Source organism: Phyllostomus discolor, chromosome 10 (genome assembly GCF_004126475.2).
Source record: "Phyllostomus discolor isolate MPI-MPIP mPhyDis1 chromosome 10, mPhyDis1.pri.v3, whole genome shotgun sequence".
NCBI lineage: Eukaryota > Metazoa > Chordata > Mammalia > Chiroptera > Phyllostomidae > Phyllostomus > Phyllostomus discolor.
Window position 1 is genome coordinate 43,926,169 of NC_040912.2, and position 284,654 is coordinate 44,210,822.

General features: G+C 36.5%; 3 protein-coding genes, 1 long non-coding RNA gene and 1 pseudogene across 9 annotated transcripts; 2 read left to right on the plus strand and 3 right to left on the minus strand.

The window, feature by feature from the left end:
- Window positions 1-11,665: 11,665 nt before the first annotated feature.
- PHTF2 (putative homeodomain transcription factor 2) lies at window positions 11,666-146,433 on the minus strand. 6 transcript variants are annotated; one of them, XM_028525369.2, is made up of 19 exons: window positions 146,214-146,430; window positions 126,650-126,729; window positions 66,047-66,103; window positions 65,706-65,717; window positions 59,187-59,256; window positions 58,387-58,545; window positions 51,757-51,922; window positions 49,879-50,043; window positions 43,507-43,693; window positions 41,329-41,484; window positions 36,504-36,722; window positions 28,634-28,762; window positions 27,126-27,398; window positions 26,763-26,894; window positions 24,538-24,624; window positions 19,358-19,513; window positions 18,191-18,286; window positions 15,051-15,176; window positions 11,666-14,368 (listed from the first exon to the last, which is right to left on the minus strand). In XM_028525369.2, exons 2-19 carry the CDS (start codon window positions 126,692-126,694, stop codon window positions 14,348-14,350), a joined length of 2,256 nt encoding a protein of 751 aa, XP_028381170.1. In that variant the 5' UTR covers window positions 126,695-126,729; window positions 146,214-146,430; the 3' UTR covers window positions 11,666-14,347. The 6 variants fall into 6 exon arrangements, with proteins under 6 accessions (XP_028381170.1, XP_035866599.1, XP_028381168.1 ...); XM_036010706.1 differs by lacking the exon at window positions 36,504-36,722; XM_028525367.2 differs by lacking the exon at window positions 65,706-65,717 and having other exon boundaries at window positions 146,214-146,429.
- Window positions 146,434-146,615: 182 nt separating this feature from the next.
- Window positions 146,616-151,209, plus strand: TMEM60 (transmembrane protein 60). The gene is made up of 2 exons (XM_028526060.2): window positions 146,616-146,933; window positions 149,858-151,209. Exon 2 carries the CDS (start codon window positions 149,908-149,910, stop codon window positions 150,307-150,309), a length of 402 nt encoding a protein of 133 aa, XP_028381861.1. The 5' UTR covers window positions 146,616-146,933; window positions 149,858-149,907; the 3' UTR covers window positions 150,310-151,209.
- A 7,136-nt stretch (window positions 151,210-158,345) lies between these two features.
- On the minus strand, window positions 158,346-232,918 carry RSBN1L (round spermatid basic protein 1 like). Its single transcript, XM_028525376.2, has 8 exons — window positions 232,319-232,918; window positions 200,184-200,300; window positions 195,408-196,048; window positions 179,886-180,023; window positions 178,113-178,255; window positions 173,378-173,545; window positions 161,024-161,132; window positions 158,346-160,942 (listed from the first exon to the last, which is right to left on the minus strand). The coding sequence occupies exons 1-8, from the start codon at window positions 232,875-232,877 to the stop codon at window positions 160,292-160,294; spliced, it is 2,526 nt and encodes an 841-aa protein (XP_028381177.1). The 5' UTR covers window positions 232,878-232,918; the 3' UTR covers window positions 158,346-160,291.
- Window positions 232,919-233,081: 163 nt separating this feature from the next.
- Window positions 233,082-235,596, plus strand: LOC118497094. Its single transcript, XR_004899645.1, has 3 exons — window positions 233,082-233,540; window positions 235,051-235,053; window positions 235,566-235,596. It is a non-coding gene; the product is annotated as an uncharacterized LOC118497094 (long non-coding RNA).
- A 1,846-nt stretch (window positions 235,597-237,442) lies between these two features.
- LOC114508198 lies at window positions 237,443-239,168 on the minus strand (annotated as a pseudogene).
- Window positions 239,169-284,654: the final 45,486 nt, after the last annotated feature.

Below are 284,654 nucleotides of genomic sequence, written 5' to 3' on the forward strand. Positions count from 1 at the left end.
GTCCCCAGAGTTTTAAATAAGGGCATCCTAAAGAGATGTGGTCTGATTAACTCCATGTCCAGATGTAACAATGCCTGGATTAAGACACTGATTTTGAGGAATCAGGAACGCATGAAACTTCAGAGGGTCTTGCCCGAACACCAAGGCTGTGTTTGAAAGTGTGATTGCTCTATCACACCAACCCAAAACCAGTGAAATCTCACTTGGGAACAGTGAAAAAGCCTAATGTGCTGCAGAGATGAGCCACGGTAAAAGACAGTGTCTGTACTGAGTTACCTGTCCCTTGAAAAATAGGATTCCTCAAATTAGAAAAATTGACTAAAACAGACTTCTGTTAGAATAATATGGTAGAATATCTACATTTCTCCACAAGAAAACCTTTCAATTTCCTTTTAGAAATGAGATGCTTGTAAATTATTTACATTAGAAACTTACAACTGCAGTCTATGAGAATAAAAGAATGCTTAATTCTACTGCTTATTAACAGTAGAGAAAGAAAATGTGAAGAAAAAAGTCTCAGAATGGTAAAGTTGAATGGGGCTAGATAAAGTAATTCTAATCCCATCTCCTCTTTATTCAGATAGAGGGTAATCAACTATTATAGGTAACCTAGGAAATCAGTCTAAAAGCAACGGTACAAACCTAGGTTCCTGATACTCAGAGCAGGACCTTTCTTCTACACCACACCTCACTGTGTATTCAATTGAGATTAAAAATACAACATTATGGATGAGAAAATATGATTTTTGGATCACCCACCAAGTGACAAAAGCACACATAGATCATAATGTTGTGGAGGACCCAATGCATCAAGTAAGCGGTCCTTGTTTCCAAGAATGTGAACTTCACAACCACCTAAAGCATCTCTAGGGATGGGGCACCCACAACTTCTATTAACATCCTGAGCTGAGAAGGTACTTGATATTTTTTGCGTGTGTGACTAGTCCAAATTTCACAATGCAATTCAAGTACCTGTAGCTTTAAATCATGGGGTTGATGGAGAACAGCTGATCAGGGCCTTTGCCATAAGCTGTCACATGCTTAAAAACAAAGGTAAGCATTCTGTTTCTTTTTTCATTTCCATATTGATTAATCCAAGTTATTTCTCCCAAAGCCTTATTTTTCATACTTGTAACAATTTAGGTGTCTTCTCTTTAGATGGCTTCAGTTTCTTCAGTTTATTTTCCAGTTGGATAATTTCTTTACTGATATCACTCTAAATCCTTGCCTATTATCCAAAAGAAATGCTAATAGTTAATAGTTATTGTGAGACAACTTTGTGCCAGGCACTGAACAAAGCATTTTTCTTAAGTGGCAAGATAATTTGGGGTAATTGCTATAAGAAGAGACTCAAAAGAATGAGTGATGTTGTCCCTCCACTATTCCAAGAAGGTAGTCACATAATCCTATTTTGAGCTTGATTTCCTCTCCTCCTTGGTATTACTGCCTTCAGAGCTTCTGGCCCAAAGTTATGACATCCTGGAAGAAATCTCTTCAGACAAGTTTTGGCTTGGGAGTCTGGTAGATTCAGAGCAGCTAGTGGAAACAATGAAGGTGGGAGGAGCTGGGAGAGGGGCTCGTCCCCCAGACAGAATGCAGATGTGTACACTGAAACATGGCTGTGTGGTGTGTGTGGAAGATGGACACTAAGATCTGAAGTCTCAGAGCAGAGGTGAGGAACTTGAGGCTGAGACTGGGATCAGCAAGGGAGGACCTCTGTTGGAGCATCATCTATGCCCAACAGAGACAAGCATGGGCCAGGCAGAAGTACCATATTGGAGGACTTGCCACCACCAAAGAAAAGGGAACAGTCTGCTTCCATACTTTCCAGATACTAGCAGAATCCCCTAGGTTTTTGCATCAATCTAAGGGAGGAGTGGCTCCTCCAAACATAACAGATTGAATTCTTGACAGTCTTTTGAGTAGGTGCTCAACACTAGATTTAGTTTGAGGATCAATAAATCGATGTTTTGTTGCCTAGGAAGCTTGGGTAGCAAGTGCACGCCCATTACACAAACTTCTAATTCACACACAGGCTCCAGCATTAGCAGCGCTCCACTTCATTTCACAGGTGAGTATTGGGAGGTTAAGTACTTTGCCCAAGCTCACACACATGCTGCAAAGAATCTCAGCTCCCCCTGATTCCAGAACATATGATTCTTATCACAGTGCAGATGACTTGGGTTATTCTGTAGTTTTTATGTTTTAAATTTTTTAATGTTTTATTGATTATGCTATTACAGTTGTCCCAATTTTGCCTCCTTTGCCCTCTCTCCACTCAGTACCCCTTATTCCCTCCAGCTATCACCCCACCTTAGTTCATGTCCATGGGTCTTGTGTATAAGTTCTTTGGCTACTCCATTTCCTGTACTGTTCTTAACATTCCCTGTCAATTCCGTACCTACCAATTTGCACTTCTTAATCCCTGCACTTTTCCCCCTATTCCCTTCCTTCCCCTGCCAAGTGATAACCCTCCAAATGATCTACATATCTGATTCTGTTTCTATTGTGCTTGTTTTTTTTTAGTTTTTTAGATTCAATTGTTGATAGTTGAATTTACTGCCATTTTAATGTTCATAGTTTTGATCTTCTTTTTCTTAAATAATAAGTCTTTAACATTTCATATAATAATGGCTTGGTGATGACTTTACCTTGTCTGGGAAACACTTTATCTGCTCTTCCATTCTATGATAGCTTTACTGGATAGAGTAATCTAGGTTGTAGATCCTTGTCTTTCACAACTTTGAATACTTCTTGCCAGACCCTTCTTGTCTGTAAAGTTTCTTTTGAGAAATCAGCTGATAGTCTTATGGGAACGCCTTTGTAGGTAACTATCTCCTTTTCTCTTGCTGCTTTTAGATTCTCTCATCTTTAATCTTGAGTAATGTAATTATGATGTATCTTGGAGTGGGCCTCTTTGGGTCCATCTTGTTTGGAACTCTCTGTACTTCCTGGACTTGTATGTCTATTTCCTTCACCTAAGTAGGGAAGTTTTCTTTCATTTTTTTCAAATAAGTTTTAAATTTCTTGCTCTTTCTCTTAGCCTTCTAGCACCCCCTATATAATTTGAATGTTGGTACATTGAAGTTGTCCCTGAGGCTCCTGAGCCTATCTGTAATGGTTTTTTTTTAGATTTTTTTCTTCTTCTTGTTCTAATTGAATGTTTTTTTCTTTGTTATGTACCAAATCATTGATTTGATTCTTGCCTTCATCCACTCCACTGTTGATCTTTATTTCACTTAGTGTAACCTTTATTTTGCCTGTCTTTTTTTATGCTGTTGAAATATCCAATGAGTTCCTTGAGCCTCCTAATAACCGGTGTTTTGAACTCTGCATCTGATAGATTGCTTATGTCCTTTTTGTTTACTTCTCCTAGAGTTTTTTGTTCTTTTGTTTGCCATATTTCTTTGCCTCCTCATTTTGGCAGCCTCCCTGTGTTTGTTTCTATGTATTAGGTAGAGCTGCTTTGACTCCCTGTATTAGTAGCATGGCTCATTGTAGAAAAGTGCACTGGTAAGGTGGATGGGGTGGAGCTTTAGGTAATTGCCAGGGTGGGGCAACCAAGTGAACCAGGTTGATAGAGTTTCTAATACGGTGTCTCCATTCTGTAGCTCTCTGTGGGAGAGGGCTCAGGGAGATGTCAATGATGCTGCCTGGTCTCTGAATGTTTTCTGAGAGGAAGCTGTCCACTGGCACTCGCCCTAATGCTAGACACTCCGTTTCTTCCCATATTCCACTGGGGCCCTTCCAGCTGCTGCCCCAGTGCTGGAGCCCAGAGGGAGTGAGTCTGCATAAGTCCTAAGTCAGTTGCAAGCCCTTTAAAAGCAGACACCTGAGAATCCTGCAGTCTCTTCTGCTGCCCTCCCCCTACTGGCTTTTACAGCCACAAGTTATAAGGACTTATCTTCCTGGCACTGGAACCCTGGGCTGTGTGGCCTTGTGTAGGACTGTGACCCTTCACTCCTGAGGTATCCCTCCTGATTTTTATCTGCCACACATAGGTGTAGGATGGTCCATTCTGCATCTCTGTGTCTCTGCCCCTCCTACCTGTCTGGATAATTGTGACTTCTTTAATTCCTTGGTTATTCAGCTTCCTTCCATATACCTTGATTTTCTCATGATTCTGGGTGATAGTTGCTTTGTAGTTTAGCTGTAATTTTTGCTGTGGTTGTGTGTGGTTGTATGTCTCCATCTTGACTGGAAGCCCTAAAGTAAGATATGCCTCTACTCAGGAGTCCAGGGAAGAGCGGGAGCTGCCCCGGTGCTCCAGTGGACTTCTGTGGATGGAAGGGGAAGCATGTGTCTCGGAAACTGGAGCATGCACAAAACAGTGGTGCAAACAAGATGGCAGCTATGCCCTTAGCCCCTACTCTGTAATTTTTAAAAGAATGATTTCACTTTGCAAATAATTATAATTTAACTCCACCACCCACATGTGAAGAAACTAAGGTAAATTTAATCATATATTGGATACAAATTAGTGCTACGTCAGGCTTTTTTTTTTAATTACACAAAATTCTAGCATAGAGTCTTTAACATGCACTACAATTTTAAGTTATAAAAATTAATTCCTTTGGGAGAAAATGCAGACAACTGTAACTGAACAATAACGTAATTTTTTTAAAAAAATAAGTCTGCTCTGGTCATTGTGGTTCAGTTGGTTGGAGTGACATCCTATGCAACAAAGGGTCACTGCTTTCACTCCTGGTCGAGGCACATACCGGCAACCCATCAGTGTTTCTTTCTCTCTTTCCCTTCCACCATCTCTAATAGTAATGAAAATGTCATCTCTTAGGGTTAAAAAATTTTTTTTAATTCTCAGACTGCAGCTGTTCATTAAGTATCCTAATGAAGAATGTGACATTATGGTTTAGTAACCACCAAACAGCTACAACATGCCATCACTAGGCAATCCTAATCTGAGGATAAAATTTAAATTCCTTGGTTTCACAGTCATTTCCCAGCATTATCTCCCATTCCTTGCCCATACACATCATTTTCTCCACACATAGTAAACTGCTTGCATTGACACTTACACTGGCAACTCCATTATAGCTTGTACCCTCCACAAATTGTTAATTTGTTTGGATGACTCTATGCCCTCCTAGCCTCCAAGTTCAATGAAGGACTATATTTTAATTTCTATATCCCTCGCACCTAGTTTTGTGCCTAGCATGTAATATTCAAAAACTATTTATAGAATGGATAAAAGAAACACTGAATAAAATTGGAATTTTAATTGGAGTACTTGGTCTGTTTCTCATACTTCCTAGGCTAATCTCTCATTCTGATGTCTTCCCCTAAATAGCAGAATTCATGTTATGAGAATCTTTCAGTAGCACTCACCTGACCCAGCAATTCTGGCTGAGGGCAAGAAGGGTACAGATAAAGAGCAAGATAGCTTCTTGCTCACAGTCTGCATTTCCAGTCAAAACAAGTAAATGTATTTGCAAACACTGGATATATATTCAAAGGGATGCAATTGGCTATAGGTTTTGGCAATGTCTATTTTGCCTTAATGCACATCTCTTAGCAGTACCAAGGGTAGTAAAACCAGAAATTCCCACGTACAAATAATTGATGAAAACTTGGAAGAGATTTGATTACAACAATCCCAAACCTGTGAAAACCTCCTAAGATTATTAAATAACTACAGAAAAGTCAATGATTAAATTTAAAAGAGCTGAATTTAGCTTTAAAAGACAAAAAAGAAAAGCCACTAATTTAAATTTCAGATCATTGTTGAATATACAGAATTGAGAATTATAAAAAAGGACAAGCAACACCCTTAAGCACTGAGATTGGTAACTATTGTGTAGACACAGTAGCCAAATACGTTGAAAGGGTAGATAGTGTAAATAGCCAAGTACTACACTTTAATAGGTATGAGTAGATATAGGAGAGTCAATTGTGTGTGGGGGGGGAAGGGCTTAAGATTCAACAGTCAGAAAAATGTGTGAGGCCCCTTTAGGTTGAAAGTCATCCTTTGGTTACTTCAGTTTATCATAAGGCATCTGGCTTCACTATTCAGGACACAAGATGTCCTGAATTATATATTCCTGAATTATATACGACAGTCTGAGACCAGTTCTAATGAATCACAGTGCACCTGCCAAGCTATCATCAGTACTTCTTCCAGTTTGGGGCAGTTTCTCTTGGTTTCCTCTCCCTTCTCCACTAATACTACCTCTTCTCTACTACTTTTTGCTTACTTCAATGACTACTTTTGGGTCTCTGCTTTCCTAGTAACTCTCCCTTCTTAACACTGTGTCCTGATCAAACTTGCATCAATAGTTTAGATGGGGCCTCAGGTCACCGCCTAGGAGAGTGAGTGCCTCCCTGGGTAAAGTTCTTATGCCAGTGGGTCTCACAGGTTAATCACAGGCCCATAAACAACTGACTGCTTTAGGACCAGGTACCAATCACTGACCAACCCAGCTGTGGCTGAGAGAGTGGTAATAGTCCAACAACACTTGAACACAAATAGACAACTTCTTGTCTTGCTCAGATGAGGGTGAGGAGTGTAGCCAGTCTTTACTGCATCATCTAGTATACAATGGTTCCATCCAATTTATAAACCTTAACTAGTGCTCTCATACTCTAGATTTAAGCATTTCTCATTGAAATCTAAATGGCTGGTAACATAAAATCAGGAAAGGAAAAGCTTAAAAGTGATGGCGGGGGTCAAGTTAAGGAAGTAGCATACGGAAGGGCAGGAACAGAATCCTGAGCACTGATAGAGAGCTGGTCTGAGAAAATCTCTCTCCCACAGAGCTGGAGAAGGAAAGATGATAGAATTCACGTGTGATGATTATCTTTTCAGTAACATTAGAGAAGAAAAATGCTGACAGTTGTAGAATGAGAGGGATTAGGAGCTTGATGATGATAAGGTTAGTAGAGCCATTGTAGGGAGCATATAAATGGACAAGAGATTTAATTTTAAAATGCCAAATTTGGACCAGAAGTTCCAGGAATATCTTCGTAAGGATGATTGGTGGAAAAGTCAAAGTCAGATGCTTTCCATCAACTCAACGCAGACAACTTAAAGCTGAGGGTTCAGACCAGGCAGAAGGTCAAGACTCTAGGATGTTATTAGTGAGACCAAGATTTAGTAATAGATATGATGGAATATGGACCTGAGATTTTAGTGAAATTATTCATAATTGGATATAAAATATAGGCTTAGAAAAACTTCTCTTCCACATTTTTGCATACTTGTTTATGAAGGAATTAAATGTCCACTCCTTGTAAAAAGGTCATGCATGATAATACATATAAAGGATGATTCTTAATTATATCTCATATTTGGCAGGCATATATCTTAGGTAATAGGAATGGTTTTGCCTGGAAATTTTTGTGACTTGTTCTAGGTGATTACTTACTTGGAGGGAGAAATCACCAAAATTTTTGCACAACTAATATATGTCATTTCCTATAGTAGGTGCTTTATATATTATCTAATTAATCTTCCTTATAGCCCTGTAAAATAGGTATTATTCTTAGTAATTTATACCTGAGAAAACCAAAGCTCATAAGAGATTAAGTAATTTACCCAAGATTGTAAAACAAGTTTGACTCCAAAGCATATGTTCTTACCACAGGCTACAGTACAGAGTTGAATCAGGGAGATGTCAAATAAATTCTTACTTTTTCTATTACCAAGGCTTATTATTTATATACAGTCATCCCTCGCTATATCACGGTTCACTTATTGCGGCTTCACTGTATCATGGTTTTTTTTTTTAATTAATTCTGTACCACAGAGTTTTTGCTGTATTGCGGGATTTTGCAAAATATAGGTATTTATATAATATTTATGATTTTAGCTATTTTTGCCTAAAAATTTAAAATGTAAAAAGTATAAAAATGTTAATCCAAACATATTAAAAGAATATTAAATCAAAATAAAATATGTATTTTTTTAATTTTTATTTTTTAAATTTTAATCATTGTTCAAATACAGTTTTCTCCTTTTTACTCCCAATCCAGTCCACCCCCACCCTCCCCACCTCCCTCCCATTACCACCCTCCCCTTAGTTTATGACCATGTGTCCTTCAAGTTTGTTCCTGTGAACCCTTCCCACTGTCCCCTTAAATTCCTTCTACTCTCCCCTGTGGTCACTGTCAGCCTGTCCTCTATTTCAGTGTCTTTGGTTACATTTTGTTTGTTTCTTTGTCTCGTTATTTAGGTTCCCGTTAAAGGTGAGATCATATGGTATTTGTCTTTCACTGTCTGGCTTGTTTCGCTAAGCATAATGTTTTCCAGCTCCATCCACTCTGTTGCATAGGGTAGGAGCTCCTTCTTTCTTTCTGCTGCATAGAATTCCATTGTGTAAATGTACCATAGTTTTTTGATCCATTCATTTACTGATGGGCATCTTGGTTGCTTCCAGCATCTAGCTATTGTAAATTGTGCTGCTATGAACATTGGGATGCATTGGTTCTTTTGAATTGGTGTTTTAGTATTCTTAGGATAGAGTCCCAGCAGTGGAATTGCTGGGTCAAAAAAGGCAGATCCATTTTTAGTTTTCTGAGGAAGTTCCATACTGCTTTCCATAGTGGTTGTACCAGTCTGCAGTCCCACCAGCAGTGCACTAGGGTCCCCTTTTCTCCACAACCTCTCCAACACTTGTTGTTTGTTGCTTTGTTTATGATGGCCATTCTGTCTGGTGTGAAGTGGTATCTCATTGTGGTTTTAATTTGCATCTCTCTGATAGCTAGCGATATTGAACATCGTTTCATGTGTCTTTGGATTTTCTGTATGTCCTCCTTGGAGAAGTGTCTGTTCAAGTCCTTTGCCCACTTTTTAATTGGATTCCTTGTCTTCTTAGAGTACAGTCTTGTAAGTTCTTTATATATTTTGGAGATTAAACCCTTGTCTGAGGTATCATTGGCAAATATGTTTTCCCATACAGTTGGTTCTCTTTTAATTTTGATACTGTTTTCTTTAGCTGTGCAGAAGCTTTTAATTTTGATCACGTCCCATTTGTTTATTCTTTCTTTATGCCCCTTGCTCTAGGGGACACGTCAGTAAAAAAGTTTCTTCGTGAAATATCTGAGATTTTCCTACCTACGTTCTCCTCTAGAACTTTAATGGTGTCACATTTTATATTTCTTTTATCCACCTTGAATTTATTTTTGTATATGGTGTAAGTTGGTGCTCGTTTCATTTTTTTGCACATGGCTGTCCAGAAATACAATATGTATTTCATTAGCAGATGAATACCATACTGTACACAATGGAAATGCAGTACGCCACTACAGCTTGTGCAAGTTTGCCAACATGAGATTGTACACAACACACTGTTGGATGATGGAATGGAAGGCGACCAACCACAGCACTGTGTTCTGTATCCTGGGTGCCAATTTGCTCAGTGACTGTAGCATTGGTCTGTTTGCTCTCCTGCACTGTGACCATACATTCAGCATCTCTCCTTGTCCACTTCACATCGATGTCTGATTGCTGCGTGTAGTGTTGTTCTGTGTTGTGTTTTTGTTAAATTTTCATATTAGTTTGAATTTATTTCAAGCCCCACGATGCCAGCCAAACATTCTGCACTTTCTGAGGCTTCTGGCAGTGAACCCAAGCGCAAAAGTAATATGCTTACCATCAAAGAAAAGGTGGGAACTTCTTGACATGTTAAAGGAAGGCAAAAGCTACTCAGCTGCGGGATCAACGAATCTACTGTTCGCTACATAAAGAAAGATGAGAAGAATATTAGGTCTACAGAAACAATGACTTTTAACAAGACTGCAAAGAGGGTGGTCACTCCCCACAATAAGGCCATTGTGAGGATGGAGTCCTTATTGGCCCTGTGGATAAATGACTGCAGGAAGAATATCTTGTTGGATACCAACACCGTCCGGACGAAGGCCAAGAAACTTTATGATAGTTTTGTAGAAAGCACTGACGTTCACGGTGACAATGAAGATGAGGACAACAATGCAGAAGCAAGACCGTCGAGTGCTTCTCCCACCAGACTAACCCCATTCAGTGCCAGCAAGGACTGGTTTTGACAAATTTCAGAGACACTTTGAACTCAAGAGCGTCTCTCTGCATGGAGAAGCTGCCTCTGCAGATAAAAAGCAGCACCAACTCCCCATAACTGTGTTCATCACTCCAACAAAGAGATCAGTTACGCCTACACCTTTAGCAGAAATAGAAGTTACGTCCCAGCGTGAAGATACTGCACCATCTGATGAAGCATCTGATGAAGTGGTGCCTTGAGAAAAGCTGTAATGCTCTTTTTGGCTGTGCAGTACACTCATCATCATCACCTTCATGGCCATCAGTACTGCACAGCTACATAATTCATGATCTTCATCCTTCAAGTTGTAGTATACTTCACTGGTGAGTGCCCATATAAAATTGTGTATGTTGTGAAAATTACGTAGGTTTAAGGGTGTAGAAAGTGTTTAAGAGCATATAAAGTGTTTATAAGAGTATGGGAAAGGTTAATAAGAGAGTGGGAAAGGTTTATAGGAGGGTGGGAAGGGTTTATAAAGCCTTAAAATACATATAAATAATTTTAACGCCGCTACTTTGTGGATTTTCACCTATCTCGGGGGTCACCAGAACGTAACTCCCAAGATAGGTGAGGGATCACTGTATAAGCTCATTAACATAAGGGCAGAGAATTTATCAATATCTTTGTTCCCTCCAGAATTTGCCTATGATTAAGTATTTTAATTGGTCAAGAGGCACAGATGTATTATTACAGAATATATCTTCAACAGGAATAAAGGTGAGTGCAAGTTCTATCACTAACTAACTAGTTATGCAATCTTAGGCAAGCTTCTCAACCTTGTGAATCTAACCTTAGATTTTTTATGTAGTGAAATGAGGACTTTGGACTAGGTGGTGTCTAAGGTCCTATTTGACTTCATTCATCCATCCATCCCCTCATTCATTCAGTAAATAGGTCGAGATTTTTCTATGTATAGGCACTGTATTTAATGTTCTGGAAATACAGTGGTAAATACAATGAAAATCTCATTGAATTTACATTCTAGAACTCCTGTTTTTGAGATAGTAACTCTCAATGTGGTGAGAAGTGACAGGTAAGGCAAATTTTCCAAATTGCCTGGGGAATACTTTTTAAAAAGTATACCTATACTATCATTTGAAATGCAGTCTGCTCCACAGGAAGTAAGCATTGTGGGGAGTCAGTGCTATTGATAAACATTTGTGTTACCCTTCATATAGGCTTGGCAGAAAAAAGGCTGACTAGTAGTGTTCTAAGTGACATAGCAAATTAAAGAGTGCCAGTCATACTGCCCTATTTTGAGGTCTGAAGGAAGACATTAAAACAGCCAACTCTAAGCTTGAAGTTTGAAAATGCACTTGAATTATCAGTCCCTGATTAAAGCCCTAAAACACTTTGAACCAATCAGAATGCTTACCTATCTTATTGTAAGCCATGATGTAGGTTGAACTGATGTGAAAATTCTTTTGACTGGAAACACCACTATCCGCCCTGAACAGTGTGGCTCAGTTGGTTGGTTGTCATTTGGAAAGTGAGAGGCTGCTCGTCTGGGTTGCGAGTTCAGTTTCAGGTTGGGGTGTGTACAAAAGGCAACCGACCCATGTTTCTCACCCTCTCTTTCTCCCTCCCCTTCCCTCTCTCTAAAAAGAAATAAATAAAATTAAAAAACAAAACACCACTATCCTTCCGACAATGAGTTTTAATATGCCAGTATTCTGTATTTAAATACAAACAAACACGCAAACATTAATGATGTCCTAACATCATTAATAAAGGCCTGTCTATGTATTATTTATGCTTTCATGTTCTGAGGATCATAACAAAATCTGAAATGTTGGGAAGTTTTAAAAAATGTATTTCCACTCCCCTCAACTCTAAAAGCTATCACTAAAGTTTAGGCTATAGTCAAACAAAATTACCATAGAAATGTGTATGACCTGAAAACTTAAAAAAACACCTCTAGTTTAACTGTCAGTCATAGAATGTTTTATTTTAAACCTGCTGTTCAACCTTTAAAATACAATACATGTGGCAAAGAAGTAGTTAACACACATCTGCCACAAATTCTGTCTTTGAACTGCCTTTTCTATATTATGTGATATGTTACAATTTCTTTGAATTTCTTACATTCATGGTATTCTTAAAGGCAGCCAATGCCAATTTTTCTGCTTTGAAAACAGTTCCATTAATGTTCTGGAATTGCTTAAAATGACTTTTTCCCTTTATATTTTATTGTTGCCCACATTAGTGAAATAATTCAACATATTATTAATAAGTTGTTGAGAGGTATATGGTACTCAATGTCAACTCTCAACTCCAAGTTAAAATAAACTTCAATCCAAAACAAGCATTTTCCTAAATCAGTATATTTAGCTACTTTTCTCAAAAATAATTCCATTCTGAAATAAGTTTTTTGTGAGATACAGTAGTTTCTTTCCTCTTTTATTCTAACAGAACTCATGCTGTACTTTTTTTCTCAAAATATATTTGACATATTCTGTGCAAATGTTAAGTTCTCAATAGCTTTGTACCTTATTTTGAAAAAGTTTATAAAATATAATTCCTAAAAACAACCTCAACATTAGACAATAGAGGAAGAAGAAACATATCAGACAAAGCCTAATTTTTCACATGAGAAAATAAGTATGTTCTTAAAGCTCCAGTAATACATTCCTTGAAAAAACTCAGAATGCACTTTGGTCATTATTAAACATATTAGAACATAGGCAAATAAAACAAAATGCTTTTGCTGTTTTCTATAGGAAGAAAATATACTAGACAGGCTGAAGTGAGGCTGATGAAAAGGAATGGTAAGAACAAAGTGACATCATGACATGGCTCTGTTCTCTACACATTCCCGATCTTAAGATTATGATTTGGGGATTAAAACTGCACCAATCAAATACATAATTGTATAATTATTTTAAATTCCCTAAAATATTTAAAAAATGCGAGGATATTCAATATGATACACCTTGCACCAAGAAAATTCTAGACTGTTTCAAATAAATTTTTTGTTTTAGAAACTAGATGCTCAGTTAAAAAAGAATTGAAATACATTTCATGGTTCAATTATTTTCTAAAATATTCTTGATTGTACAAATATAACAACTTAAAATCAAGGCCCAATAAAATACCATCATATCTGCCCTACTTACCTAACGTGCCAACACAGTAAATTCTCATTTGGACACTTGGAAAATTATCTGGGGGTTGCAATGGGGGTTGGAGTGGTGGGTTAACATTCCAGGTTAAAAACGTCTAAAATAGCCCTTATATAATTGGGTGGTGATGGGGGGAGGGGATATACCAGATTAAGTTTAGAGGACATAATTTGCGAGGTGAAGCTGCCTCTTCTGAAAATTTGGGTATACAGTACTTTTAAAACTATCAATAAGAGGAGTATTTTATTGGTTCTGAAGTTATTCATTTGAGTGTGGTATGAAGAGCATACACTACAGCGTACCATGGGGAGAAAATTATTTTACTTGAGTAAACATAATGTACTTTAGTAATATCAATAGGCACTTCACTTGTGAGATGAGTATAGACCTCACTCAAAAGGATACCATATCATGCCCTAGTACACTATAACATATCCCATATAAAGAAACGCATTAAAAGTAACAATTTTAAAAAGTGCACATTTTGAGCATGCACAGTTAGAGCTGTGCAAACAGCCCAGTGTTTCAAATAAATACAGTTTATCACTAGTAAATTTTTATCAAAATATCTTACAGTATGGTAACCATTTACAATTATTGCTCTATTAAGAGTTTTATCATCAAAGAGCACTTTGTTGACCTGTTATGTAATACCATATATATTAATACTGAAGGGTGCTTAACTGCAGCTTAATCAGTTTAGATCCTGGCATTGTTCCAAAATAGTTCAAGAGAAACACTGACTGGATCTTGATTTACTGAAGAAAATGCTTTATGGGTTTAGCTGAGTCTAATGCAATATTCCAAAGTTGAAGAAGTTTTCCTCAAGTAAGGCAAGTTTACGGCATTGATGGAGAAACAGTGCTTAGCAATGGCTTCTATTCTCACGATTTGTTGTTTTGTCAATTATTTACGAACAATTACCAGGATCTCAAGTATCTGGATATCAGTTTTATCACCCTTTTCATCAACAACTGAGTATACATCAATGCTAAAAATAAAATATAAAGACTAAAGTAAATGTAAAAAACAGTGAACAAGTAAAATAAATATAAGAATTGCACAAGACAGTGTGATGTAAACACTTCAATTTCCCAGCTGAGACTCCTGAAGCAGAGAGTCAGTGACTACGTTCAGGCAGCTTAGTTGGTACTCTTATTCCGGAAAAGAGGCTACATCTTCTTTTTCTCTGAATTGTCATGATTTAATCTTCCATAGCTAGTAAAAAAATAATACAAGTAGTGATCATTAGACCCAGGTTTAATATCACAACTTATTAAATTATATCACATAATACTATTTTTATCTAAATTTCATTCACGAACAAGTCTATGTTCTATTTTTTAAAACTCTTTTAATCTTTTATTGTCAAGAAGAACTCACTTTAAACAAGTAAAGTGAAAATCAGATTTCTCTTGCTTTCTTTTATAGGGAAGTGGCAATACAGGTATACAACAGGTTTAATGTGAATAGTTTATACCTTGTTCACTAACAGCTGAACATATATTGGAGGATATATGCATTGCTATACAGATAAATAATGTAACTTTTGGCCAAAAAGAGAAAAAGAAAAAAGAAATAGGGTTCTTTTTCTATCAACTAAATTGGACTCAAATTATATGGGTAAAAAGAAATACTTCCCCTTATTTTACAGAGTCCTATTTGTAATGAATACTATTCCAAATCAGAAGTTTCAACAGTATTATAAACCAAGAATGTTTATCATTATTTGAAATTAAGTGTGAAATTATTTTCACTAATTATATACAATATTATCAAAATGATTCGGTTATTGTACATGTGAGACATGTACATGTGGTAAAAGAGTGCTGGGGTAAAATAAATGTCACAGAAATGTAACAGGCCACTAAGTAAGAAAAAAGACCTGTTAAGTTCTTACCTTTAAATTAAATCCAAGCAAGTCACTGATAACACCAGAAACAGCTGACAGGATGACAACCTGGGTGATGTTATAAAGCAGTGGATTCATTGTGAGCCCATATAACCTGAAGGGACTGTCCAACTCCTAGAAGAAGGAAAAAATCATGAGCCCAGATTCATTAAGAATTATCAGTTAAACTAATTCAGGGCAATATACAATGAGAATTTTTTAAAAAAACTGTTTCAAGAAACTGTTATAAACTTTGGATAGTTTTAGAAAGGATAAACTTGGTTAAACCTGAAATAAGTAAATATACTTTAAGAGGTTTTTGTTTTGTTTTGTTTAGGAGAAGGTGACGTCCTTTAAAAGAATTCTGTAACCAATGGATGGCTGCCAGATGGGAAGGGTGTTAGGAGGATTGGTGAAAAAGGTGAAGGGATTAAGAAGTACAAATTGGCAATCACAAATAGTCATGGGGATATAAAGTACAATATAGGGGATATAGTAATATTATAATAATTATGTATGGTGTCAAGTGGGTACTGGGCTTATCAGGGACTTATCAGGGGATATATAAATGCTCAGCCACTATGCATACACCTGAAACTAATATAATATTGAATGTCCACTGTAATTAAGAAAAAACAAAACTATAATCTAAATTTGTAACTCCAACTTCTATCTCAAATGAATGACAAGAAAAGTATTGGTCTTGTAGCTACAAGGTTTGAGAACTTTTTTAGTGTAAGAATAGGAACTTAATCTCTTTTTGCAGAAGAATCAGAAATTTAACTAGCCAATTTTCTAACAATATTAACACACACGTAAAAACTCCTCTTTGAGACAATTACTTTTCTAATACATGAATTAACTGACTGATTCGAACATTTAAAGTTCTTCTTTTAAAAATTCTCACATGAAGATATGTTTATTGAATTTAGGGGGTGTGGGAAGAGAGAAAGAGGAAAAACAACAATACTGACGTGAGGGAGAAACATCGATTGGCTGCTGCCTGTATGCATCCCCACCAGGGATCAAACTGTCAACCCAGGTATGTGGCCTGGCTGGGAATCGAATCATAACCTTTTTGGTGTGTGGGATGACACTTAAACCAACTAAGCCAACCAGCCAGGGCTACAGTTCTATTTTAGGCCAGGCCCTGTACTAGGCTCTGGGAAGTTAAAATTCAGTTTCTGTGCTGAAGGACCTTGCAGTCTAATAGACCTGCAAATAAATAATTAAACTATCAGAGTCCCACAAAAGAGGTATGTATAAAAGGCAGTGGGCCAAGAGGAAGGTGCTCCTAAAACTTAGTGAGTAGGGAGAGTAGGTGTTCTATCAAGACATCTGAGAACATGTTACCTTTGAATTGCTAGAGGTTGCTCAGCATTTTTAGAGTCAAGTACAAAGGAAGAATTACTTCAAACTTAAAAAACTAGCTACTTATGTAAGTAAGGATCATCCTTTAGGCAGACTGTATTTACAGACTGGCACTAAAGGAATTTAATTAGAGGAGTAGCACATTGCATGTGCACATGAGAAAGATCACCAGGTCAGCAGGTCAGCAATGTGGAGGATGGATGAGAGCAGTGAAACCAGAAGCAGGAAGGCCTTAAGAGTTCAGTAGATCTAAAGCTTAACTGAGAGACATGAGGGTCTGACTTAGGGTGGTATTGATAGGGGAGAGGGGATGAATTGGAAGATTTAAAAAAAAAAAGATTTTATTTATTTATTTTTAGAGAGGGGAAGGAAGGGATAAAGAGAGGGAGAGAAACATCGGTGTGGTTGCCTCTCACCTGTCCCCTACTGGGGACCTGGCGGGCAACCCAGGCATGTGCCCTGGCTGGGAATCCAACCGGCAACTCTTTGATTTGCAGGCCAGCGCTCAATCTACTGAGCCACACCAGCCAAGGCGAACTGGAAGATATGTGAGAGGCTGAAACAATGTGCCTGAGAATTTCTTGGCTGTGAACAATGACAGAGAAGGAGCAATTTATATTAAGTCCTAGGTTTCTGACTAAAAGACTGTGTATGATCAAAAAGAGTCATGCGGTCGTGCTTTGTATTTTAGTTATTTTTATATTTCTCTCTGCTGAGATAGAAACCACTTTTATTTCATTTTTTAAAAGATTTTATTTATTTATTTTTAGAGAGAGAGGAAGGGAGGGAGGGAGAAAAAGAGGGAGAGAAACATCAATGTGTGGTTGTCTTTCACACACCCCCTTCTGAGCACCTGGCCCGCAACCCAGACTTGTGCCCTGACTGGGAATCCCACCGGCAACTCTTTGATTTACAGGTCTGTGCTCAATCCATTGAGCCACGCCAGCCAGGTCTTAGAAACTGCTTTTAAATCTCATCTTTATAGCTTCTTCCTGTCTAGCCTAGTGCCTACACTCTGAAAATATTCAATATACATGTATCAAACAAATCCGCCGTCCTCTTCTGAACCCTTTCAATGCCTAATATACTGTCAGGTGCAGTCTATACCAAATTAATACTTTTCAAAGAATTAAACATAACACTGAATTAACCAAAACACTGACACAACTAATTTCATACTATTTTCTGAACACTTATAAACAAGTCTACGAATTATATTCATTTGTTATAGAAATTGAGAATTTAAAAAAAAATTCCCTTTAAGAATTACTAACACTATAAAACATTTTATTAAATTACCTCCAAAGAATTATTATGAGATCAGATATACTGGGATTATATTCTCTTTAATTATTACCAAAAATGATTTGAAAATATAAGTGTTTATTGGTGATACATATTATAATGATTATGTGTTACTACTTTTTAAGCTAATGTAGCCCAAGCAAGAAGACTGCTCTGAGAAAAAAATTTCCAAATTAACACCAAATCTTATTTTTTGAAATCTGTTTTAGGTTTTAGGGGGCAAAAACTTCTAAGATGCCAATGCTACAATATTCTAAACATTGTTAAAAGTCTTAAAATTCATAATAAAAATAATTTGGACTATTTTGTTTAGTTTTACAATGTGAAATAAAATGTAAATTATGCAAATATGCTAAATATAATTTGTAAATAATGTGGATAATCATAAAAACCAAACACAAGGCAGGATCTACAAACTAAAGAGATATATAATGTCAGAACAGCATATTCTACATTATATCTATTTTTTTTACCTTTAGCAGTTTAGTAGCCAGTTTCAAAACATTATTCACTAGTGTCAGTTCCTCTTTTTTGTTAGGTTTCTTCTCCATTTTCAAGTATAGGTTTATCTTTTATAAAAATAAAAGTAAATTAAAAATATTTAAAATTGTAGTATTTATTTTTAAAAGAAATGAAAAGATATTCACTGAAATGTTAATGGTAGTTCTCTGGTTTTGATATTAATATTGATATTCTTCATACTTAACTGTATATTCCAAATTTCCTACATTAAATTTATTTTATAAGAAAATATTTAAAATTCTAAAGTATAATTAAAAGCTGTAACAAGCAATGAAAACTGGACATCATTACTTAAAAGGTGACACACTTTAAAACCCAGAGCCAAACCAACCTAAAAAATAAATAATAGCTAACATAAATCAATTGGTTTGTTTGCTACTTTCCCCTTTCATTTTAACCAAGCTCATTTGACAAGGTTACCCATTTTTTAAAATCAAACTATCCCTGACAAAAATACTCAACAAGTCACTGGCAATACATTTCTTTGAATAACTTCTATAAAATGATTAAGAAAACATTAAATAAATTCATACAAAATAAAGTTAGCCATCAACATTATTATGGTTTATCCTTTCTATTGAATAAAAACTCATTCAAACATGGCGCTTCTATACTGAAAAGCAAACATATCCCACAAATGGTTTAAAATCCATCATTTCTATAAATAGTACTTCTTGTTAAGTGAAAATGGGACATAAAAACAGTAAGTTAGATTTAAATTCTGCATCAAGGCAGAAACATTGAAGAAAGGCTTGAGCCCTATCAAATTTCAAGTTTTACTTTATAACAAATGGTCTTAACCTAGTACCATAGGTTCCTCAATAACTTGAAGTAAATGAAAACATTTTAGTTTCCAGTGACCAGAGGAGAGAGATGAGGGAATTTCAGGGGAGAATGGGAAGGGCTTATAGGAACAAATTTAGAGGACACATGGACAAAAACTAGGGGGAGGGTGGTAATGGGAGGGAGGTGGGGAGGGCTGGGTGGGTGAGCTGGATTGGGAGTGTAAGGGAGAAAGCTACTTGAACAATGATTAAAATAAAAAAATAAAAAAAGAAAACATTTTAGTTTCATATGTACACCATAGACATTAACTTATAATAAACATGCATTCTCACCTGTTCAGTAAGTAATATTGAGGTATTGCTATATTTCTTACTTGTTTCTGATCCAAGGGTAACAAATCTTAGGAGGAAAAGTGTTAAGGAGATGCACCAGATTACCAGTTCCCAATTGTAATGACAATCAAAGAAGATCTCATGCACATGAAGCAACTAAAAGTGTTTGAAAAAGGCAACATGAAGCAATGTTATTTGAACAATTCTTTTAAGAGAAAATAACATTTTACTTCATACAAATTGATCATGAATGTAGTGTTACATTTTAAAAACATTTCATATATACTATGAAATACTTCAAACACAAAAAAAGTATAGGGCATAATGTAATCAAAACCCATGGGGCCTCTACCCATTTGTGTCAAATCTTAATATTTTGCAATATTTTTCAGATTATTGAAAAATAAAAGATAAACGGTTCAGTTGAAGTTCTTTTAAACTTTTCCTTAATTATTCTCCTCCTTCTCTATCCCCTCTGTAAGGGTAATAAATTTTGTGTTTATCTTTTCTTTGCAGTTTATAATTTAGCTACATGTATATCTTTAAACTGTCTTATTTTATATATATTTTAGAATTTGTAAGTGTTATCAGGTCCACCTCACTCTTCAATTTGCCCTTTATTCCACTGAACTTTGGTTTCAAGAATTATCCATGTTGATACATAAAACTCAAACTCATTCATTCTAACTCCTATAAAGTATTACAGTGAAAGAATCAAGTATAGTATATTGGCTTCCTCTATCCATTAACATTCATTTTGTTGCTAACTTTCCTTATTATAAAAGCACTGCAATAAACATTCTGTTATGCTCTCTTTGTGCACACATGTAAGACTTACTCTAGAAGTTAATATCTAAAATAAAATTGCTGAGTCCTTGCATATTCAACTTTATTAGATATTATGAATTTGTCTCTAAAACAGTTGTTTGTACCAATTTGTACTCTCAGCAGTGTTTTCAGTTTCCTTTGCCCCTCATTTTTGCCTATACTTGGTATTATTAAACCAATCTGATACGTGTACATTGTTTTCTTACTTTTTTGACTTTATTTTTCCTGATTCTTAGGGAAAATGTATATGATTCATGTGTACTAATCATTTGGGTTTCCTCTTCTGTAAGTTAAGTTTTTCTATTTCATATCTACTTTTCCTCTTTTGCCTGCTTTTCTTATTGATTTTAGAAGTTACTTATATATTCTGAATAACAATGCCATTTAAGTCACATATTTTGCCAATATTTTTCCTCAGACTACATTTTGTCATTATGGTATTTTTTTGTAGTATGTAAAGTTTTAAGGGTGGGGGTAGGGTAGAAGAATATATGAAAGTGTATGAGTCAGGCAAAATTCTAAAATATTTATTAACTGACCCTTTATAGAAGTAGTTTGCTGATCTCTGGCTTAAAGAACAAAATTGATTTTTTTTAATGTTGATGTAACCATTTTTGTTAATCTTCATCTTCTAAAAAAGTATCATATTTTTAATAATTTGTGAAGTCACTTGGATTTTCTATATATACAATCATATAGTCTATGATTTTGTTTTTTTCCTTTTTCATATTTATATCCATTTATTTCTTTTTCCTGTCTTCACTGGTTAGTACCCTCTATCAAAATGCTGACTAGAAGTGGTAGAGAGGTTGTGTCTTATTTCTGATTTTAAAATGAACACCTCTAAGGTAATGAGTATTGTATGTACAATGCTTGCTCCAATTTTTGAAAGATACAATTTATCGTATTAAGGACAGTACTTTCCAGTCACTGCATTATAAATCTCCACTGAAATTTACCAATTTGTTTTCTGCATCAATTGAAATGATAAGATGTGTCTTCCTTTAACCAACTAAAGGAATTCAAATTAGATTAATAGATTTTCTTTCCTTTTTTAAAAGATTTTACTTATTTATTTTTAGAGAGAGGGGAAGGGAAGGACAGAGCAAGAGAAACATCATTGTGTGGTTGCCTCTTGCATGCCCCATACTGGGGACCTGGTCCACAACCCAGGCATGTGCCTTGAATGGGAATCAAACTGGAGACCCTTTGGTTCACAAGACTGTGTGAACTGTACTTAATCCACTGAGCCACACCAGCCAGGGCAATCAATGGATTTTCTAAAGTTGAAAATCTTTGCATTCCAGGAATAAACTATCTTGGTCATGGCGTATTTATTGTTATTAAACTGCTGGCTTCATCATCTTAGTATTTTGCATCTAAGTTAATAAGGGAAATTTACTCATGGTTTTCCATTTTCATATTATCTCTCTAGTGTTGATATCAAGGTTATATTAGATGCAAGAAATGAACTGGGGAAATATGCAGTTGTTCTCTCATTATTTTGTGTAAGATTAGGATTACCTGTAAAAGCGCACGAGTCTAGAGGGTATTTGTTGTTGGTAGATTTTTAAACTACTGAAACAATATTGCTTTATGGTTATAGATCTCAGTTTTTCAATTACTTTTTTTGAGTCTATTTCAATAAATTATGTAGTTCTACAAAACTGTTGATCTCAGCTTTTAACTTTAATGAGATAAAGTAACTTCTACCAATATTCTTTTGAAAAAATCCTCATCTGTGCCAGTATTTTCAGTTTAATGCTCTGCTTTTTTCTTTTAAAATGTTATTTATGTTTTAAAATTTCTAAATGTATGAGTTTTTTTGTTGCTGTTACTATTTTCTAATGGTATTACAGCTAAATCAAGTGGTCTGTGTATCAGTTGAGAATTAACCTATGGCCTAGAACATAGGAAAGTTTTTATAACTGTCCTTATGTCTGAAAAGAATATGTATTCTCCAATTTTAGAATAAAAGTGACTATCTTGTTTAGATACATATCTTCATTATATTTTTTATCTGCTTAATCTATCAATTACTAAAAAAAGTGTTGATACCTCCCAATGTGGTATTCTGTCAATTTCTCACTACAGTGCTACTGATTTTGGCTATAACAGATATATTTGAAGTTATAGGATCACATGCATACAAACTGACCTTCTTGATGAATTATTCTTTTAATTTTTGTCAGGCTTCTTTGATTACAGTCTATTTTACTTGATATTAATGAAAGTTTACCAGCTTTCTCTTGGGTAGTGTTTGTCTTTTTCTATATTTTTACATTCAAGACCTTTCAATATTATGATGTTTCATGTTGCTATCAATAAATAGATATTATGTTTATAAGAGACAAAAAAATCAGATACATTTCAGGAACATGGAAATTAAACCCTGAAGAAAAGATTGAGATGTAATTAGAAATTGGGAGTACAAAATTCAGTCTTTTCCTTTTGGTTGCTTTTAAGATTTTTCTCTTTGCTTTTTGGTGTTCTACAGTTTCCATATGATGTGTCTAAGTGTGGCGAAAATTAATGTCTTTCATCAATTCAGAAAAACTCATAGCCATTATTGCTCCAAATATTGTTCTCCCTCTTCTTTCCACCTAGAATTCCCGTTAGATGAATAATGGATCTCCTGTCTCAATCCCCTTTTTGTATTTCCATCTCTTTATCATTGTCTTATATTCTGGGTAATTTTTTCGCTTCTTGAAGTTCACTATCTTTATCTGTTTTCAATCTACTTTGTTCTGTTTGTTGTATTTTTAATGTCAATGCCATATTTTTTATTTCTCAGAAGTACTATTTGGTTCCTCTTTGAAATCTATCTTTTTTTTTTAAGATTTTATTTATTTATTTATTTTTAGAGAGGGAAGGGTGGGAGGGGGAGAGAGAGAGAGAGAGAGAGAGAGAGAAACATCAATGTGTGGTTGCTGGGGGCCGTGGCCTGCAACCCAGGCATGTACCCTGGCTGGGAATCAAACCTGTGACACTTTGGTTCGCAGCCTGCGCTCAATCCACTGAGCTACGCCAGCCAGGGCCTGAAATCTATCTTTTTAATAGTGTTATCTATGTGTTTATTCCTTTAAAACAAGCTTATCTTACAGTTTCTATCTGATCAGTCTATTATCTGAAGTAGATGGAGATCTATTCCTGCTGTTTATTGATCTGTTAATGTGCTCATGCACTGCCTCTTCATGTGTTCTAAAACCTGAAGAGGCTTTATTTGTGAAATATCTTGTGAGTCTTAGATTGAAGTCACATACCCCAGAACAGTCTTGGTTTTGCTAGGAAGCAAAACCAAGAACTACTTTTTATATTAACAGGGGTTACAGGACAAGACCTATAATGTACATTTGAACCTGAACCTGTAGTAAGTGCAGATCTATAGTTCTTAGGACTTTCCCCTACCTCCTCGCCAGAGTTCAGGCAGAGTCAGAGACAAGCTTCCTTATCTCCTTCCTGTGCTGGTGGCCAGATTGCTTTTCTTATTCTACCTTTTCACAGAGATGACAGGCTTTTGAGGTTCTGGTTTTATGCGTAAGCATGTGTAAGAACATGTGCAGGTTGAAGCCTTATCTTCTGTCCTCACGTGGGCATAAAAATCTCAAGTCTCTAGGATATTAAAATTGACAATGTACCTCCCTTCTTTATCCTACAGCATTAACACATATAGTTAATTGCTCTGTTTTTCAGTTTTATCTTCACTTTGGTCCCTTACTGTCTTATAAACTCAGATATGTATATAATATGTTTATTAAAAAGCTGGGTTTTATTTTTCTAGCATTATATAATGTTTTAAAGCAGAAGAATTTTCAGGTGATCTAGTATGACATATTACTTAAAGCAAAAGTTTAAATTTCATAGTACAAAATATATCCTGAGATACATTTGTGTTTCCTGACTAATCTTGGTCAACAAGAATTCTTTTACAGACATGACACAGTTAAGTCACAATGACAACTCAGATATAAAATAATTAATGTTAAACGTGAATAGAGCAGAGATTCATGGAAAATAGTCCGAAACAATTTCATAACTATAGTCACTCATAAGTTTGTTTGGGGAAATAAAGATATTCAAGTGAACTGTAGAGAAAAACTGATATTCATGCCTAATCAATAAACATCTAAAAATATTAGATGTATCATGCTAGCCTAGCCACTAGTGTGATACAGAAATGAGTAAGATGTGTTCATTTATTCTACTGAAAAAAAAAATAAACTGCAAAAAGCCAATTTCAAAATTGTGTAACTAGTCTTCCTTATATTATTACTTTATTATTAGAAAACCTTCTGAAGCTGGATCTTTATAGTTCTGATTATTTAATTTCTACACAAAACAAGTTAACTCACCTGAGCACAACAGATAAATACAACTGAGATAGTCAACAGGAAAGCAGAAGAAACTATTACATCAACTGATCGCTGAGGACCTCGACGCTGGGGGATAAAAAGGAAAACACTTTTAAATGTATTTACTAATTAGCAGCTAATTCCATGATTTCAATTAAGGTGCTGATCCATCACTAAAGGTTGATCATTACTTACAATGTTTAAAATATAATTCATTTGTCAGATAAACTTAAATTATAAAGGGTTACTATTTCCTGAGGATTTGCAACACAGTGAAAATAGCGAATATATAGCCTGGAATTCTTAGCATAACTTTCTAAATTCTTAACATATTTCATTTTTTCAAACACTAATTATTCACTCAATAAATGTTCCTTAAGCACCTACTCAGAATGAGGTACTGTGCTAGATGGTGGAAATACAGAAGATAAAACAGACACAGTCCGTACCTTCACAGGAACCAGTAGGAAGTCAGACATCAATCTCATAAGCACAGATATATGTGATAAGTTGTGGTGAGTGCTATGAAGGAAAAGTATAGGTTGTTTTGAGAAAACTGGTAGGGAGTCACTCCTTAAGAGAGATCTTTCCAGGCCAACCCTCCTAACTCCCAAATACAAGATTGTGTGGGCCTAGGAAGATCTTCCTAAGAAAGTGGTATTTATACCAAACTAGGTGCAGGGGTAAGAAGGCACATGGTAATATTCTTGGCAGAAGGAAGAGCATGTGCAAGAGCACAGAACAAGAAAAACTATACTGCATTCAAAGAACTGAAGAAGTCTGTGTGGCTGGAATGTACGGAAAAGTGTTTCAAAATTAGACAAGAAAAGACAGGCAAGAGCTAGTAGGTCGTGAAGGGCATTACAAGCCCTATTTGATTGTGATCTTTATCCTAAGAGCAGTGGAGAACCTTCAAAAAGTTTTAGAATTATATGGTCAAATCTACATTTTTTAAAAAGATCTCTGGTGGCAGACTGAAGAAAATATTGGAAGGAGGAAATATGAATGCTGGAAGGCCAGTTAAGAGGCAACTGCAGTGGCCTAAATTGGTTCCAGTTAGGGTGGTGGAAATAGAGATAAATATAAATACTGTAAATGAATTCAAGTCATATTATGGAAACAGAAAGGGTGGAAACTGGTGATAAACTGGGTGTTGGAAATGCAAAAGAGGGAAGTAAATTCCAAGGCTAATTCCAGGTCTGGGGTTTAATGTCACTGAAGTGTAAGGGTAAGGAATTTTATCTCATGGACAGTGGGTGGCATGTGGTTAACATTAAATGTTTTCTGAACAAATTAATCAACATACAAAAGAATGCAATACTATGTAGAGTTGATAAAGAAGGGAAATTTGGGATGGCTTCTTGCTAAGTCATGCAATGAAGACTTATTCATCCCTCCGTATAACAGAAATGTCACAGTGAGAAAAAATAATCTATGTCAATTTGTAGCATTTCCCAGTGGAGACTAAGTTAGTTGAATTTAACAAGTTAAATAAGCAGAACAATGAATATATTAAATAGAAGGGTAGACAAAGAGTACAAACATTTTTCATTTCTTTCAATGTTACTTCAAAATAAAAAGCATTAAAGATCTAGGTATGTTGGAGGATATTTGGTCAACAACTTATATAATGAAATTCATTGCTACTTTATGCAACAAAGAAATAATCTTCAGAGGTATTTTCCCAAAATTAATTAAGAAGTTTCCCATTTCCCACCTGAGGTCTTTTTTTTAGTATCTTACCTCCATGATTAGGGAAGTTATTTTAAAAGATTAAAGAAAAAGAACAGAATTAAAAGAATGGTTTAGAATGGCAAGCTAATATTTTTAAATAGTAATAGGTCACTTCATTGAAGGGACTCTGATTTCAGATTTTTTTTTTTAGATTCTTTTTTAAGCAATGGGCTCCCTCTGCTGGCTTGTGATAACCATCCCAGGTAGAAAAGATTTAGAGAACAAAGATAAACTTAGGACAATCATCTTGAATCATCTACTTCAAATTCATTTATACCTTTTAGACTTCAGGTGCTTTACTATAAAGAACCAGTTAAACATTTACTTTGGATTTCTGCATATGGAGCACAAAAAATACTAAGTATGGCCCCACAGCATTATGTGAGTATGTATGTGAGTACACATCTAGACATACCTTCATACTGACAAAGAAAGGGGAACTCTGAGAGGGAGCCGGCACATTAAGAGTACTTTTATCACTATTATTCTACCTTAAGATAGGACCGAAGAGATAGCCACATTTTTATATTTTGTACTTTCTTCAACCGGAAATGAGGAACCTCAGATTTTCGAGCCCTCCTTGCTGATGTTAAATGTCCAAAGAGTTTTGCAAAAAGTAAGCGCTAAAAAAGATAAAGGTAAGGATTAATTTTGAAGAAGATTACCAAAGAAAAACAAAAGTCAACAAAATATAGATTGTTATGATTTTATTTGGTTAAGTACTATAAAAACAAAACAAGAAATGAATTAGCAGATCAAAATAATTTAATGAAATACTAAGATATTTCAGGAATACTTTGAATATTGGGAAAAGGATAAAATATTCTCTATTCAGAAGTCTATAATATACCCACCTGTTTATAAGTTCTTTCTGCTACACAGAGCAAAAAAAAGAAAATCCACACAAGAGACACACGAACCACAAAACTTATAATAACCATAGAAAAAACTATGACATCTTCATTAGAACCGAATGCAATCAGATAAAGTTCTGAAGCAGAATGTGCTGTGAGTTGTTCCAAGTCTGTAGCTTGGGAGAGTCGGAAAATAAATGGAGTTAAACCCAGGATGACAGAGACTGCATTTCCAAAAATCTGGTATCCTATTCCTGGTACATGGCTATTCACCTTTAGAGAGAGAAAGGAAAAAAAAAAACTTACACGAATTTCACCTACAGTAAAATGAATTCATTTTAAGCATGATTTTAGTTATAGCAATATTAAATTGGTTTGTTAAAATATATTAGTTTTAATACAAGAGTAATAAAATTTAAATTTACTCAAAGTTTGAGAGCCTAATACATATAAAAAGTAAGTCATTATTTCTTCAGTTTTTTAAAACAGTTCATTATCAGATCTCTAATTCATTGAGTAGATGCAAAAACGATTAACTATCTTGGTCTTACCCAGATGTTAAAAAAATTCTATGTATCTCATTATTTCAAAAGTTAGAAAAACAGGGTAAAGTAATTATAAAAAAGGAAACTAGAAGTTAAATCATTGAAAAATATAGGAATGGCAGAACTTGGAAAAAACCTTAAATATTATCTAGCTAACTTTTTATCATTTTATATATTATGTAGGTGACTTGCTAAGTTCACCAATAGTTAAAGATGTAGAGCACCAACTAGAGATTCCTTATTGATAGTTTTTCATTTGCTTACAGTGATATGAAAGTAGATCAATTTCTACACTAAGTTATTTTAATTCCAGTCCTACATAAAGTGTGTACAACAGTTCTAGCATAACAACACATATGAAATTTAGAAATGGAAGTTAAATTGTGACTGGTTGTCCAGAGGAGTCAGGTAAAAATTTAAAAGTAGCAATGATCTGATAAAAAAAAAATTGTAATAGAAACTGAAATTAAAATCCACAATATTTGTACTCTACTCTCAACTACTCAAGATGTTTACCCTTAGCTGAATTTCTTCTATACATTTAACTAGGCAAGCAAGTATTAATATGAATTTTCTTCTTTGCATTTTTTTTATGTCTGGGCACTAATAAATAAATGAGGCAGGAAGGATGATAAAGAAAAATAAATCTTCACCAAAACTTCCAAATATCTAGCAGCTCTTCAGTTTGATCCACTGAAAGCAAAAGAAAGAATAATATAAAAGAAGAAAATTTTAGATTGTATCTATTCTTGGTCACAAGAATGAAAATGATAAAAGATGAGAGTGGTTTGCTGACAAATCACTGTTTAAATCAATGACAAAGTCAACTACAAATGACTTTTTTTTGAAGTTGGATAAACGAGGTGAGTAGGTTATAAGCATAACATTCTAGTACTTAGTATATTAATATTAATAATCACTGTTTTATCCTTGAACTAAAAGAATAAAAATTTAAAAACTCACTCGGTTCATTATCATTCCACTGATTTCAAGTACAGACATATCTGCTTTCTTACAGTCATTGCCTTCCCAAACTATAGCGCTTATTTTTTCTAATCCCGGGTGGGAGCTGTGGAGCCAGGGCAAATGACTCTATAAAAAATAAATAGAAATTGGTGAATATGTGTATCTCATTTCATAAATAAAACATATGCATGTATATACTATATACACACAATTTTAACTATATTGTACTAAAAACAAATAGGTTAATGCATTTGTATTTTATAAATAGAACATATATAGCTATACATAGCCATGTATGTATCTATACACACAGAATTCAATGACACTAAAATCTTTTCTTAAGATATTCCAGTAATAAAAATATGTAAAGAACTTTCTCTAACATTAGGCAACATGTTGTTCAAAAATATTCTAAAAATGTGTCAGCAAAAGCACTTAGTTGTGATCTGCCTACATAGCTACTAATGTTCAAAGACAAACGGATATCACACTGTTCATATTACTAATAGTTCAAGTTATGATCATTCAATACAAAAAATATGACCACTGAGATATGAACTTCTTTGAAAGAGTAAATAGTGATACAATATCATCCTGAAAGACACTCTTCCTCATACACCTACTCCTAACATTTGACTTACTTCTCTGATATTTTACTCTGTTTTTCTCCAAAGGATCAATTTAGCTTTCTTTTCCTCAGAGCAAATATTGCAAACTGAAGCACACAGAACTAGAAAAACTCTGCCAAGTAATATAAAGTGTTTCTCAAAGTTTCAAGAAATAAAAAAAAAGGTAAAAAAGAAAAACTGAAAGCTTTAATACAAAGGATCAGATGTTTACGTTAGCTTTTTATTTGCTTTAGATCTATAATTAAAGGAATAAAAGTTCAAAACAGGATAGCTGGGGATTAAAGATAGCAACACAATTAATGAAATGGTAATTGTTACATTATCAGATACTGACAGAAGTTAACGCTAAAAGATTAGACCCAGAATGGGATGAATTTCTTTGTTGACCTTACAGTATTTCTATATTGATTTTATAACATACTTCATTAAAATGACTTCTAATAATGAACAGAATAATCTATTCTACTTTTATTTATTCTTTGGAGGACCAAAGATGATGAAAATAGGATTAAGATATGTTTCTGTAATTTTTTTAAAGATTGTATTTCTTTATTTTTTGAAAGAGGGGAAGAGAGGGAGAGAAACATCAATGTGTAGTTGCCTCTCATGCACCCCTTACTGGGGAGAGCTGGCCCCCAACCCAGGGATGTACCCTGACTGGAAATCGACCCTGCAACCCTTTGGTTTGCAGGCCAGCACTCAATCCACTGAGCCACAGCAGCCAGGGCTGTTCCTGTAAATTTAAGGAATATATTTTACTCTAGTGTGTGTAGAGTTGCACTGATTCATTACAATTAAAGGTATAAAATAATAGTTCAACAATATGTAAGAAAGCAGATGAGGGAAATTATTATTCTGACCTCATTAATTTCATTTATGTAAAACTATATATACTATGTTTACTATAAACAGCATAAAAACTCATGAATAATTACAGGCAAACCACATGCCAGTAGTCACGCTACTGGCAAAGCTCTTTTGCATGTAGCTCTTCGACTATCAAAAGGTTTCTTCTAAAAATTTATCTTTCCCAAAGACAGAGCATCGTACTTTTTTATTGATTTAAAAGAGAGAGAGGAAAAGAGAAAGACATCAATTTATTGTTCCACTTATTTACGCATTCATTGGTTGATTCTTGTATGTACCCCGAAAAGGGACTGAACCCGCAACCTTGGTGTATCAGGACAATGCTCTAACCAACTGAGCCACCCAGCCAGGGCTCCAAAGACATGGTATTTTAATATACATTAGCCTTAATGGTATGTATTTCACTACTGGAGAGACTTAAGAACTATGAAATTCTGGTAGTTAACCAACCACAGATTTCAGCCACTGACACAGTCTCTCTCTCCCCACCCAAATCTTTCCTTCCCTCCCTCCCCTTCTTTTAACTCAGTCTGTAACAGTGAATTAAAAGTTTTCCAGTTACATGAAGCAAGGAATATCAATTCCATAAGGGTCCATCAACAGACAGAAAGAGAAATCATGAAGTTCTTCACTCTCCTTACGACTGTACTCATTTTGCCTAGCTACCTTCCCAGTTACTCTAACTATATTTGTTCATCATTTTCCCATTTCTAGAAAGCCAAAAAAAGGCATTAGATAAGAGAGAAACTAGAAACTGGTGATTTTAAAAGAGTTAATTAAAAAACCCATGCCTGTGTATTTGTCAAATGTACATATGTGTGTGTGTGTTTGTCAAATGTATGTATTCTGAAAAAGTCTTCTTGAAACGTACTGCCTAAATGTATGGAGAGCAGCATTACAATAAAATATTTTTTTAAAGGCTCAGGAAAAGCATCAGAGCAAATAATACTGTTTTATAATTTTATCACATAGGTTCTTCTTCGTATGTTCAAACTGAAATTTGGAACTCTTTTAATGATTGTTTTTATCCTCATTCAAAATCTTAACTGCTTTAGCTCCTTGTTCAACCAAAATTGCCTGAAAACCATAACACTTAAATGGTGGCAGGTTTTATTTCAAATAAATTCTCCATGAAAACTGCTTTATCGGAGTTTCCACCTGTGGGAGCTGTCTCTATTAAAATCTGGCTTTTCCCACCAAAAAATGAATTTCACTTAAATATGGCTTTATATTTTATTAATTATTCAGCCATTACTAGAGGAGGAAATTTTCCCCTGCAGAAATGTTTCAGTTACTATTTAAGAAGAAAATAAAACAAAACTACAAATTTGACTAAAGTACACCGATGCAAAAGCTCGGTGTTTCTTCATGAGGGGCTTTTCAGTCTTTATGATAGACTAAAAAGGGCCCTCCAAACCTAGTAAGAAACAAAAACCTGGTATAGCTTTTCATTAAAGAGGACTATTTTCCATTACATGGCTACTAGTAAAACTGAAAACTTGAGCTTATTTTTCAGAGGTCTGAGAATAACAAATGTGTGTAAAATCAAGTCTTTCATCCCAAAGTAAAATCAATGGAAAACTAGAATTTTATAATTAAATATGGAGAGTAGAACATTAAAATCTTTATCTTACCAAAAAATAAGCAGAATGATGTGAAAGATTGAGGGCACATTTGTTCTATATAGGATTTTTTTAATGAATCCTATAAATCCTATAAATCCTATAAATTCATTAAAAACAATTTTTAATCATTTAGGAAAGACCTAATTACCATGCTTTAAATTTTTTTTACTTCATTTCATTCATTCATTCAACTTCTATTTATTAAACACCTACCATGTACCAGACACTGTACAATACAACAATGATCAAAAGAACACATGGTCCTTGCTTCTGTGCAGCTTATGATATCTCTGGGAAAACAGTTCACAGGCATTTTCTTAAACCTCAATTCTAGGTGTTATCCTCAGTGACTTGGATGAATATGCAAAAAAATAACTGCACATTCATCCTCATGGATCAACCCTATTCACACTGATTACTTGTTCATTGCCTTTTCACTTCTTAAATTCCAAGGAACTTTAGTTATTGCCATGGCCACAACCTGGACCTTGTTACCACACAGAATTTCTTTACTTCTAAAATGAGTCTTTAACTACACCTCTGATCTCACCAGGTCTCTCAAACCTTCAATTCTAAAACACTTGTTTCCTTGAACACACCTATCCTTCAACCTACCAATCTCTTCTTGGTTTCATTTCCTTCCCAGTCTAACATGTCTAGACTCTTAGCATATCCATTATTTCAATGAATATATATCATCCCCTCTCCTGTCTCTTGAATAACAGCTATTTGTTTAGTGAGCACCTATGCTGTGTGACTTTGGGTGCATTACTTAGTTCTGGGCCTCAATTTTCTCATCTATAAAATAAAAAAATAAACCACATTGTCAAAGGTTGTGAGGATTACATGAGATAATGAATCTAGATTACGCTGCACTCTACCTGGCATGTAGTAAATACTTATTAAATGTTTGCTGTTATGATTATGATGACTATATTCTAGAGAGTATCACACAACTGTGTGGAATGAGCAACTACAAATTCATGGTTTCAGATTCTTACTGGACCTTCAACAATGTGACACTGTGACTTTTTAAATTGGCACTGACTACACTGACACATATACTCTCTCGCTACTATCTCCATTTCCCTCAAATGATAACTTCAAGACTTCATCATCCGCAAGTCCCCTATCCTATCATCCACTTGTTAACAGACCCACTAAACTCCTGCACTCACAGAATAGAGATCAGGCAGTAACTCTCCCATCATCTTACTTGCTTCATGCACTCTTCCTTTTCCTCCTATTTCAACAGATGTATTTCTCTTCCTGCTGAAGAGAAATTCAGGCTTCCTAATTATGCTTTCCCACCAGAGTCCTAACATCATTCAATTTTTCCTCTTGTACCTCTTCAATTCTTCCCTACTGGTTTTCTCCTATGTACATATGTGCTCAAATATTTCACATCTTTAGGAGGGGGTGGGGACTAAAACTCTGTTTCCTCATCTAACTAGTACTTCCTTTTTTCCAAACTTTCCCAACTGTACTTCTTAAACCTCATTCCTCATTCCTCAAACTCCCTGTAGCAAAGCTTCTTTCCCTGACACTTTCCTTTAACCAATGCCAAAACTAATGTATGTATTTTAAAATGAGATGTTTCAACCAGATAGTGTAACAACAGGTTTTTATCATATTTTAACTTTCCCTCTTTTTGCTCCAGATATTTTAATTAAAAAAATGTTACAGGGAAAATTGAAACTCACTTTGTACTTCATTCCCTTTTATTCTCCGGATTTACTGCCCTAAGTTTGTTTACTATTCCCTTGTATGTTTTTATACTCCTACTGTATATGGTTTTATCCATAATAATATATAATATAGTCTTTCACACTTTAAAACTTAGTATAAATGGTATACTGTATGTATACTTCTACAACTTGCTTTTTTCATTAACAATTCACAAAATTTATTCCTTTCAACATATAAAGCTTTCATTCCATTTCACTGCTATATTCTTTTATCATATAATCATGATGTATTAACTCTATTGTTGGCTACTATATTATTTTTCATTTTCAATATCATGCACATAAAAATTATTTTGATATGTCTCCTTGTGCCCATCTTCTACGGTTTCCTTACAGATGAAAGAGTCCTAGAGGATGCAGGCCTTCAATCTTCCTACATAATGATAAACTGCTCTCCAAAGTAGTTGTACAAATTCATAATTAACATCAGCACAGAATGAGTTCTTTCTTCACATTCTTGCCAATACTGAAATTTATCAGATTAAATAATTTTTGACAATCTGATCAATATGAAATTGTATCTTGTTCTAATTTACATTTCCCCGATTACTGAGAAGGCTAACCATTTTTACTTATTATATATTAGCCCTCTAGGGGAATAGCCTGTTTGCATCCTTTGTCCATTTTGCTGAGTCATTTGTCTTTTACTTGTTCATCTGTTGAAGTTCTTTGTGTGCTCTGTGTAGTAAGACTTTTGATAGTTAATGTGTTGGGAATATCTTCTATCACTATGGGTGGCTTGTCTTTTAAAACTATTTATGGCTTAATTTGTAGTTCCAAGTTTTACATTTTAAGATATTCAAATGTGTCAATCCCCTAATTTTTTGTTTGCTTGTGCTTTTTATATTGTTTAAAAATTCTTCTCATACCCGAAGAAACAAAGATTTTTCTCCTATACTTCCTTCTAAGTATTTTAAAGTTTTGCTTCATATTTAGAAGTATTTTTTTTCCTTTTAGGAACTATCTGGAATAAATTTTTATGTATGGATAATCGTTTGACCCACAACCATATACTGAACAGTATATCCTTTGTCCACTGATTTGTAATACCACTTATGCCATATGTTAGGGATCCATATAAGCATATATCTATTTCTGAGTTTTCTATTCTGACCCATCAGTTTATTTGTTTATATGCTGTCTTAGTCTCTTTTGGACTGCTATAACAAAATACCACAGACTGGATGGCTTAGAAACAACAGAAATCTATTTCTCACAGTTCTGGAGGCTACAAAGTCTACACATCAAGGTGTCAACAGATTCAGTGACTGGTGAGATCTGCCCTCTTTCTGCTATAATCTCACATGGTGAAAGGGACAAGGTAGCTCTCTGGGGCCTCTTTAATAATGGCACTAATCCTATTTATGAAGGCTTCACCTTCAAAGGCCTAATTTCTCTCCAAAGACCCCATCTCCAAATATGATCATATTAGGGATTAGGTTTCAACATATATATATATTTTGGTGGGGACACAAACATTCAGTCTATCGCATACGCCTACATCATACTATCTTTTTTTTTTTTAAATTCCCCCCAAGGGTATTTTTTCTTTGCTTTTTAGAGAGAGAAGAAGGGAGAGAAACTGATGCGAGAGAGAAGCATTGACCAGCAGCCTCCTGCACACACCTGAATTGGGGATTGTACACACCTAGGCCAGGAACAAACTGCAACCTAGGTATGTGCCCTGACTGGGAATCAAACCTGTAACCCTTAGGGTATGGGATGACTCTCCAGTCAACTGCGCCACACCAGCCAGGGCCTATACCATACTATCTTAATTACTATACCATTAAAGTAAATTTTTACATCCGGTATAGAAAGTCCTTGTTGTTCTTCAAAAATGCTTCTGCTATTGACACATTTTATTCTTTAATGTGAACTTTTAAATCCAAGTCCAACTGAAAACAAATAAACAAGCATACTGGTAGAATTTTGATAGAAAAAGCAGTGATAATGCTCCTAAAATTTTATCATGAAATATGTAGGGTTTTAGAAAGTTCTTTGATAGCTACCTTTGATCAGATTAAGGAGGTTCCCTTCTCTCTCTGGATTTCTAAGAGTTTACTCGCTGATTTGATTGTTAGGATTTCAGGAGGACTTGAATATGAGAAAGAAGTAAGGAAGAGTGAGGATTTTAAATGACCACCAGGTTTCTAGACAAGTGAGTGGATGGATGAGATGTCATTCATCATGAGTGTGAGTACTGTAAGAAAAACAGATTTATAGGGGAAGATGGTATGCTTGGTTAAATCTGAGGTACTGCTGGGACATTCAAATGAAGATGTCCCATAGACTTGTGGTTGTCCGAGATGGTATACCTACTCCTGTGTGGCTACTGAGTACATGAAATGAGGCTAGTCCACATGAGATGTACTCTAAGTGTTCACAATAGATTTTGAAGACTTAGTATAAAAATAAAAACTACTTCATTAATATTTTTCATATTAGTTACATGTTGAAGTGATATTTTGAGTATACTGGGTTAAAGAAAGGATATTAAAATTAATTTCCCCTTTTTAAACATCTTTAATGAGGCTACCAGAAAAATTTTAATTACATATGTGACTCATTATATTTCAATTAGACAGCATTACTATAGGCACTTGGAGATACAAATCTGATATTCATGAAATATACCTTTGTGAATTATAATCTTACAGGTAAAGCTAAGGCCACAGATGTAGTTAAATCTGATCATGAAGTATGTTGAGTGAGTAAAAGACTATTGCACCTAAACACAATTGGATTTACAAAACTCCATTTATCAAGAGCTTTTCAGGAACATAAGTTTGCAAGATGAAAATACAACCATAACATAAATACTGAAATTCTATGTTCCAGTGAAGTCAGATCACAGCTCACAGTTTAAAAAAAAATTATAGGACTGTTATCTTAATTGAATGTAAGCTTTTTCTTTACTTCTATAAAATTCAAAAGTTTACATACATTCAAAGGAGATGGACAAATAGCCCCACATAATCCAACACTGTAAACCAACCTGGTGAAAAGGATCGTCTCTATATTCTTTTTTCACACATGGATTAATATGAGGATTTTCCATATCTGTCTCACTGGTACAAGATGATCGGCATTCTGCACAATGTAACAAGTCTTCCCATAATACATCTTCTGTTTCAGATTCTGGCCTTGTGCTCTCAGAATCCTGTCTGGAACTTGAACAGCGAGAGCTGCAACTAGTACCCGATTTAGGGGCATCCTGAAATTAAGATATTCTTTGACATTAATACAATTTATGTACCCTTTCCAATTCGAAGGATTCTATTGGAACCATATATTGCTACTTTTTGCTAAAACAACAAATACACTGTCAAGTGACAGTGAAATAGGTAGCAAAACATTAAAAATGCAAATTAGTTTTTAAGGAGTAACAAAATTTCCTCATATCAAAATTTCACATTTCAGCTCAAGTGTTATTTTGCATGCAAAGGCTGTGCCTTCTCTTAAACTTTATTATGAAGTTAAGAATTCAGGTAGGCGAAGACTAGCCTAAATTGATATGGACTGCATAGTCACCCATTGTAATCGATGTGTTTAATGGAGTTTTCTTACTTAGTCTTTTCTAGCAACAATAGATTTCCTTATCTATTGTTTTTGTTTCTCAAACAGCAGGTTCTATAAACTGACATAAAATTAACATATAATCTATACCATGAAGATAAATGCCAGTTCATGTTTTTGAGATAGTCTATGATATAAAAGTGAAAAACTAAAAGACACAAGTTAAATAATTTCTAATCAATTTACTTTTTTCTAGGAATTTTTAATGTACACAATAAATAAAGTAAAATTTTAATTTAAATGAATCCAAAGTAACTTGTACCAAATAAAGAACAGCCATCCTTACAGCAAAGTGTACTGAAATTTTAGATTTGTTTTTAGCTATCTTGTCACTAAGATTTGTCAGTTTCATCTTTAAAATGTTTTATAATTATCTCTTTCTCTTTTCCATGCTATCACCAGGTATCACTCATACTTTGTTTGCTATGAGAGCCCTATCTAAAAGGACTTCCCTCTTCCCAGATAAACCTTCTTCAAGTACAGCTAGCTGTTCTTTCACTCCTCTGACCAAAACCCTTCTGTAGCTTCCTACTGCTGCTCTCCTAGACAAAAGTCAAATTCCTTCACCTAGCATGCTGGTCTTCAAATGGCTACTTTTGGACTTTGTTTTCCATTCTGTGTACAAGAGCTTTCTCCTCCAGTGACTGGGCTACTCCTTAACTCCTAAACACAGCTTGTTCTTTGCCACTCCAGCCTCTGACTATGTTCCTACCTCTCATTATGAATTCTACTCTCCTTTAAAGCATACTCAACAAACTGTCAAGAAATTACCATCTCTATCCCTTTCTAGATGGCTTACCTTGTTTCTGAGCCTTAGTTTAGTCATCTACTGATACCAATGGGGAATAAACTACCTACCTTAAAGAGATATTGAAAATTAAATGAGCACTATTGCTTTTAAGAAAAACCTGTATGAAGCTGAGGTTCAATAAATATTATTTTAAAGTCCACAATTTAGAGTGAACATTTTGTCCTTGAAGTGAGTTGTTATTATATTCATTTGACAATAAATTCTGTCTTCTTACCCAACATCTACAATATTATCTGTCAATTAAATGTTCATGTATTTCATATTCTCAAACAAATTGTAACTCTCAAATATACTATAGGTATATAAAAAACAGAAACCATCCTTACAGTAGATAATATCTTTAATGAATGAGGTATATTATTGATAATTAACATATAAATATTAGAATGGGGAACTATGTATATTTAGTGTGAAAGAATACTTGTGGGAGAGTTGTGAGATAAATATAATTATTTTGAAAGAACTGAATGAGAAAATGAATAAAGAAATAAAAAGAAAAAAATTACAGAGAAAAAGGGTAAAAACTGGTGTGTTTTTTTTTTTTACAAAAAACCCCTCCAAAAACGTTTCCAATTCACCGTCAAGCAGACTACTTGAAGCATAAGCAGTTTTCATCACAACAGTTTTCATAAGATAACAAGGCACAGAATATACTAAGCAATCGGTAATTGCTTATTTAATATTCTTCATAAAGTTAGCTTCTTATCTATTGCTAATTTCTGATGCAGCCTTGCTAATCAGATACATAAATAAAGAACAGATTGAACGCCCAATGACTGTTAACCGACACTAATGGGTGATTTCAGGAATAAGAAAATACCTATAATTCCTTATAAAGGTATTTTACCAAATACTGACTAATAACTGGGGCCATTTATAAATGTATAGTGTAAAAATCATTGTCTATAATAGCTTACATTTCAAACAGTATTTTACCTGCAATATTTAGGCAATAAATGGCCACTTGGAATTTCATTACAAACTACTGAATAAAGACTAAAAAAAAAAAAAGGAAATTACAGCATTAAAGAAAACAGCTCAAATTAAGAACACATTTAACTTAATTTGCTCTGCTTATTTTAAATCTTTAGATAGCTAAAACAGCATATAATCAAATTAAGAGAAGGATTATTTATTTGACAGAAATAAGCATTTATAACATGAGTGCTTTGTGTCAGGCAATTATACATAATCTTATTTAATCCTAAAAATCTGATGCTCCTGTTCTCCTCCTCTCTCCATTATACTGGCAGAAACTGAGGCTCAGAGAAGTTAAATAATTTTTCCAAAGTCACTTAAATAGTTTGATTCCAAGCCCATAGTCTCTTCATTGTTTTCCATCAAATGCTACTTTTCTTGAAAATCTTATCGACAATAGAGAATAAATATTACCACTTGTAGAGTTAAAAGCAGGACAGAATAGGAAATAAGACAAATGCTTCTAAGTTATCACAATTCCCAAGGATACCTTCTATATCTCAGCTAATCATGTAATTCCAGCATCTTCTCAACAGGTGACTGAAAGAAGCCAACCAGATATAAATTGGTAAATAGGAGAAAAAGACAAGAAACTGGGTTAGGGGTGGGAGGTAAAGGGGGCTGAGTAAAAGCCAACATATTGAATGGTAAGATCACCACCTCATCCTCAACCCCCTTGGTACTGAACACATTGGTAGCCTAGTATAATATCGGGCATTCCCATGGACCAAAGACTAGGTGATTTTTCTTGAAAAATGAAATGGCCCTAAAAATGTAGATCTAGGGTGGTAATGGAAGAGAAGTGGGGAGGGATAGGTGGGTGGGCTGGAATGGGAGTAAAAGGGAGAAAACTGTACTTGAACATGATTAAAATATTTTAAAAAATTTAAAAATGTAGATCTAAAAATAGTGAGGCTTATTTATAGATCTCATGCACAAAGTGCTTCCACAAATCATTTATTTGTGCCTCACCCTCAAATTGCTGTACTCTCAGCAATTTGAAGAGTATGGTAATACATACATAAAGATACAAAACAACATTATAGATTTTTTGTCTCAATTTCACTTAAAGGAGGTTTTGTTTTGCTTTATGTAAAATACTCTTTGAAGTTGGTTCGATTTGAGTCAAAATATTTTGGAACTGAATGCAGCTTTTTAAATTTCTAAAGTTCCTTACCTTACAGATGAGGAACTTGAAGACTAGATTTTATTTTTATGTAATCTTTTTTATCATTAAAAAAGATGTAAAACAACCAATGCCTACTAGCTAATTATCACCCTTACTTCAGCACGAAATCTAGAAGACTTTAAGCAACCTATTTTAAAAGTTAATTAGTAGATAATGCTCTGTCCTTCAAGAATCTCAACAGTCCAAACCATAGCTGCAAGCCCAGAACATCAAAGATTATGGAGTGAGAAAAGTATCTGTAAAGCCAAATAATTTATTCAATGGGAAAGTAGAGATCTTCTATATGAGATCCTAAATCCCTTCCAGAACGAAATGACTTTTCTGTCTGCACAGTAAGGTTTTGAACTTCACAAGCATGGTTATCCAATTTTGGGACAGAGAACAGTAGTATACCAGATGATGTGGGTGAAAAGACAAAGAGCAGACACACTGGCATTAGTGTCTGCGTGATGACAGATACTAAGAAAAATATCTGGTCACCAGAAAAATTAACTAGAGATAAAAACACAGAGAAGAATATATAAAGAACAATTTAACTCTTCACTTAAAACCCAAAATACTCAACACTCCAGATCAGCATATTTGATTTTTGCAAAAGTTTAACCCCAAATCATTAACAAAAAAAGTCAATACAGTCCAAAAAAAGAAGTAACGGGAAAAGTAATTAATTTGTTTGGAAGCCAAATAATGAAATGTTCTGTCTTTAGAATAAAAACTAAAAATATAATTGAATAAAATTCTCTTTCCATTTAAATAGTTTCAAGAGGTATGATAACAGCAAGAGATGTGATAAGTTAGAAAAGGGTTTAGAAAAAATAAATATTAATAAAAACTAGAATCAAAGAAGAAAAAATACTGAATTTAATAGTATGGGTAACTTAATAACTGGTGATAAGAAAATAAAAAAAAGTCACTTAGAATAATAACTTTGCTATAATCAAGTAGTTATACAGCCTTTCAAATTATGGGAAAGACTCTCTCTCCAGGATGGGCTTCTTCAAAAGTAGATAAGAAACTGAATGTATGAGTCTTCAGAGGTAATATACAAAATAAGTACAAATGTGTGGCTATTTATTATGTGTGCAACACGTAAATCTAAAACTGCTATTCTATAAATCCAGATCATATAACAATAAGATATTGATACTCATGGGAAATGTTATTTTGATAATTGTATTCAATTGTTGAAAGAAGCTGTAAATTAGTAAATACAGAATAATACAGAATATATATATATATGTACATATGTAAGGCCAAAATATATACCTCATTAGGGTAATGTTTCTTATAATGGTGTGACTTCCTGTTCCGAAGAATACTCTCAGAAGTCCTGTCCACATGATGGCGTAATGGGTATCCTGGTTCAGGACCTTCCTCACTGGAGACTTCATCAGAGACATTTGTCCTTGTCCTCTGGGTATCCTAAAATGGAAGGTACAAAAAGAGGGTTATTGGTAATTTCTGACTTACCCTGTAGTTTTAAAAGTGCAAAATTTAAAATTATACATATATACGAGTGGGGGAAGCCCCCAAAACCGAAATTATCTTCTGGAGGGTGGGTCTGTTGTAGCACAGGCTTCCCCAACTAGGTGAATGGTCAAACCCATCTGTATCAGTGCACCAGTTGGCATTGTTGTGAGAGGGTATGTTCAGCTTCACTGAACTCAGTGAACTGTTTTTGAAGAGTCTTTCAACACGTTTGCCCATTTCATAATGGGCAATTTATGAACACATCTGCCCACACCACATTGAGTGTTCAGCAGTTTTTGATCCTGTGTCCAACCCTCCCTATTCACTCAATCGGACTTTAGAGTCTTTTTTTGTTTCCCTAGGTAAAGAGTCCTCATGGGAAACGTTTTGCTAATGTGGAAGAGGTGAAACAAAAAAGAGGCATAAACACTAAATTAAGGCATCAAAATCAACAAGTTCAAAAATGGTTTTGAGCAGTGGAAAAAAGTCTGGATAGGTGTATTGCATCATATGGAGAGTACTCTGGATATCACTGAAGTTTAAACATGTAAGAGTAAATACACAATTTTTTATAAATAAATTCCATTTTGAAGGGTCCCTCCTCATATACACAGACAGCTTGAAACACCTTCAAAAACTTCCAAGAGATTAAATGTACTACCTGACTTTCAGAAAAAATATCTTAATCAGTGACTGTACTAGTATTTTAATTTTAAGAGTAATTCCACAGCCATTGTCAAATATTGTTGTATACTATTTTTGTTCATAACAAGATTTGAAATAGCCTACAAAATTAAAAATATATAAAACATGATAAAAGCAGAAGAAACCATTTAAAAAAGCTGAGAGACCTGAGATGAATTATACTATTTTCACAAACTGATAATGTGATCAATTATGAGACCATCATTAATTAAATAATGACTTATGAAGCAGGAGGAGGTGAATGGTAGTTGAATGTGTGCACATATTAGATATTATGTACATATAAATTTGAAAGAGATATCCATCAGAAATTCCGAAATTGAGAGACTCCAGAATGTAAGTGTAACTGACACTTTCATATAGCTTTAGTAGTTAATACATACCTGAAAGTATATTTGAAAGCTGAATGATTGAAAATGTATTTGTTGAGGGATGACAGTGATGTAAGCCTCAAACTATCAGAAGGCTAAATGCTTCAACAATCTAAAATCAAGTAAGGGACTATATTTCATTGCAGTCCCATGCTATCTATTGTATAGCTACTGGTACTAAAAATACATGTACTGTCAAGGAGCAACACATACTTCATTCAAAATCAGACAGTCTTCTTTATTTATTTTCTTCAATACAAATGTTCATGCCCATATTCCTAAATGTAACAGTTAACATCTTTTAATTTGACCATATTTTTTTACTATAACAGCTTTTAAATAAGTTATTTAATGACAAAAATCCAGTGAAACAAAGAGACAGAGATATTATATTAGTCTTTGTTATAATAACCCAAGATGTATTTTTTATTTTGGAAAAGTAAACAAACAAAGAAAAAACAAGTGTGCTAATACCAGAGGTAATAAACGTAGGAAAAACAAGGTAATATTTTCTTACAGAAAACATGAATGGAAAATCAGGTTCCTAGTTCCATTTCTAGAATAATTTAGGTGTTCCATTTAAAACAAATTCTTATACTCAAGAAAATAGGGCAAGAAAAGGTAAGGTTTAATAAACATCGACTATGATATTATAAAGTACTTTAACATTTTAGAAAAATTTGAGTCATTAAGCAATTCAAGAAGGTACTAAGTTATATTGGCAAAAAGTTTATTCACGTTTATTTGATTTTCCACTTCATCAGTGTGATTTGTAAAGACTCACATAATAAATTCTAGAGAAAATATATAGTTCAAGGGAAACCATTCTGTCTTAAGTAATTTCCCATTAACTAATGTAAAACCACACATGCAAACTATTTTAAAAAATCACACTTACTTTGTTGGGGATGTTCCTCGGTGTTCCTTTGTTCCAGGTTGTCTCTTCTGGTTGAATAGTTTCACACTGAGGTTCATGGCTTTGTACTCCATCTTCACTGGTTTTAACAGTCTTTTTACCATCAAGGGATACATAGCCATTGTCAGTTTCAGTTGACTTATCAATTGAATTCTTTGTTTTCTTTGATCTAAAAAAATATTTAGAAGCATGTTATATGGATTTTACTTATTTTGGATGGGTCACTGATAGAAATTATGATCTAGTGATAATAAAATCTGATGGTTACTTCTATGAATTTTAATGGCCACCTCACTTTTACAATAAATAATTTAGAAATATAGTATCCATTGCAGAAAATAAACACATAAATCAGTGTCCTACTTTAGCTTATTTTATAGGTTCTGAGATCAAACAAATAAATACCAATTCTAAGAGACATGTTTTAACTTACCAAATAATTCTTGGTCAAAATTATCTGGTGTTTGAGCAAAATCTAGGATCAAAATTTTGCCCATTTTATTATGGTTAATAGTATGTTTTTTTAAAAAAACCTCAGTAATTATTAGATTAAGTTGCATTTAGTGGTTTAACTTAGTATTAATAATCTTGTTTACCCAAATGCTTTATCATTGGTATACACACATATATATCTCTGATAAATTTATTTTAATATAAAATGGGCCTTTGTTACATAAAAATACATGGAAAAAGGAAAAACTTTATACAAGATTCTAAATAATTGAAGAAGTATAAATAAAGAACACAAAGTAAAGAAGTAACCTCTTTCACCCACTGAAATACTCTGAAAAAATATTAGCAATTATTCGATTCCCAGCCAGGGTACATTCCTGGGTTGCAGGCCAGAACCCCCAGCAACCGCACATTGATATTTCTTTCTCTCTCTCCCTCCCTCCCTCCCTCCCTCCCTCTCCTTCTCTCTCTCTCTCTCCCCCCGCTCCCTCCCTTCCCTCTCTAAAAATAAATAAATAAAATCTTTAAAAAATATTAGTAATTATGTTAGTATGTAAATACCTAAAAGGCTATAATTGAGGTTCTTCATTTACAGGAATTAAATTTTTCTCAATACCTAAGACACAACATAGAAAATAATAAATAAGACTTTTTTATTAATAGGCAAATACTTGAGCAGTCCCTTCAGAGACTCCAGTGGGTGAAAGAATGGCTATCCAAAGGAAATGGTTAATAGTATTGTACAAATCAAATGTAAGTCCCACACAAAATTAAAATGTGCTCAATATAGATGAAGTCTATCACAGAACATTATTAAAAGCAATTATATTTAGTTATACTTAAATAAATCCCCTTGAATTTTCTCCAGAGTATCATGTGGGTCAAAAACCAAAAATTTTTACAAATGCATCAAAAGGTTATTCTTAACACTACAGTTACTTAGTTTTACTGGAAATTTTTAGAACTGTGTAAGACCTTAGAAATCCCCTATTTGGAAATAAGGAATCAGCCGTATAAAAAGATCTAAATGATTTATTTAAGGTCACACAGCCAGATACAGGCAAAAATGGCACTAGATTACAGACCTTTTGACTATGAGGTTACTTTACTTCTGCATATTACCTCCAACTCCAACTGCCTTCTCTTTTGGAAAAATGCCCGTTAGGATTTCTTGTTAACACACTCATCAAAGCCTAGAAAGTTTCTGTCTTACACCAATAGGCCCTTCTCCTTCCTGATGTTCTGCCGCAAGGTTACTAAAAGGAACAGACAGACTATACTTGTCATATATTCTACAGAGCTCCAACACTTCCTAGTCATTTAGAACACAAACTCCACAGAGTTGCCAAGACTTAGAAGCCCAATCTTCTGATTCTTTTCTTTGTACATGACTCTAAGAAAAATTAAGAGACCAATGGAATGAGACACCAAAGATCATTTAAGAGTGACAGAGGGAGGGAGGAAAATGGGTTATACAGGAGAGGAGAAAGGGTAAAACCAAAAAATAAAAGGTGCAGTGATAATTTGTAACCTCCTCTGCCTGGGAAAAAAAAAAGTGATTGAAACAGTTATCAATTGCTCCCTTTATCTTTCCCTTGAGCATGGAGATGTGGGAAAAAACGAAGGGAGATGAAATTACTTGATATCTTGAAAATGTGAGAACTCAGAGAAATTTTTTGAAGAGGTATTTATGAAAGTTCATGGATATACTGGAAGATTAATAGAATCATTAATCAGATAGGACATGCAAAAGGAAAAATTTATTTGGGAAGAAAGATGGAAATGTTAGACCTGAAGTACCTGGGAACATTCTAAGATCAGCAGGCAGTTGAAAACATAGGTCTGGAGGCCAGTAGTCGAAGTAGAAAAAGTGGCTGAAAGCTTGCAGATTGAACCAGAACCTGAGAGGACAAAAGTTAAGAGCCCAGTGAAAGGGCTTTGAATTAGCAATAACTGCTGCTTTAAGGATGATTACTTCCTTACTATGACAGGGTCAAGACTATATTAAGCCAGGGGAAAGAGTACTAGTAGCATCTATTCCATGTGACTGACACCTCTCAGCTATCTCCCATTTTATTCCTTCCTTATCTCTGCCTCCTTCTCTGGGTTGCTTTTCTCCTATCTTCCCTAAGTATGAGTAACACTATCAGAAGACATGAACAGAAGTTACTAAGCTATAGAAACTATCTGGTGCTTCTCATGAACTAAATGCAGATAAGTTGCAAACCAAGCTGAAATGAAAAAGAAAATAATAAATGTAAGTGCCACTCTTAGAATTTACAAAGTAATCAAAATATAAATCATGCAGCTTGGCAGTGACTGGAAATTATGGCAATTACACGAGTATCATTGGAGTGGGACTGCAGGGGCAGCCCATCAGGACTGGGAGATGGGCTACACAACGAGGATAACTCGAATAAGTAAATATATTGAGGACAATGAAATTGATTTTTCAGTGATAGAGAACAAAAATATAAATTAAAAGTGAAGGAAAGATGAAATGTACTCTGTGGTATTGTATTTGAAATGGAGCTATCACTGAAAATTTCTGTTTTATATTGGGTTGGCCAAAAAGTTCGTTTAGTTTATTCCATAAAATAAAAGATGCATTTTTTCATTTTCACTAATAACTTTACTGATTTGGATATTTTGAGTTTGTTGGCTACTGCCCACTATTGGCTTCTAGTGGTAGAGGTCAGGAGTGCTCCTAAACATTTTTCAATACATAAGACAGCCCCACAGCAAAGAATTATTCGGCCAAAATGTCAAAAGTACCAAGAAACTTCACAAACACTTTTGACACATTTGATGAGTCACAACACTTTCTCCATATACAGCACAAATCTTTTTTTTGTGTGTTTCAGTTGTGTTTTTATCTTTCTTGAAATAACAAAGCATAATATGCAAAAATGTTGCAATTTTCTTCTATCTTCAATATTAAAATGGCTGCACAAAAATTTACCAATTTTGATAAGTTTTTTTAAATGCACACTGATATGACAGCTGTTATGATACAATCTAACAAAATTGTTTTGAATAAAGTTAAAGACAGCTAAGCACTACTAGAGCCAATGTATGGAAAAAACTGAATGAACTTTTTGGCCAACCTAATAATATATTTAGATATAGAAATAAATATGAGTGTAAAGGGATAAATATACACTCACATATTCTAGCTCTACCCACTGAAGAAGGCCTGTGGGTAGCAACACCCCAACAGTCATGAGCACATCTACTACTCAGATCTTGATTTCTATATGCCACTCCCCTTGAAGAAATAGCTGAATCTAAGGGTGAGGCAATGGAAGTACAAGTTGAACATGAAATATTCTGTTGTGCCAGAAAATAAGGAAGTCCTCAAAGAATGATAAGGACATGTCAAAGAAAGTGCTCAAAGGGACTCCGATGGCCAAATTTAGGACAATCTGATCATCAAATGACAGTAACAAATTAAATAAAATACAAATCCATGAGTAAATAAAGAAGAGAAAGTTATTCCTTAAAGTAGAATGACAATAAATGTAGAAGGAATGATGGAGTTAGGAAAATCACTATTTGGTAACATTTACAATAACAATTCACACAAGACTAAATGAAAGTAGGTGAAGGGATTGGACAAAGAATGTATGAGGTCTGTCCAGAAAAAGTCCAGCCATTGTTAATATAACAAGAATGGTTTGTGTGACACCCATGTAACCTGGCAGCCAAGGAGAGTGGACTGGAATGCACATGCTTGAAGAATGCTGAGTTCATTATACTAGTCAATGGGGCTGTTGAGTGAGCATGTGTATACTATGTGGCCATTGCATCCAAATGACTGGGTAAGCAGAACAATGAATCTACATCAAATTTTGCATTAAGCTTGAACATTCCTCTGTGGAAACTATTCAGACAATTCAGAAGGGGGCAGCTATGGGGAACTGGTAACTGGCAGCTTTCTCATGACAATGCATCTGCTCCTGCATCACATCTTGTGCAGAGTTTTAATCCTTGTACCAAAAATTTCTGGTGGGATTATATGCCATTTCATCTTATACAGTGGACTGCACTGTATGAAGATCAATTTATTTAATCTTTAACTTTCCCTTTAGTGTTAAAAACAGTAAATATGGAGATTAAATGGAACAGAAATCTTTAAAGTAGGTCAGAAAGCATGTAAGTTAATACGTTGACCTGGTTTTATTTTGATTTCTGTGCTTAAAAGCACCAAGTCAACTTATATCACAGGTGGTAAACACAAGGCCCACAGGCCGAATCTGACCCTCCATCTTGTTTTATCTGGCCCTGTACCTTGTTTCTACCTGGTGGCAGCGCTGAACTCCTTGCCCCTAGTTAAGGAGTAATTATATTTATACAGTCCTAAAATTACATTTGGCCCTCTGAAGGCAACTATCAGGCTGATGTGGCCCCCGGTAAAAATGAGTTTGATACCCCTGAATGTTACTTTTTCTACTAAAAAAAGAGCATAATTCCTATTCACTGTCTGTTTCTGAATAATATTGTGATGGCCAAATGAACCTTAAAAGATATGAAAGAAAATGTAGGATATATCTGAATTCTGAAATAGGCATTATATTGAAGAGATACAGTATGTTCGAACTATAAGACAAACCTTTTTACCACATTTTTTGCTTCAAAAATTTTTCCCCTATTTTCCTCCTCTAAAACCTAGGTGCGTCTGGGGTCTAGACCATAAGATGCACCTAGGTTTTAGAGGAGGAAAACAGGCAAAAAAATTTTGAAGCAGAATATGTGGTTAAAAAGTGCATCTTATAGTCCAAAAAAATATGGTACAATGTAAATGCATTCTACATTGTATATCTCTAATATATATCTACATAAAACTGTCCCATCCTACTGTGAAAGGAGAGCAATTTAAAAAAAGGAAGAAAAAGGAAAAAAGACTAAGAGAGATACAGACAGAATCCAATACAAGTTAAAAACGAAACCAAACCTGTATCTTCTCCGGAGGAAGCAACTTAATGCAATATTACAGCAAACTATTAAAATTTTGGAAAATTTCCCCCAAAATTACAATCAATGAAAATATGCTCAGGATATAATTGCTTAGTTATATACCTAATGCATGATGAACTTTCAAAGAGCACAATCGCATATTGATGAAACAATGATACTAGTAGAGGAGTTAACAAAAGTGACCAAAATAGTTATTTGCAGTATTCCTTTTCTTGATTCATTAATTTAGCAGCTTTTATCAGTTATACTCAGTATTTTGATAATAGCTTTTTAACTTTTTTCAAATTTATTAAATATATGTACACTAGTAATATAACCCTTAAGTGTTTTAAATTAACTATTCAAAATAATTACATAAGATTGAGTTAGGTTTAATTTACTTTTGAAGTTTGCTATCATTACATTTCCTTACTTGGTATTTTAAATATTTATTGTGGTACAAACTATACAGAAAGCCCAATATATAATGAACAGAATTTCATCCAATAATGTATTTTTAATTCTTTTAAATAAAAATGCCTATGTTTTAGATCAGATAATTTTAGATAATTGAGACAGGAATTAAATTTAAAAATCATACAACTTTCATGATATACCAGTAAAGCCAATTTGATCTATACTGCTGATAAAGATAAAATAACCAATTTAACTGAAGTAAAATAGGACTTAAGAAATCATAAAAGAAACCAAAATCAAGAAACCCAACTAAATATATTTTGATGGTATATAGTCATTCTCATATAAATATATTTATACATATACTTTATTTTTCTATAATCTATAGTAATATAATTTATCAAAATATAATCCATAATAGAGCTGTAATATGTAAAGTCATTAATATTCATTACCCAAGACTGAAGTGCCAGAAAAGGGATAGATAGTGCATCTCTATATCATATAAAGCCTTGAATAAATACAAACCCCGATAAAAAGAAAGCAGCATGCCAGAGATCTCTGAAGACTGCGCCAACAGTGTATGAGGTGCTTGTACCGTAGCTCTGGACTGTTCCTTCCTGTGAATTATCTGTGGTACTAGAACCATCTCCTTCCCTATGTACTTCCAAATGGGCTGCTTTTCTTAATTTCCTTTAAGAGAAGAGATTAAGAATGGAAGGTAGCTTTAAAATTTAAAAAATCACCTTCATGGTAGTATGTTCAAAATTTTGGTAAACACATACATAGGAACTTTAATACATGATAAAGTTCAGATTTACTGGATAAAGTTAACCCAAATATAAAGTACATATTCAAGACCAAGTTCTATAAATGTTAAGGTATTATCCCTTGCTTATACTGATAACCAAAGGATATTAGGTAGTAAGGACTATTATTACTTCCCTATTTAAATGCCACTATCTGCAAATAAATAAAAATTTTAAATCAAAGAGAATTGTAATCTAACTGATCAGCGATGTTATTTATCTATTTATATTTTCAAAATGAAAAGGGCTTAAATATCAACATCCCCAAACTGCAAATGCCACAATCTTTTAGTAACAATATTCCAAAGAGGAATTATTCCAGCCTTGGCTGGGTGGCTGATTTGGTTGGAGCATTGGCCCATACACCAAAAAAGTTGCTGGTTCAATTCCCAGTCAGGGAACATACCTAGATTATTGGTTCACTCCCCAGCCGGGATGCATAACGGGAGGCAACCAATCAATGCTTCTCTCTCACATTAATGTTTCTCTCTCCTCCCTTCCTCTCTCTCTCTCTCTAAAATCAATAAACACACCCTCATGTGAGCATTCAAAAAATAAATAGATAAAAATAAAAAAGAGGAATTGCTCTAAAAGACCTTTAAAACAGAACTCCATTGTACTGAGTGGCCAGTGAGACTTGCTATGTTTACTTAATCTAGGGGCAATGTTAAACAGCTTCAAATAGCATTTAATAAATAGAATTTAGCTAAATTATTTTGTCTCTTGTTTTTGCCAAATCATCATAGAAGTACAAAGGTTTTTAAATAGTGGATATTACTAATTCCAACTAAAATACTGGGTTGGCCAAAAAGCCCACTTAGTTTTTTCCATAATATAAAAGGCACATTTTTCATTTTCACCAATAACTTTATTGATTTGGATATTTTGAGTATGTCATCAGCTATCTCCGGTGTGGTGTAATGCTGGTTGTTCTCAATGTCTCAATATTCACTATCGACTTCAACCACTCTATCAGACTGTGGAGCATCATCAATTGAGAAATCTCCAGCATGAAACTTCACAAATCACTTCTGACACATTTGATCAGTCACAGCACCTTTCCATACATTGCACAAATCTCTTTTTTTGTGTTTCAGTTGCATTTTTATCCTTCTTGAGATAATAAAGCATAATATGCCAAAAATGTTGTATATTTTCTTCCATCTTTAATACTAAAATGGCTACACAAAAATTCTCCAATTTTGGTAAGTTTTTAAAAAAATGCACGCTGATATGACAACTGTCACAATACAAACTAACAAAATTGTTTCAAATGAAGTTAAAGACAAACTAAGTGCTACTAGAGCCATCTTACAGAAAAAAAAAAAAAAACGAGCTTTTTGACCAGCCCAATATATTCCCTACATCACTATTAGGTGCCTAGAAATTAGCTTCAAGAAAGGAAATAAAAATAAAAACAGATATGTGGTTTCAAAATGACCTTGAAGCAAATATAGAAACAAAGTCATATTTGGTATCTGATTCTGAAGGTCACTGTTTTATTTGAAAGAGTACCTTTATAAGGTAACATTTTACTCAAGTCAAGAACAAGCCTAGGTTCAAATTACAGAAATCTACAAAAAAGTTTATTCACTACCTTCTTCTTTTACCGCCTGTACTTAGAGGAGGCTTGGGTGTTCTTGTTGAAACAATCTGGCAGTGCACAGTTCCCAGGAGCAGCATCAGCCATATCGGCCCAATCACTTCTGTCAGAGGTATGTTATGTGGGCTAGAAGTGGAACAGAACAGTACTATTGCAGCAACTAAAAAAAGGGAAAGAAAATGTGTTATAGATCTGATAGTCACTTCTTTTAAACTTTAAAAATTGTTTTAATATTGCTTCTTGACAGATTATTTTTCTAAATTTGAGTAAGTTTCAATGCTTTCCCAGATAAGTTCTTTCAGACTGGCTAGCCATACTTGCTGTTCAGTAATAAACTCTTGGGTCAAGATAACAATGAACATAGTCTCTAAAGTACACACTTTAACACTACAATGAAAACTAGATGCGTATGAATCTAAGGGCATTCCTGGTAGGATCCCAGACAGCCAACAGAACCACACTAATCTCAAATACACTTATTCCTTTGACAAACAAACACGGAGGTCTATAATAAGTGTATAGTAAGGCCACAAAGAACTTCTTTTCAATAGAGGTCTATCTACCCAGAATTAATAGCACAAATTTATTTGGGCATATCTCTCAGGGAAATCACTAAACAGCCATTAATGCTAACCACTGACACATGAAGAAGAAATCTTGTTTTAGTCTGCTCAGCATTGCTCAACTTTGTAGACACAAACTCTCTTTATTTTTTAGGAATCTGCTTCCTTTATCTGTCAATTGAATGCTCTTATTTCTCTCATCTCAAGGATAAACCTGTATGTATTCTAGGGTTGCCACGGTTTTAACTCTGGGAATGGTAGTTAATAAAAAGATGAACATGTGACCCAAGCAGGGCCAATCAGAATCTCTCACATGGAGAAACAGAGGTATTTGAAGGCCTTTCTCCTAAATCAAACACTAAGGACTATACATATAAGAAATTGCCAGGGGCACCTCAGCCATCACTCAAAAAAAACCTCCTTAAGGATGAGACCGACATAAGAAAAACAGCATAAACAGTGAAGATATCATTTCAGCCTCTATTGCTTGAATCAAGGGCCTATGAGTACCTAATTTGGCTTGGGAGCCAAATTGAAGAATATTAGATTTCTTTTTTGAAAATAATGTTTCTAATCCTCACCTGAAAATATATTTATTGATTAAGGGGGGGCGGGGGGGAGACTGCAAAGGGGGGTGGAGAGAAAGACAGAGAGAGAAGCATTGATTGGTTGTCTCCCATACAGTGTCCTGACCGAAAATTAAACCCAAAAACTTCATGGTGTATGAGATGATGCTCCAACCAACTGAGCCACCTGGCCAGGGCAAGTATTAGGAGATTTCTGTTCATTTTGTAAGGTGTGGTCACTGGAATGTGATTGTTTAATATTTTGAAGAGGTTCATACTGATGCATTCGAGGGTAAAATGCCATGATGTACATAATTTACTTTGACAAGAGATTAAGTAAATATGCCAAAATGTTAATAATTATTAAATCAAAGAGATGGGCATATGGGTGTTTAGGGTGACTAACTTATCATTTAAATCAGGACTCTTGTGAAAGTGAGATAAGAGATGTTAATAAAAATATGAGGACAACACAAGTAAACTTGGACAGTTAGATACTTCCAGGCAAATTGTAACATATGACCACTCTGGTTATTGCACAAGTCTATCTAGTTTCCTGGAGGTTTTTGAAAAACTTTTATGATAACAGTAAAGACAATAAAAACTCTGCAAAAGCTAGTTTTCATTTGGTTTCTGACACCCGAAACTGAAGGAATCCTGGTCTAGCATACCAAGATTTAAGCTTAAAACACCACTTTATCTTCTAAGATGTTTAAGAAGTATCATAAAACAAATTTTAGCCTTATGTTCTCCTGAGTAATAAGATTCTTTAAAATGAAAAAAAAATCACTTAAATTTTTAAAAATGCTGAACATTTTTATGAATTACCCTGGAATTTAACTCAAGTTCTTTATAGTAGTTTTATAATAGAGCCTGGAATCTGGAAAAATTTAGTAGTTTTATAATAGAGCCTGGAATCTGGAAAAATAGAGAGTTTTTGTTTTTATTATGAACTGTAATGTGACCTTTATCCAGTTCCTTAACTTTCTTGACCCCCGGTTTATTCCTGTGCACAAAAATAGTATATAGCTACATAGGTTTCAAGTGGAGTAACACACACGTAATTACTTTGAAAAGTTCCTTATATACAGTAAATGTGTACTTAACACTGATAAATAGTACCATTAGCTATTATTAACTATCTTTAAAAAGGAAGGGGATGCAAATGCTATTTTTTGAAAAGAGGTTCAGAATTTTAGGCACAAAGAACAACATCTTAAAGAACTTCAGATTTGATGTACTTTTTTGCTGGTTATTTATCTTTCAGCCTTTTGACCACCATTTTCTTTAATGCTATGGCTGGAAAGATAAAAACTGTATTTTCTGACTCAACAGAAGGTTGTTATATTCTGTAAAATTCTGCCAATGGAAAGCATTAGAAAAGGGGAGAAGGAAGCTGCTTATTCCTCTCTTTTTCCTTCTTCCTTCTGGCTGTGTCCCTCAAAGTGGCCATTTCCCCTCCATGGGCTCAGTTCTTGAGCAGGTGGTCCTGGTATCACCTCCTCCCTTTTGTTCTTCCTTGAGTAAAGGCTTAGAAAATATAAGAAGAAAACATTCACTTCTCTGTTATATTTTTGATCATTTTACGAAATCCTGTGAACTAGATAGTAGTAGTGTTGAAGATTTCTGCTAAACGGTACATCTAGAGATTTCTCCAAGAGGTCAACTAAGACAAAATATTCTTTATTGGGCACAAGTAGTTCCAAGGCAGAGCTTTATATACTGGTCAAGCAGAATTCTACAATCATCAGGAATATAAAATTCCTGAAGCTCAATTTTTCAATCTGTTAATTTTTAGGATTTAGTGGCTGGTGTTAGGTATTAGGAACAAAAAGACAAGTAAAACATAGTCTATGTTTCCTACCCCTCTTCAGGTTAGAGGGAAAAAGGTGGACATAAAGAAAAATTAAAATACCTATAATGTATGGAATTGGGTACCCACCCTCATAATTCATATTTTGAAGCCCTAACCCCTCAATGTGACTATATTTACAGACAGGACCCAAAGGATGTAATAAAAGGTTGAATAAAGTCATAAGGGTGGGGCCTTAATCCAATGACTGATATCCTTATCCTTATAAGAGGAAGAGATACCAGAGATCTCTCTCCATTCACACACAGAAGAAAGATTCTGTGAGGATGCAGTGAGAAGACAGCCAAGTACAAGTCAGGAAGAGAGTTCTCACCAGACCCCAACCCAGATGGCACCTAATCTTGGACTTTCAGCCTCCAGACTGTTAGAGAGTAAATTTCTGTTGTTTAAGTCCAAGCAAAATAATAGACTACCTATGTTAAATGCCACAATATACAAAGGAAGACAAAAAAATAAAATTTATTTATAAAAAATTGTGCATTTATTCTTACATGTTTAAAAATCGATCCCCTTCACAGTATTCTATTTGATGTAACACACCTATCGACACTTTTTTCCACTGCCCAAAAACAGTTTTTGAACTTGTCAATTTTGATGCCTTTTATTCTTCTGCTGTTTTTGTTTTACCTCTTCTACATTAGCCCTTCTACGTTTCCCTTTGAGTACTTTTTTCACCCAGGGAGACAAACAAAAAAAAGTCAGTCAGGACAAGACTGAGTAAATAGGGAAGGTGGTACATGGGGGTCATGATGTTTTGGGTCAAAAAGTGCTAAACACTCAGCGTGGTGCGGGCAGGTGCACTCATAAATCCCCTATCATGAAATGGGCAAACACATCGAAAAAGTCTTCAAAAAGAATTCACTGATGCTGAACACAGCCTCTCACTACACTGCCAGCTGGTACATTGATACAGATGTGTTCCTAGAACACTCTCCTAGCAAGGGAAGCCTATTCTACAAGGGGCCCACCTTCCAGAAGATAATTCTGGTTTTTCTTTGGGGGGGGTCCCCTCCCACACAAGAGAAACAGGTAGCTACCTCCCAGGTAGCTAAACTGGGAGGTTATAAAAAGGATTCTGAAAGAAGGCAATAACTAATGCCTAATTTAACTTTGAGAGAACAAATAGGAGTTGACTAGGTAAATAAAAGGGAAGAGGGCTACCCAGGCAAAGAAGATTTGCATGTCCAAAGGTATACACATGGGGGAGGGGGGAACCACAGAATGTTTGAGAAACAGCAGAAAAGAGTTAATTTAGTCTGGTTAAAGTTGCGGAGAGGCACAAGAGATTAACTAAAAAACTTGCCTTATATCTTCAAATCAATGACAACTAGGGAGCAACTTAGACCTTAAGCAGCTGGTTTGGATTTGTAATATAAAAGGTATATGTACGGAAGAAGGCAAGATCTCTTGGCAGTAATCTGGAAAGAAATGATATAAGCAAAAAGTAGGGATGGAGCTGAGAATATGAAGTTGAGATACTTAAAAGGTACGTAACTGAAGTTAAAAAAAAACTATATGGAGTTATATAGAACCAAATCTAACTGCACATGATTCTACCTTTTGGGGGGTAAGGGTTAGATAGAGAATGAAGGTATAACTCAGAGTACTCTACCCTACTTTTATATACATGGAAATGGAGGCACAGGTGTTTCTAAAGGTACTAGCAGACTGCTGAAGGTTATTAGGGTCATAGCAGAACTTGGTCACTGGCTGTGTAACTTGAAGCAATTAAGTCACTTCTTTAAGTTTTACTGGAATGTTCAGCGTTCAACTTATGAACACACAATGTTCTTCAGTTCTGAACTGACAAATACCTTTTCAGGCCTATTCTAACCTGTGTTCCCTATTTAACTTAGGAAAGCCAGTCAGTAAATTTTAGACATAATGTTTCATTAACTTTTAGTTATACTGGAAACTAGAAAGTACCAATTAAAAAAACATAATGCACAGTGGTTACAATCGATGGTACTGATTATTATTCTCATAAGAAACTTCACTTTCTGACTGCTTCGGAATAAAGTTTGCGCCTTTTGCTAAGCTACAAAGCACTAGAAGATAATTATACTTAGCTCTTTTAAATATTTTTGGGAGCAAAGGAAACATAAGAAAGTAACTCAATAAAATTAAGATAAAAATACATTTAGAAGAACTACCATATAATGTAATGGTATTACTTAGCAAGAAAAAAGGTCAGGTTCGTGAAAGCAGTTATAAACAGCATGAAAATCCTTGGAAATAATATTATACTTAATTGCAGGCATTCTAGGAATTTATCATAAGAAAATAATTCAAAATGTTAAAAATACTTCAGAAACTGTATGTTCACTTCCAGCATCAATTATAACAGCAAAAGACAACAAAAAGCTTAAATGTCCAATATTGATGTAGTATAGGATATTTTCCAATAATTTAAAATTATATTCATAAAGACTCTGATGCTTGGTATGACACAAGGTAAAAAAATACAATTGCTTACAAAGAATAATCTCAACTATATCAAAATGTTAAAAAGTAAATGGAAAGGCAAGATTATAGGTAGTTTTTTTCTTCAGTTTTTTCCTACATTTTCCAAATTTTCTGCAGGGAACATGTGTCATTTCTTTAATCAGAAACACACATACAATCTCTCTAACAACAATCCCAAAATCTTCATAGTTCACTTCCTTTTATGTATATAAGATATACCCTGGCTTAAAGGAAACAACTTTACCTAAACAAAAATCTGTAGTTTTAAATTTATTTTCATTTACTTAAAAGAAATTCTCTTTTTCATAGAGTTAGTTAATAAAACATGTTTAAATAATCATTCAGGATTAAAATAATGTTTTTTAAATAGACATTAAAAGAATGAAAGAGTGCCAACCAAATTAAAATCACTGTTTTGTTAAAGTGATGGAATATGAGTGGTTTCCTCTTCAAGACTCCAAATGCTTTAGTGGTGTGTATTACGCACTGTATACTGCTATGACTGTGCACTACAATGCTGCTGTGATGGGAGGCAGTGTAAGAGAGGTTTTAAGCATATGGCTCTGAGTCACACAGTTTAAACTAAAACCTGGGCTCTGCTACACTTGGTGATTTGTAAGACTTTGGGCCATAAAGTTCTTCAGGGTCCCATGTCTATATAAGCTAGGCATAATAGTACCTATATTTCACCGGGTTATTGTGAGAATTACATAATCTGTGAAAAGCACTTACAACGGTTCATGGTATGCAGAATTTCAGTACAGAATGAGAACAGTCTCAGATCACAATTGTTAAAAGAAAAAATCCTGGCTGAGGCAGGAAAAATGAACTTGTATAAAAAAAGGACTGGTGTGGTATGTATATAGGGGAAGAGATACATTTTGAAGAGACTTTCTAATTTTTTAAAATCCTCTCAATTTGTATTTTTTTCTAGCCATGCACAGATTCAAATTTTCACAAAATTATACTGAAAATAACTGCTTTGTTTTCTCAATCACTGTTAATGTCAGTGTGTCTTATTAAATTAAATATTATAATAAATATTTATCTTCATACTCAGTAGTACTACATATTTTTATAAAAGCCTTGGTAACCCTAAAAAAATAATAACCTGAAAGATAAAAGCAAAATGCATTTCTATCATTTAATTTTGTACCTTGAAGAAGATAAAGGACAAGAAGCCAGAAAAAGATGACTTTAGATGTTACTTGTAACCACCACCGGAAGAAAAAGGGAAAAAATACAACTCGAACAATTCCTTTTCTAGTCAGAGAAGTCCAAGGACTTTCAGGTTTTGCCTTAGCAAATGCAGAGCCTGAGAAGAGTAAAATAAAATGACTGAGTACATTTATTAGTCTTTTATTTCCTTAGAGAAAAAAAATTTCAACATTTTAAGAAAAATAAAACATGTATAATTTTATTTTGTACTATGCTATGAATGAGAAATGTCCCACTTTGGGTAGCAAACACTTAAAAAAACATTCTTCATGCTGCCATATTAACTCAGGTACTTCACAAAAAATTTAACTGAAATAACAGCAGAATTTCTCCCACATATTTTATAAATATAAGACAACATTCAAATGCCAGTTCCAGTTAGGAATTTTAAATTATCACAATAACACATTAAACTAATATAATATTGTATGTCAATTATACTTTTAAAAATAAGTTTTAAAAAATGTTACTGCTTTCATTTTTATAACCAAGTCTTATAGTTTACTAAGCAAACACAAACTGCTTTCTTTTGTACTTTTTTCTTGGAATGATCTTTAGTGGGAGGAAAGACTAGTTAATGGTATTTAAATACTTCCGTTCTGTTTTTAAAACTATTCCTGTTTCATTTAGGCTTATTAATACTTTTATTTCTACAAACATATATCTAACCCATTTTGAATTCTGTTTCTTCAAGGTCAATTTCTAATTGCATTAAGCATTTATTTATCCAGGGCTCACCTCTTACAAGATCAACATCTATGAGGTCTGGTTTCACATGCGCTGTTTTCTTTGGTTTATTCCTTAAACCCTATAACATATTAAAAGTAGTATTGGTGAGAGTGTCAATCTTAAAAGTACTCATCACAAAAAAATTGTTTTTTGTTAACTATGTATGGGGACAAATGTTAACTACACTTACTGTGGTGATCATTTCTCAATATATACAAATATCAAATCATTATGTTGTATACCTGAAACTAATGTCTATTCCTTAATAAAAAAGTAGTATTAAAATTACATATATATGTGTGTGTGTATATATATATATATATATCCAGAAGAACAGAGAAGAATCATCTAAAGATTCAATTAAAAAAGTTAATATACTGGACAAAAACATAATACATTATATATGTTATAAATGGAACATAAGTGTAGTATTGTAATAAATTTTATTACTTTCCAAAAAATTTAAAGATGTATATAATACATGGTGCCTGCTTATTACTACAAGTAAAATTCTAAAACAAAGACTACTGCTACCAATAAATTTGTTATGTACAGCCTGAGATGGTCCAGGAAACTGCATTGGCCCCCAGATGTGCATAGGAGAGTGTTGAGGATGTCTGGGGTGACACTAACTCTGAAGGGCTCTCAAGTTGTGATGCTGGGCACACTGCTGTAGAAATCAGGGGACCACAGAGCTGAGGACAGTAATGCAGAGTTCTAAGCAGATGCCAGCATGTATGGGGTGGTATTGGCTGAGACCCACAGAGAATGATGCATATCTCAGGCTTGCCACTATGTTCACATGCATAACCAGACCAAACACCACCTAATCAGAGCAGAAATCTCAATTCAAAGTGGTTTAAAAACTTGGAATTACTAAACATCAAGATTAAGTTTCTGCCATCAATATACAGAAAAAGGTAGATTATCAAAATTATTGAAAAAAACACTATAAAAAATAAATTACACTTTATGACTTAAGTCTAGGATGTTAAAAATTGGAAGAGTTTAAGCTACACTCTTCAGGAACCAAGTGCTAAGAGATGACACAGAGTCTTTAGATGGTGTTTTATTATTCATTCAATACACCAAGTAACTGTTCAGTGCTTTGTTTAGTCCTAATCCAAGTAATTAACAATGACCACCTAAAGTAAAAATTTGATTAGTGTTTGCATCTAATGCAAAGCAGAGAGCATTTGAGCTCAGAATGAACTGAGATGTTTAAACCAAAAATGTGCCCTGAAATCAAGATGCAATTAAACTTTGAACCCATGCAAATAGTCTGTCCGTATGAAGTTACAACCAACCCAGAGATACAAAATTACAAAAACAAGAGAAAAAAAGGGTCAGGGCTGAAGATATATCCATGATAATTTTATACACAGTTGGTCTTCATAGTCACAGATTCCACATTTGCAAATTCACCTACTCAATAAAATTTATTTGAATCCCAAAAGTGACACTTGCTGTGCTTTTGCAGTCCTTTGCAAACATGAGCAGAGTGACTGTGGTAAAAAATGAGTCACCCAACATGCACATTCCCAGCTGAGGTCAAACAAGGCAATGCTCTGCCTTCTTGTTTCAGATCTCTGTATTGTAATTAAATGTCCTTTCACAGTCTACTCCAGTGCTATATACAGATTTTGCATTTTTTTGGTGCTTCTTGTTGGTAATTTTGTTGTTTAAAATGGCCCCCTAGCATACTGCTGAAGTGCTGTCTAGAGCTTTTAAGTGCAAAAAGGTCGTGGTGCCTCTAAGAAAATGTGTTATAGATAAGATCTGTTTAGGCAAAGTTATGAGGTGGGACCCCAAAAACATGGAATTATTTTCTGGAGGGCAGGCAGACCCCTCATAGTACAGGTTTCCCCTGCTAGGTTAGTGTTCTAGGAACTTATCTGTATCAGTGTACCAACTGGTGTTATTGTGAGAGGCTGCATTCAACTTCAGTGAATTTTTCTTTGAAGACTCTTTCAACGCTGTTTGTCCATTTCATGATGGCGGATGTATGAATGTACCTGCCCACATCATGCTGAGTGTTCAGCAGTTTTTGACCCAAAACATCATAACCCCATGCCCAACCCTCCTTATTCACCCAATCTCACCCTGAGTGACTTTTTTTTTGTTTCCCTGGGTGAAAAATGTCCTCAAACAGAAATGTTTTGCTAAGTAGAAGAGGTGAAACAAAAAACTGCAGAAGTACTGAAAAGCATCAAAATCAATGAGTTCAAACTGTTTTTGAGCAGTAGGAAAAAGTCTCAATCAGTGTATTGCATCAAATGGAGAATATTTTGAGGGTGACTGAAATCTAAACATATAAGAATAAATGCAATTTTTTATAAATAAATTCTGGGTTTTTTGGGCTTCCCCCTTATACATCATTTTTGACCATGAGTTCAATATTAATAAAACCAATAATACATATTGAATAAGGGGTTTTTCAACATAAATACACTTAATCAATGTTGTGTACTGATGAGCTGAAGAAAGGGTTGTGACTAGAAGCTTGCAGGAACTTAATTGTATTTCCTCTAGGAGCAATGTTCAGTATTCACTAAACGGTTGTTCACAGTGTCTTTATAGAAAATAACTACTGTGAATGAGAATCAATTGTACCTGTATTTCATTTCCCATTTTAATGTCATGATAGAGTGGTGAAAAACTATAAATCATTCCTGATAAATTGCAAATTGGGAAGGCAATTCTAATAATACATACGTTTAACAAAATTTCATTAATAGAGCACTATTTAGATTTGTTAAGACATTTATTATGAGATTTTTACCTTTATTAGTGCCAACACATTTGAAAACAGTAACATTTTAATTTACTTGTTTTTCATACATTCTTTTAAAAACAGTTTGAAAAATAACCTTATAGCCAATGTTTTACCACAAATGTAAAATTAAATTTACGGTTGTATACCAAAAATTTTTATCAAGATTGTTTTAAGAACTTAAAGTCCTTATAAGAGGAAAAACATATTATCTTTTCTTATGCAATTATGTTGTTTTTCACCATGTTCATTCTATTTGAACTTTTTATATGTGTTACTTTTCTATTTTATATTTCATTAAAGCATTTATTTGAGCTACATTGTAATGTTACAATGTAATTACCAGTTTTGATAAAATGTCCCCTTCAAGGTAGCCTATCATAGTATTTCAAGGGTTTAAAAAAAAAAAAATTATACTGATTTTCTAATATTAATTATTTTGTTCACAAAAATAAAAGATTACCACCAAGATATGAGCATTCATAAAATCTGATTTTAATTAAGTATATATTTTTAAGTTGGAAGATTAAATTGGTTTATAATAAACTAGACCCATATAAAATAGCACAGCTTTCAGTACTAAATATAATTATGGACCCTCAAGATTTTTATGTGGTGAAAATAGATTTTTGGTGGTGAGCATGCTATCGTGTATATAGATATCAAATTATGCTGCACACCTGAATCTTATGTAATGTTATTAACCAATATTGTTACCTCAATAAAAAGAACATATAGCAAAAGAGGTGAACAAATAAAAAGTGAAAACTAAGTTAGTTTTAAAAAAAACTTTAAAAATTTACTAGCTTAACTAAGAAGTAGAAACAATCAAGTGCTACTAGTACAATTAATCTCCAAGAATTCAAATAATATTGTTTATTGAATATACATTTAAATTCCTATAGTACATTCCTGAAGTGCAATGACACAAATAATATGAAGTTTTAAATTTAAAAATATAAACACACAGATAATGTTGAGCCAAAAAGCTTAAAAGGGCTGTTTATATTTAGAAAATACTTTGGTTCAATGACCCAGACTTCCATGCACGGACCTAGTATAACAATTAGACTCCATTAAAGAATGTAACCATCAGTTTCACTTTCTGGAAATCCTATTCAGTTCCCCCATCCCATTTTTTCTCTGTAATGACTTCAGACAGCCTAGTTCTTTTTGTTGAAGCCTTAAAACTGTATTAGGTGCTAAACCAAGAGGAAATTCCACATTTAATTTTAAATTTGGATCAAGGTGATCAGAGAATAAAAACTTTTAGTAATAACTTTTTAAATGCTTAAGAAAAAATAATTTGCAACTAACAAAGATTTAACACTTTAGCAATATAAACTCTTGGCTTTTAATTTAAAAAGATAAACATTTCTAAGAAATATAATTTCATGGCTTTTGTTGATTTCTTTAGTTGTTGCGCACTGCTTGATACATGAGCAAATTGATAACATAGAAAGACAAATTCAATACATTCAAAACAGCATTCTCTATGCCACAGGTACAGTGTTTTTATTTTTTAAAATCAAATAGTTAATATTAATACACCAGTTACGCACTTGTCTTTCTTAGAATAAATGCAAAATTATTTTATATTATAAAGAATATGCCTCCACTAGAATGTTTAGTAAGAATGGTTTTTATTACTGTTTTAATTTTTCAGTTACTATTACAAAGTATTATCTTTAAAGGCATACATATTTCAGAAACAAGTTACAGGTCTTAACTTTCCCTAAATTCATCCTGTCAGCATACCAAGAAACAACTAATATAATTCTTTCTTATCCTAACCTTTTTTTAGGCTTTAAAATAGTTCTTTTCAAAATGAGAAAATTACTAGGACCAGGGTCCAGTACAGAGAGCACCTCTTCCTGAAAATGGGGCATGGCCAGAAAAGAGGCTGCCCTCTCACCTACTGTCATACAGGGCATGCTCTGGGGAACATGGTGCTAGACAGACCATGGTAGATGACCTGCTCCTGCTGGGTTGGGGTTTCTTAGCTGGCACAGCGGCTCCCTGACTTCAGTCTATTGAAAGTCAGCCCTTGACACAAGGGCTTGAAATAAATAAATAAATAAAATAAAAATGAAGAAATTACATAACTAATGTAGTAATTTGTGATGAGTGGCTTACAACTAAAAAATTATATCTATACACATATACATATATTTCAGATGTTTTTAAATTTCATAAAATATCCAAATGTGCCAACTGGTAACACCACTTCTCAAAATACTTAATATTCTCTGTTTAACAAGATAAAGATTTGTCAAAAAGAATAAGAGATTTTAAGGCTTCTTACTAGATTTCTCTGCTTCTTTTTATTTGCTTGATTATTCCAACTCTAGACTATTTCAACTCACCAGACTACTGTCTCATGAATCTCCTACTTCTCTTTCCTCCTTCATTTACATCTCCTCTCCCTTACATACCCATTAAATATTGATGTTTCCCAATATCCCATTCTCACTTTTCTTCTTTCATCATTAAATGTAAATCCACTCACTCCTATAGCTGCATCAACATAATGTGTAGAATATATAATATATAATACATACATACACACTTTAAATACTGAGGACTCCTAAGTCTGTTACCCACATACCTGGGTATTTCTAAAACAGAATTCTTTATCTGCCTCTCTTCTAGTATTTGCTATCACACTTAGTAAAGTTGTAAACATATGAATTTAATCAGGTAATCTTTTCTCCTTAAAATCTCTGTTTCCTCATTGTTTTCCAAATTATTTCTAGACTCTTGGGTAAGGCAGTCAAGTTCCTTCATGCTATGACTTACATTTTCATTTCTAATTTCCCTCCACTATTCATCCTCTCAACACTCAAGCTCCTTGAGGAGTCATGTTCCTTCTTTCCTTTATGCATATTTTCATATGGTCTTCATTCTGTCTGGAATGATTTATTCATTCTCCCTAATGTCTCTCAAACTTAGTTCATGAGTAACTTCCTTTGTGAAATCTTTTCTAACCTCTGCAAGGCTGCTTCCCCTAGAGCTCCCCCAAAGAGACCTACACATCCTTCTTTTAACTGGATTAGTCTCATTTGTAATTATGTATCTCATCTACAAAATTAAAATCTATTTCACTATTTTGTTTCTATGGTTTAATTCTGTATTTTATACATATTAGAGTTACTAAAATATTGTTAACTATATTAATTGCTCATGAAAATAGTTTAAAAATTAAAATTAAGAAATGACAAAGAATCTTGCTCTTTATTACAGATGACTAAGTTTCTAAACACAGATTTTTTGGGGGGACATATTTTTAAGGTAACTAGAGACATTGGCTTTCAATTTAATGTAAACCTTTCTATACAAAATAGAAACTGTCAAGCAACTCCAGTAACATTCTCTAGGCCCAGATTAAATTTAGCTCGTGCAGGACCACACTGATTAGTATTATCTATACAAATGAAAAATAGAAATCTTATTACCAAGGAAGAGTGATTGCTGAGAAACAATAAATTTAGTTAAAAAATAATTTTCATGCTAGCAAGGTAGGCTATGAGAACATCTTAGCCTAAGTGATTACATGTTCAAGAAGAAACTACCTACTACAAAAGCATTTTAATTAATGCTTTATTTTCCTAAATTCTTTTTCAAGACGACCAAATTTTCAGCAGTTCTATTTGCACCCAACTCATTCTGTTAGTAACACGAAAAAGCAGATCTCAATTAAGAAGAGCGGCATTTGCACAGGATCACTCAGGCGAGCAAAGTCCTGAAACACTTACCAGTTTAATAAACTGTACAGAGCAATGACAGCATCAAAAGTGAGGAAATGCAAACTAGAAGTATAAGGTGACAAGTGAAAGTAGAAAAGAGCTGACAAAAAATAATCATTAAACATTAAATTTTAAAAGAACAGAAATAAGCTAAAAAGCAAAGAAAAGAAAATCAAAGGTAAAGACACAAACTATGCCATCATAAAAGTTTACCTTCTTTATTCAAAAGTTTGGATAAAATTATATTAATTTATACCTTAACAGTATATGTGAAGATATTATATAAAATATAGTTAATAATCAATTTACAGAACTGTTTCAGAATATACACAATGAAATATACATATTACCTTGATTTCTCTTTGTTCAACAGATTTTTCCCATATTTGTTGATCATATGCTCCAATCTATGAAAATAAATAAAAAATACCTACATTAAATGATCACTGTGAGTGCCCATCCTAAAGGTATAACTGCTTTCATTACAAGCAACTCAGCATTCATTCAGCACAAATTAGTTTCAGCTCTGTCCCAGATTTCTGTGATCAATACTGTACTGCAGTGGCTCTCAAAGTAGGGTTTCAGGACCAGCAGTTTTAGCATTACCTGAGAACTTGTTAGAAATGCAAACTCCCTTTCTAGAAACACAATCTTCTAAAATTGAATCAAGAAGAAACAGAAAATTTGAATAGACTGATACAACTAATGAAACTGAAGCAGTAATAAAAACACTCACAAGACAGAAATTTTGGACCAGATGGATTCATAGATAAATTTTACCAAACATTCAATGAAGAACTAACACCTATCCTTCTCAAAATTTTCAAAAAAATTCAAGAGGAGGGAAAACTTCCAATCTCATTTTACAAGGCCAGCATTACCATAATTCCAAAACCAGATATATACACTATAAAGAAAAAAATCATAAGCCAATATCCCTGATGAAGATAGATGCAAAAACCCTCAACAAAATATCAACAAACGGGGTCCAGCAATACATTAAAAAGATCACAGAACATGATCATGTGGGATTCATTCCTGGGATACCAGAATATTATAATATCTGAAAATCAATTAAATGGATATACCAGATAAAATAAAGAATAAAAATCAAGCCCTGGCTGGCATAGCTCAGTGGATTGAGCGCGGGCTGGGAACCAAAGTGTCCCAGGTTCGATTCCCAGCCAGCGTACATTCCTGGGTTGCAGGCCATAACCCCCAGCAACCGCACATTGATGTGTCTGTCTGTCTGTCTGTCTGTCTGTCTCTCTCTCTCATCTCTATCTCCCTCCCATCCCTCTCTAAAATGAATAAATAAAATCTTAAAAAAAAAAAAAACGCTTAAAAAAATATATATATATACATTAAAAAAAAAAAAGAATAAAAATCATGATCTTATCAATAGGTGCAGCAAAAGCATTTCAGAAAATCCAGACCCACTTATGATAAGAACTCTCAGCAAGTAGGAATAGAGAGAACATACCTCAATGTAATAAATGTCATATGTGACAGACCCACAGCCAACATCATACTCAATGGGGAAAAACTAAAAGCATTTCCCTTAAGATCAGAAACAAGGTTGGGACATCTACTTTCACCATGCTTATTCAATATATTGTACTATTGAAAGTCTCAGCTTCAGCAATCAGACAGAAAAATAAAACAAAGACACATAAATTGGAAAAGAAGTAAAACTGTCTTTATTTGCAGATGACATGATAATGTACATAGAGAACCCTAAAGATTCCAACAAAAACTACTAGAACTGATAAACTGATGCAGTAATGTAGCAGGATATAAAATTAATATTCAGGAAATGGTTGCATTTTTATATTACCATTATACACCAAAAATGAACTATCAGGAAGGGAAAGTAAGAAAACAACCCCATAGGAAATTGCATTAAGAAAAAAAAACTAGAAATAAATTTAACCAAGAAGTAAAAAGACCTGTACTAACAAAATTTTAAGACTTGAAGAAAGAATCCAAGAAGATACTAACAAATAGAAGTGTATACCATGTTCATGGATAGGAAGAATTAACATCATTAAATGTCCATACTTCCCAAAGAAATCTATAGATTCAATACAATTCCTATCAATATACCAATGGCATATTTCACAGAACTGGAACAAGTAATTCAAAAAGTTGTATGAAAACAACAAAAGACCCCAAATGGCAAAAGAAGTCCTAAAAAAGAAGAACAAAGTGGAAAGTATCATACTACTTGATATTAAATAATGTTCAAGGCCATGGTAATCAAAACAGCAAGGTACTGGCATAAAAACAGATCAACAGAACAGAGCAGAGAACCCACAAATAAACCCATGCCTATATGATCAATTAATTTAAGACAAAGGCAAAAACATACAATGAGGTAAAGACAGTCTATTCAATAAATGTTGTTGGGTAAACTGGACAGGTACATGCAAAAATACAAAACTAGACTACCTCCTTATACCACATTCTAGAATGAACTCAAAATGGGTTAAAGACTTAAATGTAAGCCCTGAAGCCATAAAACTCCTAGAAAAAAAATAGGAAGTAAATTCTTTGGCACTGATCTTAGAAATATTTTGGGAGGGCAGTATCTGCTTGGGGAAAGGCAACTAAAGCAAAAATACAAAATGGGACTACATCAGACTAAAAAGCTTTTGACAGCAAAGAAAACCATCAACAAAACAAAAAGGCAACCTACTGAATGGGGGAAGATATTTGCAAACGATAATCCAATAAGGGGTTAGTATCCAAAATACTGTATTTTGCCATGTATAATGTGCTCCCATGCATAATGTGCACCCACAGTTTTTGTGCACGTTATAGATGGGATTATTATGCCTATTATTATACCCATGGTATGTAATCATTATACTTGTGTATAATGCATATCTTTATTTTTCCCTAAAAAATCTGGGCACAAAAGTGTGCATTATACACAGAAAAATATGGTATATGAAGAACTCATAAAAAAAACAAACAATCCAATTAAAAAGTGGCCAGGTGACCTGAATAGACATTTCTCTAAAGAAGACATACGGATGGCCAATAAACACAAAAAGTTGCTTAATATCACTAATAATCAGAGAAATGCAAATCAAAACCACGAGATACCATCTTACACCTGTCAGAATGGCTATCACAATAAATTAACAAACAACAAGAGTTAGCAAGGATGTGGAGAAAGGGGACTCCAGTGCACTCCTGATGGGGACACAGATTGGTGCAACCCCTATGGAAAAAAGTGTGAAGGTTCCTCAAAAAAATAAAAATGGAATTGCCTTATGACCCACTGATTCCACATCTGGGGATTTTTCCGAAGAAATGTGAAATTTGAAATAATATAAGCACCCCTATGTTCACTCTGTTATTATTTCTAATAGCTAAGATTTGGAGGTAGCCCAAGTGCCCATTAGTATAAGAGTGAATAAAAAGGTTTTGGGAGGAGCGGTCTCGCCCGGGCACACCACGTCAGCCTACGAGGTCCCGGCTGCCGGGGTGGACTGTGGCCGCGGAAGAGGGACTCAGAAAGAGGACCCTCGGCTCTCGGGACGCAGCAGCCAGACGACTGTGAGTAGTCTTAAAAGTTTGTCGATTTTGACTTCCGGCCAAGATGGAGGCATAGGTGGATGCACCGTACTTCCATGCACAACCAAGATTGGAACAACAACAATTCAGAGGCAGAATAACATCCAGAACTGACAGAAAATTTATCTGAATGGAAGTCAGACAGCCAAGAAGTTGAAATAGACCCGTTCATCCACACAGGTAGGAGGGGCAGAGACAAGCAGCCAGGCACCAGTTGGGGCATGCAGAGCAGAGAGAGTTGAGCGCATAAGGCATCTGGGGCGCGCAAGGTCACAGCGGGTGGACCCAGAGTACGCAAGCTGCAGCTGGCAGACCCAGTGAGACGGCGATTGTGGAGCAGGGCAGAGTGCGTAACCCAGGATCCCAGAGAAGGACTGAGGTCCCATGGAGAACAGAGCAACCACCACTGTTCCCTCTTGACCCCACCCCCACACACAACGTCGTAATCTAGCGACTGGGGTGCCCAGCCCTGGTGAACACCTAAGGCTCCACCCCTCACCCTAACAGGAGCAACCAGACCAAAAAAAAAAAAAAAAAAACCAGAGAGAGATGGCTCAAACACAAGAACAAATCAAACCCCCAGAACTCATCCTTTTTTTTAAATATATTTTATTGATTATGCTATTACAGTTGTCCCATTTCCCCCCTTCTCTCCCCTCCACCCTGTACCCCCCTCCCACCCACATTTCCCCCTTTAGTTCATGTCCATGTGTCATACTTATGAGTTCTTTAGCTTCTACATATCCCGTACTATTCTTGCCCTCCCCCTGTCTATTTTCAACGTACATTCTATGCTACTTATTCTCTATACCTTTTTCCCCTCTCTCCTCCTCCCACCCCTCTGCTGCTAACCCTCCATGTGCCCTCCATTTCTGTGGTTCTGTTCCTGTTCTAATTGTTTACTTAGTTTCTTTTGGTTTTGCTTTAGGTGTGGTTGTTAATATTTGTGAGTTTGCTGTCCTTTTACTATATATGTCTTTTCTTTATCTTCTTTTCTTAGATAAGTCCCTTTAGCATTTCATAAAATAAGGGCTTGGTGATGATGAACTCCTTTAACTTGACCTTATCTGAGAAGCACTTTATCTGCTCTTCCATTCTAAATGAGAGCTTTGCTGGATACAGCAATCTGGGATGTAGGTCCTTGTCTCTCATGACTTGGAATATTTCTTTCCAGCCCCTTCTTGCCTGTAAGGTCTCTTTGGAGAAATCAGCTGACAGTCTGATGGGAACTCCTTTGTAGGTTACTGTCCCCTTATCTCTTGCTGCTTCTAGGATTCTCTCTTTCGTTTTTACCTTGGCTAATGTAATTATGATGTGCCTTGGTGTGTTTTTTCTTGGGTCCAACTTCTTTGGGGCTCTCTGAGCTTCTTGGACTTCTTGGAAGACTGTTCCCTTTGCCAGATTGGGGAAGTTCTCCTTTATTATTTGTTCAAATATGTGCTCAATCTGTTGCTTTTCCCCTTCCGATTCTGGTACCCCTATAATTCGGATATTGGGACGTTTAAAGGTGTCTTGGATGCTCTTAATCTTTTCCTCAATTTTTTGAATTCTTATTTCATCATGCTTTCCTGCTTGGTTGATTCTATCTTCCTTCTGGTCCACTGTATTGTTTTGAGACTCATATTCCTTCCTTTCACTATTGGCTCTCCTCCGCGTGTCTTCCTGCATCTGTTTTATGGTAATCTGCATTCTTTCATCTAAATTTCGTCCAAAATCAACCAGTTCCGTGAGCTTTCTGATCACCAGTGTTTTGAACTGCGCATCTGATAGATTGGCTAATTCTTGGTCGCTCAAAAGGATGAGTCCTGGGGGACTGATCTGCTCTGTTGAAAACATTTTTTTTTCCCCCCCCGTCTCTCCTTTTTTTTTTTCCGGTCTGGTTGCTCTGGTTACGGTGGGGGGCGAAGCCTTAGGTGCTCACCAGGGCTGGGCACCCCAGTCGCTAGATTGTGACGTTATATGTGGGGGCGGGGCGGGAGAAAACAATGGCGGTAGTTCCGTTCCCCTGGACTCAGACCCTTGTCTGGGCTTCCAGGCCTCGAGTTCTGCCCTGGTCCACAATCGCTACCCCTCTGCGTCTGCCAGCCACAGCTTGCGTATTCAGGGATCACCGCTGCCTTCTTGCGCGCCGGATGGCTTTTGCGCCCATTTCGTGCCAAACCTCCCCCGACCTCCGCGCGCCGCCGACCTGAGCCAGCCCCGTGCCCACCCAGCTCGTCTTCTCCTACCAGTCCAGATGAACGCGTCTACTTCAACTTCTTGGCTGCCCGACTTCCATTCAGATAAATCCTCTGCCGGATCTGGGTGTTATTCTGATAGTAAATTATTGTTGTAAATTATTGGTTTTCTAATCTTGGTTGTACGAGGAGGTACGGTGCGTCCACCTATTCCTCCATCTTGCTGGAAGTAATCCAGAACTCATCCTTTTAAGTGACTGAGAGATAGCCAACCTATCAGATGCACAGTTCAAAACACTGGTGATCCAGAAGCTCACAGAATTGGTTGCCTTTGGTCGCAAATCAGATGAACAAATGCAGGTTATGATAAAAGAAATGAAGGAAAACGCACAGGGAACCAATAGTAATGGGAAGGAAACTGGGACTCAAAACAACAGAGGGGACCAGAAGGAAGAAAGAAACAACCAAACAGGAAAGAATGGAGAAATAAGAATTCAAAAAAATGAGGAGAAGCTTAGGAGCCTCCAGGACATCTTTAAATGTTCCAACATCCAAATTATAGGGGTACCAGAAAGGGAAGAGGAAGAGCAACAGACTGAAAATGTATTTGAACAAATAATAAAGGAGAACTTCCCCATTCTGGCAAAGGAAATAGACTTCCAGGAAATCCAGGAAGCTCAGAGAACCCCAAAGAAGTTGGACCCAAGAAGAAACACATCAAGACACATCATAATTACATTAGCCAAGGTAAAAATGAAGGAGAGAATCCTAGAAGCAGCAAGAGATAAGGGGACAGTCGCCTACAAAGGAATTCCCATCAGACTGACAGCTGATTGCTCAAAAGAGACCTTACAGGCAAGAAAAGGCTGGAAAGAAGTATTCCAAGTCATGAAAGACAAGGACCTACATCCAAGATTACTCTGTCCAGTACAGCTTTCATTTAGAATGGAAGAGCAGATAAAGTGCTTCTCAGATAAGGTCAAGTTAAAGGAGTTCATCATCACCAAGCCCTTATTATATGAAATGTTAAAGGGACTTATCTAAGAAAAGAAGATAAAAAAACATGTAAAATTAAATGATAGCAAACTCACAATTATAAACAACCACACCTAAAGCAAAACCAAAAGAAACTAAGCAAACAACTAGAACAGGAACAGAACCACAGAAATGGAGATCACATGGAGAGTGCAATAGGGGAGTGGGAGGAGGAGACAGGGGGAAAAGGTATAGAGAATAAGTAGCATACATTGTAGGTTGAAAATAGATAAGTGGAGGGTAAGAATAGTATGAGAAATGTAGAAGCTAAAGAACTCATAAGTATGACACATGGACATGAACTAAAGGAGGTGAATGTGGGTGGGAGAGGGTGTACAGGGTGGAGGGAAGTGAAGGGGGGAAATGGGACAACTGTAATAGCATAATCAATAAAATATATTAAAAGAATAAAAAAAGAGAAAGGTTTTGGTACATTTACACAATGGAATACTACTCAACCATAAAAAAGAATGGAACCTTACCTTCTGCAACAGTATGGATGGACTTAGAGGGTATTATGCTACGTGAAATAAGTAAGAGAAAGACAAATACCATATGATTTCACTTATATGTGGAATCTAAAGAACAAAATAAACAAAATAGAAACAGACTCATAGACAATGAGTACAGAATGACAGCTGAAAGAGGGGAGGTGGCTTAGGAGACTGATCAAAGAGATAAAGGGATTGAAAAGTACAAATTGGTAGTTACAGAAAAGTTTCAGTGATATAAATTATAGCATAGGGGAATACAGTCAATAATATTATAATAACTATGTGTGGAACCAGGTGGGTAGATGAAAAATCAATGGGACACTCTGTAAAGTACATGATTTTTCTAACTATTATGTTGCACACCTGAAACTAATATTGAATAATATTAGAATATTTATATTCTAGAATATAGAATAATATTGAATGCAAATGGTAATTGAATTTTTTAATGGGAAGTTGGAGAAAAAATGCAAATTCTCTGGTCTCTCCTCAGAGTTACTGAATCAGAAATACAGTGAAGATCTCAACAAACTATGTTTTAAAAATCCCTCTAGATGATTCCAATACACTACTAAAGTTAGAAAACCACTGCTCTAAGGAATCCTTTATTTTAAATAAACGCAATTCTGGTACATTCAAGAAAAAACTCCCAAGTGGTAAGTCCTTTATGGAGTTTTGTTTTGTTTCGTTTTTTAAGAAAAAATACCAATGTGCTACAGAATCAAAAATTCATAAACATGTAGACCACAAATACTACTTGGATTAAGGTTTAAATTTAGCTTCTATGTCTATTACTTTTAGATGCAGGAAAGTTCTCTAAACTATATACATTCACCTGGGCAGGATGAACAAACCATTCTTGTTGTTCTTTGCCAAGTTCTTTGCTATTAGCTCCTATTTTCAGTTTCCACTTAATTGCCTATATCCAACAGGACAGTACAATGAGTCAAGAGCCTACAGTTGTAAATAAAAACTTAAAATTACTTCAGATAATTATAATTAAAATACTAAAGACAGAGACCAGAGATAGAGGATTATGAGGAAATTTAGTCAAGTTATTTCCTGACTCACATCATTCTATCCAAAAGTCCTTTTATTTTTAAAAATCTTGTTTCAAGGATTTAGAAACTGAGAATACAAGAATGACTTAAAGATATATGTGAAGGAGGTAACATAAACTTATATGATTCTATAAGAACTCTTCATTTCTATTATTCTCTCTTACATATTATTTATTCATACTGATTTCTCTGGTCCATTAAATCCTGTTCTCTTTCATTTCATCCCTGTGGCTCCTTTCTTATTTTTAAAATCACTTTATGATATAATCTGCAGATAAAAATCTTGTAATACATAGACCAACCCACACAGAATGAACAACTCGCTTATATGTAAGCAAAGTTAAGAAGGCATAGGTAAGCAATAACTAACTCGTCAGACTAACTGGTAGAGATGACTTGCAGTAACTAGTTGATCCTTACCGTCTTTAATTTTGAATTCAAACAATCATCATCCTTACAGCTAGAAAAGGTTAAGTATGAGAACAAAGATTCTACACAAGTAATTCTGTTCTAACTTGATAATTTCGAATGACTAGGCCTAATTCAATCAAAATTTATTTTTAAAATTTGTAACTATTTCAATGTACTACATACTTATTTGTAAAATAATAGCTAAGACTAACAAAGAATAAATGACAATATGTTTTAATGATTACTTTGGCAGTTTCATGTTCTTATGTAGAAAAGAATATACTAAAATCTCTTTTAAAAGAACCACACTTTTATTACAAGGTGATTCAAAAATATGGATATGGGAATATATGTCCCACAATCCTAAAATAAGGGAAAATAAAATAATGTGGTCCTTCCAGAATGCACCAAGGTCCAGCAGAAGCAGCCACAAACTGTGGACTGACTGTAGCTCCAAACACCTGGACCAGGGTCCATCACAGGCAGCATCTGACATTGGTCTGCACCAGAGTCCCTCCCAAGAGGCCAAGAACCAACACAACCAGTGTGGCCAGCTTCAGACAACATCAGAGCAGGATCCAATAAGCTTCACAAGCAGCATGTCCAAAGGGAGATCTTGGCAACACCAAACCCTGTTGAGATGAATTCCACTTCATATGGTCAGCAACTTCATAGCAGCTCGCATGCTGTGGTTGGGATTGAGCCTCACAGTCAACCAGCCTGAGGGTCATCCCACGAACAAATAGGCCAATAGCAATCAAAACTCAATTACAACAGGAGGGCCCACATACCCAACACAGGTGATCAAGGAGACTGAACCTCACAGGATACCTACTACATAAGGCCACCCCACCAAAACTGGGAGTCATAGCAGTTCTAATACAGCGAAACAAAGAGGCAGCCAAAATGGGGAGAGAAAGAAAAAAAAGGAGATATCTCTCGAAAAAGACCTACATGAAATAGAGGCAAGCAATTCATCAGATATAGAGTTCAAAGTAATGATTATAAGGATGCTAAACATCATGAAAAAGGACATACAAACATAAAAAAGGACCAGTCAGAAAGAAAGAATATCTGAAATGAATAATACACTGGAAGGAACCAACCTTCCAGTGGTTGGAAAAGCAGAGAATCAAATCAGCAATTTGGAAAACAAGGTACAAAAAAAAAATTGGAACAGCAAAAAGAAAAAAGAATTAAAAACATGAGGATAGTTTCAGGGACCTTAGAGACAACACGAGGTATAACAACATCTGTATCATAAGGGCACTAAAAGAAGAGAGAGAGCAAGGGATCAAGAACTTATTTGAAGAAATAATGACCAAAAATGTCCCTAACCTGGTGAAAGAGTAAGACACACAACTCCAGGGCAAAGAGTCCCAAATAAGATGAACCCAAAGTGGCCCACACCAAGACACATCATAATTAAAATGCCTAATTTAAGGACAGAGAGAGAATCTTTTTTTAAAAGATTTTGTTTATTTATTTTTAGAGAGGGAAGGGAGGGAGATAGAGATAGAGACAGAAAGAGAGAAACATCAATGTGCAGTTGCTGGGGGTCATGGCCTGCAACCCAGGCATGTGCCCTGACTAGGAATCGAACCTGTGACACTGGTTCGCAGCCCGCGCTCAATCCACTGAGCTACGCCAGCCAGGGCGAGAGAGAATCTTAAAAGCAGCAAGAGAAAGATAGTTACCTACAAACTAGCTCCCATATGACTGTCAGCTGATTTCTCAACAGAAACATTTTAGGCCAGAAGAGACTGTCGTGAAACGTTCATCGTGATGGAAAGCAAGGACCTACAACCAAGCCTACCCAGAGGTGGTTGGCAAGACTACCTGGTAAGCAAGACTACCTTACCCAGCAAGGCATTATTTAAAACAAATGGAGATGTAAAGAGCTTCTCAGACAAGAAATAGCTAAAGGAGTTCGTTACCACGAAACCACTATTACAGAAAATGTTAAAGGGGAGGAAGATGAAGAGGAGGAGGAGGGGAAACAGGGACATAGTTAAAAGAATAAAATGGCAATAAATATGTACCTATCAATAATCATTTTAAATGTAAATACTCCAATCAAAAGACATAGGGTAGCTGAAAGGATATGAAAACCAGACCCATACACGAGTATATGCTGTTTCCAAGAGGCCCACTTCAGAATGAAAGATACATACAGACTAAAACTAAAGACATGGAAAAAGATGTTCCATGCAAATGGAAATTCAAAAAAAGCTGGGGTAGCAGTATTTACAGCTAACAAAATAGACTTTAAAACTAGGGTTACAGTAAGACACAAAGGGCACTATACATATGATAAAGAGAGCAATCCAACAAGAGGATATAACCCTTATAAACATTTATGCACCCACCACAGGAGCACCAAAATATGTAAAGCAAATCTTGATGGACATCAAAGGAGAGAATGACAATAATATGGCTGTAGTAGGGGATTTTAACACACAACTGATATAAATGAATAGATACTTCAGACAGAAAAATAAAAAAGGAAACAATGGCCTTAAATGACACAATAGATCAGATGGATTTAATTGATATTTTCAGAGCATTTCACCCCAAAGGAGAAGATACATTCTTTACCAGTGCACATAAAATATTTTCTAGGAAAGGCCACTTGTTAAAACACAAAACAAGTCCAAATTTAGGAAGATTGAAATCATATCAATTTTTCACTTCCGGCAAGATGGAGGAATAGGTGGACGCACCGTACCTCCTCGTACAACCAAGATTAGAAAACCAATAATTTACAACAATAATTTACTATCAGAATAACACCCAGATCCGGCAGAGGATTTATCTGAATGGAAGTCGGGCAGCCAAGAAGTTGAAGTAGACGCGTTCATCCGGACTGGTAGGAGAAGACGAGCCGGGCGGGCGCGGGGCTGGCTCGGGTCGGCGGCGCGCGGAGGTCGGGGGAAGGTTTGGCTCGAAATGGGCGCAAAAGCCATCCGGCGCGCAAGAAGGCAGCGGTGATCCCTGAATACGCAAGCTGTGGCTGGCAGACGCAGAGGGGTAGCGATTGTGGACCAGGGCAGAACTCGAGGCCTGGAAGCCCAGACAAGGGTCTGAGTCCAGGGGAACGGAACTACCGCCATTGTTTTCTCCCGCCCCGCTCCCGCTCCCGCTCCCGCCCCACCGCCACATATAACGTCACAATCTAGCGACTGGGGTGCCCAGCCCCAGTGAGCACCTAAGGCTCCGCCCCCCACCGTAACCAGAGCAACCAGACCGGGAAAAAAAAAAAAAGAAAGGAGAGACAGGGGGGAAAAAAAAATGTTTTCAACAGAGCAGATCAGTCCCCCAGGACTCATCCTTTTGAGCGACCAAGAATTAGCCAATCTATCAGATGTGCAGTTCAAAACACTGGTGATCAGAAAGCTCACGGAACTGGTTGATTTTGGACGAAATTTAGATGAAAGAATGCAGATTACCATAAAACAGATGCAGGAAGACACGCGGAGGAGAGCCAATAGTGAAAGGAAGGAATATGAGTCTCAAAACAATACAGTGGACCAGAAGGAAGATAGAATCAACCAAGCAGGAAAGCATGATGAAATAAGAATTCAAAAAATTGAGGAAAAGATTAAGAGCATCCAAGACACCTTTAAACGTCCCAATATCCGAATTATAGGGGTACCAGAATCGGAAGGGGAAAAGCAACAGATTGAGCACATATTTGAACAAATAATAAAGGAGAACTTCCCCAATCTGGCAAAGGGAACAGTCTTCCAAGAAATCCAAGAAGCTCAGAGAGCCCCAAAGAAGTTGGATCCAAGAAGAAACACACCAAGACACATCATAATTACATTAGCCAAGGTAAAAACGAAGGAGAGAATCCTAGAAGCAGCAAGAGATAAGGGGACAGTAACCTACAAAGGAGTTCCCATCAGACTGTCAGCTGATTTCTCCAAAGAGACCTTACAGGCAAGAAGGGGCTGGAAAGAAATATTCCAAGTCATGAGAGACAAGGACCTACATCCCAGATTGCTGTATCCAGCAAAGCTCTCATTTAGAATGGAAGAGCAGATAAAGTGCTTCTCAGATAAGGTCAAGTTAAAGGAGTTCATCATCACCAAGCCCTTATTTTATGAAATGCTAAAGGGACTTATCTAAGAAAAGAAGATAAAGAAAAGACATGTATAGTAAAAGGACAGCAAACTCACAAATATTAACAACCACACCTAAAGCAAAACCAAAAGAAACTAAGTAAACAATTAGAACAGGAACAGAACCACAGAAATGGAGGGCACATGGAGGGTTAGCAGCAGGGGGGTGGGAGGAGGAGAGAGGGGGAAAAGGTATAGAGAATAAGTAGCATAGAATGTAGGTTGAAAATAGATAGGGGGAGGGCAAGAATAGTACGGGAAATGTAGAAACTAAAGAACTCATAAGTATGACACATGGACATGAACTAAAGGGGGAAATGTGGGTGGGAGGGGGGCACAGGGTGGAGGGGAGAGAAGGGGGAAATGGGACAACTGTAATAGCATAATCAATAAAATATATATTAAAAAAAAAGAAATCATATCAAGCATCTTCTCTGACTACAGTGGTAAAAAACTAGAACTCAAGGACAAGAAAAAAACTCAAAAACGAAATAACAAGTCACTAAACAATGAAGTGGTTAACAATGAGATCAAGAAAGAAAACAAACAAACAAACAAACAAACAAACCTGGAAACAAATGAAAATGATAACACAATCCAAAATCTATGGGACACAGTGAAAGCAATCATAAGAAGGAAATTCATAGCATTACAGGCCTATGACAAGAAACAGGAAAAATCTCAAATAAACAATCTAACTTTACACTCAAAGGAACTTGAGAACAACAAACAAAGTCCAAAATGTAGGAGGCAGGAAACAGTAACAGAGGCAGGAAACAGTAACAGAGCAGAAATATATATATATATTTCTGTATGTATATATGTATGAAATATATATATATTTCTGTATGTATATATATACACATACACACACACATTCTAAAAACAAATACATAACATAAATACATAACATAAAAATATATATATACATTCTAAAAACAAATACAAAACAGCAATGAAACGAAGACCTAGTTCTTTGAAAATATACACAAAATTCACAAATCTTTAACCAGACTCATTAAGGAAAAAAGAGAGAGGATTCAAATAAATAAGACCAGAAAGGAAAGAGAAGTAACTACTGATGCCCAAGAAATACAAAGCATTGTAAGAAAATATTACAAACAACTATATGGGAACAAATTAGACAATCTGGATGAAATGGATACATCTCTAGAAACAAACAATATTCCAAAACTGAATCAGGAAAAATCAGACAATCTAAACAGGCCAATTACAATGGATGAAATGGGAGCAGTAATTTAAAAAAACTACCAACAAACAAAAGTTCTGGACTGAATGGCTTGACAAATGAATTTTTACCGAAGATTCAAAGAACACCTATATTTCTCAAACTTTTCAAAAAAATTCAAGAAGGCAGGCTTCCAATCTCATTTTATCAGGCCATCATTATTCTAATCCCAAAACTAGATACAGATACTACAAAGAAAGAAAATTATATGCTAATTCCCTGATGAACTTAGACACTAAAATCCTCAACAAAATATTAGCAACCTGGATCCAGCAATACGTTAAAAAGATAAGACACCATGATGAAGTAGGATTCATTCCTGGGATGTCAGGTTGGCATAAGATCCACAAATAAATAAATGTGACACTCCACACTAAAAAAGAAGGATAAAAACCACCTGATTACATCAATAGATGCAGAAAAAACACTTGACAAAATCCAGCAGCCATTTATGATAAAAACTCTCAGCAAAGTGGAAAGAGAATAACATACCTCAATGTAATAAAGGCCATATATGAAAACCCATAACCAAGATCACACTCAACAGGGAAAATCTAGAAGTGTTACTCTTGAGATCAGAAACAAAACAGGGATGTCTGCTTTCACCATTCTTATTTGACATAGTACTTAGTTAGCCACAGCACTCAGACAGGAAGAAATAAAAGGCATCCAAATTGGAAAGGAAGAAGTAAAAACTGTCATTATTTGCAGATGACATGATCCAGTACATGGTGAACCCAAAACACTCCAGCAAAAAACTACCAGAATTGATAAATGAATTTATTAAGTAGCAGAATACACAATAAATATCCAGAGACAAGTTGCATTTTTATATACCAATAATGAACTATCAGAAAGGGAAACTAAGAAAATAATACCATTTATAGTTGCTTAAAAAAAAATAAGAAAATACTTATGAATAAATTTCACCAAGGAGTGAAAAGACCAGTACTCGGATAATTATAAGACACTGAAAAAAAAAAGAAAAAGATACAAAGTGGAAGCGTATAATGTGTTCATTAATAGGAAGAATTAATATCATGAAAATGTCCATACTACCCAAAGCTATCTATATAGATTCAATACAATTCCTATCAAGATACCAATGACCTATTTCACAGAACTAAAATATTATCAAAATTCATATAAAACTAGAAAAGACCCCAAATAGCCACAGCAACCTTGACAAAAAACAAATTTGGAGGAATCAGGCCACCTGATGTCAAATTATACAAGGCCACAATACTCAAAACACCATGGTAGTGGCATATAAAAAGACAGAAATCAATGGAACAGAATAGAAAGCCCAGAAATAAACCCACACTTTTATAGTCAATTAATATTTAACAAAAGATGCAAAAACATACAATGGGGTAAAGACAGTCTATTCAATACATGGTGTTGAGAATATTGAACAGATATTTGCAAAAAAAAAATGAAATTAGACCACATTACATTACACATAATAATAAACTCAAAATGGATTAGACACTTAAGTGTTAGACTTCAAACCATAAAAATCACAGAAGAAAACATAGGCAGTAAAATCTTGGACATTTCTGGTACCAAAATTTTTTCTATCTCCTGGAAAAGGAAAAATAAAAATAAACAAATTGGACTATATCAAACTAAGAAGTTTTTGCACAGCAAAGAAAACCATCGACAAAATGAAAAGGCAACCCACTGAATGGGAAAACATATTTGCCTCTGATACATATATTAGGGATTAATATCCAAAGTTTATAAAGAACTTGTACAACTCACCAAAAAACCCACCAAAAAACAAAAAAAAAAGTTCAATTAAAAAATGGGCAAGGACCTGGACAGACACTTCTCTAAAGAGAAATGCAAATTAAAACCACAATGAGATATCACCTCACACCTTTCAGAATGGTTATCATCAATAACTCAACAAACAAGTGTTGGAGAGGATGTGGAGAAAAGGGAACCCTAGTGCACTGTTGGTGGGAATGCAGACTGGTATAGCCACTGTGGAAAGCAGTATGGAATTTCCTCAAACAATTAAAAATGGAACTGTCTTATGACCCATTCCCCATTTTGGGGAATATATATCTAAAGAAACCTGAATAACTAATTTGAAAGAATATATGCACCCCTATGGTCACTGCAACATTATTTACAATAGCCAAGATTTGGAAGCAGCCCAGGTGTTCACCAGTCAATGAGTGGATAAAAAAAACTGTGGTACATTTTTTTGAAATACTACTCATCCGTAAAAAAGAAGAAAATCTTACCCTTTGTGACACCATGGCTGGACCTGGAGAACATTATGCTAAGTGAAATAAGGCAGTCAGAGGAATAAAAAGTAGCATATGGTTTCACTCAAACTTGGAATCGAATAAATAAAATTAAACAAAAAGTGAACAGAGACAAGTTCATAGATAGAGAGCAGGCTGACAGCTGTGGGGGGCAGGGCTAGGCTGGGGGAGGGGTGTGACTGAGCAAAAAAAATAATGAGAAAAAAACTCATGAACATGATAAACAGTGTGGTGACTGCTGAGGGGGAGGTGGACTGGGGAAGGTACAGAAGGTTATAGATGGGATAAATGGTGATGGATGGAGAGTTGGATGGAGAGTTAACGGGCTGGTGAACAAACAATACAGTGTACAGATGATGTGTTAAAGAATTGTGCGCTTGAACCTGTAGAATTTTGTCAACCAGGGTCACTCCAATAAATTTAATAAAAATGGAAAACAGATAAACAGGGCTTGTTTTACTGGAGTCCACTGTTTTCAAAGATTTGACAGGTGAGAGGAAATAGAACTTTTACTGTAATTGACTACCTTGTGTAATCTTAATATATTTTTTAATCCTGTCCTGAGGGCATTTTTTTTTTTTCACTGATGTGAGAGAGAAGCATCGACTGGTTGCCTCCTGTATGCGCCCTAACTGGGGATTGTATGCACCCTGGCCCGGAATCAAACCTGCAAACCTGTCCTTTTCAGTTACACAACGATCTTCCATTCACCTGAGCCACAACAACCAGGGCTTAATATTTCTTACCTGTTACTTTCAATTACAAGCAATTAAACGTTTGCACAAGTGGACATGAGTTCTCCTTTGTAGCAAACTTTCTTATGGTTTTGAAATAATATAAGAATAAGCCCTTTAGTAAAATAGCAAATAAACAAACCATTTGTGGAAGAAAACTGAGGGGGAAAAAAAGTAAATTGTGAGGGAGCTTGTTAACAACCTAGATGCAGGTGCTTCAGGAGATGTTTAAGGTTCTGCTTAGTGATGTGGATGCCATTAAAAAATTACTCTTAAATCTGAATTCAGACTGAATTGTCTCTGAAAATTGTTTGATTCTTGGGATGTGTGTATATATTAGAGGCATCATGCAATCAAGGTAGTGGCAGGATACTGGAAGGGACAGGAAGGAACTCTAAACACACTTTCTAACTTAAAGCCTTACTTTATTCCACACTGAAATCTGGGAAGATAGTAGACAGTTCAAAACACCAGAGCCTAGGGTCAAGCTTTTCCCCTGAAGAATCGCAACCTCTTCTGGTCAATCATCATGGAACAAGAAAAGAAATGAAACTTAGATGGAAGATGAAACGACCCATCTTCTCAAGACTAGAGGTCATGGGTCAAAAATGATTTCCAGAGCTATGCTGACACACAAATACTTAGCAGACTTGACCAAGTCACCTAACCTTGACAGCTATTACTATTTTTGTATTTTCCATAAAATTAAGTCACATGGCCAAGTTCAATTCCAGTTCTCTGAACAATTAGTAAGAAAAACACTATTTTAAAGTAATTATTTTAATTGTATTTTTCTCATGGTTTTTAAAAATTGTATTTTGCTGATTATGCTATTACACTTGTCCTGCTTTCTCCTCCTTTGCCACCCTCCACCCAGCACCACTCACTCCCTCAGACAATCTTCACACCAACCACTGTTCATGTCCATGGGTCATATGGGTAGGGTCTTTGACTACTGCATTTCCTATACTGTACTTTACATCCCCATGGCTATTCTGTAACTACCTATTTGCACTTAATACCCTCCCCTCTTCATCCATTTCCCCACACTTGCCTTCCATCTGGCAACCAAAAAATGCTCTGTATCCACGATTCTATCTCTGTTCTTGTTTGCTTAGTTTGTTTTCTAGATCCAATTGCTGACAGACATGAATTTTTTGCCATTTTATTGTTTGTAGTTTTGATATTCTTTTTCTTAAATAAGTCCCCTTGACATTTCATATAATAATGGTTTGGTGATGATGAACTTTTCTAGTTTTTTTCTTGTCTGGGAAGCTCTTTATCTGTCCTTTGATTCTAAATGATATACTTGCTGTGTGGAGCAATCTTGGCTGTAGGTCCCTGCTTTGCATGACTGAATATTTCTTGCCAATCCTTTCTAGTCTGCAAAGTTTCTTTTCAGAAATCAGCTGACAGTCTTAGAGGAACTCCCCTGAAGGTAACTAATTTCTTTTCTCTCACTGCTTTTAAGATTTTCCCTTTACCTTTAACCTTTGGCATTTTAATTACGATGTGTCTTGCAGTGGGTCTCTTTGCATCCATCTTGTTTGGGATTCTCTGTGCTTCCTGGACTTGCATGTCTATTTCCTTCATCAAAACAGGGAAGTTTTCTTTCATTTTTTCTTTCAAATAGAGTTCCAATTTCTTGCTCTTTCTCTTCTCCTACTAGCACCCCTCTCATGTGAACATTGGACCTCTTCAAGCTGTCCCAGATGGTGCTTACATTACCCTTTCTTTTTCTGGATTCTTTTTTCTTCTCATTGTTCCAATTGGTTGTGTTTTGCTTCCTTATGTTCCAAATCATTGATTTGACTCTCAGCTTCATTCACTCTACTCTTGTTTCCTTGTAAATTGTTCTTTATTTCAATTAGTGTATACTTTGTTTCTAACTGAATCTTTTTTATGCTGCTGAGGTCATCACTAAGTTCCCTGAGTATCCTTATAACCAGTGTTTTGAACTCTGCATCAGACAGACTGCTTATCTCTATTTCGTTTAGCTCTTTTCCTGGAGTTTTGATCTGTTTTTTCATTTGAGCCATGTCTCTGTCTCCTCGTTTAGGCAGCTTCCCTGTGTTTGTTTCTTTGTAATAGGCAGAGGTGCTATGATTCCCTCTTTTGGTTTCATGGCCTAATGTAGTAGGTGTCCTATAGGGTCCAGTGGCACAGCCTCCCCTATCACCCAAGCTGGATATTTGAGGGTGCACCCTTCCTGTGGGCTGAGCACACCCTCCTCTTGTAGTTGAGTTTTGGTTGCTGTTGGCAGATCAATGGGAGGGATTTACTCAGGCAAGTCAGCTACAGGGACTGGAGGTTACCACTTACCACCAATCTCTACCCTCCATGGAGGATCAGCTGTGCAGGGGCAAGGTGATGGTGCTCCAGAGTTGTCTGTAGCTGTCCACTGGGTGTGCTGGCCCTGGGATTTTCCAGGTGGTGCAGGCCAAGGTCAGTCCCCACCTGTGTTTTTTCTGGGGCCACCCTTCCTGAGCTATCAAGCAATTTGAGGTGGCTGCTACTTGGGCTGGGCTTGGAGATTCTCAGGCAAAGCCAAGCTGTGAATCTGGTCTGGATGCTGCAAGTGCCATGCCTGGGGCTCACTGAGGCCAGCTCTTGCTTGTTTGAGAGAATTTAGGAAGTTGTGCAGCATGAGCCAAGAGCAGCCATTCATATGGAAAAGCAGATTGGGTCAGCCCCTAAGTTAGCTGGGGCAGAGTCTCTGAGGATCTCCAAGGTGTGTCAACCAGTGTTAGCCAGGTTAATGGAGTCTCAGATACGGCCTTAGCTTGCTGGTTTTTTGGGGGGAAGGTTTAGAAAAGGGACAATGGCCTCTGCTGACCTTGATGCCAGACACTTCAGTTCCTCTCTTTATGCCACTGGTGCCTTTCAAGCTGCTACCCTGGTGCTGGAGCTCAGAGGGAGTAAGTCTGAGTAGGTGAGTCCATATGTGGGTTCTTTAAGAGGAACACTTGGGGCTCCAGCAGTTTCTTCCACTGACTAAATCCCTACTGGGTTTGGCAGGCAGAAGTTGTGGGGACTTATCTTCCTGGCATCAAAACCCTGGTGGGGGGTGCCTGGTATGGGGCTGGGACTCCTCCAAAATTACTTTTAAATGCCATAGAACAGATTAAAGAAAGCTCAGAAGTAACATCTGTCTAACAGAATAGGAATTTTAATCAGAAAATATGTTCTTCAATTGATTAAAACATATTATGTACTATTTGGGCTGCTGTCTTATTTCAGCTACCTAACTGCTTTCCCCTGCCCCCAACAATGCCTCCAATGTTTGGGTGTTTAAAAAAGTGCCTAGCATTCTGTGAGAACAAAAGGATATATATGCAAATAATGCTTTATAGGTAGATAGAGTTGAGACTACCAAAGTAATTAATGTATGAATAGTTCAATGACTTTTCAAGCATATAGTTCATAAGTGATGATGTGTCTCAAAGAGGGAAAAACATTTTTTTCCATTGTGTTGTAAGACTCTGAAATCCTGATTTATATTAATATGCAGCCAAAGTTTTATACATGTTAGGAAAGTAAAGTTCATTCTCTGGTACCTGGTTATGATAAGCAAATTTATCAATGCTATGTTTATTACTCTCACAGTGTCCTGAATACCTTAAGCATCTGGTGAACACCTAAAGCCTCTGGTGCACTGCTATCTATAGTCCTTTTTCCTTTTTACCTGATCCCAGAAGACTACTTTGCACTCTACAGGTTCATCTTGTATCTTCAACATGTCTGTCAATCCTATATTGACCTCTTACAAGACTTCCCCAAATGATAGCAAGAACAATTCTAAATTTCCTTCCACAGACTTTTAATTCCTAATTACTATGAACCTTACCACACCTGGCAGAACATTTGCCCATTTAGTTCAACTACTAAGACAGAAGCCATGGATGGAAATATCTTCATTTTCTGTCTTCTACATCTTGTATCTGTTTTCTCTTCTAATTTATTTACTTCCCTCCTACCTTTATAAATGAACTTTGAGCCATTGCAAAGTTTAAGGTTGATATAAATAAATAAATAAATAAAGGAGGGAGCAGTGTCCTGGAAGTAGTAAAGAGAAAGGCAGAGAGAGAAAACTGAGATACTATAACTTAGTAATATCAAGTGAATTATGCCTTAACAAAATGAATACTCTAGATGCTTTCTGACCTACTGAAGACTGTTATAAAAGAAAAATGTACACATTATAAATTTGAAATTATTGTAGCTAACATGCTACATTGAATATATGTAAATATATATAGCATTTAGAAGGGTACTTGAAAACCATTAATAGTGATTATCTCTGAGAAGTATAGAAGAGAACAGCACTTTTTCTTTCTGCTTCATAATCATTGATACTGTTATCACTCCTTACCCCCTACAATGGATACATACTGCTTTTATAAGGTAGGACTCTAACACAGGTCTGGTGACTCCAAAGTAATTTGAACTAGTTATCTAAGAAATTAATATGTTCTGAATAGTATTTTTACATCTATTCCCACCTACATGTCTATACACTGTGACAAACTAAATGGGGAAGGAGAAAAAGAGGGGAGGACAGAGAGAGGGAGATGAGGTGAAGTCAGGGATGGAGAGGAATGAGGAAGCGGCAGAATTATAGATGGAGAAAAAGACTGTCTAGGTATCTGTCAGTTACTTAGCTCTGGCTTCTAAGAAAAAAATTTTTGTTAATGAATATGGAAGGTATCAGGAGTATGAATGTTAAAATCTAGATAAATAGCTGGTGAAATGGGAAACAGGAATTCCAGAAAAGAAGTATCTTTGAAAAACAGTTTGAAAACTGCTAGTCTTAGATGATCTAATTACTCCTCAAGTGATCTAATTACCCCTTAAGTCATCACATTCAGAAGAGCACTGGCTCAGATATCAAGAGCCTAAATAGAAGGTATCTTGCTTCAAAAAACATAGTTACCAATAGTTTAATTAGATTAAGTGTTTAGATAAAAGATTTAGAGTTCACAAATAAATATAAGCAGGGAAAATGAAGGCCCAGGTTTGCATACCTGTATTAAGTATCTAATTTTGTTAACTAATGAACAGACATACAATAATACTGTATGTTGAAGGATTCATTATTCCTAGAACTACCATGCTTGGTTTCAGTTTTTGGAATCTCATTTCAGAAATTCTGAAGAGCAAGCTATTAATTCCCACAAACATCAAATTTAATTCAAACAGTTAACAGAGCCAAATCCCTTCTTAGCCTGGCCTATTCAACAAACATCAGAGACCAATCAGGTGATAGAACAAATGCAGCTCGTTTGTTAGCAAGAATATGTTAAAAACATGACAAGAATATCCTCAAGGCAAGAGTTTAAAGAATATCTGGAGACAATTTCTCCTTAAAAAAAAGGGAAAAGGTAAAAGATACCTGTTCTTGGTGATCCTTTCCCTCTCTAGACTGATAGTAAATATATTCTATACTATCTGTGACTATTTCTTTGTACATACAGCAACAACTATGAGATCCTAACAGGCAAAGGTCATGTTGCTTTTATAACTATTACCAGTCCCATGTGTTAATAGTGACTTAATAGCTGTATAACCAAAGATAATTAATTTTTTTTTTAAATTTCACAGAGAGAGGAAGGGAAGAGAGAGAACCATCAATCATCTGACTCCCACATGCACCCCAACCAAGAATACAACCTGTGACACTTTGGTCTATAGGACAATGCTCCAACTAACTGAGCCACTTCAGGCAGAAGCAAAAATACTTAATTTTTATTTTTGAGTCTTTTTATAAAAGTAAACATTATCAATCAGAATATAGCCTTGGTTATATTCCAAGTGATGTATCTCATCCTTTGCTTTACCCACTGCCTTTGTCAATCAGTTCTTAATGCTTGCTGACAGGAGTAGAAAAGACCCTGGACTGTGCAACAGAACTGAAGTTTCATCCATGACTAATTTTATGGTGCTCTGAGCCTCTGTAAAATGGGGACAACAAAACCTACTTCACAAACTGGAATGTAAAAATCTCAATCTTTCTAGGCCTCAATTAAATTGATAAATTTTAACTATATTTTAATTAATTTATGATAATTTTTATACTCACTAATGATGATTTGGATGGCCATAGTCCATTTTTTTATGTACCAGCAAGGGAGAGTAAAGAATGCTACTATCAAAAAGGAAGGAACCAATAAAGGTAGCTAGAAATGCCTGAGCATTTCTATACAAAGAAATAAAAACAAGGACATGGAGATAAATGTCCTTTTCTTAATTTGTAACCAATGTAATATTTTTTAAGAAATGTTAACAGCTTATACAAGAAAACAGCGCTTTCAACTCACCAAATCTCATTTGCCCAGATACCTGAACTATACAGCTTTCATTGTCAAAATGATCTATCTACAAGTATGATAAAAAAGAGAAATTGAGGGATTGAGCAATACAACAAACTTAAAAGTTACTGGACAAAATAGTGGATTTGGGAATAAAATATTAATCATCAATAAAAGAAAACATAAATATAATCCCCAAAATTATGTTGTCATGGAAGATACTCCAAAATTATACCCAGTACTACTGACCACACTGTTAAAACATAGTGATGAAACAACTGGGGACACTTCAAATGATTAGGATTACTTATTAACCTTTAGATAAACAACCAAAATTAGTAGAAACTAATTCTTCTGACTTTTAAAAAACTTTTAATTCTAAAGTTCTCAATGCTTTGACCATCAAACAGGTTTTCACTGTTATTTTTGTTCATAACTATTGCATTGCAAACAAACTTTCTATCAAATGAATGCCTACTAATATTTGAAGTACTTAAAACTGCCCCTCAAATGCCTTGTTTCTATCCTATCTTGCCTAACAACTCCCATTATGTCTCCATTTATATGCTAGCCTATTCCATTACTTTGTTTTCTCACAGTGTCATAAATATTGTCCAATGTTTCTGAATGCCCATCTCACTCAACCACCACCCCAACAGACACCCCTAAAGTAAGACACACAGGTGATTTTTTAATGATGAGGATCAAATAAGGAAGTTGAATCATTTAATCACAATATAAACTACACACGATGATGATGCCAGCAAAAAGAAGTGGTATGAGGACATAACTAGTAACTCTTTGGAATGAATAATAATTACACCAAATTATTTTACCAAATCTTTAACTGTTCTAAATCAGTTTTTACTTAAAACTCTACAAAACATGAGAAGCCAAAGACCAGAGGAGTCTTTTAATCCAATCATTAAAATCTTTCCCTATTATTCTAGTGTTATTTGGGACAGGGGAGGGCATGAAATGGGTAAGTAATCAAAGTTAAGACATACTAATTGGGGAAAGAAGTCTAAATCATGAAATAAATATGAATAATTATAAGCAAAGAGGTTTCTTTGCAACATCTTTGCCCCAACTATCATTTATTTCTTCTGTTCTGAATTATAGCAAAATCATGTCATAACCAAAAGTATTACTACAGAAAAGTAAAGCTGCTTAAGTAGAAGGCAAATAAAACTTTTTTAAAAGATTAAAATTTTTTTCGTGGGGGCAGAATATAACTCTTTAAATAATAGAGATTTCAATCAATTTTATAATACATGTTTAACTAACCTCTTACATTTGGGTCAAAACATCAAAATTTGAAAACACATCCCATCTAAGTGCAAATTAAAATCACGATGAGATATCATCTCACACCTGTCAGAATGGTTATCACCAATAAATCAATAAACAACAAGTGCTAGAGAGGATGTGGAGAAAAGGGAACCCTCATGCACTGTTGGTGTTAATGCAGACTGGTACAACCACTGTGGAAAGCAGTATGGGATTCCTCTAAAATTTGAAAATGGAACTTCCTTATGACCCAGTGATTCTATTTCTAGGAATATATATAAGGAACCCAAATAACTAATTTGAAAGAATACATGCACCCTTATGTTCACTGCAGCATTATTTACATTAGCCAAGTTATGGAAGCAACCCAAGAATCTATCAGTAAATGTGTGTGGTACATTTACACAATGGAATATTACTCAGCCAGAAAAAAGAATGAATTCTTACCATTTGTAATATAATGGATAGACCTAGAGGGTATTATGCTCAGTAAAATAAGTCAGTCAGAGAAAAGCAAATGCTGTATGATTTCACTTATATGGGGAATCTAAAGAGCAAAATTAATGAACGAAATTGAAATGGACTCACAGATAGGTAGGAAAAACTGGTAACTGCCAGAGGGGAGGTGGGTTGGGAAGCTGGATAAAGGAGGTAAAGGGATTAGGAAGCATAAACAGGGCCCTGGCTGGGTGGGTCAGTTGATGGGAGCATTGCCCCATACATCAAGAGTTTGCAGGTACCACCCTGGGGTGGGGCACATAAGGGAGGCAATCAATTAATGTTTCTCTCTCATCTCTCTCTCTTCCCCCGCCCCTTCCTCTCTCTCTAAAATCAAACAAACAACAACAATATGTCCTTGGGTGAAGATTAAAAAAAAAAGCAGCACATATTGGGGGTGGTGAAGACACAATACAATATACTAGATGATCTAGTATAGAACTGTACACATGAAACCTATATAATTTTATTAACAAATGTGACCCCAATAAATTCTTTATAAAACTGGGGGTGGGGGAGCACAAATTGGTAGTTACAAAATAGTCATGGAGATGTAAGTGAAGCATAGGGAATACAGTCAAAAGCTGGAAATATCCAAGGGAACACTTTCTGAAATATATGACTGCCAAACCACTATGCTCAGTATTTGAAATAAATACAAAATAAAAATTGAAAGAAAAAAAGACACATCTTATCTGAAGATACTAAAAGCTAGCTAATTAGCAAAGATTATATTCATTATAAGTAATAACAGCTAAATCCATTTAAATATCTTCCCACATATTCTGTCAGGTTATGCATCAAATAAAACCACACCCATTCCTGCACTAACCCTAAGAATAGTGTATTACAGGCAACATACATATAATCAAATAATGAATCATGACCAAGTTTCCATTACCTAGGGAAAGCCAGTTAATGATACAGCATAACACTGACTCAAGCATAGAAAAAAGCCTTGAAGAGTATCTTTAATTCAACAAAGAGAGGTGGTTATGACAGAATCTGCCTCTAAGAAGATTCAAATCCAAAGAGAGTTAGTAATAATTCAAAGTAGAAACAAATAAGCACTATTAGTGAGAGATGGTCTAAAAAACCAGCATCTTACCAGATATGGGATATAATTACTACCTGGGACTGCACTAGTATCACTAACCATGACACAGAATAACTGGAGCTACACAACAGCTAGAAATTATGGCTAGAGTTCTAGATAGTGGGGAAGGTACAAAATTTGAAACTCAGCAGCATAAACTAGGTATTTTAACATTAAGTGGACAATTTGACAATGCAGGGAAACAGAAAAGCTTAATGAAATCAAGAACAAAATATTAAGAGAAATAAATATACTAATGGGGAAAAGTATCAAAGTGAGGCAAGAAGACTTAGAAAAATTAGTCGGAGAGGTAGAAAGAAAATGAGGACAATATATTATAGTAAAAGCTAAACAGGAAAGCATTTTAAGAAAGAAGGTAATCGACCTAATAAGCAAATTTGGCAAGGTGGCAGGATACAAAGTCAATATACAGAAATTGGTGGCATTTTTGTACACCAAAAATGAACTATCAGAAAGAGAAACCAGAAAAATATCCCAATTACTATAGCAAAAAGAAAAATAAAGTACCTAGGAATAAATTTAACCAAGGTGGTAAAAGAACTATACTCAGAAAAATACAGAACACTGAAGAAAGAAATTGAGGAAGATACAAACAAATGTAAGCATATACCCTGTTCATGAACTGGAAAAATTAACATCATTAGAATGTCCACGCTACATAAAGCAATCTATAGATTCAAAGCAACACCTATTAAAATACCAATGGCAACTTCTGGTCAAGATGGTGGTATAGGTAAACTCAGCTCATGTCCTCAAATAACCACGTCAAAATTACAACTGCACTATAGAACAACCATGACACAGAACCACGAGAAATCAAGTTGAATGGAAGTCTGACAACTGCGGAATTAAAGACACCACATCTGCCCTGGCTGGTGTGGCTCAGTGGCTTGAGTGCCAGCCTGTGAAGCAAAGGGTTGCTGGTTTGATTACCAGTCAGTTCACATGCCTGGACTGCCAGGTCCCCAGTAGGGGGCATGAGAGAGGCAACCACACACTGATGTCTTTCCTTCTTTTCCTCCCTTCCCTTCTCTCTACAAATAAAATCTTAAAAAAAATAAAGATACCACATCCATTCAGGCTGTGGTATCAGTAGGAGGGGAGATATAGAATGAGGTGGCCCACATGCAAATGAGATGGGTAAAAGTTCAGGAGAGAAATCACGGGAGTGGGAGTCCCAGCCCCACACTAGGCCCAAGCACAGGGATCCAGTGACAGGAAGATAAGTCCACATAATTTCAGGCTGCAAAAACCAGCAGGGATCAAGTTGGTGGAAGCAACTGTGAGGGTCCTAAGCAACTCATCTTAAAGAACCCACATACAGGATCACTCAGACTCACTCCATCCAAGCTCCAGCACCAGAGCAGCAGCTTGAAAGGCACCAGTGATATATAGGGAGGAACTGAAGTGTCTGGATCAAGGTGAGAGTTGGGAGACAACTTCCTCCCAGACACAAAGGTGAGCAGAGACCACAGTCCCTTTTCTAAACCCTTCCCACAGAGACACAAAGAGCCAGTAGATGGGAGCCATAACTGAGATCTCCCTGGCTAACACTATTTGCCTGCCCTAGAGATCCCCAGAGACTCTGTCCCACCCAACTTATGGACCAACCCAACCTGTTTTTCCTTGTGAATGGCTGGTCTTGGTTCATGCTTCACAACTTCTTAAATCCTCACAAACAAGCAATAGTTGGCCTCAGTGAGCCACCACCTCACAGACCTCTTGCTAAGTTGCCCCAGTCCAGGCACTAGAAGCAGCCAGCCCAGATTCACTTGGCTTTGCCTGGGAATCTCCAAGCCTAGCACAAGTACCAGCCACCTCAGATTGCTTTATAGCTAAGGAAGATGGCCCTGGACAAAACATGCCCTTGGCCTGTACCACCTGAGAAACTGCAGAGCCTGTAGGCCCAGTGAACAGCTACAGACCATGTCAAAGCACCACCCTGCCCCTGCACAACAGATCCTCCATGGAGGGTGGAGATTGGTGGTAAGTGGTCACAGCCAGTCACAGCACCTGAATGGCCTCCCAGTGACCTGCCAACTGCAATCAAGGCTCAACTACAAGAGGACAGTGTACTCAGCCCACATGAAGGGCTCACCTCAAGTACCCAGCTTGGGTGATAGGAGAGGCTATGCCACTGGACCCTACAGGATACCTACTACATTAGGCAACACTACCAAGACAATATCAAAGCAGTTCTACCTAATACATAGAAATAAACACAGGGAAGCTGACAAAAAGAGGAGACAAACAAACATGCCCAAATGAAAAAACAGATCACAATTCCATAAAAAGAACTCAACAAACCAGAAACAAACAATCTATCAGACACAGAGTTCAAAACATTGCTTATATGGATGTTCAAAGAACTTAGCGATGACCTCAACAGCATAAAAAAGATCAAGTCAGAAACAAAGGATTCACAAACTGAAATAAAGAACAATTTATAGGGAAACAATAGTAGAGTGGATGAAGCAGAGAATCAAATCAATGACTTGGAATATAAGGAAGCAAAAACCAAGCAATTAGAACACAAGAAGGAAAGAGAATCCAAGAAAATGAGGATAGTATAAATGGCCTCTGGGACAACTTCAAGCATTCCAACATTCACATCATACAACTGCCATAAAGAGAAGAGAAGGAGCAAGAAATTGGAAATCTATTTGCAAAAAAGAAAGAAAGAAAGAAAGAAAGACAGACAGACAGTTTGGTGAAATAGACATGCAATAAATAAAATAGTTTTCAAAGATTTTATTTATTTATTTTTAGAGAGAGGGAACGGAGACAGAGAAAAAGAGGGAGAGAAACATCAATGTGTGGTTGCCTCTCACATGTCCCCTACTGGGGACCTGGCCCACAATCCAGGCATGTGCCTGACTGGGAATCAAACTGGCAATTCTTTGGTTGCCAGGCCAGCACTCAATCCACTGAACCACACCCATCAGGGCAATAAATAAAATCCTTACAAATAAAAATAAATCAACAAATCAACAAATCAACAAACCAAAAGTGCTGGTGAGGATGTGGAGAAAAGGGAACCATAGTGCACTGATGGTAGGAATGCAGACTGGTGCAGCCACTGTGGAAAACATTATGGAATTTCCTCAAAAACTAAAAAATGGAACTGCCTTTTGACCCAGCAATTCCACTGCTGGGAATATACCCTAAGAATCCTGACACACCATTTCAAAAGAACTTATGTACTCCTCTATTCACAGCAACACTATATATAATAGCTAAGTGCTGGAAACAGCCCAAGTGCCCATCACTAGATGAATGGATTAGAAAAGAATTTTGGTATATTTACACAATGAAATACTATGCAGCAGAAAAGAGCAATTCCTACTCTTTGTTTGCAACAGCACGGATGGAACTGGAGACTATAATGCTAAGCGAAATAAACCTGTTGGTAAAAGACAAATACCACGTGATCTCACTTATAAGAGGAGAAACTAAAGAATAAAATAAACTAATGAGCAAACCAGAACCAGAGACATGGAAACAAAGAACAGACTGACAGCAGCCAGAGTGGAGAGAGGAGGAGGAGAATGGTGGAAAGAAGCAGAAGGGACCAGAGAACATGTATGAATGGCCCATGGCCATAGATACCAGTGTGAAAATTGACTGTGGGAGTTGGAGTGGACTGGGCTGAGTGCAAAGGAGGAAAATTGGGAAAACTGTAATAGAATAACAATAAAAAAAAGAAAGAAGGTAATATTAGGAAAGAGAAAATATTGAAACATTTTCAGGTGGTCAGGTAGTTAAACAACTTTGTGTCAAATAATCTTGATGTCATTTAAATAAGTAGGGAAAGCCATTAGCTGAGATATGGAAGCTGGAGAGTTTGGGTAATAATGAACAATAAAGAAGGTAAGAACAACCACTCAGGGAGACAGAATAAGATATTAACTAGATTTTTTGATTAGGGACACTAGGAAGAACAGATAACTCTGCGTTGGTATTAGAAGCAGTCAGCTGAGTTATGTTTGTATTTTTCCTTTTACCCCAAGGCTTAAAAGCCCAGGATAAGGAGTGGAAGAATTAAACACACACACACACACACACACACACACACCCCTTTGCCTGCCTCCAAACACCTACAATATGCCAGGCATGATGCTATCTATGCATTTGACAAGGCCCCTCAGTAAGTCTTCAAACTGTATAACTGCCTTTCCCCTTTCCCTCTGCTTCTCCTGAACAACTTAGTGCTAAAGCCATTAAATGTGGCAGATCCATGGGGGTTAAAAGCAGGGTGTCAGAGTCTGACACATGGGGGCAACCCAGGTGTGGAGTATCAAATCAGGTGGGGTGTAGAGGGGATACCTTGTGAGGTAAGTAAGGGGAGTCAGAGCTTGAGCTGGGTGAGGAGGGTGACCACACGTGGAGCAACCCAGTACAGGGTTTTGAATCCCAAGCAGGATCAGGAGGACATCCACTTAGAGGATATCTCGATGTGGGGTGGCAGAACCCAAGAAAGGTAAAGAAGGTTTATAATAAAGAGCATCAATGGGATAAAGAAGGTATCTACACACAGGATGGGATGGTAACTGAGATTGGAGACTGATGTCTCAAAAGCCTGAAAATGTTCCTCTATGTTTACTAGAAATCTGTATTTATAAAGCCATTAAAGAAATGAGAGATAAAAGGACTTCCAGCCAATATGGAGGCGTAGGTAGATAGATACACTTTACTTCCTCATACAACCAAAAGAAAGACAACAACAAATTTCAAAACAAAAACAACTAGAACTGCCAGGAAATCAAACTGTATGGAAGTCCGACAACCAAAGTATTAAAGAAGAAATATTCATCCAGATGGGTAGGAGGGGTGGAGATGGGCAGCTGGGGTGGAGAGGACATGCAGCAAGGCAGGGCTGGAGGAGCAGGCAGGCTGGTGGTCCCACATCTGCAAGTGGATAAACCAGGAGGAACAGCTGTGGAGTGAGACAGACTGCACAATCCAGGGTTCCAGTGCAGGAAAAGAAAGCCTCAAAACCTTTGGCCATAAAAATCTGTGTGGGTTGCTGTGGTGGCATAAACTCCCAGCCCCGCAGGATACTTTGTTTGAGAGACCCACAGGGTCCTAGGACATATACAAACCATCCCCTCCATCCCCAGAAATCAGCACCTGAAGGGCCCAATTTGCCCATGAGAAGGGTGGAAGTGACTAATCTGGCAGAGAGCGGAGCAAGTGCCATTGTTCCCTCTCAGATCCCTTCCTTACATACAGCGTCACAACACAGTGACATGGATTACCCTGCCCTCGGGAACACCTAAGGCTCCACTCCTTAACAGGCATGTCAAGACAAAATAAAAATGGCCCAAATGAAAGAACAGATCAAAGTTCCAGAAAAAATACAACTAAACAGTGAAAAGATAGCCAACCTATTAGATGCACAGTTCAAAACACTGGTAATCAGGATGTTCACAGAACTGGTTGAACTTGGTCACAAATTAGATGAAAAAATGAAGGTCACACTAAGTGAAATAAAGGAAAATATACAGGGAACCAATTGTGATGGGAAGGAAACTGGGACTCAAATCAATGGAGGGGATCTGAAGGAACAAAGAAACATACAATCAGAAAAGAATGAAGAAACAAGAATTCAAAAAAATGAGAAGAGGCTCAGGATCCTCCAGGACATCTTTAAATGTCCCAACATCCAAATTACAGGGGTACCAGAAGGAGAAGAGGGAGACCAACAAGTGGAAAAGTTATTTGAACAAATAATAAAGGAGAACTTCCCCATTCTGGCAAAGGAAATAGACTTCCAGGAAGTCCAGGAACCTCAAAGAGTCCTAGAGAAGCTGGACCCAAGGAAGAACACAACAAGGCACATCATAATTACATTATCCAAGATGAAAGATAAGAAGAGAATCTTAAAAGCAGCAAGAGAAGAGACAGTTACCTACAAAGGAGTGTCCATAAGACTGTCAGCTGATTTCTCAAGAGACCTTATAGGCAAGAAGGGGCTGGAAAGAAGTATTTCCAGTCATGAAAGGGCAGATAAAGTGCTTTCAGATAAGGTCAAGTTAAAGGAGTTCATTATCACCAAGCTCTTATTTTATTAAATGTTAAAGGGGCTTATCTTAGAAAAAGAAGATAAAAAACATGTACAGTAAAATGACAGCAAACTCACAATTATTAACAACCACCTAAAACAAAAGCAAACTAAGCAAACAACTAGAACAGGGATAGAAACACAGAAATGGAGATCACATGGAAGGTTATCAATAGAGGAGTGGGAGGGGGAGAGTGGGGGAAAAGGTACAGAGAATAAGTAGCATAGATGGTAGGCAGAAAATAGACAGAGGGAGGGTAAGAATAGTATAGGAAATGTAGAAGCCAAAGGACTTATATGTACAACCCATGGACATGAACTAAAGGGGGGAATGTGAGTGGGAGGGGGTGTGCAGGGTGGAGGGGAGGGAAGGGGGGAAATGGGACAACTGTAATAGCATAATCAAGAAATATATTAAACATAATTTAAAAAATAAAAGACATTTTTCATTTTCACCAATAACTTTATTGATTTGGATATTTTGAGTATGTCAGCTATATCCCACGTGGTATAACCTTGACTGTTCTCAATTAATGCCTCAATAAAATCACTATCAACTTCAACTGCTCTATCCAACTGTGGAGCATTGTCCAGCATGAAATCTCCAGCACAAAACTTCATAAATCACATTTGACACATTCGATCAGTCACAGCATCTTCTCTATACAGTGCAAAAAAAATTTGTGCTTCAACTGCATTTTTATCTTTCTAGAAATAATAAAGCATAATATGCCAAAAATGTTGTGTATTTTCTTCCATCTTCAATATTAAAGTAGCTACACAAAAATTCACCTTTTGGTAAATTTTTTAAAAATACACACTAATATGACAGCTGTCACAATACAATCTAACAAAATTGTTTTGAGTTAAGTTAAAGACAACTAAGCGATACTAGTCATCTTACAGAAAAAACAAATGAAGTTTTTGGACAATCCAATAAAATCATTAAATCACCTGGCATAAAAGGACTGAAGACCTGCTTTACTCTGAGGAGGACAACCGAGGATCATGACTTTGTATTTGACGGTGCACATGTCCCTCCCTCACACTGATCCAAACCTAGACAGCTGCTGACTCAAGTAAGCCAAAAAGATTCTTTCTCCATTCTAAATGTCAGATAAACAGAAGAAACAGAGATAGCTAATAGATGGGAATAAAATTAACATTAACACAGAGTCCTAGAGAGAAGTTTCTAGAAATTCTGCTGCTGAAGGGCCCAACACAGCCCTCATTTGCCTTTCTTTCCTAGGTCTTAGTGTCTGCTGTTGGCACAGTTTTCATGTAGTGAAAAGTAGAAGCAGAATACACTAGTCTTTTTTCCCAAGCCCAGCTTTAATGAGAACATTGCTGTTAATGTAACCCAGCACCACTTTGCATAATTTACAAAGTTTGCTTATTTTCTAACTTGCTGGTACATGGAAGTATGTTCTCACATTTATTAATAAAGGCACTGCCCAGTTAATAACCTTTCACAAGAGGTCATCTGGGCAAAGATAACTTGTTTTCTAGTTAATCTAAACTACATCATGAACTGTGAAGACTCAGCTAGTGAGATAAAAAGATCATTAGTTTCTTTCATTAATCGTATGAAATAATTCAAATATGCCTTACTTTATCAATCATTCGGAGGGTCAAAAAATTATCCAGTATAAGTACTAAAGTTCTATTTAACAAACCTATAATATTAATTTCCAGATGTTAAAGCTTTTACAGCCAAACCCATAACATTTAACATTACTCAATTAATAATTATATTGGTTTCTCAATAAATGTTATTTCAACAATTTCAGAGTAGAAATTATTTTTAAAATAGCCAAAATAAACCATTAAACTACTTAAAATAGTTTTCTAGCCCTGGCTGATGTGACTCAGTGGATTGAGTGCTGGCCTGCAAACCAAAGGATTGCCGATTTGATTCCCAGTCAGGGTACATGCCTGGGTTCCAGGCCAAGTCCCTAGTATGGGTCATGTGAGAGGCAACCACACATTAATGTTTCTGTCCCTCTCTTTCTCCCTCCTTTCCCCTCTCACTACAAAATTAAATAAATAAAATCTTTAAAAAATATTTTTAAAATACTATATCATGTAAATTACTTAAAAATACCTTTTTAAATGAAATTTATTGCTTAAAGGATATTTATTGCTTAAAATCTTTAGTTTTTTTAACCAAGCTTCCAAACAATAGAAACACAGTGAAAGACCAAATACAAACTAATTTGTCTTCATTTTACCACTAAAAGTGTTACTCATAAAAAACCCTCCAAAAAACATGAACTTCCTCTTTCAACCTAGTCAAAAAAAAAAAAAAAAAAAAGAAAAAAAAGGTTTTCACTGAAAACAGAGGCCATAATTCTCTTAACTAAACATACATTTATAGAATTAACTTAAATAATAATGACCAAAACCAAGCCAGCAGTTTTTGGTATGTTCAACAAATAAAAGTGGATCTGAGCATTTCTCTAAACATCCTTCTATACTTAGAAGCAATTTTAAAAAATGAAATCTAGTCCTATGACTAACTTAGGACATTATCTTGTTTACAAAGAGAAATTAAATCAGAAACTATATCCACTCTAAAATCATTTGTTTTATTGTTTGTTTTTTAAAAGCAGGGGAACTAAGTAGTAGTAAGGGCACAGAACTAAATTCCTGGATTTAAATTCCAGCCTCACCCCTTACTAACTCTATGACCTCATTCAAAATACTTTGACCTCTCTGGGGTTTCTCATTTATTGTAGTACAGAGAGATTTTGCAGGACATTCCTCATTTTTTAGGAATCTCTCTCCTCATCCTTCCACTCAGGAAACCCTGTAATAATAACATCTGCATCAGGAGTTTTATTTGAGAAATACATGTATAAAATGCATGGGTAACTGGAAAGTAAAAAAGTATTGGTATTGGGTAATATTCATTGAAAAAACAAACAACATTTACACTACCCAAGATGACAATAACAGGTTGTCTATCTCTATCTAAAATAACCACCTAAACACCACAGCATGGATTTGACTGGGACCACAACATGGATGGAAGGCCTCACTTGGTACTGAAAGGTATTAGGATTGCTGGTTTTTCCTCTCTTGCCAATAGAGGCAGTTAATGTTGTGGACCATAGTAACAACAGTAAATAGTTAGCATTTATTCTATATCAAGTGTCAGACACACTTTTCACATATTAACTCATTTAACACGCACAACTCTATGAAGTAAATATTACTGCTATTCCTATTTTATAGTTAAAATACTCAAATTGTACAAAGTTAAACATAAGTAGTAGAGTTCAGGAATACAAACCAGATGATCCGGCTCTACAGCTGAGCCGTTACCAACCACTAATTTCATTTATATCATCACACAAAGAAAACTACCCTGTGTTTTCTTGCCTTGGCTCTGATCACTAAGAGGGAAGGTAGAATTTAACTTCTAATTATTACCAGATACTTCTGCCTCCACTGATACCCCACAGCTACCTTGCCAGGAGGGAAGCTATTAGGCCCTGTTAAGAAAGCAAGTAATAATATACAAAAAACTCATCATGAAGTCCAACTTAGTCCTAAAAATATTAAAACCAGTTAATATTATTAGTAATCATAAGGTAACTATAGGATTAAATGTGCTAGTGAGCTAACGAGGTATGACAGACTCAATAAATGTCATTTCAATTAATTACCTAATATTTCCTTTTTCTTCAAATTGCAGCATAAGACAAGGAAGGAATGTCTATGCCTTATTAGCATTCTTCTAGTATTTATCATAGGATATACTCTGGTTTGTTATTCTAAAACATAATCCTGACTACACCATGTGTACATAATATGACTCAAGACTACAGCACCTTTCTTGTTTACATAATTCTACCGTCTACTATAAATAGCATAAAAAGCTGTACTATATTTTTAGAGCAATTTAAATGCCAAGAGTATTAACATATCTTGGTTATTTAAATATCTTTATATTTCAGAAAATACCTAACAGATTAATGATGTTCAATTATTTGAAATAAAAAATGAGACTATAGAACAGATCCAAATTATTCAAAATTGAACACATTGTTTGATTTTCTTCTACTTATCTACATAGGGTAAAATTAAAATGGAAAATAGTTAAGATAAATTGCTCCTGGGTGCTTAGTTCAGATTCCCCAGAATTAGAATCTAAGGGACCTGGACCACTGCCATCACTGGTCAAGAAAAAGTTTGCTATAATTACAAGAATCCAGGTGACTACAAAATTAAGGCATGACTACAGGTATGTCTACAGAAGTAATACCTGTAATCTTCAAGATAAGATCAGGAAGAGCTGTGCAGAGAAGGAAATAAAATATTCAGAGTATTTGTTAAATTCATAATGAACCATTTATCTACATAATAAGACTGCACTAAAGTATAAACCTTTGTCAAGTGCTTTGTAAAAAATCTGCAATCTTACACTGTACAGACCAGTATTAACTTCATGTACTAATGAGATACCTGAGGCTTTATGAGATGTCAGAAGATTTCTACATCTAGTATTTGGGGACAGAAACCCAAATTTTGATTTATAACTCTATGCCTTTCTACTGGACCACATCTGTTTATATAACTTGGTCAGCATTTTCCTAAATATGTTCCACAGATACTCAAGGAAAAAAAATTAAGTCAAATAAATTAAGAAATGATATTTTCTTTGTCCCTTAGGCAGCCCATAACACTACACATTATTCACACTATGAAATCCTATAATCATAAGACTTGTTTACCTTTGTCTAACTTGGTATTTTCCCAAACTTATTTGATCAAAATATCTTTCTACCCTTCGAACACCTAGTAACATTGTGCAGAACACATTTTAAGAAATATTACTTATATAGATGTGGATGTGAACAAAAACCATCTCCATCTTTGCGTCCTTTCATGCTGTGACCTTTGACCAACCTCACTGTCCTTAGAAAGCACATCAAAGATTTCCACTTAATGATTATCTGTGTCCCTTAAAATATAACCATAAATACATCTGTAAGTAATGGCCATTAGTAATGGCCAGGATGACAACCAAGTATTGAACTGGTGCTAGTAGTAACTACCAGGAGGTATGGCAAGGCTACCCAGAGTTATGGCCCCTGGGGCTACTGTATTATTTGTCCCTTTGTCTTTTCAATCATTAGTACCTGAGTGATGTTATTATTAAAAACAGTACAGTAACAGGAGTCTTGGAGAATAATTTATATAAAACTGCTGCTCCAGCCCTAATGTCCCGTAAGTAAATTGTAAATTACCCTATAGTAAACTCTATTATATTCTGTGGAATTGCCTGCTTTGTCTTTCCATCTGAAGATACCTTCTTGTTATGGTGGCCACTACACTTTTGCCCTACCATTGGACAGTTACTATAGACTAATGTATTGGTTGATACTTAATGTAATAATTATTCAGCATAGACTATTTCACATTTTATAATTAAAAATAAATCATGTAAAGTAAGTCACGTGAAGTAAGAGTATAGCTTGGTGCATGGCACATGATAGGAACTCAATATAATAATTAAGAGTTATGTAAACTAAAAGTGTAATGTGCTTATTGCCTGACAGAACTGCCTGTCAAAGCAGCAAACGAGTACCAACTATACAGTAAGGAACTGAAATAATGGAGATACAAAGATAATGATTCCCACCATTATGGATTAACAGGGGGATTAATCAGGCTGTGGGGGAGTGCTAGTATAAACTAAAAGTCACTGTAACAGAGATAGAAGAACAACTGAATTTATAAAAAGATCCTCTATAATGCTGTTAAATGGAGCAAAATAAATTTAGTTTATAACTATACCATGAACATCTCAAGTTTCTATGACAGTAAAAAAAAATAATAATCAAGATCTCTCTGTAGCTTTCCCTGTCCCTATTCAGAAAGAATTGCATTCATCTCAAATTTGTTTCCTTGAGGAAACTAAGTCTCTTTGACAGGCTCTACTACTAGAGACACAGAAACCAACCTGAATAAGCTCCTACTGGCAAACTAGAACAACTTGAGCATCAATACCTGCAACAGTTTGAAACATATGACTTTAAAGCCAAGAGTTCACAAAGATAATTAAAAACCAACAACAATGGTGACTTCGGTGAATGCTAGGTGACTACCACATTACTTTATAAACTTATACAAAGAAAAAGAATCTAGAGAAAAAAAAGCATTATACTACCGTTTAAAAAAGGAGCACACACAACTTTTCCAAAAAAAAGTGTGGCATGGGAAAACTAATCCAGTCTCCACTGTATTATGAAAGATGTCCTCCAGGGGAAGATCCTACCTTTGAATTTTAAGGACCAACTTGAGTCAGTTAAAAGGAAAAAAAAAAAAGAGCAGAAGTGGACATCCCAAGCAGTAAGGTGAAAATCAGTATGGAGAGACTTCAAAAGGTTGTATTTGTTTGAAGGATGGAAACAGCGAATAAATGTTGAGGGCTAGATAAAGCTAAAGAGCTGACTGAAATTAGATCAGAATAATTCTTAAAGGCCTTGAAGAAACTTGGGAGTTTATACCATATGTGAGAGAAAATTTTTGAAAAGTGTTATTAAATAGGTAAGTAACAAGGTCAAATTTTATTTAAGGTAAATCACTCTGGTGGCTGTGAGGAGAAAATATTCAACTGGAACAAGAATGAAGAAACAATGATGGAAGGGAGATCACAGCAATAGTTAGGAGATAACAGTAACAGAATGGCAACTGGAAGAACAAATTTAGATGAAACTTGATGTGATTTTCCATAGCACTTTAAAGATAATTCTATTGTAGCACTTCTCATAAAGTACAATAGTTACTTGTTTGCATCATTGTCCCCAATGATGCAAAAACTCACCCCCAGAGTGAGTTTTAAGATTAAATATTCAGTACCTGACATATAGAAATGCTATTTAAATGTTGACAGGTGCAAATTCTACCAAAACATTAATATTTTTGTACAGAGAAAGTGTTTTTTAATCCTCACCTGAGGATATGTTTATTGATTTGAAAAAGACACAGAGAGAGAAACATCAATGTGAAAGAGAAACATCGATCGGATGCCTACCACATATGCCCGACTGGGGATCAAACATGCAATCTTTTTGGTGTATGAGACAATGCTCTAATCAACTGAGTTATTACCCAGCCAGAACAAGACAAAGTCTTGGTAATGTCTTTAATTCTAAAAGTCCCACTGTACTAGTAAAACTAAATGCATCAAATTTTTCTTACATAAAGTTTATGTAATGAGCCCTCACCTAGCAATTGTCCCTAGATTTATACCAGTAAATAAAAATTAACAAAAAAGAGTTACAGTGGCCAAAAACAGTCATATAATATATATCATGCTGTCTACCATTTTGAGATTGGAAAAGTAAGACCTCAACTTCTGATTTTCCAAAGCTCTATTTAAAATTTTATTGTTGTTCAATTACAGTTGTCTCCATTCCCCCACCCGCCATTACTGTCCCCTGCTGAGCTCACTGCTCACCTTCCACTTTCAATCCTCCCCCTCATTGTCTTTGTCCTTTATACATGTTCCTTGACTTGATTTTTCCCCTTCTTTCTTCAATTAACCCACTCCTACCCTCCCTTCTGGTCACAGTCAGTTTTTTTTTAATGTGCTATTACAGTTGTCTCATTTTTCCTCCCCTTTATTCCCCTCCACCCTGTATCCCCCTTTCCACCATCATTGCCCCACCTTAGTTCATAGCCATGGGTCATACATATAAATTATTTGGCTTCTCCATTTCCCATACTATTCTTAAATTCCCCTTGTCTATTTTGTATTTATCATTTATGCTTCTTATTCCCTGTACCTTTCCCCCCATTCTCCAACCTCCCCCTCCCCACTGATAACCCTCCATGTGATCTCTATTTCTGTGAATCTGTTCTTGTTCTAGTCATTTGTTCAGTTCCTTTTTCTTTTTTTTTTTTTCTTTAGATGTAGTTATTGGTAGTTGTGAGTTTGTTGTCACTTTACTGTTCGTATTTTTTATCTTCTTCTTCTTAGGTTAAGTCCCTTTAACATTTCATATAATAAGGGCTTGGTGATAATGAACTCCTTTAACTTGACCTTATCTGGGACGCACTTTATCTGCCCTTCCATTCTAAATGATAGCTTTGCTGGATAGAGCAATCTTGGATGTAGGTCCTTGCCTTTCATGACTTTGAATACTTCTTTCCAGCCCCTTCTTGCCTGCAAGGTTTCTTCTGAGAAATCAGTTGCTAGTCTTATGGGAACTCCTTTGTAGGTAACTGTCTCCTTTGCTCCTGCAGCTTTTAAGCGTCTCTCCTTATCTTCAATCTTGGGTAATGTAACCATGATATGCCTTGGTGTGTGTTTCCTTGGGTTCAACTTCTTTGGGACTCTCTGAGCTCCCTGGACTTCCTGGAAATCTATTTCCTTTGTCACATTAGGGAAGTTTCCTTCATTATGTTTTTGAATAAGTTTTCAATTTCTTGCTCTTCCTCTCCTCCCTCTGGTACCCCTATGATTCAGATGATGGAGCGTTTAAAGTTGTCCCAGAGGTTCCTAAGTCTCTCCTCATTTTTTTTTTTTTTTGAGTTCTTGTTTCTTCATTCTATTCCAGCTGAATGTCCATTTCTTCCTTCTGCTCCAAACCAGTGATTTCAGTCCCATTCTCCTTTCCTTCATTGTTGGTTCCCTGTACATTTTCCTTTATTTCACTTTACATAGCCTTCACTTTTTCCTTTATTTTGCGAGCACACTCAACCATTTCTGTGAGCATCCTGATTACCAGTGTTTTGAACTGTGCATCTCGTAGGTTAGCTATCTCTTCATCACTTAGTTGTATTTTTTATGGAGCTTTGATCTGCTCTTTCATTTGGGCCATATTTCTTTGTCTCGTTGCACCTGTTAAGTTGTAAGGGGCAGAGCCTTAGGTATGCACCAGGGTAGGGAAACCCACGTTGCTGCACTGTGGCTCCAGATGTGGGGGAAGGGTCAGAGAAGGAACAATGCTGCTTGCTGGGCTCTCAGCGGGCTTTCCTCACTACTAACAAGCAAATTGGGCCCTTCTGGTGCTGATTTCCGGGGGTGGCAGGGGTGGTTTGTATATGTTTGAGGACCCTGTGGGTCTCTCAAACAAAGTATCCTGTGAAGCTGGGAGTTTGTCCTGCCCCCTGAACTCCTACATGGTTTTTCAGTCATAGGTTTTGAGGCTTTATTCCCTTGCAATGGAATCCTGGATTGTGCACTCTGTCTCACTCCCCAGCTGTTCCTTCTGGTTTATCCACACACAAATGTGAGACCACCTGGTCCACCAGCCACTGCCTTGCCTGGTCTTCCAGATGCCTGCCTGCCTGGGTCCTCCAGCCGCCGCTTTGTAGGCACATCCGCTCATCTCCGCTCCTCCTACCAGACTGGATGAGTATTTCTTCTTTAACTCCTTGGTTATTGGACTTCTGTGTAGTTCAATTTTCTGGCAGTTCTGGTTATGTTTTGTTTTTAAATTTGTTGTTGTTTCTTTTGGTTGTGCAAGGAGGAAAAGTGTATCTTTCCCTCCTTGCACAACCAAAGTGTATCTACCTATGCCTCCATCTTGGCCGGAAGTCCCAGTTTGTTCTTTCTTCCCATGTCTCTGGTTCTATTTTGCTCACTCATTTGTTTTGTTGATAAGGTTCCACTTCTAGGTGCGACCATATGGTATGTCTCTTTCACCACCTGGCTTATTTCACCTAGCATAATACTCTCCAGTTCCATCCATCCATGCTGTCATGAGGGGTAAGAGTTCCTTCTTTCAATCTGCTGCATACAATTCCATTGTGTAAATGTACCGCAGTTTTTTGATCCACTCATTTACTGATGGGCACTTAGGCTGTTTCCAGTACTTGGCTATTGTAAATAATGCTGCTACAAACATTAGGGTACATAGATATTTTTGAATTGGTGTTTCAGGATTCTTATGGTATAATCCCAGCAGTGGATGTGCTGGGTCAAAAGGCAGTTCTATTTTTAGTTGTTTTTTTTTTTTGAGGAAATTCCATAATGTCTTCCACAAAGGCTGCACCAGTCTGCATTACACCAACAGTGTACTAGGGTCCCCTTTTCTCCACAACCTCACCAGCACTTATTGTTTGTTGATTTGTTAATGATGGCCATTCTGATTGGTGTGAAGTAGTAACTCATTGTCATTTTAATTGTCTCTGGGCCCTATGTATGTCCTCCATGGAGAAGCGTCTCTCCAGGAACTTTGCCCATTTTTTAATTGGATTGTTTGTCTTCCTAGAGTGGAGTCATGTGAGTTCTTTATATATATTGGAGATCAAACCCTTGTCTGAGTTATCATTGGCAAATATATTTTCCTACATGGTTGGTTCCCTTTACATTTTGCTGGTGTTTTCTTTAGACGTGCAGAACCTTTTTAATTTGCTGTAGTTCCATTTGTTTATTCTTTCCTTTATAACCCTTGCTGTAGGGCACATATCAGTGAAAATGTTGCTGCATGGAATATCTGAAATTTCCCTGCCTCTATTCTCCTCTAGGACTTTTATAGTGTCATGATTTATATTTAACTCTTTTTTTCCATCTTGAGTTTATTTTCGTGTATGGTGTAAGGTGGTGGTAGAGTTTCAATTTTTTTGCATGTAGCTTTCCAGACCTCCAAAACCATTTGTTGAAAAGGATATTTTTACTCCATTTTATGTTTCTGCCCCCTATGTTAAATATTAATTGACTAGATAGACATGGGTTTATTTCTGGGCTCTCTATTCTTTTCCATTCATCTATGTGTCGGTTCTTATGTCAGTACCAGACTGTTTTGATTACAGTGGCCTTGTAATATAGTTTGATAATAAAATAATTAAATTTTAATAAGGCCACCTTACTTTCTCTTTATATACTGTGCTTTACCTGTTTACAGCTATGCACCAACCTAATTTTCCACAAACCACTTAAACCAGAATTCTTTATAATTTGAATCTCATACAGGAAGTGGGGTGGGGGTAGGGATTGTCAAAAACAGGAAGGAAGCTAAGGGAAGAGTTCACTTCAAATAACCAGGTATAATATACCCCAATAAAAGGATATGAATTTGGGGCAAAACTTCATATGGCAAATTTTTAGGTTGTATCTCTTCTCCAGTATTTTATTGTTGTGAATCAATCCTTGGTACTGCATTAACAACTTTCATCTGAGTAAATTCTATGGGCCACTGGCACAGAGCAATTTAGTTTCTAACTTACCCTGTGGTATAGCATTTACAAATGGCATTCTTTGTGGAAGTAGAAACACACAGCAGGTTAACATTAGTGTTTTAGATATTCTCAGGCCTTTTCAAAGTTGGTACATTGGTCTAATTTTAGGCTACCAATGGCAACCTACAAACTTACTTCACCATCAAGTCTGTTACCATGGTTGAAGACAAACTGACTACAAGATGTTTGGACTATAACTGGCAAACACTATATTCTTGACTAACATTTCTATTTGAAACCTATTTGTCAGAAAATGAAAAAGATTAGAGACTAGTTTTCCAGTAGTATGTCAAAATATTTTTCTTATCAATTCTGAAAAGCAGTAAGAAGCTTTTTCATTAAAGAATTTCAAGTCTATTCATATATTTTTTCTTGGATCTCCTCATACCTGTGTAAGGAACTACTTTCATTTTAGGCACTGTATTTAGCAACTGCTGTAGACAAACAAATGTTTACATTTAATGAAATAACAATTCTATTTCTCAAAGAAAAAAGTCATAAGCAAGTAAGTAGGAGAAATGTAGTATTTAAGAAAACTTATGTACTATGTAGAATTTCTAATTCTGATGTACCAAAGTATTTGAAAAACAAAACTGAAGTCTTCCAGTCAAGTTGATGGCATAGGCAGACATAGCTAGCCTCTTCACATAACCACATCAAAATCACAACTAAAATATACAACAATCATCACTCAGAACTGTCAGAAAGCAAGTTGAATGGACAACTACAGAATTAAAGAAACTATATCCATCCAGACTGATAGGAGAGGCTAGTTTCTCACCAATGCATGGTAAACAAAAATTTGGGATGGATATCTCAAGATCAAGTAGGATCAACAATACACAAAGCACCACAGCCCAGAATTCCAGTGCCAGGGAAAAAAGTCCACAAACATTCTGGCTGCAAAAACCAGCAGGGATTGAGCCGGTGGAAGAAACTTCTGGAGTCCCAAGCAGTTTCTCTTAAAAAGCCCTCACACAGACTCATCTACTCACACTCACTCCCTCTGAGCTCCAACACCAGGGTAGTAGCTTGAAGGGCACCAGTGACATATAGGGAGAAACTGAAGTGTCTGGTATCAAGGCAGGAGGAGGCCATGGTCCCTTTCCTAAATCCTCTCCCCACAGACCTGGCAAGCTGGTGCCCTATCTGAGACTCCATCAACCTGGCTAACAATGTTGGACCCACTTTGAAGATTCCCCAGAGACTGTGTCCCACCCAACTTCCTGGACCACCCAAGCTCCTTTCCCTATGAATAGCTAGTCTTGGCCCATGCTGCACAACTTCCTAAATTCTCTCAAACAAGCAAGAGCTGGCCTCAGTGAGCCCCAGGCATGGCACTAGCAGCATCCAGACCAGATTCACAGCTTGGCTTTGCCTGGGAATCTCCAAGCCCAGCCCAAGTAGCAGCCACCTCAAATTGCTTGATAGCTCAGGAAGGGTGGCCCCAGAAAAAACACAGGTGGGGACTGACCTTGGCCTGCACCACCTGGAAAATCCCAGGGCCAGCACACCCAGTGGACAGCTACAGACAACTCTGGAGCACCATCACCTTGCCCCTGCACAGCTGATCCTCCATGGAGGGTAGAGATTGGTGGTAAATGGTAACCTCCAGTCCCTGTAGCTGACTTGCCTGAGTAAATCCCTCCCATTGATCTGCCAACAGCAACCAAAACTCAACTACAAGAGGAGGGTGTGCTCAGCCCACAGGAAGGGTGCACCCTCAAATATCCAGCTTGGGTGATAGGGGAGGCTGTGCCACTACAGGATATCTACTACATCTGGGCACACTACCAAGACACAAGCTCAAAGCAGTTCTATGTGATACACAGAAACAAACAGTGAGGGTGCCAAAACGAGGAGACAAAGAAACATGGCCCAATGACAGAACAGATCAAAACTCCAGAAAAAAGCTAAACAAAAGGGAGATAAGTAATCTGTCTGATGCAGAGTTCAAAACACTGGTTACAAGGATGTTCAAGGAACTTAGTGAAGACATCAAAAGCATAAAAAAGATCCAGTCAGAAACAAAGGATGGACTAATTGAAATAAAGAACAATGTACTGGGAAACAACAGTAAAGTGGATGAGGCCAAGGATCAAATCAATAATTTGGAATCCGAGGAAGCAAAAAACAACCATATAGAACAATAAGAAAAAAAGAAAAAGTGAGGATAGTATAAAAAGCCTCTGGGACAACTTCAAGAGGTCCAACATTTGCATCATAGGGATGCCAGAAGGAGAAGAGAAAGAAACTGGAAATCTGCTTGAAAATACAGAAAATAAACTTCCCTAATTTGGTGAAGGAAACAGACATCAAGTCCAGGAAGCACAGAACCCCAAACAAGATGGATGCAAAGAGGCCCACTGCAAGATACATCATAATTAAAATGCCGAAGGTTAAAGATAAAGAATCTTAAAAGCAGCCAGAGAAGTTAGTTACCTACAGGGGAATTACCCTAAGACTGTCAACTGACGACTCAAAATAAACTTTGCAGGCTAGAAGGAACTGGCAAGAAATATTCAAAGTCATGAAAAGCAGGGACCTACAGCCAAGATTGCTCTACCCAGCAAAGACATCATTTAGAATTAAAGGGCAAATAAAGAGCTTCCAAGACAAGAAAAAAATAAAGGAGTTTATCATCACCAAACCATTATTATATGAAATGGTAAAGGGACTTATTTAAGAAAAAGATCAAAACTATGAACAGTAAAATGGCGAAAAATACATATCTATTAACAACTGAATCTAAAAACAAACTTAGCAAACAAGAAGAACAGAGACAGAATCACGGTTACAAAGAGCATTTTGATAGTTATGAGATAGGAGAGGGGTGTGGGGGAATGGATGAAGAGGTGTACTTTTAAGAAATACAAATAGGTAGTTGCAGAATAGCAATGGGGACATAAAGTACAGTATAGGAAATGCAGTAGCCAAAGAATTTATATGCATGACCCATGGACATGAACAAGGTGTGGTGGGCACTGTCTGAGGGAGTAAGGGTGGCTCGGTAGAACAGGTTAAAGGGGGGGGGAATCATATAACTGAAATAGCATAATAGCACGAAAATTCTGTGGCACACCACAAGAAAAAAAAAAGGAAAGCTTTGTATTACCCAATACTCAATTTGTAAAGAGGAAATAAATACTAAGCATCTGAGTATTTATGTATTCACAGTGTCTGAACATCGTAAAAAGATGTCTCAAAACCCTTAAAAACAGAAAAAGAACTTGCTGACATTGTTTTTGTGACCCCAGTACTTTCATACTCAGAAGTGCTGAGGATATATTTACTTGGTGTCTATAAACATTACTATGTAGCAGCCCAAAAAGATATCACTAAGAAACAGTGGAAGGTATGGTATTTTTTTCTATTTTCCATTGTCTTTACCCATGGGAATTGAATCTGCCATCTCAATTACATACAGGTAGGTGCTCATTCAATAAGTGAAATTCTGTAACTCAGGATATAGTTGACAGGATTTCTAGGCTAGGTAGAAGAAAAAAACAAAATACAAAAGAAAAAGACCTTTTTGAGTTCCCTTGTCTCTCAGTGTCTTCTTCCCTGCAAAAATAAAGATACTAGGAAGGTAAATTTCTAAGGTTCCCTTTCCCTCTCTACATTTCTGATTCCTTGGTAAGAAGTTAGATTCCAGCACAGGAAACCTCAGTGATAGCCTCAGAAAAAGAAAGAGAAAGAAAGAAAAGAAAGAAAAGAAAGAGAAGAAAGAGAAGACAAGAAAGAAAAGAGAGAAAGAAAAGAAAGGAAGAAAGGAACAAAGGTTTTGGGGTTTTTTTTTTAAGCATTTACAGCTGGTTTTATTTTTTTAAATTAAATGTACTGGGGTAACACTGGTTAATAACATTATACAACTTGCATGTGTATAATTCCATAACACATTATCTGTATAATACACCACATTGTGTGCTCACCACCCAAAATCTAGTCTACTTTTGCCACTGTATGTTAGGAAAATCTCAAGAAAATTTCTCTTTTGGGTAGAAATTCAAGTACTTCAACGAAATGATTTTGCTGACATCTTCTTTCAGGCATTCTCCAAATTACATGTAAAATTAAGTGGTATTAAACTTAAAAAACTGTATCTGTCCTACTATTTATTTATTCTATCCATTTTTCAATGTATATTTGTCTTGTTCCTTTCTAAGACAGCTACCCTTACCATGAAAAAAAGTACTTCAAATGATATATGCTGAAAAGAACTATTTGTGCTAGAAAGTAAAACAAATAAGGAAAAGAGCAATTAAATGCAAGTACAGAAGCTCAAAAATACCAAAGAAACTTGACTACTTCTAATGGTGTTTTTCTATTTTAACAGATATAGAAATGTTCAATTTAAAAGAACTGTTAACTAAAACCTTTAACTATCCAAATACATTATTAATTAGAACATTCCATATTTAGCAAAAGGGAAAAAGCAAAGGAACTATTGTTTAGCAGTATTTATTGAACACTTACTGTACATCAACACTATACTTGGTGTTTACACGTTACCTCATTTAATCATCAGAGCAATCTTAAAAGGATTCTCATTTCAATATTACAAAGAAATTAAGACTCAGAATAATTAAGAAACTCAGCTTAATAAAAATAAAACCAGCTAACCTGTCATTCAGTAAAGCCAAATATGTCCTCAAGCACATAATCAGTCTATAGTGTTATAGAGAATTAGCCCCAAATACAAAATGCTACAGCATTAAGAGATCATGGTTGTTCAACAGCCTATACCATTAACAGTAAAAAAAAAGATTCTCATAAATTTAATTCAATGAAGAGTTTAGTTTTAAAACTTCATATTTCTACTCAACTATTACAATTTCATGTCTAAAAATAATAGATTAATATTTATACCATTAAATATTTACATTTACATATAATATTATTTGGACCTAAAAGAAACAATCAATATTTTAAGAGACAGTCAGTAATTTATCAAAAGTAGCTTTGATGATCCCCAAGACCAAAACATTGAGAAATATGTGGTTTTACCTACATGTACTTTTTTAAAAATGAAAGAATGTTGTTATGCATTATAATTAAGACATTAACCTCCTAATAGGTTAAATAAAGAACCCAAATATTTATGTATTTAAGAAGAACTAGAAGCAGAAAACTGTGCTTAATATGGCACAAATCTATTCTTTAACATTTCATATAGGAGGAGCTAAGTGATCAACAATCTTAACTTACAAGAACATAAAGAACATATTAAGGATCCTGGTCCTCTTTTACTCAGTTCAATATTGGTGGTCTAGATACAGCTACACAGAAGAAAATAAAAAGCTACACATCTCCACATGGAATCCACTAAAACCAATCATACTCTTTAGTTATACTTCTACAATGGGTTGAATAGTGTCCCACAAAATTCATGTCTGCCCAGAACCTTGGAATATTATCTTATTTGAAAATAGGATCTTTGCAGAACTAGTTATGTTAAGGATCTCAAGATGAGATCATCCTAGATTTAGGGTGGACCCTAAATTCAATGATAGGTATCCTGATAATACGAGAAGAGCACGCAGCAACAAAGTGAGGGTGGCAATGTGAAGATGGAGTCAGACATTGTAATGAGACATCTACAAGGCAGGAAATGCCAAAGACTGTAATCACCAGAAGCTTGCAGAGGCACATGGGACAGTTTCTTCCTCAGAGTCTTTCTACGGAGGGAACCAACACTACTGATACTTTGATTTTATACTTCTGGCCTTCTGAACTGTGAAAAAAATAAAATCCTGTTGTTTTAAGGTACTCAGTTTGTGGTCATTGTTACAGAAGTCCTAGAAAACCTGTAAAACTTTCTTATAATATCTTGATATAATCACTGAGTTAATGGATTTCATTATTATATTAAGTTAAATCATGCAAATATATATGTAAACACTCTAAAAAATAAATGCTATTTAAAAGCATGGTGGTACTATATCATCATCACTGCCAGTGTATGTATAAATACTGATCATATCTTTTTTAAAAGGTATATACCTCCCCAAACATTCTGTCATTAGAAGTCATCTTAAAAGATGAGTTCCCAACCCCCAGGCCATGCATCAGTCTGTGGCCTGTCAGGAACGAGGCCACACAGCAGGAGGTGAGCTGTGGGTGTGCAAGTGAACCTTCATCTGTATTTACAGCTGCTCCCCATTGCTCGCATCACTGCCCGAGTTCTGATCAGCAGTGGCATTAGATTCTCACAGGAGTGTGAATCCTACTGTGATTGCACACATGAGGGATCTAGGTTGAACACTCCTATATTATGAGAATATAATGCCTGATGATCTGAGGTGAAGCTGAGGCAATGATGCTAGCCCTGGGGAGTGGCTACAGATACAGATTATCATTAGCAGAGAGGTTTGACTGCACAGAGACCACAATTCAACTGCTTGCAGACTCATATCAAAACCCTATCAGTGAGTGGCAAGTGACAATTAAGCTGCATCCAGTGGCAGGCTTTATAGTGGGAAGTGAGTTCATGTACTTCAATTGTACAGCTGCATCTGGTGGCAGGCTTTAGTCAGAATCTGATACTTATTTTAGTCTGCAATTGGCCCACCCATTATTTTATTTACCACTCCAATTTAGGCCTCTTTCCTGCACTACACACTTGCGGCAGTCAGTTTTGGTAACCCTAGCCAAAATGAGTAAAAAACAAACATTGCCGGAGAGCTTAGCAATTATTTATTTATTTATTTATTTATTTATTTATTTATTTATTTATTTATTTTTAGAGAGAGGGTAAGGGAAGGAGAAAGAGAAGGAGAGAAACATCAGTGTGTAGTTGCCTCTCACATGCCCCACACTGGGGACCAAGCCTAAAACCCAGGAATGTGCCCTAACTGGGAATTGAACCAGCATCCTCTTTGTTCACACGCTGGCACTCAATCCACTGAGCCATACCAGCCAGGGCTGGAGAGCTTCTTTGAAAAGGGAGAAAGACCCAATTATAAGATAGCAGAAGACTCTAAGACTGCCAATAAAAACAAAGCTACCTTTAAAAGAAAACACCAAAAGTGCTATTTAAATTATGGGCTCATTGATTGCAACAGGTGATTTACATTCTCTAAAACCACTTTGTATAATATGTGGTGACCAGCTATCCCACAAAACCATGAAATCTTCAAAACTGCTTCGCCACATGGAGACCAAGCACCCTGCACTAAAAGACAAGCCTTTGGAGTTTTTCAAAAGATAAAAAATATGAACAGAAGCAAGTATTTGATGAAGGCCACCACTCCATCAAATGTGTCTGCACTGAGAGCATCATTCTTAGGGGCTAACCACATTGCTAAAGCTAGGAAGCCCTTCACTATTGGTGAAGAGCTGATCCTGCCTGCTGCTAAGGACATTTGTTGTGAACTTTTAGGAGAGGTTGCAGTTCAAAAGGTGACACATATTCCCCTTTCAGCTAGCACCATAACTAGACAAATTGATGAAATAGCAAAGGATACTGAGGCAAAATTGTTAGAGAGGATTAATGAATCACCATGGTATACAATCCAGGTTTTGAGTCTACCGATGATAGCAACAAGGTAAAGACACTTGTTTTTGTGCAATATATTTTTCAGGAGGATGTGTATTAGGACTTACATGCACTTTTGTTGCAAACCAATGCCACAGCTGCAGAACTATTCCAGTCTTTGAATGATCACTTATCAGGAAAACTGAATTGGTGTGTGTGTGCATGGACAGAGTGGCTGCCATGACTGGATGGCTTTCTGGTTTCACTGCATGGGTCAAAGAGATCGCTTTTGAATATGAGTCTAGGCACTGTGTTATCCATAAAGAAATGCTGGCTAGCTGAAAAATGTCACCTGAACTTAATGTTCTGCAGGCTGTGATTAAAATTATCAACATTAAAATACATACCCTTAACTCACATCTATTTGCACAGCTCTGTGAGGAGATGGATGCAGAGCACACACTTCTCTTATACACAGAAGTGAGATGGCTTTCTATAGACAGATCATTGGCCAGAGTTTCTGAATTACAAGAGCCACTCCAGAGATTTCTTTTAGAAAAACAGTCATCACTGGCAGCACATTTCAGTGACACAGAATGGGTCACAAAACTTGCTTACTTGTGTGATATATTCAGTCTGCTCAATGAATTCAATCTGTAACCTCACGGGAGAACAACCGTGTACAAGTGCGCAGATAAAGTGGCTGCATTCAAAGCCAAACTGGAATTATGGGGGCGACAAGTGAACACTGGGATTTTTGACACCTTTCAAACATTAGCAGAGATTCTGAAAGAGACTGAGCCAGGGCCTTCTTTCCCCAAGCTGATGCATGATGACCTATCTCAGCTTTCAGAAGAGTTTGAGCATTACTTCCAAACCACAAAAGACCCCTGAACTGGGAAGGAAAGGATCTGCAACCTTTTTTGTGAATAAGCCAGGTGAATCAACCTTATCTGTGCTAGAAGAGGATCCACTGCTTGAGACTACAAATGACGGAGGCCTTAAAAGTATGCTTGAGACAACTTCAAATCTCCCTATGTTCTAGATTAAAGTCATGGCGGAATATCCTGAGATTGCCACAGAAGCACTGAACAGCTTTCTTCCATTTCCAACATCCTATCTTTGTGAAGCAGAGTTTTCTGCAGGGACAGAAACTAAAATGAGATTATAGAGTAGACTGGATATTAGCAACACACTTCAGCTTTCACTGTCTCCCATCACCCCCCGATGGGACCATCTAGTTGCAGGAAAACAAACTCAGGGCTCCCACTGATTCTGCATTATGGTGAATTGTATAATTATTTCATTATATATTATGATATAATAATAATAGAAATAAAGTTCACAATAAATGTAATGTGCCTGAATCATCCTGAAACCATCCTGCCCCCTGGTCTGTGGAAAAATTGTTATCCACAAAACAGTCCCTGGTGCCAAAAAAGTTGGGGACCACTTTTAAAAAACAACTCTCAAATTAAACAAATGAATTTATAACAGGGTTTTTTTTGTGTGTCTTTTTAAAAACTTTGAAAGGAAGTGGTCTCCATTTCCCATTCTCACTCGCTGGGCACAAATAACCATGTTCTTCCTCTTCCCTTTGCAAAATTCTTTCTTTCTGTTCCTCTTCCATTCCTGTGGCTCCTACTTATCTCTGGACTTAACTAAGCTCTTTTGAAGGATTAAAAAAAAAGAAAATTCTACAAATTCCATTTCCATGTATAGGGCAAGTATTTCACAACTTATTGATACTTACCTTAATGTCTAGAGAGGTGACACATGAATCTAAGTTGTTGGAAAATTTAGCGTGTATATTAGAAATACTTTACATAAGGCTGAAGCACTTTGCAATCTCCTTAATTTCTTTGTTGCCATGTTGCTTTGTATTAATGTACTGACTTTAGTGTAAAATTAAATGTTAGTGATATGTATATTAGATACTTAATATTTTGAACAGTAAGTGTGGTCACTGTCAAATAAGACTTTAATAAATCAAATAAATGACAGTAAAATCTTAGTGGTTATAAATATTTCTATGATGTATAATTTTATCATATTGATCATGGATTTATTTCAATTTGTTTTATAAAAGTTTTTTTGTGTGTTTTTTAAAACAGCTTTAATATAGAAAGAAGAGTGTACTGAAAGCAGACCTAAGTTTGGGTTTTATCACTAATTCATGATCAAGGTATTAGGTCTACAGGCATGAGGCTTCTTATCATAAACTAAAAAGTTCAACAGGAACTAGATAATTTCAAACTACCTTGGTAGTCTATTTCTTTCTTGTAAATAAAACTAAAACTTAAGTTATTTATGCTAGAGATACCCAAAGTGGAGAGTATGAGGATGGAAAATTAAGAATTTCATGATCAAACTAGGGAGAAAAATCTTAAATGAAAAGGAACGTATTTCAGCAGTGAAACTAACCAATCTATTTTGGCTAGAACAGTCCTATTTTTGGCAAGTAAGTGACATTATAAAGGAAGAGGTAGAGAACATGATCAGTGACTGACTAAAGCAAAGAAAGTTGAGGTTTATGAATTACACTTAATCATGACTTGGCTGTTACACAGCAAGCATCAACTAAATCCCCACTGTTCTATAATGCTGGATACTAGAAGTCTGACATTCTAGGTTTTTCATTTATAACTAAGAATCTTTTCAGCCTCATGAAAATTTTCAGAATGTATGAAATAAACCCAAGAGCAATTCCCGATATAACTATGAGGATTATGAAATAATAATAATAGAAATAACTTCCATTTACTGAAGGCTTACCCTGTGTATACACATGTATCATCAATTACTCCTCAAATTACTCCTGTACCCAACCAGGGCAGGATGCTCTTTTTTGCAAGTAAAATCCATTTCAAACTAGCTTCAACAAGAAAGGGGAATTTGCCCTGGCTGGTGTAGCTCAGTGGACTAAGCACAGGCCTATGAACAAAAGCATTTCTAGTTTGATTCCCAGTTAGGACACATGCCTGGGTTGCAGGCCATATCCCCAGTATGGGGTGTGCTAGAGGCAACCACACATTGATGTTTCACTTCCTCTCTTTCTCTCTCCCTTCCCCCTCTCTCTAAAATAAATAAATAAAATCTTTAAAAAAAAAAAAAGGGAACTTACTGGCTGGTGAGACTAAATAACTCAAAGGTCAAGTGAAGGTAATCTCAGGGTGTAGTGAATCCAGAGACCCAAGTACAACACTGGCTTGTGGTTGTCTCTTTTTACCCCATTCCTGACCCACTCTGGTGCTGTCTCATTCTTTCTTGTCCACAACTTTCTCCATAATGTGGTAACATGCTTATAGGCTTTTATCCTTTTAGGTTCTCGACGAAAGAAGCAAGAGTCTTTTCCATGAGCTCTAATAAAAAAAAGTTTGTAGAAGGACCATATGGGTCAAAAGATACACCTGGACAAATCACTGTGGCCAAGGAGATGAGGTACCATCTCTGGTCTTGCCTTAGCCTTACATTCATGTCTTTAGCCAAATGGAAAAAGGAGTGTGTGCAGTACAGACAAGGTCATTAAAGACATTTTTAAGTCCTGAAAGCCATGCTAATTTCTCATCTACTATATATTCTAATTCATAAGATACAATACTAAGATTCTTTTAAAGAAATACTTCATAATTATTGACTACTTCATAAACTACTTTAAAATTTTTTAAAAATCATATATAAAGTTAATTCTCTTCTGCACAACCCTGTGAAGCACATAGGGGAATTATTATTCTGTTTATTAAAGAGCAAAAAGATCAGAGAGATTAAGTAACAGTTCAATAATACAAGCTAGAATATGTCATAAACTCAAATACAAATGCTCTTTCAACCATACCAATGCTATAAAGCAAAATAGTTTAAAATTACATTAAAGATTTCATGTTTCATATGAGAATGTGGCTCAAGGAAAAAACTTATAGAGAAAATGTAATTAACCCACTTTTCAGAAGCTAAGGATCTCTATTTTGGTAGATTTTACTTTTCTATCTACTACTATCACCATCCAGAAGAGGACTGTATGTGGAACTATATCCCATCAGAATTTCTTGCGTATCACTTAGAATGTTTTCAGCTGCAAGGGAAAAAAACTCCAAGTGACTGAAAAAAAATCAGGGACTTATTATCTTAACAGTAGGAATATTTTACTTATACCAAAGTAAAATATTTCCAGTTAATTAATTAGGTGTCTCAAATGTCCTAAAAAAAAATGAGGTTCTTTCCATCTTTGTACTCTGCCATCCTTGGGTTGCTGGCAAGCTCCCCTCATAGGAGCAAGTTTACAGTAAGAGCTTCAAGCAGCAGAGCCTCACCCATCAATGTCTAGAAACAGGGAATAGATCCTCTATTTCATTTCATTCATTTACCTTTGTTAAATTAAATTAGTTAATATACATAAAGCTCTTAGAAAATGCATATAATAAATGTTATATAACTTTTGCTGTTATTGTTGGGCCTCTTTTTAAGAGATGAAAGACTTACCCCAGATGCCTTCATGTTTCATTAGCCAGAGCTGGAATATATGAGCCCTGTCTAAGCCAGTCACTGGCAAGGAAAATAGAAGTCCATGACTGGCTTAGCCTAATCTGGATTCATCTCCTACTCCCTGGCCATAAGGCTCTGTGGGGGATAACAAATTCTGTCACAAGTAGTTCTTCCAACAGGGAAAAAGGTTGGGAATAATTTTGCATGAGAAACTCACTTTACTCCATTCCTCCCCTCTGTACATCCTTTCTTCTTACAGACCTAAAGAATAAAAGTCTGGAGGTGCCTCGGGGCATTTTTCCCCAACTTGGAGAAAGTTTTCTGTGATAGGAGGAAATACACCTACTCTAGGAAAGCAGGGAAGGAAAAAGAGGCTGACTCCTCAAGATGGTGCTCTTGAATGTGCTCTGGTGATAGAGTTCCATTAATTCTGAGATAAGCTCCACCACTTCACATGGTTTAGTTCAAAAACCAATATATGTCCCGGTTTTGCTAAAGACAATCTGTCTTACTTACAAAAAGAAGAAAAATCTTAAAAGTAAATAACAACACAGTTTTCGGAGTTTGAAAGCTGAGATCTAATACTTCTTAACCATCTGTGCAAGTTATTACTCCTAAATGCCCTACTAATGTACTTAGTGTACACACAAGCACACATGCAGATATGCAAAACTAAACTTTACTAAAAAGGGAGAGATTTTAAAATTTCTATTAATAATTGACAGCAGCTATCAGTCAAGTTCATGTTACTTAGGCTAGTTTCTCATTTATAGTACTAAATAAATCCCATGGTTGGCTCACACTTAGAAGCCATTAAACATACTTATTCAAGCTTTCTTGCTGGCTATTGACTCCATAAAGACAATGACCAAGATCTAAATCATATAGTTCCTCCTCAGTTCTATAAGCTAAATTCACTATTTTACTGTCTCCACACAGTGTTGCTAGTGTTTTTCTTCCCTTTAAAACTTGGGGATTATTTCTGTGCCACCCTTTTATAATAAATTCTTCTCCTGAAAACACAACCTCATTCTTTCATAATCTGACCTGCATATTTACAACAGAATCCTAGGGGTCACTTTCTTTTAAAGGAATACTTAGTTTGTCAATTATTTTTGAACCTATGACTTCAGGCCCCTCTTTAGGATGCCTTCCAAAAGATAAAAAATGCTCTCTTCTCAGGAACAAAAAACTAGAAATATGACAACAAAGTACTGTGTTAATAAAAAAAATTCAACAGCCCAATATTAATCAAAACTATTATGATTTTCTCCTGTCACTATTCTTACAGCATTAAATTGCTCCTCTGAGCCCTGGCTGGTGTGGCTTAGTGGATAGAGCACTGGCCTTCGAACCAAAGGGTTGCTGGTTCAATTCCCAGTCAGGGCACATGCCTGGGTTGCAGGCCAGGTTCCCTGGTGCAGGGCATGTAAGAGGCAATCACACATTTTTGTTTCTCTCCCTCTCTTTCTCCCTTCCTTTTCCTCTGTCTATAAATAAAATCTTTTTAAAAAAATTGTTCCTCTGAATTAATGACTAAATATTTGTTTCAACAAGAACATTCAAACTACTCATGACTATGAATGACTATAAGTACAAAATGGAATTTAAAATTAGACATTAAAGGACTTCAAAAAAATCTCAAAATAAGCCATGTAGAGAATAATTAAAAGGTATGTGATATTTAATTAGATCTACACATATTTTAATACTTTAAAACAATTTGGTTTTACTTCTTTTCTCCTGCAAATTTCATATCTGATATTAGAGCTCAAGTTTACAACAGTCCGTAAGTTATGTAATGGTATCTGGGCTAGCTAGTGCTCAGTACTCAAAACAAAAAGATGGAAATGTTACCACTTTCAAGTGAAAAAGATGACTTCAAAGTGAGTTACAACCAAGCAAACAAATGTTCAAGAAAACCAATGTGAACATGTCTTGATTTTTATCCAGAGCAATACCTCTTAGTATAAGCTGGATACTCCTGGAGGATACTAATAGAATCAAAGAATGCTATAATGTTAAAACTTTTAAAATCATCTAACCAGGACTTCTTCATCTGGGGTTCAAATTAGATGTGAAATTCGTGTATGTGTACATTTTTCTGGAAATAAGATCCTAGACACTTTTCTAAAATTTCATCACAATTTCAAAAGGATGTATGAGTGAAAAGAGGTTGAGATTGGGTAAGGAGAGGGAGAGGAAGTCCTGGGGACATTATCTAGTTAATGTAGAGATATGATTAGTGAGATTCATAGAAATGAAATTATTTGCCAGTGGTCAAATAATCAGCAAGTATCAGTTTCAGTACTCAAGTCTTCTTTTTTTCCACTGAAACACAAACAGCTCTTAAAAGACTTTTTTTGGTAAATATACACTTAAAAACAAATCTGTATGATGTAAGAGCAATGAAGAGAAGTCTCAGGCTGACAATAAAAAGAACTATCAAGATGGCAAATTAGAGGCATGACTTCAGAACAATTCATTCAGAATAGAAGAGAGTTCTAAGAGGGCCATTCCCAAGAAAGAAAAAAAAAAAGGGAACTGATACAATACCTGAATGTAACTAATTCAAGCAAAATGAAATTTACAGCTCCAACAGAGACTTTGGAGAATTAAAAACCCAAGAAAAAGGGGGGGGGGGGAGTTTCACAGACAGAAAATATTATCACAGTACATTATACTGAGGCAGCATGACACAGTTCTAAATGACACATATGCAAACATACGCCCTGAATACTATTTAATCAAAATTTGTAGTCACAGAGAGGGTGGGGTAGGGAGGGTGATTGAAGGGAGCTCATAAAAAAACTAAATCTTTATCATACAGTCATAAATCAACAAATAACATCTACAATAAAATAATCAAGGCAAGGTAGGTATGTTTAAAAACATAAAGAAAGGCTGGAATGGAAGTAAAAGGGAGAAAACTGTACTTGAACAAAGATTAAAATTAAAAAAAAAAAGAAAAAAACATAAAGAAAATAGTATTAAAAAAACCCAAACAGTGTTATTTAACTGGGCCCTATTGCATTTTGAGTAGGGTAATCCATTGTTACATGGGGCTGTCTTAAAGTACGGGTCAGCACACTGAGGCCTATAAGACACATGTAGCCTGTTGCCCGTTTTTGTAAACTCTTTTATTGGAAGGAACACAGCCATGCCCATTCATTTCATTCATTTATATATTGTCTACAGCTGTTTTTGTACTATGACATCAGTGAGTAGTTGCCACAGAGACTTATGGCCTTCAAAGCCTAAATTATCTGGCCCTTTACAGAAAAAGTTTGCCAACCTCTAGTTTACCGTATTGCATGACATTTCATATCTGATTCCTACCCACAAATGTCAGTATTCCCCCAAAAGTAATTATGAAAACCAAAATTTCACACTCCACGTTTTCAACACACCCACCCCAACTCCTTACTAGTATCCAGAAGTAGAACTTTGGTTTGAGAACCACTAAGCTATAAAGAATTTAAAATGATTGTTCCTGGGGAAGCAAAACTCAAGAGATTGGGTGAGGACAGGGAGAGAAACTAGTGGGGACTGCTCCCTCCCTGAGTAAGTCTTGAAACGCTAATTAATCTTTCAAAGTAGCCACATATATTTTTTCAAGAAAATTAAATTTTAAAGCAAAAAATATATAAAGGATTCAAATCTGGTTAATGATTCTGGGGACTCTCTAATATAAAATGTATGATTACATTTTCTAGATTTAAATTGTGACATCTGTTGTATTTGCTCTGGAGAATATTTTGGTTGTACATCCAATGCTGCAAGGTAAATAACTCTCAGATAAGAAGAGTGTCACTGTGATAACTGAATGTGTATGTCATATTTCAACCCTTGGATCCCAAGAAAAGTCAGTCAATCTAGCACATTCTACACATGATCTTCAGTGAAGTTTTCAATGCTTAACATAAAAAGCCAAAGAGATAAAATGTTTAATAAACATTACTAATTCTCATAAGGAAATATTAAAAGTTTTCAAAGATCTATATAGCAAATTTAAAAAATTTTGTTTTTATTTTCTTTTCTTTTTGAATTAATAGTATGAGCAACACTTCCATTTAGTACTTCCAATTTAGTATTTTATTTGAAAAATGTGATGCTATATATCTGTGATATGTTCTACCTAGAAAAGAAATAACATGTCTAAAGACAGACAATATCCTTAGGTTTGACTAATCTTTAAAGTGTTCTAATTACCACTTACTTCCAATTCAACTAAATTTTATTTTATTTTTATTTTTAATCCTCACCAAGGATATATTTATTGATTTTAGAGAGAGAGGAATGGAGAGAGGGAGGGAGTTTCAGGGGGAGCAAAAGAGTGAGAGAGAGAGAAACATCAACATGTGAAACAATGATTCTTTGCCTCCTGTACACACTCCAACCGAGGATCACATCTGCAACCTAGGTATATGTGCCCCGACCGATGGAACCCACAACCTTTTGGTGAACAGGATGATGATCCAACTGAGCCACCCAGCCAGGGCCAATTTAACTAAATTTTAAAATTGTTTGATCTTCCCATGCATAGGAAAAACTTTAAATATATATTTGGTTAACAGGGACCTGAAGAATAAGAATCAAAAATGTTGTAAAATGTGAAAAAAACATAATTCATTACATACACCAAAAATCTAAGATACTACATTTAATAACATACATTTTAAAAAGTATAAACAACACTCTTCAGGAGTTAACAGTACTCTGTATTTTTCTAAAAGGCATTATTCTCTTCAATTTTATAAAGAAATATTACATTGGCAAAGCATACTTTGAAATGTATAGGATGATGCAGCTAGTTAAGTAGTTATGACAATGCTAAAACATCAAAATAAACATTTTAATACTACAGTTTGAAGAATATAATCTCCAAAGGCTAATTTTACTATAAAGATTCAGCTGTTCAATTGTAATTTATAAGAAACAGATTAAAACTATTCTATCTCTTGAAATAAAATAGTTATAAAATTATAACAGCTCTGCTAACCCAGCTTTCTTTTAAAAGAAATATAAGAAAAAAAATTCAATGCCTTTACAAAATGCTAATTACATTCATAATCTTAGAAATCTTAGAAACTTAGAAGTTTACATTATGACTAGAAATAATTAATCTAACAACTTTGAAAATGTGGATTTCAAAGTGGAGAAAAAATGTTTTTAGACCTTGTCTAATTTATTTAGAAGTAAAACTGGCACAAAGAAAAATATTATTCCCCTTTCCATTCAAAAGATCCTGAAATGTATTTGTCATTATTTTAGGTAACTGACATAAATCCATAGTATTTCCATAGAAACAGAAAGCATTTTTAGAATAAAAACATTTAAGAGGTTAAAAACTTTGATTATCAACTTACCTTTTTTTGATACCAGACTATAGCATCAGTGACTTTGGACGCCATTTATTCCACTGAAATTACACATTCGTCATTTTAAGCTGCGCAAGAGAGAAAAACATACTGACTTTACTTCCACCTTCCAAAAGGAAACTGAGCAACATGCATATCTAGCACTCTGGTTACTTGTAGAGCAAAGGGTGTATGACTACACTTATATTACACTCTTCCTCATTACTATTTTAGCAACAGGTTCTCTTAAGTAAACAAAATCAGTTGCCATAATAAAAAAAGGATCTTTCTATGGGAATATAACACTTGAATTTTCTTACGAAATAGCTGAATCTTTTTTTAATTAGCTTTTTAAATAAATTTCAGAATTTCCTATATTATACTGAAATTTTTCATTTGTAAATTCACATATAGGAATTCATTCAGTAATAGATGAATTTTGCTGCAGTTTCTGTCTAGGAACTGGTCTCAATTATTGTTGCTAAAGGACGGCTTGATAAAGATGCCAAAATTTATAATCACATTTCATTTTCCCTGATGCTCAGTAAACACAAAATTGAACTAAAATCAAATAACTAGAGAAATCTAATTAATTTATATTAAATACTAAGCCAATATTATAGTTCATTACATAGGAAAATTAACATGAAGGACTTCCCAGATATCACCGATTGCTAATATTTAGAAATTTACCACAGACCATTTCATAAACATCTTTTTGTGTTTGTCTAAACAGTTTTTAGAGAAGAAATAATTCCTAAAGAGAATTAATTCCAGACTGATTCCAGTAATACTTTTCTAGTTTTATCACCAGGCTGGATAGAGGGCACCTCTGGTGTATTAAGGATGAGCCTAAGGTTCAAACATAGGTACTTTCCCAGAACTCATTATAAACCAGGATCACTCAAGGCCACCAGCATCTCAGGGAAATCCTGGAAGTAAAGCACCCTGCTGAGCTGATCCTAGCACATGCAGATCTGTAAATGGAGAAATTCTACCACTATACAATTTGACCAGACTCAACATAATACCAGATGTTTACGTATCATTCTTGGGTGCATATCAAGATTCAAATATAATAATTATGATTAGCAAGTTCAAATGTTGGAATGATCAACCTGTAAAATTAAAGGCAGAATTTACTTATTTAATGCCTGTATTTTTTATAGTGTTATATATCAGATTATTTTATTACCTTTCCTAAGATACTAATTCCATCTTCAACTGATCAAATTTAAGCAAACTATGTCTTGAAATTCCTGAAAAAATGCCCTACCATTTCTTAGAGGAGAAGCAGAGTCCACAGACCTGGGTTCAAATACTATCTCCCTCTATCTAATATGTAATATTGAAGGAGTCACTTAATCTATTGGACATCAGTTGCTTTCACTTGTACAATATGAATAACTGTACCTATCCATCTCTTGATAAGAAAACAATTCTGAAGCCCTGGCTGGCATAGCTCAGTGGATTGAGCCTGGGCTGCGAACCAAAGTGTCACAGGTTCAATTCCCAGTCAGGGTACATGCCTGGGATGCAGGCCATAACCCCCAGAACCGCACATTGGTGTTTCTCTCTCTCTCCTTCCCTTCCCTCTCTAAAAATAAATAAATAAAATCTAATAAAAAACAATTCTGAGATGTTCTAAGTTAAATTTAACAGCTGCTAACAATAAGAAAGTGATACAACATTCAGTTCATAGATGTAGATCAGCTCTGACAAGAGACTGCTCACATTTCTGTATTTCTGTTAAAATTTAGAATTAATTTCCAGGTGGCTATTTCCAGGATTACCCAAAAGAGAAAAGCCAGGGACCCTAGAAACCCAGAAGTCTCCATTTCTTATTCACACAAGAACTTTCCAATCTGCTGCCCACAGTTAATTCACAAAAGTAGATACATCCTTCTTGCAGATTCTGCTGCACCTACAACTAGCGCCATTTCAACTTCTCCTATCCTCTTTATCTATAATTAAAATGGTAAATCCTTTCAAACGATTTACATCTTTCTTCCCCACTGCTTGATGTATAAAAAACCTTGCAAAACTCCAGGAATGACTGACAGGACATGCTGTCTTTCCTCCCTACCCACGCTGGTGGTGGTTTAGACTCCATGCCTCAAACCAATCTTCTTTGTTGTCTTTTTTTTTTTTTTTTTTTTTTTGCTACCAATTGCCTAATAAACCCTTTCTTTTAAAAATAATTTCACCTTGGAAGTTAAAAAAATTTTAAGATTTTATTTATTTACTTTTAGAGAGAGGGGAAGGGAGGCAGAGAGGAAGAGAAACATCAATGTGTGGTTACCTCTCACACATGCCCCCTACTGGGGACCTGACCCACAACCCAGGCATGCACTCTGACTGGGAATGGAACCTGTAACCCTTTGGTTTGCAGGCCAGCGCTCAGTCTACTGAGCCACACCAGCCAGGGTGGAAGTTAAATTTTTTTTAACACACTTATGTTAATAACTTCAAAAATCAACTATAATTGTACACTAGGTATATAATATGTTCTAAATATTTCAATTATATTTATTTGAATTTATAAAAATAAAGTTCACTTTTGTTTTTCAAAAATAGAAAAACACCTTTCATTAGTAATGGTAAAGTTTGTCCTGCAAAACTCATTTAATAGTTTTTCCACTATGTCAACAACACTTCTGTGACACCAAGTGGCTCATACCTATTTTTAAATGTTTCTACAGCATGATGAGATAGATTTCTGAATCAGACATCTGACAAAATGCACTTGAAGACATGCAAACTTCACAAGTATAAAAAAAGTAATAAATCAACAAATGATTTTATGAATAAAGATTATTCCTAAAGCTTTTCCAATTTCTTTCATTCTGACAGTTCAGAAATACAAGTTTATAATCTCTATTATTCTAGTTCGTGTTATGTAACTTTTAATGCTAAATTATGACACTGAAGTTAATTTACACTAAAAAAAGTAGCAAAGAAAGCTTATTGGGTACCATGAACAGAGATTCTCAATCTTTTTCAATCAACCACTCTGACAGATAGATAGATATTAAGGTATGGAAATGACCCAATAATAAAACCACAGAGGTAACTGCAGATATAACATTTAAACCTTATTATAGACATTACTTTAATTATCTCTTTTTGTTTTTAAATTTTGTACAAAAATAACCAAGAATATTTGTGAGGTATTTTTACATTTTATTTTATTTTTTACTGCATTCATTGTAGTGACATTGGTTAATATAATTATATAGGTTTCAGGTATATGATTCTATAATACATCATTTATACATGGTATTGTGTGTCCATTACCATCTGTCCCCCCATACACTCTTCTAATTTTCCTCCACTCCCCCCTTACCTCTGATAATCACCACACTGAGTCTTTTTTGTTGTTGCTTTTGTTTTGCTTAATCCTTTCCCCTTTTTTACTCATTCCCACAACCCCCATACTCTCTGACATCTGTCAGTGTGTTCTCTATGGGTCTGCTTCTATTTTGTTAGTTTACTTTGTTTATTAGGTTCTACATATGAATGAAATCCATTACTACTTGTCTTTCTCTGACTGGCTTATTTCACTTAGAATAATGCTCTCTAGATCCATCCATGCTGTTGCAAAGGTTAAGATTTCCTAATTTATTTTTTATGGCCAAGTAGTCCACTGTGTAAATGTACCACATATTTTTCACCCCCTCATCTACTAATGGACACCTAGGTTGCTTCCAAATCTTGGTTATTCTAAATAATGGTGTATATACTCTTTCAAATTACTTGGGCTTCTTCAGATATATTCCCAGAAGTGGAATCGCTAGGTCATAAGGCAGTTCTATTTTTTAATTTTGTGAGGTAACTCCATACTGCTTTCCACAGTGGCTGCACCAACAGTGCATGAGGGTTCCCTACTCCACATCCTCGCCAACATTTGTTGTTTGTTGATTTATTGATGACAGCCATTCTGACAGGTATGAGGTGATATTTCACTGTAATTTTAATTTGGATTTCTCTGATTAGTGACGGTGAGCATCTTTCCACATGTCTAATGGCTAACTGTATGTCCTCCTTGGAGAAGTGCCTATTCAGGTCCTTTGCTCAATTTTTAATTGGATTGTTTGTAATCCAAACAATCCTGGTATTGAGTTGTATAACTTCTTTATAAATTTTGGATATAAACTCTTTATCAGATATATGGTTGGAAAATATATTCTCCCATCCCATGGACTGTCTTTTTATTTTGTTTATTGTTTGCTTTGCTGTGTAAAAACTTTTTAGTTTGATGTAGTCCCATTTGTTTATTTTTTCTTTTGTTTTCCTTGCCCAGGAGATATATAAGAAAAAAAAAAATTGCTGTGAGAACTGTCTGAGATTTTACTGCCTTTCTTCTGGGATTTTTATGTTTGGAGTCTAATATTTAAGTCTTTAATCCGCTTTTGAATTTATTCTTGTATATGGTATAATAAGGTGTTCTAGTTTAATTTTTTGTACATATCTGTCCAGTTTTCCCAACACCATTTACTGAATAGACTACCTTTACTCCAATGTATGTTTTTGCCTCCTTTGTCAAATATTGACAATAAAGGTGTGGATTTATTTCTGGGCTCTCCATGTCTGTACTTATGCTGTTTTGATTACTATGGCTTTGTGGTATAGTTTGGTATCAGGTAGTGTAATTCCTCCAACTTTATTCTTCTTTCTCAAGGTTGCTGTGGCTATTTTGGGTCTTTTGTGGTTCCATATAAATTTATGGTTCTAGTTCTGTGAAACACACCATTGGTATTTTGATAGGAATGGCTTTGAATCTATAGATGGCTTTGGGTAGTATGGACATTTTAATAATGTTAATTCTTCCTATTCATTAACATAGGATATACTTCCACTTATTTGCATCTTCTCCAGTTTCTTTCCTTTTTTAAAAAATATTTTATTTATTTATTTTTAGAGAGAGGGGAAGGAAGGGAGAAAAAGACGGAGAAGGAAGGGAGAAAAACATCAATCTGTGGTTGCTTCTCACGTGCCCCAGGCATGTGTCCTGACAGGGAATCAAATTGGCAAGCCTGGAGTTTGCAGACCAGAGTTCAATCCACTGAGCCACATGAGCCAGGGCTCAATTTCTTTCTTCATTGTCTTATAATTTTCTGAGTACAGGTCTTTTACATCCTTGGTTCAACTTACTCATAGGTATTTTATTCTTTTAGAAGCAATTGTGAATGGGTTGTTTCCTTAGTTTCCCCTTCTGACAGTTCATTGTTGGTGCATAAAAACACAACTGATTTCTGGATATTTATTTTGTATCTTGCTATTTACTGAATTCATTTATCACTTTCAGTAGTTTTTTACTTGAATCTTTAGGGTTCTCTATTATATACAGTATCATGTCACCTCTACATAATGACAGTTTTACTTCCTCCTTCCAATTTGGATGCATTTAATTTTTTTCTTTTCGTCTGACTGCTTGAGGCTAGGACTTCCAGTACTATGTTAAATAAGAGATATGATAGAAAATATCCTTGTCTTGTTCCCAATCTTATGGGAAATGCTTATAGTTTTTGCCCATTGAATATGATGTTGCTGTGGGTTTGTCTTATATGACCTTTGTTACATTGAGGTATGTTCCCTCTATTCCCACTCTGCTGAGAGTTTTTATCATAAATGGGTGCTGGATTTTATCAAATGCTTCTCTTGCATCTATTGATATGATCACGTAGTTTTACCCTTCATTTTGTTTATGTGGTATGTCACATTTATTGATTTGCAGATATTGTATCAACCTTCCATCTGAATAAATCCCATTTGATCATGGTGTATGATCTTTCTAATGTATTGCTGGATCCGGTTTGCTAATATTTTGTTGAGGATTTTAGCATCTATGTTCATCAGGGATATTGTCCTATAAGTTTCTTTCTTTGTAGTGTCTTTATCTAGTTTTGGAATTAGGATAATGCTGCTTCATAATATAAGCCTACGGGTAATTCTCTCTTTGACACTGCTTTAATCATCATACCTTGTCAAAACATCTGAAATTATTCTTTACAGTGCAAGGTTCACACAAAATGCATTTATGATCTCAAAAATCAAGATAGAGGGAAAAGATGACTACAAAAATATACTATGTTAAGTCTGCCTTATAGAATTTCACTACAAATAGAGTAATATAGAGGGGTATTCTTTTTTTTTAATATTTTTTATTTATTTGTGTTTAGAGAGAGGGGAAGGAGAGAGGGAAAGAAACATCAATGTGTGGTTGCCTCTAGCATGCCCCCTAATGTGGACCAAGCCTGCAGTCCAGGCATGTGCCCTGACTGGGAGTCAAACCAATGATCCTTTGGTTCATAGGCCTGAGCCCAATCCACTGAGCTAAATAAATCCAGCCAGGGCTAAATAAATGGGTTTTAAAAAAATGTTTTAAAACGAAATATCTTGTACAAAGAGTGTTATTTTCTGGGTTTGGCATATTCATTGATTATACACACAGGAAAATGTTTTCTGAGATAACTAGAGAAACAAGCATTGTCCACGGACTTCAGTGGAGCCCAACATCCCATCTCCATTTTCCAAATTATGTTGTGTCTGGAATCTTTTCTCTCTTCTTCCTCACCCAAAATACTGAGGATCACAAGACTAACTCTAGAGCTTCAAGCTACATGTATTTATTTGATGACAACAAAATATTGAACTTCTAACTGTAGAGGTCTCAGTGATATTAGCATATGGTGTGTCTACTTGGCTTTTAAGAATTTGTTTTTTATTATCAATGAGAGAGAGGGAGAGACAAGGGGAGAAAGAAACAGCAATTTTTCCACTTATTTATGTATTCATTGGTTGATTTTTATACATGCTTTGATGGGGGATGGAACCTTGGCATACCTGGACAACACTCTAACCCATGGGATCATTTGATTTTTTTTTTAAGATTTTATTTATTTATTTTTACAAAGGGAAGGAAGGGAGAAAGAGAGAGAAAAACATCAATGTGCAGTTGCTGGGGGCCCTGGCCTGCAACCCAGGCATGTGCCCTGACTGGGAATCGTGATTTTTTTAATATATTTTTATTGATTATGCTATTACAGTTGTCCCATTTCCCCCCCTTCACTCCCCTCCACCCTGTACACCCTCTCCCACCCACATCCCCCCCTTTAGTCATGTCCATGTGTCATACTTGTAAGTTCTTTAGCTTCTACATTTCCCATACTATTCTCACCCTCCCCTTATCTATTTTCAACCTACAATCTATGCTACTTATTCTCTGTACCTTTTCCCCCTGTCTCCTCCTCCCACTCCCCTATTGCTAACCCTCCATGTGATCTCCATTTCTGTGGTTCTGTTCCTGTTGTAGTTGTTTGCTTAGTTTCTTTTGGTTTTGCTTTAGGTGTGGTTGTTAGTAATTGTAAGTTTGCTGTCATTTTACTATACATGTTTTTTTATCTCCTTTTCTTAGATAAGTCCCTTTAACATTTCATAAAATAAGGGCTTGGTGATGATGAACTCCTTTAACTTGACCTTATCTGAGAAGCACTTTATCTGCTCTTCCATTCTAAATGAAAGCTTTGCTGGATAGAGTAATCTGGGATATAGGTCCTTGTCTTTCATGGCTTGGAATACTTCTTTCCAGCCCCTTCTTGCCTGTAAGGTCTCTTTTGAGAAATCAGCTGACAGTCTGATGGGAACTCCTTTGTAGGTGACTGTCCCTTTATCTCTTGCTGCTTCTAGGATTCTCTCCTTCGTTTTTACCTTGGCTAATGTAATTATGATGTGCCTTAGTATGTTTCTTCTTGGGTCCAACTTCTTTGGGGCTCTCTGAGCTTCCTGGATTTCCTGGAAGTCTATTTCCTTTGCCAGAATGGGGAAGTTCTCCTTTATTATTTGTTCAAATACATTTTCAGTCTGTTGCTCTTCCTCTTCCCCTTCTGGTACCCCTATAATTTGGATGTTGGAACGTTTAAAGATGTCCTGGAGGTTCCTAAGCTTCTCCTCGTTTTTTTTGAATTCCTATTTCTCCATTCTTTCCTGTTTGGTTGTTGTTTTGTTCTTTCTGGTCCACTCTATTGTTCTGAGTCCCAGTTTCCTTCCCATCACTATTCGTTCTCCATGCCCTTTCCTTCATCTCTTTTATGGTAACCTGCATTTTTTCATCTAATTTGTGCCAAAAATCAACCAATTCTGTGAGCTTCCTGATCACCAGTGTTTTGAACTGTGTATCTGATAGACTGGCTATCCCTTGGTCACTCAAAAGGATGAGTCCTGGGGCACTGATCTGTTCTTCTGTTTGAGACATGTCTCTCTCTCTTTTTTTTTTTTGGGTCTGGTCGCTCCTGTTATGGTGAGGGGCGGAGCCTTAGGTGTTCACCAGGGCTGGGCACCCCAGTCGCTAGATTGTGATGTTGTATGTGGGGGTGAGGGCAGGGGCAGGAGGGAACAATGGTGGTAGCTCCATTCTCCTGGGACCTCGGTCCCTTCTCTGGGATCCTGGGTTGCGCACTCTGCCCTGGTCCACAATCACCGCCTCACTGGGTCTGCCAGCTGCTGCTTGCATACTCAGGGTCCACCCGCTGCGATCTTGTGGGCCCCAGATGCCTTGCGCGCTCCCAGTTGCCTTATGCTCCCTGTTCTCCGTGCTGCAACCCACACCTGGCTGCTCCTCTCCGCCCCTCCTACCAGTCTGGATGAATGGGTCTACTTCAACTTCTTGGCTTTCCGACTTCCATTCAGATAAATTCTCTGTCAGTTCTGGGTGTTATTCTGCCTCTAAATTGTTGTTGTTCTAATCTTGGTTGAGCGTGGAGGTATGATGCATCCACCTATACCTCCATCTTGCCAAAAGTCCGATTTTTTTTTTTAAGAAAATTAAGATAATATGCTTGTAAGCATTTCTGGGATAAATTACAGACTACACACCATAGAGGGGTATTCTTTGCACAACTGTAGCAGAAGATATCATCAGGTTTGTATCCATTCCCTATGTCAGAAAAAAACTATCAAATAATACACATGTTGCAAAATACTTTTCTCATTATTCTAAAACAAGTTTCTCTGTTCCGCCATGATTTACACTATTCTCAGAAGATAATTTATGTCCACTTCTGACAGTTTGCTGATACTGTTATTCCCATTTCCTTTCTCCACCCATTCATCCTTCTAACTCAGATCAAATACAACTTCTTCTAAGATGAAGTTTCCTATAAGTGTTCATTTGGACTAAAAAATGTTGAAGCCTGATGTCTCTCTCAGCACTGACTTATAGTGATAAATCTTGCATTTAAAATAAAGTGTAAAGTATTACAGACATACATGTTATTCGATCATATGTAAAAACTCTTAAGCAAAGAAAGAGTCATCTTTCCTCCTTTGTGCCTCACTAAAGTACCCAGTAAATTATAATATGCAGTAGAGGAACTAGAGCAGAGAAAAAAAAAAGACTAAGCATCAGGAGAATTACGTTCTAGATTCAAATTCTGACACCAAGAGCTATGTGCTTTTGAATAAGTTACTGAGTTCTCTCAGACTCAATTCTCACCAGTACCACCTAGCCAAACATTCCACAACTCAATAAAGGTTAAATAAATAACAATATGAATAATGTACAGAGTTCCTCTGAATTTCTTTAGTAATGTACCCAGAAACATTAGTATTAGTGAAATCAGGTTTATATTTATGGAATGTAACATTAAAAAAACCATTAGACAAAATGGATAACATATTATTAAAAGAAGTTTCTGTAACTCTCCTCAGGCTCTGAACAAGTTGTTATCAACAAACTACATATCACTCCCTACTGCCCTTAGAATCATATTTAGAGTCTACCTTTCAGAATTGTATTTAGATCACCTAAAATTTCATCCTAACTTACTTACCCAACATTATTGCCCATCACCTTTCTCATATATCCTATGTTTCAACCATACCACATTTCCTATACCTTTCTACTTGTGCCAAAGTGAACATTTGTTCTCTTTCCAAAAGAAGAGGATTTCAAGTACCTCCTAAATTCTGCTATCTCTACAAGTTTCTTCAAAATTCCTCCAATTAAAGATTCCTCATCCTGTTCTGTGTTTCCATTACATATATATTCTGTTCTGTACAGACTTTTGTGTACTTGTCCATATGTGCCCTCACTCCTACCCCTAGTTTCTTAAAGAGCAATCCAATGTCTTCACTATCTCTGCATTCACAGTTTTGTGTATATACTGCTGACCCTTGAATAGTGTGGGAGTTAAGGGTGCCCACCTGTTTCCCATCAAAAATTTGTGTATAACTTTTGACTCCTCCCCCCAAATTAAGTAGTCCCTCTGTACATGCAGGGAGGAGGGATTGGTTCCAGGACCCCCACGGATACCAAAATCCACGTATCCTCAAGTCCTTTACATAAACACTGGCAATTCTCAGCTCCCTTACATAAAATTGCATAGAACAATGTACACTGTTGACCCTCCATATCTGCCAATTCTGAACTGCTGGTTGAAAATACTATCTTAGATCTGCAGTTGGTTGAATTTGCAAATGTGAAATGTGGGAACATAGAGAGTCAACTATATATTTATGGAAAAAAATCTGGGTATAAGTGGACTGACACTTTAAACCCACAGTGTTAAGGGTCAACTGTATTAAACACAATGCTTACAAACCAAATAAAAACTTGCCAACCAAAGCACCATCAAAGAGGAATGAATTTAAGGGCCAGAACTAAGAATTCTACCAGTCCAACTCCTACACTACCCCAACATGAGCATAAACATAGAAACCATACTCTTTCCTAGCACTAAAAAGTACAAACATATTGTGAAGTACATTAACATAGCTGATTTATTTAATGACATATGACTCAATCAACCAATTTATAATGATTTGCAAACCTAAAAAGTACAATGAAGGGAGTTAAGGTCAAACCTGCCAAGTCTAGTCTAAATCCATTCTCAAATGCCAAAGTTAAATATAACTCAGGTGCCTCCTCCACAGCTAAAATTAGCAATTTTTAGACTTCAGAAACTGGAAACAAAGCTGTTCTGCCCTTAAAAAGGTAATAAATGCTAAGATTCAAATCAAATTTTTTCATACTGATAAGTAAATCAGAAAAAAAGTGAAAACTCTCATAGGGAGTAGTCCTTCCTTACTTACAGAAAATATGTTCCAAAACCCTCAGCGAGTGTCTGAAACCACAAACAGTACTAAATCTTATATATACTATACTTCTTCCCATACATAAATACCTATCATAAAGTTTAACTTATAAATCAGGCACAGTAAGAGATTAAAAACAGTAACTAATAATCAAATAGAATGATTATAACAATGTACTGTAATAAAAGTTATGCACATGGCTTTGGGGCCATTATTAAGTAAAATAAGGGAATCCTGAACACAGGTGCACTGTGATACCAGGACAGTCGGCCTGGTAACTGAGAAGGTCACTAAGTGACTACCAGGCCAGGACTGTAGACACACTGGATGAAGGGATGATTTGTGTCCCCCTAAAGGCAGGACCATGCTACCCAGAATGACGAGCAATTTAAAACTTATGAGTTATTTATTTCTGAAATTTTCCATTTAATATTTGCAGACTGCAGTTGACCACAGGTAACTAAAAACCACAAGAAGCTAAATCGTGGATAAGAGAGAAGGGAGAGCTACTGTACTAGTTTCAGGTATAGTACTTTCTAATCATGTAACCTATACATAATTACAATTTCTTGCAAAGTTTTTAATTCTTCATGTGGAATGAGGATATTATTTCATGGAAATGCTGTAAAGAATAAATACCACACATTATTTGTTTAAAGTTGTTCAGCCAAATTCGTAGAGACAGAAAGTACTAGGGTAGATGCCTGGATCTGGGGGCAGGGAAAAAAGAAGAGTTGTTTAATGGGTATAAAATTTCATATTTGCACAATGGAAAAGTTGTGGAGGGCTCTTTTGCAACAATGTGAATATACTTAATACTACTGAAGTATATATTTGTATATGGTTAAGATGATATTTAAGAGCCTTCCTTCCAAAAAGTATTTTTAAATCCATTTAAAAAACAATTGAGTTTTTAAAACTAAAAAGCTATAAAACTGTGGGTTTTATACCATATGTAAAACTAAAATGTATGACAATTAGCACAGAGGTTGAGAGGAGGAAATAGAAGTGTACTGTAATAAGGTTCTTATAGATAAGTGAAGTAGACTGTGATCTAAGTTAAAAAAAAAAATATATATATATATATATAGCCACTATAAACAATCTCCCAAAAAGAGCTAAATAAATAAGCCAATAAAGAAGTGTCATAAAAATACTCAAATAACACCAGAAAAGGCAAAGAACAGATGGGACAAATAAAAAACAAATAGCAACATAGTAGATTTAAACCCAACAATATCAATAATCACATTAAATGTAAATGGTCTAAATTAAAAGACAGCAATTAGGAAACTGAATTTAAAAAATGAGACCCAACTACACTATGGAGCAGAAATCCACTTTATAAACACACACATAGGTAAAAAGTAAAAGGATGGAAAAAGATATACCATACTAATACTACTCAAAAGAAGGCAGGAGTGGCAACACTGACAAAGTAGATTTCAGAGTAAAGCATGTCACCAGAGATAGAGTCATTTCACAATGATAAAGGAATCTAATTCATGAAGAGATAACAACCCTAAATATTCATGTATCCAGTAATGGGACTTCAAAATATATGAAGCCAAACTTGTAAAACTATAACAAAATTGCTAAGCTCTTATTCATAGTCAGAAATTTCAACACCCTTATCTCAAAAGTTGACAGAACAAGTAGACATAAAATCAGTAAGGACAGAAAGATGTGAACAGTTGTATCAATCAACTTGACCTGCCTGACATTTATAGAACACCCAACATTCTTTTCAAGTGCACATGAATCATTTACCAAGACAGACCATATTCTACACTACAAAACAAGCGTTAATAAATTTAAAATAATTCAAATCATACAATGTATGTTCCTTGACTACAATGAAATTAAATCAGAAATCAGTATCTGAAAAATCCTCAAATATTTGGAAACTCATGTACATACTTCTAAATGACTAATGGGATCAAAGAAGAAATCACAAAAAAATCAGTAAAGATTTCTGAAAGTACAAATTAAAACACGACACAAAATTTTGAGGATACAACCAAAACACTATTTATAGGAAAATTTTATAGCACTAAATGTTTATATTAGAAGACAATAAGTTAATAGACTTAGTTTCTATTTTAAGATTTTAGTCCAATCAAGAGCAAATAAAATGCAAAGTAAACAGCAGAAAGAATAAAAACTAGAAATCAATGCAACAGAAAACATAAAATCAATAAAGAAAACCAAAAGTTGATTCTTTGAAAATATCAGGAAAACAGACAAACCTCTAGCCAGACTAACCAGGAAAAACTGAGAAAATACACAAATTAATAGTCAGGAGTAAGAGAGGAGAGATAATGTTATAGATCTTATAGATATTACAAGCATAATAAGGGAATACTATAAACAATATTATATCAATAAATGTAACTATTTAGATTAAACCAACGATTTCCTTGAAAAATTCAAACTATGGATGCTCACTCAAAAAGAAACAAATAGCCCTGGCTGCTGTGGCTCAGTGGATTGAACGCAGGCCTGCGAATGAAGGGGTTGCTCGTCTGATCCCCGGTCGGGGCAAATGCCTGGGTTGCGGGCCAGGTCCCCCGTTGAGGACCTTATGGGAAGCAACCAGTATCTCTCGCACAGTGATGTTTCTCTCCCTTTCTCCTTCCCTTCCCCTCTCTCCAAAATGAAATAAATAAAATATTTTAAAAAAGAAAAGAAACAAATAGCCCTTTATGTATTAAAGAAACTGAATTTGTAGTTAAAATTTCTTTGTAGTTTTCTCTCTCTCACACACACACACACAAAAAAAACTCCACGCATAAGTATGCAAGTCAGTTAAAATTGATTTAAGTTTAAGGTCCACTGAGGAATTGAGTACTTATTAACTATCATGTGCAGACATTTACAGATATAAGTTTGATAAATTATGTTAGTATTTCAGCAAAATCATTCTGGAAGGAAGCTGTGTGAAGAACAGTATGAATCTAAATTAAAAGTGAGGAGACTAATGACAATAATCTACGGAAGAAATGATGAGGGTCTGAAATAAGTCAGTGGCAAGCAGGATTTTTAAAAAATTGGTCTGGGTGTTGGGACAGGCATAATTAAAAGATAACTAGTAGAGTGAATAGCTAGATGTGGTGCTTGATTAGACATGAAAGGTACGGGGAATAAAAGAATAAGGATGCTCTATGACTCTGGGCTTAAACACTAGAAAAAACCATTCATTAGGGCAGGGAATAAAAAAGGAGAAACATTTGGGAACAAGAAGATATATTTATTTTAAACATATGTCACATTTAGACATTCAGTGCCCAAAAGATACACAATAGGCAATGAGATATATGGAATTAACACTTAGGAAATTTGTGCAGTTAAAATAACCTATCTCCCAGGATTACTTGCAATTAAAGCCTTCTTTATAACTGTACAATTAATGGCTTTTGTCAGAAGAATTTTAGGCATAAGGTAGTTAAAGAGATTTGAGAAAATAAGTCCCTTTCTCTATACTTAATTTCCAGTACAAGAAACCCAATTTCAGTGATCTTTTTATTGTCATTTACAATAGGAAAACCCTATTTATTTACTCTGGTTTAATGAGCCTGGCCTACTTCCTTCAGAAAAAAATTTGAGAATGTGAAGATCTCTCGCTACCTTTTCTTTTGTATGTGGCTGCAATGATTCAATTCTTTATTTATTGGGTTGGCCAAAAAGTCCATTACTTTTTCCATATGATGGCTGTAGTAGTGTTTAGTTGTCTTTAACTTCACTCAAAACAATTTTGTTAGAGTGTATTTTTGATAGCTTTCATATCAGCATGCATTAAAATAACTTATCAAAATTGAGTTTTTTGCAGCCATTTTAATATGGAAGATGGAAGAGGATATGCAACATTTTCAGGATATTATGATTTATTTCAAGAAAGGTGAAAACACAACTGAAATAAAAAAATATTTGTGCAGTGTATGGAGAGTGTTGTGACTGATCAAATGTGTCAAAAGTGGTACGTAGGCCCTGGTGGTGTAGCTCAGTGGATTCAGTGCGGGCTGCGAACCTAAGTGTCGCAGGTTCAATTCCCAGCCAGGGTACATGCCTGGGTTGCAGGCCATAACCCCCAGCAACTGATGTTTCTTTCTCCCTCCCTCTCTCTCTCTCTCTCTCTCTCTCTCTCTCCCCCTCCCTCCCCTCTCTAACAAAAAAAAAAAATAATTAAAATAAATTAAAAATCTTTTTAAAAAAAAGTGGTATGCAAAGTTTCTTGGTACTGATGACACTTTGGCCAAATAATTCTTTGCTGTGGGGCTGTCCTATGCAATCAAAGATGTTTAGGCAGCACCCCTGGCCTCTACCCACTTGAAACCTATAGCAGGAGATAGCTGGCATACTCAAAATATCCAAATCAATAAAGTTATTGGTGAAAATGAAAAATGTGTCTCTTAGGGAAAAAACTAAGTGGACTTTTTAGCCAACCCAATAACTCTGCCTGTTATCTATTGCCTCTTTTTAAGGTTTAATTTGTTTGCCATTTTCTGGCTTTCCTTACTTTATTTGAGATTGTGTGTGTGTGTGTGTGTGTGTGTATTTCAACTTAGTCAAATAATTGCAGCAACCATTTTTGAGCAAGTCTTACAAGTCAGGCAATGTGTCAAGAGCTTTCCATACATTAGCTCATATAGTCTTCAAAATCATGCAGTTTTTATCTTCGCTATATGATTAAATAAAACTGAACCGTGATAAGTTTACGTAATGAGCCCCAAGTCACATAACAGAGAGACTGCAGAATTGACAGTTGAACCCTAGGTCTATAGGACACCGAAACTTGAGTCAAATAACTTTCATAGGTTTTTTGCTATCTGTAATAGACCTTTTACTGAATGTTTTTAGTAAGGTGCTTTTATTCATGCAACAAACAGTGTCTACTACATATCTTCAAAATTTCTGTATATACTTTTAACAGACCCTTTCCTCTACTGTTTCTGAAACTGGAAAGCTGCATACTGTGCACTTTTCCCCCTTTTACTTCCTCTCATTAAATGTCAAAATTAATCACGTTATGATTATTATCAGGTGGTGGTTCAGCCACAGTCATTTCCTGTCCCAGTTCCTGTTCACTATTCAGAATGAAGTCCAGCATATTTTATTTCCTAGTGCTCTGAAACTACCTGTTCTAGGAAGTAGTTGGTTTTTCTCATCTGAAAACTCACTTCTATATTTTGTGTCATTTTAGCAATTTGTATGAGGCTAACAAGCTGGACTTTTTAGAATGCAGCTTTCCTAAATGTTATTTAATATTTTCAACTTAAGTTATACGATTCTGATCATAAAGTGATCCACATTTATAAATATAACATATTTATGGCTCTGTGCTAACCTAAAGGGAAGATATTCAATATACGAATGGGACATTTTCTTAGATTTTCAAGGACAGTCCCAATTTAAAATATTCTGTCCTACTGTCATGTCTCAAGTTTGGATTTGAAAAGAGAGTCAACATATATGCAAAGGGTACTCTGCAATACTGACTCTCTATGGCTAGAGAGTAGGTCAAGGGGGTAGGGAAAGACAAGAATCATTTTAAGATTCTTCTTCTTTTTAAAATAATCCCAAAATACTTTCCACAAATTAAGTGCAAATTCCTCCAATGGTATTATTAGTCTTCTGTACCAGCTAGAGTGAAATATCACAACAAAACAGTGAAATCATTGTGTAGGTGGATAGGTTTGAAAATGAAGTTTTAACTGACACTGGGAAAATAAAATATTAAAGGTAAATATTGAATAAAAATATAACACTGTACAAATGGTTGAGGTTTTCCTATAATTTTAGTATCTATGCATGAATTTCCAACCAGCAAAATTGAGTAGTACTCTCTTTGCCCAGCCACATTTATATACAATTACCATTTAAATTAGGCCTTCACGAATAGTTTTTATACAAAGCCATAATTTTTTGCCATTCCTCAACCATCTATATTCCTGTTCCATTCTGTGTAAAATGCCCTCCTTCCCTACCGATGGAAGCTACCAGTCTCCAGTGATAAACCTCCAGTGATAGCTTCCAGCTCAAACCCCATATCACTTTTCTATTCTGTCTCTTAAAATGATTTCTTTCTTCTTTATTCAAGACTTTCCAATGTGCCAGTACCTTACTATTTTGTTTAATACTTAATACTCCCCTTTGAAGTATTATTCTCTTCCCCTAATATAAGAAAACTGAAGCTGAAAAAGGTTTGGTATCAGGTTTAAGGACACAAAGCCAAACAGGAATTCAAATGCTAATTTGTCTCAACTTCAACTGAATTCTCTTTCCACGAAACCACAGACTCTACAGCATTCTCTTGTAGTATACATCATCATTTGTTCAAATCTCTCCTGCTAAACAAAGTTCCTCAGAGACAGGAAAGATGACTCCATCCTTATATCCACAGCAAAGCTCAACAGTACCAACTGTACAATGATCTCAAAGTATTACTGCATATGTACAATACCCTTATTCAGTTTATGGTTTTGCAGCATTATTTTCCAATAATTAGTCTTCTTCTACCAAGTCTCTAAGAAGCCACTTTTAATGTGGTGGTAAAGTATAACCACCACGCAGGCTTGGTAATCAGATTGCTTGGGTGTGACTCACACCTCCACCAACTCATCAGCTGAGAAATCTTGAACAAGTGAGTTAACCTGAGTTTTCATTAACTCATATAAAATAGGGAGGACAGCAATCACAGTACCTACAACATAGGATTATAAGGATTAAATGAGATAATATATTGAATAAGCAATCCAACTATTCTTTGATCCTAATTTTTGCACATGTCACTGTGAATTTTCTTCGCCTCAGTCTACTGAAGACTTTTCTCATTACTTCTTTACAATTTTGCATGAAATGAACTAGCCAAAAAGGTTTATGGTTTAAAATTTGCTTAGGCCACCTATGTCATTTTTAGGTCTCTCTGTCCAGTGCCAGTTTGGGCTCAAAAAAAGAGTTTACTCTTGGAAGCCTGACTATGCAGAAGTGCCTCCACTGTACACTATACTTGATTTGCTTACCACACCTTCATGCCCTACCAGCAAGCGGTGAAAATTAAAACACAGAGATTTTCTACCTTGCTAAAACCTAACTATTAATACTGATGCATGCTGACAAGTAACCTGTGTGGGAGGCAGATTATTTCCCCAGAAATAAATTATCCTGTAACCACCTGGCATCTGGGCTTAGGCATGGCTCATTCTCCCCAGATCTCTTATTCCTTTCCTCTAGAATCTGGAGGTTGAGCTACTACAACTAACAGGGAATACTCATTTCCTTCTCTTAAACTTAGCAACCCTTACTCCAAAAAGTTACCATCTCAAATTGTTAAGCTATTTTAAGGCTCCCTAGGCTAGAGTGCATAGTTTCCAAGTTCCCAGAATTCTCCCTAACTTTAAAACTGTTAAGAAAAAGTCCAGTTTGGGAAAAACCAAATTAAAAAAAATACTTAATCCCTGACAACAAGAGCAAATACTAAGGCTATAGCCAAAGTCTCAGGGGAAAATAAAAAAGAGAAATCTTAAATTGTCTAGTGGGCTAAAGCTAATCAAAATCTATGAAAGTTCCACGAGTAACAAAAAAACTCAAAGTAAGCAGGATATATCATTAACAAAAGGAGCAAGTGTAAAATACAAAATATTTAATACATTTACAATGAATTTCTTAATTATTTGGTATTTAGATACTTAGATTAATAAATTGTTCCAGATTCTGTACTTCCCTACTCAGTATATGTTGATATAAAGCAGGTCCTTTTTTTTCTTGACAGACTAAAAATGATCCCAGAAGTTATAGAGAAGGTGTTGAGTTGGAAAATCCCCGACTAGGAGGGACAATACCAGAACACTGTCAACATCAGAGAGTTAAAAATAAGAAAAGATGAAACACTTTGATGTACCGCCGTACCGTTTCCAGACGCGAAATATCACTTAAGGCCGGAGCGAAGGATTTCAGCACCCGTTTTGTTCAGGGCTGGAATCAGAAAACCAAACTGTTGCCTGTTCAGTGGGTGCAGGGCAGCGACCCTCCCTCCAGCCCTTCCAGCACTCCCAGTCAACCCCTCCTCCCGAGCCCGCTCCCCACCGGCCCCGGCTCTGCCACCAATGCCGCTGTACGTCCTCCAGGACCCGACGCAGCACAAGTGGAAGGAATCGAAGCAGAGAGGCCACGGGAAAGGGAGAAGGGACGGAAGGAGGCGCTGGGCTTCGGCCCCTCACCACTGAGGATCGAAGACAGCGATGGCTCGGGAGAAGGGCAGCTGAACCGGTGCAGCCCGCCAAATGATGGCACAGGACCGCGGTAGACCGCGGCGTGCAGGTGCCAGCGGCTGCTGGGAAAGTCACTGGGGGTAGAGTGCGATTCTTTGGCCCCGAAGCCCCCACCTCCATCCCGCCCGTCGCTGTTCCATCCTCCAGATTCTGTCAGAACCCAACGACCTATACACGGCCCTCCCAAACCCGAAGGTGATGCCGGCTCTCACCTTAGGAGCGGGCGCCGCGCCGCTAGGAGGCGGCTGGGGTGCGCGGGAGAAGCCGAGGCGAGCACAGCCACCACCGAGAGAGACCTAGAACTCACAACGAGGCTACCAGCGGCGCGTCGCCTCTACAGCCGTCGCCCCACCCCCTCTCCCGCAGTATTTTGCGCCGGAGCCTAGAGTCTCCGCGCGCTGCGGAGGAGGACCTCGGTTGGGGCGGAGCGCCCCGCGGGGGCGTATCCGAGCGCTAGCTAGTTTGATTGGCATCTGTCTGTCCAATGGGACTACGGACATTCCAGGCTGTACTTTGACTGACTTTCCTCCTAGCCCGTAGCAATAGGGAGGCGGGGCAAGTGGCCTCTTTTATTGCCGCCCTTTTGACAAACACGAACGTTAAGAAAGGTCGGTTGGTTTCCACTGGTGGCCAAAAGTCCAATTACCGCAGGGAAAGGAGCCTCTGAACGAAGATTGACGTCCTCTCTACCTATAGGTTAGGCCCAGGGGCGGTGAGAACCTTCCCCGGATGTGGGCGCGGCCCTGAGGTAGAAGTGCGAAATCCTCTACCTCGGTCGTTTGGGGAGGCGGAGCTGAGGTCGCTTTCTTGATTATCATGTGACGGGTTCTGGATTTAATGGGGGGAAAAGTGTGGAGTAGGCCAAGGATCCGAACTGGCGAATTCCCTGATCTTCGCGCCTCTCTCCACTCTCCGGCCACCGGCGCAGCCAGGTGAGTCTCGGGCTTTGATGGGCTCACATCCTTCACGGGCCTCTAGATCCCTGGGTGGGTTGTGCCGCCGCCGCTCCCCACCCCCTCACATCCCCAGCCTAAAACGCACCAGGCTTGTGTGCATTGTGGATCTTTTTCTAGTATCGCGTTCAACTGCAGACTGTATTTGGCCCACAGAGCAAAATTGGGGTGGGGAGGTGAGTCCAGATAGAGCTGACCTCCGCCCTTCGAAGACCAAGGAGGAGGCTAGTTTAGAAACGTCTTGAAGTTCTAGGAACAATTAGGCGCGGAAATCAGCTAAGTTATAAGCAGAACGCTGTTCCTTTGAAGGATAGTTAACTGGTAAGTTGGCCAAGGATGTAGCAGCAGGGGCCTTTCGAAAGCGACTCTTAGAGGAGTGCTGTGTTGTGGGCTCATTAAATAAAGCAGTTTTTACTATGAAGCGAATTCACTTGGAAGAGTAATGGCAGTGGCGAGACAAGGATAACGGGGGTGGTATGGGAAACACCGTGGGCTAATGAATCCACAGACCACTGACACCGAGATCCTGGAGTTCAGAAGGGCAGGGCCCTTCATTTTTTTCATTTGGGGGCAACACAATTTTAACAGTGAATAAGAAAGCATATGAACTAATACTTAACTCTCTTCAAAGTACCAGAAATAACTCCCTCAAACAAATATTTAAGTTAAGCAAATTTTTGTTTTGGAGTATGTAAACCCCTCCTTTGAGAAACAATAGTCGGAAGCAAATATGACTGCCTAAATTAATGGATGTTAATAAATAACATATTAATCCCAATTAATAAAATTGGGATTGCATGTAATCATTGTCGCCCAGAAAGACAGTATCAACAGAGTGCTCCCGGTTGAATTTTAGTACAAGTGCATGAAGAACTTTGTTGCCTCCCACTTTATAGAACTTAACAGCCACAAGCTTGTCCTTTTCATCCTTCCCACCTCCAGTCCTGAAGTACCTGTGTTGAGGGCAGCTACCCTTCCTATGACTAGTTGCTTCTCAGCCCTATATAAGAAAAAAAATGGAGCTTGATTCATCCAGTGGCTGATGGAAAAGTTATGTATAAGCAAGTACATTATTGTAAACTTTTGAAAATTTCACAAAATGCCAGATAGAGATATGGATTAAACAAACTTAACTTACAGAATAAAATCCATTTATGGTCATTAATCAGTACACACCCTCCACCTTTTGTCCAGGCTCAGTACCACATCCCATTATGGCATCCTCTGGCCAGGAAAAGACACCAGCACAGTAAAGCAAAGGCATCTGCTTTTCATACTGCAGTATGAAGCACCTGCTAGCTACGTAAACAAGTTGAGTGCAAGCAGATAGGTATAATGGGAAGGGGAGTTAGGAGTTTGTCCTAAGGCACTATTGAAATAAGAGTATATATCTCTTGCACCATGGTAACCACCCACTGTTTAAAGTAGTAAACATCTAGAAGAAAACATCAAATTTCTAAAATATAATTTTTAAACATGCTACTCAAGGGCATTTGATTCATCTAGCCCCCTCTTCCCCTTTTCCTTGTTTATCTTTCTGCATTTTTACTCCTATCACCTGTGCTGTTACCATGACAACTATCTGATCTTTTCCTCTTTCCATCAGGTATCCAATGTCATCTTCCATCTACAGGTATCACTCCTCAGTGGTTATATCCCTGAGTTCATAATCATACTTAGATTTCTCCTTTACTGGAAATTTCTTCTTGACACTTTCATAGTCTCATTATATGTCTTAATCTTTCATCTTCAAATGTTTCAAGAGGAAATAAAGTGCTGTGAGCTGGTATTACCTTTTATTGACTCAACCCACTGCTTGCAGTTTATCTTCTGACTTCCCATTCTACTTACCTTTTTACCCAAATGGTCACAAGATTGATATAAAAAAACTGGAATATGTACAGTATATACTGTAAACCTATATGTGAAGATTAAGTAAATGTTTATACCTAAGTATTATAGATTAATGCCCTTGCAATCAAAATTCTAAGTTTTTAAGAATTACTGAAAAATGAAAGGACAAAATAACAGAAAATATTCTGGAAAAGAAAACAATAAGTAGGTACTAGGCCTTCCAAATATTAGAATATATCCTCTAGAACATATCCAATAACAGTCATGTATTACTAGTTCAAAACAGAAATAAACAGCGGTAATACAGAATAGAGATACAAAAAAAAGCCCTAATTATTGAGTAATGTAGCATCTAATAATCACAAAATGTCAGTTTTTAAGTGGTCTTAATTACTGATAGTAAAAAAAATTACGATTTATACCACAAACCAAAACAAATTATAAAAGAATTAGACTAAAATAGGTATTTATAAAAATGAGCAAATTTAACTTAAAATATAAGATCCATAAACTATATGAAAATATGGTATTATCAAGGTGTTGTGTTATTTAGCCTAATGAACTCTATCATCATAATTCTACTTAAAGTCTTTTTACTAACCATTCCCTTCCTACTAAAACTCTCCTCTGTTCACTTGATACCACCACCTTTCTCACTGATTTGATTTTGGATTTTTTTTTTTAGTATTCCTTGAAATTGAGTGAAAATTTGTAGATGTGCAAGTGTACAAAAAGAAGTTAACATGCATGGGATGCAGGAATAAGGTCATCACTGCCTAGACTTGAGTGATAGTAATGAATAGCAACAGTATAACAGGGGGTATACTAAACATTTTATTGTCATGGGCTAAAAGGAACAATAGCTATAATGCTGTCAAAGATGGCTACCAATTCTACAGGTTTTGAAAGGAAGAATAGTAGAATGTTTTCAAAATTAGGAAATCTGTGACTGAGAAAGAGCCAGCTTTGTTCACGAGGAATGGAAGTGATTTATTTTTTTTTTCTTTCCCTGCTATCAAAACCATCTTGACCTTCTTTCCTTCTCTTAGGATATATTTCCCATTTTTCGACGCTGCAACAGCCTATTTAAACTGTTTAAATGAGAATGTCCTTGGCTCAGAGAGTACTACTCACCTGGCTTTTCACATTACTCTTCTTGATCATGTTGGTGTTGAAACTGGATGAGAAGGCACCTTGGAACTGGTTCCTCATATTTATTCCAGTCTGGATATTTGATACTATTCTTCTGGTCATGCTGATTGTGAAAATGGCTGGGCGATGTAAGTCCGGCTTTGACCCTCGACATGGATCACACAATATTAAAAAAAAAACCTGGTACCTCATTGCAATGTTACTTAAATTAGCCTTCTGCCTTGCACTCTGTGCTAAACTGGAACAGTTTACTACCATGAATCTGTCCTATGTCTTCACTCCTTTGTGGACCTTACTAGCTGGGGCTATAATAGAGCTTGGCTATAATGTCTTTTTTGTGAGAGACTGACTTCTAAGGACATCATCTTATTTTATTGCTGTTGAACAAGCTGTCATTAAAGCATTCTGAATCTTTGCAAGCTTGAAGAATACCAGAAAACTAAGAAAAATACCAAATGTATTTTATACTGCTTCCATAAAATAGTATTGGTGAATCATGGACTTCTAGTCAACCCAAAGCTTAATTATTCAATATTTGAGTTATTAATATCTTTATTATCCCTATTTAAATAAAGCTTGTTTTGGACCTTATATTTCCACTTGACTTTTAAATAATCTTTTGTAAGGATGGGTCAATATTTAAAGTAAATAAGAACCTTTTAACCTACATATTTGGGTAGAAGTTTAATGTGTCATGGCCCCATTACAACCAATTAAATGGTCATTTGTGCTTCTAAATAATTACGGATGAAGAAAAACTAGTTACTGAAATAATGAGGGAGTGCTACTTCATGTTTACATTCAGAAAGAATCAGTTTGACAGTTTTTTCTAAGTTTTTTACCACTGCCTTTTGTTTGGAAGTAAATTGGGCGGGGGGAGCATATTAAAACAGTGCAGAATTTTGCTGGGCAGGAGGATTTTGTAGTGCAGTTAAAACTGTATACATGTACATATTATCTAAATATAATCTCTCACAAGGAAAGAAAAGGAAAGCTTACATGCAAGCAGCTAGTCCAGGAGTCAGCAAAATATTTCTGTAAAGGGCTTTGGAGTAAATATTTTAAGCTTTCTGTTGCAACTACTCAGGTCTTGTGGTGAGAAAGCAGCAATAGACCATGACTATGTTCCAATAAATCTTTATTTTGGACAATGAAATATAAATTTCATATATCTACATATGACAAAACATTTTGATTTTTGTTTCAACCATTTAAAACTCATTGCTGCCTCACAGTCCATACCCCAAAAAAACAAACAAAACCATTTATGGCCAGTGGGCAGTAGTTTGCTGACCCCTGAGCTAGGTCTCCAAGGAAACTGGGTAAGAATCATATGTAAAAGGCACCAGCATAACTGCTTTCTTAATTTGGTATATTGCCACATTAAATAAACTTGAAACCACACAGTAAGTTACTGATGTGTGCCTCTGATTCTGACACTAAGTCAGATGTGTTTTTTCCCTTACACCACCAAAGAATTAATTATGGCACTGTCTACGTAGAGATAGCATCACATTCACAGGTTAAGGGTTCAGTCCCAGAAACTAATTCCCACCTCAGACTTCAAAGGCCGACCCAACTTCCAGGTTTTCTGTACTTCTGACAGTTTATAGATTGGAGGTTCCCCCTCCTCAAGTTAGATTAACTTGCTATGGCAGCTCACAGAACTCAAGAGAAACATTTTACTTACTAGATTATCAGTTTATTATAAAAGGATATAACTCAGGAACAACCAGATAGAAGAGATGCATAGGGCAAGGTAATGAATGGGGTAGGGGCACTGAGGTCCATGCTCTCTAGGGGACAACTCTTCCCCCATCTCCTGTTCACCAACTTGGAAGCTCTCTAAACCCTATCCTTTTGGGGTATTATGGAGGCTTTATTACATAGTTACTAGTTAAATCACTGGTCATTTACGACAACTGAATTTGCAGCCTCTCTTAGGGGGTGAAGGGAGTACTGAAAAGTTACAGCCCTTTAATCACAGGGTTGGTTCCCCTGGCAACCAGCCCCCAGCCTCAGGAGCTTTCCAAGTCACCTTATTTACATAAGCTCAAATGACACCTTTATCACACCACAAAAGAAATTCCAAGGGTGTTAAATTCCTGTACTAGGAATGGGGATGAAGACCAGGTACATTTAATAGTAATCAGTTTCACAGCCTCAGTGATTGGAATACATTTAAAACATTCAGTAATGAAATACATAAAGGATAGAGATTATGCTCACAGGTGGAAAAAGCAAAACTAACAGAATACACCAACAATTAGTATTGCAGAAAAATACCTTCCTGTGTTTGTTTTTAGTTATAGGATGCTTCCTTTATAATGCAGAGATGTTTGCTAATCGTGTTTATAAAAACAACTGCCTTAAGAAACGAGCTTGAAAAATGAAAGGTTCTTAGTGAAGCCATTATTTTGCAGATCCGCATGGGCCAGAAATAATATAATCTTGCTTAGGCAAAAGATTTGTCAAAAAGTCTAAGTAAAAGCAACTTGTGAACAAATAACTTTTTAAAAGACTTGAAACTGTGAAAAGTAGAAAATAGCAAATAAGTAGATATTTAGTACATACAGAGCTAAAGCTTTCTCTAATTTTAAGTTATTAACCTTACAAATCAGAGTCCTTTTAGTATTTACATTACCAAACAAAACACAAATTACCAAAGGAGTTTATTTCAATTCTGATTGGTCATGTCTGCACAGTAAACATCACTCTTCCTCAGGAATTATAGAATGTTAGAACCAAGGGTTGGGGGGGGGGGGGGCATCCCAACTCCTCATTATAATGATGGAGAAACTCCAGCCCAGATCAATGAAAGTAGCCCATGGTCATTGATAAATGGAGCCAGCTAACTCCAAATACTATTTCCATAAATAGGTTTCAAATGCTAGATAAAGATAACACTTGTAAAGGCTTTTATGAGAGGGATCTACCTAACACACTAAATGCTCTCATTTACTGGCCCTGTATTCAAGTCAGCTAAAGCACACTGGTAATCATACCACACAGCAAATTTACTACAACTATCATCTATACACTACAAATTTGTAATTCACTTATATGAGGAAAAAAGTAGTCTGTGACAAGACATGATTTTGTATTTCCAGCCCTGGACAAATAGTAAAGGAAGAAGATTGTTTTTGATGTCTACCTCTCCGCCATACTCTTGATGAAATTTTCTGCCCAGATGCCTATCCTCTGCCCAAAATTTGAGAGAACACATAGAAGAGACAGTGAGGAAGATGTGAAATTAGGGTGACCCAGTGCACAGTTCTCTTCTTTTTACTGCGTTAATTCCAAGATCAGAAGCTAACATTTGTAGTGTTTAGGCTATGCCAAGCAATGTGCTAAGTAAGCATTTTCATGTTGTCATTTAATTTTCACCAATTAAGTATTACCCCACCCCCCACTTAAATATGACTAATACAGAGTAAGTGATTTCTCAACATTTAACAAATATATGTCCCCAACCCACTGCTACAAATTCCCTCAGCATATCCCAGTGAAGTGGTTTTACAGAAGGGTATCTGTGAAAACGTGCCACCTTTATGTCCTTGTCTCACTCTGCAACCCCATACATACCACAGACTAAAACAACTACCGCATGTTCTTTCAATATTTTCAAGCTAAATTGAGAATACCTGTTAATCAAATAATCAGATTTTACCTTGCCAAATAAGACTTAGGAATAATTTCACTTAGGTTATAAAATATTAAGGTGCTTCTAACATATTTGCCATTTAATCATTTTAATTAAATTTTAATCCTTAGTTTGTAATAACTTTCAGTGTATCACTAGTTGAAGCAGGGGGACCTGGATAAATTTTATAGGTTTCATTATCAGTACAATATTTATGGCCTCCACACTGAACCCACAACTTTCTGGTGTTTGGGACAATGCTCCAACCCACTGAGCCACCTGGCCAGGGCTGAAATTGGTTTCTTTATAGTTCCTGCTGATGTAATTTTCTCAACTTTTCCTCCTTGCAATTCTAGAATTACAATATGATACCATCCCCAATAAAATAACTTTTGTTCCTTCAAATATTTATTAAATAACAAGTGTACTATATATTAGGTGTTGAGAATATAAAGGGAAAAAGAAAATTTGTAAGTCTAGTTCATTGTTTAGAGCCCAACATGTACTTAACTAATACACAAAGAGATACAATAAGCAGCAGGAAGGATTGGTTTTATACCAGTCATGGAGTGAAGGGACAGCTGGAGATGAAATCAGTAAATGATACAGAGATGATATTTCACTGGAATTTTGAAAAGAGAAGATTTCATTATGGTGTATCCCCAGGCAGAGATTTCCCCAAGCAAAGGCAAAGAATTTTAAAAGTACAAAAAGGGAGTGGCAAGTACTCCCATCTGTTCAAGCTGAAAATTAGGTACATCAAATGGAAGAAGAGATTGTAGTAGATGAGGCTGAAAAGGAAGGGCCTTATCATGAAGGCTCTTCAGTGCTATGCTGAGCATTTGGCCTTTATTCTTCAGGAAAGCAGCCTTGTAATATTTCTAAGCAGAAGAGTAACAATCATATCTATCTAAGGAAGGTTAATCTAGTGGTAGTAGAGAATTGATTGAGGTGACAGATGGTTATAGACTTAGTTTGATGATCAGCCTGTAATGTATATGTTAAATTAAATCTTTGTGTTGTATACCTGAAACTAGTGTATGTCAACTACAACTTTTAAAAGAATGGATTGGAATGGGGGGTTGGGACTGAGGACTGCAGGCAGCTAGAACATTTTAGGTGACCTTAAAAAGTCCAGGTGAGATGAACATCTGTAACAGGAGTAGAAAAATTATAAACATTTCTGGGGTCAACTCAAGAAAATCTCATGATACACTGTACACAGAGGAAAAGAGAGAGAAATCAGATTACTATGAAAAGACTGTGTAGAGAAAACAGTGATGCCAGTAACCATGTTAGGAGAAAAGTTTTGGGGCAAGAGAGAAGAGTTTAGATTTGATTAAAAGGATCATTAGAATTTAGAGAACCAAGGCTGACTTAAGTCATGGAATTATGAAGATTGTTCAGGGACCCAGTGTAGAGACCTAAAGGTAAGAACCATGGAGACTACTTTAACTAGTGGTGGAGAAGCAAAAGCAGCCACCCGAAGAAGTCGAAAAACAAAAAAGAACAAATAGCTCATATACAGTCTTAAGGGATAAATTAGTGATAACACCACAAGGGTTAAACAGAAGAATTGAGAAATGCACCCACTGGATTTGGCAAATGGTGACCTTTGAAACATTTTAGTTTAGTGATTAAATGTGAAGATTAAAATGAAACTGTAGTTTGACGAGGAGGTGAAGGCAGACAGATTTTTCAAAAACTTTGCCAATCAGGAGTAGAGATGAAACAGTAACATAAATAAAAGCCAAATTCAGGATAAGGGTTTCTTTGAAAAGACAGACCTGAGATTTTTCCATATAAAAATCTGCCTAAGTTAAAAACAAAAAATTTCAAGGAAAGAAGAGACTTGAAGCCCTGGCTGGTGTAGCTCGGTGGATTGAGCACAGGCTGCGAACCCAGGTGTCACCTGTTCGATTCCCAGTCAGGGCACATGCCTGGGTTGAGGGCTGAGTCCCCAGTACAGGGCATGCAACAGGCAGCCACACATTGATGTTTCTCTCTTTCTCCTTCCCTTCCTCTCTCTCTAAAAATAAATAAGTAAAATCTTTCAAAAAACCAAGGATCCACAAATTCTAATAAATTTCAAAATGTATACAATGTCTTATACTTTAATAGCACATTTCTTGGAAGGCAGATAATAGTAATAAAGCATACAACTAGTATATATTTTTTTATTTCTACTAATATAAATTCTGTTTTCCCACATTTTATCCTCAGCTCATTCATATTCTCTGATTGGGTCCAAGTCCTAGAAGGGAAAATAAGCTGAATTGCAAGATGCTTTGCTCTCCTTTCCCTGCTTTCCTAACAGATACAATATACAATGTCTCTGAACTTAAAACAGGAATAGATCTTGCTAGCCTCCTTGTACATGGCATTCTAAACAGTGATCATTTCCATCTGCAGTGTGCAGTGGGTTACAGGAAGAACTGAACAAGAAAAGCCAGGGCAGAGATAAAGGGATTTATACATCTCCTGAGTTGTCCTCTTAATTATGAGTTATACTGTGCCAAACATACCAAATGTAACTCATGAAATAGACAACATACTCTAAAACCACAAAAATTTTGTTGACACATCAAAGTACAGTGGAACCTCGGTACTCATCTTAATTCATTCTGGAACTCCGGATGAGTGCCGAAACCAATGAATACCACACAAGTGACAAGCGATGAAGCATTTTCTCTTGCAGGGTACATGGTGACTCACACATGTTCTAGCAATTACAACAAATTCCAAGTAGCGCCCAGTGCTGAAACAACTTTTTTCTTGTCAAAATGTGACAAATAGCCCCGGCTGGTATGGCTCAGTGGATTGAACACCAGCCTGCAAACCAAAGGGTCACCAGTTCGATTCCTAGTCAGGGCACATGCCTGGGTTGCTGGCGATCCCCAGTAGAGGGTGCATGAGAGGCAACCACACATTGATGATTCTCCCCCTCTTTGTCTCACTCCCTTCCTCTCTGAAAATAAACAAAATCTTTCTTAAAAAACTGTGACAAGTATACAGTCTGACAAGTTCTGAAGCCCATGGGTACTGAGGTATGACTGTAATTATATCAGATGGAAGAAAGATTAAGTAAAAGCTACTCTTAAAGACCTAAAATCCTTCCTGTCACTTTTACCAGCTTAAAAATATCTTCAAAACAATGGGACTTTTGTCCTCCCCTCCTGAGCTTTAAATAGTCATGTCTAAAAGGAAGGGAGGTTATTTACCATGACATCCCAGCACCCATACCTAATTAGTTTAACAAATTCGTTTAAAGTATTACCCTCAATATTTTCTGTTGGCATAAGTCAACTTTTGATAATCAGTTCAGAGGACATATAGACTTTCACATTGGAATCACTTCCAGAACCTTATGGCTTCTGTTGAAGGTAGAAAAACAAGAACTTTTAAAGATGAGATGAAAATGTCAAATGTAAAAAATTAATTACAAAACAAAGGGGAAAAGATTATGGTTACCAATTTTAGTATTTATTGAAAGGTGGAAGACATAGAAAATATTCCTCTCAAATTCCAAAACAAATCTTGCACCTTTGCTAAATGTAAAATGAATTTTAAGATACTTGCTTTACATGACAATGAACTTGTCCAAAAAAATAACTGAATGCAACTTATCAAAATAGTGCTAATCTACTATTTACAAAAATTATCTTACCTGCCATATCTGTTTAAGGAAAAAAAAAAACTGTTTTACACTCAGGAACACTAATGAAATACCTCGAAGGCTTAACCCAAGACATAAAATCTTTCCTACCTTCCAAGACCACCCCCCCAAAGTTATAGAATAGATTAAAAATTAATAGATGTGGAAACATTATTTCCAATAATCTTACACACATGCACACACAGACAGAATGTTGTGCTAGATTAACCTAATCTTTATTGAAGGTCAACTGCCTTAGTGACAAGGAAGGTAATGAATATGGCTTTTGTAAAGTTTTCAACTATCATGAATGTTTAATTATTTTGCTACCTAACTAGCTAACCTGAGTATGGAATATGTATCACTTAGATAGTTAAAGGGCATGAACAAAAGCAATTAAAAAACAAAAAGTACTATCATAGACACCAAAGAGGTACCTTATTTTTTTAAATGTCTGTGTATCAATTAATTATGTAAGAACTCTTTATTCTATATAGTATAAGATCATATAGAAACTGTGTATTTTAAGTGCTTGATTGTTCTGGCCCAAGAAATTGGAAATAACAGCAAAAAAAAAAAGTGTGTTCAGATGAGAAACTGGAATGTACTACCTAGGAAACCATCAATATAATGCAATATTGAAACAAATTATTTGTGTGTAAAAAGGTAGTCAAAAAGTTTTCAGACTACATCTGAAGAGGATTTTGAAATTATAACCCGTAAAATGAGGAACATTAAGCATTATCCAAGGTGACAAGGCTTTATCTTGAAATCTGAACTCACTGATTTGTATTTCACATCCAGAAGGATGTAAACATTTTACAAAACAAATTTCCAAAAGATGGAGAAGTTTGACTCTAGGCTATACAGGAAACAATAAAACCATCTGTTTAAGGCTCATATATTTTGGGGGGATACTCTAAATATATTTTATTGCAGTATGATCTTATGTATCTATGTGTATGCTACTGGAAAATTAGAACTTAAGACAAATCTTGTTATTATACTACCCTACAATTAAAAGAAGAAAACCAGGAAAACTCCTATTTCTCAATAATGGTTTGTTACAAACTTTTGTCTCCTGAAATGGTAGGTGCAAATACATAAATTTAGCTTTAAAGAGATTAAAGTGAGGAGTAGGGTAAGACAGTAAGATATAAAAGTGTCCCTATTTATATTATGATTTATACCTTCCTTATTCCATAAAAATTCCTATGCAAATATATTGACTTCCTACAAACCACTGAGATTTCCAGTAATATGTGCCTACCCTTTTTAAACAGGGGGACAGAATGGACATCATTGCCACAGTTTATTTTTTCTGATGAAATGCCTCTAAGGGGCTTCTTCCTAACCAGAAAGATAAAGTGTTTTATGGGTCGGCAAAAGAAGCTAGAGCAGAAACTACTGAAATAGAATAGCAAGTCTAGTCCAAATGGCAGCACAAAGAACCCCAGTTGAAAGTCATCAACCAAAGTATAAGCCAGAAAAATAACAAAGAAATTAAAAAGATTTGCAATGAGCAGAATTCCTTATATCAAAGAATACATTAAAGACATTTGTTTGACTTATTCATTACAGTAGTGGAAGCAACTAAAATAGTGCTGAAAAGTCCATCATTGAAGACATTTGTTTTTCTTTAGCTAGGCACTGGCAATCCTGTTTTCTACCCTAATTTTACTCTGTAGAGCTTCTTTTGAAAAAGAAGTACAGTTGATCCTTGAACAAGAGAACTGTGTGGGTCTGCTTACACACAGATTTTTTCAATTGACATGTGCAATTCAAACCCACATCGTTGAAGGATCAGCTGTACTCCTTATGTGCATTTACCTTGCTAGGGTAGGCAGAGAGGGATCCTTAGAAAGAAAAGATAAACACATCTTATTTTGATAGCTACATTTCTGTATGAGTTACTGCCCTTTAAGATTTTATATTTGTTATATTTTCTTCCTGTTGTGCAAGAAAAATGTACAAGAAAATGTATAAGGACTTTAACTGCTCAGTTAAATTTTCTGTAAATATTTTTTACTCAGCTACTATTAAGTATAACAAATGTGCCTATTAATAAGAAAATTTTCTCAACTTCATATCATTCCATACACTATAAAGAAAATTTATGTTAGGGGCTATGTATTCAGTCCACAGAACTTCATTAATTAGAAGGGTTAAATAACTAAGAGACCTTTTTTTGCCCAACTTTACAAAATCCTTTCTATTACCTAAACTGCCTTTTTAATGTTGATTATAAATATTTTAAAATGTATGGCAGGGAGTAGGGCTAGGAAGTTTCACATATTCATCTTATTCAGCAATTCAAGGAGTTGTGTAAAATAAGATATACATATATATTCCCATACATACACACACATATATAAATATGCTTTCATAACTGAATCTTAGTTTTAAAAATGCTTGCACAATGTGGGGAATTTAAATATTCACTAGATTTGAATATGTACATTTGCACTCCTTTACCACTCTAAATGGATACACCAGCAGACACATGAGATCAAATATATGATTTAACTGAATTTTCACTTTTCTTTTTGCATACCCAACAAAAAACTTTATTATGAACCTTTATTAAGTGGCTCACATTTCAGTATAAATCACACTAAAAAAATTTTTAAAGCTATTTACACTACAGTGCTGCCACATTTAAAATGAAAAAAAAATTGGTATAAATAAGCTCCATGGAAAAGCCTTAAATTGTCCAAAAAGAATTCTGGGTCATATTACAAAATATATATATATATATATATATATATATATGTTAATGTCAGCTCTATCCTAAAACCTACAACTCCAACTCCAACTCAAATAACTTTTTAAAGACTCCATTTCTTTAAACCTGCAATGTTTACAGTGCATCTGGCCCTAAGTGCTTTGATACTTCACAGTTATGGACAGGCACTGAGGAATGTTACAAAGCTACATAAACTATATTTTGTAACAGACTTGGGAGCAAGTCCTTGGCTTGCTTTCATAATTCATGAATTTTTATTACATTATTAAGGTTTTTTTTAAAGGATTTTAAATGGTATGTACATATTTAGCATCATCTTTTCTATCTTGATTTGAATGTGCTGAACTATGTTGCCTTGTATCAACTAGACTTAAGAGACTTCCAGGGCACAATTCCTCCTTTAAATCTTTGCTGCTATTTTCAAATTTGGAGTCCACACCAATCTTAAATTCTGTAAATTGAACATGATCCAATTTTGCTTTAACATTCTTGCCATCCATATTATTCGGTGCTCTAGTCTTTTCAGAAACAAAAACATTCACAGATTCTTCATTGACTCTTACAGATGCAACAGGTTCATGTTTAATCTGCTGTACTTCATATTTAGAATGAAGTTTATCTGAAAAAACAGACTCCAAAGAGGTTTTGCTTACAGCACAAATCATATTATCAGTGTGAGATCCAAGAATTGATGATGTGGAATCTGGTGATGTGCCTGTTTCATGAGTAGCTGTAGTCTGAGCAGTGTCTTCCTCTGAGTGATATAACTTGAGCCGAACATGCCATGCTAAACTGCATACAGCTGAAACTGTCTTAAACTGATGAACAACATTCCTTGGGATAAAATAAATGTCATTATCGTATAGCTGAATCCTGGCATAGCGAATGCCTTCCCTCCTCAGTTGATTAAGTTTTGCATCATCGACCCACTGGACACACTAAAAAAAGAAACAAGAAATACCAGTAAGTCATTTTCCCAATAAACATTAAACTGAACACAATAATGGTTTAAAATATACCTGGGATAGTGGAGGTTCATGTAAATCTAACTGCATTCGTTGAACTACTTCTAAGAAATCTTCAGCATGAAAACAAATAACATCTTTGGTTATTCGGGGTTGATTAAGCCTAAAAAAGAACATGAGATAAGAATCTGCCATTAATGTTTCATTCTGTTAAGTCCTTATTAAATTCAAAGTAAAAATGGTTGACGTTCAAAACCAAAGTACTTAGAAATAAATTATAATCAGCAGACCACTTTACATATTTAAACAGATGGATATTGCCACACATGAGTTTCAACCTAAAGATAAAAAACAACTCACTTCATTATATTATAGCTATGTGTAACAATATTTTGAAAAATTAAAACAATCTGAATTGGTTAATTATACAAATAAAAAAACTATTTTGCCTTAAAGTTAAGGCCAATACTTCAACAAATTCAAGTGCCCAAGTTGAAAATACTACATAAAAATTAGAGTAAGTATATGGGAAGTGAATATTTTCTTTCAATGAAAACGTATATAACTGCAATGGTACCTAAACCCCTAAATAACCCTTAATAAATTAAGACATACTCATTTTAAAAAGTACTAATGAAATAAAATATTACCAATTTATTTGCTTGTCTTTAAATATAACCCTAAAATATCCCCCATTTAATTAGGAGTATACAAATACATGTTTACAGAAAATGCTTAAAAAATAGATTTTAGATTTTCCAAGCAACTAAATTAAAAAAAAATACCAAGGTAAATCACAACCATTTTTTAAAAAACAGTGTTAAAGAGAAAGGATAAGGATGACTGCAGGCTTCCCTTTAGAGACAAGCCAGAAGAGAACAGAGTATCTTTCAAGTATTGCAAGAAAAAGTCAATTGAGAATTCTTTATCTACCAAAAACACCTTCAAAATGTGAAACAAATATTTTCAGATAGAGGCTGAGAGAATCTGTCACCAGAAGACCAGCACAATGAAAAATGTAAAGGAATCTCATTAGACTGAAGGAAATGATATATAGATGAAAATATAAGTCTGTTTAAATGAATACAGAGTACAAGGAATAGTAAATATGAAAGGTATTCTCATTTTTAAACTCTTTGGAAATACTTATAGCTAAAGTAGCATATTGGGGGTTTTATAGCTCATGTAAAGTACAAATGCACGACAACAATTAGTGCAAAGTTCAGAAACGGGGGTGGGAGAATAAATGGCAGTATGCTATTGAAAGGTTAACACATTCCATACAGAGTTATATACTTGAGAGTAGACTGATAACTTTAGAGCAATCACTAATAAGGAAATAGTAAAGGTATAATGGAATGCTTTAAAAAAGACAGGAAAGAGGGCAAAAGAAAAAGAAAAAGGAGGCAAACACAAAAAGATGGAAAATTTAAATCCCCATTTACTGGAACATTAAATGTAAATGGTCTAAATATGCCAATTAAAAGACAGATTATCATTGAAAAGACTAAAAACAAGATATATAGTATCTACATTAAACAATATAGATAATCAAGCATATAGGTGAAGAGCCAAACAATGGGAAAATATGTAACATGCAAACAGTAATCATAAGAAAGCTCAAATGGCTGTATTGACATCAAAGTAGAGCTCAGGACAAAGAATATTACCAAGGATAAAAAGGGTATTCTATAATAATAAAGGGGTCACTTCATAGAGAAGAAATAATCATTCTAAATATATAATCATCTATTAACAGAGCTTCAAAATATACGAACAACCTTGAAAACATTTTGCTAAACGAAAGCTAATCACCAAAGACATGTTATGTCATTCCACTTATATGAAATATCTATAACAGACAAATACAGAGAGAAGAAATGAGATAAATGGTTGCCTAGAGCTGAAGGGGTATAGGATTGGGGAGCAATCTCTAAAAAGTCCTATCCATAAACAAGGTATATCTCTCCTTGAGCTGATAAAAATATTTTATGATAGTGGGGATAACTGCACAACTCTGTGAATATACTAAAAACTACCGAATTATATATATACTTTAAAGGTAAACTGTATGTTATGTGACTTGTATGTCAAGCCATTACCAACGACAAACGCATGGAGCAAAAAAACCCCAAACAAACAGAAGAGCTTCTGGTCAAGATGGCAGCATAGGTAGAGATGGCTCACCTCTTCTCACAACCACATCAAAATTACAACTAATATATTGGTGGTAGTAACAACTACCACCACTCAAAACCATCAGAAATAGGCAACTGCAGAAGTAAATGGAACTAATGGAAGCCTGACAACTATGGGATTAAAGAAACCACATCCACTGAGATTGATAGGAGGGGCACAGCCAGAGAACAGGCTGGTCTCTCATCCATGTGTGCTAGATAAAAATTTGGAAGAGGTATCTCAGGATCAAGCAGGCTTAGCCCCACACCAGGTATGGCAGCCCAGGGTTCTAGTGCCAGGAAAATAAGTCCCCACAACTTCTGGCTACAAATGTTAGCAGGGATTGAGTTGGTATTAGAAACTTCTGAAGCCCAAAACAGTTCCTCTTAAAGAACCCATACATGGACTCACCTACTCAATTTCACATCCTCAGAGCTCCAGCGCCAGGGTGGCAGCTTGAGGGGCACCTGATAGCATACTGTGAGAGGCTGAAATGCCTGACATTGGGGTGACCAGAGGCCATTGTCTCTCTTCTAAGCCCTCCTCATAAAGAGCCATGGAGCCAGCAGGCTAGTGCCATATTTGAGACTCATCAACCTGGCTAACACTGTTTGACCTACCTTGGAGACCCCCAGAGACTCAGCCCCACTCAACTTAGGGGCCTACCCAAGATGCTTTTCTATATGAATGGCAGACCTTGGCTCCTGTTTCACAACATCCTACATCCTATCAAACAACCAAAACCTGGCCTTAGTGAGCTCCGGGCTGGGAACTAGCAGCAGCCAGCCCAGATTCACAGCTTGGCTCTGTCTGGGAATCTCCAAGCCAAGCACAATGAGTAACTTTCTCAGAATACTTGACAGCTCAACCAGGGTGGCCCCAGGCAAAACAAAGGTGGGGGCTTACCTTGGCCCACAACACCCAGCAAACCCCAGGACCAGTGCACCCAGTACACAGATACAGACCACATAGGAGAACTACAATTCTGCCCCTGCACAGCTGACCCTCCACAGAGGATGAAGGTTGGTAGTAAGTGATCACAGTCAATACTTTCAGTTGACTGGCCTGGATAAATCCCTTCCATTGATCTGCCAACAGCAATCAAGGCTCAACTCCAAGAGGAGCGTGTGCTCAGCCCACATGAAGAGAGCACCCTCAAATACGCAGCTTGGATGATAGGGAAGGCTGTACCACTGGACCTACAGGACACCTACTACATTAGGCCATACTACCAAGACACAATGTCAAAGCAGCTCTACCACTACATAGAAACAAACACAGGGAGGCTAGGCTGCCAAAACAAGGAGACAAAGAAACATGGCCCAAATAAAAGAACAGATCAAAATTCTAGAAAATGAGTTAAACGAAATGGAGATAAACAATCTATCAGATGCAGAGTTCAAAACACTGGTTATAAGGATGATCGAAGAAGTTAGTGAAGACCTCAGCAACATAAAAAAATCCAGTCAGAAAAGGAGGATTCATTAATTGAAATAAATAACAATTTACAGGGAAACAACCATATAGCTGGCAATCGTTCAATGATTTAGAACAAAAGGAAGCAAAAAGAAAAAAAAAATCAGAACAAGAAGAAAGAATCCCAAAAAACCCTCCCCAAACCAAGGACAGTTAAGAAGCCTCTGTGGCAACTACAAGCATTCCAACATTTGAATCATAGGGATGCCAAAAGAAGAGAAAGAGCAAGAAATTGGAAATCTATTTGAAAAAAATAATAAATGAAAACTTCCCTAATTTGGTTAAGGAAATAGACATGCAAGTCCAGGAAGCACATAGAGTCCCAGCCAAGTTAGACCCAAAGAGGATCACACCAAGACACATCATAATTAAAATGCCAAAGGTTAAAGATAAAAAGATAATCTTACAAGGAGCAAGAGAAAAGCAGAGAGTTACCTACAAAGGAGTTCCCATAAGACTATCAGCTGATTTCTCAAAAGACACTTTGCAGGCCAGAAGATGCTGACAAGAAATAAAGTGATGAAAAGCAAAGACCTAAAACCAAGATTACTCTAATATCATTTAAAATGGAAGGGCAGGTAAAGTGCTTCCCAGAGAAGGTAAAGCTAAAAGAACTCATCATCACCAAGCCATTATTACGTGAAATATTTAAGGGACTTATTTAAGAAAGAGAAGATCAAAACTATGAACATTAAAATGACAACAAACTCCCAACTATCAACAGCTGAATCTAAAGAATAAAAACAAAAGCCAACTGAGGAAACAACCAGAACAGGAACAGAATCATAGGTATGGGGATCACTGAAAGGGTTATCAGCTAGGAGGAGGGAAGCGGGAGAGAGGGGGAAATGGTGCAGGGATCAAGAAGCATAATTGGTAGGAACAAAACAGCCAGGCAGATGTTAAGAATAGTATAAGAAAGAGAGTAACCAAAGAACTTACATGCACAACCCACAGACATGAACTAAGGGTGGGGGATGCTGGAGGAAAGGGGGTTACCGGGTGGAGAGGGGCAAAGGGAAAAAAACTGGGACTGTAACAGCATAATCAATAAAAGATACTGGTACTTAAAAAAAACTAGCTAAGTTGTAAAGAGAGACAATCAAATCCAATGTTACAGTTGGAGATTAGTAACTAGAGAAAAATCAGTAGAATACATAAAATTTGCACCACACTACCAACAATACTGACTTAGTTGGCATTAATAGAGCACTATACCCCTAAGCATAATATATATTCTTTTACGTGCACACAGATTATCCATCAAGATAGACCATGAAACAAACCACAGGAAATCAAAGAGAAATACAGAGTATGTTCCCTGGCCACAGGGAATTAAACTGGAAAGAAAAACACTCCGAAAAATCTGGAAATAAATTGTGAAATAATGAAAAGTATGCAAAAGTCTTCTCAATAATCCATGATTTTTAAAAAAGACACCAAACAGAAAATCAGAAAAATTCTGAGCTGTATAATGAAAACACAATTATCAACATTTGTAGGATATAGCTAAAGTATAGTGCTTAGAAATTTAGTTTTACATATTTATATTGAAAAGAGTAAGCTCAAATCAATAACCTCAGCTTCTAACTTAAGCTAGAAAGAGAAGAGCAAGTTCTTTCCTTAAAAGAAATAAAGAGCCCTTCCTGGTATGACTTTGTGGACTGAGTGCTAGCCTATGAACCAAAAGGTCACCAGTTCAATTCCCAGTCAGGGCACATACCTGGGTTGCAGCCAGGGCCCCACTTGGGGGTGAGTGAGAGGCAACCTATTGATGTATTTCCCGCACATTGATATTTCCCTCCCTCTCTCCCTTGCTTCTCCTCTCCCTAAAAATAAATAAATAAAATCTAAAAAAAAAAAAAAAAAGAAAGAAAGAACAGAAATAATGAAACAGAAAAATCAATGAAATAAATGGCTGATTCACTGGAAAGATCAATAAAGTTAATGAATTCTGGCAACACATTAATATAAAGATCATTAACAATATTAGTATGTTGAATCCAGCACTAACTAGTATATTATTATCAATATTATCAGACATATGTGTGTATATACATAATATACATCCCATATATAATTATGTTTAAAATTTGGTACATATCAGATAAACATACATACTTCTCTTGGTTATTCCATACTCTCATATATGTATATAATGAATCACATACAGATAGGAGATGTATGATAATACAGAATAACCAAGAGAGGTTTTTAATCCAAGGAACAGAAATGGAATTAATGGAATTACAGGGTCTTAGAGTAAGGATATGTTTAAATTTTGTAAGAAACTGCCAAACTTTTTTTATGGTTTCCATATGAAAGTTGTAATTAACTCATAACTAGTTTTTGTTATGGTCTTATTAAAAATTATTATTATTATTAGCAATTTTAGTGAGTATATGGGCCTATCTCATTGTGCTTTAATTTGCATTTCTCTTATGGTACAACTGAAGAACTTTTAATGTCAACATTTGTGGAATATAGCTAAAGCAGTGCTTAGAAATTTAGTTTGAAATACTTATATTAGAAATGAAGAGAGGTCTCAATAATCTAAACTTATAACAAGCTAGAAAGAGAAAAGCAAGTTCTTTCCTTAAATAAAAAGAGCATTTGTGTACCTTTTGTAAAATGCCTGTTCATATATTGCCCAATTTTAATTGGATTGTTTGTTTTCTTATTCTTGAATGTAAGAGTTCTTTATATATTTGGATATAAGTCATTTATACACACACCTCAAATATTCTCTCCCAGTCTGTAGCCTACCTTTTCAATTTAATGACGTCATTTTCTCTTATGGTTCATAAAATTTTTGACTAATACAAAATTTCCTGCAACATTTTCTTCTAACAAACTTTATCATTTTAATGTTACATTTCATTCTATAATCCATTTTAAAGCTTTTTGTATGGTGTAAGATAAGGATCAAGGTTCATTCTTTTTTATTTTTGTTTTTATGCATGGGTACCTTGTTGTTCCAGCACCATTTCTTGAAAAGACTCCTCTCCCCACTAAATCATCTTAGGCCCTTCACTAAAAATCAATGAACACTGGACACTCTTCTGTTCCATTAATCTGAAAGTTTATACCAATACCACCCTCTGTTATTACTGTAGCTTCAAAGTAAGCTTTAAAATGACAGTGGTAGCATAAATCTTCTAACGTTGTTCTTCCCCCACCCCTCAAGATTGTTTTGCCTATAGTAGGTTCTTTGTATTTCTATAAGAAAAGCTTGTGGATTTTGACTGAGTTGATCATTTGAGAAGGAACTGAGATAACAATATTGAGTCTTCCAATCCATAAACAAGGTCTGCATGTATGTAAGTTCTTAATTTTTCTCTTTAGTTTTTTATAGTTTTTAGCACCTATTATATATTTTTAAAATTTATCTCTTTAAGTATTCTATGGTTCTATGCTATTATAAGACCATGTAAGTGGCAATTTTCATGAATACTGCTAATATACAGAAATATAATTGATTTTCAATATTGTCTTATCATGAGACTTTCACAAGTTTGCTTATTAATTCTAGTACTTCTTTTGTAGACTTTTAATTTTCTTTGTACACACTCATTTTGCCTTACTCTATCCAAGACTCTAATTCCATTTCTGAGTATTTATGGAAGTGAAATGAAATCTTATATGTATAAAAAGGCTTGTAAGTGAATGTCTGTAACAGCTTTATTCATAAAACTGGAAAGAATTCAAATGTCTACCATCAAGTGAATGAATAAATCAGTTGTGATATAGCCATTCAATGACATACCACTCAGCTATAAGAAGGAATGAACTACTAATATATGTAACACCGTAGATGAATCTCAAAAACATTATGCTTAGTGAAAGAAGTCAGGCAACATGTATGATTCTATTTACATAAGATCCTAGACTAGACGATACTAACCTATGAAGACCAAAAAGAAAAACAGATGAAAAGATGTCTGGAGCTGGGGTAACAATGGGGGAGATTAACTGCCAAAGGGTATGAAGGACACAAAACATTCTATTACCCTATCTGAAGTAGTGGTACTATGGCTGTATACATTTGTCAAAACATATCAAACTATATAATATTTATAATGAGTATGTGTGTATGTGATTGAATATAAATTATACTTCAATGGTTGCTTTTTCAAAAAATGATTTCAAAGAAGCCACCTTGAATATATAAACCTACAGAGTGGGGCAAAAGTAACTTTTCAGTTGTGAGTACGTGAAACAGGTTATTCTTCTATTACTATTTATTAATTATTGTATTTTTCTACATGAACAACTGTAGACCTACTTTTGCCGTACCCTGTATATGAATCTTCATAATACCTAAAAAGCGATATAATTTGATCAATACTTCATAAGCCTTACCTAACTGAAGATTTCTATAAAGTCTAAATCAATTCTAGTCTTTATTTCAAATTGGTGTTAAACCTGGATCTAAGATAAAGTCAAGAACCTAATATTCTAATACCTAATGTCTTCTTGAGACAAAGAATAGAATTCAAAACACTAAGAAAGAAAGGAAGCACCAACTTCCTCAGTATAGCTTAATTTAACACCAAGGAATTTATTATTATAAAGGGATCATAAACCATGTTTGCATCAGAGCCATGAAGCCCTCTTACAGCACCAACAAAATTATATTCTCGTCGCCTTTAGTATTAAGAGATGAAAGCAGCACTGGTCTAGGAAGCAAATTGTATTTTACAATAGTGGGAAAACTCATAACTAGCAGTATCTCATCCCAAAATCTGTCTCAAGTATATTCTTAAATTTCGCCACCTAACTTCTTAGTATATTAGTTTGGCAACAGTCCCTATCCTATGAAGTTACTAGCCACCAAAGTGTTTTTTTTTTTTTTAATTAATAGATATTTATTGGGAACTGTGATGGTCCCATGAAGGACAGGACACAATCTCTAAACTCAAAATACATATAAAGTGGAGGAGTGAGTATATACCAACAATAATTTAAAGAAGCTTAAAAGATTTTAACAAAGTGCTAAAGCCATGAAGCAGGGATATTTATCTCTGAAAAAAAGTGTAAATATGTAGCTAACTTAGCTGAACACTCTAAATTAGATTTCACCCTAAGTAATTCCTGATGACCTCTTAAATACTTTATATCAAACATTCAAGAGAAATCTAATTAATTTGAAATAGGAGTTTATAATGATTTCCAGAGTTAAATTTAGTGTTTTAAACCAGATTATAGTTTAAATTAGAACACAGCAACTATAAACCAGAACACAGAAACTGTATGAGCATAACAACAGATTTTTTTAAAAGATTTTATTTATTTATTTTTAGAGAGGGAAGGGAGGGAGATAGAGAGATAGAGACAGAGACAAACATCAATGTGTGGTTGCTGGGGGTTCTGGCCTGCAACCCAGGCATGTACCCTGGCTGGGAATTGAACCTGGGACACTTTGGTTCCCAGCCCATGCTCAATCCACTGAGCTACGCCAGCCGGGGAACAACAGATATTTAAAATTACCATATAAGTTAAACAAAATTCAATTATAAATTATTACTGAATTATAAACTATTAATATTATTTTCCTGAGGGTCTTTTAGGATTACTTCAGTACTAGCTACTCTGTATACCTGAAAGTGATAAAGTTTCATTTATGTTAAGAAAGGTCAGCTGACTTCCAGCCAAGATGGAGGCGTAAGCAGATACACCTTGCCTCCTCTTGCAACCAAAAGGACAACACATTTAAAAATTAAAAAAAAAAAAAGAAAAGCACAAAACTGCCAGAAACTCAAACTATATGGAAGTCCAACAACCAAGGAGTTAAAGAAACATTCATCCAATCGGTAGGAGGGGCAGAGATGGATAACCAAGGTGGACAGGATGCAGCAAGGAGGTGGCTGGAGGACCAGGATGGACCTACATTCGCATACAGATAAACCAGGAGGAATAACTGGGGAGCAAGGTAGACCACACAACCCAGGGTTCCAACATGGGGAAAAGAAAGCTTCAAAAACACCTGGCTGTAAAAATCTGTGGGTGTCGAGGTGGCGGGAGAAACTCCCAGCCTCACAGGACAATTCATTGGAGAGACCGAACAGTACGAAGAACATATACAAACCCACCCACCTGGAAATCAACACCAGAATTTGCTTGTGGGTAGCAAGTGAAGTGACTGAAAGCCTGTGGAGAACCAAACAAGCAGTATTGTTCCCTTTCTGAACCCCTTCCCCACATACAGTACCACAATGTGGATTGCAGCAATGTGTATTGCCCTGAACTGGTAAATAACAAAGGCTCTACCCCTTACAATGTAACAGACTCATGGAGATAAGGAAATGTGGCCCAAGTGAAAGAACAGATCAAAACTCCAAAAATAGAACTAAGCAATGAAGAAGGGCTAACCTATCAGATGCAGAGTTCAAAACACTGGTAATCAGGATGCTCAAAGAAATGGTTGAGTAAGGCTGCAAAACAGAGGAAAAAGTGAAGGCCATGAAAAGTGAAATAAAGGAAAATGTACAGGGAACCATGAAGGGAAGGAAACTGGGACTCAAATGAATGGTTTTGAGCAAAAAGGAAGAAATAAACACTCAATCAGAACAGAATGAAGAAAGAATAATTCAAAAAATGAGGAGACACTTAGGAACCTCCAGGATACCTTTAAATGTTCCAACATCCAATCATAGCGATGCCAGAAGAAGAGGAAGAGCAAGAAATTGAAAACTTATGTGAAAAAACTAATGAAGAACTTCCCCAATCTGGCAAAGGAAATAGACTTCCAGGAAGTCCAGGAAGCTCATAGAATCCCAGAGAAGTTGGGCCCAAGGAAGCACACAAGGCACATCATAATTACATTACCCAAGATGAAAGATAAGGAGAGAATCTTAAAAGCTGCAAGAGAAAATGAGACAGCTGCCTGCAAAGGAGTTCCCATAAGGCTATCAACTGATCTCTCACAAGAAACCTTGCAGACAAGAAGGGGCTGGAAAGAAGTATTCAAAGTCATGAAAGGTGAGGACCTACATCCAAGATGACTCTATTCAGCAAAGCTATCATTTAGAATGGAAGGGCAGATAAAGTGCTTCTCAGATAAAGTCAAGTTAAAGGAGCTCGCTATCACCAAGTCCTTATTATATGAAATGTTAAAAGGACTTACATAAGAAAAAGAAGATGATCAAAAATATGAACAGTAAAATGAGAACTCACAACTATCAACAACCAAATCTAAAAAACAAAAACAAACTACACAAACAACTAGAACAGGAACAGATTCATAGAAATAGAGATCACATGGAGGGTTATCAGCATGAAAGGGGAAGTTGGAGAATGGGGGAAAAGGTACAGGGACTAAGAAGCATAAATGGTAGACACAAAATAGACAGGGGGAGTTTAAGAATAGTATTGGAAATGGAGAAGCCAAAATAATTTATATGTATGACCCACGGCCATGAACTAAGGTGGGACAATAGTGGTGGAAAGGGGGATACAGGGCAGAGGGGAATAAAGGGGAGAAAAAATGGGACAACTGTAATAGCATAAATGATAAAATATACATAAAAAAAGAAAGGAGGTCAGTTTACACTGGCTTCCTGGTATACTATTAATTTATAAAATATTATACATTTTTATAATATTATAAATTAACAAAAAGTCAATTCTGTATTAGTAGCCCTTGAAAATAAAAGTTCCTCATGTATAAAACACAGATTACATATTTTTAAAAGATTTATTTATTTTCAGAGAGAGGGGAAGGGAAGGAGAAAGAGAGGGAGAGAAATATCAATGTGTGGTTGCTTCTTGCGAACCCCCTCCTTCTAGGGACCTGGCCTGCAACATAGGCATGTGCCCTGTCTAGGAATTGAACTAGCAACCCTTTGGTTCACTACCCATGCTCAACTCACAGAGCTACACCAGCCAGGGTAGATTATATTTTTCATTATATCTTAGAAAACTATGCAACAATGTTGACATTTTATATTTTCAGAATTAAAAGTTTTCTTTTATAATTAGAAAATGTTCTTGCATATTTAATGTCTAATTCAACTGCTTTAATAAGTAAAAAAGCACATGCCAATTTAAGTTTCATATCTAAACACTCAGTTTGAAAACAGAAACCTGAGAAAACTTATCTTACAGTATCCATTTATTTATCAATAAACAGAAAAGTTCTCAATTACGGGAGGATACCTTAAGTATATTTCATAGAATTATCCATTTTTTAATTTATGAAATGATTCAAAGTGAAACTTGCAGATGAAGCCAGAAAAAAAATAATATATAAGGTGAACAAATATTTAATACTATAGATACCAAATCTTAGCACAGAACAAGATAGAAGAGTATAAAGAGAAACATGAGTCTGGAGTCAAATCTGAACCGTCTCAGCTCTGTCACTTAACATATAACTATCAAAATGTGTTATTTCACAGTACTGAGCCTCAGTTTCCTTGTGAGATAAATATGGGCCTACAAGTAGTTGAAAATCAAATGAATATTTGTAAACAGGCATATACTAAGTACCAAGTAAATCTTAGTTTTTCTTTTACCTTAGATAAGACAATTGTTTTTCATGTCTAGTCACTTAGAAAATGAAATTATTTCAGCCAAATCCAAAAGAAAAACTAGATTCTAGCAATGAAAATCTTCTTTAGTGCAGACACACAGTTACAATATCCAAATACATGGGAAAATAACCCCCCGCCAGTAAACAGTATTACTGAGAAACTCCCCCAAAATTTAAAGCCAGGAAACCATTTCATTAAAATAGCAGTAATTAATATATACCACTCTCCACAGTGCACAGCCTTCAATACTCCAACAGCAGCTGTAGTCTGTCGTTCAAAACCTTGTCCTATATGATCTGCATGAGCTCTTGTCCTGTCTTCAAAGAGCATCTCACGGGGTTCACTAGTTCGAGGTAGGTATTGCAGGTTTTTTATTTCATTGGTAGTTCTGTTTTAAAAAAAAATTAAACTTACATTTTATATATATTTTCTATAGAGAGAAAGGGAGGTAAAGGGAGAGTCAGGGGTTGGATAGGCTTATGTATTAAGGCTTAATTACCCTCAAACATTTGTATTGAGGTTTAACTGCCATCAAGCATTTAGTAATCACATAATTCAGAGAAGTGAAATTATAAATCATCTGCTCCTAAATCAAGTGTTCTTTTTAAAATGAACAAGAACAAACAAGAGCACATATATAATCCACTCTTTTTCATACACCCTTCATAAGTGGAAGTTTAAAGGCAATATATACTTGGTTAAGAAAAATAAATTACATGTGGTGTAGTTCACCCAGGTCTCCCTGTAGCCAGAATCTTTACCTGAAGTTTGAGTCTAACCTATGGAAGCATGCCCCCATCAGGTCACATGGCTAATACAAGGCACAGATCTTGAACCAACAGGTAAGTTTTAAAAGTTCACTGATTTAATATTTATAGAGTACCTACTATGTCAGTTATGATCCAGGCCCTGGAGCTAGTGAACAAGACAGTAGTGAATTAAGATAAGTTCTCTACTCTTATGGAAGTTTATATTCTAACAAAAGAAAAACAAAACAAAATAGCAAGAAAACATCAGGCATAAGTGCTTCCACAAAACACACATGATTTTATTGGAGGCAAAAAGGAAAACCTTTGCTCCCTCTTCAGAGGACAGTCATCAACCCATTGGCCCTCCCCTCCACTGCACTCACCACCTAGAAAACACACACAGAAGCTGTGGACTACTTAGTCTCACTCATTGCAGAAACTCTCTCAAATTTTGCTGTAGAAGGGGAAAAAGAGTGAGAAGAATTTCTCAGATTGGGAATCATCATCTTATTTATCTTCCTATACAGTTTTTCTTTTCCAAAGGAAAATCCAGATTGCCCCATAATTTTCTCCTCTCATTCCAGTCTATCTCTTAGGGTCTTTTCCTTATTAGTTCTTTGATTTCTCACCTTTACTCTCTACTATTATTGCTCTTTGTACAATCCTGCATTACAGTCTTATTACACACTCACATACACAGATGATGCTACAACATACTTTCTCGATTTTTGTGATTTATGGTCCACAGGTGTCAGAAAGCTAGATGGTGATGTTGCTTCCCATGGAAAGCTAACAAATAAGTTTTCAGGCCCACAAGTTTTGTCCTATTAACACCATATTCTAACGAATTCAGACTTTAGCATAGTGACTAAGGCAGTGTTGTTGTTAGTTTGGTCAGACTGTAATGGGATATGAAATTATTGGATATATGATGGATTTATAATCACTGCTGTGCAGGCAAATTCCTTAAGGAGCTGCTGAACTCCCTTAGATTACATGGAAAAGGGTGTACATATCTGTATCATCCTGGGCAGAGGCTTTCAGATTCTCAAAACAATTCATACATCCAAATTAAGAACCACTGAGAAACACCAATTTTACCATTTACTACCAACTTATATATTATAAAAGTTTCATTCAACCAATAAAAATTTATTAAGCAGTAGGCATTACTTTTAGGTGCTAGAGAAATATCAGTAACAAGAACAAGATAGTCCCTGCCTCATGCACCCTACAGTTGCCCAATGACCATTTTTCCTTTTTAAATTAATAATCACTGTAACCAGTGAAACCATTTTTTGTCATCTAAGAAAAAAGTATAATTTCCCCCAGCACCACCCACTCCATTCCTACCAAATGTTAACCTAGTGTACATTTTTTCCATACTTTTTTCTATGCTCACATAAATATTGGGTTGGCCAACAAATTCATTCGGTCTTTTTCCATACGATGGCTCCAGTAGCACTTAGTTGTTTTTAACTTCATTTGAAATTATTTTATTAAGATTGTATTGTGACAGCTGTCATAACAGTATGCATTAAAAAAAACCTTACCAAAATTGGTGAATTTTTGTATAGACATTTTAATATTGAAGATGGAAGAAAATAAGCAACATTTTTAGCATATTATGCTTTATTATTTCAAGAAAGGTAAAAACCCAACTGAAATGCAAAAAAGGGTTTGTGCAGTATATAGAGAAGATGCTGTCACTGATTGAATGTGTTAAAACTGGTTTGTGAAGTTTCATGCTGGAGATTTTTCACTGGTTGATGCTCCATGGTCAGGTAGACCAGTTGAAGTTGATAGTGATCAAATCAAGCCATTAATTGAGAACAATCAACATTACACCATGCAGAAGATAGCCAACATACTCAAAATATCCAGATCAATAAAGTTACTGGTGAAAATGAGAAATAGGTCTTTTAGCCCTGGCTTGTGTGGCTCGGTGGATTGAGTGCTGGCCTGCCAACCAAATCACTGGTTTGATTCCCAGTCAGGGAACATGCCTGGGTTGCAGGCCAGGCCCCCTCACAGGTCCCACAGTAGGGGACACGTGAGGGGCAACTCACACATTGACATTTCTCTTCCTGTCTTCCTCCCTCCCTTCCCCTCTCTCTAAAAGTAAATAAATAAAATCTTTAGAAAAAAAAAAGAAAAGAAAAATGTGTCTTTTATTGTATAGAACAAAACCATATGGACTTTTTGGCCAACCCAATGTATATTTATACATATGTTTTTCATCTCTTCTAAAAACAGAATCATAGTGGGCATATTATTCTACATTTTACTCTTTTCAAGTGTCATAGATATCCTTCCAGATCAACGAACAGAAATAATTCATTTAAACTATTTCACCATATTCTTTAATAGGAATGTGTCAAAATGTAGTCAGCAATTCCTGTTAATGGGCATTCAGACCACTTTAAATCTTTTTCTCAGCCCTGGCTGGCGTAGCTCAGTGGATTGAGCGCCGGCTAGGAACTAAAGTGTCCCAGGTTCGATTCCCAGCCAGGGTACATTCCTGGGTTGCAGGCCAGAACCCCCAGCAACCGCACATTGATGTTTCTCTCTCTCTCTCTCTCTCTCTCTCTCTCTCTCTCTCTCTCTCTCTCTCTCTCCCTCCCTCCCTCCCCTCTCTAAAAAATAAATAAAATCTTTAAAAAAATAAAAAAAAACTGTTGAATGTCACATATTTAAAAGAAAACAATCTTTTTCTCCCTACAAATAATGCTGCAATCAATATTCTTATTACATTTTCCTTTAGAGCTTTTATGTCTTGGGACAGTTTTCAAAAGTGGGTGTGCTGGATTAAAGAATATATATAGTATGTTAAACTTTATAAGCTACTGCTAAACTCCTTTCACAAAATAATTACAGCGGTTCACCAACATGTGTAAAGAACTTTGTTTTCCTTACCTACCGACCAACCTGTATTATTACTGCCCTATTAATAATTTTTGTTAATGTAATGAATAAAAATAGTATCTCATAAATATTTTAATATACACTTGACTGCCTAAGACATGTTTTTCTGTTGGGTTGTTTATATTTTTCTTGTCAATTTAGGAATGCTCTTTGTATATTAACTTTAGTTTGCCACATGGTACAAATGTTTTAGTCAATCTATCATAGTTTTGAACTTTGTTGTTGATGTGTTTTCTCTCACTAATACTACTGCCATTATATTTCTTTATCTTGTTGAGGAAATGTCTCTCCTAGGCTTAAAAATTTTATTCCAGCCCAGGCTGGTGTGGCTCAGTGGATGAGTGTCAGTCTACAAACCAAAAAGGTCACTGGTTTTATTCCCAGTCAGGGTACATGCCTGGGTTATAGGGCCAAGTCCCAGAGGCAACCAGTCCACATTTCACTCACACACTGATGTTTCTCTCCCTTTCTTTTTTCCTCCCTCCCTTCTCTCTAAAAATAAATAAATAAAATCTTTAAAAATAAAATAAATTTTATTCTATTATTTTTATTTTTTATCTTATGTTTAAATTAAAACTTTTTCCTCATGAGGTATGGCTTTGTTTTCTTTCAGATGGACTGCCAATTTTGTCATATTATTCATTAAATAAATCTTCCCTTTCCCAGTATACTTTGATCTATGTACTCTACCCTTTTATAAATGATCTTTTTAACACTAGGGCCTCTCACTTATCTTCTCTTTCACAATTTTCTTGGCTATTTGCTGGCTTTACTCATTCTTCCTTATAAACTTTAAAATCATTTATCCAGTACTAGAAGTAGTATATGCTGAGTTTCAAAGGACTACCATTTTTATCCAATCTAAAATATACTAGGGTTTTTTACTTGTTTAGATCTTATTTTATATCTTCTATGTTTTAATTTTCTTAATAAGGGTCCTAAATATTTCTTATTAACTTATTTCATAGTTTATAATGTCTGTACTGTGAATGATATTTTTTTCATTCTTACAATTTGTCATTTGCCTAATTTCTCATGTCTTATTAACATTTGACCATGGGATCACCAAAGATAGATATGGTGAATGGGTTTTGGGTGGGCATGAAAAAAAGTATTTGATATATTTTAAAAATCTTATCAGCATATGTAGCCATCTTTTAATTTACATTACAATTATGCCCTAAACTTTAACCTCATTCTTCCTCCAATTTTCAAATAACACACACACACACCCAAATACAAACACCCACTCCCAGCAATACAAATTTGTGTCCAACATACCTTTTCCTTTTGAAAGGTGACTTTGGCATATCAGCCACAGGGATCATTTGTTCTCCTGGGCGTACCCACATGATGGGACCATCATCACTATCTTTTCGACTCTCTAATTTTAGACTAGATAGTGTCCCCCATGGCAGTGTACACTAAAGGCAAATAATTACATAGAAATCAATTATTATCAAAACGTACCTTTAAATATACATTAAAGAATGCTGCCCCTTGACAAATTTTCATTATACTTTTACACTTATACATTTGAAATACATACCTATATTGAATATATTCTTATATATTCACAAATTTTAGACTAGATAGTGTCCCCCATGGCAGTGTACACTAAAGGCAAATAATTACATAGAAATCAATTATTATCAAAACGTACCTTTAAATATACATTAAAGAATGCTGCCCCTTGACAAATTTTCATTATACTTTTACACTTATACATTTGAAATACATACCTATATTGAATATATTCTTATATATTCACAAATTTTCTATCAAAAAATTCTTTTTCAAACACATAAAGAGAATAATTATTTTTGGATGATTCCTTCCCCCAACCCTGTCACAGATATAATTCACTATATTTATCATTTGTTATTCTTCCTCCTACCAAATATGTAATGTTAGTAAGTTGCCAAAGTAAGCGAGTGTTCTCCAGGAGAATCTATAAAAATAAATAGTTAATTAGTTAAAAAATGGTTACCCAATAAATAGATACTTCTTTAATTAGTTATAATCAAAACCCAGTAAAACAAAAAGGAAAACCTAACCAAAGTCAAAATTTATTTGTCTTTAAAAATTTAGTAGCTGCTTGAAGAGTTTGCTAGTCTAAAAAGCAGAGATTAAAATCTTTGGAGAGAAAAATGACAAAGGATCCACGGAATCGTAAGAATAGTATTTTTTAAAATTTTATCCCATATCCCTTTTCAAAAATGGGAGGATTATCAAATTAAATTCTCCAGAATAAATGCATTCATTCACTTAAAATCTGAAACAAATATTTAAATAATGTATTTTTAAAGTACCATTCAAAACAAACACAATAAAATTCAATGATGTCACTAGTTGGGAGAAATAGAAAAGGAACAAAAAGTTTAACAGAATAAAAAAGGAAATAAAAATAAAATGTGGAGTGAAAAAGAAAAGAAAAATATACTCTCACACACACACACACACACACACAGATTACAAAACTGAGTAAAGAGAAGTGAAAAAAGAAGATATATTCACCAGATTAAGTGGCAAACAGTAATGATAAAGTGATCTTGTCACATTCTGACATTTGAATTACTAATTGTATTTTAAATGTCTTATTTATGAAGAAAATGAAGTCCAAAAGGTTTAAATGGCTTGCCCAATCCAGCCAAGTATAGCCAAGAATGAAATACAGATGTACAATCTTCCAGGCCAGTTTTCCGCAATGCCACATGGCCATTCCCTTCTCCTAAGCACTTTAATTTAGTAGACCTCCTTTCTTTACTTCTTAAATCCTCTGGTACTCAGTTTATAGCTAATAGCAGATGAAACCTAATTTCCTAATGTGGCAGCAACAGGGAAGTGTTATTTTCTTGTCCACCACTTAGCTTTTGCATTATGATTAATACCTGAGAAGTCATAAACATACACTACACTAAAATTTAGTTTCTTCCTTTCCTTTCCTCCAATTCAAATAAAATAAAAATGTCTACAATTCTGAAACCATCTCTATCACCTGTAGCATGAAAGTAACACCCACAATTCAGATTGCTTAATATTGCTTTCTCTTACCTTTAAAAATGGTGAATCTTCCAACATGTCAAGGAACTCAGGGAAGTAATCTCCCACTTCTTCGTCAACTGCTCCCACCAAACTGATTTGTCGCATTGGGCCAGCTCTATAAGTACCGTGAGAATATGTTCTTTTTACCTGAAGGATATGGAATTAAAAGTCACAAGTAAGATAATGCTTACTCTCACTGTGTAACACTAAATTATACTGTCCAAAAGTATTAGAACATAATGTGAGGCAAGCAAAACAAAACAAAAAGCTTTTACAAACAGTAAAATAAAGTCATTTAAAAAAAATCTGCACTAAATCAAGCTATTTTACCTTCCCTAGCTATACCTATGCATAGCTTATAAAAACAGTCCAGATAAACAGCATAATTCTAGACAACTGACCATAACTTCTTAAAATACATGAGTTCATTATTTGATCAGTGGTGCTACTGAAATTATATTCAAAAGTTCATATATCTACATTTTTCTAATGGTTCATATCTTTTTATCAGACTTTTCAAAAGTACATACTATGAAAATGTTACATTTAACCACCACCAGTGATTAGTATAACTAAAAGGCCACCGGGAATGATCTTCCCTTCTAAATCTTACTATATTAATTAGGATCCAGTTTACATTTCTAACTCTGATGAAACTACTAGAGATTAAGAAACCAGGAGGCCTAAGGTCCCAAATCTGCCTTTGCTATCTACCAGCAGTGTGACCTTCAGAAATCACTTAAATTCCTTCAGTTTTAGTTTTATTAATTGGAACAATTTACCTTGGATTGCCTAGGAAAATGTCATAATTATATAGTCACCTGCACAGTGCTCGCAAATGGGCATTATTCAAATATCAACTAAAGTAAAACAGTTTATACCTCAAAAATCATTGGTACTTTTGAGTTTTCACAAGTACACTTAAATCCTGCAAAGAGACATATGCCTTTTCATATACTAACACTAGTAAACAAGTCTTTTTAAAGTAAAACAACTTCCTTCCATAAACAAACATTAACCTAAACCCTAATTATTTGTTTTTCTGGATTAGCCTTTATGGACAGTACATTTAGGGAGATGAAGGTGTCTTAATTTCCTGGGTCTATCCTAGTTTTAAAAAATAAAACCCTACTATAACATTATTAAGCTACAGAGACGGGATAAATACAATTAGTGATCAGGAAATCAGAACTAATTCTTAACAAGTTTAACATTCAGATTCTTGGAGTAAAACTTCTGTGTTAAGTAAAAACACATATCATTCAGTAACCCAAAATGAGTCAAGCTTCTTGGGCAGTAATAGTAAAGACAAATAATATGTTTTATGGGGTACCTTTAAGTACTAATTGTCACTTAACCACATGTTGTTACTTTAGGTTAGAATGATCACTTTGTTGATTGAAGATTATTGACCTAGCCATGTCACTTCATTCAGATTACACCTTTATATAAATTTCCAAGTTTACAAATGTTCTTTAAAATTAAAATAGAACACATGTCTAAATTAAGTATACACTAAATATTAAAAACTTTAACAAAAAGTAGGACAAACTTGATTTCCCTCCCCCCTCCTCTATCTTGGGGTTGCCTAGAAAGAGGCTATATCTTTTGATGATTTTTTAAAGTATGGCCCTATTATAAATTCATAAACATTTCAAAAGGATATTTGTGAGAAACTGAATTTCAAAAAGTAAAGTAACACACTCTACTTGGATTATAATCTTAAATACTGTGTTTGAATCTTTATAGTTCTTGTTACCTCATAGCAAAATACATATGTATTATATGTAAAATTTATTTACACACATAATTTGCTATAATAAAAGTACAGATCCCTCTCCTCTTTCACCAAAATTTGCTAAAATGTAAAGTACATTCTATTTGCCCACTATTAAAACCAAGGTAAATTCCACTATAAAGTATAGCCCTTTTTAAAAACCATGTATAGGACCTGGCTGGTGTGGCTCTGTGGATTGAGCACCAGCCTGTGAACCAAAGGGTCGCCAGTTTGATTCCCAGTCAGGGCACGTGCCTGGGGCCCACAAGAGGCAACCACAGATTGTAAAAAAACAAAACAAAACAAAAAAACCCCCACTATGTATACTTAGCTATCATGTTTAAAACGAAATAGCAATTTTCTTCTAAAACATTTATTCTCTAAATATTTAAGATACTATTCTGATAATCTAATAGGAAATCTATGGCCATACTACCCTGAACGTGCTCAATCTCTCTGATCTCATATGGTAAGCAGAGTCTGATTGGTTAGTACTTGATAACCCAATAGGATGAATACAAATATATTTAAATTTAAAACTACATTTTAAAAATTAAATGAAAATCATCAAAATATTAGTTGTGAAACTAATTTGAATTTTAAAATACACTGTAATATAACTTTTAATTATATACCATTTAACACTTTCTAGTTTAATAACCCAGTACTTCAAACATATACTAAATCAATTGGAACCAATTATTTAATATTTTAAACATGGAAAATTGCATATAACAATGTATTCAAATTAAAAAAGTATGTACCTCTTAATGAAATACACATATAGTACTTAAGCTGTTAAAACAACAAATATAGAAGGGGGAAAGGGGCAAGAGGCAACCATAACTATAGCTCCCCTAGGACAACAGTATTATAACATCATAATGGCAAACCTAGACCGAAAATAAATTAATCTGCATATGCTCAGTAAAAAGGCTATCTTCATTAAAATCTTGGTACTTAAAATATATGCTTCCCTTACCTAGAAAAATTACATATCTGGAAAACCTCACAACCTGATGACACTGGACATTAGATTAATTATTAGGCTTGTTTTTACTCACTTCCATAAACATTAACCTAACCATCAGTTTTCTGATGCAGTTAAAAAAGTAACCTGAAAATATAGAAACATGTCACTGTCTTAAAACATATCCTATATGCTTCCTATAAGAGAAATGTAAGCTATACAGTATTCTTCCCAATTTAGGTATAGCACTCTCAAAAGATGACATAATAAAAGATAAGAATAGTATGTATATATTTGCAAAGCTTAATTTAAGTAAATTTATATTTAGTTAGTGGCTTAAGAATGGATGTAAGATTTTTCATCTAAATCTCCCTACAGTCCCTGTACCCCCACAAAAACCTACTACCATCATAACTGCATTTTAACTTTTCCCCTCATATTTTTTTCCTATAAATGTTATAAAAGGAAAGAAAAAAGCAGGAAATAGGATACTTCTTATACCCACTGCCAGTAAGTGTCATTAACAAAGTTTTACAAGTTTTAGTTAATGGGAAGTTATTTATTTAAATTACATTTAAACTAACATCCTATTCATCATTGCTAATATAAAGTAATCTTAAAAAAAAAAGCACCTTATGATTTTGAGGGTGCTTGCTACAAAAAGAAAAAAGTAGACTTACTAACGGGAAATACATTGCCAAATACAAATCTCTAAAGCTTAATACTGCTTTCTCTTATTTTTCTTTCAAAAATTGCTGCAACAAGGGAAGAAGTAAATATGGTAATAAGTAATTTAAAAAACCATGAAGAATGACTCAGTTAAAACCATTTGCTGTTTCCTGAAATGTGTTCCCTGATGTCTCAATCCCTGAAGATAAGAATTCTATAGTCTAGTAAGTGTGGAAAACTCTTCCTGTTTAGGAAGTTCACCAGCATTACACAAACTATTTTGACTTCAAAACCTGTTTTTCTTACAGTTATTTTAGCATACCTAGCCATATCCAAGATATTAAAACTTACAAATACTTTAATAGTGATCTAGAAGTCATTCAATATTCATAACTCCCTTTCTTCCCCTAGAAGATATTATAGTTGCTTCTAGCTAGTATTAGCATCAATCTAAAGAAAATACAAAAATAGCATAATTATTAGAGCCAAAAATTGAAAGAGGTGAGGGCAGTAGAGGCTGTTGGTTCAATTCTTCTGGTTGGTTTTGTGAGGGAAAGTAGAGGAGGAAAATGAGAGAGGACTCTCTTATTTTTTTTTAAGATTTTATGTATTGATTTATAGACAAGAGGGGAAGGGAAGGAGGAAAAGAAACATCAATGTGTGGTTACCTCAAACGCACCCCCAACTGGGGACCTGGCCTGCAACCCGGGCATGTGCCCTGACTGGGAATTGAACCAGGAACCCTTTAGTTAGGCCGGCACTCAATCCACTGATCCATACCAGCCAGGACAGGACTCTCTTACTTTAAAAAACAAGACCAGCTCACTATATTCTTACTGAGGCAATCCAGACATTGAACATAAATGAGCATGCCACACGGGGGAGCCATTCCCCAAAACACTTGGCATATCCTTTCAAATAAAAATAGGTAATAACATTTAATCAACATTTTATTTCAAATATATCCATATAACTTCAACTACAATAACAGTGAAAGTGTTATTCATTTAAAAATTAGTACATAAAGGAAAAACAGTTTTCATCCTGTACCTGCCATAATATTTTATACAGACCAGTTCACAAGCATTCCCTTGACTATTCCTTTGAATAGTCAAAATTAAAGTTTAGTACAAAGGCAGGCAATGGTTCAAAGATGGCATATCAAATCATCTTTACTGGCCTAGCACACTGAATAACCCCAGCATGAATTCAATAAATGTTACTTTTCTCTCTTCACTCTGCAGAGAGGCAAGGCTGACAGGTCACATCAGGCTTTATAATTGTTTCACTACTAAAATATCAGCCATTTAATCATGAATTAACACCTTGACTTAAGTTATTTGATACAAACAACTTAAGACCAGGATAAATATAAAACAAGATTCTGAGTTTGGGGGAATGGGAAATTAAAAAGGAATTGCCTCAGTTTTCATTTTCTCACAAGTCTTTACTAGAGGATTCAGACTCTGTGCTGATCAAATAATGAGAGACAAGATAGAAATTTCATGTATTCCTTAACAGATAAAATCCCCATCTTACTTGCCTTTTTGTTTCCCTACCATCAAAGAAATAGAACAGCAAATGTCTAAATGAGTATCTGAACAAAATAGACAGAAAAAACTAGAATGGATGTGAAAGATTCCAAAATTCTTGGCCAAAAATTCTTCCCAAGTATGTATGCTTGTTTCTGAGCGATGTGACTGTGCCAATCCAATCACTGGTAAGTGACTGTGGGATTGGCCATGTGACTTCCTTTGACCAATGACACATTAGCAAACACAACACAAGCAGACGCTTGAGCACTGGTGCTTGAGCACCTGCAAATACTACCATTTGTAGGAGCCCATGCTAACCTGTTAGATGATGAGATAAATCTGATCATCAACCCATTTGACACTGCACCAACCAGTAGACACATAAGTGAGGTTTCCTAAGACAAACTCATCTGCCAAACACCAGATAAGTGAATGAAGCCATTAAGCCCCACCAGAGCTGGTGAAGACAAGAGGAATGTGAGAAATAACATTAAACCACTAAGCTTTGAGGGCTTTTGTTTACTGCAGCAAATGAACTGATATAGATAGGTTACAAACCTTCAGCAAAAATCATATATGTACATTTCTATTTCCAAATTGATTTTTATTACATAGTTGATTGATATTACACCACTCACCTCAGAGCCACAACATTAGAGAAATGACATGACCTATTAACACAATATGTAATTCCACAAGGTCTTCACAATTTTCAGGTAACCTACAAGGATATAGATAAAGATGGAAAACCAAAGAACAGGATGTCTTGATCCTTGGTCACTATCGTGTGTATGTGTATATATACATATACACACATACACAAAACCCCTCAAACTAACACCTTTCACGGATAAAAGCTCAACAGGTATAAAATGAGTTTTGTTTTTTAAAACTTCATACAGAGTAACAGTAGAGAGATAAACACCATCGCTATAAAGATCATAGAAATTGCTGATAATTTGTCATCTTTTTGTCGCCACAGAATTTAGGGCAATTTATTTTGGTTACTCTGATTTTACTATTTTTTTAAAGATTTTATTTATTTATTTTTAGCGGGGGAAGGGAGGGAGATAGAGAGAGACAGAGAAACATCAATGTGCGGTTGCTGGGGGTCATGTCATGGCCTGCAACCCAGGCATGTACCCTGACTGGGAATCGAACCTGCGACACTTTGGTTCGCAGTCCGCGCTCAATCCACTGAGCTACACCAGCCAGGGCTTACTATTTTTTTATTTAAGAAAAACAAAAAACCCTAGTCTCTTCAGGTTGTAAACCCAGCATAAACTTGTTTTAGGTCCCACAAGACACTGGTAGTCAGTGCCATCAGGTTACACATTCTGGGGAATGTTACTTACATTACTGTGAATGGCTGCAGTGTCAACTATGCCATCACATAAGTACAGTGCCATGCTGGTAGTATTTATTCTTTGGGTCTGATCTAAACATGAACATAAGATTAGGGGAACCTGTCTTAAAATTCACATGAATGGGTTTTTATTAACATTCGAAACTTCACTATTTGCATAAATTACAAGATTAGAATACAAGAAAAAACAAAATACATATTTTAACATTATTATATACATTATTTTATCCATTAAAAAGTGTTAATTAATTACATATATTCATTACCATTATCATGAATTTCTTTCTTTGATATTGCTAAATGTATTTCCAAACTAAGATTAAATAAAAAGAATAATGGTCAGATACATAATATTCTCTTATCTCTTCTCACATGCTTCTAGATCTTTTGGCTACTCCGTTTTGGATTGGTTTTGACTGGATCAAATGTTTTTCAGAATATAAAATGCAGAAAAAGAATTAAGGATAGTTACTAGATTACAAAAGTCGACAATTTAAAACTTTTCTCTACAGGTCTGCTTTCTTCTGCTCCATAAAAAGCATTATCTCAAAACTACAATGGGTTCTATCTATTGAACTTAGTTAATGAGAAGGTATCCTGATCAAACTATAAAGTTTTATTCATGAGCAACCACTGGAACATGAATTTGACTTTATTATCCACAACTTGTCTTTGTTATGATTGATATTAAGTGAAACTACATTCCAATATGAATAGCTCCCTTCCTTCCCCTAGAATACTAATACATATTAGCTCAATTAATATTATCATCACAACCAGTTCTTTTGAACACAAATTCACATGGCAGTATGTAGGCTTATTTCACATCAAAAATATATATTGAGTTGGACAAAAAGTTGGTTTGGTTTTTTTCCATGAGATGGCTCTAGTAGTGCTCAGTAGTCTTTAACTTTATTTGAAACTATTTTGTTAGACTGTATTGTGACAGTTGTCATAACAGTGTGCATTTAAAAAAAATGATCAAAACTGGTGATTTTTTTGAGCAGCTACTTTAATATTGAAGATGGAAGAAGATATACAACATTTTCAGTGTATTATTTAAAGAAAGGTAATGCAACTGAAATGCAGAAAAAGATTTCTGCAGTATATGGAAAAGGTACTGTAACTGAGCAAATGAGTCAAAAGTGGTTTGCGAAGTTTCTTGGTACTACTGACATTTAGGCGAAAGAATTCTTTGCTGCAGGGCTGCCTTATGCATTGGAAGATGTTTAGCAGCACCCCTGGCCTCTACCCACTAGAAGCCAATAGTGAAATATAGCCAACATACTCAAAATATCCAAATCAATAAAGTTATTCGTGAAAATGAAAAATGTGTCTTTTATTTTACAGAAAAAAACTAAACAGACTTTTTGGCTAACCCAGTAGCTTCCCTATGTGATATTACTAACAAATGTGTACGGTAATGCCATAGGTAAAAGGGAGGGGGATACTGGAAAAGAAATGAGATACAAAATACATTTCAATTTCTGAAGATGAGTATTAACGTCACACTCTAATACATGCTCAGAGCTTCCAAGTTCTCAAAAAGAGTGATTAATAAAATGAAGTCCTCAAATACCTAGGAATAAATCTAACAAAAGACATAAAAGATTTGTAGGCTGAAAACCAAAAAATATTAAGAGGAAAAAAATACTATGGGAAATACCATGATCACAGATTGGAAGATTCAATATTGTGAAGACATCAGTTCTACCTAAACTTGTCTATAGATTCAGTGTACCCCAATCAACATCCAAGCAGATTTTTCTGTGGAATCTGACATGCCAACCATAAAGTTTATATGGAAATACAATCAAGGTAATCCTGAATAACAGCAAATGATAAACTTATTCTACTAGATAACAAGAGTATCAGATAAATCTATACCAATTAAGACAAACAGAATAACAAAATTAAAGAGAGCCCAGAAACCCACACATATATGATCAATTGATTTATGGCTAAGAAGGCAATGCAATTTAATGGGAAATAATATCTTTTTCACAAATGATTGTAGCCACTGAATATCTTGTGAAAAATATAAACCTTGATCTTACACCATATGCAAAAATTCCAGAATAACTGTAGATTTAAACATGAAAGGTAAAACAAAACAATAACACCAGGAGAAAACTTAGGAAAATATATTAACTACTTTGGAGTAGGCAAAGATTTTTTAAATACAATTCAAAAAGCACTAATAATACATGGGGGGGGGACTTATAAATTAGATTACATTAAACTTAAGAACTTCTAGTCATCAAAAGAACTCTTAAGAGTGAAAGAAATAAGCCAACAAGTGAAATGAAATATTTGCAATATATATAACTGACACAATTCATATTCATATGTGAAGAACTCCAACAAATCAATTAGAAAAAAAAAGCCCACTGGAAAATGGGCAAAAGAGTAAACCAGTACTTTTACAAAAGAGGATATCCAACTGAACTATCTTTATATTAAAATGCACTTGACTGACATAGTCCTCAGGAAAATGCAAATTAAATGTATAATGACAGGCTATTATATAGTCAACAGAGTGTCTTAAATGAAAGAGACACAGCCAAGTATAACCAAGGATGTGGAACACTGCAGGTAGGAATGTAGATTAGTACATAATGTTGGAAAACTGCAGTAGCTGGCACAGCTGAATATTTGCATACCTTTTGATCCTCAAATTCCAATCTTACATATATACCCAACAGAAAAAAATACATATGCTCACCAAAACACATTTACAAAAATATAATTAGCTGTTACAACTATAACAGCCTCAAACTGGAAAGAACTCAAATACATCCACAGTAAACAAGAATAACTAAACCATGGCATATTCATCCAATGGAATACCGTACATCAATGAGAAAACAAACTGGTGCTATATACAAGATGAATGAATCTCACAAACAATGCTGAAGGAAAGAAGCCACACATGACAATGCACCTATTATTTGATTGTATTACATAAAAGTTCAAAACAGACAAAATTTATCTCTAGTGTTCCAACTCAGGCAAGTGGTAACCTGAGTGTTTGTTTACATATTACAGGTAGTGGGGGTGGGCAGAACAGTGATAAAGAAGGGGTTGGCGAGGGATTTTGGCTACTAATAATATTCTACTTTTAAAAATCATGGACATGTTCGCTGTATAAAGATTAATCAAGCTATACATTTAGAATGTGTGCATTCTGTGAACATATTATAATTAGTAAAAAGGTTATTTTAAAATATCAGTTTTAAAAAGCTTTAAAATGTTTATTTTTAAAAAGTTTAAAATAAAAAATAGAACTACAACATGATCCTGCAATTCTACTTCTGGGATTTATCCAAAGAAAATGAAATCACTATCTCGAAAAGAGATATGCAACCACCATGTTCACTACAGCAGTATTTACAATAGCCAAGACATAGAAATAGGAACAACTCAAGTATCCACTAATGGATGAATGGATAAAGAAAACACACACACACACACACACACACACACACATATAGAAGAATATTATTTAGCCATAAAAAAAACATAAAGAAATCGTGCCATGACAACATGGATGGATCTTGAGAGCATGATGCAAAGTAAAATAAGTCAGAGAAAAGACAAATGATTACATAATCTAACTTATATGTACAATCTTAAAAACAACAACAACTGAACTCACAGATACAGAGAACAACCGGTGGTTGTCAGAGGGATGAAAAGGGTAATGGTGGTCAAGAGTACAAACTTCTTGTTATTAGATAAATAAGTTGTGGGATGTATTTATGTTCCACATGTTGACTGCAGTTGACAATACTGTATTGTATATTTGAAAGTTGCTAAGAGAGCAGAGATTAAAAGTTCTCATCACAAGAAAAAGAATTTGCAACTATGTGTGGTAATAAATATTAAATATAAATATATTAGAAATTGTGGTAATCAGTTCACAATATATACATATATCAAATTACATTGCAACCTAAAACTAATATGTTATGTGAAGTATCTCAATTTAAAAAATAAAGAAAAACTCATACCTATTATACAGTTATTTCCCTTTTCCCCCTCACCCCCGCCACCAATCTGCTTTCAGTTTCTAATTTACCTATTGTGGATATTTCACATAAATGGAATCATACAACATATGAACTTTTGTGACTGGCTTTTTCACTTAATGTTTTCAAGGTTCATCCATACTGTAGCATTAGTATTTTATTACTTTTTATGGCTGGATTATATTTCATTGTGTGTACATAATGAAAGAATTTAATCAACTCTTATCTATATAAGTATTTATGGTAATTTTTTATCTTCAGTACTTCCTGAACTCCCTACCATCAATTATCACACCCTTAAGAGTCTTCCGTCAGAAGCTAGTCATCACCTATTCAACAAAATTTAAAGTTTTTGTAGCTTTAAATAAATCAGTATAACTCTCTTTGTAAAACCTGTTAAGTCTACAGAGCATTTCTAACCACTACCCTGTCAACTGAGTATTATTATTATTATTATTATTATTATTATCATCATCATTATTATTTTGTAGGTGAGGAAACTAAGACATAAAGACCTTAAGTAGCTATTCAATGTCACAGCTGATAAATGGCAGAACCAGTAGACCCTTTCCCCTTTCCATCCACCCCACATCAGAGTTCATTCAACTACCCACACCAACCTGTCACAACTCCCTACTACAGTGACTTTAAAACAATTCTACAAATTAAATTTGCAAGAAAGGCTCTCACATTCAGGATAAGAAAAGCCTCAAGTTATAAACTGGTTTAGCTCTAAATATATGTCTATAAGAGTCCTGCAATTCACAAAGCATTTTCCCAAATAGAAAACTGTATATAAATGGTTTTAAAAAATCATTTCCTGTAGGGATAACACAATTAGGTTAAGAGACAGAGCTTTTAGTGTAAAAGTCAAGAAACCGAAATAAAACTAAACCAAAATAAGTATGTTCATTTTTGTTCTACTGCTCTCTTCTGGATCTCGTTCATTTTCATGAAGACAGTTTATAGGGATAAACTCAAGGCTACCTCCCAGTCTAGAGAAAACACTTCCACACTTAAGCTCTTAAAAAAACAACCAAACTAAGAATCCAGTGTAGAGGAAATATCAAATGAGCAGTTCAGGGCAGCTTTTCACTAGACATTCTTCCCCACTACATAGGAATCACCAGATCTGGGGGGTCTTGGGATAACACATGGACCTTGTACAGCCACCTTCCAACCATTAAGTCTAAAGCTAAAGAGGTAAAGGGAGTCCCTGCAGCTGACAGATCAAATAGATATGTGCCAGAGTCACAGCTGGTAATGGAGAAGATGCATCTGCCTAGAGTTTCTCTGTGCAGTATGTATTAGCCAAGCACGTTAAACAGGTGATGGCAACCAGGGTAGGCAGCTCTTTGAAGGGTTTGAGACACACAACCTAGCTAAATACTGGCATGATTAATGAGTATCACCATGTCATTTCACTTAATAACAAAAGCATGGTTTTCATGCTGTATTTACTACATATTTAGATAAAAATTCTTATCTAATAAAAAAATTAATAATTCCTAACCTTAAAAGAAAATATGAAAAACCAATGTAAGAATTATGACAGCCCTAGCCAGTGGGGTTCAGTTGGTTGGAGCTTTGTCCCATAGACTGAAAGGTTGAGAGTTTGACTCCCAATAAGGGCATATACCGAGATTATGGGTTCAATCCCCAGTTGGGGTACATAAGAGAAGGCAATCAATCAATGTTTCTCTCTCACATCAATGTTCCTCTCTCTCCCTCTCTGTAAAAGCAATGAAATAAAAGGGCAAGGATAAGGGTTAAAAAGTAAGGGTAAAAAATAATACAACATTTAAAAGATGACTGAAATAAACTTGCATAGTATGACAGTGAGAAAGTTTGTGATATATTGGAAACAAATGGGATTGGAAGTCAAGAGGCCTAGTATAAAACCTGCCAAATCTTAGCAGACATATAATAAATGACAAGCAAATGAATGATCTAGTACTGAAGGACTTTGGACAAGTTATTTCTTCTCTCACTGCATCTGCTTCCTATTGCTAAAATTAGATTGTAATGAAAACTGAGTGAATTACTTCATATAAAGTGCTTAGAGGAGTTCTTCACATAGTCAGTACTCAATAAATAGTACACGCTATTACCAATTGCCAGTCGGGTTTTACCACTAAATTCAGGTATAATCTCAAACAAGTTACTAATCCTTTGGAAATTCTATAAAATGACAGGGCTCTGAAAAATTTAAATTCTGATTCTCAAAAACTGTATTAGTGAATAATTCCCACACACATACATTAAAACTTTAAATACTACCACATTTTCAAGACTAGTATATTACAGAATGTGCATGAAACAAGAGTTCCAGCCAATATGGAGGCATATGTAGACATGTTTTGCCTCTCTGCATAACCAAGAAGGAAACAATCAACTTAAAAACAAAAAACAAGCAGAACTTCCAGAAAATTACACTGTATGGAAGTCCAACAAACAAGGAGTTAAAGAAGAAACATTCATCCAGACTGGTAGGAGGGGCAGATAGGGGCAGCTGAGGTGGAGAGGATGTGACACAAGGCGGCAGCTGGTGCACTGGGGAAGCAAGACCACTGTGTTCCCCACTGGTAGACACACCGGGCAAGCCCACATCTTTGCAGATAAACCGGGAGGAACAACTGGGGAGCAAACCAGACCGGGCAACCCAGGGTTTTAGCGTTAGCCAAATAAAGCCTCAGAACCTCTGACTGTAAAAACCTGTAGGGATTGTGGCTGCAGGAGAAACTACCAATCTCTTGAAGGCCAGGCAGACATATGAGCTGAGCAAGTGGCATTGTTCCCTTTCTCATCCCTCCCCAACATAGTGCACCACAACCTAGCAAAGTGGGTTGCCCCGCCCTGGAGGATACCTAAGGCTCTACCCCTTACTATATAACAGGTGCCCTGAGACAAAGAAATATAGCCAAATGAAAGATCAAAACTCCAGAAAAAGAGCTAAGCGACAGGGAAATAGCCCACCTATCAGATGCAGAGTTCAAAACACTGGTAATCAGGATACTCACAGAAATGGTTGGGTATGACCACAAAATAGAGGAAAAAGTAAAGACTACGCAAAGTGAAATAAAGCAAAATATACAGGGAACCAACAGTGAAGGAAGGAAACTGGGACTCAAATCAACAATTGGAAGAAAAGGAAGAAATAAACATTCAACCAAAACAGAATGAACCAAAAAAAAAAAAAAATTCAAAGAAGAACCTTAGGAACTTCTGGGACAACTTTAAATGCTCCAACATCCGAATTATATGGTTGACAGAAGGAGAAGAAGAAGAGCAAGAAACTGAAAACTTATTTGAAAAAATAATGAAGGAGAACTTCCCCAACCTGGTAAAAAAAAAATAGACATACAAGTCCAGGAAGCTTAGAAAGGCCCAAATAAGTTGGACCCAAAGAAGAACACACCAAGACACATCATTGTTAAATTGCCAAAGATTAAAGATAAGGAGAGAATCTTAAAAGCTGCAAGAGAAAAGGAGACAATTACCTACAAAGGAGTTTCTGTAAGACTATTAGGCTGACTTCTCAAAAGAAACCTTGCAGTCAAGAAGGGGCTGGAGAGAAGTATTCAAAGTCATGAAAGTCAAGGACCTACATCCAAGATGCCTCTATCCAGCTATCATTCAGAATGGGAGGGCAGATAAAGTGCTTCCCAGATAAGGTCAAGTTAAAGGAGTTCATCATCACCAAGCCCTTATTATATGAATGTTAAAGGGACTTATCTAAGAAAAAGAAGATCAAAACTATGAACAGTAAAATGAGAACAAACTCACAACTATCAACAACTGAACCTAAAAAGACAAAAACAAAAACAAACTAAGCAAACAACTAGAACAGCAACAGAATCTCAGAAATGGAGATCACATGGAGGGAGATCAGAGGGGAAGGGGGAGAATGAGGGAAAAGGTACAGGGAGTAAGAAGCATAACTGGTAGGTATGAAATAGGAGGAGGTTAAGAACAGTTTAGGAAATGGAGACGCCAAAGAACTTATATGTACAACCCATCGATGTGAACTATAGGGAGGGAATGCTGGTGGGAATGGGGGTAACCAGGTAGACAGGGATAAAGGGGGGGAAAAAGAATGGAACAACTGTAATAGCATAATCAATAAAATATACTTAAAAAAGAATATACATGAAACATACTGTAGGGTTGGGAGGTTTGGTACACACGTAAGTGACCAGACATCCAGACTATCACCTACAGTGGAAATTATAACTTAAAACACACACATGTGTGTGTCTACATACACACACAACACATTCAGAATAAGGGAAAGAGTCCTGGATGAAGATGAAGGAGATTTTGATCTATTCCTGGCATTGCTGCCAACCTTACAACCATAAGTTACTTCTATGTTTGTTTGCTTATCTGTAAGTTGAGAAAAGTGGGATACATGATTACTAAGATCTCTCTGAAACTACTTTTTTCCTCTTTCCAAACTAGAATGATGCAATTATTACTTAGAAAACCAGACATTTTAGCACAAATAAGTGTGAAAATTGGCAGATATCATGGCCTAAGCAATGCCTGATCTGAGAGTGGGAGAAACCTCACCAGTCTTTTAGATGGTCCTACATTCACTTTCAAAAGCCAGCAGACTTAATCCTGTTTCTGCTTTCTAAAATAATGTATATTCACCTTAGAGAAGGATAGGCAATGAAAATTAGCTCGATATATGCACTGATATGGGAATTTTCTCATGCAATCACACAATTAACTGATGATTCTTTTGTTCCACAATATTTTTAATAGCCAAAATTTATTCACCATCTACTATGTGATAGATCCAAGTGCTGAGCATTTTTAAGGCATTATCACATAAACCAAGAAGATAATTTCAGGTAATTTTCAGGTAAGAAAACTGCTGTAAGCACTGAAAAATACATGACTGAATTCATTCATTTCATTTCCAAGGCAAATCCTTGCAAAAGAGCACAACAGAATCTTAATTATTTTGTTAATTAGCTTTAAGAAAAAACAGATATATAGAAACCAATTTAAATTCTGATAATCCAAATCAAGAATGTAATTTATTCTTAATAATCCCAAGAGGTTTCTCACCATTATATTCTTAATTTTTTATTTCAAACTCATAGCAAAATGAGAAACAAAGTCTAAAAATATAATTAAAAGTTTTTTTAAAAAAAAAACTAAAAATTTCTTACCTGAGCATGAAAATTGGACATAGTCGTTGTCTCTATATCCTTCTTTCCCAAAATCTCCATTTTCACTGGTGAATTGGGAAAATTAAATGAAAAGTAGTCTAAAAAGTCAGGTAAATAAGCAGCTGCCCCATGAACAATACCCATTACATAGAAAGCTGCAGAGTTTTCATTTTCACTGAATACTAGACCCACAAACTCTTCTGCAAACCTCTCCATCTCCACAGGAGACAGATGAGTTAGTTCATTACTGTAGGCATGGATAACTGACGCACCTCCATTAGGCTGATGCTCAATATGAATGAGCTGTCTGAACTCCAAAGTGTCCAACCTTTTGAGGTTATTCTGAACCCGTGGCTCCTTTAGTGAGACAAATGGACACTCACTGTTCTCTGGAATTTTGGAATCATAGTTCTTGGTATCCAAATTCTTTCCACTGTAATCCTTTATGTTATCACTTAGGATGCCTTTAGGTTCTTGATCTTCAAAGTCAGATAGCAATCCTGAGCAGATGGTTTGAATAGATTTGCTATACATTTTTGGACGCTTCCGTTTTTCATTCTCTTTGTGTTTCTTTTTCTTTTTCTTCTTTACCTTTTTAATTTGTAAGTCTTCTACATTTGTTTTTGGTTTCTCCTTCCCACCTGTTGGGAAAACATTTTTTTTGAAACTCCGTATTTTAGTTATTTAAAAAACCATGCTTTAGGAACTGTTTTATAATAAATAAGCAAAGTTTACTTAAAATTAAGTTTATATTTAGGACTCATTTTACACAATATTGAAAATCACTATTTAGTCGGTCTCTCTGCTCCTCTCTACACATGCACAAATACACACCAAGGCTTAAGACAAAATTACACCTTTCTGACATGTAGCAGATGCTCAATCAGTGTTTACTGAAATAACGAAATGAGTGAATGTTTTAGAAAGCATAATCTTCAAATTTTAAATGTAGAAAATCAGAAGTGAAAAGTTGAACAAAAGTGAATACAATGCTTTCCAGGTGTCTCCCAATGATATATATGATGATATTTATGAGATAATATACAGCACATTTAAGTTCTTAAAAATTGCATAAAAATGGTATCAAGATCTAAAAATCATAAAAGGAGAAAAATACTTGCTTAGTAATAAAAGCAACAAACAGAGTAAATCCTTAGCTTTTTACTGTATTTTCTCCTTAGAAAACTACTCTTGCATCTAAAATGGGCTGTTTTGGTACACTACAGTTTACGAAGTTCCCAGTGAATACCCCAGAAGATACCATAAAGGAAATGACAAAACTAGAATAATTTATCATGTCTTAAGCACAAATGATATCCATGTACTAATAAAAAGATGAATTAAAAGGTAAAAAAAATACATGGGGTATTATAAGCTTATATATTAATGAGTTTCTGTAACCAAAGGCAAGAATAGTCTGGGTTCAAAACTTTAGAACTCCAAAAAATAAAAAAAATTAATCCACAAAGACTTTAAAACTATAAAATCTAAATGTATATATATATATATATATATATATATATACATACACACACACACACACACACACACACACACAAACACTTAGTATTACCACAGTATATTTATATGGTAATTTATTTCTATACAATAGGAAAAGTAGAAAAAAGTGAAAATTCTCACAAGAAATTGTTTCCTAAGACATTATGAGAAAGCTGTTAAGCTAAAGAGGCATTCACTGTTTTTACCTATTATTTCCCTTTTATATATAACCTTCCTGAATTTAATCGTCCCACCTACTTCTTTACCCAAATTTTTCCATCTTTACATATCTCTTTTATTCCTGTCTCAAGCAAGTAAGATATTCTGCCTGCTTTCCAAAACTAAGTCCCTCCTACCATTCTGAAAACATTTGCTTAATAGTTCTTTCCTCTTTTTCTACCATCAAACTTCTTGTAAACAGTCTATGTCCAGTGCCTTCTCTTTTTTACCTTACCATTCTCATTCCTTAAACTGTGGGTCTGCTTCCAGTCTACTCAAATTTTCTTTCCCAGAATCTTCAAATTATCAATGATATTCTCTCAAATTATTCTCTTTGATCTTTCCAAGGTTGGACAGAATTATCCAACTCATCCTTGATTATTTTTGACTTCCTTGATTACTACCTTAATTTTTGATCTGTCTTTCATCCTGAATTCTAGAGCCATATTACTCTTTAAGTTTTATATACTGTTTTAATCATACTCATTCCTTGATTCAACTGCTTTCAAAGGTCTCAATGCCTACCAAATAAATAATATAACCTCTCCAGTCTGGAAGACAATGCCCTCAAGAAACTCATGCTCTGGTCAATCTTCACTACTTGCAATTTCTTATAAGATATAACCTAGTTTTTACCTTATCTTTCTACTATTGAAAAGGCATTTCCTCTCTTAAAATACACTTGCCCTGCCCAATACTTATTACTGAACCTTCTCACTCATCCTATACAAAGTCTTGTCATTAACTTCACTTTGTTTTCTTTTATCTCCCTAGTTGGGACTGAAATCACTTCACTCTTAAGTTATTCTCTATTCCACATATATGAATATATGTGATATAGTTATATAAAGTTATTTTTTTCACTCACAGGATACCTATGTATCATATGTCCTTCAGGACACTGTACAGTATGAGTGAAACAAATAACTTTCATATAAATCCAGAGTGAATTGATATTCCCTCCCCCAATCAATGTGTCCCTCATGGCATCCAGAACATTGCTACTGATGAACATTTAGTGAATCTACAAATGAAAAGATTTCTCTTACCAACAGACTACCTGAGGTTTACAGGTTTTTCCCTTATGTCCTTTTCAAAGTTTTCCACCATATGAATACCATTTAATCCCAAGCCTGGAAACAAAAATTCTCTCAAGTTGATAGCAATTCTAAAAAGGGGAACTTTAATGTTAATAATAAACTATCACTTCAAAAAACTTATAAGTATGCAGTGAAGACCAAATTAATATCATCATAAAAGCAAAAATAAAAATCTCTCAACACTATTGATTACATAGATTTATAAAGTCATAAAGCCCTGACTGGGTGGCTCAGATGCTTGGAGCATCCTCTTGTACACCAAAAGGTTGTGGGTTCAATTCCCGGTCAGGGCACATACATAGGTTGTACTTATTAAAATCTGTGGGCCAGACACTGTAATTGGCACTTCCCCCATATTTTATCTCATTTAATCTTGACAACCTGTAAGGCAGTAATTACATTATTATTTACTTCCACTTTATAGTAAATGTATTTCCCACTGTCATCCCAGAGATCACCAATTAATTTCCAAGTGTACTTCATTTTCTTTTCCTCATCATCAGTAGGTTTCAGTTTAACTCAGTTCAAAATATCTCCTAAATTTTTCATCTGCTTTAAAGTCAAGGTTACTATTACATGTTACCAAAAAAGGTCAAATTTTAAAGCTATTTTAAATCTGTTTGCATATGTAACCTCTAGATTCACATATTTCACAGTAATGGTATGTTAGGAATCTAACATTTAACCAACTGACAGGAATTTACATCACTATACATTTATATGGATAAGAAAATGACTATCTGACTGAACCAGTAAAAAATAACTGTATGACTAAACCACTAGGGTAAACATTTCAAGCATTAATCACTAGCCATTGTTACAGCATTGGTGTAGTTAGATTTGATTCCTGCCTCAAAGGCTTACAATCTAACTAGAAAACACAGATAAAACATACAGGCAAAAGAAATAGAACAAAAGGACCATAAGCATTAACTAAGTAGCCATCAACTTAACCTCTGACATGTTTCATCAATGTTGACATAATTTTACAGAAAATAAAGTTCTGATGAGTAGAAAACAGCTTAAATAAAGTAGCACCAAAGAACATCTGGAAACATGACAAAGAATGAAATGAAAATATAGAATCTAATACTCTGTTTATCCAAAATAACATAAATTAACCAGTTATTTTGCTGTACATGTAGTGCTACAGCCTTTTCTCCTTTAGGTAAATATAAAGGCTTATGAACCCCTAACTTCAATATGAAATTAATCAAAGTCAAAATGTTTTGCTCTGTAAATTGTCAACTTGATAGGCAACCAATGAATTTGTTAGCTGCCTAGCAACCAAATGCCACTGATTCTTCTTCTTACCTTGCTGAGTGAATTTGACTGTCCTTACCTCTATTCTACCACAAATTCTCTCTGAAATAGTTCAAATTTATTGATAACATTTCTATTATTAATCATCCACCTCCATGTATAAACAGCAACTAAAAACAATTATGACAATAAAGTAAAAAGAAACAAAGAAAATATTCTTAAGCATGTAAGAAACATATAGTAAAACACTACACATTCTAATTTAGCTCAGAGTAAAATGTCCCCTCCAAATCCCAGGCTATGATATAATAACCATCAAATATTTATAAGATCACTCCCTTCACCATCCCTATCAACCTACAAAATAGCTTTAGTCTTTTATTTTAGATATTCTAAATATGAATGAAGACTAGTAATATAAACTCAAAATTAGATAACCCATTTTTAAATAATTTAAAAAACCTAACAGTTCAGTGGTGCTTAACCCTTTACTACTTTTTAATAACTCACTAAATAAATATACTAAAGACATGTTACTCTACAGATTCAAACTCCCCCACTATATTTAATTTTCATATTGTGACCATTGTTTATTCTCAGAAAATTCAGCACCAAATAACATTTATTTTAATAACTAAGCCAGTAAGTATACTGAACAATACAGTACAACTAAAATCACTGAATATAAACTTACTTTTCAGCAAAATCTTTACTTCTCCATTTTCTTTTTTGATCTCATTCATCGCTTTATGCTTCTTTTTTTCTCTCTCTTTTTCTTTATCTCTCTCTTTAATTTTGTCTTTGATTTTATCTAAAAGACAAAAAAGGAAATATTTTAAACTATTTTACAATTTTATTTTTTTCCAATTATAGTATAATTTCTAAACCTTCCTTCATATATTGAATATGGAATACATAATACATATGTCATAAATGACCAAAATGAATCATTATACATTTCATTCTGCGGATTACTTGTCACTTATTTCATGTCAACCATGTTAGACTAACTTCAAATCACTTAAAATAATGGCTAACTTGAATTGACACAGTAAATTACAGTGGGAAAAGTACTAGCTTTGACTTGGGCATATTTAAACTGGTAACATAACACTGGAAAAATTACTCAGTCTCAGTTTCCTCATCTGTAAAATGGTAACTGATACCTTTCTCATAGGTTACCATGAAGACTAAATGGAGAAAGCTATAAAATGACTTCCCAGAGCCTGTTACACACTGCCAGATGTTAGTTCCATTAACCTTGCACCTTTTAAATAAAAACAGTATCATTACTCTGGCTAGTTGGTGATATTATATTAAAATAAAGGGTATAAAAACTTAAGGAATTATTGTCTACCATCTAAAAATCAAACTTTTGAGTTTATAAAATTAACTGACGTCCTACTAATTCTTGTTTGTTCAAGTGCTTATGTACCCAGCAAAAGTCAAGAGGTAGAAGAGAATTTTAAAATAGTGATATAGTTCTTGCCCCCAAAAAGGACACTACTGATTATTAAGCCACGATAGAAGCGTACAGAAAACATAACATATCCTTCAATGTAATAGAAATTATATAGTTCTATAAATATTACATAATTTCTTAAACTCTTCCTTACTTTCCTTTCTATCCTCATTCATGCCCTGACTACCTAACTATGTAGATTACTGTTTAGACTGCACTGTCCAATAGAAGTATAATGTTCACCACATATGTAAATTTAAAAATATACTAAAAGAAATGGTGAAATTAATTTTAATAATATATTTAACCAATATATCTGAAACATTTCAAAATGAAACCAAAACTAAAAAAATGTGATATTATATATTCTTTTCTCATAATAAGATTTCAAAATGCAGTGCATACACCACAACTCAGTTAAAAATATCAACAGTGACTACTTTCGGCCAAGGTGGAGGCGTATGTAGGTAGACAGGCTGTGACTCCTCACACAACCAAAATAAGGACAACAATACAGAAACAAAACAACAACCAGTACGGACAGAAAACTGAACTGTATGGAAGGCGGACAACCAAAGAGTTAAAATAAACACATTTCATCCAGACCGGTAGGAAGGGCGGAGTCGGGCAGCCGGGCAGAGAAGGGTCACAGCACAAACAGCGGTGGCACTGGGCGTGCAAGGCATCCCAGGCACGCAAGACCACAGCAGGTGGACCCTGGGCATGTAGGCAGCAGCTGGCAGACCCTAGGCACAGGGTGGCAATGGGCAGACCCAGTGAAGCGAGGCACTAAGCGCAAGGCAGCTGGCTAACCAGCTGGTCCCACATTCATGCGCAGATAAACCAGGTGAAACTGGGGAGTGACACAGACTGCGCAACCCAGGGTCCCAGAGCTGGGAAAGAGAGCCTTAAAACACCAATTGAAAATACCTGTGGGAGTTGAGGTGCAGGGAGAGACTCCAAGCCTCACGGGAGAGTTCCTTGGAAAGACCCACAGGGTTCTAGAACATGCACAAGCCCACACCCACATGGGAATTAACACCAGAACGGCCCAGTTTGCTTGGTGGAAGTGGTGGAAGGGACTGAAATCCAACAGAGAGGGGAACAAGAAACACTGTTCCCTCTCAGACCCTACCCCCACATACAGCATCACAACCAAGCAACTGGGTCACCCTGCCCTGTGAACACCTAAGGCTCCGCCCCTCACTACATAACAGGCCCAACAAGACAAAAAAAAAAAAAATCGCCCAAATGAAAAACAGATCAAAGCTCCAAAGCAAACACAACTAAGTGACCAAGAGATAGCCAACCTATCAGATGCACATTTCAGCGTACTGGTGATCAGGATGCTCACAGAATTGGTTGAATTTAGTTGTAAATTAGATGAAAAAATGAAAGCTATGCTAAGTGAAATGAAGGAAAATGTACAGGGAACCAATAGTGATGGGAAGGAAACTGGGTTTCAATTCAATGGAGTGGACCAGAAGGAAGAAAGAAACAACCAAACAGAAAAGAATAAAGGCACAAGAATTCAAAAAGATGAGGAGAGGCCTAGGAACCTCCAGGACATCTTTAAATGTTCCAACATCCGAATTATAGGGGTGCCAGAAGGGGAAGAGGAAGAGCAACAAGTGGAAAACTTATTTGAACAAATAATAAAGGAGAACTTCCCCAGCAAAGGAAATAGACTTCCAGGAAGCCGAGGAAGCTCATAGAGTCCCAAAGAAGTTGGGCCCAAGGAAGAACACACCAAGGCACATCATAATTACATTAGCCAAGATAAAAGATAAAGAGAGAATCCTAGAAGCAGCAAGGGATAAGGAGACAGTTACCTACAGAGAAGTTTCCATCAGACTGTCAGCTGATTTCTCAAAAGAGACCTTACAGGCAAGAAGAAGCTGGAAAGAAGTGTTCCAATTCATGAAAGGCAAGGACATCCAAGCAAAGCTTTCTAGCAAAGCTTTCATTTAGAATGGAAGGGAAGATAAAGTGTTTCTCAGATAAGGTCAAGTTAAAGGAGTTCATCATCACCAAGCCCTTATTTTATGAAATGTTAAAGGGACTTATCTAAGAAAAGATAAAAAAACATGTACAGTAAAATGACAGCAAACTCACAATTATTAACAACCACACCTAAAGCAAAACCAAAAGAAACTAAGCACACAACTAGAACAGGAACAGAACCACAGAAATGGAGATCACATGGAGAATTAGCAACAGGGGAGTGGGAGGAGGAGAGAGGGGTAAAAGGTACAGAGAATAAGTAGCACAGATGGTAGGTAGAAAATAGACAGGGGGAGGGCAAGAACAGTATAGGAAATATAGAAGCTAAAGAACTTATGACATGTGGACATGAACCAAAGGCAGAGAAGAGGGTGGGTAGGAGAGGGTGTACAGGGTGGAGGGGAATGAAGGGAGGGAAATGGAACAACTGTAATAGCATAATCAATAAAATATATTTAAAAAGTATCAATAGCTGCATATTAAGTGTGCAATAACCACATGATGCTAGTGGCTACCATAATCAATAACTCAGGTCTATCCTACATAGAGACAGTTCTCAAAAAAAAAAATTAAATCCCTGTCATATAATAAGCATCTTAAAAGTTATACTCATTACTGATAAAAATATACCAATTCAAATAAGATATTTTCACCCATCAAACTGACAGTGTCCTTTTTTAAAAAGTGATAATACTGAAAGCAGATGAGAAGACAAGGGACTCACTGACTTTATGATGCATCACTGAGTATAAGGAAAGGATTAGGGTACAGAGGTAAGTAAAATATATAAGGTCCTCATTTTTTACATATAACATAAATTACAGACTAAATTAAGCTGTTCTCACATTTTTTATTACTTGGCTACTCTTACTTTTTGATATTTAAAGTCCTGTTATAGGGTGTCATCCACCCTTAAAATGTTACTCCAAATAGTTCGGGCTTAGACTCATACATGTTACGGTTTTCTAAATAATCACACACTCTTTAAAACAAACTATTTACATAACATCTAAAATCAAAACTGATTGCAGGGGTGGGAATGGAGGTGGAAGAGAGTATGGAGGGATAAATGGTAATAGAAAAAATACATAGATACATACATGGAATAATAATACAAATAAAATAAAAACCAAAGCAGTCATCTGAAATATCTCTGCAATTCATTTCCCAGTTATCTCTATTAATCTTATTATTCTAAAGTGTTATTTCAGTACTATTAATCTTTTAATATATATATACAGGAAAAAGCATGTAAGTTCAATTTTCACAAAAATGAACAGCACCTCAAACCTCTTATCCTCCCTTCTAGTATTTTTGTAGCACCCAAAGGTTAACCATGATCCTGACTTCTAACCACATAGATTAAAACTACACAATTTTTCTGGCATACATAAAGAATATGATATACTATAAATCTACTACAGTTGCAAAATACTTTGCAGAATAAAATTATATTACATTCTCAGGAAATAAACTATTATATGGTAAAACCAAAAGTTTTTATATACCATATTTATAAATATACTTGTAGACTTTATTTTTTAGAGCAATTTTAAGTTCACAGAAAAACTGAACAAAAAGTACAGTTTTTCCCAGATATACCTCCTGCCATTACACATACCATTTTAAAAATATTTATAATATATACTTTTAGAAAACACAGTGAATGATAACAATTCAAATTATTAAAAGCCATTATTTTTTAAGTGACAAAAGTTTTTAAGATGCTATAATAGGAACATGTTAGTTTCACAACACAAAAAAAGGGTCTTAGAATATTCCTTCCAGTTCAAGTACAGTTAAATGGCTCAATTAAAGGTAAGTTGAAGGTCTGAGGTCATTATATCAAAAACATCTATAGAGGTGAGGCTTCTGTCAGGATGGTGGTATAGGTAAATGCAGTACTTGAAACCTCTCACAACCACATCAAAATTATAGTTAAATTACAGAACAACCATCATTCAGAAGACTGAAATCTAGCTGAAGAGGAGGCCTATGACTAAAGATACAAAGAAGCTATATGGAGACTGGCAGGAGGGGTGGAGAAGTATAATAGGCTGGCCCCACACCCATACATGGCCGTTAAAAATAGGAAGGAACATCTCCAGGGAGGTGTTCCCCCTAGAGGACCCCCCAGAGGAGCAAGGGTTCTGACCCAACATCAGAACCCTCAGCCCAGGGTCCTAGTTCCAGGAAGAGAAGTCCCCATAACTTCTGGCTGTGAAAACCAGAGGGGATTGTGGTTGAGTGAAACAGAGGCTCCTGGAGTCCCAAGTGTTCCTGTTAAACGGCCTAAATATGGACTTTTTCGGACTCATTCACTCTGAGCTCCAGTGTTGCCAGAATTCTAAAGGAACCAGAAAAACACGAGGAGGAAATAAATTGTCTGACTTCAGGGCAAGGGCTAGAGGGGCAGCTTTCTCCCAGACAGAAGTACTGGCAGAGATGCTGTTCCTTTGCTGAGCCCTCCCCCGACAGAACTGGAAGACAGGTGCCATATCTGAATCTCCATCAACCTGGCTAAGACTGTCCTGGTGATTCCCTAAGGCCTTGCCCCACCAAATTGTCAGTCCACCCAAGCTATTTCCAGTGGCTTTTCCATACAAATGGCTTCTCTTGGCACATGCTTTGGACTTGCCTAAAATCTCTCAAACAAGCAGCATCTGGCCTCAGTATACCCCATACCTCTTGCTAAGTGGCCCTGAGCATGGCCCTGAGCATGGCCCCATGCCAGCCCCTTGGCAGCCAGCCTCGGTTCGAAGCTTGGCCTCTCCCAGGGACCCTTCAAGCCTAGCACAAGTAGCAGCCATCTGCAGATTAACTCATGCCAAGGGGCCCTGACAGGGCATGGGAAGTGACTGACCTTGTGCCTCCAAGGAGGCCCCAGAACCAGTGCACCTGGTAGACAGCTTCAGACCATGCTGGATTACAAGCCTATTACCCACACGAGTGAAAAACTCAAGGGGTGGACTTGTAGCACCAAAGTCTCACTGAAAGTCTCCACGGGGTCAAGCCCTATACAGCAGCTCTTCTGCTGCAGTAGGTCCTTACAGCTGATGGGCCTGTGTGTGAATCCCTCAGCAATGTGCCAACAACAATCAAGGCTCAACTACAATAGGATAGTGCACACAGCTCACACAAGGGTGCATCTGAAGCACCCAGCTCAAGTGACTGAGAGGGCTATACCACTGGGCCCTACATAAAGCCACTGTATTAAGTACAAGAGACATAGCAGCACTACCAAATACATGGAAACAAACAGAAGGAGCCTAAATGATGACAAAGAAACTGATCCCAAATAAAAGATTGGGAGAAATCTCCAGAAATAGAAGCAAGCGAACTACCAAATATAGAGTTCAAAATAATGGTTCCTTGAACAAAGGATGTTCAAGGAACTTAATGAGAATTCAACAACATAAAAAAAGGACCTGGAAACCATGAGAAAGAACCAGTCAGAAATGAAGGATATACTTACTGCAATGAATAAATTACAGGAAATTAACAGTAGAGTAGGTGAAGAGGAAAATCAAATCAGCAATTTGGAATATAAGAAAGCAGGAAAAAAAAAACAATCGTAACAGCAAAAATTTTTAAAAATCCATAAAAATGAGGATAATGTAAGGAGCCTCAAAGACAACTTCAAGGGTTATCAATATGTGCACCATAAGGGAGTGCTAGAAGGAGAAGAGAAAGAGCAAGAAACTGAAAACCTATTCGGGGAGAAAAAAATGACAGAGCCCTGGCTGGGTGGCACAGGTGGTTAGAGAATCATCCCATACAACGAAAGGTTGTGGGTTTGATTCCTGGTTAGGGCACATACCTAGGTTGCAGGTTCAATCCCTGGTCAGGACGTATACAGGAGGTAACCAATCAATGTTTCTGTCTCACACAGATGTTCACCCCCCTTTCTCTCTCTCCTTCCCTCTTTCTCTTTCTCCCTCCCCCTACACTCTTTAAAATAAAAATATATATATATCCACAAGTGAGGATTAAAAATAATAATGACAGAAAACTTCCCTAACCTGGTGAAGGATATAAACACAATTCCAGGAAGTGTGGAGTCCCAAACAATATGAACACAAAGAGACCCACACCAAGACACACCAATTAAAAAGCTAAAGGTTAAAGACAAAGAGAGAATCTTAAAAGCAGCAAGAGAAAAACAGTTAGTTACCTACAAGGGAGTTCCCATAGGACTGTCAGCTGATTTCTCAATAAAAACTTTGCAGGCTAAATGGGATTGGCACAAAATATTCAAAGTGATAAAAAGCAAGGACCTACAACCAATATTACTCTGCCCAGCAAAGCTATCATTTACAATTGAAAAACAGATAAACACCTTCCCAGACAAGAAAATGTTAAAGGGTCTTCTTTAAGAAATAGGGAGAAAAGATTTTAAAAATGAGTAATAAAGTCATAATAAATATCAACAATTACTTTAAATGCAAATGGATCAAATACTTCAATCAAAAGACATCTGGTGTTTGAATGGATAACAAGACTCTTACATTTGTGGTTTACAAGAGACTCACTTCAGATCAAAAGACACCCACGCACTGAAAGAAGAAAGGGATTAAAACATATTTCATGAAAATGGAAACATAAAGATAGGGTAGCAATACTTAAAACAGACAAAACAGACTTTAAAACAAACACTATAGCAAATAGACCAAAAAGGATCTAGTAACTTCACTTCTAGGTATTTATCCAAAAAACCAAAAACAGTAAATCAAAAAGACATATACATCCATATTTACTGCAGCATTATTTAAGATATGGAAGCAATGTGTCTATCAACAGATTAATGGATCAACAAGCAGTGGTTCATACATACAACGGAAAATGATTCAGCCATAAAAGAGAATGAAATCTATAACAACGTGGATGGACCTAGAGGGCATTATGCTAAGTGAAATAAATCTGACAGAGAAAGGCAAATGCCAGGTGATTTCACTTAATATGTGGAATCTAAAAAACAAAATAAACAAACAAGCAGAACACAAACAGACTCACAGGTAGAGGAAACATTTTGACAGTTGCCAGATAGGGCGAGGGTTGGGAAGTTGGGAGAAAAAGGTGAAGGTATTTAGAAATACAAATTGGTAATTACAGAATAGTCATGGGGCTGTCAAGCACAGCACAGGGAATATAGTGAATAATATAATAAATATATACGGTGTCAGATGGTTACTACATTTATTAGGATGATAATTTCTTAAGTTATGTAAGTGTCTAATCACAGGGCTGTACATCTGAGACTAATAGAATATTGTACAACTGAAATTTAAAATTCAAAAAATGTTTAAAATATCTACAGAAATAAAAACAATGGCATAGCCAAGACAAGAACAGTGACTGACAACATCATTGCAATTATCTCCCACTACACACCCAAAATGTTTTAAGTAAATGAAGCAAACACATACCACCCATATATACCTAATAAAAAACCACTTTTGTGGCACAACTGCTGTCCCAAACTACATAACCTGTCTAGGTCTTTCAATCTACCTTTTACTCTTCCTGGAAATTTTTGTTTGTCAGAGTGTATATTTTTTCAAAATCTAACTTTAAATTCTTCAATTAAGGTTTCTGTGATCATGTTACAGATAACAAAGATGTTATATTACACGTTACAGGTAAATATAGCCACAAGAAAATGAGAAGCCTTATTATAAGCTCGGAATATCAAGGTTCAAGTTCAAACTCTGTGAACTTGAAAACTAATAAACTTTCAAATCTGTAGTGTCAGCTGTAAAATCAAGTTTATGTAAAGACTAAATAGGAAATATATACAAAAGATTCTATAAAGATATAAGCCTTATGAATGTAGAATATTATCTACTAAATATATCCAGATAAACACAGATATCTACCAATAGTGAGCCATATAAACATTTTTGGCCATGAGAAATCAGAACACCACTGTCTATAAAATCTCAAGTCAGCCACTACCACACTGTTATGCATTCATACTTATAAAAGTCACTGCCAGATTTTTTCACAAGGAAAATGGCTCCCGGGCATCATGTTTACTGTAATATATTACTCTTTTTTAAAAAACTGTCCTTATTCATTTCTTTTCATGACCAAAAATTTATAGTTTTATCATTTGTAGTCTATCTAAAGCCTCAGAAGAATTTCTAGGTCACTTTCCCATCACAATTCTCAGAATAAAAGTAAAAATTATTACACTATAAGGACAAGAAATTATCTGTTTTGAAAAAGTACAACTTGAAATAAGTACAATTTTATTTTAAAATAAAAAGAGGCACAGAGGGAAAACAGATGCAAATATACCCATAACACAGTTTGAACCTAAAGAGGCAAAAGAAATACAAGACAGGAGGAAAGGAGAAGGAATAAATGACTAAATCATTATCAACCCAGAACAAAACTATAAATTATATATGTGGAAAAACACTAATGCACTAAAGACCTACATTGTGTGCAAAAGTAAAGATATAAAAAAGAAAGCTTATGAAAATAATTTAAAACAAAATATAAATGCGATTTTCAAATATGGTCAATTTATGATTTTACACCATATGCCATATGTGTATCAATGTAATGTGTATTTCATTCACCCAATACATTTCTGTTGTGCACTTACGTGCAAGAGATAAAAATAAATAATAGTGTTGCACTAAAAAATCTTACAATTAACTAGATATAAGTTGATTCTTATTGTAAGTACCACTTTGGAAAACCAGTTCTGAAATAGCAAAACCTTTTTTTCATCTGGTTATAATAAAATGCACTAGTCTCCACCAGTATAAAAGTCATCATAATAATATAGAGATAAAAATACATACACACACATACATGTAAAAATATCAAATGTGCCCTAGCTGGTACAGCTCCGTGGATTGTGCAAGAGCCTGGGAACCAAAGGGTCACTGATTTGATTCCCAGTCAGGGCACATGCCTAGGTTGTGGGCCAGGTCCCCAGTGGGGGGTGTGCGAGAGGCAACCACACATTGATGTTTCTCTCCCTCTCTTTCTCCTTCTCTTCCCCTGTCTCTGAAAAATAAATAAATAAATAAATTCTTTTTAAAAAAGAGCTGAAGTTTAAAAAAGTGAGAAATACAATTTAGTCTTTTTAGCATGACAAAAATTTAAACTCTCATTATCATACTCATATTGATAACTTCAAAAACAGGAAATTAACTACTCAAAACTAAAAAAACAGTAGTTGAGTATCACTTCATTTCTATTGTCTCAGCCATCATTTATCATTCTAGGTCAGAAAAGTGACAGCTATAATTTCTGACAGTTCTTTCAGGACTATTCTCATTTGTTCTGTGCTAAGAAACTAGATCAGGTCCATTAGTATTAAACTGTATAATATAGTAAGTAGGTTCTTGTATCTCTAGCTCTATTACAGCAAATTTCATACTGTAACTGGTTAGTTATAAACATCTTTATCATCATCCCTCTCCCCACCAGTATACCATCTTGAGGATAGAGAAGGCTCTCTCCCTCAATGAATGTGTATTAGATACATGAAATGGGTCTAGTGATAGCATACATTATGACTTTCTCCCCTATGAGATGCTCTCGGTTGATTTCTGTTCATCTTTTCTTCTTTTCCTCTGCCGTGCCATAACAAAGAAGGGAATTCTTAGACCATAAAACCTTCCAGGAGTGGTCCCTAAAATTATTTCCCTTTTCTAACTGTACTGTTATTTTTGACAAAAAGCTCTAAGATTTAATAAAGCTACTCCTTCTCTGGCTGGTGTGGCTTAGTGGATTGAGCACCAGCCTGTGAACCAAAGGGTTGACAGTTCAATTCTTCAGTCAGGGCACATACCTGGGTTGCGAGCCAAGTCAGGCCCCCAGTAGGGGGAGAGTGAGAGGCAACCACACATGGATGTTTCTCTCCCTCTTTCTCCTTCCCTTCCCCTCTCTCTAAAAATAAAATAAAATATTTTTAAAATAAAAAATAAAATAAAGCTACTCTTCCAATAACATTAGAGATCCATGATTTTTCTGGATATCAATAAAGGCAATCCCCCCACAAAAGATAATGGGCTAATTTCCTTTTTTATGTAGAATTCTTTTTAAATAAAACACTCTTAAAACTTAATGCCTACAAAAAATAAGAAAAATAAGACAATAAAATTTAGTTTAAAAAAATTAAAATATACAAAATAGAAAAAAGTGCAAATTTCAAAGAATGTCAAGGTCAAATAAACATTTAAAAGGTTCAACCTTATCAGTATTCAAAGAAATACAAATTAAAATAATATGAAAATAAATTTTATTTATCAAGTTGACTAATTTTCTTAAAAATAATAATCACTGTTAAAAAGGGTAAAAAGCAAAATAGACATTTCTACACAATGATAATGAGTAAAAACTGACAGTTTTATTAGAGGACAATTAAAAAATATGTTGAAAAGCATTAAAATTCATTATTCCTTTGATTCCACTGTTCCACTGCTAGAATCTCATTAAAAGAAAATAACCACATCTGCACAAATACACATGTACAAGGGTCCTCATCCCATATTATTTATAATAGTGAAAAACTGTAAATAACTTAAATGCTTCATATGGAGATTGGTTAAATAAATCTGAGTATATTCATAAATGGAAAATTATTAAGCCATTAAAAGTTGTTTGATTACAGTTAACATCATGGGAAAAACGTTCATGACATGTTAGAGGAAAACTACAAGTTAATATATATAAATTTAAATCTATAAAAGGATCCCAAACCTGTCACATACATGTGTACATGCATACCTATATACACACAAACATACAGGGGTGGGCAAAAGTAGGTTTACAATTGTGAGTATGCAAAATGGTATATTCTTGTATTTTTTTAAATTATTGTATTATTTATTTGTATCACAATTGTAATACACATACACACAGGGGTGGGGCAGAAGTAGATTTACAGTTGTTGAGAACACAAAACAGTTTATTCTTTTTTTTAAGATTTTTAAAAAGATTTTATTTATTTATTTTTAGAGAGGGAAGGGAGGGAGAAAGAGAGAGAGAGAAAGATCAATGTGTGGTTGCTGGGGGCCGTGGCCTGCAACCCAGGCATGTGCCCTGACTAGGAATCGAACCTGCGATGCTTTGGTTCCCAGCCCATGCTCAATCCACTGAGCTATGCTAGCCAGGGCCAAAACAGTTTATTCTTGTATTATTATTTATTGTATTGTATTCCCTAAGAACAATTGTAAATCTACTTTTGCCCCATCCTGTATATATGTATACATACACAGAGGGATCTTAGAACAAGGGAAATTGTTTAAAAGGTTATATAAGAGTTAGACTTCTGAGTCCCTACCCTCAACCCAAACAGTCTAGTAATTCTTTCAATCTCATACCTTAAGGCACACATGGTATTTTCATTTTCTGGAGAAAATGAACAGACTTCCAGACTCAGGTTCCCCAGGCAAGGCAAAGGTTAGAGCTCAAAATAAACTGACTATACTTTCCTAATATGCTTAAAGTGAATTATATAAGGAAATTAAAGAAAAAAAACTTTTGGAGATTAAACATACAATGGGCAAAGTCAAAAAACTTAATTAAAAGTTTGGAAGATAGTTGAGATAACCATCCAAAATACAGAGCAACAAGATAAGTAGTGGAAAACAGCAGAAAATAAGATGACCTAAAGCATCTATCTGCAGGAGATCTAATATCAAATTAACTAAAACTTCAGAAAAAAGAACATAATTTTATAGGGAATAAAACTATATTTTAAAACACAATAAAAAATATTTTCTTAGAAAAGATCAGTTTCCAAAATGAAGATTCTGTCAAAGGATGAGTACAAAGCATGGAAGTCACCATCATAGCCCCCTTCCCACACACACACCAGGCACACCATCATGAAATTTCATTACACTGGGTATATAAAAAGATCTTAAAAACCTCCAGACTTGGGGATAGGGAGGTGGAAGAGAACACATATAAGAGATCAGTAACAGTGTGGAACTGGACTCTTCAACATTAACAGTAGATGATAGAAAGCAATACAACAGGGCCTTCAAAACTCTGAATGAAAATAATTTTTAACCTAAAATTCTACAATCTGCCAAACTGTCAAGTATAAAGGAAGATATTTGCAGACAAGCAAGTTTAAAAATTTTTACCAAACATGGATCATTTCTTAGGAAGTTACTTGAGGGTGTGCTCATGTAAACTGAGCATAATGGAGGAAGACATTAGAACAAGGAATCGGGACTCAGCACAAGAAAGCACACTTTCATCAGTATGAAAGCACACTTTTCATCAGTATGAAAGCTATGCAGCTGGCTCAAAAAAATAATCAACCAGCTCATATCAAAGTACAAGAACAGAGCACTGTGAAACAAGATTTCCAGGGATAAAGAGGAATTGCCAGATTAACTCTTATCACAGAACACAGAGAACAAGGCAGAAAAATGAAGCAATAGGTATACATATAAATGAAAAAGAGAGGCAATTGTTAACTATATGAAAACCAAGAAGACCATACAGAAAAGGATCTCTGATCCGCATTGAACAGTAAGTCATAACAAGCACTGATTATTACTTTAACTAAGGTTATTATTGAGAAAGGTTAAGGTTATGAAATTATTGAGAGAAATAGAAAAGAAGCCAGGTTGTTTTTAAAAGTGCTAAATTCTTATTTATATTAACAAGAATGCAGTATACATCTAAAAATGATCAACCCCCACAAAAAGTAATATGAGCATGTTATTCAGAAAGCTGGAATTCAAGGATGAGAAGCAAAAGAGTTACTAAGGAGAAATAAAAGAGCTTGGGTCAAGGAATGGACAGAATCAGGACCATTTCTAACTATAAACCTTTCAGCATTGTCTGATTTTTTTAAATTAAATTTTATTTTATAATTTACAAAGTCATGGTCTTCCTCCCCAAGACCCGTAATCCCAGTCTAAAGTCATGGTCTTCCTCCCTAAAACCCATAACCCCAGTCTAAACACACACACAAATCAGACAAATCCCAATTGAGGGACATTTTACAAATTACCAGACCAATACTCCTCAAACTGTCAAAGTCACCAAAAGCAGGCACAGTCTGAGAAACTGCCATAACTAAGAGGAGCATAAATAGACATGACGACTACATGCAATGTGGTATCCTGGTGGGCATCCTTGAACCGAGAAAGGGCATTAGGTAAAAATTAAGGAAATCTGAAAGAAGGATGGTTTTTAAGTTAATGATAATGTATCAATATCAGTTCATTAATTATGACAAATATACTATACAAATGTAAAATTTTAATAAAAGGAGAGTGAGTATAGAGTTTTGGGGGAACTTTGAAACTTTTCTGTAAACCTAATATTATTTTAAAAGTAAAAACTTACTAAAATTTTTATTTATATAAATTTATAAGGGTAAAACATAATTAAAAGAAATACACAAGATTCACACAGGTGTGTACATATGCATATAAATTTAACACTATGTAATGTTAAATTTCCTTTGCATAAATCTCTGTTAAGTAAAAAGAGCAAATTATAGAAAAATGCATATAGTATATTTAGGTTTTTAAATATAAGCCATACAGTCTTTTTTCTATGTGTATGTGTATGAAGTCTGTCCAGAATAATATAATGAGAACGGTTTGTGTGACATCGATGTAACCTGGCAGCCAAGGAGAGTGGACTGGAATGCACATGTGTGAACAATGAAAACTTCACTGTAGTAGTAAGTGGGGGCAGTAGACACTGTTGAAGGAGCCTGTGTACTCTGTAGCCATCACATTCAAAATGACTGAAAAAGTAGAGCAGATTGTAATGAGAACCTGCACCAAGTTTTGTGTTAAGCTTGAGCATTTGTCCTCAGAAACTATTTGGATGATTCAGAAGGCCACAGCTATGGGCAACTGGTGATTGGCAGCTTCATTACAGCAACACACCCACTCATGCATCACATCTCAGGGAGAGATTTTTGGTAAAACATCTAATCACCCAGATGACTCAGCCCCCCCCCACCCCCCCACCCCACCCCCGTAGAGTCCAGGTTTGATGCCTTACAACCTCTGGCTTTTCCCAAAACTAAAATCACCTTTGAAAGGAAAGAGACTTCAGACCATTGACAAGATTCAGGAAAATACGATGGGGCCGTTGAGGGCATCTGGGAGAACTGTGTGAGGCACCAAGGTGCCTACTTTGAAAGGGACTGAGGCATCATTGTCCTGTGTACAATGTTTCTTGTATCTTCTTCAATAAATGTCTCCATTTTTTCATATTATTTGCCTGGATATCTTCTGGACAGACCTCATACATTCTAAAAATCATGGTATTTAATTTAAAAAATTATAAAAATAGTACTTTATATATTTTCTATTAAATTAACACTCTAAACTTAATATACAGGGGCTTCTACCTCTAGCCATGATGCAGTAATAAGGACCTTCTGGACAGACCTTGTAGTTCCACAATAAGACAAGGAATAATGTAGAAATGGGTTCCAGAAACCAGGGCAGGGAAGAACACCCTCCCTTCCTAATTAAGAGATGGCCAAGATCTGACAAACATGAGGCAGACAGGAACTCTTACCTTTGCAACAGCGTAAGTGGACCTAGAGATTATCATGCTGAGAGAAATAAGCCAGTCAGAGAAAGACAAATACCATATGATCTCACCTACATGCAGAATGTAATGAACAAAACAAAATGATGAACAAAATAAAACCAGAGGCAAGTATACATGGAATACATTGACAGATCTCAGAGGCAAGGGGGTGGGGGACGGGGGCCCCAGAAGAGATTAGCCAAAGAACATATATGTATATAAAGCATAGCCCAAGGACACAGACAACAATGTGGTAAAGGCCAGGATAGGGTGGGGAATACAGGGGCTGGATGGAGAAGGGCAAGGGGCTTATACTAACTAATCTCTGAAGACCCCTTTTCTTTTGCAATATTCATTGATTCTATATTTCTATTTTATTTTTATTATTTTTTTAAGATTTTATTTATTAGCTTTTAGAGAGAAGAAAAAAGAGGGAGGAAGAGAGGGAGAAACATCAATGTGCAAAAGATACATCGATTGGTTGCCTCTTGCACTCCCCCAACTGGGGACCTCGCCTGCAACCCAGGCATGTGCCCTGACTGGAAATTGAACCAGTGACCTTTCAGTTCACAGGCTGGTGCTCAATCCACTGAGTCACACCGGCCAGCATTCTATGTTTCTATTTTATAATGGGAAAAACTTAGTACAATGATTCATACAGTAACAACTTCCTATATTTTGTACAGTAATGCAAAAATGTTCTGCCTATAGATATTATGAGAAAATTCAAACTGTACAATACTTATCTCTCTTATGATTTGGGAATAAATGGGTTGCTTTCACTATCATACTCAAGAACCACTCCAACCCCAAAGGAACAGAATTTTGAAAATAGGACAGTTTAAGACAGCTGGGGATTAAGAAACCTTAAATGTACTCTAATACAGTGGAAATAGCTGAGGCTTTGTACTTAGACATGTTTACTTTGCCACTAACTGACCAACTGACACAAAATAAGTTACCTAACTGTTTTGACAGATAAGAATACTGAGGTATTCTTATCAGGCAAAGATAATAGCACTATCTTTAATATTTTTATGAGGATTAAAGGAGATAAATGCATTATTTTCAACACTATGCCCAATACATAATAGGTATTTGACAAATGTATTATTATTAAATACAAAGAGAAGAATTTTATTAGGAAAGCATCTAGTAACATGCATATTGATAAAATAGTATAGCAATAGTAGTCACAAAAACACAGAAAGAAGAGAAAACAAAAAATACATACATACATACCTACATGAAAGCCAATCCATGGAAAAATGGTTTGGGCTCCCTCTCCTGCCATTATTAAAAATTTTAGGTCAGGTTTTCCTCACTGAGCTACCAAGGAAAGATCTGCCTCCAAAACAGAAGTACAATTACTTCTGCTTTCAGTATATTGTAAAATTAAGACATGAAGTAGAGACATTATACAGAATTAAATCACTATAGTCACTGAGTCTTCTACTCTAGTTACCATGTAAAATATGACTCACATACAACTTGGGGCATTCTAGATCTCTAAATCAACATTATACAATTATACAATTTAATCAAAATTCTAACATATAATGAAAACTGTAAATCATATAGTTCTTTCTGGTTAATGATAACAATATATGTGGCAACCACTGCTCTTGTTTTAACTCTCAATTATATTTTTCCATACAACCAATTAAAGTTATAAATTTTAAAAACATATATTTAGCTAGTATCACTGTGTAACTCTCATATAGGTGCTTCATCTATTTTTAGTTCAATTTAGAATATGCTCTAAGTGAATTTTTATGATACAAATATATCTATTAATGTTGGGAACCATCCTGCCTGGTTTGAGGAGCTGTAGCCTCACCAACAGGTGAGAAGGTCCCACGGCTAGGACTAAGTAAAGAGACCTTGGGACCATAAGCCACTAAGGAGACAAAACTTATCCTCCCATCAGAGGCACAGCCTCTGCACCCCTTTACTTCACCCTGCTTGGCCTGGGCAGATAACTGGTGAGCCAATGACAGGTAAGATTCCTCAAGGAAGGAACAACCTAAGACAGGCACAGTCTTGAAGGGGCCATCAGGGAAGGACTTAGGGGACTATAGAGAAGGGACAAAAGACCCTTACCCCTTGGCTTTGTCATAGCCTGAGTCCTCATTCTATCCATAAAAAGTCTCCTAATCCCTTGGCAGCCTTGCTTTCCCCGTTTGACTCAAGCCTGAAAGAATGCCAGAGGTGGATGCAACCCTGTGCTGGAACAGGTGGTTCCCAGAGGCAATCAGACCTCAGAAAGAATGCATTAAATCCTGTGAAAGGATGCTTTGTTAAGAATGCCCTCAAGTCAATGTATACTAAATGTTTAGGGTCCAAGCACAAAAAGAGTTTCTTTCCTCAGATTTTATGGCTGATTGGCATCACTATGTCTACCAGACCCTGACTCAAAAGGACCCTCCTGGTCCCAGAAATGTCATCTGTAAACCGTATCTCCTTTCTTTGATATGTATTTCTATGCAAGCTAAACTCAATAAAAGCCCAAGGGAAAAGGTGCTCAGGGCTCTTCTCCTCTGAGAGATTAGCCAGCCTTTTCTCCCCAAGCAGATCATGTCTTGGTAGTCTTATTCTCATCCCCAGCAGCTGGGAGAACTCTGCGGGATGGAGTTCTCCCACATATTAAGGCCTAAGGCCCTAATATGTATATAGGGAGGAACTAGTTCAGACTTCCAAAGCGAGGTTATAAATATACTTCCTTCCACCTAGGTCTCTTGGAATCCTAAGTTGCCATGTAACAAATCCAACTATCCTGATGAAGAGATCATATGGAAAGGCTTTGAAATGACATGAAAAAAGAGGGGCTTAGTTCAGCATCTGACAAGGCAACTGGTACATGAACAGAGTCATGTTAGACCTACCAGACAAGACCAGTCACCAACTGAACACCACTGAGCAACCCCACATGAAGCAAAATCACCTAGTCAATCCTGTTGGAATTCATGACCCACAAAATCATCAGATATAGCCCTGGCTGGTGTGGCTCAGTGCTTGAGCACCAACCTGCTTATCAAGGGGTCACCAGTTCAATTCCCAGTCAGAGTACATGCCTGGGTTGCAGGCCAGGTCCCCAGTAGGGGATGTGCAAGAGGCAACCACACATTGATGTTCCTCTTCCTCTCTTTCTCCCTCCCTTCCTCTCTATAAAAAATAAATAAAATCTTTTAAAAAAATCATCAGATATAAAATGGTAATTGTTTTAAGCCATCATGTTTAAGGTTAGTTTGTAACATAGCAATACATAATGCAGCCTTTACAAATTCTTCTTATAGTTAATGAAGAAGGTTTTTTGAATAAGTTATATATTGGGTTGGCCAAAACGTTCACTTAGTTTTTTTCTCTCAAATAAAAGACACTTTTCATTTTCACCAATAACTTTATTGATTTGGACACTTTAAGTATGTCAGCTATCTCCCATGTGGCATGACAATAACTGTTCTCATATAATGTCTTGATTCCATCACTATCAACTTCAACTGGTATACCCAACTGTGGAGCACTGTCCAGCAAGACATCTCCAACATGAAATTTTGCAAACCACTTTTGACATGTTCCAGCAGTCACAGCACCTTCTCCATACATTACAAAAATCTTCTCGTGTTTCTGTTGCATTTTTACCTTTCTTGAAATAATAAAGCATGATATGCCAAAATGTTGCTTATATCCTTCTATATTCAGTATTAAAATGGCTACAAAAAATTCACCAATTTTTATAAAATCTTTTAAATGCACACTGATATGACAGCTGTCACAATACAAACAAAATTGTTTCAAAAAGTTAAAGACAACTGGAGCCATCTTACCAAAAAAATAAAAAACAAAACCCACAAATGAACTTTTTGGCCAACCCAGTATGTACAAGACATTCACAAAAATGTCAAAATAGAACTTGTCTTATAAAACATAGATATTTTTAAATCTAAGAGTAAAGGGCTACAATAAAAGTGCTGAGCAATATATATCCGAGCTATTATATAATAAAGAGAATCAAGTATCTCAAAATTATGTCCTCCCTTAGCTTTTGTGACATTGCATAGTTCACCTATCTAGTTCCCATGAATGTTACACTTACATAATCTCTCTACCTAAAACTCCTTTATCTCTTTATTGAAATCCTACCACACCGTCACTCAAAGTTTTACTCAAACATCCCCTCCTCCCTCCTGCATTCTTCTCCCTTTCTTAATATCTGTCTGCCCCTACTCCCTCTAGTACCACCAGTACTTTCTGTCTGTCTTATGGTATTTAACTTCCTGCATTGAATGTTATAATTACTTTTACTAGTATCCTGCTGGAATGTTGAAAGCTACTTGAAAACAAGTACTGTACATTAATAATTTTGTCATTTTTGCTCACATCTACCATAGCATCTAACTACTAGAAATGCTTACCAAGTTGAATAGTTATACTCTGCTAACAGAGAACTCAAATCAAAGACAAACACATGCTTGAAGAACCACAAAGAAATCACATCCTGAATATTACAGAATGTCTTACTATAATTTAATCTGTTAATTAGAAATAACCTTTCACTGCTATAAAATTATAAGTATATGTAGAAAAAACAACAGCTTTCTTATATGCCATAAATAATCCACACAAGCTCCCCAAAATAAAACAAAATACCAGCCCCAGTCAGTATGGCTCAGTTGCTTGGGAGTCATTCCGCTAACCATAAGGTTCCCAGTTTCATTCCCATTCAGGGCACACGCTTGGGTTGCGGGTTCTGTCCCAGGTCAGGATACCTTCAGAAGGCAATCAATCAATGTTTCTCTTTCACATCAAAGTTTCTCTCCCTCTCTTTCTCCTTCCCATCCCCTCTCTCTAAACAATCAGAAATAAAATAAATTTTTAAAAACCTTTAAAAATATACCAGAAGAGACTTCTGGCAAGATGGAGGCATAGGTGGACACACCGTACCTCCACGCACAACCAAGATTAGAACAACAACAATTTAGAGCCAGAATAACCCCCAGAACTGACAGAGAATTTATCTTAATGGAAGTCGGAAAGCCAAGAAGTTGAAGTAGACCCGTTCATCCAGACCAGTAGCAGGGGCAGAGAGGAGCAGCCGGGTGCAGGTCAAGTCGCGCAGAGAACAGGGAGAACTGGGCACATAAGGCAACCGGGAGCATGTAAGGCATCTGGGGAGCACAAGATTGCAGCGGGTGGACCCTGAGTACCCAAGCGGCAGCTGGGAGTCCCAGTGAGGTGGTATTTGTGGAGCAGGGCAGAGTGCGCAACCCAGGATCCCAGAGAAGGGACTGAGGTCCCAGGAGAATGGAGCTACCACCATTGTTCCCTCCCACTCCCGCCCCCACATACAACATCACAATCTAGCGACTGGGGTGCCCAGCCCTGGTGAACACCTAAGGCTCCGCCCCTCACCATAACAGGAGCGACCAGACACCCCGCCCCCCAAAAACAAAGAGAGAGAGAGACATGTCTCAAATAGAAGAACAGATCAATGCCCCAGGACTCATCCTTTTGAGTGACCAAGGGATAGCCAATCTATCAGATGCACAGATCAAAACACTGGTGATCCAGAAGCTCACAGAATTGGTTGATTTTTGGCACAAATTAGATGAAAAAATGCAGGTTACCATAAAAGAGATGAAGGAAAGGGCACGGAGAACCAATAGTGATGGGAAGGAAACTGGGACTCAAAACAATAGAGTGGACCAGAAGGAACAAAAAAAACAACCAAACAGGAAAGAATGGAGAAATAAGAATTCAAAAAAAAAACCAGGAGAAGCTTAGGAACCTCCAGGACACCTTTAAACGTTCCGACATCCGAATCATAGGGGTGCCAGAAGGGGAAGAGGAAAAGCAACAGAATGAACACATATTTGAACAAATAATAAAGGAGAACTTCCCCATTCTGGCAAAGGAAATAGACTTCCAGGAAATCCAGGAAGCTCAGAGAGTCCCAAAGAAGTTGGACCCAAGAAGAAACACACCAAGGCACATCATAATTACATTAGCCAAGGTAAAAATGAGGGAGAGAATCCTAGAAGCAGCAAGAGATAAAGGGACAGTCACCTACAAAGGAGTTCCCATCAGACTGTCAGCTGATTTCTCAAGAGACCTTACAGGCAAGAAGGGGCTGGAAAGAAATATTCCAAGTCATGAAAGACAAGGACCTATATCCCAGATTACTCTATCCAGCAAAGCTCTCATTTAGAATGGAAGGGAAGATAAAGTGTTTCTCAGATAAGGTCAAGTTAAAGGAGTTCATCATCACCAAGCCCTTATTATATGAAATGTTAAAGGGACTTATCTAAGAAAAGAAGATACAGAAAAAACATGTATAGTAAAAGGTCAGCAAATTCACATTAACAACCACACCTAAAGCAAAACCAAAAGAAACTAAGCAAACAACTAGAACAGGAACAGAACCACAGAAATGGAGGGCACATAGAGGGCTAGAGTGCGCAACCCAGGATCCCAGAGAAGGGGATGGGAACAGGAGCAGCAAGGGGGTGGGAGGAGGAGAGCAAGGGGGAAAAAGTACAGAGAATAAGTAGCATAGAATGTAGGTTGAAGATAGATAGGGGGAGGGCAAGAATAGTACAGGAAATGTAGAAACTAAAGAACTCATAAGTATGACACATGGACAAGAACTAAAGGGGGGGAACGTGGGTGGGAGAGGGGGTACAGGGTGGAGGGGAGAGAAGGGGGGAAATGGGACAACTGTAATAGCATAATCAATAAAATACATTAAAAAAAAAAAAGAAAGAAACATGGATCACTTGCCTCCCCATTTGTGCCCTGATCGGGGAGTGAGCCTGCAGCAGAGTGTACCCTGACCTGGAATTGAATCTTCAACTTCTGGTGTATAGAGTGAAGCTCCAACCCTAAGCCACTTGGCTAGGGTTAATCTTGGGTTTTTTAGAGATCTTTTAAAGTCTGTGAACAGACCTGACCCATTTGACACAGTTGGAGCGTCACCTGTAAACCAGGTCACAGGTTTAATTCCTTCATCAGGGCACATGCATAGGTAGCAGGTTCAGTCCCAGTCCAGGAGCATAGGAGAGGCAAAAGATTGCTGTTTTTCCTCTCATACGAATGTCTCTCTCCCTCTCTCTCCCCCTCCCTTCCCCTCTCTCTAAAATGAATAAGCATGTCCTCAGGTGAAGGTAAAAAAGTTCTTAAAAAAATAAAAAGGCAGTGAACAACCAGTTACCTAAGAACTAACAGAGGGTCAGAGATTTTTGCTCCTCAAAAAAGCTACCACTGCTATCTGCCACTGTAAGGAGACTTTTAAAAGGGTCCCCTCCACACCCAAATGCAGACACTAATTGAAGAGATCTATACACAGAACATTTTCAAACCTTACCTGTTGACTACCACTAATATGATTCACATCTGATAACAGAACTCTATATGAGGTATTTGCCTGCATCTTAAACTCATATCCATATTTTTTAATGATATGCTTATTCTCTCCATCTGAAACCACAGAATTATATATAAATTCTCCTTTCTTGCTAAGGGTGTATTAGATAATCATAGTGGCCTATCATATACTCCCTCCCAAAATCTTTTCCTTTCCATGTCCACGAGTACCACTCATTTTGTCACTAAAATCACATCATTTCACTACTACAGTAGTCTTCAATATTCCAGTCTCTAATTTTTTTTCTCAATCACCCTACAAAATGCTACTGAAATTACCAATTTGGACATATTATCAACCTACTAAAACAATTGTGCCTTGCTGTTTTTGACCAGAGAATGAAACCTAAAGTCCGTGTCCTGGCAAATAAAAGGCAGATTGTGGAAGATATTCAATTGCCATTTGATCCTACCTCCCAACTTCGTACAAATCCCCAAACCAGCCATACGGTTCTGCTTGCAGGCTACTGAACATGCCATGTACACTCCTGTCTCTGCAATATTGTTCACACCATCTCCCTGACTAACAAGTTACTATCCCTTCATCTCCATTTACCCAAGTCCTATTTTTCCATCAAAACCCAGCTCATTTATTTGGCAAACTTTCTCACAATGAAAGATTCATTACTGGATGAAGACAAAATATATTAACACAATTTGCACAGCTTAGAGCTGGAGCTCTGAAATCAAACTATCTAAAGATCTGAAACTCAGATTTACTATTTATTTAACATCCCTGGACAAGTTACCTAAACCTTCTGAGCTTCCACACAGTGCTTATAAAAGGCTAATATCTGACTAAACTTCTTAAAAGTTGTGAAAGTTAAATAAAATATATATGTAAATGCTGAACACAGTTCTGTAAATGTTAAGTATTGTTATGGTTGTTTCTATAATCAAGAAGCTATAATATAGTTCAAGTTGTGCCTAAGTACTCACTTCACCAGCTTGTTGCCCATCTCAGACGAGGCTGACAGAATTTATTAATTCCAATATTTTCTTCATCCTCAAAGAAGAAAACTGAAAAATGGTGAATATTTATTCCCTTAAGATATAAAATACATCAATGATTCACCATAAAATGAACCCAGGACATTTGCTTTCCAGAATATTACTACACATGTCTAACCAGTCAAAGTGGCTCTAAATTAAGTAACACCTAAAGAAAGTATACCCATGCTATAAAAAAGCTAAAGAGACCCTGACCTGTATGGTTCAGTTAGTTGGTGGTGTGTCGTCCTGAAAAGCAAAAGGTCACCAGTTCATTTCCCAGTAGAGGGCACGGCCAGGACTGCAGAGGCAACCAATCGTCCTGGCTGATATGGCTCAGTGGTTGAGTGCTGGCCTAAGGATCAAAAAGTTGCTGGTTTAACTCCAGGTCTAGGGCATGTGCAGGCTGGGTCCCCAGTCGGGGGCCTGCAAGAGGCAGCCACACATTGTTGTTTCTCTCCTTCCCCTCTATCTAAAAATGAATAAATAAAATCTTAAAAAGGGGGGGCGGGCAACCAATGTTTTCCTTTCTTTCATATTTCTCTACCTTTCTTTCTCCCTTCCTTCTCCTCTCTCTAAAAATGTAATAAAATCTTTTTTTTTAAAGCTAAAGAGTAGCTACCCAATTTGTAATGTGAACAGCAGAGATAAAATTAATTTATTAATAAAAAATTATTTTTTTATCAAACCAATCATTAAGTACAAGGCAAAGATCATAAAACAAAGACTAAAAGGACGCTTGCTCAGAAGGAATTGACATAATCTAGTTAAATGGGAATTTATATGGGTGAATAAGTTCATTTATATTAGTCAACACAGGACTTTATGAAATAAACACTATAATTTTGAACTATATATAGTATTTAACACACTATAATAATATACCCACTATATAAAAAGAAATTAGTAAGGATTTTTTATTTTTGGCCCATGTTACCAATACTGTAATAATTGCCAATTGTAATGGGACCACAATGAATCTTTAACTGCAAGCATTCTGTATGTAGCTTTTCAAAATTCAAACTATTGTGAACTAAATTATCAAACTACAGTTAATTAAAAATTCAAGAAAAATGTTTACCATAAGATTCTTGCCCTGGCTGGTGTGGCTCAGTGGATTGAACGCCAGCCTGAGAACGGAAAGGTAGCTGGTTCGATTCCTGGTCAGGGCACATGCCTGGGTTGCAGGCCAGGCTCCCAGTTGGGAGCTTGCAACAGGCAACAAAATCTCTCACATGTTTCTCTCCCTCTCTTTCTCCCTCCTTTCCCCTCTTCCTAAAAATAAATAAATAAATCTTACCCCCAAAAAAGTGTTTACCATAAGATTCTAGTCATACCAATGAATTTGAATTTATAGTATTTGCAGCTCTGAATTTTTGTGTATTAACAAATCAGTTTTAAATTATATTTTATTGATTATGCTGTTACAGTTGTCCCAATTTTTCCCCCTCTCCTCCCCTCCACCCAGCTCCCCCCAGCTCCCCCCACTCCCTCAGACAATACCCACACCTTATGTCCATGGGTCATGCATACAAATTCTTTGGCTAGTCCATTTCCTATACAGTACTTTACATCTCCATGGCTATTCTGAAACTATACATTTTTACTTCTTAATCCCCTCACCTCTTCACCATTCCCCCAACACCCCTCCCATCAGGGAACCATGGAATTCTTTACATATTAGCTATGCAAATCTGAGCAAGTTACAAAAACTTCAGAATTTTAATCTAAAACTATTGAGATAATACCATGGCACATGGCAAGCACTCAATAAAGGCCCACCTAGTCCCAGTATTTTATTTCCTATGCTGATGTGGCTGAATGTACACTGACTCCAAAGCATCTCCTTCACTTAGCTGTTATGGGTACTATGTATACTTAGATTATTTACTTTCTTGATACTGAACAGATATTGGTACGTCCATGTTCATAGCAGCATTATTCATAATAGACAAAAGGTGAAAGAACCCAAGTATCCGCCAAGGATGAATGGTAAACAAAATGTGGTATATTCATACAAATATTATTCAACCTTAAAAAGGAAATTCTGACACATGCTGCAACAAGGATGAACCTTTAAAGACATTACACTAATTGAAATAAGCCTGTCAGAAAAGAAAAAAGTACTTTATGATTCCACTCATATGAGGTTCTTAGAGCAGTCAAATTCATAGAGACAGAAAGTAGAATGGTGGTTACCAAGGGCTGGCTGGTGGATGATGGGGGCAGTTATTCTTGAATGGACATGGAATTTTGGTTTGGGAAGAGAAAAAAGCTCTGGAAATGGACAGTGGTAATGGTTGCACAATAGTGTGAATATGCTAAACGCCACTAAATTATACACTTAAAATGGCTAAAAGAGTTAATTTTATATGTATTTTATCATAAATGTAACCAATAACTTTTTAAACAGTTAACCTAAAAATATACAAGTACATCTATTCCAGAGGGGATATACCAAATTGTTAATGATAGTATGGCACTAGGGGAGAATTTCACTCTTTTAAGTATACATATACGTGTTGTTAACATTTTTATAAGCACCATTATTTCTGTAATGGAAAAAATTTCAATCCTAGTTATTTTAGGGTGAAATGATACATGTTGGGAATGTGCTTTAAAATACCAGAGCAAAACAGTTAGAATAAGCGGAGGCGGGGAAGTAAAATGTGAATTGTAAAATGTTGCTAAGTGCTGAAGGAGGATAACAGGTAGACCCAGAATTCATAACATGATTTTGGTTTCTTTTGTATTAATTAAAAATTTCATGATAACCCTAGCTGGTGTGGGTCAGTAGATTGAGTACTGGCCTGTGAACCAAAGGGTCACTGGTTCAATGCCCAGCTGGGGCACATGCCTGGGCTGCTGGTCAGGTACCCTGTGGGGGGACCACACATTGACATTTCTCTCCTTCTCATTCTCACTTCCTTCTCCAATCTCTAAAAATAAATAAAATAAAATCTTTAAAAAAAATTCATGATAAAAATTACCTTCAACCTACAATTCAAAAAATTTATGTGTATGTTTAGTATATCTTCAAACATGAAATGTTTGAGGTTATAAAAATATTAGTTGATAAGAATGCACTTTTTAAATCAATTTTCAATCACACAAAAAATTCATATAAGCTACAATATTTCATTTAATTATTTTCACAATAGGCTAAAATGTAAGATCTCCTCTTGAAAAGCCTACTCAAAAAGTAGGAAGAAAAAGAATCAGAAATCCCACCATTGATGTAAGTAGGAGACACTGTAACAATAACCTGAAATATAATATATAAAGACAGAAAACTGATGGTGGAATTGTGACTTAGAACAGAAGATTAATGTTAAGTCCTACCAAAAGGGACAAAAGAGATAACAAAAAATTGTATTTACTTTGCAGTACTCTAGAAAGGCTCAGAATAGGCAAGAGGGGAGTACCAACTCCCCAAACCCCTGCCACACACAGACACACACTCCTAAGGGAATGAGAGATACGGTATCCAGCAAAACTGAATCAGAGTGGCTCCAGGTTTGAGGGCATCCCACACGGAAGGGAAATGCTGGTATGAAAACAGGGATACTAAGCCCTGGCTGGTGTAGCTCAGTGGTTTGAGTGCTGCCCTGCTAAACCAAAGGGTCGCCGGTTCAATTTCCAGTCAGGGTACATGCCTGGGTTCCAAGGCTAGGTCCCCAGTAGGGGGTGTGAGGGGCAACCACACATTGTTGTTTCTCTCTTTCTCCTTCCCTTCTCCTCTCTCTAAAAATAAATTTAAAAATCTCTTAAAAAAAAAAAAACAGGGAGACTAAGTGAAAATTTATAAACTGAATGGTGAGACTTGTAGCTTTCTTCCTCTATCCAGGACTACTAAGTACCCTGCCATCTAAACTCACAACCTCTGCCAATCCCCTCCTCTCTTCACTATTACACTTACACACAAATGGAAAAATGAAGGACTTTTATCTGAAGAAACTGAGAATCTTCTTCTTATTCACCACCAGAGAAAAGAAGTAAAAGTAAAAACATGGGAGTTCATTAATCACTAGGCCATGCTCGTGCATGCCCAGTGAGCTTCCTATTGCCTTTGAAACTTTCTCTTGATTATGAAGGAACTGCTAAGGATCACACAGATATGAAGAAAGCCTCCAACAACAAGAGACCAAAACAAACAGAAAAGAAGTCGGAGGAACAACAACAACAACAACAAAAAACCAGCAAAAACAGAAGAACATGTCAAAAAAACCATGATTAATACCCTTGAAGAGATCATACATGTACCCCATGAAAAAGGAACAAGATGCTATAATACAGTAACAAAGAACAAGAGCTCATAAAACATTTTTAAGATACCTGAAATGTTAAAATCCAGCGAAAGAGTTCAAATCTCCCAGAAAGTTAAACGAAAGACTATTTGAAGATCAAATTTTGAAACATTAACATTGCAAGCCAGGCAATAAGGGAAGACCTACAAACTTTTGAGGGAATATGATTTCCAACATAGAAATCTCTCAACAGTCAATCAATCAAGTGTGAGGGTAAAAATAAAATCCCAAAAACATATTTCCATTCAGTCTTTTATACTAATAGTAGAGAAAACCAAACAAAGGAATAAAGAAAGACACAGGATCCAGAAAAAAAGGACTCAACTAAAACTAAAGAAATTCCCAGAATGTCAGCTAAGAGAAGTCCCAAAATGACAGCTTTGCAGCAGGCCTAAAAGGAAACAATCTAGACCAAAGCAGGAAGAAAGAAAGCTACAGAAGGGATGGATGGCTACAGAAACAAATGGAACTAGTAATAATATCTGACAGATCTGACCATGTGGAAAATTATACTGAGATGCACTTTTTTAAACTGCTGGAGAGTACAGAAAGGCTTTGCCAGACAAAACTAACCAAATGAAAAAATGAGGCGTGAAAAACAAAAGGTTACACAAGAACAAAACAACAAAAGAAAATGAATTCTTGGTAAACTATCCCAGTAGTGGTAAATATTTGGTCATAATGATGAAAACTATGAATACAAACTTAACCTAAAATGATGGAATAACAGTATTAGAAAGATGGGGAAAGTCTAGTTTGAAAACCTTTTGAACATCTACCCCTTTAAAATCACTGACATTTCTACCTCAAATTAATCAATTCTGAAGAGCCTTTATTTTCATTAGAGTTAAATTCTGTAACTACACTTTCAAGTCAAAAATTCTGTAAAATGCTCTAGTTTTGTCTTGGGATATTTCACAGGGTCATTCTAAGAAAATAAAGTTAATAAGTGAAAAGCAAACACTAACAAAAATTAGAAGACATATATATGTTTTATTGGTTACTGGAATCAGTTAAGGTATTTTGTTACCTAATAATGTGTTTGTTCTGTCATTTGTTATAACATAACTCTAAATGTTGCATACCTTTAGTACCTGTTCCACTTTTACTGCCACATCTACTGATTCAGTAAGCAATTCCGTCTTAAAGGAAAATAAGCTATGAACTGCTCAGCAAATTACCTCTATAAGAACCAAAGCCTGATTACTTACTAGTTTCAAAAATCTAAAGTGTTTTGCACATTATATTTTACAATAACTTTTAGTTGATAACTCAAACTATCATGCCAGACAGCTGCATCACTGACAGAGCCTTTAGGTGTGTAACACATCAACCCGCACTAAGTTGGCCTACACTGGTATGTTTTTATAATTCTCTTGTTCATCACTCCTAACTTTCAAATCTGTCAATCAATCCTTCCTCTATCTAAATTGACCCACCTTTTAATTTGTCATGAGGTTAACAAAAATAAATTATCATTCTTCTGGCTCAAAACTGACTAAATGCCCTGCCAAGCCCTTTCATATACATTTTCATTTAACACAATTAGCAATCATTACTAAAGACAAAAAGACCAAAAAAAAAAAAAAAAAAAAGTCCTACTACAAATAAAGGAGTTTAACTGCTTAATGAAGTTGAGAGGATAGACCTTTTTTATTTTTGTTTGTTTTTTGAAGGAAGGATTTATCCCTTGCTTAGGTGTCTTAATAGCTAACTTCTAGTTCTGATCCAGATTGTTCAATCAGTGAGCTATATAGGATAATTGAGGGGGTGCAATGAACCATCCTATGAACTATCCAACTTAGAGTAACACTAAAAAGAAGTATATATACCTAAAACAAAATACCTGGTTATCCATTCACTAAGATTTTTACAAAAAGCCCAGAGAAATAAGAACTATATTACAAAGTAGGACTTTTATATGTGCAATCATAACTATACTGAATGCATTATATAATCATACTATTTTAATACCACTGTTGCTTATGAATCTTCCTTAATTAATTAAAACAGAACCTTAATTCGGTTATATGAGAGCTTTAGGATATAGGCATCTCCCAAATTAATATTTTCACCATTAAATTTACCCTCAAGACAGAAAAGCAATTTTTCTGTCTTTTAATTTTTAGTTTTTCTCAATAAAAATAGCAGCATTTTTGTAAAAAAAAAGAAAGAAAATCTCACAAATGTTAATATTCTAGTCATTAATCAAAGAATCCTAAATAGGTCACAGAAAAACATCTTCCCCACATGGTTTTTAAAAAAGATTTTATGTATTTATTTTAAAAGAAAGAGGGAAGGGAAGAAGAGAGGGCAAGCAACATCCATAAGTTGCCTCTCATGCCACTGAACCCACAACCCAGGCATGTGCCCTAACTGGAATAGAACCAGTGACCTTTCCCCTTTGGAGAAGAACACCCAACCAACAGAGCCACATGGGGCAGGACTTCCCCACATCTTAATGAAAAGCTAAAAGCTATCACTGCCTATATTTAGGCTTGGTAAGGTAAGCTGTAGCCTTCAAAAGGATTCTAAATGTAATTTAAAATACTAGAAAAAATTCTCTTTTAAGAGCCATTTCACTTTAAGGTCCAGTTATGTGCTCCATATTTTAAGTCAGAATTGTTAAAGAATGCTTATTTATTTTCAGTCATTCTCCAATACACTGACAATGTTACATTCATATTCACTTCCTCATTCAAAGAACTTAGAAAAGCAAATGCATTGTTTACAGTAACGCAAGACTTCCACGCACTTACAGCTTTTAACTGTAACCATTAAGACAAAATATCTTTAAAATACTAACCACTTAGAATTCTAGACTAAGAGTGAGTACAAAAACCACTTTCCTAGAAGTAACACTCTCCAAAGCTTAGATGTTTACCTTGTGCCAGAGTACCTGATGGCTATGCTTAGATGTCAAAGCTTTATTACAGACAAAAACATCAAGAAATAACTAATTGTTGCTACATACTCGTTTACAGCATTTTTAAAAATTGTGAAAATAGCCATTCCAATTCAAACATATAGAGAATTTTTTATGACGTAAGTTACCATTCGATCAGCAACGCTAGAACTGTTTGACATTTTATTTTTCCTTTCAACACAAAAATACTTTGACAATACTGTGTATCAATGTATATTAAAGATCACTATGCACTTTTAAGCTCCTAGTCATATAAATATCTAATTTTCAACCCGTCTCCATATTGTACCACTGTCAAGATCTTCGTGCATCAACAGCTAAATGGGAAGGACATCTATTTAAAAGAAATGCTTTCTGAAAAATCATATGGCTAGCCTACATTTTTAAACTGTCTAGCCGAGTCTGAGAAGAACAGATAATTTGCCTTTTTCTGATGCTCAAATATTTTACAGCCACTTGCTCTGACCCTAAAACGTTAACGCTCCTGATTTTATCATTTGCTGCAGGAAAAAAAAATATATATGGCTGAAAATTCTTTCTGAGGGATGGTATTTCAAACAAGACCACTCAAAACACTGAAGCCTACGGAGCGGAAGAGAGAGTGGAGTGAGGGTACCTTATAAAACTGCACACTTCGGGCCCTACACGCTACCTCATTTCCCTAATAGGGATGAAAAACTCAGGCCTCCGGTAGCTTCCAGCTGACGCCAATACTCTCCACACCCCTTTTCTTGACAGAATTCTCTAGCACTAGAGCCTTGTCAAAAATATGAAATTCCATGATCAAGACTAAACGGTCTAATCAATCTACCGTCTTTTACAAGACAAAACCCTTCACGATCCCATTTCCTCCCATCTCCCTCGGTAGCAAAACATTCCTAGATCGGTCTTCTAGACCGATTTCTACAAATTCTGCCGCGTATTAAGTGGGAGGCAGAAACGATATACAAAATGAGAGTTTCGGCCATTCTCCTCGACCGCGACCGAAATTACAAGCTCCATTTCCTGTCCCCACGAGGGCTGCATGACTGCAGAAAACCAGACGCCTCCCGCCCCCTCCAGGCAGGCGCACGAGGCCCCCATGCTCCCCCTGCTCCAACCCCGCAGGTACGACAGGGTGGCGGGGGCCGAGGTACCCTCTCCGCACCCCTCCCGGCACCGGGACCCACCTCTCGGCAGCAGCTTCACCTCCCCGTTTTCCTCACGGGCGGCCTCGCCCGCCCCGCCGAGGCCGTGCCTCCTCCTTTCCTTCTCTCGCTTCTCCTTGGGTCTGCGAGGCTTGGCGTTCGCCGAGGAGGCGGCGGCCGGCAGGAGAGGGTGAGGCTGAGCGTGCAACAGCGTAGGAGGGACCAGCAGTTTGCGCGGCAGCGGCTGAGACGAGGAAACAGAGGCTGAGGACGGGACGGCCGTGCCAGCAGAGAAAGAGAAACTGCTCCGAGCAGAGGACAGGGAGGGGGCAGGAGACAGAGCGGCGAAGGTCCAGGACGTGGGGCTGCCATAGCTCTGAGGCGAAGGTGCAGCCGGAGGCTGCAGCTGCCTGCTGCTCCCGCCGCTGCTCCCTTCTCCGTTCAGTCTCCGTGGCGCTTTCTTCTCCTCAGTCCGGACTTTCTTGGCGGAGAGAGGACCTGGCGGGTCCCGGGAGGCGGTCTGCAGCTTGCCAAATGGCTCTTTCTCTGGTACGGTGGCGGCGGCTGCTGCGCCGTGCGTTGGGTTCAGCGGCTCCGCCATTTTGCGCTCCTGTTGTATTTACTCTCCTCCGCTCCCGGGAGCAGGGCAGGGGCGGGCCCAAAGCGCGGGGCGGGAGGAGGGGCGGAGCGTCCGGGCCACCGGCCGGGCCCTTTATTGGGCGAACCATCCTGAGGGATCCCTGTAGAAACCAGTCAAAGGCGCGAATCTCGAGCCGAAGGGGCGGGACCACCGAGTAGACCCGCTTAGGAGGTCACTGCTCCACGGGCGTGATTAGTGAGTGGCCCAGGAGAGCTGCGAGGGGAGGGTCTTGCAGTTACTGCCAGTGTGAACTCTGGAGGCCGGCGACGTCTCAGAAGAACCAGCGCTGCGGACCCCAAAATTTGCCCGGGCCCTGGCCGCGCTCATTTCTGCTTCAGTGACTTCGTTGTATCACTTTCTCTTTTTTCCCGTGGGCCCTTTTGGTCCCTCCCTGCCTGTTCGAGCCCAGGAAGCTGCATTTCGCAGATACTCAGCTCGAGGGAGAAAATTTTTCCGGTAATTAAGCTGTTCCTTCTCGTTGGTAGCGGTCCGTTGATGGGAGGGGTTTAAAGTCACTTGGTGTTTTGACAAAATTTGTTACTGTTGCTAAAAACGTCACAACTAAATTTTGAGGGAGATAACTTCTTGCGAACCTAAACTTTGGGATTACTTCTGAGCTTGAAGGTAAGAGTCTCTGTGGAGATGTAACTTTTGTCATGGGACCCTTAAAGATTTAAATTTTATTGTAATTATAAGTCAGACTCGCTAAGAAAAATCCGTTAGCGATATTTATAGATGTTTGAAAAGCAAAGTGTTTTTAAAGTGTATTTCAGCGTTTAGTTATCATCTTGAGTGTTCAGTATTTTGTAAGCCTGTACTTTGATTCCTAATTTAGAAGATAAGGAATTTGGGGAGATAGGTTACAGTAATACGGTTGCAACCAAAACGAGGAGTACGTTTTAAATTTAAGGTCTCACATGAGATCGAAAGTCAAAGGAATAGATGGTAAAAATAAAAATAGTCAATACAGGAGATGACCATTCGGAGGGTATTTTGAGTCCTAATAGGGCACCTAAAGTGCCTGTAAACTTTCCGGAAAATAGTTTAAAAGTAACTATCCAAGATTGCCAATACTTGTGACTTTATGAGGTTGGATTTTTGTCCCCCTGCCTTTTTGTTTTTCCTTTTTTAAGACTATTTGTAGTCAAAATTCAATATCGGTTTATAGGGGGGTTTTTTTGTTGGGTGCCTTCAAATTTTGAAATGAAAGTATTCACTTTAATACATAGCAGTGAAAGCAAGTGAAAACTTTGTAGCTGGAATTGACTGGCAGCAGATGTCTTCATGAAAAGTAGCATTTGTGAAAGTGTGGGCAGAGAGGATAGAGCTGGAAATCATCTGCTGCTAACTTTGTGACCTTAGCCAGGGTGCTTCATCTGTCAATCTATTTTATTTGTTGAGCGAATTTGATTGCGTGATCACTAAGGTCCTTTGGCATGCTTTAAACTTTAAACTCCTGCCCCCATATTCAAGAAGCTTTTCAAAATTACACTGAAACCATTACAATCAAAGTAGCTTTCTAATTGTTGACCCTCCAGATAGAGAAAACTGTCTTTTAGTTACATTAATGTAGTGCCTGGAAACTTGCACTACTTATTTCCTCATCTCCAACACAGAAGCCTAGAAAATCTGACTACATAAGGGCCCAGCTAACAACATGAACTTCATCTGTGTGAATTTGTTACTCCTTGCACTATACTGTTTGAAATTTGTAGAGCCTGGGCAAGAATAGTAATGGCGGCTCACATATTACATGTCCAAATATGTAAGTTATAAATCAAGATGATAAGCTTTTTAAAAAATATATTCTACTTTACTACCTGTACAAATCTACTTAAATAATAAGCCAAAACACCAGGTTTAAATTTCAAATTCTCAGACTTTTAGAGATGTCTCCATTCACACTGACTCCATTCTCTTCCCATTCCTAGTTTCTTCACCTACTACACAAAAAGGGACCATGCATGCATGCAATCGACATGTCCAAGCTTATGTCCACACCTCTCACCCCTGCAAATAGTGATATGTAATCAGCAACTGAGTCTGCCCTTAGATCTAGCCAGTCTGAAAGAGGAGTGCAGGCTCCAGGCAGGCATGGCCCCTTGATAGGCACCTTGCCATTTGCAGCAGAAAGAGGGTCCTTACCCAGGTCTAAGGGAAGCACTATTATTGTAAAACATACTGTTATCTGTTTCCCATGTGTTCAGCCATTCCCTTTGAACTAGATCATTCCTAACAACATTGAACTAGGAGAAAATTCCCACCGCTCTTACCAATTCCTACTGGCTTCATCTCTACTAGCACTAAAACCATCTACTATTCCATGTCCACTGTTGCTACTGTATTCCAAGTACCACCCTCTCTCACCTGAAAGACTACACTGTCCTTATTTCTTGTCTCATTATATTCTAGTTTTCTCAAATCTGTTTTTCATTCTACCCAGAACATTCTTTTCAAAACCAGACAGGTCATACCTAGCTATCTATTTTTAACATTTTACGTAGTCTTTTTAATTTTCAAGCCCAGATCAGTCACAGTACCTACTTGGACAGTCTCCTCCCCACCTCTGAAGTGGAAGTCCTTGGGTAATTCTTTTAAAAAAATATGTTATTTATTTATTTTTAGAGAGAGGGGAAGGGAGGGAGAAAGAAAGGTAGAGAAACATCAATGTGTGAGAGAAACATCAATCAGTTGCCCTCACCCACCCCCAAACAGGGACCTAGCCTGCAACCCAAGCATGTGTCCTGACCAGAATCGAACTTATGACCTTTGCCATTCCCAGCTCAGTGAGCCACACTAGTCAGGGACTTCCAACTATCATTTTAACTAAATCCCAGTGTCTATGCTAGTGATTCATCCAATATTTTTGCCTCATTGTTTCTTCTTGACCTCATTTCTATTCTGTTTCATCCACAAATTCCAATGGATCCTTCTTAATCTTTTTCATCACTCTTCTATCTCTGAAGTCATAAATGACAGTGTCTGAATATTTGGCTTTCTGACTCCTTGACACCATGTCCTTGCCCTTTGACCTCAGCATAGCTCCCATACTCTAGGTCTTTATTTTTCATCTAATTATGGTTGCTTGATACAGGATACCCAGTTAAATTTGAATTTCAGATTAACAGTGAAAAAAATTTTAGTATGAGTATGCCCCATACAATATTTGGGGCATACATTACTTTAAAAAAAAAGTTATTCTTTCTTTATCTGAAATCCAAATTAACTGATGTCCCTTTTTTTTCCTGATAAATCTGGCAACCCTACGCTAATTACTCTTTCTATATTTTTTCCCTGTCCAACATGAAACCTTTGGTACATGATTTGTACAAAACATTTGCCAGCACCTCAGTTCCTCACACTCTAATCTTTTCATCTCTGTGCCACTAACCCCCGACCTCAGGTCATTACTTCTCCCTGCTCTTCTGCATTTAGGCTGATGACCATCTCTTCCATTTAACTGTTGGGGATTCTTAGAGATATGTCATTGCACTTTATCTCACTCTGCATACTTCTTTGTGATATTTTGCATCACAGTATCTTCTGATATAAATGCTAACAATTCCCATATCTTTCTGTCCTGACTCTTGTCCAAATGCCAGATGGATGTCACCACCAGACAGAATTATTTTTCACATTCTCTTTAAGAAGTTGGTCTACATACCGCAGCTCATTATCCCAAAGTATAGCCATAAACACCTCAGACTTATAACACCCATTTCCATCCTCCCATGTATCACTCTCTTTCATTGCTTATCCACCTTATCAATTCAAGCTACAAATCTGGGACTCTTTGACTTCTCTCTTTCTTTCACTCTCCACATTCAGTCAGCCATTATTTCTGGTTCATTTCTCTTCTCCATTACCACTGATTCTTGCCTTTAGGCCTCAAGTCAGCTTGGATTATGTCAGTTATTTTCTTCCTTACTCGGTCTATCTGTCTCCAGTCTTTCTTCTTCTAAACTATTGTCCATGCTGCTACCAAAATTATATTTCTAAAATATAGACCTGGTAAGCCTGGCTGGGTGGCTCAGTTGGTTAGTTTGTCGACACCATACACCGAGGTTGTGGGTTTGATCATCATTCGAGACACATAAAAGAAGAATCAATTAATGAATGCATAAATAAGTGAAACAAATGGATGTTTCTCTTTCTGTCTCCCTTCCTTCCTCCTTTTCTCTCTCCCCCCTTCTCTCTCTATACATATTAAATTAATAAATGAAATTTAATGTATTGAAAATAAATATATATAAATAAAATATAGACCTGGTTGTGCTTCCGTCTCTTTTCAGATGGAATAAAAGTCACACTTTTTATTGTAGACCAAAGCCATTTTTTTGGTTTGTGTTTGTCTTTTGTTTTAGTATACATCTATAATTTCTTTACAAAACCGTTCGTTTGGCATTAGTTGGTTACAGGAATAGTAAGATACTGTGAGTGTGGCATAGCAGCTCTAGTGTAGCAATTGCATTCCTTGCTTCCTTAACCAAAGTTTAAGTTACCTCATATCCATTATGTACAAGTTATCTGCAATCATTAATGCTGCAAATCCTGATGCATTCACCATTTAGGAAGGAGGTGATGCTAAGGGATTAGAGTAAATGTTGATAAGACTGCAAAAGTTCCTTTATAGGACTTTGTTTCTTCTCCCTCCCCTGAATTACTTTGCTTTAAAAGACTCAAATTACTTAGAGCTAGTCTGAATAGCAGCAGCACCAAAGAATATCACACTTAGTTCTTGTTAAAAAGCAATACCTGTGCAATCCATGTTTTATAGCACAAGCAAAGAGAATGAATGATTGCTCTAGTGTTAAACTCCTGCATTAGAGTCTCTTAAAGAAATAAAAGCATTCCATTAAGTTCTTCTAGATGGTGTTATTGCTGCACATTTGTCTGTGGGACACTCTGTGCTGTGTCACTTCAAAAGGATCTTCCAATATATGCCCAATATTCCTTCCTTAAAGTGTCCTTTTGCTTAGCTACGATTTCACATAACTCCAATGATCTATTAAGAATGTTCTCCTTGTTGTCACATTGGTTTTCTAGCATATCTTCATAAATGTCAATAAGAAAGGCAATTAGTAGGGGGAATTGAGACTTGGTTGCAAATCAAGTAATTGATTTAATAAATTGGGATATGTATTTGGAAAGACCACAGTCCTGCAACATGGCTTTCAATTAGTTCATGTACTGTCATTATATGATACTAGTTAGATCATTTCCAGACTGTACCAGACTTCTTTCTCAAATCATTGTACCCAGTGGTGTTAAAAATTACAAAGTATCTTTGGTTCCAGACAGAATTATTCTTCATGTCCTGCTTAACAAATTGGTCTACATACTGTGTAGCTTATTATTCCAAAGTTTAAATTCCTGAATAACCCACTGTTGATGTTGCCAGGCATGATAATGTTTTGCATCCTAATTATAACCTCAAGCTCCTGAAATGGATCTTTTAGCCGTTCCACTAATACCTGTGGTGCCAAACTTCATAGTTTGGGGGCTGTTCTTCAATTATTGCACTGATGTAGTTCATTTCCTCATGTAGATCCGTTTGAAGTGACTTTAAGAGAACTCAGCAGAAGTGCCACACTGTATAATTGGCTGCATTTAACTCAGTAGGATCTCTGGTTAGTTTAAAAGCATCATCACTTCTTTCATCATGCTACAGAATGGCCCAGAAATAATCATCATCACCTCTAAATTTTTTACTATAAGTGACTTGGGCTACTGGATTGGAACCATGTTCTGTGGCACTGGATCTATATCAGCTCATTCTGCTCTGTCTCTGTACAGAACATATGTGGGTGAGTCCAGGCTCAGGAACCTGTTGTCCACAAGGAATACTCCTGCTTTTCCAGCCTCAGCTGCCATACTTCTTGCTACTAGGGCAGTGGTAGTTCAGGCTGTTCGGGCTTCCTCCCCTCTATAGTTTCCCTCACCTCCTCAGCACCCACCATTTTCAACAGGACCTGACAAAAGCCATTCTTGATATAACTGCAGTACTCCTGTTTCTCCCACACACCTATAAGTTCCCTCTGTTTCACCTATTCTGAACTACATATAATTGCGATAAGAGTTTCACTCTATGACCCTCTATGCATTGTTTCCTCTGCCTGGCAACTCTAACAAAGTTATACTTACACTTCCAGATTTGGTTCAGGCCTCTCCTTAGCACCATGCTTCCTGTCCTGCCTACTCAGAGTTGACCATTCTTTGGCACCATCTCATTCTACCTCTGATCATTTAACATATTGGGCAGGAATAATGCATTATTTATATTTGTATGCATAGTATTTGGGATGTGGTCAATGCTCAGTAAACATGTGTTGAAAAGAGGTATATAAAGTATAGAGTTGTGATCTTTATAGGATGAGGACCAGACATTACAAACTTAAATGCCAATGGTCTTGGTAGTTTAAAAAACAATGAGAGGGTACTTCCAGGCATAGGTAAACACAGCTCACCTTCTCACATAACCACATCAAAATTACAAGTAAATTATAAAACAACCATCCCTCAGAACCATCACAAATCGAGTTGGATGAAAGCCTGACAACTATGGAATTAAAGAAACCAAATGCATCCAGACTGGTAGGAGGGGTAGAGACACAGAACAGACTGGCCCCACATCCACATGTGGTAGATAAAAAATTGGGAGGGATATCTTGGGAGCGAGGAGTCCAAGCCCCATACTAGGACCTCCAGCACAGGGTTCCAGTGCCGAGAACATAAATACCCATAATGTCTGGCTGCAAAAACCATTGGGGATTGAGTCGGTAAAAGAAACTTCTGGTCTCAGCAGTTCCTCTTAAAGAACTCACATGGACTTACTCAGACTCCCTCCCTCTGAGCTCTAATACCAGGGTAGCAGTTTGAAAGGTACCAGTGGTATTCAGTGAGAAACTGAAGTGTCTAGCATCAAGGTGAGAGCTAGAGGACAGCTTTCTCCCAGACAAGGGTGGGCATAGGCCATTGTCCCTCTTTTTAACCCCCCTCTGCCACAGAGCCACAGAGCTGGCAGGCTGGTGCCGTATCTGAGACTCCATCAACCTGGCTAAAACTGTTTGCCCTGCCCTGAAGATCCTGAGACTTTCCTACCCAACTTAACCCACCCAAAGTGCTTTCCCTTGGCTCATGCTGCACAACTCCCTAAATCCTCTCAAACAAGCAACAGCTGGCCTCAGTGAGTCCCCAGTCCCCATACCTCTTGCCAAGTAGCCCCCAGGCCTGGCACTAGCAGCAACCAGCCTAGATTCAGAGTTTGGCATTGCCTGGTAGCACAAGTAGCAGCCATCTCAGATTGCTTTATAGCTCAGGCAGGGTGGTCCTAGGCAAAACACAGGTGGGGGCTGACATTATCATGCAACACCCAAGAAACCACAGAGCCTGCATACCCAATGGACAGCTATTGACCACTTTGGAGCACATCCAAACTGCCCCTGCATAGCTGATCCTCCACAGAGAGTGGTCAGTGGCCACAGCCACTCATTGGAGCTGATTGGCCTGGGTAAATCATTTCCATTGACCTGTCAACAACAATTAAGGATCAACTACAAGAGGAGGGAATACTCAGACCACGTGAAGGGCGCATGTTGAGTACCCAGCTAAGTTGACAGAGGTGGCTGTGCCACTGGACCCTATAGGACACCTACATCATTAGGCCATGATATCAAGACAGGGAGGTTTAGTAGCTCCACCTAATACATAGAAACAAACACAGGGAAGCTGCCAAAACAAGAGAAAAAGAAACATGACCCAAGTGAAAGAACAGATCAAAACTCCAGAAAAGAACCAAACAAAAGGGAGATAAGCAATCTGTCAGATGTGGAATTCAAAACATTTGGTTATGAGGATGCTCAAGGAACTTAAAGAACCTTAACAGCATAAAAAAGATCCAGTCAGAAATGAAGGATACACTAATTAAAATAAAGAACAATTTACAAGGAAACAGCAGAGTGGATGAAACTGAGGATCAAATCAATGATTTGGAACACGAGGAAGCAAAAAACAACCAGTAAGAACAAGAAGAAGAAAAACAAAAGGGTAGTGTAAGCAGCCTCTGAGACTGCTACAAAGGTTCCAACATTTGCATCATAGGGGTGCTAGAAGGAGAAGAGAAAGAACAAGAAATTGGAAATCTACTTGAAAAAATAATAAAACTTCCCTAATTTGGTGTAGGAAATAGACATGCAAGTCCAGGAAGAACAGAGAAGTCCCAAACAAGATAGATGCAAGGAGGGCCACTCCAAGACACATCATAATGCAAATGCCAGAGGTTAAAGATAAAGAGATAATCTTAAAAGCAGCAAGAGAGAACTTCCGGCCACGATGGAGGTGTAGGTAGACACACCATGCCTCCTTGCACAACCAAAACTAAGGACAACAAAAATTTAGACACAAACAAGAAAAAAAAACCCAGAACTGAGAGAAATGAACTGTACATAAGTCTGATAACCATTCATCCAAGCCAGTAAGAGGGGTGGAGTCGGAGGCCAAAGAGGGAGGTCAAGGGGTCCTGGCAGGAAAAAGCGGTGGCTGGCAGATGTGGGCATGCAGGGTGCAGGTCGGCAGTTGGAGGACCCCAGGTGCACGAGGGCAGCTGATGGACCAAGTGGCAGACCCCAGGCTTGGGAGGCAAGAGCAGACCCAGGGAGGTGCACAAGGCAGCTGGCTGTCCGAAGTCACACATTTGCGTGCAGATAAACCAGTTGAAAATGGGCAGTGATACAGACCACGCAACCCAGGACCCAGTGCTGGGAAATAAAGCCTAAAAGCACCAATTGAAAATACCTGTGGGGGTTGAGGTTCCAGGAGAATCTCCTAGCCACACAGGAGGGATTTTTGGGGAGACACACAGAGTTCTAGAATGTACACAAGCCCACCCGCCAGGGAGCCAGCACCAGAAGGTCCCAATCTGCTTGTGGGAAGCAGCAGAGGGGACTGAAGTCCTAGAGAGAGTGGAGCAAGCACCGTTGTTCCTTTTCGGACCCCACCCCCACATACAGTGTCACAACCCACCAACTGAGTTGCCCCGCCCTGGTGAACACCTAAGGCTCCACCCCTCAGTATTTAACAGGCGACCACACCAAAAAAAAAAAAAAAGGCTCAAACAGAACAAATCAAAGCCCCGCAGCCAATACTTTTAATCCACCAAGAGACAGCCAACTTATCAGATACACAGTTCAACGCACTGGTGATCAGGATGCTCATAGAAATGGTTGAGTAAGGTTGCGAAATAGAGGAAAAACTGAAGGTTATGCAAAGTGAAATAAAGGGAAGTGTACAGGGAAACAATTGTGACAGGAAGGAAACTGGGACTCGAGTGAATGGCTTGGAGCAAAAGGAAGAAATAAACATACAATCAGAAAATAATGAAGAAACAAGAATTCTAAAAAATGAGAGGCTTAGGAACCTCCAGGACAACTTTAAATGTTCCAACATCTGAATTATAGGGGTACCAGAAGGAGAAGAGGAAGAGCAACAAGTGGAAAACTTATTTGAACAAATAATAAAGGAGAACTTCCCCAATCTGGCAAAGGAAATAGACTTCCAGGAAGCCCAGGAAGCTCAGAGAGTCCCAAAGAAGTTGGACCCAAGGAGGAACACACCAAGGCACATCATAATTACATTAGCCAAGATGAAAGATAAGGAGAGGATCTTAAAAGCTGCAAGAGAAAAGGAGACAGTTGCCTACAAAGGAGTTCCTGTAAGGTTACCAGCTGATTTCTCAAAGGAAACCTTGCAAACAAGAAGGGGCTGGAGAGAAGTATTCCAGGTCATCAAAGTCAAGTACCTACATCCAAGATTACTCTATCCAGCAAAGTTGTCATTTAGAATGGAAGGGCAGATAAGGTGTTTCCGAGATAAGGTCGTTAAAGGAATTCATCATCACTAAGCCCTTATTTTATGAAATGTTAAAGGAACTTATCTAAGAAAAAGAAGAAGATCAAAACTATGAACAATAAAATGACAGCAAACTCACAACTGTCAACGACAGAACCTAAACAACAACAACAAAAAAAATGAAAAGCCAACAGCTAGAACTGGAACAGATTCACTGAAATGGAGGTCCCATGAAGGGTTTTCAGTGGGGAGGGGGAGATTGGAGAGTAGGGAAAAAGATACAGGGAATAAGAAGCATAAATGGTAGATACAAAATAGGGGAAGGTTAAAAATAGTATGGGAAATGGAGAAGCCAAAGAACTTCTGTATATGACACATGGACATGTGTGGCAGACTTCGGCCAGCAGAGTTCCACTTTGTTGTAGCTGAAAGAGAAAATAAATGCACAGACAACAGCAATCCTGTGGAGAAAAAGGGAATGACACAGCTACTCTCTCAAGGGGAGAATGTATGAATGCCTCGGCCACTCTCTCAAAAGGAGAGCGTGCCGACCCTTACCTAGACAGGCTTTTATTGTTTTTCTTGGGTCTTACATCAGAGAAAGATTTATTATCTATTACATAGAATATTGTCTACATTTTAGGTACAACCAAGGAAATGAAAATAACATACAGAGGGGAATGGTGGAGAGCTGATTAGCTCTGTCCTTGGGTGAATTCACACAGGCTTTGGAAATTACCTTGAAGATAGATGATACATATGTGTTGTTTTAGACCAGGGTGATAGAGTTTTAGCAAGAGCAACCCATAACAGTCTGTATGTATTTTCTAGGCCTGATTCCCACAGGAAAACTTGGTTTGAAGGTCTGGCTCCTGCCCACCACTTTGCTTCTGTAGGTTTTCCATATAGAGCTGAGTCACATTTGCCAGACAGAAACAAAGCGATCCCCTACAAACATGAACTAAGGGGTTTGGGATACTGGTGTGAGACGAGGTGCAAGGCAGAGGAGGAAAAGGGGGGAAACGGGACAACTGCAATAGTATAATCAATAAAATATATTTTAAAAAATAAAAATGATAAACTCAGAGAATGTCTGGATTGAAAACCCAACCCTGTACCCAATTTGTGAATTTCCTTTCCCACATATTCCTCACTTTCTTGAACTGTTGAACTTCATCTCCAGAATAATTGTTGTCTCATCATAGTTTCAGCCATACAATCAGACTATCACTGTGGGTAGGGGGAAAATGTTTACTGAGTGCCTCATATAAGCTTCATATATGTGGGCATTTCACTTCAGTCCATGTTTTGAAAAGTTTTCAAAGGCTTTTTTCAAAACTGAACTGGAATTCCATGTTCATTCTGACTAATTTATCCTATCTTGCAAAAAGTAGCAAAAGTATAAAGCATCAGAATTTTATTTATTTTTTAAATATATTTTATTGATTATGTTATTACAGTTGTCCCATTTTCCCCCCTTCACTCGGCTCCACCCTGCACCCTCCTCCCATCCACATTCCACCCTTTTAGTTCATGTCCATGTGTCATACTTACAAGTTCTTTAGCTTCTACATGTCCCATACTATCCTTGCCCACCCTGTCTATTTTCTACCTACCATCTATGCTACATATTCTCTGTACCTTCCCCCCTCTCTCTTCCTCCCACTCCCCTGTTGCTAACCCTCCATGTGATCTCCATTTCTATGGTTCCTGTTCTAGTTGTTTGCTGAGTTTGTTTTTGTTTTAAGTGTGGTTGTTAATGATTGTGAGTTTGCTGTCATTTCACTGTACTTGTTTTTTATCTTCTATTTTTAGATCTAAGTGCCTTTAACATTCCATAAAATAAGGGCTTGGTGATGATGAACTCCTTTAACTTGACTTTATCTGAGAAGCACTTTATCTGCCCTTCCATTCTAAATGAAAGTTTTGCTGGATAGAGTAATCTTAGATGTAGGTCCTTGCCTTTCATGACTGGGAATACTTCTTTCCAGTCCCTTCTTGCCTATAAGGTCTCTTGAGAAGTCAGCTGACAGTCTTATGGACACTCCTTTGTGGGTAACTGTCTCTTCTCTTGCTGCTTTTAAGATTCTCCTTATCTTTCATCTTGGCTAATGTAATTATGATGTGCCTTTTGGTGTGTTCTTCCTTGGGTACAACTTCTCTAGGACTCTTTGAGCTTCCTGGACTTCCTGGAAGTCTATTTCCTTTGCCAGAATGGGGAAGTTCTCCTTTATTATTTGTTCAAATAAGTTTTCCACTTGTTGCTCTTCCTCTTCTTCTTCTGGTATCCCTGTAATTTATATGTTGGAGTGTTTAAAGATGTCCTGGAGGTTCCTAAGCCTCTCCTCATTTTTTTGAATTCTTGTTTCTTCATTCTTTTCTGATTGTATGTTTCTTTGTTCCTTCTGATCCACTCCATTGATTTGAGTCCCAGTTTCCTTCCCATCATTATTGGTTCCCTGTACATTTTCCTTCATTTCACTTAGTATAGCCATCATTTTTTCATCTTTTCTGAGACCATATCAACCAATTCTGTGAACCTCCTGGTCACCCGTACTTTGAACTGTGTGTCTGATAGGTTGGCAATTTCTTGGTTGCTTAGTTGTATTTTTTCTGGAACTTTGATCTGTTCTTTCATTTGGGCCATTTTTTTTTGTCTCCACTCGCCTGTTACATAGTGAGGTGTGGAGCCTTAGGTGTTCACCAGGGTGGGGTAACCCAGTCCCTGGGTTGTGTTGCTGTATGTGGGGGAGGGGTCCAAGAGGGAACAATGGTGCTTGCTCCACTCTCTGCCAGATTTCAGTCACTCCCCCGCCCCTTCCCACAAGCAGATTGAACCCTTCTGGTGCTGATTCCCGTGTGAATGGGTTTGTGTACATTCTAGGACCCTGTGGGTCTCTCCATGAACTCTCCTGTGAGGCTGGGAGTTTCTCCCAGCACATCAACCCCCACAGGTATTTTCAATTGGTGTTTTGAGGCTTTATTTCCCCACACTGGAGCCATGGGTTGTGCAGTCTGTCTTGCTCCCCAGTTTCACCTGGTTTATCTGCAAGTGAATGTGGGACTACCTGGTCCACCAGCCACCTTGTGCTCCTCACCCCTCCATAATCCACCGCCTCGCTGGGTCTGCAAGCCACCGCTTTTATGACTTCCATACAGTTCAATTTTCTGTCAGTACTGGTTGTTTTTTGTTTCTAAATTGTTATTGTCCTTATTTTCATTGTGCGAGGAGGCACAGCGTGTCTACCTATGCCTCCATCTTGGCTGGAAGTCCAAAGCATCAGAATTTTAAATCCAAACTTGATCTTTTTAGAAGTTTCAGTTAATTAAATTGTTATATTCAGAAAATATGCATTAAAAATGTTTCACTGTTTTTTAGTGCACTGGTAGACACAGTTCCTTTTATGTCATAGGAAAGAATAGGCCAAGAGTATTTCTAAGGGAAGGATGAGAGTAGGAAAGAGTAAAGACAGGCTGACCTATATAAACGGTGGCTTGAACTTCTAGAGACACTACAATTCAGTTGCCCAAAGAAAGTCTGGGTAACCTGAATATCCTGAAGCAAATCTAACATCCTAAGGGGGGATGACCCATGTTTAGAAGCAAATAGTTTTGTCCACATACTGCACATGTCTTAGAGACAGGAAATTACAAAGCTATGACTGTCACTAAGTTATTTCATTATTTTAGTTTCACAGATTCTACTTTGAAAAGTGTGGCTGTGTATTTTATGTGCAGTGCCACAAAGTAACATGTATCTGGCCTCAGATTCAAGTGCTGGCACTCTTTGATTCCATTAAAATGAATAACTACTTATGTATCATTAGATTGAAAAACATATATAATTAAAATAGCTAAAGAACCATCAAATAATCACTCTTGTAGTTAATTACCTTTTAAATCTAACCCAAGCTATGCCTAAATTTGTTTATATTGTAATTGCAATTCTTAGATTTGGGTTTCTAGTTTTTCCCGTTTAATCCCTATATTTGATTTCAATGAGTAGAATATAGTAAGTTTTAGACTAATGTCACTGGAAGTTTTACACTGTTAGTGAAAGAGAACAGAAAAAAGAAAAACAAATCAGGTACCTGGAAACCTTTAATACGGAGACATGAAACCTGGAGTCAGGTCTGAGTGCTGAGCAAAGAAGATAACCTTTCTATTTGTAAAGTTCTTGTAAATTTGCATCGAGTTCGCCTGGAAGTCTTAATCTTGCCATCAGACTTCACAAATACCACCAGTGTACCTTGCCCATCACTTTGATCTAGGTTGAAAGTGTGAGTAATGTGGACATTCTTCTCTTCAGCTTCTTCACAGTGAACTGTCAGTACCCAGGCATAAGAATTAGAGGTATACATGTTCTCTTAAATATTGCTTGATGATGCTGCCAAGGCAAGTGTGTCAGTGATTATCATAGTAAAACAAGCCTAAAATAATGCAGTAGGTGTATAGTTGTATAAACTACAGGTATATAGTCATAACGTGGTGTGCTTATAAATAAGTAGATCAATTTGGGCATTAAATACCACTCATGATGCCTCAGACAGAAACTTTCTATATAATAATATAGAACAGTGGGAAACAGTAGGAAATGATATTATTTCCTACTGTTACCACTCTATGACTAATTGAAAGCAATCATATTTACATCATCTTGTAATACATTGCCTGTCCTTTTTCTGATAATTTTTCATGTTTATAATGACATGTTCAGTAAATTTTTTAAAATTTCAGTAGGAAATGATATTATTTTCTACAGTTTCTTTATTCTTTTATATACTACCACTTATGTTAGAGGTGCTTCTCTTACTATATATTTATGCATCCCCTTGTTCCATTTATCCTCAAGTAATTATTAGATAGTCTGCTATTTTCCACATACATTAAGTATTAGTCAGTAAATACTTGTTAAGCACATACATGGTGCTAAGCAGTAAGCTAAGTACTAAGAATATAGCACTAAACAAGGCAGACCTTGTCCCTGTCCTCATGGAGCAGCCCTTACTCCATTGTCACAGTTTCTGTTTCCAAACAAGCTTTTCATCGGTGCTTTGTTATTCAAGATTGTCATCTCATTTCACACTCATACATACAGCAAACAGTGCTGAGTATCTGTGGTATACCCAGCATTATGTGATGATATAATTGAGAAGTAGACCTCAACAGATAAATTATAATACTGTGGTTGAAGTAAAGTACTGGTGTCATGAACTGGTGAACAATTAAAATGCAAAAGGAAGATTAACAACTCTTAGTGAGAGAAATGAGGAAAAGCACCCCAAAGAAGATGACATTTGAGCTTAATTTTTAAAGTTTATTTGGCAGAGAAGATAGAAAAAGACTTTTGAAGAGAAGGGAAGAGCACTGGGAAAAAGATATGGAATAATGGTATGTTCAATGGGGTGTTCTTTGTGATAAGTTCCCTGTAGCTCAAGTATAAGGGACATGAAGTGCTACAAAAGAAAAGGAATCTCTAAAATTGACTAGAGCCCGATTGTGAAAGGAGTTTGCTGATGACTGCCTTTGCACGCTGAAAAGTCAGTGAACACATTTGTTAACTTAAGGGCTTTAATGAGAAAGAATGAAAAATGTTCACGTAATCATGTTTCAGTTCCTGCTAATTTCCCACTGACTTCACCAGGTACTGCCTCCTAACTTTATCTGAATATTTCTGCATGCTGTGTGGGATCCATTTGCCTTTTAACTATACATGTAATACTTAAACATTATTTCAGTTATCACAACTTTTCTACAAACCGAATGCTTTAGGAAAAACTTGAATTTCTGACATTAGACTTACCTTTGTTTTAACTAAAAAACTGTCGGAATTTCAAATGTCTTATCCATTTTACACAACTCGTCTCTTTATTTAGCTCTCCTACTTATATTCCTATTTATGATTACCTACATTTTTATTTGAAAGAGTAAAAATATATTTTAAAATTAAAACAGTAAAATAATGAAATACTTTGGTATTGATTACAAAACAACACTTAGGTAGCTTCTATCTGCTTTTTCTCTATTTAAAAAAAACATGAATGTCTCTTTTGAAGAGATTTTACCACACATACAGATACAAAAGGAAGGAAAAATACTTTAAAATACTGTGAACCTAAAGAAAGCCAATGAAGCTGAAACCAATGGTTATTCTTATAGGAATGATTGATTTCAATATGTATTCCAATTGTGAAAAGGAAAATCTGAAAGTAGAATGTTTGTGGTGTTACAGTAAGCTTTTCCTTAATTTCAAGAAGCATGTTTTAAGAACTTACTGATGTTAAACTTTATTTTAGTTACTAGAAATATAAAAATGAATAAAACAGCCCCTCCTCTCAATAGACTTGTCTAGTGAAATATTAAGTTGAAGCACATGAAATTGCATCCATTTTTAGGTGAAAAATGGTCAAATGTCAGTTCAGCCTAACATGTTTATAAACAGAAATTTGCAATAATTAAGGTATGAATAATAAGGTGCTACCTCTGCTGAGAAACTGCTTCATGCTGCCTAGAGCAGTCCATGAAGTCTTCCCAGAGATGACATTTGAGTTTCAGACAATAATTGGGAGTGCATCTTGTGTTCACAGGAAGCAAAGAGAATAAGGGCATTCTAGAAACAGGAAACAGCATGTGCAGAGCTGTTGAAATGACAAAGAGCCTAGAATGTGTGGGAAACTGCAAATATTTCACATTAGTTGCAATGCCAGATATCACCGGGGGTGACAGGAGACAAGGCAGGCCATGTAAGCAGAGGGCAGATCATGGAATGGGATATATCAAGCCTAAGAGCTTGATTTTCCCTTGAGACTGGCGAAATGTATATAATCCATGGAGTGTGCAAGGCAGTCTGTTAGAGTCAGAAAGAAAATACTATTTCTATGTATATTTAACATTATTGTGTAGGTATTACAGTGTATGTAATTCTTATTGTGCTACTGGATGTAAATTATATATATAAAATGGTGTGTTATGGGTTGAATTGTGTCCCCCCCAAAAAAATTTATGTTGAAGTTCTAACCCCCTCGTATCTCAAAATGTGACTTTATTTGTAAATAGGGTCATTGCAGATGTAATTTGTCAAGATGAAGTCATACCAGAATAGATTGGGACCCTAATCCAATATGACTGGTGTCCTTGTAAAGATGAACACCATGTAAAGAGAAGGCAGAGATTGGGGCAATGCTTCTATAAGACGAGCAGCTTTAAAGTTGCCAGCAGACATGGCTGGTGCGGCTCAGTGGATTGAGTGCTGGCCCTCAAACTAAAAGGTCACCAGTTCAATTCCTGGTCAGGGCACATTCCTGGGTTGAGGGCATGTGACAGGCAACTGATTAATGTTTCTTTTGCATATCAGTGTTTCCCTCCTTCTCCTTTCCTTCCCCTCTCTCTAAAAATAAGTAAACAAAATCTTTTTAAAAAATTGCCAGCAAACCATCAAAGCTAGGAGAAAGGCATTAAACAGATCCTTCCCTCCCAGTCCTCACACAAAATCAATCCTGCTGACACCTTAATTTCAGAGTCATGGTGTCTAAAACTGTGAGACAATATTCTATTGCTTAAACCACACAGTTTGTAATACTTTATTATGGCAGCCCTAGAAAACTAATATATGGTACATCATCAAAAAGTTGGGAGATCTTGATTAAATGCCAGGGAGCCATGGAAGAGTTGCATTATGTTTAAGAGTTCAAATTATTTGTCCTATCTTTATTTCATCTCTATATGCAGTAATTGACTCGAAGTGATTTCTTGACTTCTTAGTTCTTACTCTACTTCTTAAAGCCATTATAACGTGAAAACAACTTGCTCACATTGCACACACATTTGTGTGTGGAAGAAGGAATTAGGAAATTTTTGGCCTTAAGCTCAGAACAGACAGGGTAATGGTATGCAACAGTTTTAAGGGAAAACATTTACATTGAAGGGGGGGAAAATATGATTTAACCCCATTAGGCAGAAGTGGAGCCAAAATCAGAAATAAGGTCCTACCAATAGGAATCACAGCTCTGAAGAGTTTTATAGTATCTCATTAGTGCATGAAGGACTGTAGGCAAAGCATGCATTGTTCTAGCTACATAATCTTCCAGTATTAAGGACAGCCAGTCCTTTTTATACAAGTCATACATTAGTTATGTGCCTGGGGTTCCAAAACAGAGAGATTGAATTTTCCAAACCGGGGGTAATACCCTAAACTGAGATGTACCTCTTTGGAGCCTGTTTGTAGGTCAGCAAAATCCAGAAGTCAGCATTAATTAATGTATTTATACAAAATAAAATATTTTTCTGTATTATGTTTGTGGCATTTTAGATCTTTGTGGTTCCATGGAATATTTGATCATTTTTTTGGCCTTATCTATGCAAGTTAACTACAGCATTTTCAAACACTACTAGTTTTTTTTAAAAAACCACATGTATTTGAAATAGTTCTGCCATCCTTAGACAAGTAATTTTCAGACTTTTTTAAAAGTAATAAAACCCTTTCATCAAATGAACTCTTAATGTGGAAGCTCAATGTGCAATCATTACTTAGGCAGTTTACTCCATTGTAGAGGACTATGCTTTGATATTTTAAAGCTTTGTTTCTTATAACTAGTTTGGAAGTTTTATATTTTGTGATTATGTATTCTGTATTCACTCACTGTGTAATCTATTAGTAGAATTAAGAGGATGGGAATAATATGCTATGGACCTATGATCTCATAGGGCCTATGCTTAGAGTTGCTTTCCAGTAGTGGGATTGCATCTGTCATCTCTTGTTTGGCCCCCTTTGTGGCCAGCATAGCAGTCTGTGACCTACAACTGTTACAGAACAAAGAGGGGGGGCCTGGGACAATATACTATTACCCAAAAGGAACCCCCCAGGTTCATTATGTCCGCCACCAGAGGAAAGACGTCTCTCAATGCCAGAGATTTGTGAAAAGGAAAGGAAATGTTTATTTAATGCTATACAGACTTAAAGTAGTGACCTAATGTCTTTATCAAAATCCCAAAATCCCTTAAAACACCCACAAACATATGCAGTCCTTCCTTCCCCCTTTGCCCAGGCTGGGGTACCGTATCTCAGGAAATAGAAGTCTGTGGCTCAGGCAGCCCCGGTTCTTCCCAGTAATCCGTCTTGGCTGGGAGACCTCCCTCAGTTCCCAGCACCCTCAGCTGTGTGGCCAGGATCTCTGCTAAATCCAGGTGGTGGTTTCCCCTTCTAAAGCTGCAGGGGTCCCCACTCTGGCAAAGCTGCAAGGTTCTCTCTCCACTGCTCCAGCCACGTGGTCCTCTCTCTCCCCCAGGGCCACGGGAGTCCCCACTCAGCCAAAACCGTGTGCTTCTCTCTCCTCAATGGTTGCAAGGAACGGGGGTCACCATCCTGCCAAAGCTGAGTGGCGGTTCTCTACTACAGCCGCATAGTGATTCTCTCGCAGGGCTGCGGGAGTCTCCACTGCTAAAGACACGTGGTTCTCTCCAATGGCTGCCTCATCTGAGTTTAAATCCCGGGGCCAATCTTCCTCTGCAGCCCCATTTCCAACTCCTCCCACACTTGGCCTCACATGCCAGAACTCATATCCTTCCAGCTTTACTGGGCTGCCATCCTGAGTTTGGGCAGGGGTGGCCCATGTCTTGGAGCCAGTCTTCTCCAAGCTCCCAGGCAGGTGCTGTAACTCAGGGGACCTGCCCCCCAGTTATGTCTTGGTGGGGAAGTTACTTCCCTCCCCCTGGCTCAGAGCATGGCCACAGCTATTTAACATATCTATGTAACCAGTCAAAGGTTATAGATATGTTAAATAACCATGCTGGAGGGTAGCTGCAAGGCTGTTGCTATGCGAAACCTCTCTCAGTGGCCCTGCTCCATTTGTCCCTTCCCCCAACCCACACCTGGGGGGCGGGGGGGGGGGGGGCGGTGGTGAGGACATCCTAATATTTCCTGAACACCTTGAGTTCTGGACCCCATTCCAAATCCCTATTTGGGGTGCCCCCCTATTGGCTACACCCTGTTACACAACTACTTGTTCAAGAATATAATGTTCACTGCTTCTTAGAAACACATTTCTCTTTAAGGGATATCTTTTCCCTCCTTTCATCATTATTCTTTTAATAATTTTTGTCTCTCCTCTATTCATTTCACTACTCCGTTGCTATCTTTGGACTCTAACAGATTCAAAAATCTGTTTTTCTCCAGTTTAATACATGGTTATTTTTCTTTCACCAATGACTGATAATCCTATTGTATAAGCTGATAAATGTTTGGAACTATATATAGTTTTATGAGGGGGAACCCCCAAAATGGAATTTATTTATAAAAAATTGTGTAGTTATTCCCACGTTTAAACTTCAGTCACCTTTAAAGCGCTCTCCATTTGATGCAATACACCTATTGAGACATTTTTTCCACTACTCAAAACCATTTTTAAACTCATCAATTTTGATACCTTTTAGTGCTTCTGCCATTTTTTGTTTCACTTCTTCCACATCAGCAAACATTTCACTTTGAGGACTTTTTTTCATCCGGGGAAACAAAAAAAGTCACGTGGGGCGAGATTCTGTGAATAGGGAGAGTAGGGCACAGGGGTCATGCGCTCATTTGGTCAAAAACTGCTGAACACTCAGCACAGTGTGGACAAGTGTGCTCGTAAATCACCCACCATGAAATGGGCAAATGCGTTGAGAGTCTTCAAAAAAAATTCACTGAGCTCTGTCCAGCATAGCTCAGTGGGCTGAGTGTTATCCTGCAAAGCCAAAGGTCACTAGTTCGATTCCTGGTCAGGGCACTTGCCTCGGTTGCGGGCCTGATGTCCAGATGGGGTGTGTGTGAGGCAACCAATCATCATCTCTCACCCCAATGTTTCTCTCCCTCCCTTCCCCTCTCTCCAAGAATAAATTAAATCCTTAGAAAAAAAGATAATTTAATTTACTTTGGAATGGCTGCCTGGGTTACTTTTAATCTTTTAATATGTTCCAAGAGAAAATGAAGCAGTGGCAAAAGTTGAATTTACTACATGCAGTAGACAAAGTGCCCTGTGTGAAGGCAAGTTTTTGTCTTTAGATTTGCCAGTCACTGCATCCATTTTAATGAGGCAACTCAGTCTGAGCCTGCATAACTGCCACAATTATTCTCCCAGATCTTAAAGGAATCCACCTTTCAGGAATAATAATAAGCAAAATAATTAAAAGCCAGAAGACTGCCCTATTCCCTTCCCTATTCTTAAACCATTTACATAACTGGTAAAATAGTATCAAGGTCCTTCCTTTGAGTTCTAAGATGCCCATCCTCTCAATACCTTGTTCTTGATATGACCTGGTGTTTCCCATTCCTGAGATACTCCTAGGTTCTACAGAAAGGAGTGGCTATACCCTTAGCTGCACTCACCCTCTCTGTGTATTCTAGACTGCACTGTCCCCTGTCCTCTTTCTTTAGTACCTATTCCAATGTCAATTTTGTAATCCAGAAGTGTAATCTCTCAGCCATGGACTGCTTTCTGCCATTCTCTTCATGTTGAGGTTTCACACCTTTAGAAAAATTATCATCATCATAATGGAGCTCCTTGGGAGAAAAGAGATAAGTGTCCACTGTCAGACAGCCAACTTGAACCAGAAACAGTAACACAACTTGTACAGTCAATTGTACAAGCATAGTAAAGAAATTTAGAAAACAGAAAAGTAAAAATCTGTAATTGCATCACACTAACATTAATTCATTTATCCATTGTTTGTACACTTATATATTCATTCAAGTCACCAGATATTTACGTCAATATCTCCATGGTCTAATCACCATGCCTTCTAGCAAATTAAAGTCTAGTAAGGGAACTGTAACCAGGTAGAAATAATCACCAATAATATTTTTGTGTATTTTTATTGAATCCTAATGTTATTAATTAGTCTTTTAATACATTTCAATTACACTGTCTATTCACTCTTATCCTTTATTTTATTTTTAACTTACAGCACAGTGGGAGTGACAAAAGAGAGACAAAGAAATTTTTCTAGTTTCTTGACCACCAGGAATATGATCATGTTTTTTTTAACCCGAGTCTGGAGTATACCAATGTTCTATAATTCATAGAACATTGGCAAGCCATATCCCTTTTCTGCTTCACAGATCCTGTCTGTAGCTATACTGCTTCTCCACCTACAACTGTGGCATCAGCTGTGGGTAGATAGGTACTCCTTACTGCCTACTAGTTTCAATAAGGTGATATAGCTGATAGAGCTCACTCTCACCAAAATAGAAGCCAGGGAAGAATAGGCATCAGTCTGGGGAGAGGATCATCAGCTCTTGGACTGTGGCCCAGCTGTTTCAGTTCCTTATAGATCAGCCTACCCAGCACATGATAGACGTTTCGTGACCTAGGCCATAAGAATGACTGTCTGCATGTTTTCTCATCTCCTAATTCAACTCTTCTTCATTTCCCACAGTCTTCCTCTTTCACCCTTTCCCCTTCCAGAATCCTGCTTTTCAAAACAAACTTCATTTTATTCCATAATGCCACCTCTCCCCTCAGAAAAAATGAAGGCCTAGTTCATTTGATCCCTTCTTGTGTATTACAAATTATAGCCTCAGGCTTCCATTCAAGGTCTATAGTTTTAGCCCTTAACCTGGTTTCTGCTCTCTTTATAATCACAATCATATTTTAAGTATAACCAAATCATATTCCAGTATTTTTTACAATGCAGTGATTCTTAGTATATTTACAAAATTGTGCAACATCACCACAATTTAATTTTAGAACATTTTTGTCATCCCAGAAAGAAACCATATACCCATTAGCAGTCATTCCCTAGTTTCCCTAGTCTTTTGCCAGCCCAGGTCAATCATTGATCTACTTGCTGTCTCCCTAGGTTTGTCATTTATCACTGTTTGTAGTGGGGACAGGTATAGATGGGGAGAAAGGTGAGCTGTGGTCTGGAAGTGAGCTTCTACTTCTGATCTCTGCTTGTCTTCTAACCCTTAAATTTGAAGTTAAAATTCGTTGTCCCTTTGACATTTTCTTCCAGAAATTCCCATCTGCTCTCCAAAGATACTCAGTTATGATATCTATAAACATATATACCTAATTTATCTTATTTCATACCCTTAAACTAATTTCTTGTGAATGAGTAGCACTAGTACTCATACATGCATGCATACCTACCTTGCCCTGAGTCGTATTTCAAAGCCTTCTTGTCTGAACTTACAATGAGGTCACCATGCCTCAAACACATTACCCTAATTCTCTAATTCCTAGGTTTTTCAGATCAGGCCATACCTGTATCATGCTGATTTTAGGTAAGATATCCATAATACTAGGTTACAGTGAATGGCAGGAGACAGTAGAATGAAGCATGGGGAATGGCTTGGGGAAAAACACCCCTCTCTGCCATGTGCACAACTAGAATTGAACATGGGGAGAGGAAGAGGTGTGGGAGATCAGTCTGGGAATGCTCTGTAGTGGGTGCTTTTTCCCACCAGAGCATCTTGGCCTCCCCAGTATCCCCATCCCTCTGGAGTGGTTCTTTGGGATGTCTGAGCTCCCCATAGCCACCATTGGCTGTAGGGAGGGCCCTGATGACCAAACAATGTTGAAGGTGTGTGATTCCTCATTACCCTGGGAGAGAGGAGTATATATACAGAAGACAGGAGTCCTGAGAACTTAAACATGGCAAAAGTGACCAAGAAATCATGGAAGCCACAAACCACAAGCATCCAGAGGTGGAAGAAGAAAAAGATCCACTCTCATCCTGGATCAAGACACAATAGAAAGGTCAGCTGACCCTACCTATGCTTCTCCTCTTCTTCCCCATCTAAGTCTTACATCTTCCACCCTCCCCAGATAATCCTGCCTCTGCTTGGTACCAACCTCCTCCTTAGCTCCCCTTCTCCCTGCAGCCCCATTTTCTTCTTCCAACATAGTGTCCTCTGAGCTGACCTTGTTGCCTTACCAGGTTCTGAAGATATGCAAAAAGATAAAAAGACCACTTCACATGACCTCAAGAAAATAATGTTCTCCTAAAGTTGTAACTACTTCAAGAAGGCAGAAGAGAGGGGAAAAGGCCAATAAGTTTCTACCATTACCATAGACTGAGCTGAAGGCAGCCATGCCAAGCCCAGTGGACCCTATAGAAACACAGCATTTTAAAATAAGACCCCTGCTAACAGTACCTGCAGAGCAAGCTTCAGAGACTTGAAACAATCTGCTGCATCTAGTGTCTGGGCTGCTGGGAAATGGCCAACTGCATAGGAACCTACTCAAACACTAAAGTAGAATATGGACCACAAAAAGTGGTTATTAATATAAAATCAACACGGTATAAGAAGCCCCTCCACAAAATAAAATAAAATTAAGCTCTCTGCACAAAAATTGTGTTACATTATTGTTTGAGATTGTCCCTAAAATTGAGAGATCGAAATGGCAGAAGCTCAGAATCTTTGCTGCAAAACAAGTCCCAGGTCCCCTCCTATCCACCTGTGGAGAAAATGTATGTGCAAATTCCAAGGGTAGGAAGATGTCCTTTCTGCCAGATTCCCCAGCTATGGAAGACCAATTTAACAATTTCTGTTTTATTTTTATTACTTTTTAATTTTTAATTATATTTTATTCATTATGCTTTATTTTAATTATGATTATTACGCTTGTTCCAATTTTGCCCCATTTGCTCCCCTTCACCGGGCACCCCCAATTCTAACTCCCTTGGGCAATCCCCACAGCATTGTTCATGTCCATGGGTCATACATATAAATTTTTTGGCTACTCCATTTCCTATATTGTACTTTACATCCCCATGGCTATTCTGTAACTACCTATTTGTACTTCTAGTTTCTTTTTAAGATTTTATTTATTTTTAGAAGGGAAGAGTGGGAGAGAGAGAGGAAGAGAATCATCAATGTGTGTTTCCCTCTTGCATGCCCCCTATTGGGGACCTGGCCTGCAACCCAGGCATGTGCCCTGACTAGGAACCGAGCTGGCAACCCTTTGGTTCACACCCTGCGCTCAATCCACTGAGCTATACCAGCCAGGGCCTATTTGTACTTCTTAATTCCCTCACCTCTTCACCATTCCCCCAATACCCCTCCCATCAGGGAACCATAAAAATGCTGTCCATATCCATGGTTCTGTCTCTGTTCTTATTTGCTTAGTTTTTTAGATTCAGTTGTTGATAGATGTGTATTTATTGCCATACTGTTGTTCATAGTTTTGATCTTCTTTTTCTTAAATAAGTCCCTTTAACATTTCATATAACAGTGGTTTGGTGATGATGAACTCCTTTAGTTTTTTCTTGTCTGGGAAGCTCTTTATCTGCCCTTTGATTCTTAATGATGTCTTTGCTGGGTAGAGCAATCTTGGCTGTAGGTCCCTGCTTTTTATGAGTTTCAATATTTCTTGCCAATCTGTTCTAGCTTGCAAAATATCTTTTAGAAATCAACTGTCAGTCTTATGGGAACTCCCCTGTAGGAATCTAACTGCTTTTCTTTTGCTGCTTTTAACATCTCTCTTTATCTTAACCTTTAGCATTTTATTTATGATGTGTCTTGATGTGGGCCTCTTTGCATTCATTTTCTTTGGGACTCTCTGTGCTTCCTGGACTTGCATGTCTATTTCCTTCACCAAATTAGGGAAGTTTTCTTTCATTTTTTTTAAATAGATTTTTCAATTTCTTGCCCTTTCTCTTCTCCTTCTGGCATCCTTATGATATGAATGATGGAACACTGGTAGTTGACGCAGAGGCCTCCTACCACCAGCTTACACTAGCCTTGTTTTTTTGGATTCTTTTTTCTTGTTGTTCTGAGTGCTTGTTTTTTTGCTTTCTTATGTTCCAAATCATTGATTTGAGTCTCGGTTTCATCCACTCTGCTGCTGTTTCCCTGTAAATTGTTCTTTTTTTTTCCCAAATTTTTATTTTTATTTTTTTATATTTTTTTATATTTTTTAATTTTTTATTTATTTATTTATTTTTAGGGAGGGAAGGGAGGGGGAGAGAGAGAGAGAGGGAGAGAGAGAGAGACAGACAGACAGACACCAGTGTGCGGTTGCTGGGGGTTATGGCCTGCAACCCGGGAATGTACCCTGGCTGGGAATCGAACCTGGGACACTTTGGTTCCCAGCCTGCACTCAATCCACTGAGCTACGCCAGCCAGGGCTTATTTTTTACTTTTTTATTGTTGTTCTATTACAGTTGTCCCAATTTTTTCCCATGGCTCTTTCCACCTCACTGCCCCCTGCTCCCACAGTCTATGTACACCCTGTTGTCCATGTCCATGGATCCTTTACACATGCTCCTTGACTGTCCACTTCTTTCCTCCCCATCCTCCTCCCTCCTCCCCTCTGGTCACTGTCAGTCTGTTCCTTGTTTTCATGCCCCTGGTTCTATTTTGCTCATTTGTTTGTTTTGTTCATTAGGTTCTATATAGGTGAGATCATATGGTATTTGTTTCAATTAGTGTGTCCTTCATTTCTTTTTTTAATGTATTTTATTGATTATGCTATTACAGTTGTCCCATTTCCCCCCTTCTCTCCCCTCCACCCTGTACCCCCTCTCCCACCCACGTTCCCCCCTTTAGTTCTTGTCCATGTGTCATACTTATGAGTTCTTTAGCTTCTACATTTCCCGTACTATTCTTGCCCTCCCCCTATCTATTTTCAACCTACATTCTATGCTACTTATTCTCTGTACTTTTTCCCTCTCTCTCCTCCTCCTGTTACAGAACACAACAAGGGGGGGGCCTGGGATGATATACTATTATTGAAAGAAGGCCCTGGGTCCGTTATGTCCGCCGCCAGAGGAAAGACGTCTCTCAATGCCAGAGATTTGTGAAAAGGAAAGGAAACATTTATTTAATGCTATATACAAACTTAAAGTAGTGACCTAATGTCTTCACCAAAATCCCAAAGTCCCTAAAAACACCCACAAACACACACAGTCCTTCCTTCCTTCCCCCTTTGCCCAGTCCAGAGTACCGTATCTCAGGGAAGGAAATAGAAGTCCATGGCTCAGGCAGTCCCTGGTTCTTCTCAGTTAGTACTCGATCTCGACTGGGAGACCTCCCTGGGTTCCCGGCACCCTCGGCTGAGTCACCGGGATCTCTGCTAAAACCAGGTGGCGGTTCCCCCTTCTAAAGCTGTGGGGGCCCCACTCTGCCAGGCCGCGTGGTTCTCTCCTCAGGGCTGCAGCATGGCTCTCTCCTCAGGGCTGCAGGAGTCTACACTCCGTCAGGTCCGCGTGCTTCTCCTTCTCTCAGGGCCAAGGGAGTCTTCACTCTGCCAAAGCTGTGGGATTCTCTCTTGCAGGGCTGCACATGGCTCTCCCCCTCCAATGGCTCCTGCGTCTCGGTTTAAATCCCGGCGCCAATCTTCCTCTGAAGCCCCATTTCCGGCTCCTCTCACAATTGGCTACAGCTGCCAGATTCTGGGCAGGTGTGGCCCTGTGGTGTGGAGCCAATTATCTCCAGGCTCTTCTGGATCTTATTACAGATCCCTATTTGAGGCTACCCTCTTGGCTGCACCCTGTTACACTCCCACCCCCTTGCTGCTAGCCCTCTATGTGCCCTCCATTTCTGTGGTTCTGTTCCTGTTCTGGTTGTTTACTTAGTTTCTTTTGGTTTTGCTTTAGGTGTAGTTGTTAATAATTGTGAGTCTGCTGTCCTTTTACTATACATGTCTTTTCTTTATCTTCTTTTCTTAGATAAGTCCCTTTAGCATTTCATAAAATAAGGGCTTGGTGAGAATGAACTCCTTTAACTTGACCTTATCTGAAAAGCACTTTATCTTCCCTTCCATTCTAAATGAGAGCTTTGCTGGATAGAGCAATCTGGGATGTAGGTCCTTGTCTTTCATGACTTGGAATATTTCTTTCCAGCTCCTTCTTGCCTGTAAGGTCTCTTTTGAGAAATCGGCTGACAGTCTGATGGGAACTCCTTTGTAGGTGACTGTCCCCTTATCTCTTGCTGCTTCTAGGATTCTCTCCTTCATTTTTACCTTGGCTAATGTAATTATGATGTGCCTTGGTGTGTTTCTTCTTGGGTCCAACTTCTTTGGGGCTCTCTGAGCTTCTTGGATTTCTTGGAAGACTGTTCCCTTTGCCAGATTGGGGAAGTTCTCCTTTATTATTTGTTCAAATATGTGCTCAATCTGTTGCTTTTCTCCTTCCCATTCTGGTACCCCTATAATTCGGATGTTGGAACATTTAAAAGTGTCCTGGATGCTCTTAAGCTCTTCCTCGATTTTTTTAATTCTTATTTCATCATGCTTTCCTGCTTGGTTGTTTCTTTCTTCCTTCTGGTCCACTGTATTGTTTTGAAACTCAGATTCCTTCCTTTCACTATTGGCTCTCCTCCGTATATCTTCCTGCATCTCTTTTATGGTAACCTGCATTTTTTCATCTAATTTGTGCCAAAAATCAACCAGTTCCATGAGCTTTCTGATCACCAGTGTTTTGAATTGTGCATCTGATAGACTGGCTATTTCTTGGTCGCTCAAAAGGATGAGTCCTGGGGGATTGATTTGTTCTGTTGGAAACATGTCTTATGTCTTTCCCTGTCTCTCCTTTTTTTTTTTTTTTTTCCGGTCTGGTCGCTCTTGTTATGGTGGGGGGCGGAGCCTTAGGTGTTCACGGAGCTGGGCACTCCGGTCACTAGATTGTGATGTTATATGTGGGGGCAGGAGCGGGGACGGGAGGGAACAATGGTGGTAGTTCCGTTCTCCTGGGCTCAGACCCTTCTCTGGGATTCTGGGCTGCAAGCTCTGCCCTGGTCCACAGTCACTGCCCCACTGGGTCCGCCAGTCACAGCTTGCATACTCAGGGGTCACCGCTGCGTTCTTGCGCCCCGGATGGCTGTCGCGCCGATTTCACGCCAAATTTTCCCCGACCTCCGCGCACCGCCGACCCACGCCAGCCCCGCAACCACCCGGCTCTTCGTCTCCTACCAGCCTGGTTACGGGTCCACTTCAACTTCTTGGCTGTCCGACTTCCATTCAGATAAATCCTCTGTCAGTTCTGAGTGATATTCTGTCTGCAAATCATTGTTGTTCTCATCTTGGTTGTGCGAGGAGGTAAGGTGCGTCCACCTATTCCTCCATCTTGCCGGAAGTCTCCCCTGTCCTTCATTTCTGACTGAATCTTTTTTATGTTGTTAAGGTCCTCACTAAGTTCCTTGAGCATCCTTATAACCAATGTTTTAAATTCTGCATCTGATAGATTGCTTATCGCCCTTTTGTTTTGTTCCTTTTCTGGAATTTTGATCTGTTCTTTCATTTGGGCCATATTTCTTTGTCTCCTTGTTTTGGCAGCTTCCCTGTGTTTGTTTCTATCTATTAAGTGGAGCTGCTAAAACTCCCTGCCTTGGTAACATGGCGTAATATAGTAGGTATCTTGTAGGGTCCAGTGGCACAGCTCCCCTATCACTCAAGCCGGGTACTCAAGGTGTACCTTTCATGTGCTCTGAGTATACACTCCTCTTGTAGTTGATCCTTGATTGCTGTTGGCAGGTCAATGGGAGGGATTTACCCAGGCCAGTCAGCTGCAAGGACTGGCTGTGACCACTAAACACAACCACCAACCTCTGCCCTCCATAGAGGATCAGGTGTGTAGGAGCAGGGTGGTGGTGCTTTCATGTGGTCTATAGCTGTCCACTGGGTGCATAGGCTCTGGGGTTTTCCAGGTAGTGCAGGCCAAGGTCAACCCCACCCAGGGTGTTTTGCCTGGGGTCATCCTGCTTGGGCTATAAAACAATATGAGATGGTTGCTAATTGTGGTGGGTTTGTTGATTCCCAGGTGAAACCAAGCAGTAAATCTTGGCTAGCTGCTGCTATGCTGGGCCTGGGGCCACTTAACAAGAGGTATAGGAGCTGGGAGCTTACTGAGGCTGGCTGTTGCCTGTTTGAGAGGATAGGAAATTGTGAAGCATGAGCCAAGACCAGCCATTCATATGGAAAACTCTGTTAACAGCTTGGGTGGGCCTATAAATAAGTTGTGTGGGATGGAGTCTCTGGGGATCTCTAGGGTGGGGCAAACAATGTTACCCAGGTTGATGGAGTCTCAGATATGCCATCTGCCTTCTGGCTCTGTGTCTCTGTGGGGAGAGGGTTCTGAAAAGGCCTCTGCCCACCTTTCTGTTGGGAGAATGCTGTCCCTCAGCTCTTGCCTTAATGCCAGACACTTCACTTCCTCCCAGTATGCCACTGGTGTCTTTTAAGCTGCTACACTGGTGCTGGAGCTCAGGGGGAGTGAGTCTGCTTGTGTGAATCTGCATACGGGTTCTTTAAGAGGAATGCTCAGGACTCCAGAAGTTTCTTCCACCAAATCAATCCCTACTGGGTTTTGCAGCCAGAAGTGATGGGGATTTATATTCTTGGCACTGGAACCCTGGGCCGGCAGACCTTGTGGGGCTGGGACTTCTCGCTCCCAAGGTATCCTTCTTAAATTTTTAGTCATCACACATGGATGTGGGACCAGACTGTTCCATGTTTCTCCCCTCCTACCAGTCTGGATGGATGTAGTTTCTTTAATTCTGTAGTTGTCAGGCTTCCTGCTCAATTTCTTATGGTTCTGAGTGTTGTTGTTCTGTAATTTAGTTGTAATCCTGATGTGGTTGTGCAAGGAGTTGACCCCTGTTTACCTATGCTGTCATCCTGACTGCAGTCTAACAATTTCTTTTAGGTACTCAGTGATCAATTTAAATATAAGTGCTATCAGCAGAATATGGCACTGTCTATATACACTCTAATAGGCTTAATGGCAGTGGAGAAGGGGAAGGTGGGAAAGAAAAAGAAGAAAAAGGAGCAAGTCAGGAGGCTCTGACTTTCTTAGTCATGATGCAGAGCTGAGCTGCCCCAGTCATGTGTAAGTAATTCAGTTCAAAGTTGAACGCCCCTGAGCTTCAAAGGCTCCCTCATCCTCTGTTGACCTTGAGGTAAGTTATAATAAAAGACAGAGCAGCCCCAAGCCCAGCCACCAGAGAATAATCATGTGGCCACATCAAAGCAGAGATACTTATCTCTGGTCTGTTTCTGCCCAGCCTCCCAGTCTCACCCTCCCCATTAATTTTTTCTTCCCTTTAAAGCCTAGAATGGAATGCTCAAAGTCCCCAGTAGAGGCAGAAATAGTTGGAATTCGAATATTCACAGGTTAGAACAATGATCCTCAAATAATTTGTGTCTCTCCAAGAGAATTTGAAGGACTATTCATCTTCTTATACAATTTGAAGTTAAAATCCCAACATTTTTATCATGTATTTAAATATTTACTGAGAATGTAATTTCTTACTGTAAATATTAATATTTAAAATAAAATGGACAGTTGGATATATATTTTTGATCAGATAAATTCTGTTCCACTTTGCTATGGAATTAGACTGGAGAGGTACCACCAGACAGGATTATTTAGCCTGCATTTTTCTTGACAACACTTGAATATGCTCAAGTATTTGAACAAGCACATAATTGAGACTCAATTCTTTGCCATGTTGTATGAATGAAATGATTTTTCTGTATATTTTTAAAGGCTGCTATTATCTGATAATTGCTTGAACCATAAGGAAAAATGCCACCCTGATCTCTGTGTACCCTCTTTGCCTGCAGGACACATTAGCTGCAAAATGCACCCCAGCAGTGGAGTGAATGGGACTGATTGTATGTGGTTGTTTAGTAGTGTTCACTTAGAAATCAGATGGCTAGTGTTGTGTAGCATCGTTTGTGAACATGAATATCCTGACCATTTTTTCCAAATGCAAAATGTCAGCTAGCTAGATTTGTTGACATTTAAAATGTTCATGGCACAACAATGAAAAGTGTTTCTCTGAAAAATAGGAAGAAGGGAAGGAAGGGAGGGAGGGAGGAAAAGGAAAGGAAAGAAGGAAAAACAGTGTCTCCTATATCTCCTTTTGGCTCTTTCCATATCTTTTTAGTAAATTTAAAACAAGTTCCTTTGTCTCTAGAAAGAGGATCCAACAGAAAACTGATAGCAGTAGTTGCCTCTGAGAAGAGGAGTTGAGTGGCTGGGACAATATAAAAGAGAAAATGTTATTTCTTTTTTTAAAGAGTATTTATTTATTTATTTATAGAGAGAGAAAGAGAGGGAGGAAAACATCAATATATGGTTGCCTCTCACATACCCACTGCTGGGGACCGTGCTAGACGTGTGCCCTGACTGGAAATCGAACTTGGGACCCTTTGGTTCACAGGCCAGCACTCAATCCACTGAGCCATACCAGCCAGGGCAAGAAACTTTTATTGTATAACCTCTTGTATTTATTGAATTTTAAGCCATCTAACTGCATTGCATATTCAATATTAAAAAATAAGATAGTTAACTAACTAGTTAATTATGTAATAACTTTTAAAAAAACCCTTATCAGAATTGTAATATGTATTTATTTTGGTTTTCAATCATTAAAACATTTCTCTAGTTCTTAAAGGTTTATCCACTAAGCATACACAAAAATAGCATAATGGTGACAAGAAAATTACCAGCAGGAAAACATCAAAACAGTATAATGAAGCCAGATTAGAAGAATGGGGCCCAAACAAGAAAGTACACTCAATGTATCCCAACCTTTTATTTTAAGAAATCTAAAGATGCCCTGGCTGGCGTAGCTCAGTGGATTGAGCGCCGGCTAGGAACTAAAGTGTCCCAGGTTCGATTCCCAGCCAGGGTACATTCCTGGGTTGCAGGCCAGAACCCCCAGCAACCGCACATTGATGTTTCTCTCTCTCTCTCTCTCTCTCTCTCTCTCCCTCTCTCCCTCCCTTCCCTCTCTCTCTCCCTCCCTTCCCTCTCTAAAAATAAATAAATAAAATCTTAAAAAAAAAAAAAGAAAAAAAAAAAGAAATCTAAAGATTAATACAACAAACACCCAGATTGACACTCTTCACCTAGATTTCACCAGCTGAATATGTAACAAATATGGTACCATATTTGCTTTATCACTAATACGGTTTTCAGTAGGGCCCCAACAGACCCAGTGCTGTTGGGGACTTGTTTTAGCTTATTAACAGCTTCATCTAACAGCTTCACCTATAAAGCTCTGTAGCATATTCTATCACCAGAACTGTTACCATAGTATCCTCAAAGATAGCATGGACCTGCGGATGCAGCCTGCTTTTGCAATTTGGATTTCGGCCCTTTTATGGTGAATGAAAATCAACTGAATGCAGCATTTACTGAATTGATCATTAACATTTGTCAGATGTGTTGTAGGGAGGTGCTGTGGAACTGGCATAAGGGAAGGAAAGAATTCTGGCTCATTGAAGGAGTTATATCCATTTATAATAAACCAGTAATCCAGTCAGTGAACTGTTTGTCCAAGTTCTTCGAGCCATCCTAGTAAAGTAATTGAACTCAAGGTGTGGGTTTGTGGGGACCTCCAATGTATAGCCAGTTGGTCAGAAGTACAGGTAACCATCAGAATGGTGACTGGATCTGAAGTAGGGGAAAGTCTTGCAGGACTGAACCCGCAACTTCTGGGATCTGATGCTGTCTCCAGGTAGGTAGTGTCAGAATTAAGCTGAATTATAGGACACCCAGCTGTTGTCTGAGAATTGCTTGGTATAGGAAAACCCCCACACATTGTAATTGGTGTCAGAATCATCTTAAACTAGCAAATGGATGCAGGGTTCCGGTGCCAAAGAGGAAATATGAACACCTAAATGAGATTTCTGTTAGAATATATACATCTAAGTTAAAAACAAATTATTATCAGGCTAATAGAAAAGCTTAAAAGGTAATGAAAGTGCTCAAACTTTGTGGTTTTATTTTTCTCCCTCTGCGTTTAAGTGGTAGAGTGTAAGCTAGAGAATAAATATTTGTCTACATGCTTTGCCCACAATGATTTTCAAAAGGAGAATATACTTCAGAGAGGGAATTATGTTCATTGACCAAAGGGGAGAGAATATTTAATAGTTCAGGAGTGTTCTGGAGAGAATCATGTATCTCATGGTGAATTCCCAGAGGCCAGAGAAGCTGCCCACCATGCTGCCTACCCCTTTGCATCCACAGAAGAATGGCCCTAGTTCAGGAGACGAGAAACAGTACCAGAGCTCATTTCTGTTCTTGCTAACCTGGGTCCCAAAGAATATACCATTTTTTTCTTAAAAACATTCTTCATACTTGATCTGATGATTTTTTTAAATTCAGTCCATCAATATTTTTTCTATTTTCTACATTATCTCTGTTTAAGTACAAAACTGAAGTTGTTTTAATAATAGTATGTACAAAATTCCAGATTATAGGTAGCTTCATTTGTTAATTTGTTAAGAAAATTTTAGTTTTCATAATATGTAGTTTCCACTTCCATTGCTCTGATTTTTTGTTTTATTTTGTGCTCTTAATCCTATGGTTTAACTTTCTGGTTTTTTTTAAACCTCAGACTTGGGAGCCATCTCTTCATATAGTTGTAGTTAATTGTTCATCTGCCTAAATGTTCTGCACTTGACTGAACATGCCCAGTTCTCTTAACAATTTCTCATAGGTCTAATTTTACGAACCTTTAATCTGTTGCTATTCTACTCTGAACATACTCCAAGTTTTTTCTCTTCATACAGTCTGACATGTAAAATTAAATAGTTTGTTCCAACTGAAGTCTGACCAGTGCCAAGCAAATCAAAAATAATTGCTTCTCTTTTTTCACACATGCCTTAATACAGTCCTATAAAGTATTTGTTTCTTATTTCAACATAGAGACTCATCCAGCTTAGCATCAACCATAATTACTGGATTTTACTTGGCTTGGTTTCAGCTAATGGCTGTTGTAGCTGGTATTTCCACATGTTTGTTGCAATTCAGTAGCATATTAAAAATTAAATGCTAAGTCCATAAAATGATTTCCTCCACGTATTTTTCCTTCAAAGATTGTTTTCTGAACAGTTGGTATAAATGTGAACTTAGTACTTGTGGTCTCCGGAAGTAAAACTTGAGTGATTTCTGAGCATTTTTGTGACACGAACTGGAAAGGATTGAGGTGGTTAGATACCAAAAGACAGTGCCGAAAACTGTACACTAAGCAGACTGCCTTTGTTTCATCCTGTCCGAGTTCCATTGTAAGTGATTTCAGCTAACTTAGGCAAAGGGGAGTTTATTAGGGAAAGACGTCAGAGGATTTTCAGGCTAGAGAACCATGTTCAGACACCTGCAAACACCAAGAATGCTCCTGAAAGCAGAATCTCATTGGGACTGTTTCCTAGTTAGTCAGAGTTCTAAACCCTGGACACAGCTTTAGCACTGTGGAAATGGGGGATCCTAACAGCAATAAGACACCATTGGCACCCTTCAGAACATCATACTCTAAGGTGAAAAGAAAAATGCACAAATAATTAAAATCAAATGTTGATCATGCTATAAGGAAAAATGTTCTGAAAGCTGACTTCCCAGTTGTCTCCTAGTTATAAACAGACATTCCCAATAATTTTCAGTATAAATATAGTTGCTGGTGAAGTGCATGTAGCCTGTCTTTAACCACCTCTCATTCAACTGCCCCACTCAGATTTCATGATATTTCCAGTCTGGTAAATGACAAAAGAAAAGCACCAATACTTAAAGATACAACACATGGTTTTACAAACATGCTGGGCTTTATAAAGGCAGCCTTAGTGCTTATGTCTTAATCTTACTCTAGGAAATTCTTACTTTCAGAGAATAACTCTTCTACATCATTTTCTTGGGTGTCCTCTTATGCAGCACTTGCAACCTTGGCGAAATAACATACTGGTGTGTCATGTTTTGACATGAGGTGACCACAGGTAATTATTCAAAGTGGACAAGGGGTTGTATTATTAAAAGGGAACTCAAGAACACAAAAAAAATTCAAAATGGCAACAAAGATATACTGTGGTTTATGTAGAATTCTCTGCATACCAGCTATAATTTTATCCCTTTCTCTCTCAGGGAATCATACTGGAGTGCAAAACATGTACATACATATGTAATTCAAAAAGGGAGAATGAATACTCTGAGGTCATAGTAGTCTATGCCACATTACATGTTCTTCTTAAAATGATGCTAAAATGTTCATAATGAAATTTACCATTTTAAGTATTTTTAAGTTTACAATTCAGTGATATCAAGTACATTCACACTTTTGTGCAGCCCTTGCTAACATCCACCACTCAAACTTTTTCATCATCCCAAACTGAAACTCAATATTTTTAAAGTGTTTTTATTGATTATGCTATTACAATTTTCCCAATTTTCCCCCCTTTATGCCCCTGCCACCCTGTCCCCTAACCCTCCACCATCCCTCCCTTAGTTCATGTCCTTGAATTGTACTTATAAGTTATTTGAGTCCTCTGTTTACTATACCATTTTTATCTTTCCCCATCTATTTTATGCCTACTTATTATGCTCCTTCTTCCGTGTACCTTCCCCCCCCACATTCCTCCCTTCCCCCTCCCCACTGAACTCCCTCTGTGTGATGTCCATTTCTCTGATTCTATTTCTGTTCTGGTTGTTTGCTTAGTTTTTGTTTTCATTGTTTTTTTCTTTTAGGTTCATTTGTTAATAGTTGTGAGTTTGTTGTCATTTTATTGTTCATATTTTTTATCTTCTTTTTCTTAGATAAGTCCCTTTAACATTTCATATAATTAGGGCTGGGTGATGATGAACTCCTTTAACTTGACCTTATCTGGGAAGCACTGTATCTGCCCTTCCATTCTCAATGAAAGCTTTGTTGGATAGAGTCATTTTGGATGTAGGTCCTTTCCTTTCATGACTTGGAATATTTCTTTCCAGCTCCTTCTTGCCTGCAAGGCTTCTTTTGAGAAATCAGCTGATAGCCTTATGGGAACTCCTTTGTAGGTAACTGTCTCCTTTTCTCTTGCTGCTTTTAGTATTTTCTCTTTGTCTTTAATCTTGGGTAACTTAATGATGATGTGCCTTGGTGTGTTCCTCTTTGGGTCCAACTTCTTTGGGACTCTCTGGGCTTCCTGGGCTTCCTGGAAGTCGATTTCCTTTACCAGATTGGGGAAGTTTTCCTTCATTATTTGTTCAAATAAGTCTTCAGTTTTTTGCTGTCATTCTTCTTCTGGCACCCCTATAATTTGGATGTTGGAACATTTCAGGTTGTCCCAGAGAATCCTCAGCCTCTCTTCATTTTTTTTGGATTCTTGTTTCTTCATTTTGATCCAGTTGGATGTTTATTTCTTCCTTTTGTTCCAAATTGTTGCTTCAAATCCTGGTTTCCTTCTTGTCATTGTTGGTTCCCTGAATATTTTGCTTTATTTCATTTTGGGTATCTTTCATTCTCCAACCAAGCTTAGTCAGTTCTGTGAGCATTTTGATTACCAGAGCTTTAAATTCTCCATCAGATAGGTTGGCAATCTCCTCATCGCTTAGTTCTGAGGTTTTGCTGTGTTCTTTTGTTTGGGCTGTATTTCTTTGTCTTGGTGCAGCTGATAAGTTATAAGGAGTGAGCCCTTAGATATTCACCAGGGCAGGGCAACTCTCCTTGCTGTGCTGCCTGTGGGGGAGGGGCAAGAGAGGGTACAGTGCAGCTTGCCTGCTGGTCTCTAGCACACTTTCCAACAGACTGTCAGACTGGAAGTATCTCCCACTGTGGCAACCCCAGCCATGGCACACAGTCAGCTCTGAGTCTCAGTTTCCCCTTTAAGTCAGTCCCTCCCTTGCAGCTCCACCAAGCTCAGCAGTCAGCTCCACCCCTCAGCTGCCTCACTGTGGTTTTTCTGAGTCACTGACTCTGTGGGGTCTGCCTGACCAGTCTGGTTGTTCTGGTTGATTTTTTTCTTCAATTCCTTGGTTGTCGTAGTTCCATGCAGTTTGAGTTTTTGGCACTTTCGGCTGTTTATTGATTTTAGATTGGTTTTTATCCTCCTTTTGTACTTAAGGAAGCAAAGGGTTTCTACCTATGCCTCCATCTTGGCCAGAACTCTGAAACTCAGTATTTTATCAGTTAATTCTATTAACATCCCTTGAGTGAATCTGAGATACTTTGGGAGGCTAAAAACAGGAGAATTCCTGTTCTCTACCTATCAATAGTTTTCCACCTGTTCAGTTTCATGTCCAGTACCTGCATAGGAAGAATGAATTTGTAGAAATATTATTTTATTTAATTTACTTATTGCATTTTAGAATCTTACTTTGGGAGAGAGTGTTCACTATCAAATTTCCAAAATAACTTTAGGACCTGACATGGAGTTTTTTATTTTCATTTTTGCCATGGTAAGTACAATGGAAAAAAGAAACTATCCTTTATCACCACTATTCTCAAGAAGGGCATTAAAAAAAGGTTTTATTTATTTAGAGAGAGAGAGATAGGGAAGGATAGAGGGAGAGAAACATTGATATGTGACAGAAACATTAATCATTTGCCTCTTGCATGCCCCTGAATAGGGACCTGGTCAGCAACCTAGGCATGTGCCCTGACCAGGAATTGAACCGAAGACTTTTTGGTTTGTGGGACAATGACCATCCCACTGAGTACAGGGCAGGGCACAAAAAAAGGACATCTTAATACCAAAATAAATAGGAGAGCCATAAAGACAGATAAAAAGGAAATGTGCTATTATAAAAATGATGCTCACTGCATGTTTCTTGTTTTTTCTGGATGTACCAGTGGCTGGTGGAAACTATGATATAGAGAAACAATGTTCTGAGAGAGAGTAAATGAATATTTGGTCTCAGTCAACCACTTTCCACCAATATTCAGTGTCTCTGATGACTCATTTGGAAAGGTGTGTTTTCTCTAGGTTACACTTAAAAAATTTTTTTCCTCACCCAATGAAATTTTTTCATTGTTGTTTTAAAGAGAGAGGAAGGGAGAAAGAGAAACATCAATTTGTTGCCTCCTGTACACTCTTGGACAGGGGATTGAACATCTTGATTTTCATCAAGTTTTCTGAGATTCTGATCTAAAGAATTGCTGTCTTCAATAGCATGAATCATTTGAGAGGAAGGGGGTGCCAGTTTCGTATTTTTTTCTTTTATGATTAAAGTAGATGTAAAAAGAGGAGTGGAGTTACGAAGGTAAAGATAAAAGATGTGTCAGTCTTCTTGCTAGATTTTGGATTGAGTCTCTCACTCTTGATGCCATTTATACTGCATGCAACTTCTTCCCCAGACCTTCCCCAGTACATGACACTATTGACTAGTTTACTTCCTAATGCATTTTATGGCATTTGGAAGCCCTCCAGTGGCCAAATGCTATACTTGAAAAAAAATCTATTACACTAAATTGTTTAGTTGTGAAGCTGTACCCATGTTTACAGTGTACTTTGAAATGTCTAAGAAAATAAATGGAATAATGTATGAATAGAGGGATGTGTAGATGGTTACATATATGAAGCAAATATATGAATGTTAATTATATAATTCAGGTGACAGGTGTATGAGTCACTATATCATTCTTTCAGTTTCTCTGTGAACATTTATATAATAAATATTGACTAAAAATCTCTGCTAGACTCTGAAGATTATACCTTGTAATTCAGATTATTGAATTACCATATTTTTCAGACCATAAAATGCACCTAGGTTTTAGAGTAGGAAAAAAAATTTTGAAGCAAAAAGTGCGGTAAAATGTTTAATAACATAAATAATACAATATTTCACCAATGTAAATGTAAACAGCAGCATTAATAACCATTATTCCTCCCAAATTCTGGGTGTGGGGTTTGTCTTATATTCCAAAAGTACGGTAAAATTTTATCTATGGCCATACCACCCTGAATGCTCCCAATCTCATCTGAATTATAATTTTGTTAAGACAACATTTAAACTATCTTTGAATAAAATTGTCTTCATTAATGAACATGGATTAATTTTCTTACCATGGATTAATTTTATTTTTTATTTTTTAAAAGATTTTGTTTATTTCGATTCCCAGCCAGGGTACATTCCTGGGTTGCAGGCCATAATCCCCAGCAACCGCACATTGATGTTTCTCTCTCTCTCTCTCTCTCTCTCTCTCTCTCTCTCTCTCTCTCTCTCTCTCTCCCACTCTCCCTTCCCTCTCTAAAAATAAATAATAAATAAAATATTTAAAAAAAAAAAAAAAAGATTTTGTTTATTTCTTTTTAGAGAGAGGGGAATGGAGAGATAACGAGAGGAAGAGAAACATCAATGTGTGGTCGCCTCTTGAGCACCCCCAACTGGAGACCTGGCCCGCAATCTAGGCGTGTGCCCTGCCTGCGAACCAAACTGGGGACCCTTTGGTTCCAATCCACTGAACCACACCAGCTAGGGCTGGATTAATTTTTAAATACTTAAAAAGAACTTTTGTGTTTCTATTCAGAAAGTTTATACAACAGGAATGGGAAATAGCTAATTGATTTACTTGTTTTAAAAAATGTTTATCTTCCTAGAATATCTATTTTACATACTCCTGACTTCTTACTAAATTAACTAGATTCACATTGTTTTTTAAATCAGAGAGGCCATTGTTTGGCAATTGCCGACAATACTTTTTCTTAGAGGAGATGCACTGATCAGTGTTGAATGAAGAGAACAAAACCCACCCTTAAGTAACTTAAGACAAAAGGGGTTCATTATATTGTATATTACAAATGATTGGCAGGGTTGAAGAAACAGCATATAAGCTGAGCTTCAGGAATGACTCAACAGGTCCATGCCATGGAGCTGGGCTGTCAAAGGACTGTTGCTCATGCCATAATCAGGAAGTCACTTGCTGAACAGGGAAGCCAACGCCACAGCCACATCACCTTCAGTATCAAACACCCATCAGAAAGGATGCCACATAACCTTCCTCCCTCCCCCACTCAATTTTGGATTCTTCACTATACTCACTGCTACACATAAATGCCTCTAGTTAGTAGAATTTAAATTACATCCATAACCCTAGCTGCAAAGAAGTTCGAACAGTATGTTTTCAGGCCAGGAAGGTATGTTAGGAGGAGGGTGGTGTTAAATGAAAGGCTGTTGGAAACTCCTTAATGGACAGGTCAAGCTGACAGTACCTGAACACACTGATCAACTTTACGACTGAGACTACCAGACATTGTGATAATGAGTATAATAAGAAGTAGATGGCAGCATATGTGAAGAATTCCTGCCCCAAACATCAAACCTGAATCTGAGAAAGCCTCCAGATCCAAACACCAAGCTTACAAGAAATAGAGGGACAGGGCACACATTAATACCACCACAGGGATGCAATTAGCAAAATCTAGAGCATGGCAAACTACAGAACAAATGACACGGTTTCTTCAATAAATGGCAGAAACAAAAAAAAAAAGAGAGAGAGGAACCTAAAATTAGATTTAAGAGAGTTATCAAGTAAATGCAGTGTGTGAATCTTGTATAGGTCTTGATTCAAACAAACCAATAGTCAGAAATATTTTATGAGACTCTCAGGGAAATTTGAACATACATGTACTTGAATAATTGATTATATTAAGAAATTACTGTTGTTTTTTTTTAGATGAGATAATAGTGTTCTGATTATATCAGCAGTTGTCACTTTCATAATTCCTTTCTTTTTCAGATTGTTATATGTTGTTTCTTTCATAATTTATGGTTCTGGGTTTTAGACTGAAAGTTTATTGTGCTACCCATTTTACAATGTTAAATAATGTAATCCTTGTAACAATCCTGTGTTAAAGGTAAATTATAGTGTTCATTAAGGGAAACACCTATTAGAGCTTTTCTGAAAGTGGATAAAAACAAATGTCTATTTTAAAGTGCTTAGTATGTCTAGGAAAGAACAAGAAGGCAGGCAGTTTTTCAGGGAAGGAAGACCATCAGGCATCTTAGCTAATTAATAGGTAAGAAAAATTTTCAGATAGCATGTTCTTTCAAAAAAACGGATTTAGATTTATTTTAGATTCCATAAATTAAACATTAGATTCAATGTCCAAAGTGTTTTTAAAACGTTCCTTCATCCTTGAAACAGTGAAAGGACAGCTGTTGTCTCATTTCAAAGATGAGGGAGAACCTATAGCACACACCTAGCCAGAATGATTAAAGTGTGACAAGCACATTGAGAGGTGTGGTGTTATCAGACACACCCAAAGGCAGGACACCTGGGCTCCCCAAACTAGTTGGCCGAAATCTTGAATTGGCAGTTCTATTAATGTGCTTAGGTCATGCATTCTGAAATTTTGTTCTTGGGGGTAAGAAATATCAGATATTACAGTGGTTTGTGCGGCTCTACGCCATAACCCTATCCAACAAAATCCTATCCCTTATTTGTATCACAAGGGAGAATTTAAATTCAATTTAAACTTTCCCCTTGTATAGGTGGGGGAGGAGATGGATGATGAAAAATAGTTTCAGAAACACTTGCTCAGCCAAAGGATGTTTTATTTAGAATATAGTGATGTTTCAATCATATTTTCTCAATCTTGAAAATGGATGTCATTACATTTACTTTTTAAATTAAATTAATTTTAAGGATTTTACTTATTTACTTTTAGAGAGAGGGGAAGGGAGGGAGAAAGAAAGGGAGAGTAACATTGATGTGTGAGAGATACATAGATTGATTGCCTATTGTACACCCCCAACTGGGAACCTGGCCCTCAACCCAAGCATGTGTTCTGACTGGGAATCGAACTAGCAACCTTTCGGTTTCCAGGCTGGCACTCAATCCACTGAACCACACCAGCCAGGGCTAAATTAAATTAATTTTAAAAACAAATATTTTTCATTCTTAAGCACATAGAGGTCATCCCCCCCCCCCCCCAGATTTCAAATAGCTTACAAAATCAAAATGCTACCTTGTTTTTCTGAAAATGATCCATTTAATGCCACTGTTTTCAAGGAAAATTGTGGCATCTCTCTCTAAAACTGATAATAGTTTATTAAAGGGATGACTGGATAGCTCCTTTGGCGAACTGCAGCCCCAGTTGACTTGTCTATGAAAAATGAGGTTATTAACTGGTCATTGCTAGTCTCCACTAAACTTTGTGCTTCATAAACAATATTTGTTGTAGACCCTCTTCTGAGGGTTTTTTAAAAATTGAGTTTTAAGAGAGAGGAAGGGAGAGAGAAACATAGATGTACACATCTCAACTGGGAATCGAACTCACAACATTTTGGTGTACAGGGACGATGCTCCAATCAATTAAGCCACTGGCCACGGTTTTCATAAACAATCCTGAAAACTGTTTGCAAGTAACTGTTTAGAGTTATTGTCCTATACTTCTAGATTCCACTCCCACTACTCCTGCTTATATGGTATTGCTGTAGAATTTTCTAGCTTGAACTGAAGATGTGAGATTATTTACCCTGAAATTGAACTCCCATGAGGCAATACCAGACATGGCATCTCTGCTTGTCTCTAAAGTTTATATAAAAGTAATTGAGTCTGAAAAACACCTCTTTGCCCTGACTTAATGTCACCTCTATTCACATAATGATTTGAATTGCAATTCATGTGCACCTAAGCACACGTTGTAAGCAGAAAATTGGGTTAGGCATTCAAGAAGGTTGCAAGCTAATGTGGAAGATACATTTTGTAAACAGCTAATTTAAAATGATGTGAAAAAATTGCTTAGGATACTGGAGCTAAGGAGACTCGATGGGAGTAGGAATTGGTTCTGCCAAAAATCAAGGGACTAGTGTGTTGCAAAGTAGAAAGGCTTTATGAAGAAAGTACTACTGGCTGAAAGTCTTTGAAAGGTATGTAACTTCACTTTTACATTTGAAGTAAGTGGTAAGAGCTTTTCATTCAGGGGTAGATGTTGAGTGGGACCAAATGAGCAAAACACAGAGGTTGAAAATTCCAAGGTGGCCCTAGCAGGGTAGCGGTTGTGGATTCAGTCTCCAGTCAGGACAGATATAAGAAGCAACCAATGAATGCATAAGTGGAACAACAAATTTCTCTCTCTCAAAAATCAATCAATAAAAAAAAATTTAATGAAAAATTCTGCCCTGACTGGCATGGCTTAGTGGGTTGAGCATCATCCTGCAAAGCGAAAGGTTGGTCAATTCCCGCTCAGGGTACATACGTGGATTGCAGTCAGGTCCCTGGTTGGGGGTGTGCCAGAGGCAACCACACATTGATGTTTCTCTCCCTCTCTTTCTTCCTTCCTTCCCCTCTCTCATAAGTAAATTTAAAAAAATTAAAAATTCCAAGGTGTATTTGGGGGTTATAGTTGAAGGTTAAGGTAGAGGGGCCAGTGGTAGCATATGAGCTATACCTTGGATCTCAAACATGTAAAGGCAACTCTGGTCTCATGGTTACTTCTCCCGGAAGAATTACTTCAATGGAGCTGTTACTTGAATGCATAATACCACTTAACCTACCCCCTCCCCACCCACCAACCTCCTTTATCAGCAGAGAGGGATCAAAATTTCCCTGCATTGAAATCTTGGACAAGTTACTTAACCTCTCTCTGTGGCCTGATTTTCTTATATATAAAATGGAAATTAAAGATAATGCCTACTTCATTAAGAGAGCCACTTACATGGACGTAGTATGAGTTTGTTACACAAATTTGTAGGGAATGGATATAGCTCTATCTATCAGAAATTCTCAATTGTTTTGAGGCATAGAAAAAAAGAGATTTTAGACTGGTTTAGATCTGTGCTAACTCCCAACCATGGGCTTGAGACTTCTCACATTAAAAATTATGTATATCACTATAGCCTTAAAGAAGGTGATTGCTAAAAGGAGTACTAGTATGCCTTTTTAATTTAGAGGTCAAATACTTTTCAGCCCTAGAGCTATTCATAGAGTGTTATTAAATGAGTGAGTACATTTCTAACTACTTTAAGGCTTGATTTAAGACTTTGGAAGTTCTTTGGCTTTTACTTACAGCCTTTTGACGTTTTCAGTCTTCATATGTTGTAAAAAGGAAAAGAGAAAGAACACACAGGGCCATTTTACCCACTTCTGGACAGTGGAAAAATGGAAATAGATAGGCAAAAGGCAGAATCTACATTAAATATGTGTAGATTTAACTTATGACATTTTGTTCTCTGTTATTGTGATTGTTTCAGTATTGCTACATAGTAAACTACATAAAACATAATGGATTCAAAACAACACCCTTCTTTTACAGTTCTGGGAATTAGGAGGTCTCTGCTGGATGCTTCTCCCCCACATGGTATTGGCTATTACTATCTCCATCTACTTTCTCCTCATTCTTTCACTGTTCAGTGGTTTAGTCTGAGCTTCTTTACATGCCAGCAGGGTCCCAAACAGAACCAGGCCAGAAACACATCTGCTGCATTTTACTGGTCAAAGCAAGGCACGAGGCCAGCTTACATACTAACAGGGGAAAACAGACCCCACCTCCATCAGAGGAAGCTGCAAAATATTGTGGCCATGATTGCCAATCTACTACAGTAGCTAAGTTAACTGTAAAATTCAAGTTGACCAAGTTGGCCAAATTGCAGGTTCTGACTGTTGCCCACACAATGCTTTTCCCATTTTGTCCCAGAAATTACCCTACTTACTGCCAGATAGGAAGTAAACAGGGAGGGAAAGGATGCAGATGGCCTTCATGTTTTCAAGCTGTGTGTTTTAAAGTTTATGAGTGGTATTTAACTTAAGTAGTCCCTAGTAGTTAACTAGCACATGTTTCTTGCCTGCTAAAGCCTACATGCCTAGATTCTCTGAAATCTAGAGGCATATAGTAGGGTGGGTGGTTAAAAACAAGGATTTTGGAATAGGAGCTAGGTATGAATTCTGGCTTTGCTACTTTGTGTTACTTTAAATTACCTAAAGTCTATATTCCTCAGGTTCATCCATTACACAGTAATATATATACCTGGCAAGGCTTTTGTGAAGTTTAAGTAAGATATGTGTTCAGAGATCAGCAGTGCCTGGCACATGGTAAACATTCAGCAAGGTTAGTACTTTTTATTTAATAGGCCTGAGTGTGCATCTAGATACATTGATCCCTTAAGATTTGTTTTACTCATGCCTCTTGCAAAGTGAGGCACTTGACATTAGGGCTTTCATGAACATTCTCACAGAGTGAAGCCACCCAAAACAGTTTCTGGGCTATTAGCTTTTTGAATTTTCATGAGTACCTTTCTTGATTTTTTATTTTTTTTTAATCTATAAATTTTCCCTTGGTTTGCTTTACTACCTCTTCTGGTAGAATGGGGAAGAGTTCAATGATGTTCCAGCCAGTGCAATCACAGAAACAAAAGCTATCATTATTTGGAATCCTTAAAGAATCCAACTTTCAAATATGTTTGCTCCTAAGTTCAAGTGAACTCAAGTGAAAGTAAAGTCTAAATGTAAAATTTCTATGTATAAATTTCAATTTATTTGTTACAAGGAAATTGATATTAACAGAATAACATTAAAATGGACAACGTACTTTAGGTTGAAAATATGCTAAGACAACTTTGTTATTCTGAATGGAACTAGGTAATTCCCCTGTAAGCTGCATTTCACCTTTATTAATGAAGTGTGTCTACATAATTTAAACAAATTTTTTAGATTTTTTATGTGCCCTAGGTTTTTTTTTGTTTTGTTTTTTAGAAAGAGGAAAGAAGAGGCAGGGAAAGAGAAGGGAAAAGAGGAAAAACTTCATTTTGTTGTTCCACTTATTTATGTATTCATTGGTTAATTCTTTTACGTGCCCTGACCAGGATCAAACCTGCAATGTCGGTATATCAGGTCAACCCTCTAACCAACTGAGTTACCTGGCCAGGGCCTAAAAATGTTTTTGTGTACCTACTTTAAATACAATGAGAAATTGAAGAATTTATCTTAGATTTTGTATGTAATAAATGTTTTTAAATAATTTTTTTATCCTTGCCAGAGGACATTTTTTCATTGCGTTTAGAGGAAAGAAACATCAATGCAAGAGAGCATTGACTGGTTGCCTCCCGTATGTGCCTGGACCAGGACGAACCTGCAACCTAGGTATGTGCTCTGACTGGGAATCTAACCCTTGACCTTTCAGTTACAGGATGATGCTCCAACCAAGCCACACCAGTCAGAGCTACTGAAAAAATTTTTTGTTAATTTTTACTTATTGATTAGAGAGAGAGAGATAGGTGTCTATTTGTTGTCCCACTTAGTTGTGCATCCATTGGTTGCTTCTTGCATGTGTCTGACCAAGGATTGAACCTGCAACCTTGGCATCATCAGGGCAACACTCTAACCAAGTGAGCTACTGAAGAATTTTTTAGAAAAACATAGTATTTGGGGTGGGGGTCAGCAAAATGGGTGAAGGGGATCAAAAAGTACAATCTTCCAGTTGTAAAGTAAGTCATGGGGATGCAAAGCATGGTGAATACAATAATACTGGATTACATTATTTAAAAGTTGCTGAGAGTGGATCTCTAAAGTTTTCATTTCAAAACAAAATCATTAATATGGAAAATTTTACTTATTTAAAAAGGAAAAATTATTTTAAGTAGAAATAAAACTTTTTTAACATTTGGCTATTTGGGAATAAATCTAACTCGTAGATAAAGAATATGTTCTTCCTGGCTGGCATAGCTCAGTGGATTGAGTGCAGGCTGCAAACCAAAGCATCACAGGTTCGATTCCCAGTCAGGGTACATGCCTGGGTTGCAGGCCGTGGCCCCCAGCAACCGCACATTGATGTTTCTCTTTCTCTGTCTCTCTCTCCCTCCCTCCCCCCTTCCCTCTCCAAAAATAAATAAAAAACATCTTTTTTAAAAAAAGAGTATGTTCTTGCTGAAATATTGGTGAGTTTTTAAGTCACAAATCTTACTGTATGAGATCAAAAATACATATGCCATGTTATCTCTAAAAACTAAAATGACTGGAATCTTTGGAATTCTCTTCCCCCACTAATTCAACAAAGCCCAGATTTGTTGGTTTAGAACACAGACACATCTCCTTGAGTTACCCAAGCAAAGCTACTTTTCAGTAGTTAAAACAATCTATATCTGTTGGTCATTTATATCTTACAAGATTTGTGCACCTTAAAGACAAAAAGCAGAGGCAACAGATTACAGCAAATCTGTTAAGAGTACAGTTTCTATTCTACTAAGTGTACTTTGCACTTTTCACATAATATGCAGGGCTGCTTATTGAATGGACATGTGCCAAAATCTAGGTTAAAGCTTTTGTAATTCTCTGCCAGAATGAATATATGAGCTTCTGGCCTTTAAGATCTGTGTAACAACCACCCAAAATTGGAAAATAGAGTATTTAAAAACTGAAATTTGCATCTCACCATTTAAAAAGCTATGAACAGAATCTGAATCTTTGGTATTTAAAATAACATTACTAAAAGCAGGTAATTAGGAGATATCTGTGTAAGAAAAAGCATCAAGAACTTTCCCAAAACTAGCACAATGATTTAATTCAACTTAATCCTGTATTTAGGATTACCCTAGAATGATTTCATGGACTGCAATCCAGAATACCAAATACGTATTTCAACAATAATATTAGAACACACTTTAAGGTTACATATATCATTAAGGTGTCATTCTCTAGTTGCCTTTCTCTTGAAAGCTTCAGATTGCAAATGGCATTTTTATTGTTCCTCCTCACATTTAGCACAAAATGGTCTTTTTCTAGTTTAATTATGAAAAATTCTTAATATGTATGTATAGGTATCTTCAGAACAGAATGAAATATTCAGTTTCAAATTGTGGATATAGTCTTGGCAAAATATCAGTTAGTGGATGTTTTTGACTATTCTGTGCTAAGAGCTGGCTCCAGAAGCAGAGATGAGTATAGCAACCTATTGTTAAGTTTTACTCCATGAGTGTATTTATGTGGGTACCTTAAATCATGTCAAGAGGTATTACACTTGAAAATACAAACACTTAATAAAAGAGTGGTTAGGAATGTAAAATTAAAACCAACTATGGATTAGCTACCTTAACAAGTACTATAGTCTTGGATTCAGCTGACATTTACTTTGTACTGTGTCAGGGCCATGTTTAAGAAAATACTTATAATAATTAGTTTTACTTTGCACATTTGTTTTTTAAATAAACATACATATGCCAGTATTTTCACTAAATAGCATATCCACTTCAAATGGGCAAGTATAGTAGAACAAAGTTCAAGTGCACTGATAAATTTCAAGGGTACGGTATAGACACAGATTCGTTGACTGACTTAGGAAATGGGACAAGATCAAGGGATTAACAGAAGAAATTACATTTGACTAAATTTTGCTCACCAGATTTAGTCAAATTGCCTAAGTCAGTCAGGCTCACCAGAAGGACAAAGACAGTTCAAGATAGAGGGTATAGTATGAGTAAGGTCAGGGCCTGAAGAAACTTTTAAGTGGTTCATTATGGCTGGAACACAGGTGTACATGGAGGAGGCTAGAGGTCAGCAGCAGATAGAGCTTTGGAATGGCAGTCTTGTAGGATCTAACTTCAGACCTCAACTTCTGGGCCTGGTGCTTCAATTTCAGTATGCACCAGAATCACCTACGGTGCTGGTCTAAAACACATATTCCCCCACCCCATTCTAATTCAGGTCCACACTAGTACCTGGAACCTGAATTTTAAGGATGCTCTTTAATAATTTTAGTTCAGAACCTGGGCCACATTTTGAAGAAACGTTACCATAGGCAATGAATAGCCATTAAACATTTTTTAGGGAGAAGTAACAATGAGAAGTGAAAGCAGGTAAGAACCCAGTGTGCAAAATGAACCAGATTGGCAACGGTAATGGGAGAAAGGTGATGCCATTTACCAAGATAGTCGATAGTGCCCATGGTTAACCCATGCCATGTTTTTACAAACATGAATGTTAATTTTACAATGTTACTGCAAAAACTCATTTAAATATCCCCCTAGGACTTTTGCCCATTCAGTTTCATTCCTGTCTGTATTAGTGCCATAATACTTATTTCCAGTCTGGACATTTCTTCTGAACTTCCAACTGAGGACTGATCATCACCTCCTGGATGCTGGCTGTACCAGGGATCTCCAATTCACCATATTCAATATTAAGATTTCCTTTCTAAGCCAGAATCCTAGGAACTAAGAGAGACCCTCCCTATCCCTCATATCCATCTACTTACCTAAATGGGACCTATTATAAACTCAATGTTAGAAGACAAAAGGACAAATTTATATGCAGTAAATCCTTGACATTTATTTTTAATATTTCATTTATTTATTTTTGGAGAGGAGGAAAGAGTGGGGGAAAGAAAGGGAGAAAAACATCAATGGGTGGCCATCTCACATGCACCCAAGTGGGGACCTGACCTGCAGCCCAAGCATGTGCCCTGACTGGGAATCAAACCAGTGACCCTTTGGTTCGCAGGCCGGCACTCAATTCACCGAGCCACATCAGCCAGGGCTAAATGCTTCACATTTAAGAATTTAACATTCAGTTTTAACAAGTGACCCTAGGGGTTTAGAACTTAGTCTGTTATTTCACTTAGGCAAAAATGTTAACCACATTCCCTGTGAAGCTGGTATATGTGAGGTGAGCAGGTCACTTAGCTGATAACTGAACCTAGCTCAGCACTGACATTAAAGATGGCTTTATTGCTCTATCAACATATGGAAAATATATCCAGAAACTGAAAACTACTAAAGTAGAAAGTACTATTTGTGGAAAATTGCTTCCAAAAAAAAGTTAACTGGTAGTATGATGGAAAAGTTAAAATTTAAAGGTCCTTGAAGCCTAACCTAAAAGGTAGAGCTTTTGTATAAAGTGGCAGCATGAATGGCAGCAGCTTATCTCATACACAAATGAGCTTATTACTACATGCTTTACATAGAAAAATAGAAATAATTGTTTTCTCCAGTGTTGTAAGCAATATAAAAATTAATCATTGGGAGAAAGCTAAAGCTGGAAATAAACACAATTTTAATACACCATCATAAAGATAAGCAATGGAATAAAGAGAAAAAACATCTAGACGACTCACAGATCGATGGATACCTAAAACTTAGACAACCTATGTAATAAGTGGAGAAAACATTAAATGGTGATTGGTCAAAGGAAGAAAAATCTTTAGATAAAAACATAAAATTTTTTTAAGTTTCTAGAAAATTGTAGAATATCTCTGATTTTGGATGAACAAAGATTTCTAAAAGAGGACACCAAAGGGCATTTAATTATATAAGATTGATAAATTGGACTAAATTTAGGAACTTATCAAAAACAAAACAGCATCATTAAGAATGTGAAAATGCAAATCAATCAAATCCAAAAGGAATAAAATGTAGAATATATATATAAATAACTCCAACTCCTCAGTAAGAAAAAAACAACTCTAAACAGGTACAACTGCCAGATTATATGTGCACACTCAGCTTTAATAGATACTGCCATACAGTATCTGCTTGAGACTTGGATAGTTCAGAAAAAAGAATACCCCCATTGTCATAAGCACGTTAAAATGTGCTCAAGCTCAGCCATGAGGAAAATATATATTCAGATCTTAATGCCAGACCATTGTGTACCCATTTGGATGGCTAAAATGAAAATTTATTGCAATACCAAGTGTTAGTATATATAACAATCAGAACTACTTTCATCCAGAAAAATCCACCTCTTGGTATATACCCAAAAGATCGGGGGGGGGGGGGGGGGGGGGCGCTCATGCACACACGTGTGTGCGCGTGTGTGTATTTGAAGATCTTATTTATTTTTAGAGGGGAAGGAGAAAGTGAAAGAAACATTAGTGTGTGGTTGCCTCTCACACGCCACTTACTGGGGGCCAAGCCCACAACCCAGGCATGTGCCCTGATGGGGAATCCAACTGGTGACCCTTTGGTTCACAGGCCTGCACTCAATCCACTGAGCTATACCAGCCAGGGCAGATGGATGTATATTAAGTGCACCAAATAGTTCACTAAAAATGTTCACCCAAACATAATTTGTAATATTCCCAAATCAGAAACCCAAATGTCAATAGCTGATTGGACAAATTGTGACATATTCATATAATGCAAAGCTCTACAGCAATGAAAAATGAGCAAATGCTATTCACAGAATAACTAACAAACCAATTTCAGAAGCCTAAGGGGGAATCTTCTTAGTGGCTCATCTGTTCTGTTGTCTGACCTAGGTAGTGATCACACAGAGGCATGTGTGTC

Excerpts from the sequence above, each read along its gene's own strand:
- TMEM60 (XM_028526060.2), top strand. The coding sequence starts at position 149,908 with ATGAGAATGTCCTTGGCTCAGAGAGTACTACTCACCTGGCTTTTCACA.
- PHTF2 (XM_028525369.2), bottom strand. The coding sequence starts at position 126,694 with ATGGCGTCCAAAGTCACTGATGCTATAGTCTGGTATCAAAAAAAG. Across the intron at positions 26,895-27,125 it reads CAGAAAGAACTTATAAACAG|CGCTTACTTTTTGCAAAACT; the intron begins GTGGGTATATTA and ends TATCTTTTTTAG. Across the intron at positions 18,287-19,357 it reads CAATATTACTTACTGAACAG|ATAAACCTATACTTGAAAAT; the intron begins GTGAGAATGCAT and ends TTTTTATAAAAG.
- RSBN1L (XM_028525376.2), bottom strand. The coding sequence starts at position 232,877 with ATGGCGGAGCCGCTGAACCCAACGCACGGCGCAGCAGCCGCCGCCACC. Across the intron at positions 173,546-178,112 it reads TCACCTTTCAAAAGGAAAAG|AACTACCAATGAAATAAAAA; the intron begins GTATGTTGGACA and ends TTTTTAAAACAG. Across the intron at positions 161,133-173,377 it reads GCTGTGCACTGTGGAGAGTG|GCTTAATCAACCCCGAATAA; the intron begins GTATATATTAAT and ends GTTCTTTTTTAG.